The sequence below is a fragment of the Quercus robur genome, chromosome 10, assembly GCF_932294415.1.
Source record: "Quercus robur chromosome 10, dhQueRobu3.1, whole genome shotgun sequence".
NCBI lineage: Eukaryota > Viridiplantae > Streptophyta > Magnoliopsida > Fagales > Fagaceae > Quercus > Quercus robur.
The window spans coordinates 25,297,192-25,585,549 of NC_065543.1; the positions used below are offsets into that span (position 1 = coordinate 25,297,192).

Sequence of the window (288,358 nt, forward strand, 5' to 3'; positions counted from 1 at the left end):
GCCTCAACAAACTCTCTCACATAATCTGATGCACATTGGTGAGACTGTGATGGGTGTTGGAAGACACCCCATGTAACACTGTGTTCCTCTGCAGCCAAATTTGCCAACAAATCACCCAAAATAAGTCCCATTCCTCCAATGACAGCTTCGGCATGAGACCAGCTACCAGCTGTCTAAAATCCACTTACTTAGTCCCAAATTTTTGAAATCTGATAGCACTACTTGCCCACACATCCTGTGTAGCCCCACACTCCTAAAGCACATGCAATACCGTTTCGGTAGCTCTATGACAAAAGCAACAACTCACATCCTCCACCACCCTTCTCCAAACCAAATTATCTCGTGTAGGCAATATATTTTGACATGCTCTCCAAGAAAAGAGTTTTACCTTATTGGGGACCCTTGCTTTCCAAACCCGTGACCAAAAGGAAGTGCTTGCTCTTTGTATTGAAGTCTCTCCTGAAGAACTCTTTGCCATCTTCAATAGCTTAGCGACATGGTACTCGAACTTCACACTATATCTGCCTTTCTTTGTAAACAACCATACCAAGGAATCCTACACAACCCGCATGCTCAAAGGAACCTGAAGAATAGCTTCAGCATCAAACTGATGGAATAAAGCCTGAATTCGTTCTCTATCCCACTGGTGGGTCTGCCAATCTATTAAGTCTGAAACCCTCCACTCCTAAATATCCTCCTCAGGTTGGAACAAAATTTTTCTGGTTTGCTGATTAGGTAACCAACAGTCCTTCAGAACATGGATGGAAGCACCATTACCCACTCTCCAATAACACCCTCTCCTCAAAACCGGTTGGGCGGCCAACAAGCTCTTCCAAACATAAAAGCTATTTTGACAATCCTTCGCCTCAAGGAGCTCACACCGCGGAAAATATTTTGCCTTAAAACAATTATACAAAAGAGAGTTTTTATCCTGCAACAACTGCCATCCTTGCTTTGCTAGCATAGCTAAATTAGAAAGATCTAATATCTTGGAAGCCCATCCCACCCTCTTTCTTTGATTGTGTTAAAAAGCTCCAGCTTTTCTAGTGAATTTTCCTCTTTTCACCAACTTGGCCCTACCAAAATCTGGCACACATAGCATCCAACTCATCACATAATTTTCTGGGCAATTGAAACACCCCCATCGTAGAGGTGGGAATAGATTGAGCCACTGCTTTTATCAGAATCTCTTTCCTTGCCCTAGAAAGCAACTTCCCCTTCCAACCCTACATCTTTTTCCGAACTCGTTCCTTAAGAAAAGCAAAAAAATCGTCCAATCAAAGTAGGCAGCCCCAAATAAGAATCAAACCTTTCCACGGCCTTCACCTTCAGTTTATTAATAATCCATGCTTTTTGCTCCACAGATACATTGTTGCTAAAGTAAGCAGACGACTTCTCTAGGTTAAAGCATTGGCCAGAAGCATCAGCATAAAGCTGTAGGGTATTTGAAACAACCAGCACTTCATCTTTATTAGCCTGACAAAAAATCAAAGAGTCATCAGCAAAAAGCAAATTAGTTATACGAGGAGCATTTCTACAAACTGCCACTCCATGCAACTTCCCATCTAATTCTGCTTTAGCAAGGAGTGAGGTAAAACCTTCAGCACATATCAGAAACAGATAAGGAGACAACGGATCTCCTTGGCGAAGACCTCTAGAAGGAATGACATTGCCATAGACTTTTCCATTAATCCGAACAGAGAAGGAAGGTGTAGAAACACACCCCATAACCTTATCCACCCAAACCTCCGAAAAACCCAATTTATCATCATACCCTTAAGAAAGCTCCATTCCACCCCGTCATAGGCCTTACTTACATCCAACTTAAGAGCTAAAGCCCTCTTTTTCCCCTTCCTTCAAATATGCATGGCATGCAAAGTCTCATAGGCTACAAGCACATTATCAGTAATAAGGCTACTTGGTACAAATGCACTCTGAGTAGGAGAAATTATTTGTGGCAAGATCAACTTTAACCTGTTCGCCAAAACTTTTGAAATAATTTTATATATCACATTCAAAGGCTAATCGGTCTAAAATCTGCCATTTTTTTTCCGGTTTCTTTACTTTAGGAATCAGAACAATATAAGTATAATTAACATCAGGCTCCATATTACCAGAATGTAAAAAATCTAACACAGCATCAGTCACCTTATTACCCACAATATGCCAAAATTTTTGATTAAAAAGTGCATTCATACCATCAGATGCAGGAGCCTTTGTTGGTCCCATTTGGAACTACGCTACTTTAACTACTTCACTGCTATATGGCCTGGTAAGCACCTCCTGCTTATCATCTGTGAGTTTATTAGTGACTATAGTAAGGAAATCCTCCATTCTGTCACATGTGCCTGCTTTAAAAATATTCATGAAATAATTCGACGCCACCTCTGCCACTTCCTCAACTTCTTCCACCTAGACCCCATTAGCATTCTTGATTCCCTCAATATAATTTCGTCGCCTTCTTTGGGAGGCTTTGGAATGGAAAAATTTAGTATTCTTATCTCCATATTTTAACCAAGAAACTCGAGACCTCTAATGCCAAAATATCTCCTGCTTCAACAATAAATCATCAAGCTGTTTGCTCACCAGTAGGAACACACTTCTGCTTTCTTCAGTCAACTCACTTTCATTCATCAACTCCAATTTCTTTTGTAGCCTCTTAATCTCCTCAGTTTCTAGTTTGGTCTTTGAAGAACCCCAAGCATACAATTCAGCCCCACAAGTTTGGATACAGTCCCTAACACCCCTCAAACTTGAGCTATCACCACCACCTTTTACCCATGCCTCAGTCACGACTTCCTCACAATCATCCCACAACAACCAGTTCCCTTCAAACTTGAAGCCACCAATCCCCCTTCCTCTAGCTTGCCGATCTTTCACAGTTTTCAACAAAATAGGTAGATGATCATAAGCATGGCTGAACAAATGAGACACCAAACTTGTAGGAAATTTTTCCATCCACACCCTATTAGTCGTAGCTCTATCCAGCCTTTGTTTTGTATGGGTTGAACCTGGCCGCCTATTAGTCCATGTAAATTTATGCCCGGAAAACCCCTAATCAGCCAGCCCACAATCCTCCAAAGCAACCCAAAAATCCTCCATCTGATTATAATAAGGTGCATGGACACTTTGCTTCTCAGATGCATGAAGAATGGCATTAAAATCACCTATACAACACCAAGGACCCTCAATGAAAGACCGTAGATGAGTTAAAAGAGCCCATGACTTCCACTTTTCATTTGCCTCTGGCCATCCATAGAACCTTATGAGGTGCCACACAAAAACATTGTCTTCCACTACCTTCACTAAAATATGGTTATCAGTAAAATTAATAACATCTAAGTTCATCTCCTCCTTCCACAGTAATGCCAACCCACCACCCGAATTTGGCTTTTTTAGAACTGGTAGATCTGAGGTTGGTGCATACCAGTCATCAAATGTGCTGGATCTAAACCTTCAAGGGTGGTCTTGGAGTCATAGATTGGAGGTCTAAGTGATTCAAAACTTTAGATATCAAGCGTATTGAAGAGCAAAGCATGAACTGCAGGTTCATGTTGGAGTAGATCTATATCAAAGAAGTCTGAGGATTTAAGAGCTAGGTTTGATAATCATAGTTAAGTTTACTAGGAATTAAATATTCTTGACTTATAAACTTCTATTTGATAGTGAATTTTTCTTCCTAGGATTGGCCCCCCCGTGTTTTTTTCCTTAAAATTAGTTTGTTTTATTGGTTTTCTATGGATCATTATATCTTGTGTTACTTAGACTTTTCACTGTATGATATGTTTGATTTATGTTTAACCTAAGGCTTGCATAATTGACTTAATTAATAACTTGACCATAAAATCATATTAAACATTGTTTGTTCAGGGGTCTAGAACTTACAATAAAATTCCACATATTTGCTCCTTGTTTCGTCTATATTGTTTCGCAAAAAGTCAAGAACCACCAAAATTTGTACAAAACATTTCACAACCTCTCACCATTTTTGTATTGAAATGGGCTCCAAGTGAAGTGAATTATGAGAGTGTTGTGAAAGTTTTCGGAGGAAGTTTTCATTAATACATCCATATTTTCCATCATGTTCTAAATCCGTTTTCTCCCACTCATGCATTTATCATGGCATGTATGTATCTTTCAACATGCCCATTTCTTTAATAACACACACACACACACACACACATATATATATATATATATATATATATATAATTTTCAAGATCACTATCTCTCTCATAACACACACACACATGTATGTTTCTAACATTGATAATTATGCAAATAAAATAATTTATCTCAATCTATGTATTCCATTTTATGCTTCATTAATCATATTTGTTATATATATATATATATATATATATATATATATATTTTTTTTTTTTTTTTTTCTTCATGTTAAAATAAACAAAGTATAAAAGAAAAATTGCACAACATATTGTAGTTGGTATACTATAAAATGGAATACATAGGATTTTTATTCTAGATTTAATTGTATGATGTAGGCATGTCTCTCTTAACAGTCCTGATAAATCATAAGTAAATTTGCAATACTATTGCCAGCATTAGTAGGAATTTAGTCATGAAAATTTTTATTGCAACCTTATCATCCCTGTGAACCAATTCTATATCTAAGTTGATTATTAGATATGTTATTGAAGATTTAGGTTAAACACATAATCATCAATATCATGCAAGTGTGGAAATATAAATAAGTGACGATCCAGGAAACCTAATAAAAAATCGTTTCATAGGAAAAACCAGGGGGATTTGATTGTATCAATCCAAGGTGAGCAGATTCACTATTAGATAGAGATTTGCAGTAAAAAAAAGTTATAATTATTAAACCCAGACCGACCCAGCCAGTTGGATCGGAAACCCAATGACCCAGCACCTAGATTGGTCCGGGTGTTTACATGGACCGTTTTTACATAAGACCCGGTCAAATCTAGTCAAACCTAGCAGGTTTATGGTGATCGGGGGGTAACCTGGATGGGTTTCTATAACTTGGTTGGTTTTGTGAAATTTGTAAAATTACATATATATATATATAGGTACACTTTATTAATTTCTATATTGTTTAATGTGTTATAACATGGTAATTTAAAGAGGAGAAAACCTAAAGAATTCACAAAAAATGCACTTTTCTATTTGTTTACCTACCCCCAAGACTCCTATCCATTCAAAAGACTACTTTGTTATTGTGAAACCTTGATTTTGAATTATAATTCCCAATTAAATTTAGGCATATGATTATTTTTTTAATTTACATATTTATGTTATAATTTCTCAAACTTATACTTGAAAATTAATTAATTACCCAAGTTAATTAATTAGTCAAATTACATGCAATGGCATGGTAGTACAAACAAATCACCAATTATACTAAATGCAATGGAAAATAAATTTGACACGAGTGATTTGTTTACGAATAAGGAAAACCTCCGAGGCAAAAACCCCACCGGGTGATTTTAAGGTCACCACTTTCAAGAATCCACTAATCAACAATTAAGCGGTTACAAGTAAGGAATCTTACTAACTACCCTGGCCTATCCCGAAATACCAACTTACAATTGAACCTTAGCTCCAATACCCAATTGGACTTGATCTTGTAGTAGCCTTCTTTTCCTTGATGCACAAGTCTCCAATTTGTAACTAACCCTTTGCACGGATCCCAGTATATGACTAACTCCAGCAACTTGAACAGATGTTGTTAGCTGCAAAGTTCTTCACTTCATCAACGATGAAGATCTGGAAGCACATGGTTACAAAACCCTATGGCGTACAAACGCAGTAGCTTCTCACAGAGAAAATAAATCTCTTGGCCTCTGTATCCATATATGATAGCTTTTAAAAGCCTTATATATGTCTAGGGTTGTGAGAAATGAAACCCTAAACAAATCCAAAAGCCTGGGCCAAAATTCAGATTTGGTAAACTGGAAATCATAGTTCTCGATAGATTGAGCTACTAGTGAGCTATCTATTGAGCTTCACATTAAGTCTCGATAGTAGGCATTTGTTGAGCTATCTATTGAGACTTAATGAACAAATTTTCTTCACTTGTTTCTTGGATCAATCTTCATGTCTTTAATACTTGACTTGAACAACATGTTTCTTGAAGTACTAAACCCATCTTAGATCTACCAAATTACAAGTAAAGTGCATTTTGTCAAAAGATTAGCTAATTACAAAAAAAATGACCCTAACAATCTCCTCTTTTGGAAATCCGTGACAAAACCACAAACAACAATTATGTGAGAAGTCTAACACAACTATCTCATAACTTACAAAAGTACATAATTCTAACCCTACTACAAACTCTTAAAAAACTTTGCAAGAAGAGAGATCATGGCATGGTAGACTTGCAACCTATCTTAACTGAAACACTTAAACAAGATTCATCAAGGCATCAAGTGTGAAACATAGAAAAGTTGCATAAAAGAAGAAACATGTGTATAAAGAGAGAAAAGAAAAAACACATGTGAGACATGGTGGAAAACACACATCATCATATATATAGAAAGAAGAATACAATGTATGTAAAAATGGTCACAAGACCATGGTACATGAATTGAGAAAAGATACACCAAAACCTCACTACATCCCTCAAAGAAGTCTCCCCTTATTTAGTATATCCTATGCTAGCTTTCCCCCTAACACAATGACTACTTTTATATACAAAACTACTCCCCCTTTTTGTCACGAATGACAAATGGTGCATCACTGAAAGGTCGTCAACTTATCATCACTAGAAGAGCTAGAACCATTATCTCCATTAGAAAAGGACCGCTCAGTAGGCTCAGGTGAAGGTAAAGGCGCGAAACCACCAAGGAGAGTTTGGTGGCGAGCAATGCGACCGATTCTGGTGTTCATCTAACACATCTCATCAGATAGATGGCCAAGATGACTACCAAAATTAGCATGCATATGCTGAAGCTGATCCATGATGTCAGTGAGGGAGACATCTGCCTTAGAGGAGGAAGAAGGGGCAGATGAAGAAGAGGGTCAAGGGGTAGGGGCTGCATCCATTGTCTCCATATGAGGCTGCTTTGTAGCCAACTGTGCTGCACTCCTCTAGATAGACTCCTTGCTAATGGTACCCATGACATGGAAGAGAGGAGAGGGAGGAATGGTGACATGTAAGTGTGTGAGGATGCGTGTGATAGCTAAAGGAAAGATGAGCTTATCACGTGTAGCAGTGTCTTAATAAAAATCTATCATAGATACTATCATGTGTGATGGAAAATCTATAAAGAGATCCTCCATGAGAGAAAGAAGGAAACAAGCACGAGGGTCAATGATAGTATTATAGTGTGACCGTGAGTACAAAGGTCATCACCATATTAAGGGTCCATGGACCCTTAGTAAACTTGATTCTAGAGAAATTTAAGGTACCTCCCTAGAACATGGCCTTCTCACAAAATAGTGAGGCCAACTCATCTCTAGAGATAAAAGAGAGACACTCATGACTAGGGTAATCCAGGTGATCCACCCTAGGGACACATAGTACCTTGGAAATGAGCACCAAGGTAACTATGAGACGTGTTCCTCGGAATATTGTAGTAAACCTAGGTATAGAGGTATCGACGACATGCATGTTGCAGTAAAACTCTTGTATGAACACGTTGGGACACCTCGAGGGTTTCTCACATAGAGAAGTCTATCCCCGAGTGCTAAATGCACCTGGTAAAGGAGTGTTTGGAAAGTCAGACAGAATGACCTAGTGTTTCGAATGAATCGCCTGGTTAGAAAAGTTCTTAAAAAAGTCATCTCATGCCTTCTTATCACAAAACCGAACAGAATCAAGAGGGAAGGGAGTAGAAGAAGAGGAAGAGGAATCACAACGTCTTATCGGGTTCTTAGAAGGGATAGAGGTTTTAGGTGCCATGAGAAGGAAACTAAACGAGAGAAAGAGAGAGAGAGAGAGAGAGAGAACACCGCAAGAACATAAAGCACAAGAATGAAGAAAAGATGACGTGCAATGCATGATAATGCATGAACATGTTATGTGCTAAAGAAATTGCATCATGGGCAAAAACCCAATCCAATCTAACAGCACTCACATTGTATAATTAGTCACACAATCCTAGAATGTATGAAACATTGTTATAATGAACATAAAATGCAATGCATGAAATGTGAGATCATATTAACAAAACCCAACCCAAAAACTTTCATAAAAACTCAAAAACCCCAAATATTCCCAAAAACTAAAACTTAGGTTACAAAATGCATGAGAAAGGAGAAAAGGAAAGTTTTAGAGCACTTACCAAAGGATTAAGGCATGGATTAGGCCAAAGTCTTGAGTGGGTGAAAGTTTTTGGTGAAAAGAAAAGGTTTGGATTGAGAGAGAAGAGAGAGAGATTGAGATATTTGAGTTTGAGCAAAACCGAGTCGGACCTCAGATATATATATATATATATCTGAAGAGATATCCAGTAATGTCCCTTTCTTTGAATACTTTGAGAACCATTTTGAATGGCATAAAAAGTCTTGTGTCATCACCAAAACCAACTGGACCACAGAAGACAACAAAGGAAATAAGAAAGTTGTTCGGTCTAGCCACCCACCCCAAGAAGCCATAACCTTCCAACACCGTGGTAGTGATATAGTTGCCTCTCCCTTCAAACACCCAACCAGTCAAGAAAAGGTTGTTAAGAAGGTAATAGAGCAAAACAACTATAGGAAAACAGCTTGATAGGATAGACAACAAGGTTATCCTCTAGCCAGGAAACCCTAGTAAACCTATCCAAACCCTAGAAAAGCCCTTAGTCAAGCTTCCCATAACCAGACAAGCCAATCTCAGACCTAAGGATAAAACAGCCTTAGAAATAGTCTCTCAAAAGCTTGAGGAACTCGTGAAGAAGGAACCAGTCACCCCTTCACCAAACACCACCTCAACCAGTAGAGAATCCCGAGACAACCGGCTTATTACTCTAGAAGCCCATACAACCTCTAGTAGTTCTAGCAAAACCTCCTCAGAAACTGAAAAGGAGATAAAACATCTAGAAGACCAATTTCAAGATTTACAGGTAAATAGGCTTTACCAACCCAGGGTAAACCCAACCAGCCTAACCAAGAATTGGTACCCTAGACCTACACCTCCTGACCTCCAGTTCGAGGAAAGGAATAGCCAATTCACAGTATCCACTAGTAAACTCTATGAATGGAACATAGATGGTTTATCAGAACAAGAAATCCTAAACAAGATCCAGCATATGACCATGGTAGCCAATAACTACCTAAATGATGGACATCAACACACAAAGGTCATAAAGCTCATGACTTTAGGATTCACAGGAAAACTTCTGTAGTGGTGGAATAACTGCCTAACAGAAGTGTCTAAAGAAGACATTAAGAATGTTGTCCAAAAAGATGAGGAAGAGAACCCCATCTTTGACGAATGCATAGGAAGAGGTGTTCCTGACAGAGTCAATACCTTGATTTATACGAACATGAAACACTTCGTAGGAAAACCCAACAACATTACATCTAGGATTTACGACCAGCTGAGTAATCTTAAATGTAAAACCCTTGGAGAATACAGGTGGTATGAAGATGTGTTCACCACCAGATTCATGCATAGGAGTGACTGTAACTCTCCATTTTGGAAGGAGAAGTTTAACAATGGCTTACCCACATTATTTGGTGAAAAGGTGAAAGAAACCCTCTGTAGCCCCTCAAGTGTCATAGACAATGATAACCTAACCTATGGAGACATCTCTAGCACAATCCGGAGTGAAGGGATGAAGATGTGCAGAGATTTAAAAATCCAAAGCCAAGCCAGCAAGAGTAAAGCCAAGTACGAAGTAGGAAACTTCTGTACACAGTATGGCTTACCTTCAGTCATTCCCAAGAGGAAATCCAAGTACAGAGGAAAAGAACCCTTTGAGAAGTTCCATAAGAAAAGAACTGCAGCCAAGTATTATAGAAAACAGAAGTTCAAGACTGATGATTTCTATAAAAAAGGAAAATCCAAATCCACAGGAAAGTTCATACCCAAAGCATCAGGAAAATGCTTTAAGCGTGGCAAGAGAGGTCATTTCCAGAAAGAATGTAAAGCTAAGGCCAAATCCCTTATCAATACCCTTGTTAGTAACCAAGCCAGTAAGGAAGAGATCTTCAAACTCTTAGAACTTGACCGCTCAGATAGTGAGTCTCCCAATAGTTCTAGTGAGTAAAAGAACCACTAGTTATATAGGTCATCCTCAAAACCCTCTAGAGTTTCCTTTAGCACCTCTAGTGGCCCAGATGAACCTATAGCATGCAAAGATAGTTGTTGTAGGAACAAGATTATCAATGTTCTTTCTAAGCAAGAAGAGCTCCTCTTAGATTTCATAGAACAGATCGAAGACCCAGTCATCAAAGCTCAAAGGCTTAGTGATTTCCATAAAACCCTAGTTAAGGAAGCCAGCACATCCAAACCTAGGTTTCAGGAACCCAAAGTTGATTTGGAAAAAATCTACAATAGGTTTACCAAATCTAAGAAGGAAGTTACCATCCAAGATCTCCAGAAAGAGATCAAGGATACCAAGTCAGAAGTGAGAACCCTTAAGCAAGAGTTAACAATCCTTAGGGTAGATCACAATCTCCTTGACCAGCGAGTCAAACAGATAGAAAACACTTCTCATCAAGGTAATGAGGAAGGAACCTCATTCCAGAACCCTTATGATGAAGAAGTTGATGAAAATGTTAACCCTACAGCTGACATGATACAGGAACCCTCCAATGAGAAGTTCTTAGAAACCATCAGTAGGATTAACTTCCAAAAATGGCATTCCAAAGTCAGGATTGTTATCAGCAAAGATTTTGAATTTGAGGTCGTAGCCTTAATAGATTCAAGTGCTGATCTCAACTGCATTCAAGAAGGAATTATTCCCTCCAAGTACTTCAAGAAAACCAAAGAAAGGTTAACTTTTGCAAGTGGAGGAAAAATGCAGATTGAATTCAAAATCCTAAAAGCACATGTTTGCCAAGACAATAGGTGTTTCAAAACCACATTTGTTCTGTCAAGAACATGACCGATAGGGTCATCCTAGGAAACCCTTTCATGTGTCTGTTATACCCCTTCATCACGGATAGTGAAGGAATCACTACCCATCCTTTTGGCCAACCAGTTAAGTTTAAATTTCTTAGGAGCCCAGAACCCCAAGATATCAGTAGTCTCTAGGAAGTCTCTGTCTCCAAGACCCTTAACCTTATCAATGCCAAAACTTCTTTACCAACATATGGTCCTATTCAAGCCAAGAACCTTGATCAATTTGATGATTCTATTGACCCCAATCCGTCTCAAAAATCATCATCACATTCCATTTCACCCACTCAGTATAAAAGTTTTTGCTCCATTACATCTCAAAGTTTTAACAAAAATGTTTTTGAAAGTAATCATTTTATTAATTTTTGGCAGGAAGAAAAGCAAAAAACTCATTATACTCGTACCACTAGTAAGTGGACAATGGCTTCTTCAAGAAAAAACAAAGGAAAAGCACCTGCACAGGGCTATCCTCATAACATGCATGAAGGCGCTTCTTCGGGATCAGAACCCAGAAAAGCAAAATTCCTTCAAGAATTTGTCCCGGCAAAAATGACATTTTCTAGTGGTAGTATGACCATCACCTTACAAGAGGTTTTATCCAGGACTTTACAATTTAATGAGGGAATACATACAGATCTACTGCCTTCCATTAAATTCATCCTTGATAACCTCCAGAGAGCCTTTACCCAAAATAACCATAATCTTTTCCAAAGAACCCTTAGAGCTCTAGAAATACAACTAGTCAACCTCGAGGCAGGAAATGAAACTCTCTCATTATTCAACTCTTTGGCAAAGAGGATATCCATTCAATGGATAAAATGACTATCATGGGCACAGATTATGCTAGGCTAAGTCTTAAGACTCGGAACCAGCTAAGAAGTGTTGTTGCCAACTTGCCTACCGATATACAAGTTCGTATTTTGGGAAGCAAGGCTATGTTTGAATCATGTGACCGATGGTTTGAACAGTTCAAGATACTGGTAACCACCCATTTCCCAGTTTATGGTGAAGATTCAAATGACATTGAAAATGCCTTCATCCAATCAACCAGGGAAGAATACTTTAGGAACAGTCACAGAGTTTATGAAAAGAAGCATCCTTTTCCTGGCCTAATAATCAATTATGAAGATGGGACAGATGAAGAGGATAGAGATCCAAGTTGGCTTTCAAGAATGTTTGAATATGGCTTTATCAGACTCAGCAAGTTAACAAGCCATTATCAGATCAGCCAGTTTCCCTAGATAATACAACTGGTTGTTACAAAGGTCAAAAGTCAATTTGTCTCCATCAGATGCTGGAGTACTCTTCCACAGTGGGATAGTAACAATTGGATGATTGTCCAACCTGCTTACCACCTTGTCACCAGTGAACTATGGAAAAATCATCATTTCATAGGAAACACTGGCAGGATTTCAGTATTCACTACCAGGCCATACTCAACCGCCATTCCAACTCTTCAAAGAATTGATTATATTGATCCCAGATAGCTAACAACAAAAAATGTAGATTATGAACCTTTACTATGCTGTGGTTTTTGTAATCAATACGACAAATATCATGAGCATAACTGTGATTATCATCCCCCGTGGGATCCCTTTGATGGATACCCATCTGATGCTTATGATATTGATTAAAATAACCATCAGGGAGTAGGACAACCTTGAGATTGATCCGGTCATCAATCAACTCAACAAGGATTATCCTCCTCCAGTTCAGAGAGCTATTGCTCATAACACAAGATCTTAGTCAAGCCTAGACTCCGTCCAGATCGCCAGAAAATCTAGCAAGGAACTTAAAGATCTTGCTCAGTAGTTGCTCATCCAATTAGAAAAGCCAGAGTCAAAACAAAAGAACTCTCCTACCTCTTCAGAAGCTTCAGTTAATTGTTAGGATTAGTGCCCTTAAATCCTATTGTATGATGCTTTGTATGATATTATGTGTGACATTATGTATGACATGATGTATGACTTAATATTGTAATTAATAAATTTGTTTTATTATTATCTGAAATAATGGTAACATGAATATTTGGACATTATCATATAGTCCATGAGATGCATAGTATGTGATTTATGTGAAAAGTCACAGAAGATATAAATTACAAGTTCTTTGTAAACTCAGAATTTAGTTCGTAGTCGGTGATGAAATTGGGCATTTCATCTGCGAAGACTATAACGTATCAACTAAGATGATTTGTCTTGATCATGGAAGTGGTGACTTCTAGTTGATATGTTGATATGTTTTAAGAGTTAAAACATATTGAACTAGACCGCTGTGAGATTTATTATTCTTGTAAAGACTGTCAATTAAATAATAAATCTCACGACTTATATTTGCATGAACTCTTAATCCTGAGAGAATAATGGACTTGATCATGAAGTGTAGGTTGCTTTGATATATCAGGAGTGAGATCTAAAGTAACGGTCAAAACCTCATTATATTGGGCAGCCACATTTAGTGTTGATGGAACATATATTCTCAAGATGGAATTCATAGTCTCTTAACGGAGATATAAAATATTCCCTTGAAATAAGTTTAATGGGTTTAGTTATTCAGAGAGTTAGGCCTAACCACTTTAGTAAGAAATTACTAAAGTATATATTTATGAAATTGGATTTCATAAATATATGGTGAATAACTTAAAAGGATTAAACCTGGTACTCAAGGATTAAGATGTAGTAATTTACAAAGTGACAGTCTACATTAATGACTTTGTATTACTACGAATATTTTATGAAGGAGTTGCATGAACAATAAAGTCTTGGGATATAATTTATAGATAAGGCTTAGAGTATAACTATATTTATATAATGATATTAAATATAGTTAATGGTAACTTTGGACTTATCAAGAGTTGACAGAAAAGCCCAAGGCCCATTGGACTAGTGTCTTATTGGTCCCTTTTGGTCCCACACCAAGCCACACACTTAAGCCCAATTGGAAAGGCCCAAAAGGTCAGCCCAATTAGATAATTGGTTAGATACAAAGGGAAAAATGTACAAAATTTTGTGAATGAGAAACATCATTGTAAAATGGTGTAGGCGAGTGTATGTCACTCTCAAATTCATCCTTTGTAACCAATTGAGAGTCCACACTTCTTGGGCGTTAGTGGAATTGGAGTGAAGATTAAAAGTATTCCCAAGTGCTTCGATCTTAGTTTTTTGAAATTCACCACTTCAAGGTGTGCTCTCTTATACTTGAATTCTTAAATTTACATAGTGCATGTTATAGATTGTGAATGAAGTAGATCCGTTTAACTTTCCACTGCGTATATGCATATTTCCAACAATTGGTATCAGAGCGGTCTTCAATTTCCAATCTGTTTAACATGTTTTGTGAATTTTAGAATTAGAGATGATAGTTTCATATTGTTAGAAGATTATGCTTTTTAATTTTCTGCATGTTGTTGAAACTATGATTTGATGAAAACTGAAATTGATGTTATGATGTTGTTTAAATTTAAAATTAAGTATGTTAAATTGAATCTTAAGGCTATAGCATCAATAGAATTCAGTTTTGACATCAATCTCTGTCTGTAATGTTCATATGTTGAATGTTTGTTCATGAAAAATGAAGAAAACTGCCTTAGAAAAATTCTGGAAATTCGAGTTTCACGATTTTCGATCGATCGAAAATCACTTTCGATCGATCGAACAGGTCAGAAGGTTGAGTTTGAATTTTTTAATTTTTTCGATCGATCGAGGGGCACATTGGATCGATTGAAAGAAAGAAAATCAAAATTTTTTCTAAGTGTTTTCACATGTAAAAAGAATAAGACTATGTGTAATTAGATTATGCATGTTTTAAATTTAAAAACCTTTATTTTAAAACATCTAGTGGGAGAGAGATACAAGGGTTGAATCTCATGGCCTCCATTGTTGGTTCATAGTAGTGTGAAATATATACTTTGTCTTAGCCTCGAGCTTTGCATTCCATGCGGAGAGTATTTGTTTCATGGTCCTACAAGAATGAATTACTTGGTTTATAGTAGTTTGATCAAACATCTTGTCTTAGCCTCGAGCTTTGCATTCCATGCGGAGGGTGTTTTGTATCATGGTATTACAAAATAAACTTGTTAAGGGGATGAAATGTGGCTACACATGATTCTAGACAATGGTATACACTAGACTAAATATTATAGTATCCTCTATGCTGAGTTCTTACTATTATCATTTAGAGGCCAAATGTAAAACGGCATATTATTAGTGTTTGATAAGAGTTATCATGATAGCACTAATAATGAGAAGAGTTCTCATTCAATCATAGTATTTAATGTTCACTCTATGCTGAGGGATATTGAATATGGGATTGGGTTGTCGTTGCATATATTATATTATGGTTTTGTTAAGGTTCCATACTATATGTTTATATGCTAAAATGATAATGTCTAGTTTACTTATTATATTCATGTTTATTATTTTCATATTTGAACATGGCATCATTTAGCCCACTTGTAACTATTCTTAATCAAAACAAACTGACTGGATCCAACTATGTTGACTGGAAAAGAAATTTGGACATAGTTCTCACAGCTGAAGAGCACAAATATGTGCTTACTAAACCATGTCCCAGCTTTCCTTCATTAGATGCTCCTTTTGAGGAAAAACAACGATATGATCGTTGGCAAAAATCTAATGAGATGGCCAAGTGCTACATCCTAGCATCTATCTCAAATGTTCTACAGCATCAAATGTAGGATGTAGAACTAGCTTTAGACATCATGCTAAGTCTGAAGGAGATGTTTGGTGAGCAAGGCCGTTCTGCAAGGCAAAAGACTATGAGGCAAATTTATAATACCAAAATGGCTGAAGGAAGTTCAGTAAGGGAGCATTGTCTTACAATGATCTCTAATCTGAATACATTGGAAGTTTTAGGTGCCGATATTGATGGAGAATCCCAAGTGGATATGATACTCCAGTCACTACTAGAATCATTCAAGGAATTCAGACTTAATTATAATACGAACAAAAAAATTTACTCATTTTCTGAATTAATGAATGAGTTGGTAGCGGCGGAAGGCATCCTTGGTACTTCTAATGTTGAAGCCAATGTGGGTGAAGCTTCTACTTCTCAACCTAAGTCAAAAGGCAAGGGTAAGAAGAAGAAGAAGAAGGACTTCACCAAGCAAGAGGGCAAACAAATTGCCTTAGGGCTTACTGATAAAGGAAAGAAGATCAAAGGAAAATGTTTCCATTGTGGTGAGAAAGGACATTGGAAGAGGAATTGTCCAATATTCAAGGCTGCCAAGAATAAGGGTATGAATAATACATTCCTTCTAGAAATATGTTTGGTACAGAATCCAACAAATTCCTGGTGTGTGGATTCAGGTTGTACTAATCATATCTGCAATTCCTTGCAGGGGTTCCAGGAGACCAGAAAGCTTAAAGAAGGGGAATTGTTTCTTACTTTGGCTGATGGGAGCAGGATTCCGGTTGTAGCTGTTGGTGTTTATAATTTATGTTTTGAGTCTAGAGTTTTAATATTGGAAGACTGTTTGTATGTACCTAATGTTCGTAGGAATTTAATTTCTGCTACTTACTTAGGTAAACATGGATATTGTGTTATCCTTAAAGACAATGTTGTAATAAAGAAGGGTAAAATGTTTATCTATTCTGGAAATATTGTGGATGGTCTTTATATTTTAACTCCTGATAAGCATGAATTATATAATTCTGAATTAGATAATGATTCTCATGTAAAATCATTAAAGAGAAAGTTTCCTTCAACTAGTGATGCATATCTTTGGCACTTGCGTTTAGGTCATATTAACTCAAATAGGATTCAAAGACTGATCAAAGATGGTCTCTTAGAGCCCATGGACTTTGATGAATTTCCAGTTTGTGAATCTTGTTTGGAAGGTAAAATGACCAAACGACCTTTTAATGCAAAAGGTAGAAGAGCCCAAGATTTGCTAGAACTGATACATTCAGATGTATGTGGTCCTATGTCAATCCAAGCAAGAGGTGGTTATGAGTACTTCATCACTTTTACAGATGATTACTCTAGATTTGGTTATGTGTACCTAATGAAACGGAAGTCCGAAGCCTTTGAAAAGTTCAAAGAGTTTAGGGCTGAAGTTGAGAATCAATTAGGTAAACGCATAAAGGCCATTCGATCTGATCGTGGTGGCGAATACCTTCTTGGGGATTTTAAGGATTACTTAACTAAGAATGGGATTGTATCCCAATTGACTGCACCTGGAACTCCACAACAAAATGGTGTAGCGGAAAGAAGGAATAGGACTCTTTTAGATATGGTTAGGTCCATGATGAGTTATTCAACTTTACCAATTTCTTTTTGGGGATATGCCTTAAATACTGCAATGTATCTTCTGAATTTAGTACCTTCGAAGTCTGTTCCTAAAACACCTGTAGAGTTGTGGAATAGGCGTAAGCCTAGTATGATACATCTCCATATTTGGGGTTGTCCAGCACATGTGTTGAAAGGAAAGTTTGACAAGTTACAATCTAAAACAGAAGTGGTTTTCTTTGTAGGGTATCCAAAAGGAACTATTGGAGGTTTATTCTATAGTCATAAAGATAATAAAGTGTTTGTTAGCACAAATGCCAAATTCTTGGAAAATGACTATATGAATGATTATACTCCTAGAAGTAAAGTTGTGTTGGCTGAAATGAATGAACCTGTAAATGTACAACCAATAGATGAAACTAGGGATGATGTGAATGCATTAGATACACAAGATACTACTCAAGAGATGTCTAGTACACAGGTGCCTCGTCGTAGTGGGAGAATTGTTCGACCTCCTATAAGATTCATAGGTTTAGGAGAAACTTATGAAGCTATCTCAGAAGGAATCGTATCCCTACACTTATGAAGAGGCTATTAATGATATAGATGCACATCATTGGGTTCAAGCTATGAAATCTGAATTAGATTCCATGTATTCCAATCAAGTTTGGGATCTTGTAAAGGCGCCTAAGGTCATTAAACCTGTTGGTTGCAAATGGGTTTACAAGAGAAAGAGAGGGATAGATGGAAAGGTTGAAACCTTTAAAGCAAGGCTAGTGGCGAAAGGGTATACACAAAAAGAAGGCATTGATTATGAAGAAACCTTTTCACCAGTAGCAATGCTTAAATCTATCAGAATTCTCTTGTCCATTGCTGCTCATTATGATTATGAGATTTGGCAAATGGATGTCAAGACTGCTTTTCTTAATGGCAATCTTGATGAAATCTATATGTTGCAACCGGAAGGTTTCATAGCAAAGAACCAAGAGCATATGGTATGCAAATTGAAAAGGTCTATTTATGGACTTAAGCAAGCATCTAGGTCATGGAACATCAGATTTGATCAAGCAATCAAATCATTTGGTTTTGAACAAAATCTTGATGAACCATGTGTGTACAAAAGACATCAAGATAAAGTAGTAATGTTCCTAGTGCTTTATGTTGATGATATTCTACTCATTGGAAATGATGTAGGGGTAATGTCATCAGTAAAGGTTTGGTTGTCAAGCCAATTTGATATGAAGGACTTGGGTGAGGCTAATTTTATTCTAGGGATCAAGCTTTGTCGAGATCGCAAGAATAAGATGTTAGGCTTATCACAAGCTGGATATATAGATAAGGTTCTAGAACGGTTTAGCATGCAAAACTCCAAGAAAGGTTTACTTCCTTTCAGACATGGAGTTCCTCTGTCTAATGACCAAAGGCCTAAGACTCAAGAGGATGTAGATATGATGAGACAAGTTCCTTATGCTTCTGCAGTGGGAAGTCTCATGTATGCCATGCTTTGTACTAGACCAGATATTTGTTATTCAGTAGGCATGGTCAGCCGATATCAATCAAATCCAGGACCAAAACATTGGCAAGCTGTAAAGCACATTCTCAAGTATCTTCGGAGAACGAGAGATTATATGCTTGTTTACCGTTGTGAGGATTTGATTCCCATTGGCTATACAGACTCAGATTTTCAATCAGATCTAGATTTCAGAAAGTCCACATCAGGATGTGTTTTCACCTTGGGAGGTGGAGCCATAACATGGAGGAGTGTCAAGCAATCTTGCATTGCGGACTCCACCATGGAAGCAAAATATGTTGCTGCTTGTGAAGCAGCAAAAGAAGCTGTATGGCTCAAGAAATTCCTTTCTGACCTTGGTGTAGTAAAAATTGAGCAAGTTCCCATTACTTTGTTTTGCGACAATAGTGAAGCAGTTGCACAATCTAAAGATCCAAGGAATCACAAGAAAGGAAAGCACATTGAGAGAAAGTACCACATCATTAGAGATATTATTGCTCGTGGAGATGTGGTGGTAGCAAAGATTGAAAGTGCAAATAATTTAGTAGATCCCTTTACCAAAGCATTGCCTCAAAAGACCTTCGAGTCGCATTTGGAGGGAATGGGAGTTAGATTAGTGCACAACAGTCTTTAGGACAAGTGGGAGATTGTTAGGATTAGTGCCCTTAAATCCTATTGTATGATGCTATGTATGATATTATGTGTGACATTATGTATGACATGATGTATGACTTAATATTGTAATTAATAAATTTGTTTTATTATTATCTGAAATAATGGTAACATGAATATTTGGACATTATCATATAGTCCATGAGATGCATAGTACGCGATTTATGTGAAAAGTCATAGAAGATATAAATTGCAAGTTCTTTGTAAACTCAGAATTTAGTTCGTAGTCGGTGATGAAATTGGGCATTTCATCTGCGAAGACTATAACGTATCAACTAAGATGATTTGTCTTGATCATGGAAGTGGTGACTTCTAGTTGATATGTTGATATGTTTTAAGAGTTAAAACATATTGAACTGGACCGCTGTGAGATTTATTATTCTTGTAAAGACTGTCAATTGAATAATAAATCTCACGACTTATATTTGCATGAACTCTTAATCCTGAGAGAATAATGGACTTGATCATGAAGTGTAGGCTGCTTTAATATATCAGGAGTGAGATCTAAAGTAACGGTCAAAACCTCATTATATTGGGCAACCACATTTAGTGTTGATGGAACATATATTCTCAAGATGGAATTCATAGTCTCTTAACGGAGATATAAAATATTCCCTTGAGATAAGTTTAATGGGTTTAGTTATTCAGAGAGTTAGGCCTAACCACTTTAGTAAGAAATTACTAAAGTATATATTTATGAAATTGGATTTCATAAATATATGGTGAATAACTTAAAAAGATTAAACCGAGTACTCAAGGATTAAGATATAGTAATTTACAAAGTGACAGTCTACATTAATGACTTTGTATTACTACGAATATTTTATGAAGGAGTTGCATGAACAATAAAGTCTTGGGATATAATTTATAGATAAGGCCTAGAGTACAACTATATTTATATAGTGGTATTAAATATAGTTAATGGTAACTTTGGACTTGTCAAGAGTTGACAGAAAAGCTCAAGGCCCATTGGAGCTAGTGTCTTATTGGTCCCTTTTGGTCTCACTCCAAGCCACACACTTAAGCCCAATTGGAAAGGTCCAAAAGGTCAGCCCAATTAGATAATTGGTTAGATACAAAGGGAAAAACGTACAGAATTTTGTGAATGAGAAACATCATTGTAAAATGGTGTAGGCGAGTGTATGTCACTCTCAAATTCATCCTTTGTAACCAATTGAGAGTCCACACTTCTTGGGCGTTAGTGGAATTGGAGTGAAGATTAAAAGTATTCCCAAGTGCTTCGATCTTAGTTTTTTGAAATTCACTGCTTCAAGGTATGCTCTCTTATACTTGAATTCTTAAATTTACATAGTGCATGTTATAGATTGTGAATGAAGTAGATCCGTTTAACTTTCCGCTGCGTATATGCATATTTCCAACATTAATCGTGTTCCAGTTAACCCCTTTCAGGATTCTCAAGATCCGTATGATGGTTACAACTTGGATAGTGATTAAGAGATTTTGAATAGCTCCAGAACAGCTCCAGAATAATCTTTGCAGTACGGTTACTATTTAGCTACAGTAACCGCACCAGCAAAGATTCCAGACAAATCGCTATTCTTACACAGCACCAGTCACTGTGCATGAACACTGTTCTAGAAAAGTAAGCGGACAAGCCATTATTCATGAACAGTAACAGTTACTGTTCATCAAACAGTGCCCGATAGAATCATTTAGAGTACCATTTGCTTTCAGTGGAAAAGAAATTCACCCTCAATAAAAGCAATCTACTCTCTGGACTTTCAGCAATCTCCTGAAGAATCCAAGGCTTCCTCCAACTATATAAGGAACCCTCAAGCTCATTCTTCAGCAAGTTTTCATTTTAGTTCTAGTTCAGTTCTAAAATACCTCCCTTCTCTTTACAACCCTTAGTCTTGTAAACATATGGCATTCCCAGTTTACACTTGTAACACCATAGTTATGGTCTTCACACTCGTAACCTGTAATTTATATTTCCACACCCAAATGGCCTCAATCGGCCTCCCCCTTTGTCTGTAACTTACCCCACTTTTGGTATCAGATATATATATATATACATATACATATACATATATATATATATATATACATATACATATACATCTATATATATATATATATATATATAGAAAACGCAGCTCGATAGGTCATGAAGGTATCAAGCTACTATTGAGAGGCTTGAAAGAGAGTTTTCAAGGAAGAGAAGCAGCACAAGATGAAAGCAAATAAGAGAGACACCAAAACAAGCAATCAAAGAGCATGTTAAGCATAAAAACACATCCTCAACTCTAGATGCAAAGCATTCCTTGATCAAAAGCACACTAAACAAGTCTAACCAATTTTTATTGCAAAAACATGTTTAGACAGTTTAGAGAGCATATACTACCACATGTATCACTTGTGATGGCCAAATCACATTGTACTTATACAATAGTATCAAGAGTAGCAAAGAGTATGCGTGTTGTGTGTGAAACTTTTGCAAGAGAGCATAAGTAAATCATTATATGAAAAGTAATGATATAGGAGGATCAAATACATTTACAAATAATCATAATTGTTTGAAGGGGACTATCACCTTCGAGGTACATCATATAACTCCCACATCTCCTAGAAACATGTTTGCAACCATATTGAAAGCTTTTTGATTCTTTTTGCTTTCATGTTCTTTGCATATTTTTCTTTTAAGCATATCATGTATGGGCATATAGGAGAAAGAAAAGAAATTACCCAATTATGTAAGTTGAACATCTTGATTTCGCTATGCAAGTGCTACACCTTACCAAGCACGACTTTTATGAATTGCACACAGATGTTTTATGATTTACAAGTTTTAGCGGTGAGATGGTTATTTATGCCTTTCTCTTAGAATTTTTCAGTCCTTCCCGTCAAAAAGAGTGATTTAAGATATGAAAGATAAGAGATCAACCAAATCATACAAATCACATAAAAGAGCCACAAAGCTCAGATTGCTTAGTTGTGCATGAAGATGCTCATCTAAGCTAGAAGTGACACAAAGTTGAGAAACTTTGTTCCAAAGGCCATCCAAGGTACAGAAGTACCAATATACACATACACACACTGTTTTTGTATTTTCTGATTTTTCCTCTTTTTTTTATTTTCTTATTATTATATTAAAAATAGCTTGAAGCAAAACAAAGACAAACAAAGCATCAGAACTAGATTGACTCAAACCACAACACGAACCATGCAAAAGATCAAAAAAGTGAAGGAATCACTTGGAATTGTTTTCCTTCCAGATGGGAGACCTGGATGGGGATCCTTTCTTTTGCATGAACCTTTCTTCAGATGGATAAGGAGGAGAGTTGAAACCATTAAAGTTCGAGAGAAGCATGACTGTCTTAAGAAGTTCTCCAAGAGGGGCTAAAGAAAGATGGAGTTGATTTTGGTTCTCCAAAGATGACACGCTATTGCTTTTGTTGAGTGGCTAACCACTTATAGCAATTTGGACGAGTGTCCATATGCTCCATAGTAGTGATAGAAGTGGGGCTTCCTTGGAAGAGACTTCTTGTTGGTGGAACGATGATTATTCTACTTAATCTCTTTCTTACCAACCTTAGGGGGTGCTCCTAGAATGGATTTTCCCTTATCACTTTTATCCTCACTCACATTTTCAATTTTAGGATCAGTTACCTCAAAGTTATCATTATTAGTAAGGGGAACAAAAATAACTTTATTTAAAGCATTAGAAGAGGTACTACAAGAGGAAAGAGAATGATCATACTCGAGACCTGTTTTGTTGGATACAGATTTTTGGAAGGTCAGCATTTCATCCAGCTTGACACTTGAAGTCCTTTCCAATTATGCTCTTACTTGAAAGAGTTCAGCATCCAATTTCTTGGTCTTTTCAACAATAAGTTGTTCTCAAATCTCAGTGCTCCAATTGTTTAATTAGCTTCATCAACCTTGGTGGAGTGTTCCTCATGTTCCAACTCCACTTCACTGAGCTTTCTCGTAGCCAACTTGTAGAGCTTCTCATGCTTCTTAAAGACCTTGCACAACTTAGTGTAAGTAGTGTGGATGTTATCCTGTTCATCCATCTTCTCAAACTTTGATTCTATGAGCTCTTCTTCCTTATCAATTTGGTCTATTGCTTCCTCAAGGGACTCAACAGTGGCTGTGAAAGTACTCATTATTCCATCTTGGTCACTTTCATCAAAATCAGCTTCTGGTTCTGTATCACTCAAGGTGGTAGCTAGGGCTTTGCTCTTTCCAAGGGATTTGAGATAAGTTGGACATTCTTGCTTCATGTGTCTATACCTTTGACATCCATAGCATTTAGGCTCAGAAGGAACACTGTTGCCTTTGTTGGGGTTTATGCCCTAAAATCCAATTTATTGGCATGTCATAAATAATTAAATTGTTTAATTATATGAGCCTATTTATAAATGAAATGCATAGTAGGTGATTTATGTGATGCATAGTATGTGATTTATGTGATTTAGTCACAGAAGTTATAAATCACAAGTTCTTTGTAAACTCAAAATTTTAGTTCGTAGTCGGTGATGAACTTGGGTATTTCATCTGTAAAGACTATAACGTATCAACTAAGATGATTTGTCTTGATCATGGAAGTGGAGACTTTTAGTTGATATGTTGATATGTTTTAAGAGTTAAGACATATTGAACTAGATCGCTGTGAGATTTATTATTTTCCTAACGATGGTAAAATGAATAATAAATCTCACGACTTCTATTTACATCAACTTTAAATCTTAAGAGAATAATGGACTTGATCATGAGGTGTAGGTTGCTTTGATATATCAGGAGTGAGATATAAAAGTCATGATCAAAACCTCAGTATGTTGGGCAGTCACACTTAATATTGATGGAACATATATTCTCAAGATGGAATTCATAATCTCTTTACAGAGATATAAAATATTTTCTTAAGATAAGTTTAATGGGTTTGGTTATTCAGAGTGTTGGGCCCAACCACTTTAGTAAGGAGTTACTAAAGTATATATTTATGAAATTGGATTTCATACATATTAATGAATAACATAAAGGATTAAACTGAGTACTCAAGGATTAAGATGTAATAATCTTCAAAGTGGCAGTCAATATTCATGACTTTGTATTACTACGAATATTTTAGTGAATGGGTTACATGTACAATAAGTCTTGGGATATAATTTATTAATAAGGCCTAGAGTGCAATTATATTTATATAGTGATATTAAATATAATTAATAGTAACTTTGGATTTATCAAGAGTTGACAGAAAAGTCCAAGGCTCATTGGAGTTAGAGTCTTATTTGTTCCCTTTGGTCCCATCTCAAGCTACAAACTAAAGTCCAATTGGGTAGGCCTAAAAGGCTAACCCAATTAGATAATCAATTTTTATTTAATAAGAGTTATTAAATAAAGTAACTACCATGGTAGTTAGTATGTATGTATGATGAAAAGAAAAGAAAAGAAAAGAAAAGAAAACAGTTTTTTTCTAGAAGGAGAAGAAGAAGGATTTTTCTTTGAGAATCAATGTACAAAAGGACTGATTTAGAGACCACACTTCTTGGGCACCATGTGGAATTGAGATGAAGTTTAAAGGTATTCTCAAGTCTTGGTTTTGAATTTCACTGCATCAAGGTACGTTTTCTATTCTTTGTTCTAGAATTCAAGGTTACATGTTATCTCTTATGAATGAAGTAGATCCATGATTGTTGCTTCCGTTGTGTGTTTTGTATGAGATACAAAACCAGATTTTCCAATAGCCTTGACCAGCATCCTTGAATTCTCTCTTGCCTTTGTCTTGGGACTTGAATTGAGAGAATGCAGACTGTTTGCGACCCTTATCACCTGTTTTGGCATTCACATTTTGATAAACTTCTTGAATTGTCTGGTGATATAAGATTTTAACTTGTTATCCTCATCTTCAAATGACTTATCGTTATCATCATTCTTAATCTTTAAAGCCATGTTCTTGCCTTTGCTACCCTTGCCAACCCTAGTTCATAGGTTTGCAAGTTCCCGATCAGCTCTATCAAAGGAATAGAGTCAAGATCCTTTGATTCTTCTATGGCAGTGATCTTGGCATGGAATCTTTCCAGAAGAGATCTAAGGATCTTCTTGAAAATCTAGGTCTCCGAAATCTGTTCTCCAAGATTGAAGGATGAATTCACTATGTCCTTGAGCTCGAATGACTCGTCCTCACCCATCCTTATTTCCTTAAAACTGGTAGTGAGCCTTTGGAGCTTGGAGTTTTTAACAGCTTTTGTGCCCTCGTAGGTATTTTGAAGAATAGTCCATGCTTTCTTCACATTGTCAGTTGAAGAGATCTTCTTGAATTCTTCATTGGTCATAGCACTAAACAGAGCATTCAGTGCTCTAATATTAAAATTTGCAACTTTGATATTAGTATCATCCCACGTTGCTGGTGGCCTTTCAGGTTTCTCCTAACCTACTTCAACTGCAAGCCATACTTTCTCATCTAAAGATTGCAAAAGGGCTCTCATGCATACTTTCCAGTATGCATAGTTAGTTCCATCAAATAAAGGAGGAATAATCAAGGATTGCCCACGATCCATAACAGTAGGGGTGAATGGATCACACAACAAAGATTAAAGCCTAATCAAAATGTGCCTGCTTTGATACCACTTGTTGGTTTAAGATAGCTTGACCTTGATTAATTAATTCAATTACCCAAGTTGATTAATTAGGTTCAATTACATGCAAATTGTGAAGACACCAACAAATTATCAAATAAACTAAATGTAGCAAAAAATAAATTTGACATGGTGATTTGTTGACAAATGGGGAAAACCTTGCAAGGCAAAACCCCACCAGGTGATTTTAAAGTTATCACTCCCAAGAATCTACTAATCAACAACAAGCGGTTACAAATATAAGGAATCTTACCAACTACTTTGGCTTATCTTGAAATAGCAACTTACAATTGAACCTTCGCTCCAATACCCAATTAGACTTGATCTTGTAGTAGCCTTCTTTCCTTTGATTCACAAATCTCTAGTTTGTGACTAACACTTTACACGGATCACAGTACGTGACTAACTCCAGCAACTTGAACAAATGTTAGTAGCTGTAAAGTTCTTCACTTCATCAACAATGAAGATCTGGAAGCACTTTGTTACAAAACCCTATGGCATACAAATGCAGTAGCTTCTCACAGAGAAAGTAAATTTCTTGGTCTTTGTTTCGGTATATGACATCTTTTAAAATAAGTCGTATGTATGTCTAGGGTTGTGAAACAAAAACCCTAAACAAATTTAAAAGCCTGAGCCGAAATTTAGATATGGAAAACTGAAAATCGTAGTTCTCGATAGATCAAGCTGTTATCGAGCTATCTATCGAGCTTCACATTAAGTCTCGATAGCAGGTATCTGTTGAGCTATCTGTTGAGACTTAATGAATAACTTTTCTTCACTTATTTCTTGGATCAATCTTCATGTATTTAATACTTGACTTGAACAACATGTTTCTTGTAGTACTAAACCCATCTTAGATCTACCCAATTACAAATAAAGTGCATTTTGTCAAAGGATTAGCCAATTACAAAAAATATGTCCCTAACCCCTAGATTGATATTAAATAGGTTGATTATGTGTTGGTGATTGTGTGCTAATTCTTATATCGGATATATTATGGGTTGATCAATGTATATAAAAAAATTATAAGGAGTCTCAATTGTGATTAAATTAATTCTTTTGACATATAGCATGGATACGATGAGTACTCTTTTTTAAGTCTTTACATAGTAACTCACTTTTACAACAAAGAGAACTTAGCTAGAATCCACTAGGAAAGAAGCGTGAATCCACAAGTTGAATAGAGAAATTTTGAAATAGTCAACTTTTGTTTTTTTTTTTTTTTTAATTATGAAATAACCAACTTAGGTCAAAGGTCTACATCTTTATATATATTCCCAAGTCATCGTACCATAACATGGAAACAAAAATCAAATCTCACCTAAATAAAGTTAAAATCTCCTAAAGTATTACTTTGTAAAAATAACAAAGTCTATTCCTAAGTCATGCTTCACCAAAATCACGAAAAGAATACCCCCTATCCAGTTGACGAGGTATTATACAAGATGTTAAGTACATGCGTAAACAACCATGCGACTATGTCTTTCATCAATGCAGTTGCTCACGCTTACGCTTTAGCCAGAAAAGCAATTGAAGTAGTTGATTTCACTGTGTACATAGAATCAGCCCACGAGAACTTTGAATGTATTCTCGCTGCTAATGCAATTTAGTCTTTCAGTAATAAAATTTAATTCTTGATTCTTAAAAAAAAAAAACAAAAAACAAAAAACAAAGAAAAGAATAATTATGTTGATTCTCATGTGACCAACCCTAACCCCATTGGTTATACTTTCCCAAAATTCCCACATCACTTTTCCCACATTAAAATGTGAAAGTCACTGTGGAATCAAGATAGGGAATTGGTGAAAAGTACAATTCTATTTTGTTGGAGATGACACTGTCGGAAATTTGACCACAACAATTTTTCAAGTCTTTCAAAGCATCCTCCTGTAGTTTGATGGAACAAATATATTTTAAAAGAAAACCAAATTCGCATTGTTTATATGTTTTCTTGAATTTCATCAAAACGAAGCTAGCTGCTTATTTTTTATTTTATTGACCGCAGCACAAAATTACAAGGAATTGCCTACATCTTTGTTAGTATGATTATTCCATTGGGGATTTCATACAATAAAACAAACATTTAAAAGAATTAAATGGTGGATTTTCTTTGCTTCCACTTCAATATTACAAGTTACAACTGTTTCTACAAACCAATGAAAGAATTCACTCTTTTTTATTATTATTATTATTATTATTTTTTAATATCATTTGGACTTTGCAGCATGTCCATGAGGAGTCCTAGTTTCGCGAAGCCGCTTCTCTTCGGAGAGTAGTTTTGCGAACCTGCAAGAACATATATATGTTTTTATTAGACTAACATGATAACGAAGCAGAACTTACTACACAAATTGTTAGAAGTTAAATATTTGTTTGATTTATACCTTTTGAGAGCCTCTTCATTACTCTCTTCACTCGTAGGCTCAAAAAGGCCTGTGTCCAAATTCACCCTAGAAACTTGTTTCTTCAACAGTCCTTCACCAACCTTCACAAGATCATCCAAATTTTTCTTTGTGGCTTTATCCACAGAAGTAACATCCCCACTTAGCGCGTCATCCTGAAATTAGTGGTAGGGAAGAAAAGTCGAACAAAAGGCTCTTGAATTATTTTATTATAATGATATTCTTGAATGTAAAAATGGGCATGAATTATATTAATACCTGAATCCGAAGGTAGCTTTTCTCTGAATGAAGGGCTTGGAAAACTACAGAATTGTGTACATCAACCATATCAGCACTTGCTTGCGTAAATACATCAACTATAGGAGTGGAACCCCCGCTTGTTAACCAACTCAAAATACCCCACTTAGCTGCCTTATGTGCATCATATTTCTTTTCAGCTTTGGAAGATCCAGTTCCTAATGATATAACCAGAAACCTTCCATAGTCCATTGGTTTGATGGGGAAGTCAGGACTTCCTCTGATAACCTCTTTTGTTACTTCACCAATTGCAACTAAAGCCTAGAAATGCACAAATTTGTAAGTTAATCTACTAAAGAAAAAATATATGTTTAAGTTTAATTTTTTAGGGTATGATATCAAATTAATTTTTATTTATACATACCGGATTATTTGCAGCAACTCCTCCATCAATAAGGTTAAATTCTCTCACTTTTCCGTCCGCATCTTTGGTTTCAAAGTAATGAGCTGGAAGATAAGTTGGTGCAGCTGAGGTTGCAATGCATATGTCTGAGACTAAAGCATCTAAGCTTGGGTTTTTCTTCACCTGGTGCAATTGAAAATTATTAGAATTCAGCTCCATCATCTCTAATCACTTATTTACAAGTGATCAACATTGTAATTTCACTTGGGATAAAAAAGATGGGAAGGTAAATTTAAAAAGAGAAGAAGTTAAACCTCAAAGCTGGAGAAGATAGTTGGCTGGAGTCGCTTGATGTCAAATGTTGTGATGACAACATTCGTCAATGTCTGGTGCAATCTTGTGTTTCCAAGTTTTTCCTTGACAAGGCTATGTAGATACTTGCCATTGTATTTTGGCCCAGATAGAGCTTTTATTATCTTTGTAGTTTGAGGAAACAACGGGAAACTGTAATTTGAAAATGTGAGATCATGTTAATAAATAAAACAATGGTACCTGGTTAATAAGAAAATAAGATACTTGTACACTATTTGTTTGTTATTGTCTTTTAACTTTTTAACTTATTTGTTTATATACAAAATTTTAAAACGTTACTTTTTTAGATACAACTATACTTTAATGTACTTTCACTAAATAAACACAAACTTTTATTAAAATGTTACATCCATAGACACTTATTAATTAACGAGCTTTTGATCTCATCGAAATCAATATATATAGTAAGTGTTACCTATTTTGTGGAAAGATTTTTGGACAGTTGTTTAGGTAGAAGTCCTTGATATCCTTGGCGGCATACAAGGGTCGGTTCTTTTCATTTGGGCTAGCCAGCATGGCAGTCACAAGACCACCTGTGCTTGTTCCTGCAATCACATCAAAATAATCTGCAATTCTTGCATCTTCACCATCTAGCTTCTGCATCATATCCAAACAATTTATGAGTAAGTACTCAATATATGCTGAGTGATTACAATGATATAAATGAATGAAAATGGTGAATTTTTTTAATATGAAAGTGAAGAGAAAGCTGGTTATAGTTCTCATTAATATAAATCTGTAATGTGCCCTACAAAGTGCACTTTTAACAGCTGTGATTTCTCATGGAAACATATGAGGCTAAATTATATTCTACCTGAAGCTCAGATTCTAAAAAACTAAGGATAACTCCTGGAATAACTCCTCTTATTCCACCACCATCAATGCTGAGAACAGTTATTAGGTTTCCATAAGTAGGGGGCTGTATGGCTAAACTTGTTGCTTCCATGGAGAATTAACTAAGGTATACTTAAAGAGAGATTTTTTGAGAGCCTTTGGGAGATACTTTGAACCTTTAAGAGCCTTTGAATTAGGGTTCTGTGATCTTGATTTCAAATTGACATAAGTTTGGGACGTATTTATAGACTCATTTCAAGTTTCCACCATGCATGTCATGGATCATCACGCCCTAGAAAATGTCAATGGATAAACACGCTTCAATGTTGACCCAATTGTACCATCTTGGATATGATTGTACAAGTTGGACTACTATAGCCGGGTAGCCTAGTCGTGAACTATGTTAACAATTAATGGAAAAAAAAATTCATATAAATTCAAATGTTACCTAACTTGGAGATTGGCACAGAATTGGTCTCCCATCAGTTGGCCATGGACACTGTTAGAATTGTAGGTGAGACCAGAAGAATTGTAGGTATGACTGATTAGGTGAAACAACACAGACAAACGTGGGACTAGTTAGGCCTAACTGATGGTTTGGATGAGTTTGCTATACCCATAGTTAATCCCTATCAATTGGCGTAGTATATAATCTTTATTCTCAAGTTGCTGGCTAAATTCACGGAAAGGACATGTAAGCACCTCATTCAAGCATTAGAAAAAAATCAAATTATGGTTAAACACGTTAATTTTAATTTCGCAAAAGGCGGCCCTCAAGAAACCAGTGCTAAATCATGGTCAAATCAGGCAACGAGACCTTGCAAGGCGATTCTTCATGTCGAATGCCAATTAATTAGAGAAATGCTACGTCTACAACATTTTTATAACAAATCACAGGTGGTTAGTTGTTATTGGTTCAAATTTAAAACTAACACTAAGATTATTTTTGCCCTAATAATAACAACCAGTAACAACTTGCCACTTAGAATTTATTGTAAAAATGTTGTAGACATATCATTTCTCAATTAATTATTCACAAGAAATTATAGAGAATTCAACAAAGGTACTGGAATCATAGTTGCACGTAACCTCAAGTACATGGTAAACAATTAGAAAAGAAGTTAATCATGATTTGATTAACTTCAGGCCTTATGCTACACTGAGGAAATATAAGTTAAAAAAAAAGAGAGAGAGAAGTTCATCACGTTTTTCAGGCCTTATGAATTTCACTTTAAAATAAGATGAAATGGTCTATTTTGTGGATTTCTGACTGCAAAGTCAATAAGTTAACTAAACATTAATCATTTTAGTTACTCTATCCGAACGGTAAAATTCTGGTTGTTTCTCTCCGTTGTACATGGGTTATAGCATATACTCTAGGTAGGTGAAACTAGTGTAAATTAGTAAAAACCACATCTGTGAAAGAGCTTGTTTATATTGCAGTGACAAAAAAACAATACCAAGTGGAACAAAAATGACATCAAAACCTTTAAAAAAAAACAAAAAGACAGGCATCAATATGTGCATATGCATATTGCGAACAATTTAACTGGTTCTTAAGCCAAACACTACTTTTTCTAAAGTTACAGAATTTAAAGAAATGACTCAGCAACAGCGCACAGTATAGAAAAAATAGCACGAGAAAAAGTCAAACCAGAAAACAATAGCATCAGTATGAGCATATTTATGATTCACATTACTTGTCAAGGCAGCAAAGTATGAGTAATAGCACAACAACAAAAGCATGCCACATTTAGAGAAGACTCATCAGCATTCTCCAACAATTAATTTATGAATGGGAAAACGAAATTGAATTTCAATTCATGAACTTGCGTCCTTCGTATATATAACATTTTAAAGCCCGTACTACATAAAATTTTAGTAATTTATTCGGTCAATCATTAATCCTTCTTACTTTCTATGTTGCGCGTGCAATTATGGCCACAATATATGTTTCAAAGGGTAAGAAAGTATCAAAATCCTCTTCTTTTGGGTTGTCAGTTCCAAACATGCTTGAGAATATAATATACTTTGTTAGAAGTTATTCCAAAGAGATAAATATAAATATAAATATATATATATATATATATATATAACTGAGCCATAAAAACCTTGGCCCATGAAATGGTGAGGCTCCATTTATCATGCATACACTTCATATGAATGATTCTTCTTGGTTTCAGATATTAATTTTTCATTGGTTCAAACACGTGTGTTTGTGTGTGTATATATATAGGTATAACCAGGAATTCTATTAGTGAAAATTAAAACGGATTTTTCTCATAATGGTCATACTAACAACAGATGAACCTCGGGTTGCTATCATGGTAAGCCATACAAGTTTAAACCATTAGATAATCCACTGAACCATGCAAATAGCCAATAATGTAACTTGCAGCACGAGCAGCAGAAGTAGTTTCTGTTGAGTTAAAACATGTTTTTCTTGGTTATGGAATATTTGGCTGCACCTAAGAGCTTTTCAAAGCACTATATAGATGCTGTAGACGAAAAACAAGGGACAAAAGAAAATTAGGAGGCTGACTGGATTTTATGGGCACCTTGAACCATCAAAGAGGAAATAATCATGTGAAAAATTTACAATTAAACCTATTCTATTAGATTAAGTTTCATTCGAGTATTTGTTTTATTCAAGGTCCATTAAGTTGTGCTCTGTCTTCCCTCACTACTCACTAGTCAGTTGTTCGTAAGGCTAATTCTGGCCTATATGTATTGCAGCTCATGAGGTCTATTTGTCCAACTTAATAAAATTTGTATAAGTCTGAATTCTATGGTAAATTTCCGCGTTTATTGGACTATAAGTCTGAATAAATTCTATGGTAAATTTCCACCTTCAACACCACGTTTGTTACATATAGTGCATATGTTTGATACATATGATATACCAAACCCTAATACCAACATTACTCCGATGAGTACCAAATTTTGGGGATCACCATAATTATTCATGTTTATCATGTTTTGATCATTGGTTATGTGTTTTATACACTTTTCTCATTGAGTGCTTGCTCATGCATTGGTCATGCATATCACATGCACACTAGATACATCTTTGCTGCACACACTTGATCACTTCATATGTTTTTACATTCACTCATGCTAGTTAAATCTTTTTATACCTTTTAGCAAATATAACATGTTCTTGTATTTTTGTCATGCTTGGGACTATATCTTGTTCTTTCATCCTTAGCATGTCATGTTCTTTATGCTTTGTAGCATTTTCTGTTTTTGTCTTTCGCTTGAGCTTCATTTTCTCATTCATCTTGCATCCTTCATGCATCATCTTTTATCCTTGTTCATATCTTCTTTTCTTTCCATCATTCCTCTTGATTCATTTGTCTATTCATGACAAAAAGGGGGAGAGTATCGTCATTTCTATATGACTCGTGTGCACACTCTTAGGGGGAGAAACTCTACCTTATGCATACTCGTAGGGGGAGAAAGCCATAGGGGAGATGCATATACCAAGGGGGAGAAGACATTTTTTATGAAAAAACCTTATTTTGTCTTGTTCTACCTTATGCTTGTTTTCTCGTTGCTTTATGGTGCTTTGAGTTTCATTTAGTATCTATGATTTGTTGCTCTCATCGCATCGTGCTTATGTGTTGGACATGCATACATCCTTATGCTATTGTGTCTTATTGGTTGCATGTTCGGATGATCTTTTGCTTTGCTATATGATCATTGTAGTCATTTCCATATGACTGTTTTGGTGTATGATCAAGTTCCTCACATGTTTCATATAATGTTTACTTTATCACAATTTACTTGTTATATTTTACTTGTCCTTTTATCACATGATTTACCTTAAGGATCTAATGTGTTTTGTGCAAGTATTTCAGGTTATAGGTATATATGTTCCAAGTGCTTCACAGCTTCTAGATTTAGGTGTGAGTGAGTTTTGCCATTATTCCCAAACTCCTGTTTAAATCTAGAGTCTGTTATAGAGTGTTTTGTCACGGAATAGCCAAAGGGAGAGATTGTAAAGTTGTGATTTATAACTATGTCTTATATTGGCTTTATTCTATGACAGAAAGTGTTGTAATTACTTTAATTTTGTTCCTTTTATTTTGTGGGATTTTATTGTATTGGGTTTAGTATTAAGTTGGTGAAGACTCAAGCCTAAATGAAGATCAGTGCATTTTGCGACTAGCTTACAAAAAGTTTGTGAGAAGGGTTCCCGTGAAAAGGGCATGTGAAAAGCACATGACTAGAAGATAAAGAGTCATGTCAAACTGTCAATTTCGTGAGTATTTCACAGGTAAGGCCTTCCTGTGAGATACCCGTGAGACTCTCTGCCTAGAAGATTTTTAAGTCTGACTTTCTTACCCTTCACTCATACTATATATACCCTCATTATCCATAAATGTAAAAGAGGTCATTTAGAGAAAAAAACCCTAGATAGGTTTTCTACAACACACACACTCATTTTTTAGAGAAAGAGTTACTCATCCTTAGTGAGAAATCATTGTAGCCTTTTCTCCTTTCCTCTTCCATTGTCATAATTTGAGAGGAGATTTGTATCCAAACACAACCCACACCTATTCAGAGTGTAGAGAGTGTTTTGGAGCTTGAGAAGTTTTGGGGAATTGCCAAAAGAAGCCGATGAGGCTTGGCAGATGCAATCGGGCGTATTGCGGGATCCGGAAAGCTAGACAAGACATTGTTCCGAGAAGCCTTGTTGGAGTAGGAGCTTGGAGGGCTTAGGTACATTGGGTAGATTAGGCTTGGAGGGTCTCTTGCTATTCATGTATCCCAACTTATTGTCTAGTGGATCAATTTACCGCTTGGAAGGCGGCGGAGAGGTTTTTCGCCGAGTTCTTCGGTTTCCCCATCGATAACACATCGGCATGTTATCTTGTGTTTACATCTCTCTTCCCTCACTCTTGTGCTTTACTTTTATTGTTTGTTGTTCATGTTTATGCACTAGAGTAGTATCAATTGTTTGCGCTTCATTTACTCTTATTTCCGCACTTAGATAAGTTAGAGTAAAAGCAATATAGCCGTAATTTTTAATTGGGATCTAAACAGCTCTTGTGCTTTTAACACATTTTCGAGCTTTCAATTTAATTTCGCACTTGGTATAAATTTTTTTTAGGTGGTGGTATGGTATAATTATATTAGTAGGATTTGGATTTATATCTCGATCAATAATTAATTTCAAATGCAACTATAATGGAATTGTGAGATCTGATGTAGAAGTTTGAAAAGTAGAGAGGTAAAAGGTTGAAAGGTTAAGATAAATATTTTGATCTAAAGACTAAAATTAAAAGTTATTTTTAATTTTCAATCTCATCTATTGATTTACTAGCATCAAATCTAGATCTGTAAGAAGTATGGGTTGAAGTGATAGTCCATTAATATTTTATGGTGTTTCAGAAAACCTTTGAATGGATGCATGCATGTAAAACTTCGATGAGAATAGGAATTTATATTTGTTATTCTAGTTGCACTCATTTAATTGATCTTTGGTTCACTCTTTTAATTGATCTTTGTTCCAGTGAAATATTTAGTTTTAATTGAGAAACATTCATTGAGCTATTTAATTTAACATGTTGGGACAATAACTTGTGTTTCATTGATGTTCTAGTGAGATATTTAATTTCATTTAACGTGTTGAACTTTCCATTAAGCTTATAATAACAACGATGAAAAATTAATGCTGGATTGATTTAACTTATATTTATTCTACTCGAAGCTCAGATTCTAGGAAATAAAGGATAGTTCTTAGGATAATCCTTCTATTTCCATCTCCATCAATACTGGGAATGGTGATTAGGTTTCCTTGAGTTGGAGGATGTAGGGATACACTTGTTGCTTCCTTGAGAGAGTGAAGTGTAGGTATATATATATTCTCTGTATGTGTGTATGTGTGTTTTAGAGAGAGAAAGAGAGAGTTTTAGAGCCTTTTGTTGTAAAATACAACAGATCGGAATGTATTGATCTGGAAGAAAAATCAGTCTCAGTCGTTCTCAGTGAAATCAGCCTATCAGGTTGCTATTAGGATGAAGGAGCCGACACAAATTGAGCATTCCACAACAACCACTGAGAGGCCTATATGGAGGAAGCTCTGGAAATTGAATGTGCCTCCAAAAGTCCAGATGTTCCTTTGGAGTGCTTGCTTAAACATTCTGCCAACCAGGGAAAATTTAAATAGGCGAAGAGTGCAGGTGGATCCTCACTGTGAAATCTGTTGCCAACAACCCGATTCAGTTGGACATTTACTATGGGAGTGTCCACTGGCACCTATGAAGCACGGATGCGTTTCGGGACTCGGGTGCAGGTGCGGGTGCGGGACTCGGCAATTTTTGAAAAAGGTGGGTGCGGGTGCGGCAGGACTCGGCGATTAAAAAATTATTAAAAATATTTTTATAATATATGTTTAATATATTGCTAAGCATAATTTTACTTTTTCACATTATATAAACAAATACCAAATTTAAGAGCAATAGTAGATAACAACTAAAACATGATGTTCATAAATTAAATATAATCCACAAGATTGAAACTAAAACATTCCATGATGTTTGGAAATTAGAATACAACTCATAAGTTTGAAACTAAAACAAAATAAAAGATAATCAACAAGACAATCAAATACAAATATCATCATCCTCAAAATCAATAGCTTCACTTCGAACTTCACTTTCACTAGTAGTAGCACTAGTGTTAACATTCCCAATAACTATAGCCTCCAACTCTATCTCATCAAGTGTAAGAGCTGCATTCTCAAGAATTCCAGCTCCTCCATGCATGTCGCTCTCATTCCAAGAGTCTCCTGCAATATCCCACATCTTTGTTGCAGTATGTATGTACTCTTCATTGCGCCTTGACAAGAGTCGAAGATTAGAATGCACATATACCAAATCCTCAGCGCGTGCAGGAGCCATTTTGTTTCTTTTTAAGGAATGAATGAATTTGTACGTGCTCCAATTTCTCTCAGCACATGAGGATGAGCAAGGTTGTCCAAGAAATTTAAGGGCAAGGGTTTGAAGAGTTGGAAATGCGGAGCCATGGTATTGCCACCAAACCAAAGGTAGTAAGGTCCACCTATCCGTCAAGACACTTGGTGAAGGAAACCTCCCTCCTGAAAATTTAGCAAACTCATACTTCACCACCGTTAAGTCATTCTCATCTTCAAAGTATCGCTCCAAACACTTGCTTCTTTCCATAGAAATTTCATGATCCCGATGTGGAGGGATGCGTTTTGGATTCTCCGAAATCCATTCAATGGAGTAATACCTAGTTAAAGATTAAAAAACAAATATAGATCAAGTGTGTGTTTTACTAAAAGGGTGAACTAAGGAAAATAGATAATAAATGTACTTACTTAGGATTTAAGGAATGAGCCAAGCAATGTAGTGGTGTAGAATTTTTAGTCCACCGATCAATGAGTATATCATACACCACACTCCAAAATGAGTTATATTGATCATCTTCCAAGCCTTCATGCCGATATATCACTGCTTTCACCTTCTCTATCATGGAATCCCACATCTCATACACAAGATGAAGACAAAGCTTATCTGTGTCGGCTATTCGTAGCATATCATAAATGGGTGCCGTGAATTCAAGGATATAATCAATATTATCCCACCAAAGATCACTTAGAATCATATCTTTCACCTTTTGAGCTTTTCCAACGTCATCCTCCCTATAAGAAGCCCATTGGTCACTAATAGCCATGGCTTGAAGGCATCTTTTTATCAACTTCAACCTTTTCAACGTTACAACCACCGAAGCAAATCTAGTATCAGCAACTTGGAGCAATTTTAATGGACAAAATTCATTAAACATTGCCAACCTCATAGAATGATTCATGATAAAAACACGTATGAAGGATGCATCATCAGCAACACGTGTAATCCAACTACATTCCTCATATGTAACTTCATTCTTTTCAGTGTTTTTTGCTGCACAAATATTCTTCAAAGCTAGATTGAGAGTGTGGACAACACAAGGTGTCCAAAATATTTTAGGATACTCACCCTCAATAAGAGCTCCAGCAGCCTTCATCACATTTGCATTATCAGTGATAACTTGGACAACTTTTTCATGTCCAATATCTTTTATAGCATCCTTCAACACCCCAGCAATGTAATGCTTATCTTTGAACTCACCTGACCCATCAATTGCCTTTATAAACACTGGACCCCCATCTAATACAGCCATAATGTTAATAAGAGGCCTCCTTTGTGGATCTGACCATCCATCAGAAACTATACTTACACCATTTTCAAGCCAAGAGTCCTTAATTGGTTTCAAGAGTCTTTCAACATGAGCTCTTTCCTTTTGCAAAAGTGTTGTTCTCAAAGCATTGTATCCAGGAGGAAGATAACCCGGAATGCTATGAGTAGCAGCAAATGCATAGGAACTACGATAATGTGGGTTCCTTGCAAAGTTAAATGGAAGCCCACCGGTGTAAAACATCCTAGCAATTCTACTATCTAAATCATGTCTAGCATTATTCTGAAATGCTTTCTCCAAAGTAGTATTCATAGTCACCTTCCTCCTCTTAGCATCAACCGGATTTGTACTATGACTACTATCACTCCCTTCTTGTCTCCGAAATGGGGAAATAGGTATCCCACGGCCTGGGGGAGGTGGGGGTAAGGGAATTTGACTTCTCTGTTCTTGCTCTAACTTATTAGCCTCAACTTGATCATGCATTCGCTGCATTTCCAACCTATGGCTCTTTGACACATTACGGCATGCTCTAATACCTTTTTCTACTTTAGTCACATACTGCCAAAGAGGAGATTCAGCATTTGACACTTCTTGTGAACTTTTTGTGCTATTAACTTCGTCCATTGTAAATTCAATAGATTCAATTTAACCTACAAATAATAACTAATAACTAAATAAATTAATGACAAATCAAACCAAGTTCACAGCAACAAAACACAGCAGCCAGATTCACAGCAAAAAAATACAAAACCACAGAACCAAAAAAACCCTTTAACTCCCACAAATAACCTACAAATAATAACTATTAACACAATAAATTAATGATAAATCAAACCAAGTTCATGGTAAAAAAAACACAACAACCAGAACACAGCAACTAGGTTCACAGTAAACAAACACAGAACCCTTTAACTCCCACAAACCACAAATCACAAATCACATGTTAACAAAACCCTTTAACTCCCACAAGAAATAATTGAAAAAACAAGTAAAAAAACACAGCAAGCAGTCAAGGACATAAATTTTCAGATTCAGAGAGAAATTGTAAAGAACAAAGAATAAAAATTCAAGAAAAGAGCAGAGAGAGCACACCTGAAGGTTGAAGCAGTGTAGTGTGCACACAACACTCACAGAAAGCTCAAAACGCAGAGAATAGAGATGAGGGACGGAGCACAGTGACAGCACACAGAGAAGGGAGATGAGGGGCGGAGTGAGAGAGGGCCTTTGGGAGCTTTGGACGAAGTGCGAGGGTTTGAGGGGGTCTGGGTACTTAGGTTTAGTCATACGATGCGTTTTGCACCTTTTTTTTTTTTTTTTTTTTGAATTTCGGCCTGACTCGGCCGTTTCGGCCGATACAGGCCGATACGGCCCGATTTCGGCCGCGTCGGCGCCGATTTCGGCTGCATCGGCGCCGATTTGAGCCGCATCGGCCCGATTCGGGAACTGCCACGTGGCGGGACGCGGCACGACGCGGCACGAACGCGCAGTCTGCGGCGTCCCTCCCGCCGCGTTGGACGCGGGTGCGCGGGCCTGGGAGCCGCGTCCGTGCATCCCAGACTGGCACAAAATGTGTGGGCACTCTGTCGTGGTGGACTCCAAAAATGCCAAAACAACCTCTGTGATTTATTCCTCCTATTTCAGACCTTGCTTGACAAATTATCAAAAACTGACTTGGAAAGGTGGGCAGTGACATCGTGGGTAATTTGGAATACACAGAATAAGTTCTACTTTAAAAAGGCCCAATCTCATTCAAAAGATATTTTGAATGGGGCTATCGGTTACCTGCAAGAATATTAGAAGCTGTTGAAGGCACAACAAAACACCTGAATTCAGCCAATCCCAGGTTTTTTTAAATAAATAAATAAATAAATTCTACTTGACTGGGTTTTTCTGTTTTCTGATGTTGGTAGTCTTTCCCTTGTTTTGGTTGTGGCTGAACAGGGTATACTTGTAAATTGTTTGGTTATTTTCAATAAAGTTCTACCTCTTATCTCAAAAAAAAAAAAAAAAAAAAAAAAAAAGGGAGTAAGGTGGTGTTTGGATTGGACACCCCATTTTCCATCACTCAATCTCAGTCTTCTTAACTCATATCTCAAAACTAGTGGGCCCTACGCATCACAACTCTGTTTGGCTCAATTTCTTTCACTCAATTCCTTAACTCAATTCTTAGTTTTTTGAGTTCATAATCTAGAAACTGAGTTAAGTGAAAATGTTGTTTTCAAAACACCAAAACTGAGTTTCAGTTGCAAGCTCGTAAATACTCACAAACCTGTGGGGCCCACGGCAGAGTCTTGTCCCATCAGATTAACCATTCTCACATGCTCTCCAACAGTCACATACCTTTACTCTCTCATCACTCTCAACCCTCTTCCCTCTCTCATCACTCTCATCAGCTCACCTCTCAAAGAACATACTCTTTTCTCCTCTCCCAAACCCATGGCGCATCCTCATGGCTGACCAAGCTCAGACGTCTTCCTGACCTTTGAAGCTCCAGCGTTGGCCTCTGAACTTAACCAACTCCGCTGCTCCAAGCTCTGCCGCGCCAAGACCTCAAGCATGACCCTTTTCTCATCTAGAGCCTCAAGACCAACCCGTTTCTGTCAAAAGGTACCCACAATCCTTCCCCCTTCAGCTTCTCTTCTCCATTTCCTTAATGTTTTGTTTATTTTCTTCTCCATTTTGAATGATCTATGATGTGAATGTTTGGCCGGATCCGTGGGTATTGCTTTTTTTGGGGGGGGGGGGGGGGGTTGTTTAGAACTCCCTCTTCTCGGTTTCCTTTACCTTTTGTGAATTTTGTTTTGGGATTTGAATGTTATCTGCTGTGAAGTTTGGTCGGATTCGCGGGTATTGCTGGAATGGGGTTTACAATTCCCTCATTTGTTGTATAAAAATGTTAAAATATAGTCCGTGGGATGGTAGACTATTTAACAAAATTATTTGATTCATGTTTAACAAAATACTTTTCACATGCTTAACAACATGATTTCTACATGTTTAACAACATTATTTCCTTGCTACTACTTAGATCCGTGGGATGCTAGTTACTTCAAATTTTTGGCATTTTACCATTTTTTGAGTTTCGTGGTTCTGTATACAGTATTTAATAATGTTGTGTGCTTTTTAGATAATTGCTTGTGATGGTTGGTGAGAGTTGCATTATACTAAATATTGTTCCCTGTGGGTTTTTTTTTTTTTTTTTTTTTTTTTTTTTTTTTTTTTTTTTTTTTTTTTTTTTTTTTTTTCAGATGCTATATGGGCTGATTTTTTATTTTTTGGATGCTGTGTTTTTTTTTTTTATTTGTTCTTCCTCTGCACTTACTGAAATTTGGGGGTACAAAGCATAATTTGCATGTAAAGTTGTGATTTACAGCTATGTTTTATGTTGGCTTTATTCCATGACAAAAAGTGTTGTAATTGCTCTAATTTTTTTCCTGGTATTTTGTGGGATTTTATTGTATTGGGTTTAGTATTAAGTTGGTGAAGACTCAAGCTTAAATGAAGAATCAGTGGATTTCACGAGAAGCTCGCGAGAAGCTAAGCTGCGAAAGAGCATGTGAGGAGCACATGACTGGAAGCTGAAGAGTTGTGCCAGGCTGTTGTTTTCGCGAGTATCTTGCGGGTAAGGCCTTTCGCGAGACAATCGCGAAACATTCTGCCTAGAGGATTTTTATGTGTGAATTCCTTACCCTCCACCCATACTATATATACCATCATTACCCACAAATGTAAAAGAGGCCATTCAGAGAGAAAAACCTTAGATAGGTTTTCTACGACACACACACCCATCTTTTTGAGAAAGAGCTACTAATCCTTAGTGAGAATTAATTGTAGCCTCTTCTCCTTCCCTCTCCCATTATCATACCTTGAGAGGAGATTTGTACCCAAACACAATCCACACCTTTTCAGAGTGTAGTGAGCGTTTTTGGTGTTGTTGGGAAGCATTGCAAGATGCCAAGGTTGGCGAATGCAACATGGAGCTTGTTACGGGATCCGGAGAGTTAGACAAGACACGGTTCCGAGAAGCCTTGTTGGAGTAGGAGCTTGGAGGGCTTAGGTACAGTAGGTAGATTAGGCTTGGAGGGTTTTTTACTTACCCATGTATCCCAACTAATTGTCTAGTGGATCGATTTTCGCTTGGAGGGCGACGGAGAGGTTTGTCGCCGAGTTCTTCGGTTTCCTCTTCGATAACACATCTCGGTGTTATCTGTGTTTGCATCTTTCTTCCCTACTCTTGTTCATTTCATTTTACTGCTGTGTTGCTTTAAATATGGATTAGAGTAGCTCTTGTGTTTGTATGCTTGTGTTTACACTATTCCTCACTTAGTATTAAGTTAGTGTAAAATCAACCAAACCGTAATTTGAATTGAGGGTCTAAACAAGCTCTTGTGTTTTCAACACATTTTCGAGCTCACAATTGGTATCAGAATGGGTACACTTGTCTTGGTTTCATTTTCGTGACTGTTTCGCAAGTAGCTTGCGAGTAAGGCTTACCCGCGAAAAATTTCGCGAGTACTTTCGCAAGTCAGCTTCCCGCGAAAATTCCCAGATCAGCTTTTTAAAGGGCATTTCGTGGGACATTTGTTTTAAACTTCCCCCACCTTCTCCCAAACCCCTATTTTAATGCTTTAATATCAAAACACAACTAATTTCAAGTGTTTTACATTTCATAAACATATCTAATGTAATCTTTAACTCTTTTCATCTATTTTGGTCCTTAGATTATGCTTTTTGGGGTTTTATATTCATAGTTGAGATTTTCTCAAATGGGAGTTGGAAAACTTAATTTTTGTCAATCTTTTTTATAAGGCTTTGTTTTAAATGATGATTTGCTTTGGATGTTGATCCCTTGTGACAAAAATAACATGTATTTAGACAAGTTTTTCATATGTTCTTGTATTGTTTAACATACATGTGTAGTGTGTGCATTCTAAGTGTTTGATAAAATGCCCAAATGGCATTTTCTCGTTGTTTTGGACTCCGATGAGTACCAAACTTTGGGGATCACCATAATTATTCATGTTTATCATGTTTTGATCATTGGTGGTGTATTTTATGCATTTTGCTCTGTGAGTGCTTATTCATGCATTGGTCATACATCTCACATGCACACTAGATGCACCTTTGCTGCACACATTCTAACACTTGACATGTTTTGCACTTCTCTCATGATAGTCAAGTCCTTTTAGACCTTTTAGCACTTAACATGTTCTTGTGTCTTTGTCATGCCTAGGTTTACATCATGTTCCATCATCCTTAGTATGTCATGTTCTTTATACTTTGTAGCATTTTTTTTTTTTGTTTTTGTCTTATGTTTGAGCTTCATTTTCTCATTCATCTTGCACCCCTCATGCATCATACCCTTGCTCATAGCTTATTTTCTTTCCCTCATTCCTCTTGATTGTTTTGTCTATTCATGACAAGTATATCGGAGAGTATATAGTTTTGTATCGCCATTTCTATATGACTTATGTGCACACTCTTAGGGGGAGTAATTCTACCTCATGCACATTCGTAGGGGGAGAAAGCTATAGGGGAGATGTATATACTAAGAGGAAGAAGACATTTTCCTTGTTTTGTTTTGGTTTATATTACTCATGTGCCCTAGTAGGATCTTGTTCCTAGATACATATACTTCATGTATTTTGCATTGGTCAAGTGTTGGACATGCATTTATCCTTATGCTATTGTGCTTTATTGATTGCATGTTCGGATGATCATTTGCTTTGCTATATGATCATTGTGGTCATTTCCATATGACTATCATGTGTTTGATCAAGTTGTTCATATGTTTCACAACATTTTTACTTGATCGCGTTTTACTTGTTACATTATACTTGTCCTTCTATCACTTGATTTACCTTGAGGGTCTAATGTGTTTTGTGCAAGTGTTTCAGCTTACAAGTATATATGTTCCAAGTGCTACACAGCTTCTAGATTTAGGTGTGAGTGAGTTTTATCATTATTCCCAAACTCATGTTTAAGTCTGTAGTCTGTTATAGGGTGTTTTGTCACGGAATAGCCAAAGGGGGAGATTGCAAAGTTATGATTTACAACTATGTTTTATGTTGGCTTTATTCCATGACAAAAAGTGTTGTAATTGCTCTAATTTTGTTCCTTGTATTTTATGGGATTTTATTGTATTGGGTTTAGTATTAAGTTGGTGAAGACTCAAGCTTAAATGAAGAATCAGTGGATTTTGCGAGAAGCTCGTGAGAAGCTAAGCCGCAAAAGAGCATGTAAGGAGCACATGACTGGAAGCTGAAAAGTCGTGCCAGCCTATCATTTTCGCGAGTGTCTCATGGGTAAGGCCTTCCTGCGAGACAGTCACTAAACATTCTACTTGGAAGATTTTTATGTGTGAATTCCTTACCCTTCACCCATACTATATATACCTTCATTACCCACAAATATAAAGGAGGCCATTCAGAGAGAAAAACCCTAGATAGGTTTTCTACAACACACACACCCATCTTTTTGAGAGAGAGCTACTCATCTTTAGTGAGAATTAATTGTAGCCTCTTCTCCTTCCCTCTCCCATTATCATACCTTGAGAGGATATTTGTACCCAAACACAATCCACACCTTTTCAGAGTGTAGTGAGTTTTTTTGGTGTTGCTGGGAAGTATTGGAAGATGCCAAGGTTGGTGGATGCAACATGGAGCTTGTTGTAGGATCCGAAGAACTAGACAAGACATGGTTCCGAGAAGCCTTGTTGGAGTAGGAGCTTAGAGGGCTTAGGTATAGCGGGTAAATTAGGCTTGGAGGGTCTCTTGCTTACCCATGTATCCCAACTGATTGTCTAGTGGATCGATTTCCTTTTGGAGGGCAGCGGAGAGGTTTTTCACCAAGTTCTTCGGTTTCCTTTTCGATAACACATCTCGGTGTTATCTGTGTTTGCATCTCTCTTCCCTACTCTTGTTCATTTCATTTTACTGCTGTGTTGCATTAAATATGGATTAGAGTAGCTCTTGTGTATGTATGCTTGTGTTTACACTATTCCGCACTTAGTATTAAGTTAGTGTAAAATCAACCAAGCCTTAATTGGAATTGGGGGTCTAAACAAGCTCTTGTGTTTTCAACACATTTTCGAGCTCACATTGCACATACTCAAATAGGATCCCATATACCTATCACCTACATTGGCATTACACACATAACCTTCGATTTTGTTGTTATAAAGTGTTGCTTACATGGTCTTGGATTGGGTTAGATGGCTGGGGATTTGAGAATGTGGAATGATGATTGTGTTGATGAGCTATGTGAAATTATGATTGGGGAATTCTTGCTTGGTAATTTGCGCAAGGTGTTCCTTGTGACCTGGTGTGGGATGTGATCACCCAAACTCTCAACTCTCGTACTGGGAAGGATTTTCGTAAAAGGCAAGTTGTGAACCGGTGCCATCGTCTCCAAAGGTGGTATTGCCAAGTAAGGGGAGTTCGTAGGTATGCAAGATCCGAGCATGGGTATCCGGTTGGTCCTGTTGACTCAGGGGATGATCTGTCTTAGTCAGAGAAAGACTTATATTGCTGATGCATTGTAGTGCATGTGCCTTTTGTTTATGATAACTTATTTTGTTCCCTCTATGGTTTGTACACCGATATGGTGTTGTTAGCATCATTTTTAGCATGTACTAACTAATGGGTATTACTAACTAGTAAGGTGGTAAATCAATGCTTTAGTCTTTTGGCCTTTTCAGTGTTAAATGGTGACAATGTATATGTTTAACCATCTGCCAATGGCATACTTTGATTCTATGGTGTACGAACAATATGTACTACTTCTCAATTTAGAATTTCATAACTTACTTGGCAGTTTTCCCACTAAACAGTGTATCATATTCGTTTATTTGCCAATCATCTACATATAGTATTCTACTTACTGTGTGAGATATTTGAATTAGATGGCACATGAATCACAAGATGCGGATGACAAACTGTGGCCTCTCCATGTAGAGCATATATTTATTGAGATAATGCTGGAGGAACAAATAAATAGTAATATGGAGAATGGTGTCTTCAAAGGCACTATGTGGCAATCAATGACGCAAGAACTTAATAACCGGACGGGAAAAACTTTCAGGTCTAAAAAATTATTCCAAAAGCACAATAGGCTCCGGCAGAAACAACGCAAGTGGAGTTAGCTACTACTGAAGCACACGGGCTTGGGTTGGGATGAAACCACCCAAACAGTTATTGGTCTGGACAAGGTTTAGGAACATGTGGTGGCGGAATGTTACTTAATGAATTTCAAGTTCCCATGTTAATTGTCTATGTATTTCCATTCTTGTGATTATTAAGGAGAAGGGGAAGGGGTACATTTGCATTGAAAACTGTTAACAAAACTGAAATTGCCATTTGAATAAATTTTTGCATAGTCACGCTTTCTTCCAATATTTTATTTTTTCTTACATTACAATATTTATTATTAGGAATGATTAAATAAATGAATTAGACCGAATCAATCGATCCATATTTTTTATACTCTGTTTGTAATGGATACGTTTCTTTTATAACGAGATTATATTTTCATCTTTACACTACGATACCATATTCTACTTCATTTATTACATTACAATATTTATTGTTAGGAATGATTTAATAAATGAATTAGACCGAATCAATCCATCAATATTTTTTATACTATGTTTGTAATGGATACGTTTCTTTTATAACGTGATTATATTTTCATCTTTAAACTATGATTCCATATTCAAACTTCATTTATTACATTACAATATTTATTGTTAGGAATGATTTAATAAATTAATTAGACCGAATCAATCCTTCAATATTTTTTATACTATGTTTGTAATGGATACGTTTCTTTTATAACGAGATTATATTTTCATCTTTACACTACGATACCATATTCTACTTCATTTATTACATTACAATATATATTGTTAGGAATGATTTAATAAATGAATTAGACCGAATCAATCCATCAATATTTTTTATACTATGTTTGTAATGGATACGTTTCTTTTATAACGTGATTATATTTTCATCTTTAAACTATGATTCCATATTCAAACTTCATTTATTACATTACAATATTTATTGTTAGGAATAATTTAATAAATGAATTAGACCGAATCAGTCTATCCATTTTTTTATACTATGTTTGTATTGGATACATTTAATTTATAATGTGATTATATTTTCATATTTACACTATGATGCCTTATTCTACTTCATTTATTACATTACAATATTTTTTGTTAGGAATGATTTAATAAATGAATTAGACCGAATCAATGGATCCATAATTTTTATACTACGTTTGTAATGGATACGTTTCTTTTATAACGTGATTATATTTTCATCTTTAAACTATGATTCCATATTCAAACTTCATTTATTACATTACAATATTTATTGTTAGGAATGATTTAATAAATGAATTAGACCGAATCAGTCGATCCATTTTTTTTATACTATGTTTGTATTGGATATATTTAATTTATAATGTGATTATATTTTCATCTTTACACTATGATGCCATATTCTACTTAATTTATTACATTACAATATTTATTGTCAGCAATGATTTAACAAATTAATTAGACCGAATCAATCGATCCATATTTTTTATACTACGTTTGTAATGGATACGTATCTTTTATAACGTGATTCTACTTTCATCTTTAAACTATGATGCCATATTCTACATCATTTATTACATTGCAATATTTATTGTTAGGAATGATTTAATAAATGAATTTGACCGAATCAATCGATCCATTTTTTTTTTTTTTACTATGTTTCTAATGGATACGTTTATTTTATATCATGATTATATTTTCATCTTTAAACTATGATGCCATATTCTACTTCATTTATTACATTATAATATTTATTGTTCGGAATGATTTAATAAATGAATTCGATCGAATCAATCGATCCATTTGGTTTTTAAACTATGTTTCCAATGGATACGTTTATTTTATATCACGATTATATTTTCATCATTACAATATGATGCTATATTCTACTTCATTTATTACATCACAATGTTTGTTGTTAGGAAAGATTTAATAAATGAATTCGACCGAATCAATCGATTCATATTTTTTATACTATGTTTGTAATGGATAAGTTTTTTTTTTTTTTTTTTTAAACGGGATTATATTTTCAACTTTAAACTATGATGGCATATTCTACTAAATTTATTAAATTACAATATTTATTGGTAGGAATGATTTAATAAATGAATTAGACCGAATCAATTGATTCATTTTTTTTATACTATGTTTGTATTGGGTACGTTTCTTTTATAACATGATTATATTTTCATCTTTACACTATGATGCCATATTCTACTTCATTTATTACATTACAATAGTTATTGTTAGGAATGATTTAATAAATGAATTTATACTACGTTTGTAATGGATACCTTTCATTTATAACGTGATTATATTTTCATCCTTAAACTATGATGCTATACTCTACTTCATTTATTAGATTACAGTGTTTATTGTTAGGAATGATTTAATAAAAGAATTCGACCAAATCAATCGATCCATTTTTTTTATAATATGTTTCCAATGGATACTTATATTTTATATCATTATTATATTTTCGTCGTTACACTATGATGCTATATTCTATATCATTTATTAAATTACAGTGTTTATTGTTAGGAAAGATTTAATAAATGAATTTGACCGAATCAATCAATCCAGTTTTTTTGATACTGTGTTTCTAATGGATACGATTATTTTATATCATGATTATGTTTTCATCGTTACATTATGATGCCATATTCTATTTCATTTATTACATTAAAATATTTATTGTAAGGAATTATTTAATAAATGAATTCAGCCGAATCAGTCGATCCATTTTATTTATACTATGTTTGTATTGGATACATTTAATTTTTAATGTGATTATATTTTCATCTTTACACTATGATACCATATTATACTTCATTTATTACATTACAATATTTATTGTTAGGAATGATTTAATAAATGAATTAGACCAAATCAATCGATCACTATTTTTTATACTACATTTGTAATGGATACGTTATCTTCTATAACATGATTATATTTTCATCTTTAAACTATGATGCCATATTCTACTTCATTTATTACATTACAATATTTATTGTTAGGAATGATTTAATAAATGAATTAGACCAAATCAATCGATCCATTTTTTTATACTATATTTCTAATGGATATGTTTATTTTAGGTCATGATTATATTTTCATCATTACACTATGATGCTATATTCAAATTCATTTATTACATTACAATGCTTAATGTTAGGAATGATTTAATAAATGAATTTGACAAAATCAATCGATCCATATTTTTTTCTTACTATGTTTGTAATGGATACGTTTCTTTTATAACGTGATTATATTTTCATCTTTCCACTATGATGCCATATGCTACTTCATTTATTACATTACAATATTCATTGCTAGGAATGATTTAATTAATGAATTAGACTAAATCAATCGATCCGTATTTTTATACTATGTTTGTAAAGCATACATTTCTTTTATAACATGATTATATTTTCATCTTTAAACTACGATGTCATATTCTACTTCATTTATTACATTACAATATTTATTGTTAGGAATGATTTAAGAAATGAATTAGACCGAATCAATCCATCAATATTTTTTATAATTCGTTTGTAACGGATACGTTTCTTTTATAACGTGATTATATTTTCATCTTTAAACTATGATGCCATATTCAACTTCATTTATTGCATTACAATATTTATTGTTAGGAATAATTTAATAAATGAATTAGACCAAATCAGTCGATCCATTTTTTTTATACAATGTTTGTATTGTATAAATTTAATTTATAATGTGATTATATTTTCATCTTTACACTATGATGCCTTATTCTACTTCATTTATTAAATTACAATATTGATAGTTAGGAGTGATTTAATAAATGAATTGGACTGAACCAACGGATCCATATTTTTTATACTATGTTTGTAATGGATACGTTTATTTTATAACGTGATTATATTTTCATCTTTAAACTATGATGCCATATTCTACTTCATTTATTACATTACAATATTTATTGTTAGGAATGATTTAATAAATGAATTAGATTGAATCAATCGATCCATTTTTTTATACTATGTTTCTATTGGATATGTTTATTTTAGATCATGATTATATTTTCATCGTTACACTATGATCCTATATTCAACTTCATTTATTGCATTACAATGCTTAATGTTAGGAATGACTTAATAAATGAATTAGACAAAATCAATCGATCCATTTTTTTTTTTTTACTATGTTTGTAATGGATATGTTTTTTTTATAACGTGATTATATTTTCATCTTTAAACTACGATGCCATATTCTACTTCATTTATTACATTACAATATTTATTGTTAGGAATGATTTAATAAATGAATTAAACCGAATCAATCCATCAATATTTTTTATACTTCGTTTGTAACGAATACGTTTCTTTTATAACGTGATTGTATTTTCATCTTTAAACTATGATGCCATATTCAACTTCATTTATTGCATTACAATATTTATTGTGAGGAATAATTTAATAAATGAATTAGACTGAATCAGTCGATCCATTTTTTTTATACTATGTTTGTATTGGATACATTTAATTTATAATGTGATTATATTTTCATCTTTAAACTGTGATGCCATATTCTAATTCATTTATTACATTACAATATTTATTGTTTGGAATGATTTAATAAATGAATTAGAACAAATCAGTTGATCCATTTTTTTTATACTATGTTTGTATTGGATACATTTAATTTATAATGTGATTATATTTTCATCTTTAAACTATGATGCCCTATTCTACTTAATTTATTACATTACAATATTTATTGTTTGGAATGATTTAACAAATGAATTAGACCGAATCAATCGATCCATATTTTTTGTACTACGTTTCAAAATGGATATGTTTCTTTTATAACGTAATTATATTTTCATCATTAAACTATGATGCCGTATTCTACATCATTTATTACATTGCAATATTTATTGTTAGGAATGATTTAATAAATGAATTTGACCGAATCAATCAATCCATTTTTTTTTTTTACTATGTTTCTAATGGATACGTTTATTTTATATCATGATTATATTTTCATCTTTAAACTATGATGCCATATTCTACTTCATTTATTATATTATAATATTTATTGTTTGGAATGATTTAATAAATGAATTCGACCGAATCAATCGATCCATTTGTTTTTTATACTATGTTTCTAATGGATACGTTTATTTTATATCTTGATTATATTTTCATCATTACAATATGATGCTATATTCTACTTCATTTATTACATTACAATGTTTGTTGCTAGGAAAGATTTAATAAATGAATTTGATCGAATCAATCGATCCTTATTTTTTATACTATGTTTGTAATGGATACTTTTTTTTTATTTTTTTTATATATATTGGGATTTTATTTTCAACTTTAAACTATGATGGCATATTCTACTTCATTTATTAAATTACAATATTTATTGGTAGGAATGATTTAATAAATGAGTTAGACCGAATCAATTGATCCGTTTTTTTTATACTATGTTTGTATTGGATACGTTTCTTTTATAACGTGATTATATTTTCATCTTTACACTATGATGCCATATTCTACTTCATTTATTACATTACAGTAGTTATTGTTAGGAATGATTTAATAAATGAATTCGACCGAATCAATCAATTAATATTTTTTATACTACGTTTGTAATGGATGCCTTTCTTTTATAACGTGATTATATTTTCATCTTTAAACTATGATGCTATATTCTACTTCATTTATTACATTACAGTGTTTATTGTTTGGAATGATTTAATAAAAGAATTTGACCATATCAATCGATCCATTTTTTTTCATACGATGTTTCTAATGGATACTTTTATTTTATATCATGATTATATTTTCATCTTTAAACTATGATGCCATATTCTACTTCATTTATTACATTACAATATTTATTGTTTGGAATGATTTAATAAATGAATTAGAACAAATCAGTTGATCCATTTTTTTTATACTATGCTTGTATTGCATACATTTAATTTATAATGTGATTATATTTTCATCTTTAAACTATGATGCCATATTCTACTTAATTTATTACATTACAATATTTATTGTTAGGAATGATTTAACAAATGAATTAGACCGAATCAATCGATCCATATTTTTTCTACTACGTTTGAAATGGATATGTTTCTTTTATAACGTGATTATATTTTCATCTTTAAACTATGATGCCGTATTCTACATCATTTATTACATTGCAATATTTATTGTTAGGAATGATTTAATAAATGAATTTGACCGAATCAATCGATCCATTTTTTTTTTTTACTATGTTTCTAATGGATACGTTTATTTTATATCATGATTATATTTTCATCTTTAAACTATGATGCCATATTCTACTTCATTTATTACATTATAATTTTTATTGTTCGGAATGATTTAATAAATGAATTCGACCGAATCAATCGATCCATTTGTTTTTTATACTATGTTTCTAATGGATACGTTTATTTTATATCTTGATTATATTTTCATCATTACAATATGATGCTATATTCTACTTCATTTATTACATTACAATGTTTGTTGTTAGGAAAGATTTAATAAATGAATTTGATCGAATCAATCGATCCTTATTTTTTATACTATGTTTGTAATGGATACTTTTTTTTTTTTTATATATATATATTGGGATTTTATTTTCAACTTTAAACTATGATGGCATATTCTACTTCATTTATTAAATTACCATATTTATTGGTAGGAATGATTTAATAAATGAGTTAGACCGAATCAATTGATCCGTTTTTTTTATACTATGTTTGTATTGGATACGTTTCTTTTATAATGTGATTATATTTTCATCTTTACACTATGATGCCATATTCTACTTCATTTATTACATTACAGTAGTTATTGTTAGGAATGATTTAATAAATGAATTTGACCGAATCAATCAATCAATATTTTTTATACTATGTTTGTAATGGATGCCTTTCTTTTATAACGTGATTATATTTTCATCTTTAAACTATGATGCTATATTTTACTTCATTTATTACATTACAGTGTTTATTGTTAGGAATGATTTAATAAAAGAATTTGACCATATCAATCGATCCATTTTTTTTCATACTATGTTTCTAATGGATACTTTTATTTTATATCATGATTATATTCTCATCGTTACACTCTGATGCTATATTCTATATCATTTATTACATCACAGTGTTTATTGTTAGGAATGATTTTATAAATGAATTCGACCAATTCAGTCAATCCAGTTTTTTTGATACTGTGTTTCTAATGGATACGATTATTTTATATCATGATTATATTTTCATCGTTACACTATGATGCCATATTCTACTTCATTTATTACATTACAATATTTGTTGTAAGGAATGGTTTAATAAATGAATTCGACCGAATCAGTTGATCCATTTTTTTTATACTATATTTTTAATAGATACATTTATTTTATATCATGATTATATTTTCATCGTCACACTATGATGCCATATTCTACTTCATTTATTATATTACAATATTTATTATTTGGAATGATTTAATAAATGAATTCGGCCGAATCATTCGATCCATTTTTTTTATACTATGTTTCTAATGGGTACATTTATTTTATATCATGATTATATTTTAATCGTTACACTGTGATACCATTTTGTACTTCATTTATAACAGGAATTTCCAGTTTTAGATCTTCCAATAATAAGTCCTTGCGTATGGCTGATTATTGTTGATGTGTCATATGTTCTTGTAGGGAGATCGGGGTGCAGTAAACTTGCGGATGAAAGGATGCTCGGACTATGACAAACTAAAGCAGTAATTTGCCCCGAGTATTGCAACTGGGCACCTTCAGATATGTTCAATTATACCTGCCTTGACTAGGAACGAAGAGCGTGCCCTGGAGGAAGAGTTTGCTAATGATGGTGCTGCCACCCATGTTGATGATGATTATTACACTCCCAACTTGGAGAGTATACCTCAGTTTGTGAAGGAAACTGGAGTTGATGACCAAAACCAAGCTGCTAGCAAATGTCCCATGCAAGATGCAAATGCCGAGGGTAAGAAGGCGTTGAAGAAAGCAGACAAAGTAAGTGAGATGACTGTGGCCCTAAAGGAGTACACCTCAATGACAAGGGAAAGGTATAGCGATAAGAAGGGCAAGTCCAATGGCACCTCTGAAGGATTCGCTTAGTCTGCAGCTGAAGGTGATTCTTGTTCTCTAGGGAAAGCTGTTGTTGTGCTTAATCAATAAGAGGACCTAGGGAATAAGGCATATGTCAAAATCTCAAAGGCTCTCTAGCAAAAGGATAATAGGGTGGTGTTTATGGGCGTGCCGGAGCATAGGAGGAAGGCATGGATGGATGATATTGTCAACTCGGAGGATTGAGTCATGTTACTTAATTTTTTATGTTGTAGTCGTAGTATATGTATTTCTCTTTCTAGGTGTAGACATTATAGCACTGTGGTGGTGTAGTATGTGGTCTTTTATTATGTTCTAAACTATGGATTATTATGGGTTTTCTTTTTCTTTTTTTAGCTTCACAGTGATGCTATGTTGAATTGGTTGCGGTTTTTTTTTTCTTTATTCTAGATATAATGGGATGCTACATTGAACAACTTGCGGTTTTTATATTGTTAGATATAATGGGATGCTATGTTGATTAGTTTGTGGGTTTTTTTCAATGTTGGATATAATGGGATGCTATGTTGAATGGGTGGCATTTTTATTTTTATTTTTGAATACGATGCTCTATTGAATAATTTGATTTTTTTTTTTTTGGAATTTGGATATAATGACATGCTACGCTGAATAGGTTGCATTCTTTTTTATAGTGTTTTAGTAGGATGCTATTTTGAATAATTTGATGTGATTATTGGGAAGCGTTATGAGGATTTCTCATAAGCATGGTTAAATAATATAGATGGCACACAGATTGATGTGAACTTTGTTGAGTTGAGTTATTTCCGTTTTGCTTAATGCATACATCACATACTTGAAGAGTGTTATTGCAATGTGTAGGTGACAATGGCATCAGGGGCTGAATGGTTAGATACATTTCTGCATTATGACTTTGACGATTCATACTTCGACGACGTTAATGTGGATGCTCCCTCTGGATTTACTGACGAAGAGAACTCAGATTCAGAGTGTGATAGCAAAGATGAAGCAAAGTGTGATAGCGAAGATGAAGTAGAATTTGATTTTGTGAATCCTATAGTCAGGGAGATGTTTGCCTATATGCAACAACAATATGATAAATAGCCCATACATACAAGTGTCCTGACGGGGAATGGATACATGGAAGAACTGGAAGAAGGTAATCCTAAGAAGTGTTCTGAGCTGTTTCACATGACACGCCAATTGCTGCTTCATTTAGTGGATGAATTGCATGGCTATGGTTATTTGATAGATAGGCAGGGTGATGTAGCTTGCACACAGGCAGTAGCCATGTTTTTGTACATAATTGGTTACAACACCCAAATGAGATGTGTTGCAGACAGGTTTCAACACTCAACTGAAATGATCTTACACCACTTCCGCAGGGTGTTGCGAGTTGTTCACTCATATGCAAAACACCTGATTAAATTGGATCCAAATGTAGATGGCCTCCTCAAACATCTTCAAGTGAACAAGTATTGGCCATGGTTCAAGGTAATATTATTCATTTACTTAGTACTGAGTTGGGTCCAAACTTAATTATCTATGTAGATGATATTGTTGATGTGTCTTATTTTATTATGTTTTACTATTTTCCATGTGTAGAAATGTGTTGGGACAATTGATGGCACCCAGGTCAGTGCTCAGCTCCCTTTAAACGAGACGTAAGCGTATAGGAGCCACAAGTCTATCGTAATCACAAATGTATTGTGTGTGTGTGTAACATGGATATGCAGTTCACTTATGTTCATGCTGGGTGGGAGGATAGTGCTAATGACTCGTGGGTGTTGGATGAAGTGATTAGTGACCCGAAGCATGGATTCCCATGGCCACCAATAGGTATCATAATTGCATTTGTATTTGAGTAAATTATTTGTACTAGTTATGATTATTGTTACGAATACCACAACATTTATTTTTGGTTACGTATAGGGTCATACTACTTGGTGGATTCGGACTTCCCTATTGGCACTAGTTTCCTTCCACCGCATAAGTTAACTAGGTACCATGCTCAAGAGTTCCGTTCAAGTAATAAACAACCATCAACAAAGAAAGAGTTGTACAACTATAGGCACTCCTCGTTGCGGATGGTTATTGAGCGATTATTTGGAGTGCTGAAGTCTCGTTTCCCTATTCTCAATTTAATGCCAAACTTCAAGCGTAGTAGGCAGCGTTATGTGATTGTTGCGTGCTGTGCTCTTCACAATTTCATACGCATGAATAACCAGGGTGATGAACTCTTCCACACTTAGGCACTGCCACAGGTTGAAGGAACTTCCAACAGTGGCCTCCCCAACCATAACACCAAAGCATCTAGTAGTACTGCAACCCAAAGGCATGTACTAGAAATGTCAGAGGTAGCGAAAAGACTAATGACCTAGTTTAGGGATGACATCACTGATGCTATGTGGCCTGATTACGTGGCCTGCTGGCATTGATTGACCACATTTTTATTTTGTATGGAATTTATCTTAGGTAATGTTGTATGGAATTTATCATAGGAATGTTGCAGCGTTAGTTCAACTATTTCAAAACCTTCACTCATAGGAGGATTATGTTGTATGGAATTTATCATATGAAATGTTGCAACTTTACTTATTTTCATTTTGGAACCTACATATTATGGAGGACTATATTGGACTGAAGTTATGTACAGAAATGTTGCACCGTTTCTTCAAATATAAATGAAGCCTAAATGCAAAGGAGGATTATGTTGTATGGTATTTATCTCCTGAATATCGCCCTAAGTCATTTCATAGATTTTGGAATCTAACATTTAGGTTGGTGCAGCAAATTATATAAACGATTCAAGCAATGAGCAAAAGTTCTGTCCTTACAAAACACCTGAATATGTACCAACAAACACAACAACAAAACGAAGCATTGCAAGTTGCATCAACAGAAAACATGTCCAGCAACAAATAATAAGGCTTACATATGTTTGTTGATATAAATATACAACCCAATCATAACCCAAGTAGTAATCAAAGCAATCCTAAACTTGTGCACTTTCTCCTCATCACTTCGAACTGCGACTTTTTACTTCAGAGCTCTGCGCTTGGCTAAGCGTTCCCTTTCTAATGCTTCTGTTTCCATTCGTTGTGCATTGTCCCTCTCATTTTTGGTAGCTTCTGCCTCGGCTGCCAATCTTGACCACCTTTTCCACACATTTGGAGCTGTTGCACATCCTCGAGGTCATGTGTCCTTGTCCAACCACCTAAAGAACTTACTGATGGAAATATGCATGTACGCAGCAGAAAATTAACAGATCTACTTTATTCGCAATTGATAACATGCACTATGTAAATTTCAGAATACAAGAACAAAAGAGTGTACCTTGGTGTAATGAATTTCAAAACAAAGATTGTAAGCACTTGAGAATACTTTTAATCTTCACTCCAATTCTACTAATGCCCAAGATGTGTGGTCTCTCAATCAGTAATGTGAATTTGTTCAAGAGAGAATTAGAGAGTGTCCAACACTCACTCACATACACCATTTCATGCAAGTTGTTAGTTACAAAATTTTGTATGTTTCTCTCCTTATAACTGATTATCTAATTAGGCTAGCTTTTTGGGACTTTTCGATTGGGCTCTAGTATGTGGCTTGAAGTGAGACCAAAAGGGACTAATAAGACACTAGCTTCAATGGGCCTTGGACTTTTCTGTCAACTCTTGACAAGTCCAAAGTTACCATTAACTATATTTAATACCACTATATAAATATAGTTGCACTCTAGGCCTTATTTATAAATTATATCACAAGACTTTATTGTACATGCAACCCCTTCATAAAATATTCGTAGTAATACAAAGTCATAAATGTAGACTACCACTTTGTAGATTACTACATTTTAATCCTTGAGTACCCGGTTTAATCTTTTTAAGTTATTCACCATATATTTATGAAATCCAATTTCATAAATATATACTTTAGTAATTTCTTACTAAAGTGGTTAGACCTAACTCTCTGAATAACTAAACCCATTAAACTTATCTCAAGAGAATATTTTATATCTCCGTTAAGAGACTATGAATTTCATCTTGAGAATATATGTTCTATCAACACTATATGTGGCTGCCCAACATACTGAGGTTTTGACCGTTACTTTAGATCTCACTTCTGATATATCAAAGCAACCTACATTTCATGATCAGATCCATTATTCTCTCAGGATTAAGAGTTCATGTTAATATAAGTCATGAGATTTATTATTCAATTGACAATCGTTACAAGAATAATAAATCTTACAGTGGTCTAGTTCAATATGTCTTAACTCTTAAAACATATCAACATATTAACTAGAAGTCTCCAATTCCATGATCAAGACAAATCATCGTAGTTGATATGTTATAGTCTTCGCAGATGAAATGCCCAATTTCATCACCTACTATGAATTAAAATTCTGAGTTTACAAAGAACTTATGACTTATATCTTCTGTAACTAAATCACATACTATGCATCTCATGGACTATATGATAATGTCTGAATATTCATGTTACCATTATTTTAGATAATAATAAAACAAATTTATTAATCATAATATTAAATCATACATAATGTCATACTTAATATTACATATAGCATCAAACAATAGGATTTAAAAGACACTAATCCTAACACTTACAAGCCTGATCAGAGTCCTGCAACAAAATTCATACCATATAGTTGACAGAGAAATTAGATAGATTAAGAAGTTCACATACAAACAACATGGACGAGCAAATAATTTTGATACAGACTGGCGACCAGTGTTGACATCCATCCTCCTTCCGAAATTATGGAGGGATAAAGACGTCCTAAGCACACAATGGTCCATTTCGCACATATGCTGAGCAGACGTGGAGTTGTAACTATTTACGAAAGACATTGTTTCAATTGCCCCAACACAAATGACATAAATATCAACATCACTTCAAGTAAAAGTAGTTTGTAAGATCATGGACTAAAATAGGGTTTAGTGTCATTTCAATGTTTGTATTTGCCTTCTTAATATTGTTGAATTAACCATGGCAAACAATCATTCCCGGTTCCAACAAGAGAACAAGAGAAATCAAAGTAAAGCGAGCATGAATGTATTAGCAACATACATCAATACTACAAGAGAATAATTTGCATATTTTCAAACAAATAAGCCAACAAGACGAAAATTTATAGGGGGGAAATCTCAAGCCCCCTCATTCTATGTAACCATTCCACTATTACCAACTTTGTCCAATTAAAGAACAAAATGACCAAAAATCTTTGCCTAAAACACTCCCTAGCAAAGATCATATCACTTATTATGAAAAACGATATATGAATATTACCATGCATGTGCTAGTTATGGGCAACAATGAAAAATATGAATACACTAACAGTTGTGCTTATACAATATAGTACCTTATTTGAGATTAGAAAGTATAATCTATGTTGCAAGGCCCAAGTATTGATTTAAAATTGAACACCTCCATTTTATTATGCTCTAGGAATTCAGGTGAAAGCCTTAACCCTCCAAATATAAATTCTTGAACATAATCTTACCATGTGATTAAAACAGGAATGAAATATGAAAAGTTGTATCCATATTATGTTTGAAAATTCAATACATTCATCTAATAAAGGCAGCAGAAATTCCAAATATATTCATTTTTGAAAACTAAAAGGTGAACATACGCAATTCTTTAGTGAGATGGTTTTACTATGTGTCCATGTCCTACATATATTTAGTATGAGTTACAAACTAAAAATTAAAAACTTAGGAAAAAAAATAAGAACTGAAACTGAAGATGATTGACAATTTCATTCCCTTATCATCTTCATTATTCATTCCATACTTTTAGATCTTCACCCAACCTTTAATTTGGGTTTAAGTTGTCAGAGACATCTCCATTACTTCCAAAGCCCCAACTCCTAGATGTTTCTGAGTTCTAACAATATCCTATCCGATCATATGAATTAACTTTTTTTATACTCCCCTTAAAAAAGGAAGTTTGAATAAAACTGAATAAAGCTGTTTAGAAAGAAAGTAAGCTAGTGTACATTTTCCTTTTCTTAAGCAATCACTAAAAATTATAACATTTCTTTCCTAAAATTGCAAAACTGAAATGGGGATGGCAGATTTAGGGAAAATTACAACGCTTATTTGCAAAAATTATAACAACAATTTACTTACCCACTGCCGATCAGCCTTCAGAAGGTCGGTTCACTGGGTTCCACCGAGGTGTAGCATGGTAATTTCGCTGGGTTCCACCTCACATGGGTTCGTTGTCAGGGACAACGAATGGAGGTGACAGACGTGGGTCCCATAGCGGCGGCGTAGTTGGGCGACGATGCTATCACTCAGGTTAACAGTGGTCAGCGGAAACGAGGTTTGAGAGCAATGGTGTGAATGGGTTTGAGGTGTTTGAGAGGGGAAAGTGAAAGGGGAAATGAGTTTGCTCTGCATAGTGAAAGAGGAAAGTGCTTGGCCTAAACAATTTTGTTCAATCCGCGGGTAACCTAACCGTGTGCACTGTACAGTGGTTAGCATGTGGGTCTCACAAAAAGGTGAGTTTTTGTGAGTTTTTTGGAGGTAATGTGCAAAACAGCAATACAAAAGAATTGTATATAGTTAGTTAGGCAACGTTTGAAACAATAAGGGAAAGTAGCATCTCGAGTTTTAGAAACTCGAGATCCATATTACAAAAAGGCCCCATAGATATCGAGTCTTTAACACTTGAGTTTCATGCGAAAAAAATTTCACCTATAGTGGCGTTTTTAAGCCTTTCAGTGACGTTTTAAATCCCTATAGCGGCGTTTTCCTGGAAAATTTTTTTCTTAAGTACAGATTTATGGAGTCCTATAGTGGCGTTTTTAAGCCCTATAGTGACGTTTTATATACCTATAGCGGCGTTTTTATTCAATTTATGGAAATCGAACCTTTAAAACTCGATTTTCAGCTTAATTTTTTTCCACTTTAAACTAATCCACATACAAATCGAGACTTAAAAACTCGATTTTTATCTTGGAACTCGAGTTTTAGACACTCGAGATGTTAGTTTTCAATATTGTTTTGAAACGTGACAATTAACTATATTTTTTAATATTTATTGTTATTTAGAAAAAAAATTCAGTTTTTTGGCAAAAATCAGAACTGGGTTTAGTTGCCAAACAATGGTGGGACAGTTTTGGGGATTTTTAAGTTATGAGAAATGAGTGATAGGATGATGAGTGATGAGTGATGAGATTTGAGTGGTAAGTAATGAGTTAACTATCACCCAACAACCAAACAAGGCCTAAGCAACTCACAGAAAAACAAAAATTTTGAATAGGAAAAAGAATCATGGTTTTTTGGCCTTAAAGAGTTATGAAGCGATATTATTATTACCTATTGGCTTGTGGTGTGCCGTGTGTGTTTGTTTCTGATAAATTTCTTCCCTCCCGTGCGTGCGCATAATGTTTTATTATAAATTAATATTAGTCAAGCTGAAGTTTATTGACTTTATTCCTCCAAAATATTACTAAAAGATTGGATATTTTTCCCCTAAGAAACATGGGATTTACTATATATATAAATTATATTTTCCCTCTCTCTCTCTATCACATAAAAAACATGGAACTCTACAAGTACTAAAGAATGTATTTAAGACAAAATTCTTTTTTCTTTGCAAGTTGGAAGCTACTGCAGCGGCCGCCTCAAACTTCCTCTATTTAAGACAAAATCCTTCTTTACTACACGTGTTAAAACCTGAGAAATACAATCCATAGAGAATACCCTCTTTCACCAAGTGACAAATTGACAATATCCGACGTCTATGTAATACTTGAGGTATATTAGAACTTAATAAATAAATAAACAAACAAACAATTTACTTAGAACTAAAAGGCCAGGGACGTGAGTTTTATATGATGTAAAAAAAAAAAAAAAAAAAAAAGGGTAGAAATGACATTTTCGTCCCTATATTTAGCCCTGATTTCCATTTTGGTCCCTAAATTTTATTTTTATCACATTTAGTTCCTATTTCCATTTTAGTCCTTTCCGTCAGTGCCCTAATGGCAAAATCCTAGGTGGCAAACGAAACTATTAAAATAATGATAATAAATTTTATTTTGGCATTAAAAAATGCCATGTCAACATCTAAATTAAAAAATATATATTAATTTTTACTAAATTAAAAAATTAAAAACAGAATTAAAAACCAAAATCACATGAATTGAGATCTAAGTATGTCTTGAACAAGAACACAAACTTAGATTTAAGAACAAGAACATTTTCCTTTATTTGACATTTTCTCTTTTTCTTTTTCTTAGAACACAAACACAAAACAGCAAACCAAAAAGTTAAAATAAAACCAACACAACACACACTCTCTCTCTCTCTCTCTCTCTCTCTCTCTCGTGTAAATTCTTTATATATCTCTCACTCTCATTGAGCGATCCCAGCCATGGCCGACTCTCATTCACTCTCATTCACTCTCATTTTATACTTCTTTTTCTTCGTTCTTTCCAGATCCATTACTTGCTCTATTTGTGTTTGTATCTTTGTTTTTCTTCTTTCTTTTCAGATCCATGACTCTCTCTTTCTCTCTCTTGGTGCTTATTTCTTTTCAAATTTTGAATTTGTGATCTTGTGTTTATGTTCAAATATTAGCAACTGATGGGTGTGGCCATCGGTCTCAACCACCGGATTCGGCCATGGGATTTGACCATGAGATAGAGAGAGTTGACAATGCCCAAGCTGAGAAGGACCAAATTGGCTAGGCTTTCTCTTCCATCAACAGTAGCACCCTTGATGATGACGAATCCACCACAGTCAATCACTCTCCTTCCTCGCCATTCACCGCCACAAGCCACCGTCAAGGTGGTATACTTGCTCTCTCCCTCCATCTCTAGTCTCTACTTTTCTTGTACTCACCCACTCAATCTCTCTTCTTTGATCTGTGATGGTGTGAGGGTTTGGTTTGTTTGATGGTTAATATATTTGAGCTATGGTTGAAATTGGTTTTAGGGTTTGGTTATGATAGATCTGGGTTTAGTAGTGGTGGATCTAGGGAAGAAGTACAAGAAAAGGAATGGAGATTTTGGGTGTGGCCTATTATGGGTCTTTGATGAGTTTGTTGGGTTTGAGAAAATAAGGGCTTTGGGATTTATGAATTTGTATTTAAGCTAAATTTTTTTGGTTTTTTTTTTTTTTTTTTTTTTTTTTTTTTTTTTTTTTTTTTTTTTGCGTTTGTTTCCTAAGAAAATATAGGTTTATGTGTTTGTTAGAGATTGGTTTGTTTAATGGGTTTATGGGTTTGATTTGCTGGAGAATTTAGTGCTGTATGGCTGATTAGTTATTTAATTATGGACTTTGTGAAAATCATGTGGATTAGTGATTTGCTAGAGAATTCGGTGTTGAATGGTTGTTTGTTGGGTTTTTTTTTTTAATTAATTTATTTAATTTCTAGGTTTGTGTTCTTAGATTTGTTTTGAGTTCTTGTTATTCTTGTTCAAGACACACTTAGATCTCAATTCATGTGATTTTTGGTTTTTAATTCTTTTTATTTAGTTAAAATTAATAAATTAATTTTTTAAATTTAGATGCTAACGTGGCATTTTTTAATGTCAAAATAAAATTTTTTATTATTATTATTTTAATAGTTCCGTTTGCCAACTAGGATTTTGCCGTTAGGGCACTGACAAAAAGGACTAAAATGGATGGCGTTTTTCTAAATATGGACTAAATGTGGTAAAAATAAAATGTAGGGACCAAAATGGGAATCAGGGCAAAACATAGGGTTGAAAATGGAATTTCCGCCAAAAAAAAATATGAGTATTATATGATATTTTAATGAAAAAATAATAATTATAAAATTGAGGACATCCGTTAATTTATTATTACTATATATATCCATCAGGCCAAAATACTATGTATGTAATTCACTTCGAAGAATATTAATGTATTTAGATGTTAAGTACAACTTTAGTAAAGTTTTGTTAGTGCTAGAGCATTAACATCCTGTTTTGTATAAAAGTTCCTATTTTACCATTTAAAAAACTTACTTTGTCTATTATACTATCTCACTTTACAATACACCAACATCCTAGTTTTTATTTTTATATACAATACATTAAAATATTATAAACTACACAATAAAATAATATAAAACTATCTCCCTCATCTCTCTTCAATCTTCTTGTAGACACTCGATTTTGCACCCATAATTTAATCAAGGAAGATGACTAGAATGACCAATCATATACCCAAAATTCATGATTGCATTACATGCATTAATTCATTCATTACATATCGCAAAAATGATCTTGAGATTCTAACGGTCGTGACAGTATGCCAAATTTCCAGATCGGACCGTTGAATTGAAAGATATAATGAGATCAAATTTTCACGATCTGCATGCATTGTATGAGGTGAAGCTGATCACGTGTGATTAATTAAAATTAATTTTGATTGGTTAATGATTAAAATTAATTAAATGAATTTATATGATTGGTGAAGTATTTTTCTTAAAGTAAGATTTGTTGCATGGGATTAAAACAAATCAGCTGATAATATTTAAAGGCTATAGATAATTAGGCTTTCACAATTACTATATTCAAAATAATTATTTTAAAAGTCCTAATTATCACTTTGGAATGAGGTTTATCATGAAAATAACTCTGAAATTTGTCCAAATACAATTTTAGAGTTGGACAACACTTCAAAAACGTGCTAATCAAGTAACAAATTTCATATTCACATTCCATGGGACTGGGCTATTTCTAGCAAAGTTGTAGAGAATCGAATTTCCCTTCAGTTATCAAAATTTTAGCTTAATCAGAATTTTGAATAAAAAGATATGATCAAAATACTGAAGCTTGTTCTGATCTGAAAAATCAGCTTACTCTTATCCAATTCTCCTTTTTATAAGGATTTTCCCCCATACGTTTTTTGCTTATTTTTTTAGCATTCCAACCTCTATAAATAGGGGATGCCTCTCAAAATTCAGAAACTTTTTCACGCTCTCAAATTTCCTTGCTTTCTAACTCCCCTTTCTAGAATTTTCTCTCTTACGTTAAAGAAGTTTTGGAGGCTATAATTTTAAGAATTTCATTTTTGTAAGTAAGGATTTTTAGGTTTCAAAGATAATTGCATATATTTCTTTGAACCCTAAAATATTCTCTCAAGAAAAAGAGTACGTCCATGCAAAAGGTAGTTTTTCTTTACTTCTTCTGCTTCTATCTCTTTTAATTTGGTGATGTATGAATAAATGTTTGTTTAATTTTGATTTTTAAATGTTCATATCATGTGTTGTCAATATTTTCTTTATTGGAATATGTTTTAACGTTTTTATTGTCAAGAATCCTTTTTTTTTTTGTTTAAAAAATTTGCTTGTTATCATATTCTTAAAAATAAAATAAAAAACTAATTTGCATCTTCTTTAGATGCAGATCTGAATTTTCTCAATCAAAATACTGATTTGCATCTTCATTAGATGCAGATCTGAATTTTTCTCAATAAAAAAACTGATTTGTATCTTCCTTAGATACAAATCTGAAATTTTTTAAAATTCAAAAAAAAAAAACTGATCTATATCTTCTTTAGATATAGATCTGAATTTTTTTTAACATGGCAGATTTTGAAATAAAAAAAGAGCCATGAGTAGTTTTGTTTGTTTTATCTGATGCATGTAGTGTAGGATTATTTCATGAATATAGTTTTCTTCTAAAAAAGACTTTTTCTTATTTTTTTTACATAAAAGAAAAATAGATCTGATTTTTCCTATATACAAATCTAAATTTTTTTGTTATAAAACAAATCTGATTTTTTTTTAATACAAATCAAAAACCAATTTTTCCTAGTTCTCAAAAACAAATCTGATATTCTTTTTATTTTAAACCAAAAGACTTTGTATTATTTAATAAACACAGATTTGACTTTTCTATGCCAAAATCTATTTTTTTACATGTACAAAAATAGATTTGATTTTTCTAAACCAAATCAAAATTTTCTTATCACAACACAGTTCTGAATTTTTTTTAACAAAGAAGAGGATGCATTCATAAATAGACTTATGTGACTTAGTTTTTCATGTGTACAACATATCATTCATGTCATGCATAAAAGGGGTACATTGGTCATGAGAGTCTAGAAGACCAGACTCTTTTTGGGTGGAATGGGTGCCTAACACTTCCCCATTCCGTAACCTAGCCTCCGAATTTAGTGTCTTTGGATAGGTAGACCTAGGCTTTATCTTTGTTTTTTTGTTGTTTTTTTTCTTTTTTTTCTTTTTATTGGGTAGATTGTAACTAGGACAAAAATCCATGTATCTTTGGTAGTTTGTAACTAGGACCCAAACCCATGTAATACTCAATTTATCAATTTTTTTTTATTCAATCAATGAGAATGGAACAATTCAATCAAGTAAATTTGTATTTAGTTTTTTCTTTTTTTTTTTAATAAAAAAATAAGTGGCGACTCCACAGCACTTACCCAAAAAGAGAGGTGCCCTTAAAAAGCACCTAAATCTCTTTTTTGAGGGCATCTCAATTTTGGCGGTCTCTCATAGTGGCGACTCCACTAGGCATGTCGAGGGCTAAGCTTTGTGTTAGACTTAAGTGACAAAATGTGTACCATTGTTTTTGCATTGTCTTGCATGATATTGTTCTTTGTTTATATATGTTAGTTGACATATTGTATGATATTCTATTGTTTGTATTGTTTGTTAAGAGCTTTCCCTAATTGTCATAATGTGTGCCATCAAACAACAAATATATATGCACCACTTTCAACAACAATGTGGTGGTAGTAACCATGGATCACCGATCTTCATTAGATTCGGGTACCTAGTGGCGAATTGAACAACTCATAGCCTAAAGTCAATAGATCATTTCTTGACTGTAAAGGATAAACCATGCCATTTGGACCAACACAAAGTTCATTACATGTTGCGTGTGTTTGTTCAGTTGTTTGATGTAGATGGGGACCGAGCTTTGATTAACTTGACCAAGCCTATCATTAGGGGAGAACTTGGTCAAGATCTGAAGGAAGGCTGCAAAGAGAATCTAAAGCCGACACTCAAGCTAGTAGCTCCAGTTCTAAGCCCACCACTCCCATCACGATATTGAAGCCTGTGAGCATAAAAGACACTCTGCTGCTGCAACATCTCAATCCCATATTCGACCTACAAGACACTTCAAACCCTAATCAAATCACCCAACATCCACAAATGGGTGGAGACACTCAAACCCCAATCAAATTACTAAGCACCAACATATAAGGAGAGACACTTCAAACCCCAATCAAGCAACCCAATACCTACAAATGGGGGGAGACAATTCAAACCCCAATCAAATGGCCCAACATCCATAAATGGGGGGAGACACTTCAAACCCCAAGACACCTACCTGAACGACCCAACAAAAATTGCCCACATCATAAGGGGGGAGACACTTCAAAACCCCACATTTGGAGACTGACAAGCCCACAGATCTGGAAATTAATGATGAAGCCACAAATTATATGGATGAAGACCCCCCAGTACTAATGCTGAGGGAAGAAAGAACTGGCTGGGAGATGCCTGCCATCACTAAAGCCATAATTGAGTTGAAGAATTAGGCATGGAAGGGGTCTCCAACCCCATGGAGGACTCCGTGAAGAAGATTAAGACTGTCAAGTCAATCACTCTTGCCAAGAAGATCAAGACTGTTGAGCCAGTTACCCCTGCCAAGAACATTGTTTCTGCCCCTATTGAGTCTATTTCTACTAGTATTTCTATTCATGTTAAGTTTGTTTGTGATAGTATTCCAGTTGAGTCTGATTTAGTTAAGTTTATTGAGTCTATTGGGTCTGCTGAGTATGTTGAGAACTCTTCTCCTTATAATATGATTTCTGATTTTGCTTATTTGTTGGCTTTAAATGTTTTTATTTCTGAAATTGGTAAAGAAATTCTTAATAATAAGGAATTAAAACAAGGACACCTAGAACCCATAAAAGAAGAAACCCAACCCATTAACCTGGGGACTAATGATGAACCTAAAATGATACAAGTAGGCAACACTCTAACCCTTTCTAAGATAGATGCATTAGTGGCACTGCTGATAAAGTTCAAAAAGGTCTTTGCATGGTCATATGAAGACATGCCTGGGATTGATACAGATATAGTACAACATTGCATTCTAACAGATCCAACCATGAAGCTGGTCAAGCAGAAGTTGAGAAGAATGAAGCTAGATGGACTCTTAAAATCACAGATGAGGTTGAGAAACAGTACAATGCAAGATTCCTGTGGGTGGTCAACTATCCAAAGTGGTTAGCTAATGTGGGTCCGGTACCAAAAAAGGATGGGAAGGTTAGAATGTGTGTAGACTTTCAAGATCTGAATAAGGCCAACCCAAAAGATGACTTTCCTTTGACTCACATTGATAGCCTGGTTGACAATACAGTAGGTCATGCTTTGCCATCATTTATGGATGGATTTTCAGGATATAATCAGATTAAGATGGCTCCAGAAGATATGGAGAAAACCTCCTTTATTACACCATAGGGGACATATTGCTATAAGGTTATGACATTTGGCCTTAAAAATGCTGGTGCTACTTACCAACGTGTAGCCACCACTTTGTTGCATGACTTGATCCACAAAGAAGTTGAGGTTTATGTTGACAATATGATAGTGAATTCCAAAGACCGTGAAGGACATATGGCAGCTTTACAGAAGTTCTTTGAAAGGATTCGGTTCTACAAGTTGCAGTTGAATCCAAAGAAGTGCACTTTTGGTGTAACATCTAGAAAGCTATTAGGGTTTATGGTAAGCCAAAGAGGAATTGAAGTCAATCCAAAAAAAAAATCAAAGCAATTGTAGAGATGAAACCTTTAAGAACTGAAAATGAGATTTGAGGATTTCTTGGGAGAATACTAAACATCAGCAGATTCATAGCCCAGCTCACCATGACATGTGAACCAATCTTCTAACTACTTAAGAAGGAAGTTCCTACAATGTGGAATGAACAATGCCAAGAAACCTTTGAAAAGATCAAGAATTATCTAATGAAACAGCCAATACTCGTCCCATCAATACCTGAAAAGCCATTGTTGTTGTATCTCACCACTATAGATACAGCAATAGGAGCTCTACTTGCTTAATACCTAGTGGAGACTAGAAAAGAGAATGCAATCTACTACATCAGCAAGAAGATGTTGCCTTATGAAAAAAAGTATTCACCACTTGAAAAGACATGTGTAGCACTTGTATGGGCAACCTACAAACTCAGACATTATATGCTTGCCTTCAAAGTCTTGTTGATTACAAGAATGGGCCCTTTGAAGTATTTGATGGAAAAGCTTGTGCAAGATGGGAAGATAGCTACATGGGTTTTGCTTCTTTCAAAATTTGATATTAAATATGTGACTCAGAAATCTGTGAAGGGGAGAGCGATTGCTAATCACTTAGCCCATTGTTCACCAGAAGAATGAAGAAATCCAAGTAGACTTTCCTGTCAAGGATATTATGGAGATTGAGGTAGAATCATGGAAGATGTATTTGATGGAGCAACAAATCAAAACAGAAGTGGCATTGGAGTTCTCTTAATTTCTCCAAATGGGGCGCACATCCCATTTTCTGGTTAGCTTAACTTTCCTACCACCAACAATGCCACTGAATATGAAGCTTGTATTATAGGGTTATGAACAGCCCTAGGCCTTGGAGTAAAAGAGTTGGAAGTATATGGTGATTCAGCCTTGATAATTTCTCAAATTCAGAATAGATGAAAGATCAAAGAAGGGAGGCTGATGCCTTATCATGAATGTCTTCAGAGATGGGCCTCGAAATTCAATAAGATCCAGTACCAATATGTGCCAAGGATGCAGAATCAGATTGTGGATGCTTTAGTAACAATAGCATCCATGATGGATCGGCCTAAGGAAGATGAAACAAGACCGATAGTGGTGGAACAAAAAGAGGAATCAGCTTATTGCATGTCAACAGAAGAATATGAGGGAAAGAATGGAGAAGTGAATGGTATTCAGACATCCTGCAATACCTTAAGGATAGGACGTACCCGAAATCTGCATACAAGAATGACTAACTGACCATCAGGAGGCTGTCTACTAATTACATTTTTGTGGTGAAAGGTTTTATAGAAGATCATATGATAGAATTCATCTCCATTGTGTGACCGCTAAGAAAGCACAACAAATAATTGAAGAGATTCATGAGTCAAGTTATGGGCCACATACAAATGCACACATGCTATCACGGAAGATAATGAGGCAAGGTTATTACTAGACTACCATGGAAGCCGATTGTGCAGCTCATTTCTGGAAATGCCATCAATGCCAAGTCCATGGAGATCTGAAGCACATGCCACCCATGCCACTACATACTATGACATCACCCTGGCCATTCTCGACTCGGGGGATAGACATCATTGGGAAGATTCACCCAACGACATCTAATGGCCATGAATTCTTACTTGTTGCTATTAACTATTTCACCAAATGGGTAGAAGTTGCCTCATACAAGGTTCTAAATTCACATAAAGTTGCTCAATTCATTTAGACCAATATCATCTGCAGATATGGGGTACCACATGAAATTATCTCTGACAATGGGCTGCATTTCAAGGGAGAAATAGAGAAGCTACTGCGACAGTTCAACATTCAGCACCACAAACCTTCACCTTACCGTCCTCAAACTAATGGAGCAGTTGATGTTGTTAATAAAAATGTAGGGCGAATCTTGAAGAAGAGGACAAAAAATTATAAGGACTAGCACCTACAATTACCCTATGCACTTTGGGGGTATAGAACATCAATTCAATCTTCCACAGGAGCCACTCCTTATTCATTGGTGTATGGGATGGAAGCAGTTCATCCCATTGAAATGGGTGACCGTTCACTAAGGACAGTATGGAAAGTGAAATCCCTGAAGTAGATTGGTTGCAAGACAGGTATGACCAGTTACACAAGTTGGATGAAAAAAGACTCAAAAGCCTTATATTATATTCAAGGTTACCAAAGGAGGCTCAGGAAAGCTTTTGACAAGAATATAAGAACCAAAGATTTGAAGTTGAGATATTTAGTGTTGAAAGAGATCCGAGCCCCGGTTCAAGATGCAAATGGGAAGTTCAAGCAAAATTGGGCAAATCCATACATTATCAAGTAGTTATACTTCGGGGGAGCAGTAAGGTTGATGGATTTAGATGCAAACCCTTTCACTGAGCCAACCAACATGGATTAATTGAAGAAATACCACACCTAAGGTGGTAATCTCAAAGCACCACATCTAAAGTGGTTGTAAATTATGTCATTTCCCTTCCTAGGCTTAATAAAAAAAAAAGAAAAAAAGAGGTAGGTTGAACACCCAGAAGGGCAACCTACACAAATGGAGAGTGAAAAAAAAAAAAAAAAAAAAGCGAGAGAGCATGCTAGGTTGAAAACCCGAAAGGGCGGTGTAGGCAAATGTTAAGGCAAATAAAAGAAAAAACAATGTGTTAGGACATATGTGATTCACTTGTTAGGAACATATGTCACTATTTTATGTAATTGTCTAATCCTTTGACAAAATGAACTTTACTTGTATTTGGGTAAATCTAGGATGTGTTTAATACTTCAAGAAACTTTGTTTCAAGATCAAGTGTTGAAGCCATGCATCCAAGATTCAAGTCTGAAAAGTGTCTGTCATTAAAGCTCGACAACTAACCATCTATCGAGCTTGAAGAGCTGTTCAGCCCCGTGGCTCGACAATAGCTCGACAGATAGGGTATTTGTCAAGGTTTATGAAAAACAGAATTTCAATTCCGTTTTGACTCTAATCTGTGATTATGTGTTTGGTCTTTCTTTTCTTACAACCCTAGACATATAAAATGATTATTTAAGGGGCCATCAAGGTGGACACAAGTTGCATAAGTGTTGAGCAAAGTTTACTCAAACAAATTGTGACCAGAGACAGAGTTTTGCCCTAGTTCATTGTTCTTATGTAGAAGTTATTGTGTTTGTGTACCGTAGGGTTTTGTGACCAAGAATCTTCTTGATCTTCATCGTCTGGATGAACTGAAGAACTTTGCAACCAACAACTTTCTCTAGTTGGTGATTGAAGTTGTGTACTGGGATCCGCGCAATTGGTCAGTCACGTATTGGGAGCCGTGCACTGAAAATGAGAGATTGTCACTGTAGAACAAGTCCAATTGGGTATTGGGGTAAAGGTTCAACTATAGTTTGGTATAAGGTATTGGGATTCCTTTACTTGTAACCACTTGTTGTGATAATAGTGGATTCTCAAAAGTGGTGACCTTAAAATCACCCGATGAGGTTTTTGCCGTGTTGGTTTTTCCCATTCGTAAACAAATCACCGTGTTAATTTATTTTCCGCTGCACTTAGTTTAATTGGTGATTTGTTTTTGCCACCACCCGTTTGCATGTTAATTTGATTAATTAATAAACTTGGTTAATTAATCAATTAATTAATCAATTAATTCATCACAAGGGGTCAATACGTTTTTGGCCTATCAAGTGGTATCAGAGCAGGCACACTTTGATTAGGTTTTAATCTTTGTTGTGTTGATCCATTGACCCTTGTTTGACATGGATAGAGGATAGTCTTTAATTATACCTCCTTTATTTGATGGCACTAACTATGCATATTGGAAAGTACGCATGAGAGCTTTCTTGTAGTCTCTAGATAAGAAGGTGTGGCAAGCTGTTAAGATAGGCTGGACCAAGCCAAAGGAAGCATCAGCCGATTGGGATGAAGCCAAGATCAAGGCGGTAAACTTCAACAGCAGGGTATTGAATGCTTTGTTTAGTGCAATCACTAATGAGGAATTCAAGAAGATATCCTTCACTAAAACTGTAAAGGAAGCATGGACCATCCTCCAGACAACCTATGAAGGAACTAAGGCTGTCAAGGATTCGAAACTTCAGAGGCTCACTACAAGCTTCAAAAAGATTAAGATGGAGGAGGATGAGTCATTCGATGAGTTCTATGTCAAGCTCAAGGACATAGTGAACTCAGCTTTCAATCTTGGGGAAACCATTCCTAAACCCAAGATTGTGAGAAAGGTGCTCAAATCTCTACCTGAGAGATTCCATGCCAAGATTACGGCAATCGAGGAATCATAAAACATTGATAAGATTCCTTTAACAGAGCTGGTTGGTAATCTGCAGACTTACGAGCTAGGATTAACAAGGATTGGTAAATCGGGCAAGAGCAAGAGCATGGCCTTAAAGGCCAAGAGCAATGACACGGATGAGTCTTTAGACGATGAAGATTCTAAGATGAAGTCTTACATCACCAGGCAATTCAAGAAGTTCATGAAGAATGCCAATAGGAAGGGCTTCGACAAGGACCGTAGGCAATCCAGTTCTTCTCAATTCAAGAGTCAAGACAAAGGGAAGAAGGATGCTAGGGATGGCGGTCAGTACACTATTCCCGCAGGACCTAAGTGCTTTGGGTGTCAAGGCTTCAGTCACATGAAACAGAAGTGCCCCACATATCTCAAGACCATTGGGAAGAGCAAGGCACTTGCTGCTACTTTGAGCGACATTAAGCCTGAGGATGATTTCAGCAATGAGGATGACGGAATCTTGAATGCATTCACTGCCACTGTCAATCCTACTGAGGGGATTATTGAAGATGTGGATGAAGAAGAGGAATTGGTGGAGACCAAGTTTAAGAAGATGGATGATCAAGATGATATCCATACAGCCTATGAGAAACTATATAAGCTTTTTGAGAAACATGAGAAACTTTATAGGCTGGACACCAAAAAGCTCAGTGATGTGGAACTTGATTTTGAAAAGTTTTCCATAAATTTTAATGAAGCTAATCAAATTATTGGAGCACTGAGGTTTGAAAATAATTTCTTGGCTAAGAAGACCAAGAAGCTAGAAGCGGAGTTGTTCCAAGTTAGAGCTCAATTGGGAAGGACTTCAAGTGTAAAGCTTGATGAGATGCTCAATCTTCAGAAATCAGCTTCTGATCGAACTGGCTTATGGTATGATGTCTCTTCTCTTGGCATTTCTTCTACTAGTTCTAATGTTTTTGTTCCTCCTGCTAATAATGTTGAAATTGAGAACAATAATGTCAAAACTGATTTAGTTAGTGAGAACATAAATAAGGGTAAATCTATCTTAAGAGCAACCCCTAAGCAGGATAAGAAAGAAGTTAAAAACCCTAGGGCTAAGAAGGCTAACTCTCAAAAGCCTAAACAAAAGAAGCAGCATCTCTGTCATCATTGTGGAGCTGTTGGTCATACTAGACCAAATTGCTATAAGTGGTTAGTAACTCAACAGAGCAATGGGATGATTGCATCGGAAAACCAGAATCAGTTTCCATCTTCTCTTGCTCCCCTTGGAGATCTTCTTAAAGCCCTCATGTTCCTTTCGAACTTGAACAGCTTCAATTCTGCCCCCTCACCGCCAATTCAAGGGTTTAATCAAAGAAAAGGTTCTTCCAAGGTATGGAAGGAAAAGGGCTCCAATTGATTCTATCACTTTCTTCTCTCTCTTTGTGTTTTTGTTTTTGCATAACTTGTGTGTTTTGCTTTTGTTTTGAGTCATACTTGTTTTTATGCTTTGCTTTGATTAACATGTTTTTGTTTGTTTTCAGTTTTGTTTATTTTGTTTTTCATATAAAAATTTAAAAAAAAAAATTGAAAAATCAGAAAAATACAAAAACAGTGTGTGTTTTGTGTACATTGGTACTTGTATACCTTGGATGGCCATTGAAACAAAGTTTTCTAAACTTTGTATCTCTTGTAGCTTAGATGAGTATCTCTATGCACAACTAAGCAAGTGAGCTTTATGGCTCATGTTTGTGATGAGTAAGATTAAATCATCTCTTATACTTAATACTCGTATCACTCTTTTTGACGGGAATGACTAGAAAATCCTAAAAGAAAGTCATAAATAACCATCTCACCACTGTTGCCCGCCAATCATGAAATGATATCTGTATGCTTTGACATAGCAAAAGTGTGTCAATGACATTTGTGTGCTTCGGCATAGCAAAATTGGAATGTCAAATACTTAACATCATTGGGTATTTCTTTTCTCTCTCTTATATGCCCATGCATGATATGCTTAAAATGAAAAATATGCAAAGAAAAATAAAAAGCAAAAAGATCAAAATGCTTTATATATGATTGCAAACGTGTATTCTAAGAGATGTGGGAGTTATAAGATGTACCTCGAAGGTGATAGTCCCCATCAAACAGTTATGATTGTGTGTGAGTTAAAGTAATTTTCTCATATCTCAAATCGTCATAACATGTATACACTTATGTAATCTTGTGATGTTTTTCACACACAACACGCAATATTCTTTGCTACTTTTGATACATGTGCAGGTACAATGTGATTTGGCCATCACAAGGTTTACATATGTTAATGTATGCTTACTAAACTGTCTTGACTTGTTTTTGAAATATAAAATTGGTTAGACTTGTTTAGAGTGTGTGTGTGCTTTTGGGATCTTTGTGCTAAATTTTTTTGGTTGAGAGATGATTTTGAGTGTTTAAAATGCTGTTTAGATCATTGGTTGAGTTGCATGCTTGATTGCATTCATATTTGTGTTTTTCCCTTCTTGAAAAACTGTTTTTATGCAATCTCGACACCTCCTCGACACCTCTCGATACATAGCATATCTGTTGAGATTTTCAGTTGAATTTTTATCGCAATCTCAACACCCCTCAATAGCTAGGTAGATCGATCGAAAAATCTCCTGGCTCCTTGATTGCTCCTCAATAACTCCTTGATCCATCGAGCCTGCTTTGCTGTGGACACCTAGACACCTCTCGATAGCTACATCTGTCGAAGCTTTTAAATCTTGACACCTGTCTCGATACCTCTCGACATCTCTATCTGTCTAGATTTACTGAGATTCTATATATAGGTTCTTGTGCGATCCGAACTTCATTTCCTCGATCTCTCTCGATCCATCCGTGGCTATTCATCTCCCAAACACTTTCCTCTCTCCTTTAAACCTCTTCCTCAAGCTTTTTTTGGAGCCTAATCAATTTTTTCTCACTTGGTAAGTCTCTAATCCCTCATTTTCGTGCATTTCATTCTTTGAAACCTAAGTTTTTGGGATTTTTGCAAAATTTGGGGTTTTTCAAAATCAAAGAGGTTTTTGTAAAATTTTTGGGATGGGTTTTAAGGATTTGATCTTAAAAACTTCATACATTGCATTCCATGTGCATTATAACTGTATTTTCATGCATTCAGTTGTGTGTTATACATGTTGAATTGTTTATGTGCTGGTAGGTTTGGATTGGGTTGAGCCCATGATGCTTTTTACTTTGCACGTCACATGCTCATGCATTTTCATGCATACGTACCTTACATTCAATATATTTTTTTATATTTGAACTATTTGGAGCTTTTCTAATTGTCTCTTTCTTCCCCGTCCCTCTTTCTCTCTCTCGTTTACATTAGTGCATCAATGGCACCGAAACGTAAAATCTACTTCGTCCTAGAACCCTCTTCATTCCGAGGCATCGTCTTCTTCTGATCCTACCCCCTCTTCTATTCGGCTCCGTGATGAGGATGCCCGAAAGGACTTCTCGAAGAACTTCTCTTGATGAGATGTTCATTCGGTACGCCGAGTCATTTTGACGGACTTCACCGACACTGACCTACCTGATGTCATTCACAGTCGGGGTTAGGAGTCACTGTGTGATGTCCTGATCACATGTCCTTCTGTGCTAATCCAGGAGTTTTACTCCAACATGCATGGAATTGATTCTTCAGTACCTCTCTTTCATACTCGTGTTCGAGGTACGCACATAGTTGTCACACTGGAGTTGGTTTCCGATGTGCACCATGTCCCGAGGTTAGAGCATCCTGACTACCCCGGTTGTGAGCGTCTAAGGACTGTGTCCAAAGACGAGATGATTCTTGCTTTTTGTGAGCTTCCCGATGATTGGAGCGATCATCAGTTTAAACCTTGGAAGGCCTTTGCTAAAGGTCCTAAATTCATGAATATGGTGATGACTTTTGTTTTGCACCCCGTCTCTCATTATAACTCTATCACAAAGCCTCGTGCTCAATTTTTTCTTTCTTTGTTAGAGCACCTCACTATAGATTTTCCTTCTCATTTTATTCTTTCTATTATAGATGTGTATAGGGATACGGCTACCCATGATAAGCTCATTTTTCCTTCGACTATCACATGGATTTAATGCCATTTTTCTGTTCCTTTTCCCTCTTCCAACCACTTCCCTGTTATGTGTGCAATTGACTACGCTACCGTTAAATGGAGTGACGCACAGTTTCAATCAAGGCAGTCTAGCATGGCTGCTCCTCCCACTCCTTTAGCTCCATCCACATTTGGTCCCTCCTCTTCTACGAGCGGAGTGACACTTAAGGATATCATGGCGTAGCTTCAGTGCATGGATGCTCGCCTTGACACTCTCAGTGATGAGTTGTGTCAAGTGAACACCCGTGTTGGTCGCCTTACTTAACGCCAGGCTGAGATGGGTGGTTATACCATGCCTTCCACTCCTATGGCCCCTACAGATGAGAGTGATGTTGATGATGATGCTACTTCTGATGATGACGATGATAACGATGCTAGCTCACCCAGCGATGATGAGATGTCTACTTGACACTCTTACACTTCGTCACTCGTGACAAAAAGGGGGAGTTATTTTGGTTATGAGAGTAGTCATAATTAGGGGGAGGGTTAGCATAGGAGATTCTTGCTAGGGGGAGAGTGCACATTGAGGGATGTAGTGAGGATTACATGTATCTTTTTCTTTTCTTTATATTTGAGATACATTCATCTTGTACATGGGTCTTATGACCATTATTAACATACATTGTACTTATTTTCTTTATATGTTGATGTATATTTCTTTCACCTACCCTTACATGTGTTGTTTCTTTTCTCTCTTTATGCACATGCTTCTTATTACTTGTATGCAATCTATTATTTCTATTTCACACAAAGATGCCTTAATGAGTTTTGTTTAAAGTGTTTCAGAAATACAGGTTGTCAAAGTCTACTTACCATAAACTCTCTTCTTGCAAAGTTTTTCAAGAGTTTGTGTTAGGACAGATTTTATTGTATTCAACAAGTGAGAATGAGTCGAGTGATTTATGACTTCTCTCATATGTTCATTTGTTTGTTGTGGTTTTGTCATGGATTGCAAAAGGGGGAGATTATTAGGACATATGTGATTCACTTGTTAGGAACATATATCACTATTTTATATAATTGGCTAATCCTTTGACAAAACGCACTTTACTTGTATTTGGGTAGATCTAGGATGTGTTTAATACTTCAAGAAACTTTGTGTCAAAATCAAGCGTTGAAACCATGCAAGTCTGTCCAAGATTCAAGTCTAAAAAGTGTCTGTCATTAAAGCTCAACAGCTAGCTTGACAGCTAGCCATCTATCTAGCTTGAAGAGCTGTTCAACCTCATGGCTCAACAGCAACTCAACAGATAGGGTATCTGTCGAGGTTTATAAAAAACAGAATTTCAGTTATGTTTTGACTCTAATCTGTGATTATGTGTTTGGGCTTTCTTTTCTCACAACTCTAGACATATAAAAGTTTTTGTTTTAGGGGCCGTCAAAGTGGACACAAATTGCACAAGTGTTGAGCAAAGTTTGTTCAAGCAAATTGTGACCGAAGATAGAGTTTTTCCCTAGTTCATCGTTCTTGTGTAGAAGTTGCTGTGTTTGTGCATCGTAGGGTTTTGTGACCAAGTATCTTCTTTATCTTCATCGTCTGGATGAATTAAAGAACTTTGCAGCCAACAACTTTCTCTGGTTGATGATTGAAGTCGCGTACTGGGATCTGTGCAATTGGTTAGTCACATACTGGGAGTCGTGCATTGAAAATGAGAGATTGTCACTACAGAACAAGTCCAATTGGCATTGGGGTAAGGGTTCAACTGTAGGTTGGTATAAGGTACTAGGATTCCTTCACTTGTAACCGCTTGTTGTGATAATAGTGAATTCTCGGTAGTGGTGACCTTAAAATCATCCGGTGGGGTTTTTGCCGTGTTGGTTTTTCCCATTCATAAACAAATCACCATGTCAATTTATTTTCCGCTACACTTAATTTAATTGGTGATTTGTTTGTGCTACCACACGTTTGCATGTTAATTTGATTAATTAATAAACTTGGCTAATTAATCAATTAATTCATCATAAGGGTTCAATACGTTTTTGGCCAATCACAATGACCTACATGATGACTTGATCCTTCTACAAATGGGGTATGTAAGCAACCATGCATTGGTCCGGTCACAATTTCCCCAAGCCCACCATTTTCCCATTAAGAAAAATCTTTTTCAAAAATTCAACCATTCCATTAAGCCATGTCATTACACAGAATCCAAAAAACCAAACCCTAAAAACATAAACCCTAAGCCAAACCATAAAATACCAAATCCCAAGAACCTGAACCTCAAACAGAATCCTTGACCTGCAAATCCTAAATAATTTCTAAGCATAAGAGTTTCACATCAACTTTTAAAATAATTCAAAGCCATAAATAAGAAGGTCATTTTGTCTTCAGTTTTTTCTCTTTTGGTTGATCATTGATTTCTTCTGTGCTAGGTACTTTGTCATCTTTGTCCCTTCTTTTAAATTCATAGTTGTCATCATCGTGCCTTTCCTGATTGTCTTTGAGAAACTGCTTTCTCATAGCAACCATGTCAGCTTCTTTGTCAGCAATCTTTTCCACCAACTAGTTAGAGTATTCTGTAGTCATCCTATAAAAGTGAACCTTGACAAAAGACTGATTCACTCAGTTAGCCATCTCCAAGCCTAACAACATGTTCCTTATAAAGGTAGGATTTGTGTTCACAGGAGTGAAAGGTCTTCTTCTTTTTCTATCGGGCATTCCTTGCACATATTGGAACTGCCTCAAGAGTTTATCCACCTTATAGAAAGTGGCCCTCTACAATCCAACTATGAAGATGTGATCAAATCTTGGAGACCGCAATAGGAGGGGTGGGCACTTCCACCAATAACAATTCCATCAAATTGAGGCACTGGATTTCTTGCTCAATAATTTCACCTTGTCAGTCTCAATTTGGCACTCAATTTTGATGATAGTCCTACTAAGAAAATTGCTAAGACCATAATTACCAGCTCTAGGCCTTGCAATCATATCCAGTCGTTCCATCAGCCATATCTACAAAGTTAAAGGACCCCAAGAAAGTTTTGAGATTCTCCACCATGAAATATAGCATTTAGTCCTAGAAGAGCTTTTGCCAAGATCAGAGAAACAAGATTATCACCATCCTTAATTTGACTTATAATACTTATGGCTCAAGCATCTATAAAACCGTGTCTTCGAGAGTAAAGCAAAACTTTTCCCACGAAGCATAGGGCCAAGCCAAAAATTTTCTGCATATTGTTGGTCACCCCATAAGTGCGTTTGTTAATCAGCCTTGAAACAATTGCACGAAGATTCACCATATTTCCTTCAACCATACTACTGGTAATGGAAGTAGGAAGACTGAGAGTATTAGACAAAGATTCCCTATGCTTGGGATCATAGGAAATTGCTACGGATATCTTGCTTGGATCATAGCCTAGAATAGCAAAAAAATTTCTTCAATTGTGGGATAGAGTTCAACAGTTTTAAACTGGAACACGTGATCTTCAGGATCCCAGAATTTCATAGCAACACGAAGGAAGTCCAACTTGATTTTGACTTTTCTCAAAGCCTTAATTCCCTCTAATTTGTAGGTTGTAAAATTGGTCTTGGTACTAAAATCAAAGCTACAAACCCATCTGTTGATATCATGAATTGTTGAATGAGAAAAATTTTGATTGCTAGCCATGGATGACTTTTGCTTGTGATTATTATGTTTTGCTAACCTTGATGCAAATATTTGTTGTAGGAAAAGACCAGTAATGTAAGCTACATCAGTTCTTAATCAGCTTTAAATATGTTTTAAAGAGTTTGTAGTTAAGTAGGAAAGTGTTTCATGGTCACACATGATGAAAATATTTTTCAAAAAACTCGAAAACACAAAAGACGCATTGGAAAAGCGTGAAAAGTAAACCCACCATTGTCTAAGCTCGATGGTGTGACCAAGTGCAAAACGGCACTCCTCAAGGGCCGAATGGCACTCAGCTCCGCCAATGTTCATTTATGCAATTTTACGTTTTTAGGCACTTTCTTGATCCATTTTTGACCCTGTCAAACACTCAAAAAGATTTTTTTGGTTAAACTAGGGCATTCAGATATGCCTAACTCATTTGTTTTCAAAAAAGTCATCACTTGCATCACTACTATCGAAAAAAAGAGAAGAAAGAGAAATTGATCAAATTAAGATTTTCCAAAACCATGGATTCATGTCCCAAACTAGGGGCATTCGACCATGTCTTATTCATTTTCAAAAAAAAGGGACCGTCATCATCCTCTTTTCAAAAAAAGAAAAAACCAAAATTTTGAAGATTTCCAAAAATCATGCATTCATTCCTAAAGTAGGCACATTCGGCTCCGCCTCATCCAAGTGAGCACAAATTCCATCAGAACTGATCAATATACGATTAAGTTGGTATTACAAGATTTCATTGGGTGAATTCTAAATTTGTCTCATTTAAAGTTCCAAAAAAGATCAAAAGCAATCCAAAGGACAAAGAGCTAAAGGTTGAAATTAATACAAATTTGTCTAAGAAACACTTCTTCTCATTTTTGCAGGAAAAGTTAAAAACAAAAATCGGGCATCATTGGGACTTCAAGTCCGCCTGCATGAAGATCTCCTCTACCTACCTCTAGAGGAGCCGCCTTCAATGTTTCCTTCTTAACTTCAATAGAGTCGAGATTCTTGCTGCCAGTTCTCAAGTTCAAGATTTCTGATCCTTTCCTCCAAAGATCTTCTAGTGGAATCAGCCATTGCCATTCGATTCACGTAAAAAGTCAGCAAAGTCAAGTGTTAGATCGATTAGCGGAAAAGTCCAAGCAAGGACACTTAAAAAACATCATCTTATACCCAGCTCGCTTCATTGATCACATATCGAGAAGATTGAGCTTGTGCTACCAATTGCAATCTTCCAATCATCTACACACTTTCTTCCACAAGATCAACATTGACATGAAGCACAAATCTATCGAATCATGAGCCATTCCATAAGCCAAGAAGAAACAAGGACAAAGAACTAAAAATTCAAAAACACACTAGATCGGGCCAAGGGACGTTCAGGGTGTACTCTGGCCTGTCTAAAGGCACAGAGCTATACGACCCATCAGGATTCATTACTTCATATTGCCATGTAGGAAAGTGAGGATAGGTCTCCATGAAAGAACTAGAAGAGCCGCTAACATGACTAGGAGTGGGAATTCTCTTCTTCCTCCTCCTCTTCTTCAGAAGATGAAGCCTGAGAATGCAACATGCAGACATTGTCATAAGGAGGAAATATGAGAAAAAAGCATACGAGGTGAAATGCAACTCAACTTCAAAAAGAAAGAGAGATATTGAGGCAATAAGAATGCCGGCCAAACAACCTTGCAATTGAGTTTGAATAAAATCCAGATAAATTCCTAGTATCACTAAAACAACATGGCCAATCCGAGCATGAGCACTTTCTTCATTAGTCAGCAAATCAACTAACCTAATGGAGGGACAAAGAGGAACCAGAATTGTTGTAGGAGGCTACACATGATGAACTTGAGGCAACACCCTATCAGTAAGATACCAGTACCTTCCATGGCCACACTCAAACAACACCTGGCGACCATTCAGTTCTAAAGCCCATTCACAATCAGCATACTCCTCACATCCAACCCAAGGATTTAAAGACATTTGAAAATCACAAGAGAACCCAAAATAATAAGAAGACCAAACCACACTCAAACACCAAACCTGAAAAAATTCATACACATCATTATGACATAGTCAAAGCAATTCTCAAAACAAAACCCACACATAGCCAAAAATTCCAAACCTCACTTGCCAGACAAATGAAGCACCACCTAAGCTTAAGAGACTATGCTGAGAAAGTTGATTCATGAAGTGCAAAAGGGTGGCGTAAGCCATGCCACCCCAGTCATAATTTTTTATTTGATCAATATTTCTCAGACTCCATTGGTAGCGTAAACTCACAATACTACATAAGTCCGGGCATAAGAAGGTCCCAATGAAGAGAAGCATAAACATGCACATGCTAGTTGCTATGGTAGTACAGTTCTCAATGTTTTCATACAACCACATCTGAAAGGCCACAAACTGAATGACCCCTTGTGATAGAAATTAATTAATTAATTAGCCAAGTTATTAATTAATCAATTTACCATGCAAACGCGTGGTAGCACAAACAAATCACCAATAAACTAAATATGCAGTGGAAAATAAATAACACGGTGATTTGTTTACAAATGGGGAAAACCTAACAGCAAAAATCCCATCGGGTAATTTTCAAGTTACCACTCTCGAAACTCCACTATTATCATAACAAGCAGTTACAAGTAAAGGAATCCAAGTACCTTACCAACCTACAGTTGAACCCTTACCCCAATACCCAATTGGACTTGTTCTGTAGTGACAATTCCCCTTTTAATGCACGACTCCCAAGTACTTTGACTAACCAATTGCACGGATCACAGTATGCGACTTCAATCAACAACTAAGAAGGTTGTTGGTTGCAAAGTTCTTCAGTTCATCCACATGATGAAGATCAAGAAGATGCTTGGTCACAAAACCCTACGGTGCATATACATAGCAACTTCTTCAAGAGAAAGAGATGAACTAGGGCAAGAACTTCGTCTCTAGTCACAATTTGCTTGAACAGAGTTTGCTCAAAACTTGTGCAACTTGTGAACTCTTCGACGGCCCTTAAACTGATCCTTTTATATGACTAGGGTTAGGAGAAAAGAAAGCCCAAAGACAAATTCACGAATCCCAAGAAAATCATATTAAAATTCTGAAAATCTTAAACCTCGACAGATAGAAGGTGTCGAGCAGCTATTGAGAAGGTGTCGAGCACACCGAATGTAGAACAGCTTCCTTAAGCTCGATAGATGCAGCTGTCGAGCCAGCTGTCGAGGTTTAAAGATTTTGCACTATGAACTTGTTTTCTTGAACAGACTTGAAGGCTTCAATACTTGATCTTGAAACATGGTTTCTTGAAGTATTTAAACACATCCTAAATCTACCCAAATACAAGTAAAATGCGTTTTGTCAAAGGATAAGCCAATTACATAAAAGAATGACATATGTTCATAACAAGTGAAACACATATGTCCTAACAATCTCCCCCTTTGGCAATCCGTGACAAAACCACAACAAACAAATGAACATATGAGAGAAGTCATAAATCACTCAACTCATATTCACTTGTTGAATACAATAAAATCTATCCTAACACAAACACTTGAAAAACTTTGCAAGAAGAGAGATATGGCAAGTAAACTTTGACAACCTGTATTTCTGAAACACTTTAAACAAAACTCATCAAGGCATCTTTGTGTGAAACAGAAATAATAGAAATAATAGATTGCATACAAGTATAAGAAACATGTGTATAAAGGGAGAAAAGAAACAACACATGAAAAGGTAGGTGAAAGAAAAAACATACATGAATATAAAGAAAGAGATAAGTACAATGTATGTCTATAAATGGTCACAAGACCTCATGTACAAGAGTAATGTATCTAAAAAGAAAGAAAAGAAAAGATACATACTATCCTCACTACATCCCTCAAAATGTATCAACACTCCCCCTAACAAAATGGTCCTATACTAACTCTCCCCCTAAGATAGGCTACTCTCATACCAAAACTACTCCCCATTTTTGTCTCGAGTGACAAAGGGTAAGAGTGTCAAGTAGACATCTCATCGGTAGAGCTAACATCTCCATTAGCATCATCCGAAGCATCATCGTTATCACCATCATCATCATCCTCATCCTCAGAATCAGAGGCCACGGGAGAAGGTGGTGAAGGAGTAGCCTCAGGAGCAAAACCACCCATGGATGCCTGTCGTTGTACAATACGACTGACACGAATGTTCATCTAATACAACTCCGTAGAGAGAGTATCTAGGTGAGCATCCATGCGCTGCAGCTGCGCCATGATGTCTCCTAAAGTCACATCGCCCGAAGAAGAGGGACGAGCGGATGTGGATGGAGCAGAACGGGATGGAGCTGAATGGGAGAGAGGAGTTGCTGGATCCGACTGCCGCGACCGAAGCTAGGCCTCGCTACGTTTAACGGTAGCGTAATCTATGGCACACATGATGGTAAAATGGTCGGAAGAGGGAAAAGGAATGGAAAAATGGCGTAAGATCCTCGTGATAGCGGAAGGAAAGATGAGTTTATCACGGGACGCCGAATCTAGATGAACATCTATAATAGACAAAATGAAATGAGAAGGAAAGTCTATGGTAAGATGCTCAAGAAGTGATAACAAAAATCGAGCACGAGGCTCTGTGATGGAGTTATAGTGAGAGAGTGGATGCAGAACAAAAGTCATCACCATGTTCATGAATCTAGGACCTTTAGCAAAAGGTCGACATGGTGTAAAAAGACGCTCACCCTAAGCAAAAGGGGGCTCACAGAAAGCAGACATGAGCTCATCCCTGGACATAGTCCTCAGACGCTCACAACTAGGATAGTTAGGAAACTTTATCCTAGGGACTCGAAGCACATCCACAATAAGCTGCGATGTGATAGGAATGCGCGTACCTCGAACGTGAGTGAAGAAAAGAGGTACTGAACAATCAATCCCATGCATGTTGGAGTAGAACTCCTGGATAAGCACGAGAGGACAGGTGACCAGGATGTCACACAGTGACTCCCATCCCTTACTGTGAATGACAAAGGGAAGGCCGGTGTCTGCAAAATTCGTTAGAATGACTTGGCGTTCTGAATGAATGCCTCGTCTAGAAAAGTTCTCTGAAAATGCCTTAAAGGCATCATCATCACGGAATGGAATATGAGATAGAGTAGGATCAGATGATGAAGAAGCACCAGAATGAAGAGGGTTCTGGACTGGAGTGGATTTACGCTTAGGTGCCATAGACACGACTAACGTAAACTAACAGAGAGGGAGAGAAAGAATGACAATCAAAAAAGCCCCACGCAGTTTCAAATATATCAAGTATATTGAAAAGAAGTATGTATGCATGGGAAATGCATGAACATGTGACATGCAAAAGAAATTGCATCATGGGCTCAGCCCAATCTAAACCTATCAGCACACAAATAGATAGCACACATCTAAATGCATAACAATACCATTATAATGCTAATGTGATGCAATGTATGAGATTTTAAACTCATTTAAGTGAAAACCCATACCAAAATTTTAATACAAACTCATTAATTTTGAAAAACCCCAAAATTTTTCAAAAACCCCAAAACCTAAGTTTTAAAACATGAAATGCATGAATGTGAAAGGATTGGAAGCTTACCAAGGGAAGAAATTCTTGAAAAAGCTTGAAGAATCCTTGAAGAACAAAGTTTGGAGTGAGATGAGAGTGTTTTAGGAGAGAAAACAGAAAAGTATCGAGAGAAAGATCGAAGGAAATGATTTCCGAATCGCACAAGGGGCTTATATAGTGCAGCCAGTAAATCTCGACAGATGCAGGTATCAAGAGGTATCGAGGTATCTGTCAAGGAGGTGTCGAGGAAATGCTCTTCGACAACTGAGGTGTCAAGGAGGTATCAAGGAACAACGTAACAGAATCAAGAACAGAAGCTCGATCGATCCACCAGGTATCGAGGTGCTATCGAGGATATAGACCCAATCTCGATCAATCCACCAAGTATTGAGGTGTTGGCGAGATTGCGATAAGAAAAAGCTTAGGAATCTCGACAGATAGCTAGCTATCGAGAAGGTATCGGGGAGGTGTCGAGCCAGCTTTTAAAAGCAGTTTTTCGAGGTGTGAAAAACACAGACATGAATGCAATCCAACATGCAACTCAACCAACGATCCAATCAACATATTAAGCTCACAAAATCATCTCTCAAATAAAATTTAAGCACATGGATCTTCAAAAACACACACACACACTAAACAAGTCTAACCAATTTTATATTTCAAAAACAAGTCAAGACAATTTAGTGAGCATACATTAATATATGCAAAACCTTGTGATGGCCAAATCACATTGTACCTGCACATGTATCAAAAATAACAGGGAATATTGCGTGTTGTGTGTGAAAAACATCGCAAGATTGCATAGTTGTATACATGTTAAGACAATTTGAGATATGAGAAAATCACTTTAACTCACATACAATCATAACTGCTTGATAAGGACTATCACCTTTGAGGTACATCCTATAACTCCCACATCTCCTAGAATACACGCTTGCAATCATATTTAAAGCATTTTTGATCTTTTTGCTTTTGATTTTTCTTTGCATATTTTTCTTTTAAGCATATCATGCATGGGCATATTAGAGAGAGAAAAGAAATATCCAATGATATTTGACATTCTAATTTTGCTACGCCTAAGCACACAAATGTCATTGACACTGCACTTTTGCTATGCCAAAGCATACAGGTGTCTTATTATGATTGGCGGGCAACAGTGGTGAGATGGTTATTTATGCCTTTCTCTCAGGATTTTTTAGTCCTTCCCGTTAAAAAGAGTGATATAAGTGTTAAGTATAAGAGACAACTTAATCTTACTCATCACAAACACGAGCCACAAAGCTCACTTGCTTAGTTGTGCATAGAGATGCTCATCTAAGCTACAAATGATACAAAGTTTAGAAGACTTTGTTTTAATGGTCATCCAAGGTACACAAGTACCAATGTACACAAAACACACACTATTTTTGTATTTTTCTGATTTTTCAATTTTTTTTATATTTTTATATGAAAAACAAAACAAAGCAAAACTGAAGAAAAACAACAAAACATGTTAAACACCCAAAACATAAAAACTAGACTGACTCAAAACATGAAAGCAAAATACATAAGTAATGCACACACAAAAACAAAAAGAGAGAGAGAAAAGTGACAGAATCACTTAGAGCCCTTTTCCTTCCACACCTTGGAAGAACCTTTCCGTCTAGCAAACCTTTGAACCGGCGGTGAAGGGGAAGAATTAAAACCGTTCAAGTTCGAAAGGAACATAAGGGCTTTGAGAAGATCTCCAAGGGGAGCAAGAGAGGATTGAAGCTGATTTTGGTTCCCAGATGCTATCATACCGTTGCTCTGTTGAGTGGCAAGCCACTTGTAGCAATTTGGTCGAGTATGACCGGCAGCTCTACAATGATGACAGAGATGCTGCTTCTTTTGTTTAGGCTTTTGAGAGTTAGCCTTTTTAGCCCTAAGGTTTTTAACATCTTTCTTCTTAAGCTTTGGGGGTGCTCCTAAGATAGATTTACCCTTGTCTATGTTCTCACTAGCTAATTCAGTTTTAATCTCATTGTTCTCAGTTTTAACATTGTTAGCAGGAGGAACAAAAATAGTAGTACTAGAAGAAGCAGTATTAGAGGAAAAAAGTCCATACCCTAAACCTGTTCGATCTGAAGCAGATTTCTGAATGCTTAGCATCTCATCTAGCTTAGCACTTGAAGTCCTTTCCAGTTGAGCTCTGACTTGACATAACTCTGCTTCAAGCTTCTAGGTCTTCTAAGCTAAGAAATTGTTCTCAAACCTCAGTGCCCTAATAGTCTGATTAGCCTCATCAAACTTTGTGGAAAGCTCCTCACAGTCAAGTTCCACATCACTGAGCTTCTTGGTGGTTAGCCTATATAGTTTCTCATGCTTCTCAGAAAGCTTGTACAGTTTCTCATAAGCTGTATGGATGTCATCTTGGTCATCCATCTTCTCAAATTTGGATTCCACCAATTCCTCTTCTTTAACCACATCTTCAACAATCCCATTAGTAGGATTGACAGTGGCCGTGAAGGCATTTAAGATTCCGTCATCCTCATTGTCAGAATCATCCTCAAGCTCAGTGTTGCTCAAGATAACAGCAAGTACCTTGCTCTTCCCAATGCTCTTGAGGTATGTAGGACACTCATGCTTCATGTGACTGAAGCCTTGACACCCAAAGCACTTGGGTCCCGAGGGAATAGTGTACTGACCACCTTCCTTAGCATCCTTCTTCCCTTTGTCTTACCCTTTAAACTGAGAAGAACTGGATTACCTGCGGTCCTTGTCAAAACCCTTTCCATTGGTGTTCTTCATAAACTTCTTGAACTCCCTGGTAATGTAGGACTTCATCTTGGAATCTTCATCATCAGAAGATTCATCTGTTTCACTGCTCTTGGCCTTCAATGCCATACTCTTGCTTTCACCCGACTTGCCTATTCTTGTCAACCCCAGCTCATAGGTTTGCAAGTTTCCAACCAGCTCAATCAGAGGAATATTGTCAATATCCTTTGATTCCTCTATTGCCGTAATCTTGGCATGGAATCTCTTGGGTAGAGATTTGAGCACTTTCCTCACAATCTTGGGTTCAGGAATGGTTTCCCCAAGATTGAAGGCTGAGTTCACTATGTCCTTTAGCTTGGCATAGAACTCATCGAAAGACTCATCCTCCTTCATCTTTATCTCTTCAAAGCTTGTAGTGAGCCTCTGAAGCTTTGAGTCCTTGATAGCCTTAGTACCCTCATAGGTTGTCTGGAGAATGGTCCAAGCCTCCTTGGCATTTTTAGTTGAGGATATCTTCTTGAACTCCTCATTGGTGACTGCACTGAACAATGCATTCAATGCTTTGCTATTGAAGTTTGCCGCCTTAATCTTGGCATCATCCCAGTCGGCTGGCGCTTCTGTAGGCTTAGTCCAGCCTATCTCCTCAGCTTGCCACACTTTCTCATCTAAAGACTACAAGAAAGCTCTCATTCATACTTTCCAGTATGCAAAGTTAGTGCCATCAAATAAAGGAGGTATGATTAATGATTGTCCTCTATCCATGACAAACAGGGGTCAATGGATCAACACAACAAAGATTAAACCCTAATCAGAGTGTGCCTGCTCTGATACTACTTGAAAGGACACAAACTGAATGACCCCTTGTGATAAAAATTAATTAATTAATTAATTAGCCAAGTTATTAATTAATCAATTTATCATGCAAATGCGTGGTAGCACAAACAAATCACCAATATACTAAATATGCAATGGAAAATAAATAACACAGTGATTTGTTTACGAATGGGGAAAACCTAACGACAAAAACCCCACCGGGTGATTTTCAAGTCACCACTCCCGAAACTCCACTATTATCACAACAAGTGGTTACAAGTAAAGGAATCCAAGTACCTTACCAACCTACAGTTGAACCCTTACCCCAAAACCCAATTAGACTTGTTCTATAGTGACAGTTCCCCTTTCGATGCACGACTCCCAAGTACGTGACTAACCAATTGCGCGGATCCCAGTACGCGACTTCAATCACCAACTAAGAAGGTTGTTGATTGCAAAGTTTTTAAGTTCATCCACACGATGAAGATCAAGAAGATACTTGATCATAAAACCCTACGGTGCACACATACACAGCAACTTCTTCAAGAGAAAGAGATGAACTAGGGCAAGAACTTCGTCTCCAGTCACAATTTGCTTGAACAAAGTTTGCTCAAAGCTTGTGCAACTTGTGAACTCTTTGACGGCCCTTAAACTGATCCTTTTATATGTCTAGGGTTAGGAGAAAAGAAAGCCCAAAGACAAATTCACGGATCCCAAGAATAGAAGGTGTCAAGCAGCTATCGAGAAGGTGTCGAGCACACCGAATGTAGAACAACTTCCTTAAGCTCGATAGATGCTGTTGTCGAGCCAGCTGTTGAGCTTTAATGATTTTGCACTCTGAACTTGTTTTCTTGAACAGACTTGAAGGCTTCAATACTTGATCTTGAAACATGGTTTCTTGAAGTATTTAAACACATCCTAAATCTACCCAAATACAAGTAAAGTGCGTTTTGTCAAAGGATAAGCCAATTACATAAAAGAATGACATATGTTCCTAACAAGTGAAACACATATGTCCTAATAACATCAAAGAGACATTTTTACTCTTCAATTTTGAAGGCACTATGCCTAAAAGTCTCTTAATTTCCTTTAGGGTAAGGAAGTCATTGACCTTGTTTCTTTCACTACCCAATCTCAAGCCGGTGATGATAGAAAAGTCATAAGGTGTCAGCATTACTTCACCAATACCTGGGAAATGGAAAGTACATGTGCTATCCCAAAACCATTCTGACAAAGCAAGGAGTAGCTGAAGATCCTTGTACTCATGGGTTTCCTAATTCAGTAAAGCTTGGAAAAAAGTTTGAAAGTCGGCCTCATTGAGAATGTTCTTGATGTCTGGAGATAGTATCTCCCATATGCCTTTCAACATTTGAAGACTACCTTGGCTCTTAAGGTTCTGCAAAACAAAGTTTGAATCAACATCACAACCACAAACCAAAAAAAAATCTACATGCCCCAAAATCATAGCCAAAAAAATTCGAATTTTCAATCCCAAAATCACAACCAAAAAATTCCAAATTTTCAATCCAAAATCACAACAAAGAATTTCTTCATGTTCCAAAATCACAACCAAAAAATTTCTACATGTCCAAAATCACAACCAAAAATTCCTACATGACCAAAATCACAACCAAAAATTCCTACATGTCCAAGATCATAACCACAAAAGTTGTCCATGATCCAACATCACATACCCAACAAAGATTTTTTTTTTTTTTTTTTTTTATAGCCAAAATCTCGTACCCATAAAATTGCCATACCCATAAAATTTTTCCATATGCATACCCACAAAATTGTGCTATGTTCATGAAATAAAATTTGCACATGTCAACAAAATTTTCCACGACAACCTCAACGCCCCAAAATTCAAGCCAAAGTTCATTCAACAACATCACAAATTGCCAAAATTGCCAAAATTCATGAGCCACCAATATTGTTCAAGTTACACCATGACCAAAAAATACAACAATTCAAAATTCCCCAAAGCCAAGATTACAACATGATCAATCATGCAATGTCCCAAATTTCAACAAGAGCACACAACAACACAATGACAATGTCTCAACATCAAACTCTCAATTCCAAATTTCAAATTTTCAATCCCAAGTTTCAAATTCCAAGTCTCAAACTTCAAATTCCAAATTTCAAACTTCAAAGATAAAATCTTTTTCAAGGAACTACAGAAATCAATCAAAGTTTTCTTGATAAAAGATGTAAAATCCAAATCAAGAAGGAACAAATGGAAATCACACATCTCAAAAATAGTGGGACAACAAAGCCCTCATCATTTAAAGTCTAATCCTAAATTTTGACTTTTTGCAGGCAACAGTTCTGATTGAAGTAGAAAATCCCTTTGACCAAAATTTCAACAGCTCCGGTTCTGAGGTTGAAAAGCCCCCTGGTTCCCTTTCTTCAAGATCAAGGTTGAAAAGCCCCTTGGTCGCCACAGCTCCAATTTTGAGGTTCAAAAGCCCTTTCGTTCCCTTTCGTCAAGATTGAGGTTGAAAAGCCCCTTGGTCGTCACAGCTCCGATTCCAAGGTTGAAAAGCCTTTTGGTTGCCTTTTCTTCAAGATCGAGGTTGAAAAGCCCTTTGGTCGTCGCAGTTCATATCAAGGTTGAAAAGTCCCTCGGTAACCACAGCTCAAATCGAGGTTGAAAACCCCTTGGTCGTCATAGCTCCAGTTCCGAGGTTGAAAAGCCCCTTGGTTGCCTTTTCTTCAAGATCGAGGTTGAAAAGCCCCTTGGTTACCTTTCTTCAAGATCGAGGTTGAAAAGCCCTTTGGTCGCCACAGCTCCGGTTCCAAGGTTGAAAAGCCCATTGGTTACCTTTCTTCAAGATCGAGGTTGAAAAGCCCCTTGGTTGGCATAGCTCTTGCTTCGAGGTTGAAAACTCCTTGGTTGCCTTTTCTTCAAGATCGAGGTTGAAAAGCCCCATTGGTCATCACAGCTTAGATCGAGGTTGAAAAGCCCCTTGGTCATTACAGCTCCAATTCTGAGGTTGAAAAGCCCTTTGGTTACTTTTCTTCAAGATTGAGGTTGAAAAGCCCCTTGGTTGCTATAACTCAGATCAAGGTTGAAAAGCTCCTTGGTCGCCACAGCTCAGATCGTGGTTGAAAAGCCCCTTGGTCGCCATAGCTTAGATCGAGGTGGAAAAGCCCCTTGGTTGCCACAACACCAGTTCCAAGGTTTAAAAGCCCCTTGGTAACATTTCTTCAAGATCGAGGTTGAAATGCCCCTTGGTCACCATAGTTCCTACTCTGAGGTTGAAAAGCCCCTTAGTTACCTTGCTTCAAGATCGAGGTTGAAAAGCCCCTTGGTCGCCACATTTCCAGTTCCGAGGTAGAAAAACCCCTTGGTTACCATCCACATTCAGACTGAGATAGAAAAGCCTCTCGATCACCATAATTATCAAGAATCATTTCAAAATTCATCAGCTATCAAGTAGGTCAAGTATTCACAATTTTCATTTTTTTCCAAAAGGTAAAGCATTAGTTCTATGTTCCAAGATTTTAGGTTCTAGGGCTAGGTAATCTTTGAAAAATCAACCTTAATTAAATCATGGCTACTAAAATCAGTGTCTTTATTTTACATTGACATTCGCTTTGCAAGCTCTATCAATGAGGGGCATTCTATAGACACTTGATTTTGCACCCATAATTTAATCAAGGAAGATGACTAGAATGACCAATCAAATACCCAAAATTCATGATTGCATTACCTGCATTAATTCATTCATTGCATATCATAAAAATGATCTTGAGATTCTAATGGTCGTGACAGTATGCTGGATTTCCAAATCGGATCGTTGGATTGAAAGATATCATGAGATCAAATTTTCACAGTCTGCATGCATTGTATGGGGTGAAGCTAATGTGTGATTAACTGAAATTAATTTTGATTGGTTAATGATTAAAATTAATTAAATGAATTTATGTGATTGGTGGAGTATTTTTCTTAAAGTAAGATTTGTTGCATGGGATTAAAACAAACTAGTCGCTAACCCATGCGATGCACGGGAAAGCTATTGATAACTTCCCCAATATGAAAAAAAAAAAAAAAAATCAAGATCATGGTATAAATTATATACCAAACCAACAAAATCTATCACTTACAATGTAATAAAATCTAGCACATACAATGAGATATCATGATAACCAAGAGCTTGAGATCATATTTAGAAAATATTTAACTAATATAAGTACACTCCAATACGATTAATTACGCAAATATAGTTAATTCCATACTCATTCAATCAAATATCTTTCATAAATTACATTAATCATTCTTGATATCCAAGATGTATCTAAATTCTAACATTGCCAGTAAACAAAGATTCTAGACCTCAATGGGATTGAAAATGAAACATAATGCCAATTTAGACAATTGCTGAAATCATCACTTTCCACTATTGAGAGAGAGAGAGAGAGAGAGGTGGTTGTTGTGTCGCATCTCTTAAGAAGAATCTACCCTTTACATTTTTTTTTTTTTTTTGATGTAATTGACCCATAACAAAATAGATGTACTACATTCATAATATGCACATTTGGGAGATTAAAAGTAAAGGAAAATGAGAAAATGAACCTAGCTAAAGTTTTTTTTCTCTTCCTCTTGATGTTGACTTTTCTAGAATCATCCAGAATCAAATTTAAGTACTCCTCAGAGCCCTGTAAGGCATAAAAATTAACATTTCAACAAATTTACATGCATTCACTTAAAATTGTGACAAATGCTAAAAATTAGGTTGATATCAACCTTTTAACCAAAATTCAACATTTTAATGATTGCACATGAATCAGCAATTTTGCCATTGTTAGTTGCAACATATATCTTTTTATTTGTGACAAATATGGTGCAATTTTGGCCATCAAATTTTACTCAAAAGCCAAGATTAGACAACCTCCATCCTGCATTACTCTAAGAAATTTGTAGAATCCTTACCCTAAAATCAAAAAGAACATGCCACAACCATGGATAGGAGGCAAAACAAAAAATTACATGTTCACAAAGATTTCAAATTTCTCAAGATGTAAATTTGACAATATCACCCCTAAACTTGCTTATTATACATAACATATAGCAAAACTACTCATCATAAATGTGATTAAAAAACTCAAGCTCTAAATTACAACCCTCTACATAATTTTTTTTTTTTTTTTTTAAGAAAAGACTATCCTTAACATTTTATCTTCAAAACATCATAACAGGGAATGTTGCAAAAATTTGGAATGATTTACCTATATATAGCTTAACCATACTTGCTACTTTATAAAATTCAAATCAAGACGTTTGAATTTTTCCCCTCATCACTCAAACAGATTATCAACTAAAATTTTAAGAATAGCATTACATGCAAAACCTAGAAAAGCCCAACATTGAAAAGGACAAAATCAATAACTAAAAGTCTCTAAAAAACATTGCCACTATCATGCAATATCCAATACAGCCACTTTTAATAAGCACTATGAGAAGCAAATATACAACAAAATACCATTAAACTGAATAACACATAATCAAGAATATACCTTCTTTTCTTATTAAAATTGCACCATCTGGCATCGATGTAGACACAAGAACTTCTTTGTAAACAAATGCAAACGCAAATGTAAGTTATAAGTTGAAGTAGACAAAAAGGTTAATAACTACGTAGGTTGTCAAACATGATCACTTGAAAGCATTAGAATATATGTTTTAGGGGTAACAATTCCTCAAATTCAATTTGTTCAAGGAACCAGTCCTACAGATTATAGAGAAAATTAAAATAAAAGACATTGTGATGGCAAGTTATGTCTACCTCAAGCAATGTGTTCCAAGTTTGAGTCTTGAAATCAGCCTAACCCACCTCTCCCAAAGCTTTTTTTTTTTTTTTTTTTTTTTAATTTAGATAGTGAATATCAACGACATCAGTAACATTTATCATATATAAAAATATGGAATGATATTCTTACCAAATGAGATAATATCTCCATGTCGGACTTTGGCTTTGACCCTATTCTTCCTCAACCTCTCCCAATTGAGATATGACATTTTCCTTGCAGTAAAAAATATATAGTATGTAAACAGAAGTTAAAAAGAGACAAGCATTAAGAGAACAAAATAAACAACTTTGTATCATCGAGGAAGACCAAACTATCTTGCAATGAAAAGAAAGCATACCTGTACCAGAACCACCACAATGGTGGAAGCTGTGACTTTTGTGTGTACCAGTAAACAATAGCATCTTGCTATAAAGAGTTTAAACTATCTGTTAGGAGGATATTCTTCTTAGTAATATCAAGCTTTACAATTTTGTCAAAAAATTCACATATATTTATATATAGAGATATATATCACTTACCAATCAACAACTTTTGAGTGTGACTTTTTCCAAAAAAAAAAAAAAAAGGAAGTGATATATAGGAAAAAAAAAATAGAACCCAAATGGCATTGATTTGAATAGAAAAAAAAATGTTCCCAAAATCAAAGCTAATCTACAAAAATCTGTAAAACCAAATCAAACACAAAGTCAATAATTTATCTAAAATTTCTTAATCTAGCCAAAGAATTAGACAAAGATGTAACGCATCCTTAGAAGCGTAGACAATTGAGAGAGACATCATCACTTCAGAATCAAGTTCAATCCTAAACAATGAAAAGAATATGAGACCTAAGATTAAAATGTAAAACCCAATTTCTTTTTCCCTTAGTCCCAATATCAACAAATCTATATTAATCATTAAACCATTTACTAATGCAAAGTAAGTCAAAATTAAATAACCAGACAAAATATTTTAACAAAAAAAAAAGAAGGAAGATATCATACCTGAAGGTCAGATGTCGTTTCCAAACTTTTCAAGGGCTTCATACCCCTCCATCTCCACCTCTACCTCTACCTCTACTTTTTCCACCACTTCTACACCTTCTAAATCACCAAAATAACCAAACCTCCTAAAATGAAGTCATTTAATGCAACCTTTTTTTAAATTAAGTCATTAAAATAACAACAAAGGACTAACAACAAGATAATTTTGAAAACCAATTCTAAATAGTTCAAGGCTTCCAAAATTTGTGACTTTCAAGTTTCTTCTAGATTAGATAACTCTAAGTTGGGCTGATTATACTCTTTTGGTAGTATTGCCAGGCAAATCTACTATTCAAACATTACAATGATTCCAAATCAACCATTCAATATTCTATCATCAAAGTGGAATTCGGCCGGTAGCTTTGAAAAGAATTTGATTTGCAAAGGAGGGCACCAACCATTATTCAGGTCTCTTTCAAAGACAGAAATTAGTCAAGAGCATTTATGAATATAATAAGTCTAGAGGATAATTTAGTGATATAACAATAGGGGAAGTGGCAGCATAAATAACATCTAAATGCATCTTATAGGGAGTAACAATTAGCATAGCTGCTCCTTTTGGAATTTGGATCAAACATATCTTTGCAGCTCTCCATACCATTTTAAATCATAATCATATCATTGAAAAAATTATAACGCTATAAGAAGAAACTCAAGTTGTTATACTTGCACACCCAATGGTATTGGTCCATTCATTGAATCAGGATCCAAATACCATAGATAGATAAAAAAGAAAAAAACTGTTAGGACATATGTGGCTCACATGTTAAGAACATATGTCATGATTTTATATAATTAGCTAATCCTTTGACAAAACGCACTTTACTTGTAATTGGGTAGTTCTAGGATGTGTTCAAATACTTCAAGAAACAAAGTTTCAAGATCAAGTGTTGAAGTCATCAAATCTGTCCAAGAAACAAGCTGAGAAGTGCAAAATCATTAAAGTTCAACAGCTACATCTATCGAGGTTTAAGGAAGTTGTTTAGCCCATGGCTCAACGCCTGCTCGACAGCTTATCTATCGAGATTTAAGAAATTCATAATTCTGATCTGATTTCTTGGAATCCGTGATTATGTGTTTAGGTCTTCTTTTCTTCTAACCCTAAACATATAAAAGGATTGTTCTAAGGGCCGTCAAAGAGTTCACAAGTTGCACAAGCATTGAGCAAACAATGTTCAAGTAAATTATGACCGGAGACGAAGTTCTTGCCCTAGTTCATCTCTTTCTCTTGAAGAAGTTGCTGTGTATGTGCACCGTAGGGTTTTGTAACCAAGCATCTTCTTTGATCTTCATCATATGGATGAACTGAAGAACTTTGCAGCCAACAACCTTCTTAGTTGGTGATTGAAGTCACGTACTGGGATCCGCACAATTGGTTAGTCACGTACTTGGAAGCCATGCATCAGAAAGGGGAACTGTCACTACAGAACAAGTCCAATTGGGTATTGGGGTAAGGGTTCAGCTGTAGGTTGGTAAGGTACTTGGGATTCCTTCACTTGTAACCACTTGTTGTGATAATAGTGGAGTTTCAGGAGTGGCGACCTGAAAATTACTCAGTGGGGTTTTTGCCGTTAAGTTTTCCCCATTCGTAAACAAATCATAGTGTCTTTTATTTCCGTTGCATATTTAGTTATTTGGTGATTTGTTTGTGCTACCACGCGCTTTGCATGTTAATTTGATTAATTAATAAACTTGGTTAATTAATAAATTAATTCATCACAAGAGGTCAATTTGTTTTTGGCCTATCACAAACATAGCTCAAAATATCAATGGAATAACAAATTTGTGAAAATTAAAAATTAAAAATTATGCAGCAAACACAAAAAAGCGCCAAATTACCAATCAAAGCAAGATGCTTATCCTATAAAAAAATAAATAAATAAAAGCGAGATGCTTATCCACAAATCTGTTGAATTGAATAATCTACAGAAAAGATAAGCAACGAAAATCAAATAACATACTCTAGGGCATATACATAACTTAGTAGAAAGAACATAAAGAAAATGGTTATTAGAAGAAAAAAAATGATAAAAGCAAAGCTATAGTTCATTGCTTTGTTAAATCTCTACCTAAAAAATATCAACCAAAACCTATAAAGTAATCCACAATTGGAAAATTAACAAATCAAAACTGGCTTTTTTTTTGGATAGGTAATCAAAGATTTATTACATAGAAAAGGACATCATGTTCGCAACAGTGAACACTCTGAACATTAACAAAGCAAAATTCACAATTTGCCAACGTATCTAAAAAATCCCTTCACAACTGATTGTGCTCCCATTTACTTTTGCTTCACTGTTTTTTTCCTCAACACCCAAACAAATGCTCAATTAAAACTTTGAGAATATAATCCAACATGCCAAATCCAGCCTTTACAGCATAACTTTAAACAAAGGAATAACTCAACGTATGGCTTTTTGTAAGGCCACACATTTATAAACAGATATTACTTATCAATACTGAGGCGAGGAAAGAAAAATTTTCATGGTTTAAAAACACAAGTCCTCAAGTAAAGCCTAAAGCCTTTTGGCTGGGAATTTCTAACAAAATGAAACAACCTCAACTTGCATAAAAAAAATTCAACGACTAAAATAATAGAGCAAACATTAGTCAACTCGAAAATCAACTAAGCCTTAATTGTAATTGCAATTTAAATTCATAGATGTAAAGATTACAAACAAAAAAATAAAACAATTTATGCCAGTGCAATTTATGCAATACTAACATATAATAAATTATGAAAAGGCAACAAACAACAAAATTACAACTTCCAATATTCAAAACCTTACATGACATAGAAGCATTAACTCAATTTCTTTTCACTCTGCTGCAAAATATGAGACAACAAATACCAACATACAAAACATAATGGTTTACGGAAAGTTATTTAAAAACAATGCAAAAAGTTATTCAAAATAGCGCAGATTTTATAAAATAGTGTACTGCAGTGCAGATTTTTATGAAATAGTGTGTAGTGCAAATTTTTGAGACATTTTTTCAAACACACATCATGCATTATTGTTGCAACCATTCCCTGCATATAATGTGATCAAAGAACTACCTTGTTGTCAAAAGAACTACGTATAATTTCAACAATAATAGAATACCATAATACCTCCAAAACAGTCAAATAAAAATTTCAACAATAACTGACTTTAATCAAGAGTATAGTCGAAGCAGACAACACAATAGTTACAGTTCCAAAGCCAAAAAATAAATGCCGTTTCCAATTCTTTCAAAATCATATATGTTTGTATATGCAATCAAGGAAGACTCTATTTAGCCTTGTAGTAATAAGAGCAACAAAATATCCAATAATGAAAACCCAATATGCACTTTAAGACATTTCATCAACATAAAAGTAACATTCTAGGCAGCCAAAATCTAGACACTACAAAAAAAAAAAGAAAAAAGAGAGCAACAACTGAAACATGACAAACATCAATTGCTCTGCCATAATTCAAAATAAGGAGCACAAGAACAAATATCCAATTGAAATTAGAAGGAATAAAAGTTTCATGTACCTAGCATATGTCTTCTTAGTTGAAAGTTCATGTCCTAAAAATATATGCTGCAAACAAAAGCTATCTACAAAGCAACAGCTACAACCTAACTGAAAACATAAAATTAAGACCTATAAATTACAATTTGACACAAACCAAGACAAAAATATTATATTACCCATTGAAATGTCTTTAAAATACACAAACAAATTACCCGCTATATGAAAAAAAAAAATCATTAATGTAAGCATATATCATATACAATTAAAAAAAAAAAAATGAAAATCTTCAAGACAAAGTGAGCCTAGAGTCATATCACATATATGAGACAGATAACTTTTCATTAAGCAATGGGTTGCAGAAAATTCAGGAAATTTCGTTCAAAATGAAGCAAGAACCATCCAAAATTACAATGAAAGAATTCCATAGCTCACAAAGATAAATAAATGTACAGAAACCCCAGTGTATGGGCAGAGATTAACAAAATAAAAATAAAAACAGAGGAAAAGTAGCAAACCTACTGACATCATAAAGATGGATGTTTCAATGGCCTCCTGATGCAAGGAAGGACTGGCTATCTGCGACTTCTTTAGAATTAGCCTCCTTTTAACTTGATAAGCTAAAGCTCAATGAAAGGATCTCTGCGTCATGAGCACCCTGCCAAAATTTCCAAAATTTTAATATTCTAAGATGCATAGGACCTAAACACTTGTAAGAAAGCATAAGTTGAAATGAATATTTCAAAACTTCATGTAGGTGAATGCATTACCTGAAAGCATGAATAATCAGAAGTTTGTTGGCAATAGATATGAAATTTTCCCTTACAACCACCAGCACTGAGGTACTTGCAAAGATTCAGAAAATTTAAAAGTATTCTTATTAGCTATGTTGTCATGGAACATTCTCTGATTAGCTAAAATTAAGAAATTCAAAAACTTAAAATCAAAATTCTAAGTAGGAGTGGAAAAATTAAGAACCAATTGGAATCTAAATATCAACGAAAACATTCAAAACCTAAAATTCTAAATTCTAAGTAGGAGTGGAAAAATTAAGAACCAATTGGAATCCAAATATCTACCAAAATTGAAAACCCAAAGAGTGAGAGAGAAAAACCTGAATGCCCAGTGCTTCAAAGAGAGAAAAAAGAGAAAAGTGGTTACCTGTGAAAGAGGAGATTGGTGGTGAATCAACAGTAAAATCGGTTTTCCAAATCAAACCCCCCACCCCCAAAAAAAAAAAAAAATTAAAAAAAAAAAAACTATGAACGCAGATATTAGAAAACAGACGATGGAGATGTAAAGAGAAATTGATGCGGTGCTGGTGATCTGTGGTGGCAGCGGCAAAGGCAGTGGGAGGAACAAAGTTTTGGGTTTTGATTTTGGGGGAAGGATAGGGTGAGTTTTAAGTTTAGGGGAAGGAGACTTTAGCGTGACAAATGAGAGAGATTTTTTTTTTTTTAAGAACTATCTGGTGTATTTAGTGGGGAAGAAAGATATTTAAATAATGCTAAATAATTACTGTATTTTAATTATAATATTAATTAATTATAATATTTAATTAATTAATGCTGACGTGGAAAACTGTGGGAGATTTAGAGGCATCAGTTATATATATATATATATATATTGATAAGCTGATAATATTTAAAGGCTGTAGATAATTAGGCTTTTAGGATAATTATTGATAGGCCAAGAATGTATTGACCCCTTGTGATAAATTAATCAATTAATTAGTCAAGTTAATTAATTAATTCAATTAACATGCATTACTTGTGGTAGCACAAACAAATCACCAACTAAGTTAATATACAGCGGAAAATAAAATTGACACGATGATTTGTTTACGAATAAGGAAAACCTGCAAGGCAAAAACCTCATCGGGTGATTTTAAGGTCACCACTCTCGAGAATCCACTATTATCACAACAAGAGGTTACAAGTAAAAGAATCTCAATATCTTATACCAACCTACAGTTGAACTCTTACCCCAATACCTAATTGGACTTGTTCTGTAGTGACAGTCTCTCCTTTTAATGCACGGCTCCCAGTACGTGACTAACCAATCAATGCATGGATCCAAGTATGGACTAACCACCAATTTGAGAAAGATGTTGGCTACAAAGTTCTTCAGTTCATCAACACGATGAAGATCACGAAACTCCTTGTTTACAAAACCCTACGGCGTACAAATGCAACAGGTTCTTGAAGAGAAAGATGAACTAAGGCATATGCCTCCAGTCACAATATGCTTGTGAAGAACTTTTGCATTAAGTTGCATCAGCTGTGACAGCCCTTAAAATAATCCTTATATAAGTTTAGGGTTGTGAGAAAAGAAAGCCTAAACAAATATACACAGATTTGAGTGAAATCAGAACTGAAAATCTGATTTTCGTAAATCTCGATAGATATCTTATCTATCAAGCAGCTGTCGAGCATCGGGCATACATAGCCTTTTAAACCTCGATAGATTCTATCTGTCAAGATAACTGTCGAGATTTAAAATCCAGCACTTTTTCACTTGATTCTTGGACAGGTTTGCATGGCTTTAACACTTGGACTTGAAACCTTGTTCTTTGAAGTATTAAACACATCCTAAATCTACCCAATTACAAGTAAAGTGCGTTTTATTAAAGGATTAGCCAATTCTATATTGACATATGTTCCTAACATGATTCGCATATGTCCTAACAATTATATTCAAAATAATTGTTTTAAAAGTCCTAATTATCACTTTGGATTGAGGTTTATCACAAAAATAACTTTGAAATTCGTCCAAATACAATTTTAGGGTTGGAAAACATTTCAAAAACGTGCTAATCAAGTAACAAATTTCAGATTCACGTTCAAAGGGACGTTTGGCATAGTAGGACCCAAAATTCGGATTGGGCTATTTCTGACAAACTTGTAGAGAATTGAATTTTCCTTTAGCTGTAAAAGGTTCAAATTAATTCAAATTTTGAGTAAAAATATATGATCAAAATACTGAAGCTTGTTCTGATCTGAAAAATCAGCTTACTCTTATCCAAATCTCCTTTTTTTTTTAGGATTTTCCCCCATACGTTTTTTGCTTATTTTTTCAGCATTCCAACCTCTATAAATAGGGGATGCCTCTCAAAATTCAGAAACTTTTTCACGCTCTCAAATTTTCTCTCTTTCTGACTCCCCTTTCTGGTATTTTCTTTTTTACGTTAAAGAGGTTTTGGAGGCTTTAGTCTTAAGAATTTCTTTTGTGTAAGTAAGGATTTTTAGGTTTCAAAGATAATTGCATAAATTTCTTTGAACTCTAAAATATTCTCTCAAGAAAAAGAGTACTTCCATGCAAGAGGTAGTTTTTCTTTTAATTTGGTGATTTATGAATATATGTTTGTTTAATTTTGATTTTTAAATGTTCATATCATGTGTTGTCGAAATTTTCTTTATTGGAATATGTTTTTAACGTTTTTATTGTCAAGATCTATTTTTTTTGTTTCAAAAATCTGCTTGTTATCATATTTAAAATAAAATAAAATAAAACTGATTTGCATCTTCATAAGCTGCAGATATGAATTTTTCTCAATCAAAAAACTGATTCGTATCTTCCTTAGATAGAAATCTAAAATTTTTTAAAATTCAAAAAAAAAAAAAAAAAAAAAAAAAAGAACTGATCTATATCTTCTATAGATATAGATCTGAATTTTTTTAACATAGCAGATTTTGAAATAAAAAAAGAGTCATAAGTAGTTTTGTTTGTTTTGTTTGATGCATGTAGTGTAGGTTTATTTCATGAATATAGTTCTCTTCTAAAATATCTTTTTCTTATTTTTTCACATAAAAGAAAAACATATTTGATTTTTCCTATATACAAATCTTTTTTTTTTTTTTTTTTTGGTTATAAAACAAATCTAATTTTTTTTAATACAAACTGATGATGCAAAAAATCAACAGTTGAGCTCCTCGTCGTAGCGGATGGACGATGCTGTGAATGGGGTCGTCTCTGTAGATGGAAAACTTGCAAATTGAACTGGGTGGAAGAGTAACACGCTGGTGTGGCATCAGCCAAACCGCCTTCGATACTTAAGTTAGTAAGGGAGAAGGATTCTTGAGAGAAAAAGAATGGAGAGTGATTTCGTAGAGTATTTGTGTGTGTGATTGGTCATACCTTGGGTGTCTAGTGCTTTCTCTTTTAGAGTTGAATGCTTAATAAATGGGCAATGAATCACTGTATTTATGTTCAACGGCTAGTGCGTTACATAATCTTTGTCTGAAGTTCACAACTTATTTTGTGACTGTTGCTCCATCCATTATGTTTCTTCATCAATGATCGTAATAAATGCGTAACCTCTTCTCTGGGTAAATGACAATCTTCGCATAGTGACGACCATAAATTTCTGACTCATCAACTACTCCTTTGTTCGAATTGTCGTCTATTCGATGAGATAAGATCAAATTCATATGACGTTTCGTATTCTGTGTACTACACATTTACGATGGTTTTAATGTTTAAGCAATTGAATGCCACATGTATAGCTAGGATGCATTCGTCGTGCGGACATGTCTCAGTTTTCCCGCACTTGTTTTGGTCACTTGTTTTGCATTCTTCCTTCCTCTTTCCATTCTTCTATATTTTTTCCTTATTCAATTTCTGTTCTAGGTTTGTTTCTCCTCCGAGGTTCCTTTCTCTATCCTGCGTTCCTTGGTAAGTTCTTCAAGCTCTTTCTTCTTTTCTGGTTCTTCCATGGTAGATTATTCTGCTGTTAGGGTAGATTGTCCTTCAATAGTTTTCTTTTTTGCTCATTTAGGTTGCTTACTCGAGTCTATAGAGGGGGAGTGTATCGAGAGGGTTAGTTTCTTTGCAGGGGAGGACTATCCATACACTTTTGTCCTTTCTTCATTATTCCCTCTGGTTTCCCATTCTGTTGAGGTAGCTAGGTTGTTAAAGAAGTCCGAGATAAGGTCTAGTGATCTGGAGACGGGGTTATCTTTGTTTGATGATCGTGTGATCTCGAAGGCTACTTCTATTTCCACACCCTATAAAGCTTGGAATATCCCGTGTTCCCTTACGGGAAAGGATGAGTAGCGGATCAGGGATAGGTTTTAGTTCCCTGATTCAGTAAAATTAGGATCCCAAGTGACAAAGAGAGGGCTTGTCACTCATATGCTGATGAGGTTTGTTTTTACGAGGCCGACTTTACCAGTGGCCTTCATTGCCCCATTCATCCCTTTGTTAGTGAACTTTTTTCTTACTTGCATCTTGCTCTGGCATAGTTAGTGCCCAACTCCTGGTGGATCATTGTCTCTTGCATGGTGCTTTGGATGTCCACCAATGATGGTGATGTCATTATGAGGGATGAATTCCTCCATTTTTATCATCTGAGGAAATCGAAGGACTCCAACTATTATGTGTTTAAGCCATGGGATAAGGCTTCTAGGTTAATCCTCGATTTCCCATCGTCTCTTTGAAATTGGAAGACAAATTTCTTTTTTGTCTCTAGAAGTGGTTGGGAGTTTGTCCCTAGTGAGGACCTAGATGAAGCCCCCCCAAGTTTTTTTCATAGTTGGGGAGTTCCCGTGTCTAGTGCATCTTTCTTGTCTTTCAGTTGCTTTTCCCTTCCTTCATGAGGGACGATGATAGATGATTTACTTGTGTTTCTGTTTGCAGTTTCCCAGTGTCCTCGTCTGAAGAAAAGGTATCAGCGTCGAGCTGAAAGAGTGAAAGAGTACTTGGAGTCCGTCAAAGATTTTGACGAGCTCATTTCTCCTTAGTCTCTATTTCTTCACTTTTTAGGTCCAGAACCGTCTACTAAGGTTCAGAAGAATTTGGAAGTTGTAAAGAAGAGTAAGCGCTTCTTTCTTTTTGTCTTCTTCTTTCTTCTCTCTCTTCTTATTTTTTATTTTATTATTTTTTTGTCCTTTCAGGAATGACAACTAGGTTTAGTAAGTAGAAACTGGTTGAGGCCCAAGAGAAGAAGGCCAAAGGTGGCATCGTTAGTGGTCTCTTGTCAAAGAAAAAGACGGGCGATGCCTCTAAAAAAGATCTTGTGATGACACTTCCTCCTACCCACTCACCTGCCAAGCACCTTGCCTCTCCCACCTCGTCATTGGAGGTGATTGCCTTTGGTGGAGAGGAGGTTAGGAAGAAGAAGAAGGCTGGTGATAAGTCTTTTCTTCCTACCTTTTAGGATGATGCTGACGCGGTGGCTTTGAAGACTCATGAGGCGCTCTTAGTGAATGAACTAAGCCCTCTAATGGCGAAATAGTCTAGTGAGGTGATGTCGTCCCATATTCAGAAGCTTGTGCAGGTAAGCGTTGCAGGCAACTTTTTACTTCTTCTTTCTCTTTGCTTTACTTCTACCAAGGGAAAAAAAAATTCGTAGGCTTTGGAGGAGTCTTTGTTCATCTTAGGAAGGCTCTTGGACTTAGAAAAGAAGGTGGCCACGTTTAAGCCTTTAGTCAAGTCTTTATCTGTTGAGAACGAGATGCTTAAGAACAAGGTTGCTATTCTCACTAACAAAACTGAAAATGACAAGGAGCACGTGGCAACCTTGCAGAAAAGCCTACAGGTGGAAAAAGACTTCTTCAAGCTGAAGGACAAGCAGATTAATGACCTAGAGCTGAAACTACAAACAGTTAGGGCCACGGCGATACAGGACTTCAAAGACTCTGACGAGTATTCTGAGGAGTTGTGCAAGTACTACGTGGAGGGCTTTAATCTTCTAGTGAAGTGGATGGCAAAGCATCACCCTGGCTTGGACCTCTCTGGCTTGGCCGTGGATGACGTTGAGAAGGAACTTATATCTAATCGTCCATCTGAGGCTACAGTGGAGAATGTGACAGAGGGAGCCACATACATTGCTGAAGTAATGGAGGAGGCCGCAATTACAACCTCTGCAGACCCTGTCCCTGATGAATAGTAATCTTTATGTTTTTTCCTTTCCTTTTTTCTTTCCTTTTCTTTTTTATTGCAAGGCAAGAACAATATTTTTCTTTGGGCCCGTTGCTTTAGGCAATTGAACAATTATTTTAAGGCCCGTTGTTTTGGGCAATTAAACAATCAGTTTGACAATGATAGGTAGGTTGGTTGCAACAAACAACTCTTTTTACGTTTGGTTGTGCTTGGACGACCTTTTATGACGATGTGCTGAAGCAACTTTTTATACTTAGCTCATGTTTGAATAGCTCTCTGTTTTTGGATGTGTTGGAACAATTATGTGTGAATGACGATTCTAATCATGTTTGAACACCTTAGCACTTAAGCTACGTTTTGACCAGCTTTTTATTAAGCCATGTCTAGATGACGAGCTTAGTACTCCTTAGCCAAGTTTGAACAGTTTTCATTGACTTGTGAATGACGACCTTAGTTGCGTTTGAACAACTTAGTATATTTTAGCCGTGTTTGAACAGTTATATATTGAGTCATGTTTGAATGACGATCTTAGTATATATATATATATATATATATATTTTAGCTATGTTTGATCATCTTTTATTGAGTCATGTTTAAATAATGGTCTTAATTGTGTCTGAACAACTTAGTATCTTTTAGTTATGTTCGGATAGTTGTATATTAAGTCATGTTTGAATGATGACCTTAGTACTCCTTAGCCAAGTTTGAATAGTTTTCATTGACTTGTGAATGCGACCTTAGTTGCGTTTGAACAACTTAGTATATTTTAGCCATGTTTGAACAGCTGTATATTGAGTCATGTTTGAATGAGGATCTTAGTATATATATATATATATATATTAGCTATGTTTGATCAGCTTTTATTGATTCATGTTTAAATGACAGTCTTAGTTGTGTCTGAACAATTTAGTATCTTTTAGCTATGTTTGGACAGCTGTATATTGAGTCATGTTTGAATGATGACTTAGTTGTGTTTGAACAACTTAGTATTTTTTAGCTGTGTTTGAACAGCTTTTTATTGAGTCATGTTTGAATGACGATGTTGCACTATACTTGTAACTTTAAGCTGTGGTATTGGAGCATCTTTAGGTTAACCATTTTTCATGTTTTGTCTATTCGTGCTTGAATGACAATCATATTGGTTGTGTTTAAACAACTCTTATTTAGTCGACTTTGGTGGCTATGTGTGAACAGCTTTCGATTTAGAATTTTAATGATGGAGGTCTTTGAGATGTCTCCCATTGATGACTTCTAAGTGTTGCACATATTTTCGTTGACAAATGACTCATGAATAATCATTGATAAATACGCGTGGATAATGCTTTCATGTATTATTGATCTATGAATAACGAAATTAATAACCGTCGTACATACTGATATGAAGATTAGGCAACTTGAAATGTAACATGCTCCTTACTATTAGTCAATTTGAAATGTAGAGCATTCCTTACTGGTAGTATTTCTTCAAGTGTTCTATATTTCATGTTCGAGGCAATTCTTGGCCGTCTAGAGACTTTAGGTAGTAGGAACCTTCTCCGGAATGACAGATCACTTCGTAGGGGCCTTCTCAGGTTGGTCCTAGTTTTCCTTGGGATGGGTCCTTTGTTGCTTGTGATACCTTTCTAAGGACAAGGTCTCTTGTGTTGAACCTTCTTACCTTGACTTTTCTGTTGTAGTATTTAACCATAGCTTCCTTGTGTTTGTCCATTTGCTTCATAGCTTCTTCTTTGACTTCATCAATTAGGTCCAAGCTGCTGTTAAGCTCCTGCTGGTTCTTCTGGTCTTCATCAGTTTTGACTCTGAAGCTCGTCAGTCCCGCTTCCACTGGTATGACAGCCTAAGTGCCAAATGTTAGCCTGAATGGTGTTTCTCCTGTTAGAACTCTTATAGTCGTCCTATATGCCCAAAGGACATTTTGTAGTTCTTTAGCCCCCCCCCCCCCCTTGCCCCTTCAAGCCTAGTTTTGATAATTTTAAGCATGTTTCTGTTTGTCACTTCTGTTTAGCCGTTGGCCTGAGGGTGTCTTGGAGAAGAGTAGTGATTCTTTACTCCTAAGTCTTTGCAAAATTTTCGAAACTTGGGGTTGTCAAATTATTTTCCATTGTTTGATATTATGACATGTGGGACTCCAAACCTACAGATAATGCTTTTCCACACAAAGCTTGTGACTTTAGCCTCTGTAATCATTGTCACTAGCTTTGCAATTGAGCTCCTAGTCGTAGTGGATGGACGATTCTGTTAATAAGGTCATCTTTGTAGATGAAAAACCTGCAAAATGAACTGGGTGGAAGAGTAACAAGTCGATGTGGCGTCAGCCAAATTGCCTTCGATGCTTAAGTTAGAAAGGGAGAAGGATTCTTAAGAGGAAAAAAATGGAGAGTGATTTCGTAGAGTATTTATGTGTGTGATTGGTCGTACCTTGAGTTTCTAGTGCTTTCTCTTTTATAGTTGAATGCCTAATCAATGGGCAATGAATCACTATATTTCTACTCAACAGCTAGTGCATTACAGAATCTTTGTCTAAAGTTCACAGCTCATTCTGTGACCATTGCTCCATCTGTTACGTTTTGTCATCAATGATCTTAGTAAATACGTAACGTCTTCTCTGGGTAAATGACGATCTTCGCGTAGTGATAACCATAAATTTCTGACTCATCACAAACCAAAAACCAATTTTTTCTAGTTCTCAAAACAGATCTGATGTTCTTTTCTTTTCTTTTTTTTCTTTTTTTTTTAAACCAAAAGACTTTGTTTTATTTAATAAACACAGATCTGACTTTTCTTTATCAAAAACTATTTTTTTACATGTACAAAAATAGATTTGATTTTTCTAAACCAAATCAAAATTTTCTTATCACAACACAGATCTAATTGTTTTTTTTTTTTTTTTAACAAAGAAGAGGATGCATTCATAAATAAACTTATGTGATTTAGTTTTTCATGTGTGCAACATATCATTCATGCCATGCATAAAAGGGGTACATTGATCACAAAAGTTTAGAAGACTAGACTCTGTTTAGACAGAATGGGTGCCTAACACCTTTCCATTCTGTAACCTAGCCTTTGAATTTAGTTTCTTTGGATAGGTAGACCTACGTTGTTGTTGTTGTTGTTGTTGTTTTTTTTTTTTTTTTTTTTTTTTTTTTTTTTTTTTTTTTTTTTTTTTTCGGGTAGATTGTAATTAGGACAAAAAGTCATATAACTTTGGTAGTTTGTAACTAGGACCCAAAGACATGTAATACTCAATTTATTAAGGTTTTTTTTTTATTTAGTCAATGAGAATGGAACAATTCAATCATGTAAATTTGTATTTAGTTTTTTCTTATTTTTTTTATAAAAAAAATAAGTGGTGACTCCACACCACTTACCCAAAAAGAGAGGTGTCCTTAAAAAGCATCCAAATATCTTTTTTGAGGGCACCTCGATTTTGGCAGTCTCTCACACTTCTCTCTTTAATTTTTGTATCCATCTAAACCACCCCACCAAACCCAAACCCATAACCACCACCAACAGCTACAATCGGCACCATAACAATTACCACAATCCTTCACTAGAAAACCCATCCATCTCTCTCTCTCTCTCTCTCTCTTCCTGAACCCACAGCAAAATCAATACCCAAAACCACAAACCCACAAATTGCAATAGAAACCCACCACCGCAACCATCACCGTTAGAATCTGCAACCCATCAACCACAACCACATTCTCCTCCTTCAACAATACATCCACCACCCAAACCCAAATCAAACCAATCAAAATTGAAACCACCACCCAATCACCACCATCAACACAACCAAAAATAGAATTCACACCACCACCAATCTGAACCCCCACCCCCCCCCCCCCACCACCGATCAACATACCCAATCTAAAGCCCCACCACCAATCAATAATCCCACTACCATCGATTGGCAAACCCACCCACCCCCATCTACAAATTAGACACCGATTTGAAAGAGGGATGAGAGAGGGAAGAGAGAGAAAAGGAAGAAGCTGGAGTGTCTACATGAAAGAGAGAAAGAAAGAGAGGCAGAGAGAGAGAGAGAGAGAGAGAGAGCTAATGTGGTGCATGAGAGGAGAGAGAATGTTAATTAAAATAATAGTATTTAAGTATACAACTCAGCTAAAGTGATTTGTAAATATAAGAACTAACTATAGTAAGATTGTAAAAAAATTTAAGTTTACATACCCGGACAGAGAGGGTTTTTTATGTTTTGGGGTTGTAAAATAACAATTTTGGGGGATTCACAACCTCCAATACTAATGCTCTAAGTTAATTAATAGTGACTAACTAACTTGATGAATTGTAAAAACTTAAAAAATCCAAGGTTTTAATTATTTTTTTATTTTTTATTTTTAAACCTTTTAGACTTAATAATGACAATAACTTATATACCAAATCCATGGAAGGTCATCATTGACTAGATTTCGAAATAGTCTTCCTTTATTTTAAGCTTTATGCAATATATGTGAAAGCTCAAAAATATGTTAAAAACACAAGAGCTGTTTAGACCCCCAAATAAAAGTTACGACTCGATAGATTTTACACTAACTTAATTCTAAGTGCGGAATAGTGTAAATGCGAGCGGATCAATAAACAAGCTACTCTAACACATATTCATATAATCACAGTAGTAAAATGAAATGCAAAGGAGTAGGGAAGAAGAAGGCAAACACAGATAACACACCGATGTGTTATTGAAAAGGAAACTGAAGAACTCGGCGAAAAACCTCTCCGCTGCCCTCCAAGCGGTAATCGATCCACTAGACAATCAGTTGGGATCATGGATGTCAATACCGTACCGTACCGGCCGTACCGGCCGGAATATACCATACCGGCCAGTGATCCGGTACACTCGACCCCCCTGTTTCGTACCGGAAAAAATACCGGCCGTACCGGCCTCGTACCGGCCAATTTCGGGCAATACCGGCCGGTACCGGGCGTACCGGCCGGTACAGAAAAAAGTTTTTTTTTTTTTTTTTTTTTTAAGTTTTGTAATTTTTGAATTTTTGTTAGGACAAAATGGTAACTTATTTGTATTAACTTATTAGTATTATTTGTTTTCTTAGTATGCAATGGTAACTTTTAAGCTTTCTATTTTATTTTTTTTCCCTTTTAATTGATACTAAAGTCTAAAACCATGAATAACTAGTTCTAAATTGAGGAAATGTTTTATGGTAAACTTTTATATTTATTATAATATATATATACACAAACACATACATATAAATATATATATATATATATATATATATTTTTTTTTTTATATTTATAAATATAAAAAATAGCGGTAAACCCGAAACGGTACACCGGTATTGACCGGTATCCGAAATATATCGTACCGGTGGCCAAACCGGTACGGCCTCCGGTACGGTATTGACATCCTTGGTTGGGATACATGGGTTAGCAAGAGACCCTCCAAGCCTAATCTACCCGCTGTACCTAAGCCCTCCAATCTCCTACTCCAACAAGGCTTCTCGAAACCGTGTCTTGTCTAGCTCTCCGGATCCTGCAACAAGCTCCATGTTGCATCTGCCATCCTTGGCTTTTTCCAATGCTTCCCGACAGCACCAAAACCTCACTTGACACTCTGAAAGGGTGTGGTAAGTGTTTGGGCTATCAACCTCTCAATGGTATGGAAATGGAGAAATAGGAGTTACATTTATTAAAAAAATGAACATTCTTTTAGGGAACCCACGATGAGAGAGGACATATACTTATTTGTTACATTTGTACAAACCGCAGTGATAGAGTGTCATTTAATCCATAATTTGGGTAGAAATTTATTCTGTTAAAATTTATGTGAGATTGGTGTAATCTTCATTGTTTATCTTTATCATGCAATTTGATCAAATGGAAATGCAAAAAATATTAATTAGTATGGAAGTTGAATTTCGAGCTTACATTTATTAATCATGCCATTATGAAATTTTCATTTTTGTCACCTTTGTTGTTTAACTTTATTCATTTTTAATGTAGTTTTTTCATGTAATTCACACCATAACGAGGGGGTGTCATTTAATCTGTAACATGGGGTATAAGCTCATTCCATTAAAATTTAAGCAAGATTGGTGTAATCTTCATTGTTTATCTACGTCATGCAATTTGACCAAAAGGAAATGCACAAAAATATCAATTAGTATGGAAGTTGAATTTTCAATTTTGGGCTTACATTTATTAATCACTCCATAAAAGACAAGAAATTCTTACATGTGTCTCATCCTACTGGACTTATACAATTAAAATAATCAAAAGATGGATTATTTATGCCCTCAACTGAATCGTACAACACTTATGGAAGAATTCAATTCAATTTTTTTTTTTTCAACTATTAATTTTAATATCATTTGGAATTCATAGCATGTCCTTGAGGAGACCTAGCATGGGCATGGCGAAGCCGCTTCTCCTGCGAGAGTTGTTTTGCAAACCTACAGGAAAATAAAGTTGATAATTAATTATTACATTAATTATCACATTAATGTAATAATAATTAATAAGAAAAATTTATATGAGAATTATTGTATAAATCAACGATACCTTATGAGAGCCTCTTCATTAGTCTCTTGACCCGAACGTTCGAAAATGCCTGTTTCTAAATTCACTCTAGAAACTGGTTTCTTTAACAGTCCTTCACCAACTTTAACAAGATCTTCCAAATTCTTCTCTGTGGCTATATCCACAGAAGATACTTCACCACTTAACGTGTCTTCCTGAATTCTAAGGTAGCTTTTCTCACAATGAAGAGCTTGGAAAACTACAGAAATGTGGAGGTCAACCATGTCCGCACTTGATTGAGAAAATGCGTCAACTAATGGAGTAGACCCATTACTGGTTAACCAACTTAACAAACCCCATTTAGCTGCCTCGTGCGCATTGTATTTCTGGTCATCTTTGGAAGTGCCTGTCCCTATTGAAATGACCAGAAATCGTGTATAATCCATTTGTTTTACAGGAAAGAAGTGAGGACTGCCTCGAGTGACCTCCTTTGTTACTTCACTAATAGCAACCAGTGCCTAGAGGTGAAAAAATTTCGTAAGTTAATCTTCTAAAAAAGAAATAGAGAATAAAGTTTTGTGTGTAATTGGATATTTACAATGATTGGAGAGATGAATTTAAACTTGTTGGAGAGATGAATTAATGGAGTGATTAATTTAGTAAGTTAAACATTTTTGTTGAATACATCAAAAGATGTCATTTGAATAATAAGTCTTTTGGTGTGATGCGAAATAGAATAAAATTAAATTTGTTCGGCTATATAAATATGATATGAAATTTAGTTGGTATGTACCGGATTATTTGCAGCAATACCACCATCTATAAGGTTAAATTCTCTCACTTTCCCAAAGGGATCTTTGGTTTGAAAATAATGAGCCGGAAGATAAGTTGGTGCTGCTGAAGTTGCAATGCATACGTCTGAAAGTAAAGCATCTAAGCTTGGGTTTTTCTTTACCTGCAGCAACCACTTTTTAATTCAGTTCCATCACTACAAGCACTTTGTTAATAATTTAATGTAACCATTCATGCAAATTTGGGTAGCAAAAGAGGAAAATGAATTTAATTGAGAAAGTTTAACCTTGAAGCTGGAGAAGATAGTAGGTTGGAGTTGCTTGATGTCAAATGTTGGAATAACAACATTTGTCAATGTCTGGTGCAATCTTGTGTTCCCAAGTTTTTCCTTAACAAGGCTATGTAGATATTTTCCATCATATTTTGGCCCTGAAAGAGCTCTGATAATCTTTGTAGCATAACCAAGCAATGGAAAACTGTATTTTAAACATGAGATCATGTTAATAACCAGAAACAACTTGTAGTAAGGTTAATAATTAATGAAATATAGTAACTACTTATATATATTTCAAATATGAATTCAATATATAACGGAATTACTTGTTTTGTGGGAAAATTTTAGGACTATTGTTTAGGTAAAAGTCCTTGATATCCTTGGCAGCAAAAAGTGGTCGGTTCTTTTCATTGGGGCTAGTTAGCATGGCAGTCACAAGACCACCTGTGCTTGTTCCTGTAATCACATCAAAATAATCTGCGATTCTTGCATCTTCACCATCCAGCTTCTGCATCATATCCCAAAAAATTTATAGTAACAACAGAAACAAAATGATTTTAAGTCATAAAAATTCAGGATTGGCAACAAATTCTTAATAGACTAATTAGGGTCAGCTATATGGTTTTTTTTTTTTTTTTTCTCCAAATTCATAGTCTCACGGCCTTTATTTTCATGACATTTTTACTTGAAAAATTAAGTACTTATAAATATTAAGAAATAATGATGAAATTGAAGGAAAAATTATGGATTTCTTTATATTAATGTGTACTGCAAACTGGTTAGTGATTCTCCTATCAAAAAGAGAAGGGTACATGCATTTTGCATCTGTGATCAAAAGTGTAATGAAGGATAGTTTGGACGAGGAATCTTAAATTTTTGAATTGAAAAGTTAACAATTCTTTTGGCATGGAAACATTATAGGCAACATTTATTCTACCTGAAGCTCAGACTCTAGGAAACAAAGAATAGTTCCTGGGATAAGCCCTCTGATTCCACCACCATCAATACTGAGAATGGTGATTAGGTTTCCATAAGTTGGAGGATGTAGGGGTACACTTGTTGCTTCCATGAGGGATTGAGGTGCAGGTATCTCTGTTTGTCTGTGTGTGTGTGTGTGAGAGAGAGAAAGAGAAGTTTTAGAGCCTTCGTGAAAAACTTTGAACCTCTTAATTAAGCCTCAAGTGATCTTGATTTCTCTTTGACAAACATTTGGGTATATATATAGATATTCAAATTTCAAACATGTCACGGATCACGCCCAAAATAAGGGTCAACAGAATCAGTTTCAAACTTGACCAACTTCAACTCTACTGCAACGTGATAGTCTATTATGCAATATAGTATACATGATAATCATGTGGAAAACATTGTAGACGTATGCTAGGTTGAGTAGATGCTCACTGAGAAAAAAAAAAAAAGTTTTTTGGCCTGATGAGTTATGAATAGGAATTACCTATTGGTTCGTGGGGCCAATGATTTGAACTTTGTAATTTTTTGTTTAAATTTTTAATTGGCTCTTATATTAAATAAAGAGTAATAACTATTGTACACACAGTACTGAACAGACTATTTGATTCTCAAAAAAAAAAAAAAAAAAAAACTATTGAACACAAAGTATACATAAACATATTTTGCACTGAACTGATCATGGCTTAAAAAATCGTGATTTTAAGTCATGAGTTCAGTACTTGAACTTAAATAAATTGCTTATCTAATCCCAAGTCATTTTTATGTGAAGCTAGCCGCCCAAGTCTATTATCTTCTATAAATTATTCAAAGTTTAAGTTTATTTCCTTCAAAATATTATAATACTGGATTTTATTTTTTCTGCTAAGTAACGTTGGATTTACTATATAAATTATACTAATTCTCTCTCTCTCTCTCTCTCTCTCTCTCAAATCATGAATCATAAAAAATAAAAAACATGGAATTCTCCTTGTAATGGAATGTATATAATCTGCACTGGAGCTTTGTTTTGAACTAGAAGACCTACCACATAAGTATTAAATGATATATTTTAATACCAAAAAAATAAAAACATAAATCGACGATATCGCTTTCTTAGGTTATCAACTTTTCAATGGCGTCAAAGTATATATACTCCACGTGATTCAGACAATCATATTGAAGGATTTTTTATAAGTAGAATACGTGAATTTTTGTTACTATTAGATAATATATAGTGACCTATACTAGCAGCATAAATTGTAACAAGTTTTTATCAAAAAGAAATGTATCAAGTTAGAAAATTCAAGGATTTCATTAATTTTTTAAAAAAATATCTGGTTTAATAATGAAACCACCTTTTAGGAGAATTTTATGTAACTTACCTCAAAATTGTTGTTAAAAGAAAATTGTAATAAAAAAAATGTGAGACACATTTTTCGCATTGCTTATTAATAATCCCTCCTCCCCTAGCTAGAAGTTTTCGCTATGACCCTAGCCTTGTGAATCTCATGTTCAAATTAACCTAGGGTCATAGTTTTATAGATCTATATCGTACCTTGCAAAACCAACTAATAGTAGCTTTTTGTAAAACTTGTTCAACAATGGCCAAAAAAAAAAAGTCAATTGTTTTATTAACATCCTTAAGTTTTTTGACAAATTGATAATATCACTTTTAAAATAAATATATAGCTAAAATACTATTTTTGTTTCTGCATTTTGGGGTCACTATCAATTTGGTTCTTATATTCTGGTTGTAGACAATTTAGTCCCTATATTTTGGTAGCATTTAAATTGGCCCATGTTATTTTTAACTTGCAATCAATTCAGTCCTTATTATTTTCAATTTATAATCATTCTGGGTCCAAATTTGAATTTGTTTCAGTTACTATGTTGATATTTATGTCTACCTAAGTTGGAGATTGTTATATTTGATTTGTGTTTTTGCGTTTAGTTGCTATGAAAGTGCAAAAAATGTAAGAAAATTTGTGATTTGATGGTAGGAACCAAATTAACTGCAAGTTAAAAATAATATAAATCAAATAACTTACTACTCCTACTAAAATATAGAGACCAAATTGATATTAATATCAAAATATAAGGATCAAAATGATATTTTCACCTAATAATATCTTTTTAGTGCACTCTCAATAGGGAACGGGCAATTTGAGAATGGTATAATAAGCAGGAGGAATTTGTTATGTTGTGTTTAAAGTTTTTAACAAAAGAGTGTTTTTTTGGGTTGTGGACTATTTTGATAGCATTTGTGAATCTTAATTGATAGTGATTTTTATTTTTTTTTTCTTCTTCTTTGTATACAACAATTTTGTTTGTTTTTTTTTTTTTTAAGAAACCCTACAACAGGTTGAAAGAAGGGGGGGAGGGGGGGATTGGGAGACAAACTCAAATTTTTATTCATGAATGAATCAAGTAATAGCTAGCACTTATTAGTTACAACTCACAAGGCTTGCCATTCATCTATTGAATTTATCTTCTTCTTATTAAAATTTATGGTATTTTTATTTTAAAAAAATATTTATATTATTAGGCGTATATATTACTATAACATAAAAAATTTCAACATACAATCAATTGTTAGGCAGTATATATAGCAGAAAGGTAGAAAGTCTAAGAAATGCATTCTCAAAAGTCAAAAAATTAAGCAAGAAAGAAGATAGGTACTTTCATTAGACCATAAACATTTAAGTACCTAGGACGGTGAGGAAGAATTCATCAAAAAAAAAAAAGAGGACGGTGAAGAAGAAATTTGGAAAGTCACTGATATCATCAAAAAAACGATGTTTTATTTTAACTGTTTGCCAGGAATTAGGCAAAAGCACGATAGTTACATCTACGAAATTTAAATCGTGGTGGAAGACTAGTCTACTACACAGTTGACCGAGCAAACTAATTTCTTTAATTAATTATTACCAGTTCGTGAACCCTAAATGACCGCATACAATGTCATACATATTAATTTAAATCGTGGTGGAAGACTAGTCTACTGCACAGCTGACCGAGCAAACTGATTTCTTTAATTAATTATTACCAGTTCGTGAACCCTAAATGACCGCATACAATGTCATACATATTACATAGGACAATGTTTATTTATATATTTGTTTTTATTAAATAATTAATATCATATATAGGAGGCCGATAGGGGTGGTAATTTTTATCCATATCCATGAAACTCACTCATTACCCATCTAATTTGGATAAGCCTTAACCCAACCCATTTGAATATTTGGGTTAAATGGGTAAAAACCCATTAGGTTATTTAATTATATGGGTCTTAATGGATAAGCCCACCAATACCCACTAAAATTCATTTAAAATTTAAAAAAACAATATGAAATCTAAATTTCTAAAAAATTACCAAAATACCCCCAAAACTCAAAAAATGACCAAAATACTTCTGAAACCCAAAAAATGACCAAAATACCTCTAAAACCTTAAAATTACCAAAATATCTCCACCCAAAACCCAAAAAATGACCAAAATACCCTCGAAACCTGAAAATTACCAAAATACCCCCCAAAACCTAAAAATGACTAAAATACCCCCCGAAACCCAAAAAATGACCAAAATACCCCCCAAAACCCACAAAATGACCAAAATACCCCTGAAACCTAAAAAATTGCCGAAATATCACAAAACCTAAAAATTACCAAAATACTTCTGAAACCTAGAAATTTACGAAATACCCAAAAAAATATAAAAATTATTGAAATACCCCTAAAACCTAAAAGATGACAAAATTGCCATCGTAACCTAAAAATGACTGAAATACCCTTAGATCTTAAAAATGATCAAAATAACCCAGAAACCTAAAAAATTACCGAAATTCCCTTGAAACCTATAAAATGATTGAAATACTCTTAGACCCTTTAATTTGTCGAAAATATCCCCAAAACATCCAAAATACCCCAAACCTCTATTTTGGTAATTTTAGATGTTTCAAGTGTATTTTGGTCATCTAACATGTTTAGGGGTATTTTGGTTATAATTTAGGTTTCAGGGATTTTTATCAATCATTTTTTCAGGTTTTGGGGTTATTTTGGTCATTTTTTAGGTTTTGGGATATTTTTATCATTTTTTAGGTTCCAAGATATTTTGGTAATTTTTTAAGTTTCAGGGGTTATTTCAATCATTTTTTAGGTTTAGGAGGTATTTCAGTCATTTTTTAGGTTTTAGATGTATTTCAGTCATTTTTTTGGTTTAGGGCTATTTTGGTAATTTTTAGGTTTTGGGGGTATTTTTGTTATTTTTTTAGGTTTTGGGGGTATTTTGGTAATTTTCTTAGGTTTTGGGGTTATTTTTTGTCATTTTTTTAGGTTTTTGGGTATTTCAATCATTTTTAGGTTTCAGGGTATTTCGGTCATTTTTAAGTTTAGGGGGTATTTTGGTAATTTTATAAGTTTCTGGGAGGTATTCGGTCATTTTTTAGGTTACGGGGTAATTTGATAATTTTCTTTTAAGTTTCGAGGGTATTTTAGTCATTTTCTAGGTTTCAGAGGCATTTTGGTCATCTTTTACGTTTTAGGGGTATTTTTGGTATTATTAAAGTTTCAGGGGTATTTCGGTCATTTTTCAAGTTTAGGAGGTATTTTGGTCATTTTAAAGGTTTAGGGGGTATTTTGGTCATTTTTAGGTTTTGGGGGTATTTTAGTAATTTTTTTAGGTTTTGGGGATATTTTGGACATTTTAGATTTTTTGGGGGGTATTTTGCTCATTTTAGAGATTTTGGAGGTATTTTGGTCATTTTAGTGGTTTTTAAGCATATTTGGTGGTTTTAGAGATATCGGGGGTATTTTGGTCATTTTAGAGGTTTCATGGGTATTTTGCTCATTTTAGAGATTTTGGTGATATTTTGGTCATTTTAGTGGTTATTGATCATATTTGGTAATTTTAGAGATATCGAGGGTATTTTTGTTATTTTAGAAGTTCCATGGGTATTTTGCTCATTTTAGAGATTTTGGTGATATTTTGCTCATTTTAGAGATTTTGGGGATAATTTATATATAAACGGGTCGTAAATAGATAAATGGGTAATTACAAACTCAAACCATTTATAACTCAACCCATTTATGACCCAACCCACCCATTTGCCACCCCTAGAGGCTGATAAGTTTTTTTTTTTTTTTTTTCTTTTGAGGAAAAAAAGTCGGATAAGTTAAGGATATGTAATGAAAAATGTTGTATACAAGGATATACATCTTGTTGAAAGGTTATATACTTTACTAGAGGTCATATAGACACATACCTTTGGTGGAACAGATCACCAAATTGCCGGATCTTGTTGCAGGAAAGGCTACTAGAGTCTCCTAATTTCCATGCTCCATATTCTAGGGAACAGTATATTGTGTCCTAGAGAGATTGCTTGTCATGCCTCAAACCCCAAAGGGTCCAAAGCATGAGAAAGATGTCTCAAGTATCTATAGATTTTTTTTTTTCCTTTTTGACAATTCAATCCACATAAATCATATCAAGTACCAACATTAATCATAATAATTTCAATGAATATACTCTCAAAGTAAGTCAGAGCTCTAAGCAATAATTACAAGGACCATTGGCCACAAAAGAATAGAGGTCTGAATAAATAATTATATATCATCAGCTTGTCCCATCAGTGAGAATAATGTCACAACCACTATAATATACAAAAGAATGAGTTAAGCCTATTCTAAGATGTACATCATCTAATATCTCCATTACAAAAGTTCAGCCTCCATCAGTAATTAGTCTAACTACTGTTAGCCACCAAAAAGTTCTCTCAAAAGATTGTTGCCTACTCTGAAAATTTTATAAAATAATGGAATGAGACAGAGCCCAGTAAGTAGCATAATTAATGGGGGGTGGGAGAAACAGAAGTTTCATTTTCAATAATAATAATATGCTATGACAAGAATGATTTAATAATGAAACACAAAGTTTTTCAAAGTAAATACCTTGAAACTATATACTAGAATCTATGAGCACCAACAATATAATTTCCAAAGCCATAATATCTAACATAAGGTAAATTATCACAAATATACCACACTACCACATAGACCAATCAAGAGATCCATCCATTCACAACTGGCATGATATTGTCCTCTCTGGTATGCAGACTCTTCACCCCATGGACAGCAACCCCACCTATACCCTCAAGGTTTTTCTTTCCCCCCATGGGTAGCAAAGAGAGCGCATCAAATAGGACCTCTATTGCATGTCTGATTGACTAGGACGTTACATGGCTTATTTTGAGAGAGCACTCAAAAACTATACATATGTTCACTCACTGTATCTCTCTTATTAATCTGACTGATGTAGGAGTATTTTAAATACTAATAAAGATTCACTTACTATCAGATATATATGATCCCTAAAAGATCTCATCTGTTAAGTTTAAATTACTCCACTACTGATATTAATAACTCATATCAATATCAGTTAGTTTAAATTTAAACTTACTTATCAAATAACCCATGTGGACGATCCATTGGCCATGGTTTATGAGTTGGGTCAAAACCAACCCAATTTCTAACATCTCCCACTCGTCCACACTGGGTACTACAGTCAAAACAAGCTCCTCTCAATCTCTTGTCCAATCCTCTCTTTAGACAAAAAAATGGAGTGTGCGACCTGACGAGAAGGTCTAGGGTAGGAGTAATATATTAAGTCACCATCTAAACTAACATAGTACATCACTCATAATATCTCATCTATGCCCTAGATTATTTGATCACACCCGATCAAGTTTCTTTAATCCCTCATGAGCTTAAAACTCAAAGCAACACTTGATCCTATACCATATAATATGCTTATGATTATGTTGAAAAAAAAAATTCCTCATAATCGCCCAGGCTATGAGCCATAAAATAAATGGTGTGTTCTAAATAATTTTCCCTAGACACTCATGTCAATTCATTCACACTTGACCGCTTTCTTAAACATGCTCCGCGAGACCATATATGTCATGGCCCTAAGATGACATGCTAAAGTAGCAACATCAAACATTCATTTCATAACATAGTTCTAGATCGAAAAAAAAAAGGGCACAGAATGGACCATATAATGGTCTACTAGGGCTCATATAGTAACAGAGTAGGAATCTATCCAATCACTCCCTTAATTGGTTGGCTATAGCATATACAGTATAATTTGTATGCTACAGTGGAGCTCTTACTCAACTAGGCTTGTCACACTCAAACACCGTACAAATCTTAGTCCAATTGCCACAAAGGCAACCCACATGAGTTTCTCAACAAAGTTACACATCAAGTTCATGTACAAGTTCTCACATTTGGCTTTATTCAGGCTTCATAAAGTTGTGGATACACACCAAATGCGACTCCCATAAGTCTCATCTTAGCCTAGCTAAGGCGACATTCATTATATTATCCTGCACACTTGCCTAAGTGTTAAGATGATCACTTACTTGATTTACAAAAAAACAAAGTGATCACTTTGTCTCATCCTGCTCGCTACTTAAGCACTAGGGTGATCGCCTATGTGAGTAGACCGATCTAAGCCTGGTGACATATTCTCAAATAATGTGTGCTCAGTATGCAATATCAATCACATCACAAGATGAATCAAAATGAATAACATCATTATTGCATAAAGTATGAATAAACATAAATGTCCATAAGGTATCCAAAAACATATCAAATCCTGCAAAGTCCCAAACTCCTAACATGAGCCTAAAAGGCATTTCTAGCAATGGCTTTACCAAGTGTATCAGCCACCATCCTGCTAGTGGAGATATGTTGGAGGATCACCTCTCCTTGTGTAATAGCAAGATGAATGTAGTTATAATGAGTCCGTATGTGTTTGCTTTTGTTATGATACTTAGGATCTTTAGTATGAGCCAAGGTTGCCATACTATCATAATACATCTTTATAGCTTCATCTACAAGAGATGTCACCCTTAAGCTTTGGAAAAATCTCTTTAACCAAACAACCTCTTGTGTTGCTGCTGAACAAGCAACATACTCAGACTCCATTGTGGATAAAGCAATGCAAGACTATTTCTAACTGCACCAAGAGATAGCTACACCACTAAGTAGAAATGCATAACCTGTAGTGGACTTGCGCTCATCTCTAGCACTAGCCCAGTTAGCATCAGAATAACCTCTCAATCTCAAATCTCCACCCTAATAGCAAAAAATCAGATCTGATGTCCCACGAAGGTATCGAAAAATCCTCTTAATTGCTTGCTAATGAACAAGTCTTGGATTACTTTGATAACGACTAACCATACCAACTGCAAAACAGATGTCTAGTCAAGTACACAACATAGCATACATCAGACTTCCAACTGCACTTGCGTAGGGAACTCTTGCAATTTCTCTCTTTTCCTTTTCTGATTCTCACCCTGATCATTCCCCTGATCATATTGTTTCTTCTCCTAATTTTCTTCCTGACGTTCCTACTACATCTGACCTTCCTGCCCTTAATACTACTGCTCCTGCTCCTATTAGAAGGTCTCATAGTGTCATGCCCCGAATCCAACTATAAAGACAGGCACGTGACAACCGCCACACGCTTATAAAGTAAGTACTCTATAAGTGTGCAAGGCCTTCTTAGCATCTAAAATTTATCCTCAAAAATTAAATCAAATAAATCCAAAATACCTCAACAATTTCCTTATGAATAGATCTCCAATAATTTAAAAGGAACAAAATCCAAACCTCAAGTACATAATGCCAATTGGCCAATAAATATAAAACTATTAGAAGACCATCCAATCCCAAAATCACTAAGCTTCTTTTTTGCTCACAACACAACATCAAAACTTCCAAATCTTGCTATTCTTCACAATCTGAAACTGGAGGGGGAAAAGGGAGTGAGTTGACAACTCAATAAGTAATCAAAGTCCTAATAAGTTCTATTAAACAATAGATCTGTAAAGTACTAAGATGTAATATGAGTCTTCAAAAGTTATAATATACTATGAGTTTTCAAAAATAACTAAGGAGTTTCATTGTCTTAAAATAATAAGTTGAAAATATATCACATACTTTAATCTGACAAATATATCATAGATAGTTTAAAAAGTAGTCAATTTTCCATATATCAAAGCTATAACTTACAATAAGTTCCAAAAAAATACATAAGCAGTTGTAATGACTCAAAATAGTTCAAATACTCAAACATTTCCAAAATCACATATGTAGTTTAAGGACTCAAAATAGTTCAAATATTCAAACGTAATATATATTCTTAACAATCTTATGACTATGGTCACACTATATCGCCGTGACTAGGCATCAGAATACTAATGAATAACCCCCATTAGTTGGGTATTAGACTACCAATGAATAACCCCCATTGGTTTAAGTATCAGAGTACCAATGAATAATCCCCATTGGCTGGGTATCAGAGTACCAATGAATAAACCCCCATTGGTTTGGGTAACAGAGTACCAATGAATAACCCCCATTGGCTGGGTATCAAAATAAATTCATAGTCAAATTGTTCATAATCATATATATGAAATCATAGTTTCTAAGAAAATATATCTTATTCAAATATATATATATATATATATATATATAATCATATATTCAATTTTCAAATCTATTTGTGATATTTCTATAATTCTTTACTTTAAATCAATTTAGCTAAAAACAATTAAATAAAATACATCATATATTTAGTAATCAGATATATTTGTGATAATTCTTTACTTGAAATCAGTAATACAATAGAAATAAATTGTAACAACTGTAAACAATTTTCAGTAGTTAAAATACGCAAAGATAAAACCAATTAGGATAAGGTTACTTACCTCTAAAAGCCATGCCAAAAAGAACTTCTCCCTAACACTTCTTCTAAAATCCTTAAATCCCACCTCAATTCCTAGTTAATTCAAAATCCATGCAGTTTTCCAAGACCAATCCAATGCAAACCTTTTAGCAAACTAAATAAAGAATTTACTCCAAACAAGTTTGTCACTTAGATCCTTGGACCTCAAATCTCAATGCTATCCAACACCACCGAGACAACAAGGCAAAGATGCTTTACATGTGAAAAGACTAAGTCCTTGGAAATCTTCAAATAATTGGTATTGGCTTCATCTTTTATCCATCAATAAGGAACCTTACAGGACAAATCAGTAATGCCCATAATGGCCCACAAGCATCTAGCTACGCTACCGTCAATAAGAATCATGGGATAAAGTGTTGTGCTTTTAGTGATGAAATTTTTGCTAACTAGTTGCATACAAGTTGGCTTCTTAGAAAGGAGAAAGGGTGAAAGGAATGGGGGGTGGACATCAACTCCACTTAGAAATCTTAGGCATGAAAAGCAAAATCCTTATGGTGGCAAGGGTTTACATGATACAATTAGGGTATAAATATTGCTAACTACAATATCAGAAATTACTAAGTTACCCCTAAAAATAAATCTCCTTTTTATTTATTTGTTTATTCTGGAACAGGATATTACACATAGACCTCATAATCCACCTTCTTACCTCCATGACTAACATTGCAATCTTGTTTCTGCACATGTATTGGCTTTAACTTCACTAACTCAGTCACATGAATCCACTGCTGCTTGCACCTCAAGTATACTTTATCCACTTTCTTCCACTCTTTCATATAGTAAACTGTCCACTCCACATAGAATATTTTCTATTACCTTGTCTATTGCTAAAAAACCAGATACCTATGCTCAAGCTTTAAAAGATCCTTTGTGGAAAGCTACAATGCAGGCTGAAATCGATGCACTTGTGGCTAATCATACCTGGGTGATGCTCCATTACCTCCTGGTAAAGTTCCTATAGGATGTAAGTGGGTATATAAGGTGAAAGTCAAAGCAGATGGTTCTCTTGAAAGATACAAGGCAAGGTTGGTTGCTAAAGGCTTCACACAAACTGAAGGGGTTGATTTTTCTAGAACTTTCTCACCTCTTGTGAAGTTTGTGACAGTCAAAACTTTGTTGGCCTTAGCTACTGTCTATGGTTGGCATCTCACTCAATTGGATGTCAACAATGCCTTTCTCCATGGGGATTTGGATGAAGAGGTATACATGCTTCCTCCACCAAGTTTTAGCAGCAAGGGGGAGGTGTGTAGGTTAACAAAATCCTTATATGGACTTAAGCAAGCCAGAAAGCAAGGGTTTGCCAAATTGTCATCCACTATCATTAATCTTGGTTTTCTTCAATCTAAATCAAATTACTCTGTGTTTACTAGGGTTAATAAAGGTTCAATCATCATTCTTTTGATTTATGTGGATGATATATGAATTGCTAGTAATGATGTAGATGCAATCAATATCTTCAAGCAATTCCTAGACAATAAGTTCAAACACAAGGACTTAGGTACTTTGAAGTATTTTCTAGGTCTTGAGGTTGCTAGAAACACCAAAGGACTATCATTATGCCAGAGAAAGTATACTTTAGAGCTTCTATCTGAGATTGGTTTATTGGCAAGCAAGCCTGCCAACATCCCAATGGAGCAATTTGCCAAGTTCAGCAATTCTATTGGTGAAGATGTTCCTGATCCAGCTCTTTATAGAAGATTAATAGGAAAGTTGCTATACTTGACACTCACATGGCCTAACATTTGCTATGCAGTACATAAATTAAGTCAATTCATGGCTGCCCCTAAAGTGCCTCATTTGCAAGCTGCTTACAGAATTCTTAAGTATTTGAAAAGGAGTCCAGGTCAAGGTTTATTTCTCTTTGCAGAATCAGAATTAAAGCTTAAATCAAATTATGATACTAACTGGGCAGCATGCCTTGACACTAGGAGATCTGTTTCTGGTTTTTGCATTTTCCTTGGTGATTCTTTGATTTCTTGGAAAAGTAAAAAACAGCATGTAGTATCTAGATCTTCTACAAAATCCGAGTATAGGGCCATGGCCATAGTAACAAGTGAGATAGTTTGGCTCATCTCATTATTCAAGACTTTTGGATTAGAGCATAACCAAGCAGCTTCCCTCTACTATGACAGCAAGGTAGCTTTATACACAACAACTAATCCAGCGTATCATGAACGAACAAAGCATATAGAAGTTGATTGTCATTTCATTCGAGAGAAGATACAAGCTGGTATAATTAAAGCATTCCATGTTCCCTTAAGACATCAAGTTGCTGACTTCTTTACTAAAGCACTTGGGCACAAATAGTTTCATTATTTGTTGTCCAAGATGAACCTCATAAACAAATATAGTTCATCTTGAGGGGGGGGGGGGGTGTTGAAGATTATTTTAGTTTGTAATTAACTCTGTAATTGTGTACATAAACTACATGTAGTAGTTGTAAAGAACAACTTGTAGCTTAGTAGGTTTTATGCTTTAGTTAGTTGCCACGTGTATAGAAGCTGGTAGATTGTGTGGCTAGTATTGTATGGTTAGTTTTCTATTACAACTTTACTCCTCTGTATCTAGTATATAAAGAACAGAGTTGACTAATTATCAATACATAGAAATTCATTCTCACATTTCCTACTTCTTGCTCTGCATTTCACTTCTCTGTGTGTTGAGCAATCATTCATTATAGAAGCTTAGGATCATGGAAGAATTTCAACAATTTATTCCTCCTGTTTTAGACCTTGCTTGATAGATTATCAAAAACTGACTTGGAAAGGTGGGTAGTGACATCGTGGGCAATTTGAAATGCGCGGAATAAGTTCTATTTTGAAAAGGCCCAATCACATTCAAAAGATATTTTGACTAGGGCTATCGATTACCTGCAAGAATATCAGAAGCCACAGAAGGCACAACAAAACACCTGAATTTGACCAAACCTAAGTTTTTAAAAAATAAATAAATAAAATAAAACATTCGGCTTGACTGGGTTTTTTTGTTTTCTGATGTTGGTAGTCTTTCCCCTGTTTTGGCTGTGGCTTAACAGGGTATACTTGTAAAATGCTTGGTTATTTTCAATAAAGTTCTATCTCTTATCTCAAAAAAAAAAAAAAAAAAGTAAGGTGGTGTTTGGACACCCCATTTTCCATCAATCAATCTCAATTTTCTTAACTCATATCTCAAAACTAGTGGGCCCTATGCATCACAACTTTGTTTGGCTCAATTTATTTCACTCAATTCTTTAACTCAATTATCAGTTTTTTGAGTTCATAATCTGGAAACTGAGGCTGCGTTTGAATCGACTTCAAAGTGATTCCGGAAATGATTTTCCGGAAAATAGGTGTGTTTGGTTGTTACTTCAAATTCGGTCAAACTGAAAAGCATTTCCAGTTGACCGAATTTGAGAGCCAAAACAACGAAAATGATTTTCCGTTTCTATTTTCACTTCAAAGTACTTCCGACCTTGGAAAATAGAAGAGAGAGAAAGAGAGAGAGAGAGAGAGATCGCGACATCACCGTCAGCCAACATCACCGGCTTGCGCGGTAGCGCCGATGGCGATCGCGATCGCGATCTCTGCTTCGATCTTCGCGCGATGCGTCGATCTTCCCGCGATCGCGATTGATGCATCGCGCGAACGTGATCGACGCATCGCGCGAACGCGTCGATCGCGATCACGATCGACGCATCGCGCCGCCGATCGCGATGCGCCGATCGCGAGCTCTCCGATCGCAATCTCGCCTTCGTTTGTCCGGATTTGATGATTTTTTGCTGGGTTTTGTTTGTGTTTTGATGAATAAATGATATTATATAATCGTTTGGTAACTAAGAAAATGTGAGAAAATGTGAGCAACAAGTAGAAAATGTGAAAATGTGTTTTCTATGGTATTTTCAAGAACACAACCAAACATCAGAAAATATTTTCCGAAAATTTTTTTGAAATGCAACCAAACACATGAAAACATTTTCCTTTCCGGAAAATAGCATTTCCAGAAAATAGAATATTTTCACGAAATACTTTTACACAAACCAAACACAGCCTGAGTTAAGCGAAAATGTTGTTTTCAAAACACCAAAATTGAGTTTCAGTTGCAAGCTCGTAAATACTCACAAACCCCTGGGGCCCACGGCAGAGTCTTGTACCATCCGATTGACCATTCTCACATGCTCTCTGACAATCACATGCCTTTACTCTCTCATCACTCTCACCCCTCTTCCCACGGCGCATCCTTATGGCTGACCAAGCTCCGACATCTTCCCGACCTTTGAAGCTCTAGCGCTGGCCTCTGAACTTGACCAGCTCCGCTGCTCCAAGCTCTGCCATGCCAGGACCTCAAGCAAGACCCTTTTCTCCTCTAGAGCCTCAAGACCGACCCGTTTCTGTCAAGAGGTACCCACGATCTTTCCCCCTTCAGCTTCTCTTCTCCATTTTCTTAATGTTTTGTTTATTTTCTTCTCCATTTTGAATGCTCTATGATGTGAATGTTTGGCTGGATCCGTGGGTATTGCTTTTTTTGGGGGGGGGGGGGGGGGGAGGGCTAGAACTCCCTCTTCTCGGTTTCCTTTACCTTTTATGAAGTTTTTTTTGGGATTTGAATGTTGTCTGCTGTGAAGTTTGGCTGGATCCGTTGGTATTGCTAGAATGGGGTTTACAACCCCCTTATTTGTTGTATAAAAATTTTAAAATATAGTCCGTGGGATGGTAAACTGTTTAACAAAATTATTTGATCCATGTTTAACTAAATATTTTTCACATGCTTAACAACATAATTTGTACATGTTTAACAACATTATTTCCCAACTACTACTTAGATCCGTGGGATGCTAGTTACTTCAAATTTTTTGGCATTTTACCATTTTTTGAGTTTTGTGGTTCCGTATACAGTGTTTGATAATGTTGTGTGCTTTTCGGATAATTGTTTACGGTGGTTGGTGAGAGTTGCATTATACTAAATATTGCCACTAAAATGGGTTCCCTGTGGTTTTTGCTTTTTTAATTTTTTTGAAATAGTCTTCCTTTATTTCAAGCTTTACGCAATATATGTGAAAGCTCGAAAATGTGTTAAAAATACAAGAGCTATTTAGACCCCCAAATAAAAGTTACGGCTCGATAGATTTTACACTAACTTAATTCTAAGTGCAGAATAGTGTAAATGAGAGCAGATAAACAAACAAGCGAGTAGATAAACAAACAAGCTACTCTAACACATATTCATATAATCACAGCAGTAAAATGAAATGCAAAGGAGTAGGGAAGAAGAAGGCAAACACAGATAACACACCAATGTGTTATCGAAGAGGAAACTGAAGAACTCAGCGAAAATCCTCTCCGCCGCCCTCCAAACAGTAATCGATCTACTAGACAATCAGTTGGGATACATGGGTTAGCAAGAGACCCTCCAAGCCTAATCTACCCACTGTACCTAAGCCCTCCAAGCTCCTACTCCAACAAGGTTTCTCGGAACCGTGTCTTGTCTAGCTCTCTGCATCCTGCAACAAGCTCCATGTTGCATCTGCCATCCTTGGCTTCTTCCAATGCTTCACAGCAGCACCAAAACCTCACTTGACACTCTAAAAGGGTGTGGTAAGTGTTTGGGCTATCAACCTCTCAATGGTATGAAAATGAAGATGTAGGAGTTGAGGAAATCCACAAGCTTATGTGTAGAAATATATGGGTACGATAATCTCTAACTCTTAAGGTGTTTGGCTAGGGTTTTCTCTCAGAAGCACTCATTAACATTTGTGGGTAATGTGATTATATATAGTGTGGGTACAGAAAGTTTGTATCAGATAGTACAGTCTGGCAGAACAGAATGTTTCGCGGGTGTCTCACGGGAAGGTCTTACCCACGAGCTACTTGCGAAACACAGCTGTCTCCATCTGTACTAACTCTTCGCATTTCAGTCATGTGCGAGGCAGTCGTGAGCTACCCGTGAGAAATCTTCTGGCTTCAATTGCTTGAGTCTTCACACTCTCTCTTTCTATCACACAACCCTTACAATCAAACCCCACAATAAATACAGGGTACAAAAGATTGAATATAATTACAATCAAATTTGGCACGGAATAAAAGCTAACAGAATACATATTTGTAAATCACAACTTTACAATATGTGCGGATTGGTTGGCAAAATGGGGCAGTGTTATGAAGGAAGATTTTGTTGTTTTTGAGTTTCCTTTTACTACAGAACTGGAAACTTTAATTGCCAAGGATATTAATGGCTTGTATTATGCTAGACTAGTTGCTGCTAGTATGGCAGCCGTTTCTGTGTAGTTGTTTTGTTGGTTTTTATATGAATAACCTTTCAACCAAAAAAAAAAAAAAAAGTAATAGTCAAAAAGAAGATATTAGAGGTGTTAGGGAATCGCAACACCTCTAAACTTTAGTAGAATTTATGTAATTTACCTCAATATTATTGATTATGTGCAACTCATACTAGATTTATTTTTTCTTAAAAAAAGAAGTTAAACACATATTTTTAGTATTGCTCATTAGTATACCCTCCTCCCCACTACATAAAAAAGAATTTGATACGACCCTAGCCTTGTGAATTGAAAAGGCTTTGTTGCAAGAAAAAATAGAAGAGGAGAGAGACTACATGCACCAAAAATTCGGGAGAAACTTTTCACATATTTGGCGTGTCTATTATATAGTAGCCATGGGATGAAGAAAATATCTTATAACAAAGAAAATCAAAATAATTGATTGTACCAAGATTTTTCCTTGAAAACTAATGACCGATTAAATATTTAAGGTCCTAGATGTGAATCAAATCATATCCACTGATGATCATATCATCAATATAAAGGAGAAGAAGGATATTACCATGGCCGGTATGATGAATGAAAGTGACGAAATCATAAAAATTTGAAGTATACCAAAGGTAAGGGGGGAGGAAAATGGCCAAATAACATCTTTGGCTGAAATTATTAATGTTCTATCACTGTTTTAGAAATAATTAGCAATTTACCACTTTTTTAAAACTTGAGTTCTTGTAACTCGAGTTTGACTTGTAATTCGAGTTTTAAGAACTCGAGTTCCATAAAAATCTGTCACGGTGGCATCCACTGACCTGTAATTATTTAATTAAAAATGTTCACACAAAACTCAAGTTTATTTAAAATCTCACTAAGCTCGAGTTGATTTAAAATTTTGAAGATAAAACTGTAAATTTTTATGCATACTCGAGTTTTAAAAACTTGAGAACTGTGTAGTTTTTTCTTAAGTACTATGAATTTCTATTGATGTGCATGTGCTAACGGCTAACCTGACTAAATAAGTAGAGTTGGAAGTCTTTGAATTACATGGCTTATTGTGAAAGCGCTTTTCATTGTCAGAGATTCCTGGTTTTGTATTGTTGGTTGACAGATCGACAGATTCCGAGGAACTTCTTATAATCAAGACTAGACAGTCTCTTTTAGAAGCTCTCACAGAGCATGTCAAGGGAAACCATGAATACGAGTAAGGCCAAAACTTCTCTGTCGCAACTACCATTAAATCTAAAATTCATCGACCCGTTGCAGCTGAGAAAATTCCCTACACCGTTGTGTGTTGCGACTTTTTTGCTGGCTTCACCCTTCCCACTTTGGCACAAACTAGAGCCCCATGACCCCCCAGAAAAAAAGTCATTATCTTAGGGGATGGAAATCTAAAAGGTACACTTTGTAAATGGATTAAGTTCAAAGTTTACAAGGAACTCGAGTTTTGTAGACTCGAGTTTCACGTGGCTTTTTTTTTTTTTTTTTTTTAATTTAAAAAATCCATCTTAGTAGGCCATAGTAGTTATTTTTAATAGAACTTGAGTTACAAAACAAACTCAAATTTCACAAACTTGAATTCTAAAAGAGTGTCACATTATTAATTATTTTCAAAATAGTGGTAGAACACTAATAATTTCAGTCAAAGCTGTTATTTGGCCATTTTGTCCAGGAAAGGGTGGTGATAGACTTAGCAAATCAAGGTTGAGGTGCTTGTTTAAACCCCTATGAAGTTCAATGAACGCTGCAATTCTTTTTGGCGAATAGGAGATTCTAGAAGGAAGCTACATGTAGATATTTTCACTTAGACCATGCATGAGGTTCTCCTGAATAACATTTCCTCAATTGAAGTTTATACAAATGTAATATATAAGTTAATGCCTTCTCTCACATTGAGACAACTAAATTATTGTTGAAATGACACTTTCTAACTGATGTTTGTGAACGAACTACACTCTCCTTGAAGTTTGTATAAATTAGTTGATTATTATTGTTGTTGTTGTTGTTGTTGTTCTAAAAAATGAACATTCTTTTAGGGAAGCCACGATGAGAGAGGACATATACTTATTTGTTACATTTGTACAAACCGCAGTGATAGAATGTCATTTAATCCATAATTTGGGTAGAAATTTATTCTGTTAAAATTTATGTGAGATTGGTGTAATCTTCATTGTTTATCTTTATCATGCAATTTGATCAAATGGAAATGCAAAAAATATTAATTAGTATGGAAGTTGAATTTCGAGCCTACATTTATTAATCATACCATTATGAAATTTTCATTTTTGTCACCTTTGTTGTTTAACTTTATTCATTTTTAATGTAGTTTTTTCATGTAATTCACACCATAACGAGGGGGTGTCATTTAATCTGTAACATGGGGTATAAGCTCATTCCATTAAAATTTAAGCAAGATTGGTGTAATCTTCATTGTTTATCTACGTCATGCAATTTGACCAAAAGGAAATGCACAAAAATATCAATTAGTATGGAAGTTGAATTTTCAATTTTGGGCTCACATTTATTAATCACTCCATAAAAGACAAGAAATTCTTACATGCGTCTCATCCTACTGGACTTATACAATTAAAATAATCAAAAGATGGATTATTTATGCCCTCAACTGAATCGTACAACACTTATGGAAGAATTCAATTCAATTTTTTTTTTTCAATTATTAATTTTAATATCATTTGGAATTCATAGCATGTCCTTGAGGAGACCTAGCATGGGCATGGCGAAGCCGCTTCTCCTGCGAGAGTTGTTTTGCAAACCTACAGGAAAATAAAGTGGATAATTAATTATTACATTAATTATCACATTAATGTAATAATAATTAATAAGAAAAATTTATATGAGAATTATTGTATAAATCAACGATACCTTATGAGAGCCTCTTCATTAGTCTCTTGACCCGAACGTTCGAAAATGCCTGTTTCTAAATTCACTCTAGAAACTGGTTTCTTTAACAGTCCTTCACCAACTTTAACAAGATCTTCCAAATTCTTCTCTGTGGCTATATCCACAGAAGATACTTCACCACTTAACGTGTCTTCCTGAATTCTAAGGTAGCTTTTCTCACAATGAAGAGCTTGGAAAACTACAGAAATGTGGAGGTCAACCATGTCCGCACTTGATTGAGAAAATGCGTCAACTAATGGAGTAGACCCATTACTGGTTAACCAACTTAACAAACCCCATTTAGCTGCCTCGTGCGCATTGTATTTCTGGTCATCTTTGGAAGTGCCTGTCCCTATTGAAATGACCAGAAATCGTGTATAATCCATTTGTTTTACAGGAAAGAAGTGAGGACTGCCTCGAGTGACCTCCTTTGTTACTTCACTAATAGCAACCAGTGCCTAGAGGTGAAAAAATTTCGTAAGTTAATCTTCTAAAAAAGAAATAGAGAATAAAGTTTTGTGTGTAATTGGATATTTACAATGATTGGAGAGATGAATTTAAACTTGTTGGAGAGATGAATTAATGGAGTGATTAATTTAGTAAGTTAAACATTTTTGTTGAATACATCAAAAGATGTCATTTGAATAATAAGTCTTTTGGTGTGATGCGAAATAGAATAAAATTAAATTTGTTCGGCTATATAAATATGATATGAAATTTAGTTGGTATGTACCGGATTATTTGCAGCAATACCACCATCTATAAGGTTAAATTCTCTCACTTTCCCAAAGGGATCTTTGGTTTGAAAATAATGAGCCGGAAGATAAGTTGGTGCTGCTGAAGTTGCAATGCATACGTCTGAAAGTAAAGCATCTAAGCTTGGGTTTTTCTTTACCTGCAGCAACCACTTTTTAATTCAGTTCCATCTCTACAAGCACTTTGTTAATAATTTAATGTAACCATTCATGCAAATTTGGGTAGCAAAAGAGGAAAATGAATTTAATTGAGAAAGTTTAACCTTGAAGCTGGAGAAGATAGTAGGTTGGAGTTGCTTGATGTCAAATGTTGGAATAACAACATTTGTCAATGTCTGGTGCAATCTTGTGTTCCCAAGTTTTTCCTTAACAAGGCTATGTAGATATTTTCCATCATATTTTGGCCCTGAAAGAGCTCTGATAATCTTTGTAGCATAACCAAGCAATGGAAAACTGTATTTTAAACATGAGATCATGTTAATAACCAAAAACAACTTGTAGTAAGGTTAATAATTAATGAAATATAGTAACTACTTATATATATTTCAAATATGAATTCAATATATAACGGAATTACTTGTTTTGTGGGAAAATTTTAGGACTATTGTTTAGGTAAAAGTCCTTGATATCCTTGGCAGCAAAAAGTGGTCGGTTCTTTTCATTGGGGCTAGTTAGCATGGCAGTCACAAGACCACCTGTGCTTGTTCCTGTAATCACATCAAAATAATCTGCGATTCTTGCATCTTCACCATCCAGCTTCTGCATCATATCCCAAAAAATTTATAGTAACAACAGAAACAAAATGATTTTAAGTCATAAAAATTCAGGATTGGCAACAAATTCTTAATAGACTAATTAGGGTCAGCTATATGGTTTTTTTTTTTTTTTTTCTCCAAATTCATAGTCTCACGGCCTTTATTTTCATGACATTTTTACTTGAAAAATTAAGTACTTATAAATATTAAGAAATAATGATGAAATTGAAGGAAAAATTATGGATTTCTTTATATTAATGTGTACTGCAAACTGGTTAGTGATTCTCCTATCAAAAAGAGAAGGGTACATGCATTTTGCATCTGTGATCAAAAGTGTAATGAAGGATAGTTTGGACGAGGAATCTTAAATTTTTGAATTGAAAAGTTAACAATTCTTTTGGCATGGAAACATTATAGGCAACATTTATTCTACCTGAAGCTCAGACTCTAGGAAACAAAGAATAGTTCCTGGGATAAGCCCTCTGATTCCACCACCATCAATACTGAGAATGGTGATTAGGTTTCCATAAGTTGGAGGATGTAGGGGTACACTTGTTGCTTCCATGAGGGATTGAGGTGCAGGTATCTCTGTTTGTCTGTGTGTGTGTGTAAGAGAGAGAAAGAGAAGTTTTAGAGCCTTCGTGAAAAACTTTGAACCTCTTAATTAAGCCTCAAGTGATCTTGATTTCTCTTTGACAAACATTTGGGTATATATATAGATATTCAAATTTCAAACATGTCACGGATCACGCCCAAAATAAGGGTCAACAGAATCAGTTTCAAACTTGACCAACTTCAACTCTACTGCAACGTGATAGTCTATTATGCAATATAGTATACATGATAATCATGTGGAAAACATTGTAGACGTATGCTAGGTTGAGTAGATGCTCACTGAGAAAAAAAAAAAGTTTTTTGGCCTGATGAGTTATGAATAGGAATTACCTATTGGTTCGTGGGGCCAATGATTTGAACTTTGTAATTTTTGTTTAAATTTTTAATTGGCTCTTATATTAAACTAGCATGTAACCCGTGCTTACGCACGGCACAAACTTATATATTAACAGAAGCCCATCAAGTTTAAAAGAAGAGAAAGAAGATAATGTGTCATTGACAATCTGGCAAAGCACAACCCAACACAACCCAACACAACCCAAACCACTTTTTTTAATCTATCTAGTCAACATACAAATAAGTCAAAAAAAAAGTTACCAAAATACTACGTTTGGATGCTAGAGTGAGACCCAAAAAAAAAAAAAAAAACACAATGTTTACTCCAAAATATTACAAACTTCTTTTCATATTCCGTGATTCTTAGCAACCCAAAATATAACATAAAACCGAAAAAGTAAATGTGGATATAAAAAATTAGGTACAAATTTATTATGTTAACGTTTCAACCAAGAATAAAAAGGAACTGGAAAAAAAAAGGCAAAATGTAACTTTCTAACTCTTAAGTCCTCAATTTGACACTAACAATGGCATGCCTTCAAAATGTGAGGAAATGGACTCAAAAGTGTTTTTTTTTTTTTTTTTAATATATCGGCAACAAATGTAATATTGAGTAAATAGCAAACATTACATAAATAATCAGATTGCAATTTTCTCTTCTTCTTCCAGAATAGCTCAAAATTTTATAAAATAAGAACAAAGTACATAATAAGTGTCTGTTTGGTTAGCTTATTTTTTGCCAACTTATTTTATTATTTAGCTTATTTTTGCTACTATTCATGGGTCCCATTGCACTTTTTGATACTATTCATGAGTCTCACTAAACTATTTCAACTAATATTTCCCTTTATCTAAAATATTTTTAACAAAAAGTTTTCAGTTTCAACAAAATAAGCAGATCTCAAACAGACCCTAAATGCACCATCTCTATCTCAAACACACTCAATTTTCAATTCCATGACATTACGTGTCTCTTAAGTATATATGTTTACATTCTCAAAAAAAAAAAAAAAAAAAGTATATATGTTTAAATTTTTTCAAGAAAATTGTGCAAGAAAAATGCATGAAAACGAAAGAAAAAAAAAAAAAAAAAGCATCTAGCAATGAAAAGAAATGATACTGAAATCAATTTTCCACTATATTTTAAAATGCTAATGAGTGCAAGTGCAGATCTCCAATGTGTATATGCAAGTCACTTGAAGTAGCAGAGTAAATGATAGAAGATTTCAAATTTTTAGAGTTAGGGATACCCCATATGTATATATTATCATAGGTATAACTATTGTAGATACTGTGACTACTATAAATCCCTATCCAAAGTAATAATTGTAGAATGGATATAGAACTATATCATTGAAGTCAATTTCATGTCCACAAAATACCTTTCTCTAAAACTTGATCCTTACAGTTACTTTCAAATGCATAGTCCCATGGAGAGTCAAAAGGATAAGAAGATATCAAACTGAAATTCATAACCGCATATGTGTAAATCCAACTGAAATCCATCAACAATAAATGGCATTACATCCTTTGCATCAAACTATTTTCTGCTAACAGCTAAGTTGTGCATTTGTCAAGACAAGACATTTATATTTTTGTGGTTAATTCAAACGAAACAGAAGAAAAATTAACAATGAAATGACCAACTTTGCCACAATGACTGCACTATGCCAGAGGACCCAAGCACTTCAACTCTTCAAGTTTATGTAAGAATAACTGTGTATGCTAATGGGGTGGTAGGGTCGTGTGTAAGTTAAAACTTCAACTATATACATTGGAAACTATAAAAACCTAAGATCAATATTCATAGAAACTATACAATAAATAGAAGCGCTTTACTTTCCATTGATTAGTAAGGGGTATGGCAATTAGTATCATGTCTAAAATAATACGTAGCCTTTGGTTCATTACGTGCATATCCTCTCTCTCTCTCTCTCTCTCTCTTAATGAATAGCAAACTCAGTGCATTTAATCCCTATAAAAAAAGTCATGTGTTACCATCTTAATGGCTGGATGCATTGTACCCAAGCAAAGTTCTTATGCTGGATGCATTGTACTCGAACCAAGTTCTTATTATAATCTCTTTGGTTTTCACATTTAGCAGCAAAATTAAGAAAACTTAATTGATATAATAACACACTTAGCACAAAAATTCAAAAACTTATATGAAACACGTGGCGCAAAATTAGACTTTAATTGAATTTCAATTTGAAAATTCATTGGATTTTCTCTCTGCTTTACCTATTATTATATATATAGATAAAGAGTAATAACTATTGTACACACAGTACTGAACAGACTATTTGATTCTCAAAAAAAAAAAAAAAAAAACTATTGAACACAAAGTATACATAAACATATTTTGCACTGAACTGATCATGGCTTAAAAAATCGTGATTTTAAGTCATGAGTTCAGTACTTGAACTTAAATAAATTGCTTATCTAATCCCAAGTCATTTTTATGTGAAGCTAGCCGCCCAAGTCTATTATCTTCTATAAATTATTCAAAGTTTAAGTTTATTTCCTTCAAAATATTATAATACTGGATTTTATTTTTTCTGCTAAGTAACGTTGGATTTACTATATAAATTATACTAATTCTCTCTCTCTCTCTCTCTCTCTCTCTCTCAAATCATGAATCATTAAAAATAAAAAACATGGAATTCTCCTTGTAATGGAATGTATATAATCTGCACTGGAGCTTTGTTTTGAACTAGAAGACCTACCACATAAGTATTAAATGATATATTTTAATACCAAAAAAATAAAAACATAAATCGACGATATCGCTTTCTTAGGTTATCAACTTTTCAATGGCGTCAAAGTATATATACTCCACGTGATTCAGACAATCATATTGAAGGATTTTTTATAAGTAGAATACGTGAATTTTTGTTACTATTAGATAATATATAGTGACCTATACTAGCAGCATAAATTGTAACAAGTTTTTATCAAAAAGAAATGTATCAAGTTAGAAAATTCAAGGATTTCATTAATTTTTTAAAAAAATATCTGGTTTAATAATGAAACCACCTTTTAGGAGAATTTTATGTAACTTACCTCAAAATTGTTGTTAAAAGAAAATTGTAATAAAAAAAATGTGAGACACATTTTTCGCATTGCTTATTAATAATCCCTCCTCCCCTAGCTAGAAGTTTTCGCTATGACCCTAGCCTTGTGAATCTCATGTTCAAATTAACCTAGGGTCATAGTTTTATAGATCTATATCGTACCTTGCAAAACCAACTAATAGTAGCTTTTTGTAAAACTTGTTCAACAATGGCCAAAAAAAAAAAGTCAATTGTTTTATTAACATCCTTAAGTTTTTTGACAAATTGATAATATCACTTTTAAAATAAATATATAGCTAAAATACTATTTTTGTTTCTGCATTTTGGGGTCACTATCAATTTGGTTCTTATATTCTGGTTGTAGACAATTTAGTCCCTATATTTTGGTAGCATTTAAATTGGCCCATGTTATTTTTAACTTGCAATCAATTCAGTCCTTATTATTTTCAATTTATAATCATTCTGGGTCCAAATTTGAATTTGTTTCAGTTACTATTGATGACGTCGAAAATTGTCACCAGTGGGTCATACCGTACTCGCGACTCGAAACGAACCTGCACGACAGAAGCAATCGAAAGAAGTCCTTCAGAGAGCACCGGTGTGGTGCCGGCCAAAAGCTCTCCGACGGTCAAGTTAGATTTCTTCTGTTTACTTAGAGCGTTAGAGATGGTCAATTAAAGCGTACCTCGATTTCTGAGGGTGGCAGGCCTTTTATAGTGGCAAAGGGTTGACTTTTCTTCTTGGTTTCCAAATCTTTTCCATGTGGGACTCTAATACAAATTCCTCTGAGCGTGGTGAGCAAGGATTTCCATTTTTGGCTCTTAAGGCTTTTCTAGGCGATATGGACCTCGGATCATGGGCCCTTACTACGTCTGTCAACAATGGGCCTTCAAAGTGCAGGGGATCATCTTTATACAGGCTCACCAGTTCCGATCCGTCAGGCCCATTAAGGTAGGCCCATCAACTCTATATTTTACCATCTTCAGTTGCCCCCTTCACCCCAATGGTCCGTCACCTTTTAGGTCAAAGGATCAATGGGGTGACGATCCTTACGTATGGGTATGACAGTCATTTTATGACGGATTCATGCAAGATAGGACGACAGTTCCAGATGGATCAACCCGTCATAGGAAGATTCCTCAAGTTGACGGTTACATGATGGGTACAAATCTGTTGGTACGTACTGACAGGTTGTCAGCATTTATTAAGCATGCCACATGTCACTCTCTGAATGGTCGTTGTATAGGATCGAAGCGTCGCTTCGTCTTCCGTGCACCTCCTATATATATAAGGCGCCTCACTCTCTCATTTTTCAATTTTCACTCAGAAATCATTTGTCAGAGCGAAGCCGTCAACCTTGTCAGAGTAATCCGTCGAGGACGAGCATCTACTGATTACACCAACCGTCACCTCTCCTCTGCTAAGTTTGGTAAGTGCTTCTAATATACTATAGTCAAGTTACATTTCCGTCCATGCATTGTTGTTAGGCTTTCCATACCCGTCAACAATTTCAAACCCGTCGGTCTTAGGTTTCATTTTCAATTGTAGGAAATGTCTAGTGCGTCAAGTAACCAGTCGGTGGTTCGTGATGGGACGGAATACGAGGATGTATACCCGTCCGGTCATAAAGACCAAGAGAGCCCCGGCGAAGATAGGAGTCCGTCTGCCTCCTCTTCATCCTCAACAAATGAGGATGTGGAGATAGTTGAAATAGAGGGTTCTGATGACGACGGGGATCAAGCACTGGAGTCCGTTGTAGGTGCTGATGGACTAAGGCAGTTCATCATATTGCCAGAGTGGACGGTGCATAGGTTTACATCCGTCATCAGGGAGAAACACTTCAGCACCTTCAGAACCAACTTCCAAATCCCTGACTATGTTTCCATCCGTCTACCATACGCGTCGGAGAAGTGTTACTATGAAGGGGTAGACGGTGTCGGAGTGTACGAGCAGGCGTTGAAGGCTGGACTTCGATTCCCGCTTTCTACACTTCATAGGGAACTTTTACAGTATCTGGGGTTGTCCGTCACCCAGATATCCCCTAACGCCTGGAGGGTCTTCATAGCCATGAAGATTCTTTACGGTGCAATGTCAGATGGGGAAAGGAAACTGACGGTCCGTGAATTTCTTCACTGTTACCGTCCAGACGAGATTTCTGGATCAAGGGGGATGTATAGTTTTGCTAGTCGAAGCCCCTTGTTGAAGGTGATCTTTGAGACCCCAGACTCAAATAGAGACTGGAAGAGTCGCTACTTCTTCCTGGAGGGTGACAGCTGGATGAGCCATCCAGGGGAGACGGAGTACATGCCCGTCGACACAACTTGGGCAGTGATAAATCAATCGTGTATGCATCCGTCTTAATTTTGTAAAGCTTTTCATATCCGTCCATTTTTATGTGTAATCTTGATCGTCTCTCTCTGCAGGTAGACGGCGCCCACAAGTCAACCTTGAGGAGTTTAGTTTCCTTGAAAAGATTTGCAGGAAAACTACGCCGGAGGAAAGGACTTGGGCTAAGTTGGTGAACCCGAGGACCATACATTGGTACTGCGACGGTCCTGAGCCCACCCAAGAGGCAATTAGATACGACGAACGAGTTCATAGACGTAAGCCCGTCAACTTTACTTTGCCATTTAACTGAACTTACTTAGTTTTAATTTCATCTGTCATTATTTGCAGAGATGGAAGACGCAAAAAGGAGAGCTTTGATCAAATCCCAAGCCGTCAAGAAGAGGGAATCCGGCGAGGTGGTACCTAAGGTGTCGGCTTCAGCCCCTAAGAGGAAACCGACATCAAAATCCGACCGTCCATTTAAGCAACCAAAGGTCTCTCTTGAACCTGTGGTCGGTTTAATGGCTGAGGGTAACAAGACCGTCACCCCAGCTAAGCAGGGGACGGGTAAAGGATTGATGACGGCCCCAGAAGGTAAGCAAGAGAGACCTCCTTCCCTTCTCCGCGACGACTCCAAGTATGCATTGGAGAAGCTGTCGTCCATCATCACGGCGGAAGACTATGAAGATCTTGGAAACCATTCGACGGAGGCCATGGGGGAGACGGGCCTCTTTGCCGTCGCTCAGGTTGGTTATGTCCGTCAAATAAGTTTATTTTTCTTTTTCGTTGTTATTTACATTATGTGACGGTCTCTTTTCTATTCGCAGTCCTTGGTCATGATGAAGGGACTACTGGACCGGTGTCTCAACCGTGAGAGTACCTTGGACCGGGTGCGCGCGAAGGCGGAGCAGACGGAGGAAGAGCTCGGACAACTCCATAAATGGAGGTCCAAGATGGAGAAGAAGCTGGAGCTTTCTGAGAAGGCAAGGAAGGAGCTGGAGGAGAAGACGGCCTCTGTGCTGACGGTCATAGAGAAAAAGGAGGCGGAGATCAAAGAACTCAAGGAAGAGATCCGTCATGTGAAAGAGGTAGCCGTCGAGGAGTACCGATGCTCAGAGTCCTGCTTGGGCGAGCTGTCAGATTCTTTCCTTCAAGGCTTCAATGATTCTCTCCGTCAAGTCAAGAAGGCCTATCCAGAGTTGGATTTGTCAATGGTCAAACTTGAGGACCAAGCCCAGACTTCTGCCCTCCCCGTCGCCTCCGAAAATACGAAGGACCTCTTTGGCGAAGGCGCTACTCAAGGAGACGGAGAGTCCGTCCCGTCGAAGGATGTCCAAGTCGCTGAACAAAAGAAAGATTAATGTCTATGTAATTTATTTTGAGAACAATCCGTCCTTTCTCTTTTTTTTTTTTTTTTTTTTTTTTTTTTTTTTTTATTGACATTTCAGGACAATCCGTCCTCTTTAATTGTATTAAACACTTGCCTTTGGGGCTTTTGGCTTAATGTTCATATATGCTTTTTATCATTGTTTGGTACTTTGTTTAAAGGTCCGTCCTCCTTCTTGAGGAAGGATTTTTGTGAGAATATTTGTTTATCTGTGATACTCCGTCCACATTGCAGACTTGTTATCTTGTGTTGATTGAGCATTTACATCCGTGAGAATTTTCCTTCTCCGTCTATTTTTAGAGGTTCATTATGAGGAACCGTCCACTTTGTGATGTTGTACATCACTTTTTAAATGTAATGCCTATTTAATTGACTTGTAAAAAATTTTAACGTAGTCAGTGGTCCGTCCACTTCGCTTGCATGTTCTTCCATTATTTCTGTCCACCTTGTGGACTTGAGTTATCATCCCTGTAGGATGTCATCATCCCTGTGGGATGGCCCGTCGGCCTTGTGGACTTTATTTTATGTCCGTCCATTTAAGGACTCACAGTGATCGTCCTTGTGGGACGATCCGTCCGTCTTGTGGACTTTCGATTGTATCCGTCCACATTGTGGACTTGAGTCATCATCCCTGTGGGATGGTCCGTCCATCTTGTGGACTTTGTTTTATGTCCGTCCATTTAAGGACTCACAGTGATCGTCCTTGTAGGACGATCCGTCCGTCTTGTGGACTTTCGATTGTATCCGTCCACCTTGTGGACTTGAGTCATCATCCCTGTGGGATGGTCCGTCCATCTTGTGGACTTTATTTTGGGTTTGTCCATTTTATGGACTGACAGTGATCGTCCTTGTAGGGTGATCCGTCCGTCTACTGGACATTTTGTGTCCGTCAATTTTGTGGATTGAGGGCGATCGTCCTTGTAGGGCGATCCGTCCATCTTGTGGACTGCATTTATATCCATCCATCTTGTGGACTTGAATGATTATTCCTGTAGTATCTTATCATCCCCGTAGAATGATCCGTCCATCTTGTGGACTGCATTTGTATCCGTCCATCTTATGGACTTTATTTAGTTTCCGTTAATTTTGTAGACAATTATAATGACATCCAAGTAGAAGATCAAAGTAATATCTGATTATAGAAATGCGTAAAGGAAAAAGTGCCTGCCCCCTTTGGGCTTAAAAAGGGCACAACAAAATTGTAGCAAAAAGACAGTTAAAAGAGAAACTTATAAAAAGCTCAAACAAAAACTGGTTGCCGTGTCACTACTACTGGTAGTATTTCCTCAAATGCTCGGCATTCCATGGATGTGGCAGCTTCTCTCTGTCTGTTGTCTCCAGGTGGTACGTTCCTTTCCTTTTCCATGACGTAACTCTATAAGGTCCTTCCCAGTTGGGGCCGAGTTTTCCCTGTGCAGGGTCTTTAGTTGCACCCATGACCTTCCTGAGTACGAGGTCTCCAACTTGGAAGTTTCTATGTCAGACCCGGGTGTTGTAATGTCTGGACATGCGATCCTTGTACCTAGCGATCCTTTGCTCCGCCACCGACCTAACCTCATCTATCAGGTCCAGCTGTAGCCTCAGGGATTCGTCATTCCTGCATTCGTCATGGTTGTGAACCCTGTAACTTGTGAGTCCAACTTCTGCTGGGATGACCGCCTCGCTCCCGTATGTCAGTCGAAATGGCGTCTCTCCTGTCGGAGTCCTCGCCGTTGTCCTGTATGCCCATAATATGCTCGGCAATTCTTCGGGCCATATGCCCTTTGCCCGCTCGAGCCGAGTCTTGATAATCTTTAACAGGGATCGGTTCGTGACTTCAACCTGGCCATTAGCCTGAGGATGGGCGGGTGATGAGTAGTGGTTTTTTATTCCTAGCTGAGTGCAGAAATCCCAGAAGTGGCCGTTGTCGAACTGCCTCCCGTTATCTGAGACAAGAACTCTTGGAATACCGAACCTGCATACGATGCACCGCCAGACAAAACTTCTAATGTTTTTTTCTGTAATGGTGGCCAAGGCTTCCGCCTCTACCTACTTTGTGAAGTAGTCGATACCCACTACCAAGAACTTCAGCTGCCTTACCGCCGTTGGGAAGGGTCCCATGATATCTAGTCCCCACTAAGCGAACGGCCATGGAGCCGTTATAGGGGTTAGCTCCTCAGCTGGTTGTCCGATGAAATTGCTGAACCTTTGGCATTTGTCGCAGCTTTTAATGTAAGACTCGGCATCCTTCTGCATGGTTGGCCAGTAATACCCAGCTCGTACCAGTTTGTGCACTAACGAGCGCGATCCGGAATGGTTCCCGCATATTCCTTCGTGTACTTCCCTCATTACGTAGTCTGCCTCTTCAACCCCGAGACATCTTAGATAAGTACGGGAGAAACCTCTCTTGTAAAGAATGTCTTTTATCAAGACGAACCTTGCCGCTTGGACTTTTAGCTTTCTCGCTGCCTCCTTCTCTTCTGGCAATACCCCGTCCTTTAAGTATGAAGTTATCTGCGTAGTCCAGTTTCTTTCGGAGCGTATCTCCTGCATGTTGTCGAGGTCTATTAGCGGAAAGATTTGAACAAATGAAAGTACATTACCCGGTGTCACCATATGTTCTGCTGAAGCGGCTTTGGCTAGCCGATCGGCGAGCTCATTTTCTCCCCTGGGGATCTGGACGAACATTGCTTTTAGCCCGTCGACTCTCGCCCTTACTTGATCAAGATATCTCTTCAACCTTTCCCCTTTGCATTCATAATCTCCGTTTACTTGATTGGTTACGACTTGAGAGTCGCAATGCACGACCACACTTTCAGCTCCGGCGGCCTTGGCTAGGTCGAGTCCTGTTGCCACCGCTTCGTATTCTGCTTCATTGTTGGTAATGGGGAAGTCGAGACGGACCATATATTCAATCTTGTCTCCTTCAGGTGACAGCAATACCATGCCGGCTCCTCCAACTCGCTTATTGGAAGATCCGTCGGTGTAGATGTTCCACTGGGGGGGTTCTTCTGCCCCCTTGTCCGCGTCACGCGTAAACTCTGCTATGAAGTCGGCTACAGCTTGTCCTTTGATGGCCACACGTGGACGGTACTTGATGTCAAACTCACTCAATTCTATTGCCCACAGCGTCAGTCGACCCGCGGCTTCAGGATTACTCAGTGCCCTTCGCAAGGGCTTGTCGGTCATTACGTTCACGGTATGGGCTTGAAAGTAGGGTTTGAGCTTGCGAGCCGCCGTGACCAACGCAAAAGCGAGTTTCTCCATAGGTTGGTATCTTTCCTCGGCACCGCGGAGCGCCCGGCTGGCGTAGTACACGGGCTTTTGTGCCCTATCCTCCTCACTGATTAAGGCCGCGCTGACGGCCACCGGGGAGACAGCCAAATAGAGGAAGAGTTCTTCACCTGGTTGCGAGGGGGCTCAGTAGAGGTGGTGAAGATAGATAGGTTTTTAACTCCTCGAAGGCTCGCTGACACTCGTCCGTCCACTCGAATGACTTTTTCAATGTTCGAAAGAAGGGTAAACACTTGTCCGTCGCTCTCGACACGAATCTATTCAATGCCGCTACCTTGCCGTTAAGGCTCTGTACTTCCTTCACGTTTCTCGGGGGGGCCATCTCCATTATGGCTCGGATTTTTTCCGGGTTAGCTTCAATCCCCCTTTAAGATACCATGAATCCTAGGAATTTGCCTGCCGTTACACCGAATGCGCACTTTCCCGGATTGAGTTTCATGTTGTAGGATCGAAGTGTGCCGAATGTTTCCTTGAGATCTTCCAAGTGGTCTTCCTCCTTCCGGCTCTTCACCAGCATGTCGTCGACATAGACTTGGACATTCCTCCCGATTTGCTGTGCGAACATCTTGTTCATTAGTCTCTGGCATGTTGCCCCTGCATTCTTCAGTCCGAATGGCATTACTTTGTAACAGAAGAGTCCTTGACTGGTTACAAACGAAGTCTTCTCCTAATCGTCCTCGTGCATGCGGATCTGGTTATAACCCGAGAAAGCATCCATGAAGCTTAGCAATTGGTGTTGAGCCGTCGAGTCTACTAGGATGTCGACCCTTGGAAGGGGATAGCTATCTTTGGGGCATGCTTTGTTAAGATCGGTGAAGTCCACGCACATCCGCCATTTGCCGCTCGTTTTCTTCACCATTACCACATTCGCCAGCCAATCGGGGTAGTAGACTTCCCTGATGAAGCTTGCCTCTTGGAGTTTGCGGACCTCTTCCGTTATTGCTTGGTCTCGTTCCGGGGCAAATACTCTCTTCTTTTGTCGGACGGGTGGAAACGAGGGCAATACATTCAGCTTATGTACCATGACCGAGGGATCGATTCCTGGCATATCGTCATGGCTCCAGGCGAACACATCCTTATTGCTTCTCAAGAAAGCTACGAGCTCTTGACGGATTGCGGGTTTGGCAAGCGTTCCGATCTTGGTGGTTCGATCTGGATTGGAACTGTCGAGAGTTATCTCCTCTAGCTTCTCTATAGGTTCTGCCGTCGTTCGGTGTTCTTCTATGTTCAAGGCCTGGATCTGGTCTTTCACCTCCATCATAGCTATGTAGCATTCTCGTGCGGCAATCTGACTTCCGCGTAGCTCTCCTACCCCATACTCCGTTGGGAACTTGATCATCAGGTGGTAAGTTGATGTTGCCACCTTCCACGAGTTGAGCGTGGGTCGTCCAATAATAGCATTGTAGGCTGACGAGCAATCGACCACCAAGAATGTTACGTCCTTGGTGATTTGTTGGGGGTAATCTCCTACTGTCACCGATAACGTGACGGCGCCCAAAGGAAATATTCTACTCCCTCCGAAACCAACGAGCGGGGCGTTTGTCGGTATTAGCTGCTCCCTGTCAATCCTCATTTGTTGGAACGCCGGATAATACAAGATGTCGGCCGAACTACCGTTGTCGACCAACACTCGGTGGATATTGTAGTCGCCTGCCCGCAAGGTGACGACGAGGGCATCGTCGTGTGGATGGTGTAGGCGTCTTGCATCCTCTTCCGAGAACCCGATAATGGGGCCTTCCCTTCTTGCCATCTTTGGCACTGTACCCGCCAACTGGACATTCTGTACCATCCGAAGGTATGTTTTGCGAGCCTTTTTTGACGATCCAGCCGCGGCTGTTCCTCCAATTATCATCCTTATGTCCCCTAATGGGGGTCTTGGTCGCTCGTTTTCTCGACGGGGGTATTGTTCTTGTGGGGGTTGATCCGTTCTCTCCTTGCTGACGAACTTCTTCAGCTTCCCTTGTCGGATAAGGGCTTCGATTTGTTGCTTCAAGTCGTAGCAATCGGCCGTGTCGTGACCATGGTCACGATGGAAGCGGCAATATTTGTCTCTGAACCTTTTGTTGGGATCACTCTTCAGCTTTTCCGGAAACGTCAGGGATCCTTCGTCCTTAATCTGCATTAGGACTTGGTCTATCGGAGCGGTCAACGGGGTGAAACTTGTGAACCTTGCGCCCATGGGTTTTGGACGTCTCTCCTCCCTCCGATCTCCCATTCTTCCTTTCTTCCGCCCCTGGTCCTGTCGGGGATCCTCTTGTCTGTCTCTTTTCTTGGATCTATCTTCTCGGGCTAATAGTGCGTCTTCAGCGTTCATATACTTGGTGGCCCTGTAAAGCACCTCCGACATGGTCTTTGGGTCGTTTTTGTATAGGGAGAACAAAAACTTACCCCCCTTCAGTCCGTTCGTGAACGCTGCCACTAGTATCTTGTCGTCGGCTTCGTCGATCGAGAGCGCTTCTTTATTGAAGCGTGATATGTAGGCCCGTAACGTCTCCTCCTCTCTCTGCTTGATATTCATTAAACAAGCCGTGGATTTCTTATACCGATGTCCTCCGATGAAGTGCGTAGTGAATTGAGCGCTCAGCTCCTTGAAGGTGCCGATGGAGTTTGGTGTTAGCCGGCTGAACCAAATCCTTGCTGTGCCCTTTAGGGTTGTAGGGAACGCCCTGCACATAATTGCGTCTGCCACTCCCTGAAGGTGCATCAGGGTCTTGAAGGTCTCTAGGTGATCGAGAGGGTCCTTGATTCCGTCATAACTATCCATACTTGGCATGCGGAATTTACTTGGCAGGGGGAAGAAATTGACGGTTGCCGTAAATGGCGAGTCAGTCCGGTTGACAAGGTTGTCAAGATCATTGGACACTCACCCCTTGAGAGCGTTCATCAGTACTTTCATCTGTTCCTTCATCGCCTGCATCTCCGCGATGATGGGTTGTGGAGCTGTATCCGTCACTGAAGGGATGCTAGCGTCCCGCCGCACTTGTTTGCTCGGGGCGTTACTCTCCTGTGGTCCGTCATGATTCCTCCTTTCAGCGCTGGTTCCTTCTTGATCCGCTCCTTGATTATTGACCGCCGCACTCTTTTGGTTTAGCTGCTCTTCTAGGTCGTGGTTTTGTTTGGTGAGGCGCTCCACGGCTGCAGCGAGCGTCCTGACCTGTCTCTCAAGGGCAGTCGTAGGGGCTTCCTCTTCTTGAGCGTCGTTAGTGGTTGCCATCGAGCGTGTGAGTACCATGTAACTCTTTTGTCTAAGAAGCGATAATGTGTTATGACGATCGTTCTTCCCACAGACGGCGCCAACTGATGACGTCGAAAATTGTCACCAGTGGGTCACACCGTACTCGCGACTCGAAGCGAACCTGCACGACAGAAGCAATCGAAAGAAGTCGTTCAGAGAGCACCGGTGTGGTGCCGGCCAAAAGCTCTCCGACGGTCAAGTTAGATTTCTTCTGTTTACTTAGAGCGTTAGAGAGGGTCAATTAAAGCGTACCTCGATTTCTGAGGGTGGCAGGCCTTTTATAGTGGCAAAGGGTTGACTTTTCTTCTTGGTTTCCAAATCTTTTCCATGTGGGACTCTAATACAAATTCCTCTGAGCGTGGTGAGCAAGGATTTCCATTTTTGGCTCTTAAGGCTTTTCTAGGCGATATGGACCTCGGATCATGGGCCCTTACTACGTCTGTCAACAATGGGCCTTCAAAGTGCAGGGGATCATCTTTATACAGGCTCACCAGTTCCGATCCGTCAGGCCCATTAAGGTAGGCCCATCAACTCTATATTTTACCATCTTCAACTATGTTGATATTTATGTCTACCTAAGTTGGAGATTGTTATATTTGATTTGTGTTTTTGCGTTTAGTTGCTATGAAAGTGCAAAAAATGTAAGAAAATTTGTGATTTGATGGTAGGAACCAAATTAACTGCAAGTTAAAAATAATATAAATCAAATAACTTACTACTCCTACTAAAATATAGAGACCAAATTGATATTAATATCAAAATATAAGGATCAAAATGATATTTTCACCTAATAATATCTTTTTAGTGCACTCTCAATAGGGAACGGGCAATTTGAGAATGGTATAATAAGCAGGAGGAATTTGTTATGTTGTGTTTAAAGTTTTTAACAAAAGAGTGTTTTTCTGGGTTGTGGACTATTTTGATAGCATTTGTGAATCTTAATTGATAGTGATTTTTTTTTTTTTCTTCTTCTTCTTTGTGTACAACAATTTTGTTTGTTTTTTTTTTTTTAAGAAACCCTACAACAGGTTGAAAGAAGGGGGGGAGGGGGGGATTGGGAGACAAACTCAAATTTTTATTCATGAATGAATCAAGTAATAGCTAGCACTTATTAGTTACAACTCACAAGGCTTGCCATTCATCTATTGAATTTATCTTCTTCTTATTAAAATTTATGGTATTTTTATTTTAAAAAAATATCTATATTATTAGGCGTATATATTACTATAACATAAAAAATTTCAACATACAATCAATTGATAGGCAGTATATATAGCAGAAAGGTAGAAAGTAGGGATGGCAATGGGGCGGGGCAGGGCCGAAGGATGGGTCTTCGTCCCCACCCCGCATGGTTTTATCTTGCCCCATCCCTGCCCCGCCCCGCATGACGGGGAATACTTTCTCACCCCATCCCCGCCCCTTAGGGCCCCACGAAGCCCCGTCCCACCCCGTAAAACTCTACTTTTTGTTAATTTGCCCTACAACTAGTACAATTTTTTTAATGAAATATAAAAATATACTTGAAATTACAATTAAATTTATCCCACCAAATCAAATCAATTTTTAGAAAAAATTGAATAATATATCCAAGTGTTTATCAAGACAATCATTAAAAAAATAAATAAATAAAAATCTCATAGTATAACACAACAAAATAAAGGCAGAGAATCACATTGGGTAGAATAAAATATGCTAATATTAATATGTTTGTTTAAATAGTAGGGTTTTAGGGTATGAAAATTTTACAATTATAACCTTTAGTAACGCGGGGCGGGGCGGGGACGGGGAGGGGCAGGGCATGGTGGGTCTAAAAAGCCTAAACCCATCCCTGCCCCGCCCCGTGATGCGGGGCTAAAATCTTGCCCTATCCCCGCCCCACCGCCTTTGCGGAGTGGGGAAAACCCGCGCGGGGCGAAGCGGGGAGGGGCGGGTTAAGCAGGGCGGGGAAAAATTACCATCTCTAGTAGAAAGTCTAAGAAATGCATTCTCAAAAGTCAAAAAAAAAAAAAGCAAGAAAGAAGATAGGTACTTTCATTAGACCATAAACATTTAAGTAACTAGAACGGTGAGGAAGAATTCATCAAAAAAAAAAAAAAAAAAAAAAGTGGACGGTGAAGAAGAAATTTGGAAAGTCACTGATATCATCAGAAAAACGATGTTTTATTTTAACTGTTTGCCGGAATTAGGCAAAAGCACGATAGTTACATCCACGAAATTTAAATCGTGGTGGAAGACTAGTCTACTACACAGTTAACGGAGCAAACTGATTTCTTTAATTAATTATTACCAGTTCGTGAACCCTAAATGACCGCATACAATGTCATACATATTAATTTAAATCGTGGTGGAAGACTAGTCTACTACACAGTTGACGGAGCAAACTGATTTCTTTAATTAATTATAACCAGTTCGTGAACCCTAAATGACCTTATACAATGTCATACATATTAATTTAAATCGTGGTGGAAGACTAGTCTACTGCACAGTAGACCGAGCAAACTGATTTCTTTAATTAATTATTACCAGTTCGTGAACCCTAAATGACCGCATTCAATGTCATTCATATTACATAGGACAATGTTTATTTATTTGTTTTTATTAGACAATTAATATCATACATAGGAGGCCAATAGGGGTGGCAATTTTTATCCATATCCATAAAACCCACCCATTACCCATCTAATCTGGATAAGTCTTAACCCAACCCATTTGAATATTTGGCTTAAATGGGTAAAAGACCCATTAGGTTATTTAATTATATGGGTCTTAATGGATAAACCCACTAATACCCACTAAAACTCATTTAAAATTTAAATAAACAACATGAAATCTAAATTTCTAGAAAATGACCAAAATACCCCCAAAACTCAAAAAATGACTAAAATACCTTTGAAACCCAAAAAATGACCAAAATACCTCCAAAACCTTAAAATTACCAAAATATCTCCACCCAAACCCCAAAAAAAGACCAAAATACCCTCGAAACTTGGAAATTACCAAAATACCCCCAAAACCTAAAAAATTACTAAAATACCCCCCCGAAACCCAAAAAATGTCCAAAATACCCCCAAAACCCACAAAATGACCAAAATACCCCCGAAATCTAAAAATTACCAAAAACTTCTGAAACTTAGAAATTTACCGAAATACCCAAAAAATATAAAAATTATTGAAATACCCCTAAAACCTAAAAGATGACAAAATTGCCCTTGTAACCTAAAAATGACTGAAATACCCTTAGATCTTAAAAATGATCAAAATAACCCAGAAACCTAAAAAATTACCGAAATTCCCTTGAAACCTATAAAATGATTGAAATACTTTTAGAGCCTTTAATTTCTCAAAAATATCCCCGAAACATCCAAAATACCCCAAACCTCTATTTTGGTAATTTTAGATGTTTTAGGTGTATTTTGGTCGTCTAACATGTTTAGGGGTATTTTGGTTATAATTTAGGTTTCAGGGATTTTTATCAATCATTTTTTTAGGTTTTGGGGTATTTTTATCATTTTTTAGGTTTCAGGATATTTTGGTAATTTTTTAAGTTTCAGGGGGTATTTCAATCATTTTTTAGGTTTAGGAGGTATTTCAGTCATTTTTTAGGTTTTAGATGTATTTCAGTCATTTTTTAGGTTTAGGGGTATTTTGGTAATTTTTAGGTGTTGGGGGTATTTTGGTTATTTTTTTAGGTTTTGGGGGTATTTTGGTAATTTTTTTAGGTTTTGGGGTTATTTCGATCATTTTTTAGGTTTTAGGGTATTTCGATCATTTTTAGGTTTCAAGGTATTTCGGTCATTTTTTAAGTTTAGGGGGTATTTTGGTAATTTTATAAGTTTCGGGGAGGTATTCGGTCTTTTTTTGGTTACGGGGTAATTTGATAATTTTCTTTTAGGTTTCGAGAGTATTTTAGTCATTTTCTAGGTTTCAAAGGCATTTTGGTCATCTTTTAGGTTTTAGGGGTATTTTTGGTATTATTAAGGTTTTGGGGGTATTTCGGTCATTTTTCAAGTTTAGGGGGGTATTTTGGTAATTTTATAGGTTTTGGGGGGTATTTTGGTAATTTTTTAGGTTTTGGGGATATTTTGGACATTTTAGATTTTTTGGGGGGTATTTTGCTCATTTTAGAGATTTTGGAGGTATTTTGGTCATTTTAGTGGTTTTTAAGCATATTTGGTGATTTTAGAGATATCGGGGGTATTTTGGTCATTTTAGAGGTTTCATGGGTATTTTTCTCATTTTAGAGATTTTGGTGATATTTTGGTCATTTTAGTGGTTTTTGAGCATATTTGGTAATTTTAGAGATATCGAGGGTATTTTTGTTATTTTAGAGAGTCCATGGGTATTTTGCTCATTTTAGAGATTTTGATGATATTTAGCTCATTTTAGAGATTTTGGGGATAATTTATATATAAACGGGTCGTAAATAGATAAATGGATAATTACACACTCAAACCATTTATAACTCAACCCATTTATGACCCAACCCACCCATTTGCCACCCCTAAAGGCCGATAAGTTTTTTTCTTTTGAGGAAAAGAAGTCGGATAAGTTAAGGATATGTAATGAAAAATGTTGCATACGAGGATATACATCTTGTTGAAAGGTTATATACTTTACTAGAGGTTATATAGACACATACCTTTGGTGGAACAGATCATCAAATTGTCGGATCTTGTTGTAGGAGAGGCTACTAGAGTCTCCTAATTTCCATGCTCCATCTTCTAGGGAACAGTATATTGTGTCCTAGAGAGATGGCTTGTCACGCCTCAAACTCCAAAGGGTCCAAAGCATGAGAAAGATGTCTCAAGTATCTATAGATTTTTTTTTTTTTTCTTTTTGACAATTCAATCCACATAAATCATATCAAGTACCAACATCAAGAATTATCATAATAATTTCATTGAATATACTCTCAAAGTAAGTCAGAGCTCTAAGCAATAATTACAAGGACCATTGGCCACAAAAGAATAGAGGTCTAAATAAATAATTATATATCATCAGCTTATCCCATCAGTGAGAATAATGTCACAACCACTATAATATACAAAAGAATGAGTTAAGCCTATTCTAATATGTACATCGTCTAATATCTCCATTACAAAAGTTCAGCCTCCATCAGTAATTAGTCTAACTACTGTTAGCCACCAAAAAGTTCTCTCAAAAGATTGTTACCTACTCTGAAAATTTTATAAAATAATGGAATGAGACAGAGACCAGTAAGTAGCATAATTAATGGGCGGTGGGGGAAATGGAAGTTTCATTTTCAATAATAATAATATGCTATGACAAGAATAATTTAATAATGAAACACAAAGTTTTTCAAAGTAAATACCTTGAAACTATATACTAGAATCTATGAGCACCAACAATATAATTTCCAAACCCATAATATCTAACATAAGGTAAATTATCACAAATATACCACACTACCACATAGACCAGTCAAGGGATCCATCCATTCACAACTGGCATGATATTGTCCTCTCTGGTATGCAAACTCTTCACCCCATGGACATCAGCCCCACCTATACCCTCAAGGTTTTTCTTTCCCCCCATGGGCAGCAGAGAGAGTGCATCAAATAGGACCTCTATTGCATGTGTTCTCTTAGCCCCATGGGCAACAGCCTCACCCACACACAATCAACGTATCTCTTCCCTCTATAGGTAGCAAGGAAGATCGCGTCATCCAAAGTGAAAAGGCACTGACCTGGATTTGATTTCGTTGTCACAAAAACTACGGAAACTAAATCGAGTGATCACCGGGAAATCACACATGGCATGGTGTTAAAACCACATAAAACTCACAGGTTACATTACTTTGAAACACATAGTTTAAATCCAGGTAGTTTCAGAAAACCCTTAAATAATCTAACTTCTACAAAGTTTGTAAGGTTTTCAACTTCATTTTTGTCAAGAGATTTTTTATCAATTTCCCATATAACAAGACAAGATAAGCATCTTTAAATTTTCTAATATACCATAAAATCCATGATTTCCTTATCAAAGATTAAATAAAAGATGTCCATTTTTTTATATCAACAATTCATGCATTTCCCCAAATGCAATACCAAATATGATGCATTTTCATATATATAATCATATATATATATATATATATATATATATATATATTAAGGTTATGACATAGTAGTTTTTAGGAAAATATAGTTTCCATAGGTAGTTTCCAACAGTGTGTCTAACCCAAAAACAACATTTATGCAACATGTTTATTTTTCAAAAATCCCATTAAAAAGCTACTTACCTCGCAACCGCAAAAGCCTAATTCTCCAAGCTCCAAGGAGATTAGCTAGAACCTAAACAATATCAAGTAAACCTATCACAATAAGCATAGAGCTTGAAATTGTATCTAGCTACAATTTAAGAATTGCCAAATGAGCACTTAATTAGGCAAGCCTAGTATTTAACCTCATCAATAATAATATATTCTACTTCCAAAGTTTTTCAACAAATTGATTCACAAGGCATAAACTCCAATTTATAAAGTTAACTCATTTAATAACATCTCCAACATTATGACTAGCTTTCATAAAATTTACACTACATTAAGAGACCCATGAAAGCAAAATCAAAATATCCTTCAAGACAAGAAATTTAGAACTTCAACTAACTCCAAATAAACCCAGTGGCAATGGAAAAATTAGATTTACCAACCATCACATGTTATAACTCAAAACCCCTAAATTTTCCACCATAAATAAACCTTAAGTAGTCATCATTAACACAAACCATATACCCACTCATCAAATAATTCCACCAATACAAAACCCATACATACAAACACATAAATATCACTTCCAATGCTCATAAATCACATGGGTAATATTATTAAAGTTTAGATAAAAAAAACCTCAAGTAAAAGTGTAAAACCCACCAAAAGATTAGAAATTTTTTCCTCAAAGAAAAGATGTGAAGGTGCTTATGGGTTCTTAAGGATTTTCCAGTGACATTGTCAAAAAAATGATGGTGGAAATGGTGGTATGGAGGTACCGACAGGAGAATTTGAGGGAGTGAAGAGAAGTGTTAGACGGAAATGAAAAAGAAGAAAAATAGTGAAAAGAGAAGTGAGGAGCCGGTCAAAGAAATAAGGAGATGAGTGAAAATGAGTGGTGGGGAATGGTGTTAGGTGGGGGGCACGTGGGAAATTAAAAAAAAAAAAAAAATCTGATCTTTACTTTTTTTTTTTTGTCTAATTAACTGGGACGTTACATGGCTTATTTTGAGAGAGCACTCAAAAACTATACATATGTTCACTCACTGTATCTCTCTTATTAATCTAACTGATGTAGGAGTATTTTAAATACTAATAAAGATTCACTTACTATCAGATATATGTGATCCCTAAAAGATCTCATTTGTTAAGTTTAAATTACTCCACTACTGATATTGATAACTCATATCAATATCAATTGGTTTAAATTTAAACTTACTTATCAGATAACCCATGTGGATGATCCATTGGCCATGGTTTATGAGCTGGGTCAAAACCAGCCTAATTTCTAACATCTCCCACTCGTCCACACTGGGTATTACAGTCAAAACTGGCTCCTCTCAATCTCTTGCCCAATCCTCTCTTTAGAAAAAAAAAATGGAGTGTGCGACCTAATGAGAAGGTGTAGGGTAGGAGTACTATATTAAGTCACCATCTAAACTAACATAGTACATCACTCATAATATCTCGTCTATGCCCTAGATTATTTGATCGCACCCGATCAAGTTTCTTTAATCCCTCATGAGCTTAAAACTCAAAGCAACACTTGATCCTATACCATATAATATGCTTATGATTATGTTGAAAAAAAAAATCCTCATAATCGCCCAGGCTATGAGCCATAAAATAAATGGTGTGTTCTAAATAATTTTCCCTAGACACTCATGTCAATTCATTCACACTTGACCGCTTTCCTAAACATGCTCCGCGAGACCGTATATATCATGGCCCTGAGATGACATGCTAAAGTAGCGACATCAAACATTCATTTCATGACATAGTTCTAGGTCGAAAAAAAAAAGGGCACAAAATGGACCATATAATGGTCTACTAAGGCTCATATAGTGACGGAGTAGGGATCTATCCAATCACTCCCTTAATTGGTTGGCTATAGCATATACAGTATAATTTGTATGCTACAGTGGAGCTCTTACTCAACTAGGCTTGTCACACTCAAACACCGTACAAATCTTAGTCCAATTGCCACAAAGTCAACCCACCTGAGTTTCTCAACAAAGTTACACATCAAGTTCATGTACAAGATCTCACATTTGGCTTTATTCAAGCTTCATAAAATTGTGAATACACATCAAATGCGACTCCCATAAGTCTCATCTTAGCCTAGCTAAGGCGACATTCATTATATTATCTTGCACGCTTGCCTAAGTGTCAAGATGATCACTTACTTGATTTACAAAAAAACAAAGTGATCACTTTGTCTCATCCTACTCGCTACTTAAGTGCTAGGGTGATCACCTATGTGAGTAGACCGATCTAAGCCTAGTGACATATTCTCAAATAATGTGTGCTCAGTATGCAATATCAATCACATCACAAGATGAATCAAAATGTATAACATCATTATTGCATAAAGTATGAATAAACATAAATGTCAATAAGGTATCCAAAAACATATCAAATCCTGCAAAGTCCCAAACTCCTAACATGAGCCTAAAAGGCATCTCTAGCAATGGCTTTAGCAAGTGGATCAGCCACCATCCTGCTAGTGGAGATATGTTGGAGGATCACCTCTCCTTGTGTAATAGCAAGACGAATGTAGTTATAACGAGTCTGTATGTGTTTGCTTTTGCTATGATACTTAGGATCTTTAGTATGAGCCAAGGCTGCCATACTATCATAATACATCTTTAATGCTTCATCTGCAAGAGATGTCACCCTTAGGCTTTGGAAAAATCTCTTTAACCAAACAGCCTCTTGTGTTGCTGTTGAACAAGCAACATACTCAAACTCCATTGTGGATAAAGCAATGCAAGACTGTTTCTTACTGCACCAAGAGATAGCTACACCACTAAGTAGAAATGCATAACCTATAGCAGACTTGCGCTCATCTCTAGCACTAGCCCAATTAGCGTCAGAATAACCTCTCAATCTCAAATCTCCACCCTGATAGCAAAGAATGAGATCTGATGTCCCACGAAGGTATCGAAAAATCCTCTTAATTGCTTGCTAATGAACAAGTCTTGGATTACTTTGATAACAACTAACCATACCAACTGCAAAACAGATGTCTAGTCGAGTACACAACATAGCATACATCAGACTTCCAACTGCACTTGTGTAGGGAACTCTTGCAATTTCTCTCTTTTCCTTTTCTGATTTAGGGCAATCTTCAAGGCTTAATGAATGTCCCTTCTCAATTGGAGTGTCTATGGGTTTGGAATTATGCCTATGGAATCGCTCTAAGATCATCTTTATGTAAGTTTCTTGAGACAAACCAAGAAGCTTCTTTAAGCAATCCCTGAAAATCTTAACTTCAAGCACATAATTAGCCTCTCCCATGTCCTTCATTTCAAAAATAGAGGACAACCACCTTTTGGTGGTGACAATCATCTCCATATCATTTCCAGCCAACAAAATGTTGTCCACATACAAAGACAGGATAAGTAAACTCTTTCCTGATCATTTGACATACACACAATGGTCTTCTTCCATCATTTCGAAACTAATCAAAATAATAGCCTTATGAAATTTGAAATACCATTGTCTAAATGCTTGCTTTAGGCCATAAATGGAAGGCTTAAGGCAGCACACTTTGCGCCCTTGTTCCTTGACCTCAAAGCCAACAGGTTGATCCATATAGATCCCCTCATCTTGTTCTCCATTGAGAAATGTAGTCTTTACATCCATTTGTAAGAGTTCCAAATCCAAATGTGCAACAATAGCTAGAATAAGGTGAATAGAGACAAATCTCACTATCGAGGAGAAAGTCTCTTCATAGTCTATCCCTTCACTTTGGGTATAGCATTTTGCCATGAGACAAGCCTTATATTTGTCAATTGATCCATCTACCTTGCGCTTTATTTTAAAACCCACTTGTTTCCAATGGTCTTGCACCTAGGCGAAAGGTCAACCAACTCCCAAACTTGATTCTTTGCCATAGAATCCATCTCATCCCTCATAGCAACTACCCATTCATGTGAAGCAGGTGAAGCTAATGCTTCCTCATAGGAAGCAGGCTCATCAAGGTCCAGTGAATCATATATAAAAGATTCCCCCTCAATCTCAAAATGACAACGGGGAATAGTTCCACGTTCACTTATATGTACCTTGGATCCTTGTGTGTCACTATATAGCGATTTGCTCCCACTAGGAGCCAAATCACTCCCACTATCTTTGGCGATTTCAAGATGAAGTTGTGATTCTCCACCCTTGCCTAAAGATGTATGACACATTCAAGTTTCTTGCAACTCATAAAGCTAAAGATCTTGTTTTGGTTCACTGATGCTTGGAAAATCATCTTCAATTGATAGGCCAAAAATATATTGACCCCTTTGGAAAATTAATTAATTGATTATCCAAGTTAATTAATTAAGTCAATTTAACATGCAATAGTGTGGTAGTACAAACAAATCACCAAATAACTAAATGCAACGGAAAATAAATTTGACACGGGTGATTTATTTACGAATGGGGAAAACCACCGAGGCAAAACCCTATCGGGTGAATTTAAGATCACCACTCCTGAGAATCCACTATTATCAATCACAAGCAGTTACAAGTAAAAGGAATTCCAATACCTAATACAAACCTATAGTTGAACCTTTACCCTAATACCCAATTGGACTTATATTGTAGCGGCAATCTCTCCGTTCAATGCACAAATCCCAATACGCGACTAACCAATGATGTACGGATCCCAGTACGTGACTAACACACCAACTTGAGAAAGATTGTTGGTTGCAAGGTTCTTCAGTTCATCAATAGTGAAGATCAGAAAGCTCCTTGGTCACAAAACCCTTGGCATAAAGATGTAGTAGCTTCTATAGAGAATATGACGAACTAGGGCAATTTCTATCTCCGGTCATAATATGCATGGATTATTCTTTTGCAACGCCTTGCATCACTTGTGACGACTCTTAAAATAATCCTTATATATGTCAAAGGTTGTGAGACAAGAAACCCTACGTAAATACTCAAGGATATGCATGTAATCAAATCTGGAAAACCTAATTTTGTAATTCTTGACAGATATAGCTTGTGTCGAGCTTCTTTCGAGCTTCAACATTAGATCTCGATAGAAGTCTTTTTGTTGAGACTACTGTCAAAAATTAATGAACAACACTTCCTTCACTTGTTTCTTGGTCAGACTTGCATGGTTTCAATACTAAACTTGAAAACTTGTTTCTTGAAGTATTAAACCCATCCTACATTTACCCAATTACAAGTAAAGTGCATTTTGTCAAAGGATTAGCCAATTACATCAAATATGTCCCTAACATCAATGAAGTTGACATCATGAGACTCTATCTCAATCATTCCACCATCAGAATGTTCACCATACATTACATACTTTAAGCTTTCTGAATATCTTATAAAGATTTTCTTACTTGCTCTAGGGCTCGATTTCCCATACTTATGGGAAGTACTATGAACAAAACCTGCATAACCCCAACACCATAAGTTCTCCAAATTGGGTTTTGCACCAATCCATAACTCATATGGTGTTATGGGAACTGACTTAGAAGGCACACGGTTAAGGATGTAGGCAGCAGTCAACAATGCATCCCCGCAAAATGAAATTGGAAGGTAGCTTGCACCATCATCGATCTAACCATCTCTAATATAGAGTACGATTCCTTCTCTTTGCAACACCATTTTGTTATGGAGTACCAGGAATCGTCAATTGCCTGCGTATCCCTTTTTCCTTACACAATTCCTGAAACTATTTAGGCAAATATTCATGACCCCTATTAGTTTGAAAAACCTTTAGGTTCTTTTCTTTCTGATTCTCAACCTCTTCCATAAAGCACTTAAAGTAATCCAATGCTTCAAAGCGATGGGAGATCAGATAGACATAACTAAAACATGAATAGTCATCTATAAATGTGAGAAAATAAGAGGCTCCATGGCATGCCTTAACATTCATAGGTCCACATATGTCCAAATGGACTAATTCCAAAGGATGAGTTGCCCTTGGAGCCTTACCAAAAGGCTTCCTACAAGCCTTTCTAGCTAGACAAGGTTCACACATAGGTAGGCTTACATTAGTGATAGACCCCAATAGGCCTTCTCTAGCTAGTCTAGCCAATCTATCTTTTCCTATGTGTCCAAGTCTAGCATGCCACATTACAGAGTCAGAAACATCATCATTATGAGCAATAAAGGAAAAAGAGGAATGATCTAAATCCAACATATAGAATTCGTTAGATAAATAACCATGTCCATACAAGGTTTTATTTAAATAAAAATCCAACTGAGAACCATTAAAACGAAAACTAAATCCAAGTTTAAGCATAGTAAGTACTGAAAATAGATTACATTGTACACCAGGTGCATGAAGCACATCATGAAGAAGTAATGTACATCCCAAACGCAATTTGAGCTGGTAGGTTCCAACTCCTATGACTTCTTCTTAAGCTCCGTTACCCAAAATAACATAATGTGTGCCTGTTGGTATCTTTTTGTAATCCACACACCCAACTCTATCTCTGGCTATATGTTTGGTTGCTCCTGAATCTACAATCCACCCAAGAATAGTATGAGCAAAAAAAACATGTGTACAAACATAAGTAATAGCAAAGTTGTTAAGAATGGATACCTTCTTCAGCTCAGTGCACTCACGAGCAAAGTGGCCCTTCTTACCACAGTTGTAGCACTTGATCTTTGTCTTGTCCTTCTCAGCACACTTGCCCTTTTGGCGCTTTGCTATCTTGCCTTCTTTAGGCCCAAGGTTACTAGCTCCTTTGGCATTCCTCCCTTGTCCTTTGCGTTTAGGCCTAAATGTCTTTTGCTGCCTAGATTGGGTGATAAGGAGGGTGTTTTGGTGCTCCACCATGCGCTCTACCTCAAGATCGAGATGACAAGAAATATCAGCAAAAGTCTTGATATTCTCACTATGTGTCAAAACAAGCTTTATTTGCCCCTAGGTTCGGCAGTGAACGTATCACTGCTGTGACCTGTTGTTCATCAGAGAGATTATTGCTAGCAGCCTTTAGGTCATGAATCAATGCAGACATTGTCCTTAGATGTTCAGTCATGCTATGCTTTGAATCCATAACATATTGCTCAAACTTCAAAGTAATAGCTCGTAACCTAGTTGTTGAAGTCCCTCCATAGGCAATCTTAAGCTAGTTTCACATCTCTTGGGCATTTGGGTAGTCATTAAACTCCCCAATAAGATCATTGTGCATGCTACTCAGCATAGTGAAGCATGCACAACGATCTTTCTTAACCTAAGACTCATAGGCCTCTAAGTCACGGTGATGTTAGGCAATATTCCCATTTTCAGGTCACATCATCACATTGGTTAGGGTTTCAAGGACCTCTTGTTCATTAAGCAGATATTAAATTTTTCTATGCCACATATCATAGTTGGTTTCATCTAGTTTCTCTCCTTTAGTTAGATCAGCAAATACATTCTTAGTGGCCATGTTCACTACATTCATTACACAAGTTGACATTAGCACATACATTTTTAAATTTTATTTCCAAAAATCCAACTAGACCATGATATTCCTTTCTACATAGTGAGATTGAAAATTTTGCTAAGCTCATAACCCTCTCTCACTATGTAAATTGGAATAACAAATCTAATTGATTTTAAATAAAATTTTGTGAAGAATAAAACATCACATCATCCACATATTAAATCATACATATAACATGTGTCCATAAATCTTTGTGCACAACACATTGTGCATGGGCTCCACTATAAGACCCTTTGGTAATTTCATATAACATGCTAAAGACAAAATTTGAAAATTATAGGTAACTATGAAACACATCCCTTTACATGGCTTCCAAAATTAAATTACATTGCCAAAAACAATGGCCCATAAAAAATTGCCAAAAACATTGGCCCAAAAAATTACATATTCAAGTACCCTACTACAAAGATTCTATTTGTAATTAAAAAAATTGTGGATGCCACGTTACCAAATAATTTCAAAAATTGTCTTATCCATCCACAATAACAATAAATAAAAATATACATATTGCATAAATTACCAATACAATCTCTAACTATAGAGATGAGCCAAAGAGTCTCATAAACCCTTTGGACACATATTCATCAATGCATTCATATAATTTCAATTCAATCATATCACAATATGTTAAAAAGACATCATAAATTAATTCAAAAATTAAATAAATTCCATGCATAATTATACAGAAAATTAGGAAACTAATTTCACAATTTTCTCATATTTTCACAAATTTATTTTAATATCACAATTTAAAAAAAAAAAAAAAAAAAAAAAAAAAAACAATTGCCATCACAATTACATGTATTAAATATATGTCATACTAGAAAAAAGAGGTTTAATAAACAAGAACATTTATAATATAATAAGAAAACCCACTGTGCATGTTATAACATTTGATTTTCATATAATTTTCTGTATTGTTATAACTTATAAGTTATTGCTATGTAAGCAATAACTACAAAATCCATATCTTGCAAAGTTATCCTTTGTAAACTACTATAACCCAATCCACATAGCATTTGTAAACAATAGTGTTAGACTCACATAGCCACTCAACGTGTGGCTTATTTCATTGCTTAGTTCCCATGTTGAAGGAAACAAGTATAAGAATTTGTGTGTAACTAATACACCAAGTCACCAACGTAGGGCTCATCGCTTTAATTTATGGATAACTGTTAAGGACATATTTAATGTAATTGGCTAATCCTTTAACAAAATGCACTTTACTTGTAATTGGGTAGATTTAGGATAGGTTTAGTACTTCAAGAAACAAGAGTTCAAGTCAAGTATTAAAGCCATGAAGATTGGACCAAAAACAAGTGAAGAAAAATTGTTCATTAAAACTCGACAGATACTTCGACAGAAACAGTATCTATTAAGATTTAAGAGCAAGCTCGACAAAAGTTGAATCTGTCGAGATCTGCGAAATCAGAATTTCCAAATCTGAGTTTTGGCCCTAGCTAACATGTATGTGTAGCGTTTCTTTTCTCACAACCCTAGACATATATAAGGCTTATTTTAAAGGCCGTTAGAGAACATACGCAGAAAGTGACCTAGTGCCCTATTCTCTCTGTAAGAAGTTACTGTGTCTTTTGCGCGTAAAGGTTTGTAACCAAGTACTTCTTGATCTTCATTGTTGATGAAGTGAAGAACTTTATAGCCAACAACATCTTCAAGTTGCTGGAGTTAGTCACGTACTAGGATCCGTGCATCATTAGTTAGTCACGTACTAGGATTTGTGTAAAAGAGTAACGTTCATATATTGAAGAGTTCAGAGGTTCTGAAGCAGTAGAAGGTTTCTGCTGTAAGTTCATCTATGGGGATTGTAGAGTCTAGGAGCAAAGATTTTGTACTAGATCTGAAACTTCTCTTTACTGTAGTGAATTGCTTTTCGGGAAGGTTTCCCCCAGATTTTTCACTGCGAAACTAGTTTGTTTCATTGGTTTTCTTGAGACATCATATCTTGTCTTATTTACTATTCTGTTGTGCATGATATTGATGTTTGTTTGTTTTAACAAGGTTTATTCATAATAAATCCAATTAACAACTTAGATTTAAAACTTGTTAATTCTATCAACTAGGGTCTAAATTTCCCAACAATAACCAGTCAAGCACTAAGCAGAGTGGTACACGCATGGTTAACTACTACATGACAATTTTAAATGAGTGAAAAATGTATTTTTCTTTTACTGTTCATCACAACAATTTTTCGGATTACATATAAACATTCAAAAAATTACAGCTTTTTATTTCTCTCTCTACAGCCATAACGTGCTTCTAAAAATTACAGATTTGAAAATTAAAAATTACTTAAACTTTTAATTTTAGCATGCATATAGGATTACATATATCAGAGATCATGGCATCATTCAAGAGCGAAAACAAGCATAAAATGGCTCTGATATCAATGTTGAAAAGTTATATACTTTATTAGAGATCATATAGACACATACCTTTGGTGGAATAGATCACCAAATTGCCGAATCTTGTTCGTTGCTTGCGTTACAAACTCTTCACGATCTCCTTTGTAGAACACCTCCAAGTTGCAGGAGAGGCTACTAGAGTCTCTCCTAATTTTTACGCTCCAAATTCTAGGGAACAATAGATGGTGTCCCAGAGAGATAGCTTATTTTGAGAAAGTACTCAAAAACTATACATATATTCACTCACTGTATGTCTCTTATTAATCTAACTGATGTAGGAGTATTTATCTTCTTCTTATTAAAATTTATGGTATTTTTATCCCAAAAAAAAAAAAAAAAGATCTATATTATTAGGCGTGTATATTACTACACTAACATAAAAAATTTCAACATACAATCAATTGTTAGGCAGTATATAGCATAAAGGTAGAAAGTCTAAGAAATGCATTCTCAAAAGTCAAAAAATTAAGCAAAGAAGATAGGTACTTTCATTAGACCATAAACATTTAAGTACCTAGGACGGTGAGGAAGAAATTTGGAAAGTCACTGATATCATCAGAAAAACGAAGTTTTATTTTAACACGTTTGCCAGGAACTAGGCAAAAGTACGAGAGTTACATCCACGAAATTTAAATCGTGGTGGAAAACTAGTCTACTGCACAGTTGACCCAGCAAGCTGATTTCTTTAATTAATTATTGCCAGTTTCTGAACCCTAAATGGCCGCATATAGTGTCATACATATTACATAGGACAAGGTTTATTTATTTATTTGTTTTTATTAAACAATTAATATCATACATAGGAGGCGGATAAGTTTTTTTTCTTTTGAGGAAAAGAAGTCGGATAAGTTAAAGTAAGGATATATAATGAAAAATATTGTATACGTGGATACTTATCTTGTCGCAAGTATAATAATAATAAATATAAATATACCTCGTTTTGCTCACTTCAATTTTTTTTTTTTAATAGATAAAATCATCCATTTAAGATTATGACACCTAGAATTTTCAATTCGAAAAAAAAAATTGTATTAAGTCCGCAATAAATAATAATACTTAAAAAACCTCCAATACAAACAAATTCAATCATGTCACGACTACAATATTCAATATGCCATATCTAGTGTATAGCCTTTGCACGAAGGTTCACCCCATGGATATTGATAAAATCCACCTTAAAAACACCCCAATCTCCACATCACCAATTACATAATTTAGATCACGTTCATGGCCCACATAATGCCCCCATGATCATTGTTGTAGCATTTATTAAAATAAATTAACAAATAACATCTTTAGCGCATTCATCACAGTTTCAGTTAGAAGCTACAGCTTCGAAATTTTTTTTTTTTTTTTTTTTTTTTTTTTTTTTTTTTGAGAAAGAGCTTCGAATTAATTCATGACAAAGAGTACAATCAAAGTTTCATACAAACACTATCAAATTAAATTCACAAATACAATAGCTTAAAGATATAAGAATGAAACGTGAGATGTGAAGATAATTCCATCGAGTTTTAAGATATCCAAGAAACATAGAAACAGATAATGCCATTGAGTTTTTTTTTTTCTTTTTTTTCTTTTTTTCTTTTTTTTCGATGAGATAAAATTTCTACTCTAACCTAATCTAAGTATATATGTGTGTGAAACTCCCTCTTGGAGACTTGAATCCCGACCCTTACCTCCCACATCCCATAAGCATTTATACTTATGAAACGACCACTGCACCAATAGTGCGCAGTGGTGTCATTGAGTTTTAAGATATCTAAGAAACATAGAAATATATATGTATATATATATATATATATATATATATATATATATTTAAAAGATAAAGCATGGAGTATACTATTGTTACACTCCAGTTAAGCCACTTCATCCGTTACGTCATGGCCACATCATTATTTTTTTCATATTTATTTGTAACACTTCTATTAATTTTAGGCGGTTTTAACTTTACTTATTCTTCTACTTTAATTTTGATTTTTTTTTTTTAGAAAAAAATTTTACAAGATAGAAATTCTATTCTACTTTAATTTTGATATTATAACTAAATAATAAATCAATAAAATAAATAAATAAAGTATTGTCTATACATATTCATCTTAAGGGGTTTTAATTTTACATATAATTTTTCCATTTTTCTTCCTTATATTTTGGATTTTCTTATTTGCATCCTTTTACTATAAATTTGTCATTCTCCTATTCTATGCGTATTTTTCCCACACAAAAAGGTTATCTCTCTCTCTCTCTCTCTCTCTCTCTCTCTCTTAAGGACATATTTTTATATAATTGGCATATCCTTTGACAAAACACACTTTATTTGTATTTAGATAAATCTAAGAAGGTTCAAGATGATCATTACAAGTGGTTAAATTGAAAACATGAAAATTACTCAAGAACTACTTAAGAAAAGTGCAATCTGCAAGTCTCGATACCTCCTCAACAGAAGCTCGATCTATCGAGATTCATTAAAGCTCGACACATGTCTCAATCTATCGACCTTACGGGATTCAGACTATAGCCAGTAATGTTTCTATTCTAAAAGGCTATTTGTTTATTGGTTTGTATAATCCTTATTGAAATAGAAAAGTCCAAGGTTTGTGTAAACCTATTTGAAATAGAAGAGCCCATTAAGCTCCTATTTAAAGGAGATGGAAAACGAAAAACCTAACCCTAGAGAGCTTCATAAGGTTTTCTTTTTGAAACCCTAGCCTCCTCCTACAAAAGAAAGAGTTCTTGCTACGTTTCTTGTACACCTTTAGGTTTTGTAACCACGCAAAGCCTCTTGCCCCAACATTGAAGATCTTATTGTTGTTTCTATGTGAAGCTGCTGCAAATCAACTACAACAATCAAAAGGTTGCTGTGAGTTAGTCACGTACTAGGATCCATTCATCATTGGTTAGTCACATATTGGGAGTCGTGCATTGAAATGAGAGATTGCCGCTACACTACAAGTCCAATTGGGTATTGGGGTAAGGGTTCAACTGTAGGTTGATATTAGGTACTGGGGTTCCTTTTACTGGTAACCGCTTGTTTTGATAATAGTAGATTCTCGGGAATAGTGACCTTAAATTCACCCGTTGGGGTTTTGCCTCGGTGGTTTTCCCCATTCATAGACAAATCACCTGTGTCAAATTTATTTTCTGCTGCATTTAACTTAGTTGGTGATTTGTTTGTACTACCATACTTATTACATGTAATTGAATCTAATTAATTCACTTGGCTAATTAATTGATTAATTTACCAAATGGGCCAATACATTCTTGGCCTATCACTCTCTCTCTCTCTCTCTCATATTTTTTTTCATATTTTGTTGGATTTTTTTCTTGCATCTCCATGTTAGATTGATAAAATTTGCATTCTTTAAAACTCTGCTTTTCGTTTTTTTTTTTTAACTGAAAAATGAAATTGATGAAGAATAAAAAGAAAAATTATAAAAAATGGTCTATAAAAAAAAAAAAAAAAAAAGTATTCACATGTCTTGCTTAATCATTGATAATAGAAAAGATACAACCTGACAATTGCCCCATAGGAGGATCTCCTACCTACTAGAGGTTTGTACCCCCATTTTCTTATTATTGACTAATTCATATGTGTTCATTGATGCAAGGTTTTTTATTTTTTATTTTTTTTATTTATATCATCTTATTTACAACACTAAATACGTTTAAGGGTGAACTACGTATTTAGTCCCTAACCTTTATACCATATGTCAATTTGATCCCTGACCTTTCAAATGTGTTAATTTGGTCCCTAACACTTAAATATTGTGTTAAAATAGTCTATACTATTAAATGATGGATGAAAAATGCTGATGTAGCTAACAGTCCAAATAAAAAATAATTTTTATACCATGTGTAATGCCACATGAAATAAAAAATAAAATTAAAAACTTTTGGTCATAAGAATCTGCTTTAAAATTTAAAATTATAAAATAAAGTAAAGAAAATCATTTGAATCCCAAACACCCTTCAAACCAAGACCCATGGCAACCCTTCTCCTCCACCAATTTACAAACCCCAAGAAAACCATCATTGTGTAGTTGAGACCATAGCAGCAAATAAAGCCTTACAAATAGCATAGGCTACAAGTGCAAGAAAGTAAGAAATTGTTTGAGGAGATGAGGATGGAGGCTCACGGTATCCATGCCTCTGTCGCCAAACCCACTTACCGTCGCCCATTTAATTTCACTCCCATATTTCAGTTGCATACACGACGTCGTCATTGTCTTTATAGCTTGCATCATCATTGGGCATAATGTGTTTTCTCTTTTGGGATGTTAATTGGATTGAGCATCAACGCTAGCTGGTAGGTTTTGTGAGAGACCGCAAAAAGAGGGGTGCTCTAAAAAAAGAGATTTGGGTGTTTCAGGCACCTCTCTTTTTGGGTAAGTGTGTGGAGTTGCCATTTATTTTTTCTTTTGTACAAAAAAATAAGAAAAAATAATGTACAATTACATGTCAAAATACATTAAATGTCATTGATAAAAAAAAATAAAAATAAAATAAAAAGACAAAAAGTGTACAATTTTGGTAGCATAACCTTACAAGGCTTTGGTCCTAATTACAATCTATGCAAAAAAAAAAAAAGTATATATATATATATATATATACAAAGCTCTGATCCTAGTTACAATCTACCAAAATTAAAGGTAAAACAATAATCTACTAACCAAAATCCTAAGTTCGGGGGCTAGGTTACGGAATGGGAAGGTGTTAGGCATCCATTCCACCCAGACAGAGTCTGGTCTTCTAGACTCTAATGACTATTATATACCCTTTTGTATGATTTTGAATGAAATGTTGTAACACACATGATAAACACTTGGCAAAATTAATTTAAACGAATTTGTCTTATGGATATGTCCTCTTTTAAAAGAAAATTCAGATCTTTTTTTTTTTTTTTTAAATGAGATTTGATTTGTAAAAATCAAATCTGTTTTTGTAAAGGGTAAAAAAAATGGGATTGGGTTAGTAAAAACCATACCTATTTTTTTAGGATAAAAAAAATGAGATTAGTTTAATAAAAATCATATATGTTTTTGAAAGGGTAAAAAAAGATTGTGTTAAAAGAGGATTCATATTCATGAGATAAACTTATTATGCATGCACCACATATTAAAAAGAAAGACTTTAACCTAACTCTTAATTCCTTCTTTGAAATTTCAAAATCTACAATTTTATAAAAAAGAAAACATTTTCAGAAAAAATTTTCAGATCTGTATTTAAGGAAAATACATACCAGTTTTGTGATTAGAAAAAATATAGACTAGTTTTGGATCAGAAAAAATACAGATATGTATTTAATGAAAATATAGATCAGTTTTGTGTTCAAAAAAAATACAGATCTATATTTAATGAAAATACAAACCAGTTTTGTGATCAGAAAAAAAAATACAGATCTGTATTTAATGAAAATAATGACCAATTTTGTGATCAGAAAAACACAGATTTGTATTTAATGAAAATACAAACCAATTTTGTGACCAGAAGATACAAATCTGTATTTAATGAAAATATAGACCAGTTTTGGATTTTTAAAAAAAGGGTTTTGATAATCATTAGCAGATTCCGAAATCAAAGAAAAAATCAAAACAGACAATCAACTAAAGAACATGTCAAAAGAAAATTCCAACTCAATATCTAAGCATGGCAAACATAAATTAAAAATAAGGCATAATAAAATCAAACATATTAATCAAATTTATGCAATGAATAATCACAACATATTAATTAATGGAAAAGAAAAACAGACAGAAGAATGAAACTAGATACCTCTTGCATGAGCGTGCTCTTCAACATGAGAATATTTTAGAAATCAAAGAAGTTTTCACTTCTTTGAGGTCTAAAATACTTTACTTACAAAAAAGATGTTCTTAAAGTAGAAACTTCCAGAATGTCTTTAAGGTAAGGGGAGCAGAGAAGTCAGAAAAGAAAAGCCCCTAGTTTTGATCTTTTTCCTCTATTTATAGAGGTTAGGATGCTTAAAAAATAAGCTGAATGAGATCTTATACGAATTGGAACGCATCCTTATCTCTAAAAATCCAAAAAAGATAAGTTTTATCTCAATCAGGAGGTTCCCAAGCCAAGCCACACATTTGGGCCAATCGGCATTTGGGAAGTACCGATCAACACTTGCCATGTGCCGACAGGCCCTCTTGGGTGCCAGGCTTGCACTTGAGTTTTGGATCGATTTGGATTCTTTTTTGAAATATTTTTGAGCTAGAAATTGCACCTAGACGCGTTTTTAATTGGTGTTCTAAAAATTAATCCATTTTTCTTGATATTTAGATCTTTAAAGTGATAATTATCTTATAGTTAAATATTCTAAAAGAGACTTAATTATCCACAACTTCTTTCTTATTTGATTATCCACTTTATTCTCATGCAAGCAGGCCTATTTTTGACACTAACCAATCAAAATTAATTCAAATTAATCACGCATGGTTGGTTCCACCCAAAGAAAACGCATGCGGACTGTAAAAACTTGATCATGTGATATCTTTCAATCCAACGATCCAATTTGGGAATCGGACATACCATTGCAACCATTAGAATCTTAAGATCATTTTTATGATATACAATATATGAATTAATGCATGTAATGCAACTCTAAATTTTCAGTATATGAATGGTCACTCTATCCATCTTCCAAGATTAAATTATGGGTGCAAAATCGAGTGTATTCAAAATGCCCCTCATTGATAGAGCTTGCAAAGCATATGTCAATGTAAAACAAAGACATTGATTTTAGTAGCCATGATTTAATCGAGGTTGATCTTTCAAAGATTACCTAACCCTAGAACCTAAAAACTTAGGGCATAGAACTAGTGTTTTGCTGTTTTGAAAATTGATAATTATGAATACATGATCTACTTGATAATTGATAAACTTGAGGTGAATCTTGAAATCTGAGGTGACTGAGAGGCTTCTCTATCTCAGTCAAGATCTGGGGTGATTAAGAGGCTTCTCTATTTCAATCTGCATGTGGGAGGCGACCAAGAGACTTCTTTATCTTGATCTAAATGGGAGGTAACCAAGAGGCTTCTCTATCTTGGAACTTGTGGTGATTGAGAGGCTTCTCTATCTCAATCTGAAACTATGGGCAACCAAGAGGCTTCTCTATCTTGATCTGAGTGGGAGGTAACCAAGAGGCTTCTCTATCTTAATCTGAATGGGAGGTAACCAAAAGGCTTCTCTATCTTGGGAACCTAAGACGATTGATAGGCTTTTCTATCTCAATCTGAAACTCTGAGCAACCAAGAGGCTTCTCTATCTTGATCTGAAGGGAAGGTAACCAAGAGGTTTCTCTATCTTGGGAACCTAAGGCGATTGCTTGCAAAAGATCAAAGTTTGAGATTAGATTTTGAATGATTGGTGCTTTGTTGTTCAACTATTTTGGGATGTGTGATTTTTCTCTCTTTTTTTTAGACTTGAATTTGCTCTTTAGAAAGGAAAACCATTGATTTTTTGTAGTCCTTTGAAAAAAAAAATTTGCTATCACTTATTCTTCTTTTTCTTCTTCTTCTTCTTCTTCTTCTTCTTCTTCTTTTTTTTTTTTTTTTTTTTTTTTTTTTGAGATTTGAAATTTGAAATTTTCTTTGAAAAGTGACACCCTTTGTTCTTGATCATCCTTGAAAAATTATTTTTCTTCGTTCAAAATTGAAAATTTCTTCAAATTGATACCCTCTGTTTTTAAAATCTTTGAAAAGCCTTCTTTTTCTTTTCTTTTTCTTTTTTCACATTTTAGAAAAAAGAAGAAAGAAAAAAAAAGATTTTTTTTTGTGAGTTGACCGAGTCAACTTAGTCAAACCTAAGTTGACTTAACAACTAAAGTGTGACAAAAAAAAGGGGGGGGGGGGGGGGAATTTTTGGCCCCCTTTATGCTTGTCTCCATTTTTTTTTTTTACTTCTCCTTCTTTGTTCTCTCTTCTTCCTCCATTGTTACTATTCACAAGCTTCTTCCTCTGGCATTTTCTTCATCTTCACACCATTTCTTCCTTAGAAAATCACTTATTTAGGCTTCTATACTTGATTTCATCCATTTCCCTCAATATCTTTTTAGATCTTTGTGTTCATGACCACCTTTGCAACAAACCCATTTTCTTGAAACCCATCTCCAAACCTCCATTTTTTGCACTTTCATGGCATCTTATAAGGGGCCATCTTTTCTTACTTTTTCAATGGGAAGAAATATCATCCATCCCTTGAAATGGAATGAGCAAAAGGGGCTTCTTCAAGACCCTAAAACCCATGCTCCACACTCCAAAAAGGACTTCAAGGTGAGCTCATTTTTGTTTCTTTGTTTTTGGCAAATTTGTTGATTTTATGTTTTGTTGAGAGCTTGATGGTGGGACATTGTCACTTTGTTGTTTTTTTTTCTTGTTGGAATTTTGAACATTGTATGATTTGGTTGGAAATCCTTGTGTGATCATGTTGTGCTCTTTGTTTTGGGGTATTTTTGAATTGTTGAGTTATTTGGTATCATAAAATTTGGACAATGTTGAAGATTCATGAAGCTTTGCACTGTATATAGCTTGTGGTATTGTTGGATGAATCTTGACTTGAATGTTGTGGATATTGGAATCATGAAAATTTGATGTATAGGCATGGTTAAACAAACTCATTTTTTATGAGTGTGGAAATTTTGTTGGAATGTGCAGGTCTTATTTCATGATCATGAATTTTTTTTTTTTTTTTTTTTTTGACAGTGAAGTTAGAATTTTATTAAAAATATCGATAAAACCCAGAGAAATATACAAGCTATTCATGTCCACTAACATCAGGTAAAGACTACACAACATAAATTAGGGAGCTCCAATCAGGCTGGGTGTCTGTGTTCTTGCGAGATGCTTCGACATGCGCTGGTAGTCTTGTAGCAGGGTCATGGCTCCGTGGAGTATGTCAGCTGGTTGGGACTGCTTTCGCTCGAAGTAAACCCGGTTTCTGGCGTTCCAAATGGACCAAGTGACCATTGCCCATACTCCTAATTCCTTCACCGTGAGCTTCCCTTTCATTTTTCTCGCAAGGGAGTGAAAGTCCTGTGCTGCAACTGTACATTTCTGCAATTTTCCTTTGACTAGAGCCCACACATTGGTGACTAGTGGGCACTCCCATAAGGCATGACAGACCGTTTCTTCTTCGTATCTACAAATTTCGTAGCAAGGATCAATAGGCAATCTCCTTCTAGCAAGGTTAGCTCATGTGGGGAGAATATCAGAGCATGCTTTCCAAAGGAAGGTTCACACCTTCGATGGAATATCCATTTGAATGCTCGAAAATGTGTGAAAATACAAGAGCTATTTAGACCCCCAAATTAAAGTTACGACTCGATTGATTTTACTCTAACTTAATACTAAGTACGGAATAGAGTAAATGCAAGCAGATAAATAAACAAGCTACTCTAACCCATAAACATTATAACACAGCAGTAAAATGAAAGGTAAAAGAGTAGGGAAAAAGAATGCAAACACAAGATAACACGCCGATGTGTTATCAAAGAGGAAACCAAAGAACTCGACAAAAAAGCTCTCCGCCACCCTCCAAGCAATAATCAATCCACTAGACAATTAGTTGGGATACATGGATTCGCAAGAGACCCTTCAAGCCTAATCTACCCGATGTACCTAAGCCCTCCAAGCTCCTACTCCAACAAGGCTTCTCGGAACCGTGTCTTATCTAGCTCTTCGAATCCCGCAACAAGCTCTATGTTGCATATACCATCCTTGGCTTCTTCCAATACTTCCCAGCAACACCAAAACCTCACTGAATACTCTGAAAGGGTGTGGTAAGTGTTTGGGCTATCAACCTCTCAATGGTATGGAAATGAAGAGGTAGTAGTTAAGGAAAATCCACAAGCAATTGTGTGGAGGATTATGGGTATAACAATCTCTAACTCTCAAGGTTTGTGGCTAGGGTTTTCTCTCTGAAACACTCCTCAACATCTGTGGGTAATATGGGTATATATAGTGTGGGTATAGAAAGTGTGTATCAGATAGCACAGTCTAGCAAAACAGAATGTTTCGCGAGTGTCTCGCGGGAAGGCCTTACCCGCGAGCTACTCGCGAAACACAACTGCCTCCATCTGTCCTGACTCTTCGCATTCCAATCATGTGCAGGGCACATGCATCATTTCGTGGGATGCTTAGTCGCGAGCTACCCGCGAAAACTCTTCTGTCTTCAATTACTTGAGTCTTCACACACTCTCTCTCTCTCTATCACACAACCCTTACAATTAAATCCCACAATAAATACAAGATACAAAAGATTGAATAAAATTACAATTGAATTTGACACAGAATTAAAGCAACAAAACATATAGTTGTAAATTACAACTTTACACCATTTTCCACAATTTGTGCCAAAGCCTCTTGTCTTCCTGCGCTTTGGAATGCTCGACCCCATCACCGTGATTCAAATGAAGGGCAACTAAGTAGGCAGACCGGACTGTGAAACATTGGGCTTTGTTTTCTTTCCAGCAAATTATGTCCGATGTTTAGGTATGGAAAATTTTTGTGGTGGTATGGATTTTTTTTTTTTTTTTTTTTACATGGGATTTTTTTGAACATGGGATTTTTTTAGACATGGAATTTTTTGGACATGGAAATTTTTTTTTTTTTTTTACATGGGATTTTTTTTTTTTTTTGACATGTAATTTTTTTTGTTGGGATTTTGGAATGAGTATTTTGAGACATGGTGTTTTGTGGACATCTCAATGTGGGCATGAAATGATTGCCTCAAGAGTCGAGGTAGTCCCCAGATGTTGAAAGGCAAGTGGGAGATATTGTCCGCAGACATTAAGAACGTCATTAATGAAGTCGGCTTCCAGACCTTTTTCTAAGCTCTCTTGGATCATGATGCCAACGAGAATAAGGACATTCAATTACTCCTTGTTTTGTCAAAGCGATTCTGGGACACTACTTGCACTTTCCATTTTCCAGGCTTGAGAGTTAGAGATTGTTTTACCCACAATTCTCTACATCATTTCTCTAAAGTTTCCACATACTCCTACCTCTCCATCTACACATACTTGAGAGGTTCTTAGCCCAAACACTTACCTCACCCACTTTGAATGTTGAGAGAAGTTTTGGTGCCTTTAGGAAACATTGGAAGAAGCCATTGAGTGGCAGATGCAATCGAGCAAAATTGTAGGATCTAGATAATTAGTGAAGACAAGACTCCGAGAAATCCGTTGGTAGCAGGAGCTTGGAAGGCTCAAGTACATTGAGTAGATTAGGCTTGGAGGGTCTTTTTGATATTCATGTACTCCATCTTATTCACTAGTGGATCGATTTCGGCTTAAAGGACCACGGAGAGATTTTCGCCGAGTACTTCAATTTCCTCTTCGATAACACATCTCGGTGTTATCTTGTGTTTGCATATCTCTTCCCTACTCTTTAAGCTTTACCTTTATTGCTCACTGTACTTGCTTATGGCTTAGAGTAGTGTTACCAATTTATTGAGCGTGCTTTACTCTTGTTCTACACTTAAATAAGTTAGAGTAAAAACAACTAAGTTGTAATTTAAAATTAAGAGTCTAAACAAGCATTAGTGTTTCCACACTAATTGAGCTTTCACTAAGATTATAAAATATATCACATTACCTTCTCAAATGGGGGTGATCTTACCTTATTTATTGGTAGAGATGCAATAATTTATTGAATTGACAAAATTTGCCCATACTAAAAAAAAAAAATATATATATATATATATATATATTACTCATGAGCATTACCAAAATATCAAAAAACCTCTAAAATACCCCAAAACCTCTAAAATGACCAAAATACCCTTAGAACTTCCAAAATAACTAAAATGCACCCCGAATATCTAAAATATCCCAAAAACCTAAAAAAATGACCAAAATGCCCCCAAAACCTCAAAAATGGCCACAATACCACCAAAACTTTTAAAATAACCAAAATACCATCCTTGAAACCTTTGAAAATGACCAAAATAGTCCTAAACCTAAAAAATGGCCAAAGTACACTCAAAACCTCTCAAACGAGCAAAATACCCCTAAACCTCAAAAATGACCAAAATACCCTCGAAACCTCAAAAATGACCAAAAACCTAATAAATTACTAAAATTACACCGAAACCTCTCAAACAACCAAAATACCCTGAAACATCTAAAATGAGCAAAAATACTTTAATATCTCTAAAATGACGAAAAATATCCTAAAACCTAAAAAATGACAAAAAAATACCTCGAAACCTCTAAAATAACCAAAATAATCTTGAAACCACTAAAATGACCAAAATACCCCCAAAACCTGAAAACAACAACAAAAAAATACCCCGAAACCTCTTAAATGACCAAAATAGCCCTCAAATCTCTAAGGCGAAAGCACTATTTTGGTCCTTACATTTTGAGGTCAAGGTCAATTTGGTCCTTATATTTTGATAGCGGTCAATTTGGTCTCTGTTATTTTCAATTTGCAATTAATTTGATCCTTCACTATCAACAAAAAAAAAAAAAAAAAAAAATTAATTTGATCCTTACCGTTAACTCACTAACGGAAAATGCCCACATGGCAAATGAATTGCATTGTTGGCATGCCTAATATTAAAATATTAAATAAAATGTTGATGTGTCTAAATTTTAGTGACCACTCAGCACTTACATGGTAAAAAAAGCCCCATCAGCTTTTTTTTTTTTTTTTTTTTAATTTCTTCTCTAATTGTTTCCTTTCTTTGTTTTATCTTTTATTTTTCTTGCAATTTCGTTAACCAAAGATAACTTTATTTTACTTTTACACAATGTTCTTCATTGTTCTTCCCCCAAACCCAGAATCTGTAGTTACTAACCAAACAAAATTTTTACCTCATCATTTACTTTACCAAATATTTTTTGGCTCAACACCATTCATTATTCTTCTTCCCCAAACCCAGAATCTGTAGTTGGGGAGTTTAACCAAATCTAAACATTCTTACAAATTATAAACTACAAACCCATCTTCAGCAACTTCGTGGAGGAGCTTCAGCATTTGCAGCAACAACCGTTGACATCTCATCAATCAAAAATTTTGTTTAGTTTTTCTCTTGTTTTCTCAGCAAAAAAACAGAGGCTCACTCAAATACACATCCAAAGTAAACCTATAAATCAACCCAAACCAAACCCACAACCAAATCAAAAAATCTTTTGTTGTTATGCCCAATAGATTCGTCATACGGCATTGTGGCACTAGATTGTATCTAAACTCCAAACACCAAGCGGTGCTTTTGGGATGGGTTTATACCCAGTGGATTAGGAGAAATTATACACTTATTTAAATTTCTGTTTTTTTTTTTTTTTTAAATCTAACTCACCAATTTTAAACAGGTGGGAATCTTTTAGTATAATGGTGGATCACGTCACTTGTCCACCATAAGGACTTTATAATTTCTCGTGGATTAGGGATGGGTTTCAATTATTGGTTTGGGGCCTTTAGTTGTTGGAGGTCTAGTGGGTGGCTTATGGGTCTCGAATGGTTAGCTTTTGAGATGAAGGTGTTAGTTGATGGTGGGATTTTTTATTTTGATTTTGTTTGAGAGAGTGGCTTGAGAAGAGGGAGATAAGACAACCATGAAGGAAGGAATTAATTGTGCTCTATTTCTTTAGGAGACAAGTGGGCTTTTTGGTTTCAACTTTTGACATATAAGACTTAAAGAAATTGAGAGATGGAGAGGTGGAGATTAAAGATTAAGGAGACTCAAAGAAACGAAGGGCACTCTTCAGTGTTTTTTTAAATTTTTTTTATTAAAGAAATTGTAAGAAATATAAAATAAAAATAAATTGTTATATATATATATATATTTAAAAAGCTAACATGGTTTTTTTTGATAAATAAGTGTTGAGGTGGCCACTAAAATTTAGATACATCAGCATTTTAATTAATATTTGAGAAATGATATGTCTACAACATTTTTACAAAATTTTTACAACAAATCCTAAGTGGCAAGTTGTTACTAGTTGTTATTGTTGAGGCAAAAAAGTAATCTTAGTGTTAGTTTGAAATTTGAACCAATAACAACTAACCACCTGTGATTTGTCGTAAAAATGTTGTAAACATAGCATCTCTCTTAATATTTTAATATTAGACGTGCCAACAATGCAATCCATTTGCCACATAGGCATTTTCCATTAGTAAGTTAACGGCAGGAACCAAATTGATTACAAATTGAAAATAAGAGGGATCAAATTGACCTCTACCAAAATGTAAGGACCAAATTGACAATAATCCAAAAATGTAAGGACCAAAATAGTGTTTTTGCCAATCTCTAAAATGACCAAAATAACAACAAAACCTCTAAAATTATCAAAATAACCCTAAAACCACTAGAATGAGCCGACAAAACTCAATACTTCGAAAATAACCAAAATACCCCAAACATCTAAAATGATTAAAATACACCTCAAAATCACTAAAATGACCAAAATGCCCTAAAAACCTCTAGAATGAGTAAAAAAAACTTGAAACCTCTAAAATGACCAAAATACCCCCAAAATCTATAAAATGAACAAAATACTCTTAAAACCTCAAATGAGTGAAAATTCCCACGAAGCCTCTAAACTGGCAAAAATACCAAAAAATCTATAAAATGACCAAAATATACCCAAACCTCAAAAATGACCAAAATTCTCTTAAAGTCTATAAAATGATCAAAATTCACAAGAATCTAAGATTACAGTGATGTAACATTACACCTTGATGTAAGGGGGCGTTTGGATTGTCATGATGTGCCTTTGATGTGATGTACATCACCTTAAGTGACATTAAGGTGTTTGGTTCATTTAATTTTTTCTACCATTACCGTAATCGAAGATTACAAATTATATCACATCACCTTCTCAAAATGACTAAAATGCACCACAAATGTCCAAAATATCCTAAAAACCTAAAAAATGATCAAAATGCCCCCAAAACCTCCAAAAGGACCACAATACCCCCAAAACTTTTTAAAAGACCAAAATACCATTGAAACCTCAAAATTTACCAAAATACCCTCGAAACCTCTAAAAATAACCAAAATACCCCTAAACCTAAAAAACGGCCAAAATACACTAGAAACCTCTCAAACAACCTAAATACCCTTGAAACCTCAAAAATGACCAAAATACCTCCAAAACCTCTAAAATGATGAAAATACCCCCAAAAACCTAATAAATTACTAAAATAACCCCGAAACTTTTCATACCACCAAAATACCCTAAAACATCTAAAATGATCAAAATACCTCCAAAACCTCTAAAATGAGCAAAAATACCTTGATACCTCTAAAATGACCAAAATACTCAAATAAAAGTGAAAAGCCAAAGTTAGAAACTTTACCTCAACACTAGAACTCTTTAGAGCTTGCTTTTGACCGTTTCCCTTAGTCACTCTAGTCACAACCTAATAAATTACTAAAATAACCCCGAAACTTTTCATACCACCAAAATACCCTAAAACATCTAAAATGATCAAAATACCTCCAAAACCTCTAAAATGAGCAAAAATACCTTGATACCTCTAAAATGACCAAAATACTCAAATAAAAGTGAAAAGCCAAAGTTAGAAACTTTACCTCAACACTAGAACTCTTTAGAGCTTGCTTTTGACCGTTTCCCTTAGTCACTCTAGTCACAACCAATTCAAAATAAGTTAGTAAACTTTAGAACTCAAAGATCAAGACAAAAAAAAAGGTCTCAATCAAATAAAATTTACTTGAGAATATTTTGTAAAAAACTCTCTTTGATTCACTATTTTCTAGTGAATCTTATGTGTTTTACCACCGGAATCCGTTTTCTTTGAAAAAGTATATTTTACGGCTTTATATAGTCGAAAAATAGGAGTTTTAGGTGGCTCTCAGACGTTGTGGGATTCATTCCAAACCAAGTTTTAAATGCAAAAAACTTGCCTTGCATAGTTTCTAGAACCCTTGCATTCTTACGCATGCACGTGTATACGTATGCATGCCCTAGGATTTCCGTGGCATTTCTTTTCCAAAAATAAGTTATATTTTCTATAAAAACTTTCCTCAAGTCAATTTTCATTTGATTAGGCCCTAAACCAACCTTAGGCTTTAAAATTCTAACATCATTAAGAAACAAGGGCCCGAATCTTAAAGGGTATTAAATGCAGTGTCTACAATGACTAAGAGAGATTTGAGAAGTGAGATTGATTAGGGTTTTAGAATAGTTAGTGATATACATAGTTAGGGTAGTTTAGTCATTTTAATGTATAAGGGTCGGGTTCAAGTTCGGGGCAAGTATGCATAATACCCACACCAAACCTGAACCCACTACGAGTTGGTTTATTAAAATCCATACCCACCCCCAATGTTTCACGGGTTAGGTAAAACCCGCCCCTATTAGGGTCGGGTTGGGTAAAAATTTCCATACTTAATTCTAACCAGTATGAGTAAGCTATGACCAAGGAAGAAGGCTTGTGTTTTTTATTCAATGACGATAGCTTACAGTTTTGATGTTGAAGTCGAACGTTGTGGGTTTTATGAATGTTGTGATTCGCTTAGAGTCTTTAGGTGTTTGGGATTTTGGTTTGGTAAAGTAATAAATGTATTTTGTTTTAGGGAAAAAAAAAATCAAATTTGTAAAATTAGCTATTTTTTAAATTTTGTTTAAGAACTCATAATGTATAGATTTATTTGTAGGTTTTTTTACAACTATTTTGTGTGGTATGGGCCATAGTGATAAAATAAAAATTGATAATGATTTCCAAGTGTTTTCCTCCGCTTTTATTTTTTTTAAGCATACAGAAGCTCAACCAAACACAATTAAATTTTGCTAATAGATGTGTTTTTAACCAATTTCTCTTTGTTTAATCATGTTTTTTTTAATTTTAATACTTACAAATGATTTCCTTAATTTCATCAAGATAATGAATTGAGCATTTGAGATTGAGGTTTGCATATTTTGTTGTGAGAATAGAGTGGTTGAGGAAGTATTTGATAGATATTTTAAATTTATGTAATTTTAGGATATAAAAGTATTTTATACTTTAAATTTTTATTTATAGATTTCAAAATAATTTAATCAGTTTAAAATATAAATTTTACTTTTAACCGTAAATATTATAATACATTATAGTCTAATAGCGTCATAAAGTTTTTTTTTTTTTAAATAAAATATGAATTAAAAAAATCAAGTTTCAAAGTATTCAATAATATTTTAGACAAATATAAATATTATATAACAAAATAAGTATTATATATAGATTTTAATATACATAAAAATTATTTCAAATAAAATTATAAAGAATCAACGCATCGCGCAGGACATCATCTAGTGTTTTTAGTTGCAAGTGATCCTAGAAGTCTTTGTTAGAAACCACATAAGGTATTCCAATTAAGTTACAAGGCTCTTGACAACACATAGAGGTTGGTATACAGATTCAAGGGAAAGTTGTACGCACACAGAATGCAGACGTGATTCACAACCATAGAGACGTAATAATTCACTCTAATTCCTATGTTGGTATCCTACCAAATAACAAATTGTCCCTTAACTCAGAGGGACAGAAGACCACCTAACAAAGGTCAAATGCATGCATGCATTCGTATGTCAAGGAGCCCCACAGTGGTGCACAAAATATAATTGTACTAGAATGACATGCACTTCAGTTTTTCTGCCTACTTAATAAAAGAATAGCCATCACTTTGCAATCAAGAAACCAGCCTTTACAGTATCTTGGATGAGCGTTTAGACTGCACCCTTTGAATATAATCTAGCACTATCATAGTGAACCGGTAATAAAAAAAACTACCCCCTTTGAGCCCCATATCGGCATAGAACTTCTTCCCCTTCTATAAGCCTCTCCACTGCATCTGAAGGAAGGCCAACCATCTCTAATGTCTTCTCCCAGACTTGGAATGATGTCTCAAGGTTGTGTGCTTCTTCTGAAGGATTTGTTGGGCGGCAATCTTGTGAGAGGTAAGCACAAACAGGCCACTCATCTGCTTTCAACAACTCACAGTACTCTGGAACCTGAGGATCTGTGGCTGCAAAAAGAGCACTCCTTGAACCTGCAACAGAAGTGATTCATGACAGGCTTAGTTTGAATTCTCCTTTTCATTTTTTCCCTCTCTATCTCTCTCCAAAAGTACCAAATTTCTCTTAAGATTTGTATGCAGTCCATGCAGGTTGTTGGACAGCAATGGCAAAGCAACAAACCTTTGATTGTTACAATGATATATCATGTGCTTGTGGGAACTATAAACAAAATACCATGTTCTGTGATTGCTGCTACCAAATTTATTAGAGTACGATGTGCTGCGATCCACTTTGGAAGAGATCTCAAGCATTTGGCGGCTGGTTTTTGTTAGCAAATTCTTTGGATTCAGACTTGAACCTTCAAGTAGTGATCATATATTGGTTTAGGGATAATTTGGGTGCATTTAAATTTATTATTTCTTTCTTGTCTTGGTGGTACAAGGATTATTCTGGCTAATTGGAAATCCCCTATGTTGCAACAGTGGGATTTCTTTATATGGTTGATGGTGGTGGATGGCTATTTACAACTTACGTGAGGTGGAAAACCCCTTAAAGGTACAATCTATGGAATCTGTGTAGCATATATTGCAAACTACCCTATCAAAAACAAAGCCTTAGTCCCAAAACTATAGGGCCAGCTATGGATCCTCAACAGACTATTCGGGACTGTTCAAATGTATTGCAAACTGACCTATCATGAACGATAATTGAAAAAAGTTATTTCTAGTTATTTTTTTAATTAGCATGTTAATAAGGGCATTTTTGTAATCATGTTATTAACCCTAATAAAAATATATGCTAGATATATGCCCTCAACCTTTTCTTTTTTTTATCTGTCTCTCTATTCTTCTCTTCCTTATTATTCTGACTCAAGCCTAAACCTTCATATCTTGCTACTCAACCATAAAAGATTTATAGAAAAATATGGGATGTCCTGGATAATATCCAGTCTGCACAACAATTAGTTGATAAATGGAGCTACAAAGTTTGTTCCTATAAGGGTGTTCATTGTGAACTCTTCTACTGCACTGGTCTATTTGGAAACAGAGATTACACAAGATGTGATATACAAAACAAGGTAAGCTTGAGGCCCAAACTTTTTGATATTCAATCTCACTATTATTTATTTGCATTCAAATGAATGTGAAAAAAGACTAACAAAATATTAAACCAGCCAAGTGGCTTTTGTTTGCGTATGGTTTAGAAACAATGAAAGGATTGGGTTGCTTAGAACACATTGCTAGGTGAATAAGTACCTTAGCAAGAACACACATTTCCAAATACTACACAAAGGCTAATGATTCATTAAATTACCAAAACTGATTTACAAAGAGCTTACATTCTCCTACTTATACTAGTTGTTTGGCATTGGCAACCTCTAGATGGTTGAGAAGTGTCTAAATCCTATTGGCTAATGCTTAAGAAATTGTCTAACTAACTAACTAATTAAAGGCTTTAAATGCTGATTTAAAAAAAGAGGAACAGGGAGGAGTTTGGTTATTTGGCTTTTAGAAAGAAGAATTTGTTGACTGAATTAATGGGTTTAGATGCTAGAGAGGAGCTGTTGGGTCTATCGAATGAGGATCATAATCATTGTATTCAAATCAAAGGAGACATAGAACAGTTGGCTTCTCTAGAGGAGATTTTCTGGAGACAAAAGTCTCATGCCTTGTATGTGAAGGAGGGAAATAATAATACTTGTTTCTTTCATAGGTTAGCAAACCCCCATAGAAATGCTAACCAAATTAAGAGGATCAAGGTGGACGGTGTTCTTTATGAGGATGAGTCTGATGTGCATTCCTAGTTAGTTCATTTCTATTAGGGTTTGTATGACGAAACTGAGGTGAGATGCCTTGCTATGGATGGGTTAGTATTTGCATGTATTGAGGAGGATGATAGGTTGTCCTTAAGAGAGGGAGTTCACGAAGGAGGAAGTCATCTAGGTCTTGAGGGAGATGGAGGGTCATAAAGCCCTTGGTCCTGATGGTTTTACCATGGCTTTTTTTCACATATGTTGGAGTGCTGTGGAAAAGGATGTCATGGATTTTTTTGAACACTCATCAACACTCTGTGTTTGAACGGTCTATGAATGCTTCTTTTCTCACTTTAATTCTTAAGAAGTGTAATGCCGTTAATATTATATGTTTTCTCCCTATCAGTTTGGTGGGTAGTGTATACAAGTTATTGTCCAAAGTGCTGGCTAACAGATTGAGGGCGGTTGAATAATCTCATCTCTAAGTCTCAAATTTCCTTTGTTGGCGGAAAGCAAATTTTGGATTCATTGCTCATTGCAAATGAATGCCTGGATAGTAAGTTGAAGAGCCGATTACAGGGTATGGTTTGCAAGCTTGACATTGAAAAAGCATATGACCATGTGAACTGGGATGCCTTGTTTTATCTGTTGGGTCAGATGGGTTCTGGGGTAAAATGGAGGAGGTGGATTAAGCTTGCGTCACTTCTGTCCGTTTTGCAATCCTAGTAAATGGATCCCCCGAAGGTTTTTTTGGAAGCTTTCGTGGTTTGAGACAAGGCAGCCCCTCTTTTGTTTCTTCTGATAATGGAGGTTTTGAGAAGAATTTTGAGGAAGACAGAGGAGTAATCTTATTCAGGTTTTTCATGTGGAAGCAGTGAATTCTATTGGTGTGCGTATTTCCCATTTGTTTGCTGATGACACTATCTTATTTTGTGATGCTTCTAGGGAATAACTGCTTTCCATAAGGTTGGCTTTGTCTTGTTTTCAAGCTTTTATGGGGTTGAAGGTTAATATTGGGGAAAGTGAGATTGTCCTTGTTGGTGAGGTGAATAATCTAGATGTCCTAGCCAATATTCTTCATGGTAGAGTGGGTAGTTTGCCTATGAAATATTTGGGGATGCTGTTGGCAAATTCGTTTAAGACATCTTCTATTTGGAATCTTATTTTGGAGAAGAAATTATCAGGGTGGAAGCATCTCTCTTTATCTAAGGATGGTAGGCTCGTGTCACTGAAAAGTAATCTCTCAAGTCTCCCAATGTGTTTTTTTTTAATCTCTTTTTACTATCCCTAAAGCTATGGCTGCTAGATTGTAAAATATTCATAGGAATTTTCTTTAGGGGTCTTCAGAGGGGTGTTTCAAATACCCATTGGTGGCTTGGGAAAAGGAGTGTTTACCCATTGAATTGGGTGGTTTGGGGATAAGAAGTGTGGTGTCTTTTAATCAAGCTTTATTAGGGAAATGGTTGTGGAGGTATGGTCATGAAGTTACCCATCTTTGGCAGAGAGTTATTTCCACAAAATATGGTGAGGGTCAAGGAGGGTGGAGTACTAAAGTATGCAAGAGGGCTCATGGATGTGGTCTTTGGCAAAGTATTCATGAAGGGTGGGAGAGCTTTCTAAGCATTTGTCTTTTGTAGTGGGTGAAGGTACTCGTATCCATTTCTAGCATGATAGGTGAATTGGTGATAATACCCTTAAATTTCCCTATCCTGAGCTCTACGTGTGTTCAGCTGACAAGGGTGCTTGTATTTCTAAAGTTTTGTGGCTTCTGGAGGGGGGTATTGTTAGAGTTTGGGATTTAAGGTTTTATAGAGAATTTCAAGACTGGGAGCTAGCAACATCTTATTCTCTCCTTGAGTTTATCCAATCTCGTATTTCTCAGGATGCAAGGAGTGATGCTCTTTGTTGGCGTCTCAGGGAGATGGGAAGTTTGACACCCGGTCTTTCTACCATGTGATTCAGGATGCCCAGAATTCTCTGTTTCCTTGGAAGGGTGTTTGGAAACCAAAGATTCCTAAGTGAGTGGCTTTCTTTTTGTGGACAGCTGCTCATGGTTGGATTCTTACTTTGGATAATCTCATGCTTAGGGGTCACTCTTTGGAAAATCGGTGTTGTATGTGTCGATATGATAGGGAGTCAGTGGAACACCTCCTTCATTGTATTGTTACACATACCTTATGGACTTTTATGCTTCAAGCTTTCGGTATTCATTGGGTCATGCCAGGCTTGGTGGTGGGATTGTAATTTTACTAGCATCAATGGCTTGGGAATCAAACATCGAAGATTTGGAATTTGATTCCAGGTTGTCTGATGTGTTTGATGTGGATTGCTTGGTTGGAACGAAATCGCCGTTCCTTTGAGGACACTGAGAGGACAGTGGAAGAGTTAAAGGTTTTCTACCAGCACAATCTTTTTAAGTGGTCTCGCTGTTAGAGTTTTACTGATTGTTCCTCTCTCTAAGTTAATGTTTTCTCTTAGATTTATTTCCTGATTTCCCTCTTTTTTGTTGTTTGTTTTATCCTTTTCCTATTGTTCATCATCATAAACAACTTGTATTTTCCTTACTATTTTCATCAATAATATTTATCTAATTATCTATAAAAAATAAAAAAAATGTAGCATTAACACAAAAATAGGACACAAACAAAAAACAATATATTCCAACATGACAAATTAGGATTCACTAGGACATGACAATGAATAATTACATATTATTATTAGATTATGTGACAAACATCAAAATTTTATTGTGTCTAAGACAAAAGTCAGTGACACAACATAATTGGTAATCCAGGAAAGATGAAGTGATGCGGGAGATGAAAGAGAATTATTATTTCATATTATTTATGTTTGCAAGTCAATTGTATTTTTATGTTTTAGGTCTTAGTAGTTTATTGGGCTTTTAGTATTTTAATTTAGAAGTAAGGTTATTTTTGTAATAAGGCAATTAGGGTTTCCTAGCCAGCAAGGGTATTTTTGTAATAAGGCAATTAGGGTTTCCTAGCCAATTAGAACTAGGGTTTAGTAATCCTTTATAAGCAACCTATTGTACTCCTTGAGGAGATAGTTGATATTTTGATGAATGAAAACAATGGCCATTTGGTCTTTCTTTGGTCTGGTGCTGACTCCTAGGTCATATCTTTTATTTTTCCGTTCTTTCAATTTTGTTCTGGTAGTCCTGCGACAGGACTGCTCAGATGAAGCAAATGAAGACTCAACCCGATTCAATTGGGAAACCAAGGATAATTGATCATAATGAACTTATTGCTACCCCCATAGAAGACAACATTGTTGGTGATATCTTGGTCGTGGAGAATCCTCCAGCAACACCAAAGCCTAATGTTGACATAGACGTACATGCCTCGACAAGTGTTGCTTTAACAAGCGTGCAAGGAAATGAATCTATTGAAGAACAGCAAGGTGAAAAGATGGCGCCTAAAGAGAGTATTATATTAGAAGGTGCACATGATGTGAAAGTTGAAGTTGTTGAATGTGCTTCTGATCAACCCTCCACAATCCTTCAAGATCTACATCTTGGTGAAGTCGAAGAGGTTGAAACCAAAGTGCTTCCTATGGCTCATAAGGTTCAAGAAGAGATTATACTGATTCCACACATTGATTTTGTTATTCCAAATGAGTTTGATGCGGTGGAATTCAAGGTTTTTCCTTTCCCTATGCTCCCTAAGGTGATTTCAAACTTAAAGCAAGTGTTGTTTGTCAGCATCCTAATCCTTCAATGCTTTAAAACTCGAGGTCGAGTTTTCTCCAACCAGAGGAGAATGATGCGGGAGATGAAAGAGAATTATTATTTCATATTATTTATGTTTACAAGTCAATTGTATTTTTATGTTTTAGGTCTTAGTAGTTTATTGGGCTTTTAGTATTTTAATTTAGAAGTAAGGTTATTTTTGTAATAAGGCAATTAGGGTTTCCTAGCCAGCAAGGGTATTTTTGTAATAAGGCAATTAGGGTTTCCTAGCCAATTAGAACTAGGGTTTAGTAATCCTTTATAAGCAACCTATTGTACTCCTTGAGGAGATAGTTGATATTTTGATGAATGAAAACAATGGCCGTTTGGTCTTTCTTTGGTCTGGTGCTGACTCCAGGTCTACCCTAGGTGCTGACTCCTAGTGGTTTCCCCGCTTGGTGCTGACTCCAAGCAAGGCCTAGGTGCTGACTCCTAGGTCATATCTTTTATTTTTCCGTTCTTTCAATTTTGTTCTGGTAGTCCTGCGTCATGAAGATTTGAAATCAATCTCTCCCTATACTTGCTAGTAGTTAAAATTTTCCTATAGTGCTCCTCACTAATATGATACAAGAGAATTCAGTTGCAAATGAGAAAAGTTTGTAACTCAAAATAATTGGAAATCAAGAAAAAATGATGATTTGAAATCAATCTCTCCCTATTCTTGCTAGTAGTGAGAATTGTCTAATAGTGCTCCTCACTAAGATTATACAAACGAATTCAGCTGTAAATCAACTGAACTGGATTCTATGAAATGAATTAATTTAAAGTTTATTATGATTTAGTGGTTAGACAATAGACCACTATTACATTATGCAGTGGCAAGCGTGCTGTAGCTGCTAGTGTTATCATTATAAGGGGACACTGGTTGATGATACCTAGGACATTTGGTGGACGTTCTGGCAGGGTGTAGAGAGGTTTGGTTGTTGTGAGATCGATTTGGGGTGCAGTTCTGCCTTTTATTCTGTTCCAATCTTCATGCTCTATGCAGAATCCACTATGATTCTTTCTTGGATTGTACTGCTGTTTTAAACTTTTGACCATTGAGCATAAACTGATTCAGACATTGAAGATTGATTTGTTACTACTTCGCAAATTTTTCTATTCAAGATTTATTTTATGGGGCCACGGGTGAAGTTCAATTGAAGTGAAAGCTGTATGGTTTTAAAGATCTATTTATGTGTCATAAGGTTAAAAAAATTTTAATTTTGATTTTTATTTAACAAATTAGGGTCAATTTTGTTGTCAGGGGCAAAACTATAATTTTTGTAATCCCCAATTATTATGAGTATTTTGGTAGTTTGATTGAGTCTAGAATTTCTAGAAGATCACAAGTATCATAGGCTGTATTTTCTTTGAGTCCAAGTTAATTTTTTTATTAGGTTTGGAGTTTGTTAGTCAAACTAATCGAACCGTACTTTTTTTTTTTTTTTTTTTTACAAGTAATGCAATTCTTATTTATATCAAAAAATAGGGTCACCCAAGTATACAAGGAGTATACAACTGGGGACCAAACAATCTTTCAAGCAAATTATATGAACCCTCTCCAATCAAAAACAGAACATAAAGGCTGGCTATGAAAGGCTGAAATCCAATCCAACAACATTCTAAAGAAAAAATATTTGAGCTCAGGCATAGTTCTCTATGTGTCCTCAAAACTTTGATTGTTCATCTCTCCATATAAATCACATCAAACAATGTGGTCCACAAATGACCATTCAAATGATGACGAAAAAGTCCTGGCCAAAAAACTAACAACTCAACAACAGTATTGGGCATCACCCAACAAACTCCAAATAAACACCAATCTAAAAGCCAAACATTCTTTTTTCATAAATTGTCAAGATTTTTCCCAAAGATGCAGTCCAAATAAAGAAAGCAACTGTAGAAGAAATCTTTGTGCTCTTCCAAGGGAATGATAACAATTGCTGCACATAGAACCTTGTAGTAACCGCTAACTGTATATCCCTTGTTCTTATCTTGTTTACATAACAGTTTATCCTCCCCCTACCTTTTACTGATGCAACATAAATCATTTGTGAATTGCATGAGATCTACCACACTTGCCTCCTCATAGGAAATCCTGAAAAACTTAGGAAAGCATATAGCTAGAGAATTATCCCCGCACCATCGATTCAGCCAAAACGTCACTCTAGAACCATCCCCTATCTCAAACTAGAGATAGCTTGACAAAGTAGGCCAACCCCGTCTAATATACTTCCACAAACTCACCCCATAAGAACCAAACACTGAATTAATGCACCAACGCCCCCACCCACCCCCTACCCGCACCCCAATAGCAACCATACTTCACTTCAATCACTCATCTCCATAGTGCAACCATCTCAAGCCCAAACCTCCTCAGCCACTTCCCTAATAATTCTTCATTAAAGCGCCTCAAACTCCTAATAGCCAGACCACCAGAGGAAAGAGGATCACAAACCTTAGCTTACTCCATCAGTTGAAACTTGGGCACATTCCCCAACCCATCCCATAAGAAATTTCACTGAAGTTGTTCAATCCAATTAGTCACATCAACAGGAAAAGGGAATAAAGAGAGAAAATGTTAGGTACTTGGTGGTTCCTAAGGGGGATGGATGGGAATTGTATGTGAATTGACTTAATTTGAGATAGTCACCCTCCATAGAGAAATATTAAGAGAGAGGAAATGCACTAAGCAAGAAATTGGTTTATTCTTCAATATTTAATGTTGAATTACAATCATGTATTTATAGAAGAATAGCTCTAATTTCAATGGCCCACATAGCCCAAGATAATTGGCTAGTTAATTCAGCATGTGCACTATGAATTAAGTCATGTTAAATGAGCTACATGTGCTCAAATCCTAATTAACTCATCATAATCTCAACTAACTAGCGAAAGGGATTACAAAAATTATTTCAAGACTCATATCTATACCCATATGTGAGGTTCCTAACATTTCCCTCCCTTCAAAACACCTTGCCCATAATATGTTGTCATTGGCATCTTCATGGGGGGAGGCTGTCCACTAAACCAATATTCCAATGACATTTTGACCACTCTAAATTTTGACCATGAGGTGTGGTGGAGAGTCAAGAGCAAAGAATTCATAGACCTCGAGAAGTCACCAAAAAGGATCTCCACCTCTGAATTTTGGCAACTCCATGGAATTTTGATGCGATGCAATGGATTCAGTCATCTCAAAACCGATGGTTTTGTTACCACTTGTTAGGAACCCGATGGTTCATATAGGGGATGGGCAGTAAGTGTATGGAAATGGATAGGAGTTGTATGTGAATTGACTTAATTTGAGACAGTTACTCTCCATAGAGAAATATTAAGAGAGAAAGGAAATGCACTAAGCAAAGAATTGATTTATTCTCCAATATCTAAATTGAATTATAATTATGTATTCATAGGAGACTTGCTCTAATCTCATTAACCCACATGGCTCAAGATAACTGGCTATTTAAATCAACATGTGCTCTATGAATTAATTCATGTGTTAATGAGCTACGTGTGCTCAAATCCTAGCTAATTCATCCTAATCTCAACTAACTAACTAATGGATTACAACAATTATTTCAAGACTCATATCTATAACCAAATGTGAGTTCGTAATAGAAAATAGGTAGGCAAGTTGGAGGATTCTTTTTTTGTTCAATAAAATTTTTATTACTTATCAAAATATATATATACGGTGAGTCTGGTGAGTCTACCTCCCTTAGACAAGTAGATACATTTCTAGCTTACCAATCTCTTTTCCACCTTCTCCATAATTGGATTCCATATCGACTTCTCCTTGAATTTTGCACCTAAAGGAAGGCCTAAATATCTCATTGGAAGTGAACCCAGATTACAGCCTAAAACGTCCACCAATAGCTCAATACTATAAACCTGTCCCACATGTACCAATTCGGACTTGCCCAGATTTATTTTAAATCTAGACACCGCCTCAAACCAGAGAAGCACCAAACAAATAATCAAAAGCTGATCAAGATCAGTGTCACAGAAAATCAGAGTATCGTCAACAAATAGTAGATGAAACACCATCAATGAATTCCCCCCCAAATTACTCACCCTAAAACCTGACATACACTCTTCATCTACAAAAAAGAGTCTGGGAAAGAAAGAGCTTTGTATAGATTTGCGCTCAATGTACTCAAAAGGAGATGGCGTTGATTAATAAATAATTGAGTGTTTTGAGCATTGAGGAATGTTGGCCTTTCTATGTTTTCCCCATTTCTTGTCTCTTCTTTTTCTCTGTCCTTATGGTAATTTTTAAACAGCCACTAAATGCATATGTTTCTCTTTTCCCTTCTTCCTTACAACCCTAAATCAAGCCCTTCTGCTTTACTATCAAAGCCCTAAATCCACCACAACCACAAATAAAGAAATTCTCCAATTTGTCCTATGTCATAAACCCTATTTGTATTTGTTATTATCAGTTTCAATAAAAATTCTTATGACTCACAAAAAATTCATGATGAAGTTGTAAAAGTGGCAATAATTAAACTTCACTTTTTATATAGAATTGTTCCCCACTTCTTGCTAGAAAATAAAGAAACTCTTTTCATCCAACACATCAAAAAAAATTTATGCCATGTCTAAGGTTGCCACCTAGGCCCTAGGTGTCTTTAAAGACTTGGTATCCATTTGGCATCAGCTTATTTGGCTTTTTGATAGTTGATTTTTGTTGAAAGTGAGCTACTAAAGTATACTATTTTGAAAATTTGTACATAAAATAAAAATAAAAATAAAATTTTAAAAGGCTAAAAGCTATCAAAAAAACTCATGGCAAATGGAAAATTGGACTTGATACTAACATATATCCAAGTTGCAAAAAAAGCAATTACATCCCCTTCAAAAACTTCCATGCTTCTTATAAATTATCAAGGACGACCTCATACGTTCATTTGTAGATGAGTTAAATAGAGCCCCTAGGGTATGATGAGGAGAAGAAACATAAAGGGAAGATGACATGCAGAATGAGTTCACATAAATTATGTCATTACCCCCAAGTCTGACTAAATTATTTACAAGGAAGACATTGTAAGATATTAATGTCTCAATAATATTAAAATGAAAGTGCTTAAGGATGTCTCAATTAACCCATACAACTGAGAAGGTAAAACAGATGTACTAGCATATGGAGCACTTACCTTCTTGAGCATTAAACATAAAATAGGGTACCAGATGATAAGCAGCTTGAACAATTTTGGGAAGATCCCTTGCCTGTTATTAAATAGTGAAAAGCATAAGAAAAATGAATGGATGTAACTCAGCAAAATTTTGAGATTAACCACCCAAGTAAATCATAATTATAAATTTACTCATCACCACCACCATAACATTGAAAACTTTCAATTTAAAACATAGTCGTTTGTGATGCGGGAGACGCAAGATGATTATTATTTAGTAATATTTATGTTTGCAAGTCAATTGTATTTTTATGTTTTAGGTCCTAGTAGTTTATTAGGCTATTAGTATTTTAATTTGGAAGCAAGGTTATTTTTGTAATAAGGCAATTAGGGTTTCCCAACCAATTAGAACTAGGGTTTAGCAATCCTTTATAAGCAACCTATTGTACTCCTTGAGGAGTTAGTTGATATTTTGATGAATGAAAAAATGGTTGTTTGGTCTCTTTTGGTTTGGTACTGACTCCAGGTCCACCCTAGGTGTTGACTCCTAGTGGTTTCCCCACTTGGTGCTGACTTCAAGTTAGGCTTAGGTGCTAACTCCTAGGTCATATTCATTTATTTTATTGTTGTTCCAATTTTGTTCTGGTTGTCCTGCGTCATATTTGGTATCAGAGAAAACACCGATCTATTTGAAGCATTGTCAGAGTCAATCCAGAACCAGAAAAATATCACACACACACACAAAAAAAAAAAAAAAAAAAAAAAAAAAAAAAAAAAAAAAAACCCCTCCATTCACCGTATTTTTTTCTGCCACCAGAAGGTTACCCAACAAACCCCATGGCCAGACCTGGTCAGGTTCATTCAAGAAGTTTCTTCGCACGCCACCGCCCATTGGAAAGCCAATGCTGCCATCCCTCGTCTGTCAGATCACACCACAGTGAGCCCCACCACCATCCTCTTCTTGATATTGCGCTACCATGACCCTCAATAGCCCAACACCACGCCTCCGCAATCCCTCCATAAACTAGCAATTCCATCCCAAAGGTAACAATAACTACCCCTTTATTTAGTTTTAAAAACCCAGCACCTTATTTTCTGTTCAAACTCTTCCCTATCATTTTCAATTTGCAACCCCACAGGGTTTTCCCACTAAGAACAACTTGCCCCGGCCCTTCTGAAATAAAGAAATCAAATTGAAACCCATTAAACTACCGGACCCAGCCAAAACAACAAACTTATTGTACACAGTCACACAAGCCAATGACTGGACCCATTTCATTAACAAGACCCCAAGCCCAGCTTTATACCCAAACCCTTAGCTCCAGTTTAAAATAAAGAAATCAATCAATATAGCCTTTTTCCTTTAATTGACAAACCATCAGCCCACCAAGCCCACTCATAACTAGTGTTCCAACCGTCAGGTTTTACTTGGTAAGGCAACGGCAGTGCCCTCTTTAGTGGGCAATACTTAGCAAGTCAAGTTGGCAAAATCTTTTTGCCCAATGGGCTATGGTAATATCAGAAGCACCTTATTTTGATGGTTGTAAAACTAATTCACGGGATTTTGTCAACTGGATGAATGGGATGGAGCAATTCTTTAAGCAAGCAAATTTTGCAGATAACAAAAAAGTTTGGTACGCAAAGTTGAAGTTAAGAGATAGAGCACAAATGTTTTAGGAGGATCTTGAATATTTTCGCTATCTAAAGTATGAACCTGCCATTAGTGTGTGGGAAGATATAAAAGAAAAGCTCTGTGATGAGTATTTGTTACCATACTTTCCAGCTAAGTATCTACCACAATCTCAGTGTGGTACTTTTCAAATTGAAGCAAATAGGATGAATCCTCATCCCATTTTATGTCCTCAGTGCACTTTTGAACAATCTACCAAGGAATTAAAGGAATTATCTGAAAAGCTCATGAAAGGTGTTCAAGACCTGATTGCTCAGATGAAGCAAATGAAGACACAAACCGATTCAATTGGAAAACCAAGGATAATTGATCACAATGAAATTATTGCTGCCCCCATACAAGACAACGTTGATGATGATCTCTTGGTAGTGGAGAAACCTCAAGTAACACCAAAGCCTAATGTTGACAAAGACGTACATGCCCTGACCAGTGTTGCTTTAACATGCGTGCAAGGAAACGGATCTATTGAAGAGCAGCAAGGTGTAGAGATGGTTTCTAAAGAGAGTATTATGTTAGAGGGTGCACATGATGTGATATTGAAAGCTAATGAAACTACTTTTGATTAGTCTTACATGGTGCATGAAGACAAAAAGTTTGCTAAAGTGGAGAAAGTGGATAACATAATGCTTCCAATGGTTCAAGATAAGATTGTTTTGACTCCACACATTGATGTTGTTATTCCAGAAGAGTTTGACATGGTAAAATTCAAGGTTTTTCTTTTCTCTGTGCTCCTTAAGGTGATTCCAGACTTAAAGCAAGTGTTACTTGTCAGCGTCCTAATCCTTCAATACTTTAGAACTCGAGGTCGAGTTTTCTCCAACCAGAGGAGAATGATGCAGGAGACGCAAAAAGATTATTATTTAGTAATATTTATGTTTGCAAGTCAATTGTATTTTTATGTTTTAGGTCCTAGTAGTTTATTAGGCTATTAGTATTTTAATTTGGAAGCAAGGTTTTTTTTTGTAACAAGACAATTAGAGTTTCCTAGCCAATTAGAACTACGGTTTAGCAATCCTTTATAAGCAACCTATTATACACCTTGAGGAGTTAGTTGATATTTGATGAATGAAAAAATGGCCGTTTGGTCTCTTTTGGTCTAGTGCTGACTCTAGGTCCACCCTACGTGCTGACTCCTAGTGGTTTCCCTGCTTGGTGCTGACTCCAAGTAAGGCCTAGGTGTTTACTCCTAGGTCATATCTATTTATTTTATTGTTGTTCTAATTTTGTTCTGGTTGTCCTGCATCAGTTTGTTTTCAAGAAATGTACACCAAGAAGGTCTAAAACGAAGTGAAATTGATATTTACTCTATAAAAGAATGATATGCAAAAATGTAATAAAATTTAGTTGAATCGGCATCATTTACCATAATTTTAAAATTAAGTGATATAGCTATCGTGATAGAACCTCCATCAAGAATAAATACATTCTGATAATATGCACATGATGATAAAACATGATAGAACCTCCTTCAGGTATCACACTTCTTCTCTCTCCATTGATCTTTCCTTTTTATTTTTTGCTTTGGCCCTTTGGGTTTGGCCCTCACTATATATATATATATATATATATATATATATATTGTTTAGTATTTTATATTTTGTTTGGTTGATTTTAATTTTATACATTTTTTTTCCCTTGGCCTCTCTGCCTTATAATATTTATGGATTTAGTGATTTTTGTTTTATGTGTCCTGCTATAGTTTTTTTATTTATTAAAGTTAAATATTGTAGGTAAATTCTAGACATAAACGTATTTTATGTCTAAAAATATTTAAAAATATACCTAAATATAAATGTTAATTAATTAATTGCCATACCCACGCTGTGTCATACCCTTATTTTTCAAAACTTGCCTTACCACCGTACCAGTACCCTTGTCGTCCCCGTACCCATACCCGTGTCCGTGTCCGTGTCCGTGTCCGTGCAACATAGAGAAAAACAAGAAAAGAGGAAAATGATGGTTTCGCAAAGCTAACAACCAATCCAATAAGGTTCTAAAGAAAAAAACTTGAGGTCTGGCATGGATCTCTCATCATCTTCAAAGCATCTACAATTTCTTTCCCTCCAAAAACACCACATTAAACAAAGGGGAACAATTACCCATGTATGTCCATTTCGATGACAACCAAACCGACCTTGCGAGGAAGCTAGGAGCCCAATGATTGACTTAGGCATAACCCAACTTACTCCAAATAATCCAGAAAAACCATAGACCACAGATCCATAGCCACCAAACAACGAAGGAAAAGATGGTCACCAATTCACCATTTTATTTAGCAAATATAACACCAATCCAAAATCTAAACCTTCCTTTTTATTAAATTGTCTATCGTCAAACATTACTTAGGGTCAATTGAAATCAAAACCAAGCAAAACTTAGGCATCAACACCTAATGGCGTTAGGAATCAGCACCCAACTATGGGAAAATCTCCAACCTAAATATTATTGATCAATCAATTTTCTATTCTAAAATACAAATAAACCAGAAGCTTATATAGAACTAGAGCTTCCAGGAAATAAAGAGATAAAAGATAACAACTAAAGAAAAATAATCCTGACTGAACTCAAATACTAATCCCTATCTAATCTCAAATCTAATACCTATTCAAATAAGTCTACAATTATCCAATTTCCTATAAGATAAATACAAAAAACTGAAAATGTAAATTTTAAAATAATTTTAGTTTTGCTCCTGCATCACAGACCAGTCTTCAATCTACTATCAAGACATTCATTAGCAATAAGAACAAAGTCAAGAATGACGCAGTTAATTTTTTAAGCTAGCTGTTACTAGTGCTTATGTTGTATGATAAGTAGTTCCTTTTACTTTTAATAGTTTTTATAACTTGTAATAGAAAGTTAGTTAGCTGATAGGTTGTTAGTGATAAGTGCAATAGCCTATTAGTTAATTAGAGAAATTTGTTAGGCTTTGGCCAATCACATGGCAGCCACATGGTGGGTTCTTGTAAATAACTCAGCAGCTTGCTTATGTAACTATAAATAACTAAGGCTGCCCTCATTGTAACTAGTTGAATTTGAATCCAAGAAATCTCTACTTATGAGGTATTATTCCAAGAGTGTGTCTGTTGAAGAGCTAGTTCATTCTTTCTTTTCTTTAAACAACTTAGCTTTCTAAAATATTTTTCCTTTTCACCATTTTCCTCCATCATAATTTGGTGTCAAAGCTTGAGATCCATTTGAGAATTCAAGTTCTTTCTTGTCTTTTCTATTCTACAGCATAGCCTATTCAAGATTCAGTTCTTGCACTCATTTTCTTATCCTCTACTAGTGAGCCTAAGTATTTTTGTAGATGACACCATAGTATACAATAGAAGGAACAAGAAAGCTTCTATAACACATGAACCTGAGGTGTAGGTTCATCCTAGGCTGCAATCAACCAAACCAAGAAGTAGAACCCCAAGTGACATTGGAGTAGATTGTGGAGCTACTAAGGGCAGCTTGCTCCCTTGACTGAGGAAGTGAGAAGAAACTAGTGTCATCATCCTAGAAATGATGGTGAATCTGCTGAAGATGCTGAAACTGACAGTCACATCAACTTCAGTAACCCGATTGGTTAGCCTAGAGGAGGTGTTCCAAGGCAAATGTCTATTCCTCCAAGGGGAGAACCAAAATGGGAATCAAAGTTCAAGATTGAGTTACCTGAGTTCAATGGTAGCTTGAATCACGAAGGTTCTTGAGTGGTCTTAAACCACCAATTCAAGATGCCTTATCTTTACAACAACTGTAGTCTGTCTTTGAAGCTTATAATAGAGCCTTGATGTTTGAGAAGCAACTTGCAAGAAAACATTTCTGCAGTTTCAAGCTTATGGTGGTAACAAAAGTACCCAAGTCAGCACTCAAGGAAGGCCAACTACTAATAGTGTGTGCCTTTCAAGAGTGTGTGCCTTTCAAGATTTATAGTGTAGGTCTGCCTTCAACTTCTGGTGCAACCAAACCAGTCCTTAAAGCAGCACAAAGTTTTACATTTAAGTGCTACAAGTATGGAGAAGCTGGGCACAAGGCCCCAAATTGCAAGAAAGGGGGAGTTAATGCTCAAGGCAAGGGTAAAGCTTTGTTGATTGAAGGTTGTGAAGACCAGGAAGATGAAGAATTCCCAATGTATGAAGAAGCAATTGTTATAGGGGACTCAAATGAGGAAGAAGGCTTGGCTCTAGTCATGAAGAAGACCCTGTTAGTATCAAAACAGGAGTAGGAGGATTGGTTAAGGAGCAACATTTTTCACACCACTTGCAATATTGGTGGCAGGATTTGCAACTTAGTTATTGAAAAGGAAAGCTACTTTAGAAAGCTAAGTTGCTTAGAGAAAAGAAAGAATGAACTAGCTCTTCAAGAGACACTCTTGGAATAATACCTCATAGGTAGAGATTTCTTCGATTCAAATTCAACTAGTTACAGTGAGGGTAGCCTTGCTTATTTATATTTACATAAGCAAGCTACTGAATTAGTTACAAGAACCCACCATGTGGCTGCCATGTGATTGGCCAAAGCCTAACAAACTTCTCTAACTAACTATTAAGCTATTGCACTTATCACTAACAACCTATCAGCTAACTAACTTTCCGTTTCAAGTGATAAAGGCTATTAAAAGTAAAAGGAACCACTTATCACTAGTAACAGCTAGCTTTAAAAATGAACTACATAAGAGAATCTACCCATTCAAAACAAAAGCATTTTGTGAAGCTGAAATGATATCTCCCATGACCATGCGAAGTGAAGTAACACCCCCCCCCCCCCAAAAAAAAAAAAAAACAAGACTAATAGGGCGAAATAGACGGTGCTACAACCAAGAGAGAAAAAATGGATTTTTGCTTGAGAGGCAATGCAAGGAGAGAGACAACAAGGTTTGGGTTTTGTCGACAACGTTTTTTGTAAAGCACATAAATCAAGAAGAATTTCTGAATTTTTGTTTGATGTTGCAAAGTGAAGAAAGAACATGAGCCATAAAGAACGGCTAAGAGAGAGAGTTGTGCATGAAGGAAAAAATGGAGAGGAGAGTGCAAAGTATTGCCACATGTGAGATAAATAATTAGTGCGTGTGAGAGCAAAGAAAATAAGGAGATTTTCTTTAGCCATGAGACACACGAGGATTCGTTATTGTACGGTGTGGATCTCAAGTTATGCTTAAACTTGAGAGAATTATTGTAATTGATTTGATAATAGTAAAATCATTTGGAGTTTATCCCGTTGTTTTTCCCTTCAATGAGAAAGAGTTTTCCACATAAATATTTGTGTGCTTGTGTGTGATTAATATTTTGGTTTAGTAATTTTTTTGATAATATTTTGTGGGACCTAACATTATGTTGGTAACACTAATAATGGGTTTTGAAGGACTTACGGAGGGAACTTCCTTTCGAGTATGTATGATTGATAAGTTTATTTAGATTTTAGGCTGCTCGCCTAAGATCACAAAAAAAAAAAAAAACACTTGATATTACTTAATTAGAAGACAAAGATGTACTATATCAATACATCAGAGTTCAGCCTGTGCTTTCTATAGATGTTTACAGAGGGGCGATGATATAAAAAAGAAAACTACTCTTTTTTCCAACGATTTTTAGGTCTTGTCCATAATTTTATAGTAAAATATCACACAATAACCCCTTGTATCACACGATACCTCTGTGCCCAAAATGATACATGGGCACAAACAATACATTTCTTTTCAGCTCCAATATGATACATATTGCATGTAACATCTTGTGTAGCACGTAATACTAACGACTATAAATTTGTTGCATTTAAGGTAACTCTCTATATTATAAGAATAATTTAGTAATGTTGGTAAGATTAATTATGGGTTTTTAAGGCCTTGTCAAGGGAACTTACTTAAGAGTAAGTATGATTGATAAGTTCATTTAGATTTTGAACTACTCACCTAGGAGCTCAAAAAAATCCCTAATATTTTTTTTAGGCACGATAGAATTTTAACTTATGGCATTCACTTCATAATAATTGCTCTTATCATCATGCTAAGAGCATAAGACACCAATCAGTTTTTTGTGCAGACAAGGTTCAAATCTCAAATCTATTATTCAACAAAAAAAAATTACCAATTTGCTAACTATAACCCACATAAAAAATAAATAAATAAAACCCTAATATTACTTAGAAGACAAAGGTGTATTAAATTAGGGTTAGCCTGTACTTTCTATAGATGTTTACCCAAGGTATTTAAGTCTTGTCCGTCACTTTATAGAAAACTGTTTTATTTTTATATCCATTTTCACCTCTCTCTCTCTCTCTCTCTCTCTCTCTCTCTCTCTCATTCATTGGGACTCAAAAAAAATCCTTCAAATTACTTAGAAGACAAAGTTGTATATAATTGGAGTTCAGCATGTACTTCATATAGATGTTTAAAGATGGGCATGCAATATCCAAAAGAAAACTACTCTTTTTGCAAAAGTTTTTTCAGCCTTGTCCACCATTATAGAGAAGTGTTTTTTTTTTTTCACCTCTCTCTCTCTCTCTCTCTCTCTCTCTCTCTCTCGCTCTCTCTCTCTCCTCTAATTATGTTCAGGAAAACGAGAAAGTATATACAAATACGTACATTTCCTTTTCATTTCAAGATAAGAGATTCAAATACAAGAGACTTACAACATTTGTTTGAACAATTCCAGGAGATGCACATAATACACAAATGCCAGATTCAGCAGGTAGCCGCTTATGGAGGACACTGCTAAACATAACCTGCAATCCAAAAGCAACCATTTAAACATAACCTCCCTATTCTTTTTGGGGAGGGTGGAGAGAGAACAAGGTGTAGTTCAGATAAATTTCATTGCCGATAAACAAGACAAATTGACCATACCCCCAAAAGTTGGTAATATAGGTTAAGATTAGGTTTTCTAGTGTCATTGATGCAAGAGAACATCTAGAATTATTTTGGAATTTATTATTTTAGATTTTCTAAATCTCATGTTTTGGTCACCTGCTGTATACTTCCTCTAATCTCACGTTTTGGTCACCTGCTGTATACTTCCTCTATACTTGGGTGACTCCATTTTATGACTTTGAATAAAATAAAATAAAAAAAAGATTTTCCGTATCTCATAAGGGGATTATCTTTATCTTTTGGAATAGAATTTGAGTTTAATTAGGATTAGTTTTCATGGATTTTATCTTTATCTCTTTATTTCCTAGAAGCTCTATAAAAGCTCTAGATGGTTTCTTTTATATTCAGACTATTATGATTAATAAATTTTATTCATGACCCAGTGGTCTCACTAAATTAAACAAAACAACCCAACCCATAAAACCCATACTTCTTGACCTGGGGTCTCAACCTAACCCACCCATACCTCCAATCATTCGCAAACCCACCCATAATTAGCATACTGAACCTTTCTCAACTCTCTCACCCTAATTCTCAATCCACACTATCACAACCACCATCCAAACATCCTACCCTTGTCGATTCTCTCTCTATCAAGGTGGTATCGATGTCAGCCCAAACCGATGGTCTTCAACAAGCTAACCAAGAAGCATGTGACATTGATGTCATGGTGGATAAGAGCTAGGACGAGGCAGATCAGGTCACTCAACCTCTCTCTTGCTTGTCTACGTCCGAGAGTTCCAATCGTGTCCTTCAAATGTGTCCTCTTGTTGAACCTTTGTCATTGGTATCTCACACCGTCCCTGACTAGGTGATGGAGGAGGTAGTGGTTTCCAAATAATTAAGGAAGACTCAATCTTGTGGTCGGTTGTGTGGGTACTGCAAATTTTGCCGCTGTTGGATCAGTAGAGAATTGTCCCAACTTTGAGGTTGCTCCAAACACTAATGGGCCTTCTGTTGGGCAGGCCGAGTCCGATGCTTCTCCAAAGATGGTTTCTCTGATTCTATCGGTCTTCGAGCTCCCCAATATGAATCGCCACCATGAGTTTCTGGGAGAAAATTGTTTCCCTTCTCTCTGTGCTAGGTTCTGTTTCTAATGAGGATGTCATGCTATTGTTGGACTTGATCAACCCCACAGGGTTAGGCAAGGATGAGGATGATTGTAATGCGGATTTTGTACCTCTGGCTAAGTGGGTTTCGTATGGGGGTATGGAAGTAAAATCAATGGAGGGTGACCTGGATGATTTTTGTGTGGAGGATGTTCTAGAACCATCAGTGTGGGTGAAAAGGATGGTGAAGGGTTTTGGTAAATTTGTGGGCTTTCCTATTAATTCATGTGAGAAGCAGTGTATTGCTTTCTTTCAAAGCTTGAGGAAGTGTGGGAAAAATAAGCTACTGCAGGTAGTAGTCTTCGTCACACTAGCTCTTCAACTAAAAAAGGTATGAGGGAATTGAAAATTTTAGTTTCTATTGTTAATTATGATGGGCAATCTAGGTGTCGAACTAGAGGGAACCTGAATTCCGGTGGGTGGGCTCAGTTTTTTGTCCATGAATTTGAAACTCCTATCTTGGAATGTAAGAGGATTAAACAATCCTCAAAAGAGGGATACTATGAAGAATTTACTCAAGGAGTGGAAATGTGATATTGTGTGTTTTCAAGAAAAAAAAAATGGACTGCGCTAATTCTTTTGTTGTGAAAAGTCTTTGGGGTATCCCTTTTGTTGATTAGGAAGCTTTGGATGCAATTCACACAATAGGGGGAATTCTTTTGTTGTGGGATAAAACGGTGTATGACAAAATTGATTTTGTGGTTGGATGCTTTTTTGTTTCTGTCCCATTGAAGGGTGTGGTAGACAGGTTTGTTTGGCTTTGTACGAGGTGTATGGTCCGACTGTTGTTGGCCTCAAGGATGCTCTGTGGACAGAACTTAATTGTGTGAGAGCAAGGTGGAACTCAGCTTGGTGTGTTTTTGGTGATTTCAATATAATCAGATATCCAGCAAATCGTCTTGGTTGTACTTCTTTTAGTCCAACCATGTTCAAGTTCTCGGATTTTATTGAGAGAAACTCTTTGGTTGATCTACCTTTGGTAGGTGGTGAGTATACATGGTTTCGTGACTCCGATAACTCTTCTATGTCTAGAATTGATAGAGTTTTGGTGTCCACTAATTAGGAGGATCATTTCTTGGATGTGACTCAAAGGCCTCTTCCTCAGGTGATTTATGGCCATTGCCCTCTTCTTGTTGAGGTAGGTGGTATGTCAAGGGGGAAGAGTTCTTTCAAATTTGAGAATATGTGGCTCAAAGGCTCCTAGTCCAAATAGCTTCACTATGGCCTTCTTCGAAAAATGTTGGTGTGTGCTTGAAAGGGAGATTTTGGCTTTCTTTGCAAACTTCCATAAAGAATGCATCTTTGAGAAATCTCTCAATGCCACCTTTTGTGTTTGATACCCAAGAAGATTAATGCAGTTAATATTAGAGACTTTCACCCTATTAGCCTTGTAGGTAGTTTGTACAAGCTACTATCAAAAGGTTTTGGCTCATAGACTACATTGTGTTTTAGATAAACTTATTTCCAACTCCCAGAATTACTTTGTTGGGGGAAGACAAATTCTTGACTTTGTTCTCATTGCAAATGAATGCTTGGACAATAGATTGGAGAGTGGTATTCCAAGTGTGATTGTTAAATTGGATATTGAGAAGGCTTATGATCATGTGAATTGGAGTGCCTTGTTTTACCATATGGAGAGGATGGGTGTTGGGGAGAAGTTGGGGAGATGGATAAAGGCATGCATTTCTATCATTCATTTTTCAATACTTATTAATAGGTCTCTAGCTGGTTTCTTTGTAGCTCTCATGGTCTCTGTCAAGGGGATCCCTTATTTCCACTCTTTTTCTTGTTGGTGATGGAGGTGTTGAGTAGGTTGTTGAAGAAGACAGAAGAGGGAGGTTTTCTCAATGGACTTCAAGCAAGTCCCAATGCGCCTGGAGGTTTGCATATCTCTCATCTTTTGTTTGCTGATGATACTATCCTTTTTTGTGACACATCCAAGGAACAATTATTATATATTCATATGGTTCTGATTTTCTTTGAAGCTATCACAGAATTGAAAGTAAATGTTGGTAACAATGAGATTGTGCCAGTTAATGAGGTTGGGAATTTAAATGCTTGGCTCGTATTTTATGTTGTAAGGTTGGGTGTTTGCCCATGTCTTATTTGGGTATGCCCTTGGGGGCTCATTATAAGGATTCTTCAATTTGGAACCCTATTATTGAAAGGATGGAGAAAAAGCTTTCAGGTTAGAAGCAGTTATACTTGTCAAAAGAGGGTAGACTTACTTTATTGAAGAGTAATTTATCAAGCCTTCCCACTTATTATTTATCTTTGTTTACTATTTCACAACATTTGGCAAACAGATTAGAGAGGATTCAAAGGAATTTCCTTTGGGGAAGATCTACTGATGTCTTTAAATTTTCGCTTGTTGCTTGGGAAAAGGTTGTGTGGCCAGTGAAGGCAAGTGGTTTGGGGATTTGGAAGATTGGGTTGTTTAACCAAGCTTTGCTTAGGAAATGGCTCTTGTGTTTTGGGAAGGAGGTCACACGTTTATGGTGGCAGGTTATAGCCTCCAAATATGGGGAGGCCAGCGGTGGATGGTGTACTAGAGTTGTTAGAGGGACACATGGATGTGGTATGTGGAAGAACATTAGGAAGGGGGTTAAGAGTTTCTTTGGTCATGTGTTGTATGCGACGGGTGAGGGTATTCGTATTCGTATTCGATTCTGGCATGACCCTTGGAGTAGCCCTACTTCTTTGAAAGATTTATATCCAGAAATATTTGCTTGTGCTGTAGATAAAGAAGCTAGGATTTCTGATATGGTTGATACTGCACCTGATGGGGGTGGTAGAAGTTGGAACTTACAAGACAGCGATATTTTATGATTTCTTTTCGCATATCTCATCCCAATTACCTGGGGGGGGGGGGGGGGGGGGGGTGATGATACCATGATATGGCAATTGAATCGTAGTGGTGTTTATGCTGTGCACTCTTTCTATTATTCATTGCTGGAAGCTCCGTCACTATTTTCCCCTTGGAAGAGCATCTGGTGTGTTAAGGTACCTAAAAGGGTGGCTTTTTTCTTATGGACAGCTGCTAGGGGTGGGATTCTCAAATAGACAACCTTGTTAAGAAGAATTTGCCTCTAGTTAATTGGTGTTGCCTATGTCAATGTGAAGAGGTAACTTAGGATCATTTATTACTCCATTGTAAGTTTGCCCATTCCTTGTGGAATGAAGTCTTTCTTGTGTTTGGGGTTCAGTGGGTGATGCTGAAGACTGTTGTTTCTCTTCTTGCACTTCTTGCATGGTGGAATTGGTTCATTCTTCAAATGTTTGGAATATGGTACCGGTGTGTCTTATGTGGTTAGCCTGGAAGGAACACAATGCCCGAACATTTGAGGAAATTGAGAGACCTGCAAATCGGTTTAAGTCTTTGCTACTTAGGACTTTCTTTGAGTGGTCTCGTATTTGGGGTTTCACACATTGTATTTCTTTGTTTGATTTCCTTAATTCTATTAGCTTTTATTTTTTATTTTTTTGTATTCGTTTCTGTGCAGTGAGTTTACTATCGTAAACTCATTGTACATTTGTTATCAATAAAGATGTTATTACCTATCAAAAAAAAAAGAGGGGGAGACAACCTACAATCTACAATATCAAAAGCAAGGTATGATTAACTTTTTCAAGAAGCCTAATAACTGTCTCATATCATTAAGGAACACATATTACAAGAGCATCTGGAAGCAGCACTTTAAAGGTTCTTGATTGTCAGGACAAGTGCCTTAGCCTTCAGGTAGATAAGGGTTAAGGATTAAAAGGAATATCAAGTTACTTTCAAGCAGAATAAGTCTTAGGCGTAAAAGGTCTTCAGGCTTACTAGTCAATTTAGGAGTCCTACTGCTAGCAGTAAAAGGAAGAGAAATTCTCTGTATAACTCAATGTACTCAAATTCAGACTTGATTAACTTTTTTCTGACAGGTGATTAATCAAGTCTGAATTCTTTGAGTACTTGAGTTATACAGAGACTCTCTCTCTCTCTCTCTCTCCTTGTTGGCACACCATTCTTAATACTGTCCACACAAACCTTGAACGGCCACTAATTTCTCTGTTTTCTTCTCCAGTTCAACCCTAAACTATACTCCTGTTACATTAGTTAAGACCCAAAAACCTCATATACTTTCCCTAGCCAATCACTACCAAATGACAGATCAAAACACCACTAAAACCCTAATTCTGCAATGACCTAAAAAAACCCAGCAACCTGTTTTCTCAAGAATAGATCTTTTAAACTTCAAACTTGAAATCGGATCAATCAGTAAACATTCTACAAGCCCTAAAGCCTTTCAATATATTACAAAAGCTAAATTTGTAACTTTTCTTATCCAGAAGTTTCACGACAAATCACACATAGAAAGATTCTCTAAATCTGTCATACATCACAGACACACCTCAAAGCATGTTCCACAAGTTACTTAAATTTATGGTCACTAACCTTTTCATATTAATTCATTAAAAGTACAAAAGGGGCACAACCCATGTATATAAGAAAAATTATGGTCACCATACATTCAAATATTATTTATCCAGGGGGAAGGAACCAAAAAAAAAAGTGCCAAATGGCACAAAAGCAACAAATACTTCTTTTTTTTATTTTTATAAATTCAATAGCAATGAATACTTAAGTTCACCTGAAATCATAAATTACATAAGGGATCTAAATTAAAGCAACCACACAAAAGAAGAAGAAGAAGAAGAATAAAACAAGACTAATAATTTTATTCACATTATGCATGAAGGGTAAAAATAACTGCAATCAAGCGCAAGGAATTTTCTGGGCCATCAAAAGGTTAAAAATTTAAATATTGGTTTCAAAGTGTACCTGTGCTAGCTTGCTGCTTGAGTATCCCACTAGGCTTGTAAATTTCCTTTTCCCAGAAACAACATTCATATCTTCTGTGTCAACAAAGCCAACATAATGCATCTACAGAGAAAAAAAAAAAAAGGACAGGCCACTCTCAGACTTAAAGTGATAACTTGACAGTAAAATGATGGAAAGGATTCACATTTCATATAATATATTAACTACTTTAGTATTCGAATACTCCTAAAGAATCATTAAGCAGCCTATAATTGGAACCTAAAGCAGCATGTAAGTTAATTTGGATATCTACAAAATAGACATTCAGTCTGATAGAGTTTTAAAGAAGAAGAGTTTTAAATCAGCTATAGTCCTTTCAGAATCTTCAAAACACCAGTTGTTTCTCTCCCGCCAAATGCACCACATCAAACAATGAGGGACAGCCATCCAAATAACACCATTACAATGATGACCAAAATTTCCTTGCCAACAAGCAAGGGGCTCAACTATAGTCTTTGGCATCGCCCAGTGGATACCAAACAAGGTGAACACCATAGACCACAACTCGTAAACAATAGGACAATGTAGTAAAAGATGGTCTACCAATTCTCCATTACTTTTGCACATATAACACCAATCTAAAATCAACACCTTCTTCTTACGTAAATTATCAATAGTCAAGATAGTTCCTAAAGCTGCAATCCAAACAAAAAATGCAACTCTGGAAGGAACTTTTTGCTTCCAAATACTTCTCCAAGGGAAGGATTGAGTATACACACCCAACAAAGCTTGATAGTAACTGCTTACCTCAAAGCCCTTGCTCTTAGCAGGTGTCCAACACATCTTATCCTCACCAATACCTCTCAATGAGACTCCATATATAACATTCCAAAAAACAGACAAAGAATCTGATTCCCCATCATGAATTTCTCGCAAGAATTCTAAGTCCCAAAAAAGAACCCCTTTAGAAAACTGCATGAGATCAACAACATAAGCCTCCTTATCATTACTGATTCTGAATAAATCTAGAAAACACGTACTCAAAGGATTATCCCCACACCAGACATCATGCCAAAATTTCACTCTAGTCCCATCTCCAATCTGAAATTGAATGTAGCAAGAAAAAGTAGACCAACCACTACTAATAGTTTTCCATAAACTCACCCCATAGGAGACTGGAACAGGATTAGAGCACCAATCTCCCTCCTCAACTCCATATTTAGCCCTTATAACCCTTCTCCATAGCGCTTCTCTCTCTTACCCAAATCTCCACAACCATTTTCCCAATAGTGCTTCATTAAAGTATCTCAAATTTCAAATTGCTAGACCCCCAGACTGGATAGGAGAGCATACCTTGGACCAATTCACCAAGTGACGTTTAGAATCGTCTCCCAAACCACCCCAAAGAAAATTTCGTTGAAGTTGTTCTATACGATATGCTATATCTGCCGGAATTGGGAAAGGGGAAAGGAGATAAGTAGGAAAATTGGATAAAGTACTTTTTATGAGAGTAAGTCTCCCCCCTTTGGATAGATACAATCTTTTCTATCCTACTAACCTCCTCTCCACCTTCTCAATGATGGGATTCCAAACTGCTCTATTCCAATCCAAGTTTGCTATTGGTTATTAATGGGCAACCATTGCAAGGCAGCAACTTTTATTACCCAACAAGTTGACACTCAATGCATTATGCATTTAAAGAAATAAAGCAATTTGAACTCCTGCATTGCCCTATCTTAGAGAATTCTTGTAGGTGATTCCCAATGTAAGTTCATATATCTGCTTGTTTTGTTGCATCCATATCTTTATCGGTTATATATAATTTAATAAATATTAAAAAAACGTGTAGGGGAGGACCCAGGATCATTACTTTTGGGAGCCTTAAAAGAAACAGAAAAAGATGAGAGAGAGAGAGAGAGTTTGATTAATAGTGAGTTTAGAATTAGGAGAATCTGTGGATGGGTTTAGAATTTTTGAAAACAAAAGGGTTATGAGATTGTGATCGGAATTAAAAGGTGGTTCAATGAGTTATTTGATGCCTATTTGATAGAAGAAAGTTTGTGGGAATTTAGAGGGTTGTAAGGAAAAAAGAAAAAAGAGAATTTTATGTTGTTCAGGGAATGCATGAACAGTACCTATGAAGCGTACCACAAGAAAGAGAAGACAAGAAAAGAAAACACCAAAACCAACAAGCATCAATGCTCAAAATACTCAACAATCTTATATTTATCAAAACCAATTCTATTGATTACATTAAGCACAAAAAATATAAATAAAAACTCTTGTACTAGTAGTATTAGGGCTCCTAGTTTAAGTAGTAAACTAAAGCCTAATAAAAGACTAACTTGGACTTAAAGAAAATAAAACCTAAGATACTTAGAATCTCCAAGAAAATTCTAGACTCAATTAAACTACCAAATACCCTTATTTTGTAGAAGTCTTAAAAAATTACATATTTGCCCCTGACTACAAAAATAACCATCACTAATAAAATAAAATCTCAATTACAAAACCATTTTAACCCTACAACGGACTTCATGCAAATTTTACTTCAATGGACTTCATAGGTGGACCCCATAAAATCATTATTCAATAGGCAAATTTGAAAAGTGATAACACATCAATCTTTTATGGCTTCATCGCTATTGCCAAAAGGAAGATCGCTAATAAAGATTGTGTCTATTGTATGTATCAGTCATTCAATAAGGTACGAAGGGTCCTCTTACATTTATTCAATTAATGGTAATGCAACATGCATTTGTATTTATATGAACAATGACTGTGGAACTTACAACAGAATTCACATTAATAATTCGACTTGGAGAGCCTCTGATAAGAGATGGCAAAAGCAATACTGAAAGCAAAGCTGGAGCCAGATGATTTACTTGCATGTGTTCTTCATACCCATCTTTCGAAAATTTTTGAGGCTCTGGATACAAAATAGACAATGAGCATCATGTATTGAATGAAACAAAAATGACAAACATATTCAACTTCAATAGCTAATATTAAAATGTTTTTACTAGACCACTCAATGCTAAAGCACCCAATGAAATGCCAGATGGTAGAAAACTTATACAGATACAACAATTTCTTCTTGCCAGAGCAACATATCAAAGCAGGAAATGAGTAACAACATAAGATCCCAATCATGCGCATTGAGGGAAATGGCAAGACAACTTCATGTAATGAGAAACAAAGCCAGAATTTCTCAAATGGTTGGGAAACTACAACAAGGTGGAAAAGAAATTCTAGGCATCTGCAGAGCTTTAGACCTGCTGTCCAAGGAATTGCCTTTTTATTATTTCTTTCAAAGATTGTTATTTCCAAAGGGAGGGGCAAAAAAGAGGTAGTGACCTAACTCATCTAAGATTATTTTTTAGGCTTGATTCATCATAAGTTTTTTTTAAAGTCAAAATATAAAAACAACACCTGGTACACAGGAAGTGCGCTAGCAGTGTATCAAAATTAAAGAAAAGTACAGCATCATAAGCTACTGGGGGCAGTTTATTTTTTCTAATAATTCAATACAACAAGTGGAGGTGGGGGGATTTGAACTTTGGTTAAAGGACACCAGATAGTGCCATTGAGCTAGAAGGCTCTTAGCAAGTTAATGAGAGCTTACCCAACTTTAAAAATCTTCTAAAGATGTATCATGTTTGGACTTATTAGTGTAGTTGAGGGCACTAGACAAGCTATTGAGCTACCTTCAAGTTTTTCATTTTTATCAACTTTAAAAAGGAGTGAAATATAAAACAAAATAGATCCAGAGGTCCAACAAGACTCCACATAAGACATAGAAGTATGGCATTACATATGAAACCTTAGAAATTCAACATAAAATACAACCAACTTTACAAGTTTTTGTGCCCAATAAAGGTTTCCCTTCAAAAACCAATCTAAAACAAGCACCACATGCAATAGAATATACGAGATTTCACTCAGCTAAGTTTCATAACAACCAAGACACCTTCCCTAACCTTTTTTTTTTCTTGGATAATTAACAAAATTGCACTACCAATAGAGATATGAATTATGAAAATTTTGAGATAGGGATATGATTAATTTTACACGATCAAAAACATATATATTCTCCAAAGATTAGGAAGACATTCATCAGGTGTCATTTAAAAGAGGAGCTGGTCAATCACAATCCCAAAAATAGAAAGATTAACAAATTCCTTAAAGCAGGCCAATTTGGTAAGGAGAGGAAAAGATGCAGAGTTGTCCATGTGTTGGTTTGCAAACTTGTATAGAGTGCAAGAGAGGAGAAACACCCTATCCACCAGAAACCAAGAAGTTTATAGATGATTTTTAGGAACTGATTAGTAACCAGTTGTTCACACTGCAGCATCTTGAACAGTACCAAAAATAGTAGCATGAAAAATAACCAGTAATCCTTTGTTTTTTTACACCTTTGTTAGTCTGGCATCAGTAGGCTCTTATCACCAAGAAGGTCTGGTGCCACGATATTAACTGGCCTGTAGTACAGTCCATATTATGAACTGCCCTGTAGTACAGCCAGAAGGGATCACAACAATGCAACTTAAATTGGTTTCCTTACTGTTCTATATTTAGGGTAGATTTAGGACAGGGGAATAGGGATTCAGAGCCCAATCAAATCTTGGACAAATTTTGAGTCAATGGATCAGGTTCTTTAAGTCAGAGGAAAGATAGGATTCATTATGAGTAAATCCACTTGGTAGAGGAATACCAAAAATAACATAAATAGAAGTAGTTAAATAATGACATGTCAATTAAGGAAGTACAAGAGAGTACAACTTTGAATAGAATAGAATGACAGAAAAGACGTGGTAAACCCGACTAGTGTATTTACTTTTGGGACTAAGTTTTGGTTTTTGTTATTGGATCATGTTCCTCAACCATCACCACTGCCTAGAGTTTTAAAAAATGCTGCACCATCACTAGAAACTGAATTTAACATTTTTATAGCAGGTGCCTCTCTATGTTGCACACAATCTATAGATAATACTCAATCTCTTTGAATGACCGGCACTCTCTATAAGGTTTCCCACCCTATAGAGAAGTTAGATATCCTGTTGCAATGACCAGCACTTGGTTACTTCAAGCTTACCTCTCAAACTCAAGTCGAGTTTAGGTTACCAATGTCCAGTGAGCTCAGCTTGAATTAACCATGTTTGAACTTTGGGCTTTTTCATCCAAAGTGTGTCAACAAGAAACTTGAGTACCCAATTCATGGATCACAGTCACAACTCTCTCTCTCTCTCTCTCTCTCTCTCTCTCTCTCTCTCTCACACACACACACATGTAATTACCAAGGAATAAATCAACATCTTTGCCAAACTATGAAATCAAAGCCCCTAAAATACTGAATTACGAATAATTCAGTAGTTTTATTGCCTAGAAATTATATTAATGGTCTAGAATTAACAAACCGGCAAAAATAAAGACTGTCATCTTACTAGGATTCAAAGTAATTTAGTCAAAGTAATCATAGATTACATGTGTTCCAAAATAACTACTAAAATAGTGCTGTAAAAAGAGGAGGATTAACATTTAAAAGAAGAAGGTACCTCCGATGGAAAATATTCCGGCATTGTTAATAAGAACATGTAAAGGTCCTAAACGTGCATTCCATGCTTGGGCGAATCTGGCGACGGAATCCAATGAGAGAAGATCGAGTTCCATAACCTTCAAAAATAAAAATAAATAAAAAGCATAAGAGGAAGCAAATTTATGAGAGAGAGAGAGAGAATTGAATTGAGCAGGACCTCAATATTGAGAGGGAGAGCCAATCCTCCTCCGGAAAGGGACCATTGGTTTTGCCAATCGAGGATCAATTGGTGAGCGGCCTTAGGGTTCCTGACAGCCATGATGACGTGTGCCCCTGCCTCCGCCAATTGCCTAGCGGTTTCACGGCCAATGCCACTGGTGGAGCCGGTGACTATGCAGGTGAGATCGTTGAGCCCGGGAGGCAAAGGCATGGGGTTGTGCAAGTGGCTTGCCGAGATCCTCTGGAACAGCATTTCGTATATCAAATACATCCAACCTCTCAACCATTCTATCCATCCCAAACCCTCTTTCTTTTTCTGCTTCCGCTTCGTTGCCATCGAAACTAGAAACTATAACTCTCTCTCTCTCTCTCTCTCTCTCTCTCTCTCTCTGTAGGCTCAGCTCACTGCTGCGTTGACCATTTACCGATAATTTTTAGTTTATGGCTACTATTCTAAAACCACATTATTAATGCTTTGATTGGAATCGGATGCGGTGGGAGTGACTAGAGAGTGGTCAGACTCAAACCATCTCCATAGTATCTCCAAATTTATTTATTTATATATATATATATATATATTTTTTTTTTTTTTTATATATTTATATATATATATTTTTAGAATCCGGCCTAGGCCTATAAATTAAATTCAGAAGAATACGAGGATTCAAGGCTATATTTGGCAACATGTAAATTATTTTTTGTGTGTAAAATATTTTTTAGCGTTTAGTTGCATTCTGAAAATTATTTTAGAAAATATTTTCTGATATTTGGTAACATTCTGAAAATGCAAATTTTCTACTAATTTTTCACATTTTCTCGGCTTCTAAACAAATTTTATAATAGAAAATTTCAATATATAAACTTAAAGAAACAAAAATCAAAATAAAACCATTCATTAAACTCTCAAACTTGGTCAAATTGAGAGAGGGAGGAAGAAAGAGTAAGAGATTGAGGGAAAGAAAGAGGTAGATCGAGAAAGAGATAGAAATCAAGTCAGGGGGGAGGGGGGGTCAATCTAGAGGCAATGACAACGATCTTTAGAGGTGACAACAAGATTGGTCATGGGTGGGTCGATCTAGAAGGCGGTGGCGATGAGATCAAGAGAGGTGGAAGAGACGAGCTACAAGGCGGCGGCAACAAGAACAAGATGACAAAGCTCCAATCTAGATGGCGGTGACGACGAGCTTTAGGTGGCTATTATGAGTCGGCGATTGCGATGAGATTGCCCTCGGTTCAAGCTCTCTCTCTCTCTCTCTCTCTCTCTCTCTTTGAGTGTGCGAGTCTGGAAAATGATTTGAAAGTAAATGAGAAGAGTAAAACATTTTACAAGTCAAAGAGCTTATTTTATGGTCAAATTTTATTATTTTCAATTTGACTTTATTTTACATGTGCACCCAAACATGCATCAGGATGTAAAATATTTTCCTAATTCCATTTACACCCGAAACAAACACAGCAAAAAACAAAATGTTTGGTGGAACATCCTCCATCCAGATTAACAAAGAAAAAGGAAATCTTGCTCTCCTGCCTAAAGGAAGAGCCATATAATTGCCCTACCGCCTAACATGAGAGAGAATGAGAACTTAAAGCACTCAAAATAGACTTGATGTCTTTTATAAAATGACCCAAAGGAGCTAAAGACAAGACCCCCTTTGACAAAGATTCAATGACTAGCTCCGAATCACCTTCAAAGATAGAGTAAGTTAGCCCTAGCTCTTAGATAAATTGATAGGCCCTCTTAGCAACTAAGAGCATCTCCAGCAAATTCTTCAAATTTTTGTACTATTTGGTGAGTGAACAGTGACTTTTACCTTTTATTTACCCACTTTATAAAATACATTTTCTAACAAATTCTCTATATTTTCTCTATTTAATTAAAATATTATTTCTTCATAATTTCTTTAATATTTTTTTAGTTCTTCTTTTACTCATGTTGGCATAAAAAAGTTAGCTCTAGAATTTTTCAATGTGATAAATTCTTTTGCTAATCTACAGTAACTCATCAAACTTGATGAGTTACTATTCATGAGTAAAAATCTTTTTGAGAAGTAGAGAGGCTGTTGGAGCAATGAATTATGGTTTCATTCTCTATTATAGAGAGAATTTTGGGTTTAGCTATACCATTGGAGATGCTCTAATAGCTCCAGCAGCTCAACTGAACTAAGAAAAGTTAGGTTATATTTGGTAACGGTTTTCGGTTTCTATTTTTAAAAACTTGTTTTTGGGAATATAAAGAAAAAAACAATTTTCTTGTATTTTTGAAATCAAAAACATGTTTAGTTAGTTGAAATTAAAAAAAAATAGTTTTTTGGAAAAAAAAAATTAAAAATACTAAAATATGTTGTTATTAGGATTTGAACTATAATGCTAACTCATTAAATGAGATAGATTCATTAAATCAAATGCATGTTTTTTTTTTTACTTTTAAAAATTAAAAACTGAAAACAACATTTTGCATTTTTCAGTTTCCTTCACAAATTGAGTTTTGAGAACAATTTTTGTTATCCATTTTGAGTTACCAAACAAATTTTTTAGTTTCAAAAATAGAAAATTGTTTTTGAAAATAGAAAATAAGGGGAAAAAATAGTTACCAAATATACCCTTATTTTTTCTAACAGAGCTACAAGCACCTCACCCTTCTCATTCTGAACAATTACCCCGATTCCCGCCTCGTTTGAATCTAAAAACATTGCACTGCCGAAGTTTGTCTTCAAACCATTTAGTTTTGGAGGTCTCCAAATTTTTGTACTATATAAAGAGTGAATGGTTATATTTACCTTTTATCTACCTACTTTTTCAAATACACTTTTCAACAAACTCTATATAATTTCTCTATCTCATTAAAATATTATTTCTTCATTCATTCTTTATTATTTCTTTAATCTTTCTTTATTATTTTTTTAATCTTTCTTTATTCTTCTTTTATTCATTCTCAACTATACTATATTTTTAAATTGCATAGCGATAACATTTTCAAATTTTTCAATAGTCATATTTCTCATATGGTAATTTGTTCATTCTAAAAAAAACAAATGGTAATATTTTTTAAGTGTTTTTTATTCTTATTATTCATTAAATTATAATCAATTTCCTTTAAAAAAAAAACTTAAATAAGCTTAATTTAAGGGATTATTGTTATCATTATTCATCAACTTATAACCAATTTTTCTTAAATAAGACTTATCGTTAATTTTTTTAACAAAATAAGAATGATATCCATACGTTTTATTCCAATTACATATAGGCCATTCATTTTTTTTCCACAAACCCTTTCATTCTCGTCAAACAGAGAGAGAGAGAGAGAGAGAGAGAGAGAGAGAGAGAGAGAGAGAGAGAGAGAGAGAGAGAGAGAGAGAGAGAGAGAGAGAGAGAGAGAGAGAGAGAGAGAGAGAGAGAGATAAACCAAATCTCAAAAAAGAGAATAGTCATTCGATCAATGGAGATCAACCAAGTTAGATCGGATTTCACCATCCATCGTCGCCTTTCCACCACCGCTCATCCTCTTCCCCATTGCTAGTGGATGTGCACGCATGCTAGTGCCTAGAAACCTAGATTTAGGGTTCTTCATGTTTTGCTTGCTTTGTTTAGTTTTTATCACATGTTTGGGTTCTATTTGGTTTAGTTTTGCATGTTTAGGTCATTAGGTAACTGAGATAACATGTTTTATTTGCTTTATTATTAGATGAATGATTAGGGTTTATGTGCTTTAAAGAATAACATGAACATGCATAAAATATGAATATGCATTGATGCATAGGTGGTGTGGTGTAGTGAGGTACGTGAGGCAAGCCATGCATATGAACATGAACATGCATTTAGTTGATTAACATGAGATGATTGAATAACATGACGAGCATGCTTGGATGAATATTATGATGCCGTGCTTGAGTGATTGAACAAGCTTGTTTAAATACCATAACAAATATGCTTGAGATGCCTTTTGCCTTGTAAATGTTTGTGATGTGTTGCTGCCTTATGATGTCGTGCTACCCTTAAATATATGTTGCTAGACGAATGATAGGGTCTTATGCCATGTTTGAATGTGGGACAATAATTGGGCATTAGATGCATGTTTGTGTGTGTGTGTGTGTGTGTGTAGAATAAACATATTAAAGGACCCTTTGATGAGATTAGGATTTGGAAACATAATAAGTGAAGGCCGACCCACAGGTCAGATGGGGTTGTGTGCCTAACACCTTCCCATCCTCATACCCAAACTCCGGACACGTGCTCTAGTAAAGATCAATCATTCCACAAGGACGCTGTATATATAGTTCCTAGACCTAATATTGGTGGCAACTCCATCTTCACCCTTAGCCTAGTCAACTTCAGGCCAAGGCATACTTCGGACAAGGAAACCACTTATCGCGGCCACTTGCGCCTATACATATTATTATAAGAATCTTGTGAAATTATTATGACATTTTTTTTGTGTCCCTAACATTATTCATTTAATTTAATTTTTTATTTTTTTGTATGTACTAGATAGTATTTAATTATTAACAATCTTATAGGTATATAAATATCCCTATTATGAAATATTTTGGGGCCTTGATCCACTTAGGGGAGTTAGGCAAGCTTAAATGGCCAAGTGGTAGGTGTGGGCGCAAGTGCCTACGATGGGCTTTGGGTTTCTTGTAGATATCTCATTTTGTACCCCTTACGACTCGGGCCCTCGTTCCCTAATGATGCCAAAATTCAAAGACCCAAAGTTGGTTTAGGGCCTAATCAGATTACAAATTGACTTAAGAGGTATTAAAATGGAGAATATAACTTTTTAATGAGCAAAAAATCTATTTTTAGAAAATAACGGCCAAAGGAAATCCTCAACTTGCGTACACACCCTTGAAGCTTGCGTACACAAGCACGAGCCTGCGCATGCAGGTAGGGTTTCAGAAACCTATGAAAAGCAAGTTTTCTACATTAAGGATTGAGAATTGGAACGAAACCAACATCATTTAGAAGCTGTTCCAAACCCCTATTTTCACAATATAAATAGCCATACATGGTACATTTTCAAAACATACATAAATCCCATGGGAAAATACTAAGATTCAATAGAAATAGTGAATCAAAGAGGGAGTTTTTTACAAAACATCCCTAAGTCAATTTTATTTGATTAAGGCATTTTTTGGCCTTGATCTTTGAATTTTAAGACTACTAATCGCATTTTTATTGATTTGTAAATAGATTTGACTAAAGAGAATGGTCAAAAATCAAGCCTAGGAGCTTTTTACTTTGAGGTATTCTTTTCAAGCTTTCTCTATTATTTGTGCTTTTGATTCTGTTTTTGATCTTTTTTATTTTTATTTTATTTTATTTTTATGTTATAACATGTTTGTTTAGATTAGGGTTTTGCTTCCCCTTTGTTTTGAGATGATAGGATGTTATATTTAAGTTTTAAGTCTTTTTCTACTTTTTTGTTTATGGGTTAAGGTTTACAATGTGTTTGCATGTGTGTGCTTCTTGCATGAGAATGCAAGCTCGAAGTATGCGTATGCATACAACTGGCCCGTCTACGTAGGTCTATGTATGCACATGCATATTCATGCCTAGAAACCCTAATTTAAGTTTTATGCTTTTGTTCCTTCTTTTAATTTACATCATATGCCTTTGTTTTAACCTTCTTGTATGCTTTTGAGTTCTCATTTTCTCTGTTTACATGTTTGTTTGTTATTGTATGCTAGATTAGGGTTTTCTCTTAAAGTTTCTTACTTTGATGCTTTACCATTCATTCACATGTTCATGCATGATGTCATAGGTGCTGAGTTGTTGCAAGGTAAGTAAAGGTAAGTCATGCATTCACAATGTACATGCATGGTCTAGTTTAGGTTAATGATACAATTGTGTTCTTAATGCTTTGGGTGATAACATGATTTGTCTTGTTTCTACCTTGATTTGATGTTCATATGCTTCTGCCTTGGATGGGATATGATGATAAGATGGTAGTGGCATACTAGGGTTTATGTTATGCCATGCTAAATGAATGCTAGGATGATTTGACATGTATGCTAGATGTGACATGTATGTTCACAATGTGCTGACACGCTCCAACCAATTTTTGAGATATCTCAACCGTTTTAACTCTGATTTCAACTCATGAATAGTCATTAAAAAAGGATTTTAATAATCTTTACAATGACGCTGGCCTCAACCCGTTCTAACAGACAAATCAAAATTATGGTTTTTGGTGTCCTTGAGAGTCAACCTCGGGTCAAACTTTGTCAAAATTGATGAAAATTTTTGAGTAGCTTGCGTTTGATGTAAAAGCAGGAAAAATGTTGTTTTGGTATGATTTTGACCAACTTTAACTTTCGGTCAGCCCAGGGTTAACCAGGGGTATTTTAGTCAATTTGACCTGAAATGACACTTCAAGTGCTTCAATGTCCGAACGGATTGTGCCATGTTAATCTAGATGTTTTTGTGGCCCCATGGAGAAAAGTTAATATTTTTGAAATTTTTGGGGTCCAGCATGCAAATTGAGGGCGGACAATATATAGTATCTATAGTTAGGATTTATAAATGGAACACATTGGAGCCAAACTTCTCCATCCCCAGCGGAGTCGCCGTTATGGGTGCAAGGGACCATGATGAGTTTGTGCTTTTCCAAATTTGTGGGAAGTACGCCTTGGCCTAAGGTGGACCGTGGCAGAGGGTGTAAATGGAGTCATCATTTAGATTAGGTCTAGGAACCATAAATGTAGTGCCCTTGTGGAAGGATTGATCTTTAGCGGAACACATGTCTAGTGTTTAGGTATGGGGATAGGAAGGTGTTAGGCTCCCAACCCCACTGACCCGTAGGTCAGCCTCCACTCATTGTGTTCTAAATCCTATTCCCATCAAAGGGCCCTCTAATATGTTATTCTAAAATCACACACACTAACATGCATCTAACATCCAAACATGACAAATGTCCCCCCTCATCCATAGCATAACTTTACCATTCATTTAGCAAAATATATTCAAGGGCAGTAAGCATATCCAAGGTGATGGCATTAACAAGGTATTTAATCAAGCATATTCAATCATTCAAATATAGCATCATGATATTCATCAAAAAAGGAGACCAATCATCATATTCAAAGATGCATGTTCATATTCATATGCATGACTTACCTCACTTACCTCGCTGCACCAAAACACCTCAGTACCTATGCATCAATGCATATTCAAGTTCTCATAAATGTTCATGCGATTCAACTAAGACATAAGCCCTAATTATTAATCTATCAATCCAAGCATGTGAAACAAGTTATTATACTAACCCTAATTCTAAACATGTGAAAACTAGACTCAACAAGACATAAACATGTGATTAAAACTAATATAAACAAATAAAAAACAAGAATCCTAAATCTGCGTTTCTAGGGCACGATTATGCGTCTGCAGACATGAAGTATGCATACACATGCCTCGAGTATGTGTACATGTGCATAAAGCATGTGCACGCATACATGCCTAGAAACATAGTTTTAAAGCACAATCAAATAACAATCAAACAAAACATAGCTTGCTTCTAATATTTAATTCAACCCTTCATTCAAAACATGGTAAGACACAACAAAACAAAATCAAACAAAGAAAAAAAATATTTCTAAGCATGTATAACAAATAAATAAAATTAATAACAACATGAACACAAGTTATAAAAATCCAAATCAAGGAAAAACCATGAAGAGAGACTCACCTTGTTTATGGAACACAATTTGAATGATATTTAACCGGTTTCTCAGTACCTACACAACAAGATTCAATGAGATATCAAGGAAATTAAAGGATTCAATAATTTATAGGTAATCACAACTCAAAATTAAAAAAAAAAAAAAAATTCTTGAAAAAGCTTTAGAAAGAATGTTTGAAAAACGTTTCTTGGAATGAGATCAATAGTTTATGCCCTAATGAGTAATAGAGAAAGGTTTTGAAGAACAAAAAAATGTTCATAATCTGTGAGTGCAGAAGATGTAGAGAAAAGAAAGAGTTTTTGGAAAAGTTTAGGTAAAAAATCCACTCTTTCTAGCTAGGGTTTGAATTTGGAGGCATAAGATTGTATTAATATGTTAAAACTAGGGTTTTCATTCTCATTTAGAGGGTTTTGGACATTCCCGAGGTTCTAGGGGTTGGGGTCCATCAAGGAGGGAGGCTTTGGACCCCAAAAATTGATGTTCTAAGGTTTTGGAAATGAGTGAGCGTACGCATGCTTGGGCATACATACGCATACTTGATTCATATGTATACATGCTCCCAAAAAACCCTAATTTCGACTACTCTGTTGGCCCAACTTTAAACAATAATAACTTACTCAATATAAATCTAGATTAGACAAAACTTATGTTCAAATTGAAGCTCAGGATGTTTGATTTTCAATGAAACAAATTGAACTCAAAAATTCATTATAGATCAAAATTTATGGTCAAAACAGTGACTAAATATTTTTTTCAATATCGTTTTCAAGCGATTTCAGCACTTTTGAATTGTGATTACTTCTAAACTATTAAAATAATTTCAATTACCTTTTGCAAGTATATCAAGCTTATCCTTGGGAATGGAGATTGTATTGGTATAGAAAGCACGATATTTTAAGTTGTTTCATAATAATTTTAAGTTTTTAACAAAATATATATCAATTATCCGAGTCAAATAAGAATTTCCTATAATCAATTTCAACGGTAAAATCTGATGAAGTAAAGATCAGAGTGTCAGACCTTCTTCTTTATGGTAAAATTGACCTCATCTTCATATGATGAACTGATCAGTAGCCTTGTAGGGGACTATACTAGTAAGCCCATAAAATAATAATAAAAATTATTATTAAAATAATAAATAAAATAGTATGGAGCTAGAAAAATCTTAAGAGGAGCTAGAGAGTATATAGACGCGCCCTGTAAAACGATGGGTACTTGCTGCCAGCTATAACTAATTCTTCTAATTGCACAAAGTGTAACAAACCACCGCGTAACAATTCTCTCTCTCTCTCTCTCCAAAAGGCGGGAAAAAACTGATTGCACTGCTCATTCATGCCCATACACACGCACAAGTATATATATATCGGTCAGTCACTCCATATATTTTTCTTTAACTGTTCTCTCTCTCTCTCTCTCTCTCTCTCATTCTTCTTCTTCAACCAATTGTAGCTTGCATAATCTCTCTCTCTCTCTCTCTCTCTCTCTGTGTGCAGGGACAAGAATCAGCTATTGTTTAGGTAATATTTACTTTACCTTTGATTTTTGATAGTTAAAAAGAATCCTTTAGTTGGTGATATATTTCAATTCAACGTGTGTGTGTATATATATATATAAATGCCTCGATCTTGAATGTTGAATATATATAACTCGATCTGAATTTGCGTGTATATATTATGGTTGAGCATGCATGCAGGAGGGAAAATAATTTGGAAGGAAATTATTAGATCAAAATGAGACCAGGATGGGCAGTGAAGGCGATCTTAGTGATAATCATCACATCCATTTTGATCCGTTGCGTCTCCGCAACCAACCACACCGTCGGTGGATCTTCCGGTTGGGATTTGGCTTCCAATCTCCAAGCCTGGTCTTCTGCCACTACCTTTCACGTCGGTGACTTTCTCGGTGCGTACCTAACTACATTTTAGGTTGATTTTCACAATTCTATTATATCTAGATTTAACCATTTAATAAACTGAAAATAAATTCTTTTACGAATCAACAGAAAATCTGGTTTATGAGTTTCGTACAAATTAATTTGTCTCTCTCTTTTCTTTTTTCTTTTAATTTTCTCGGAAACCAAACGCTAACTATCTTGCTGTGTGATTTTCTCGGACGAAAAAGTGCGCTTAGGTCTTAGGCTGTGGTCACTGATCTAATCAATTAGTCTAAAATCAACCTTGAATCTAGTACGTACCAGTGCAAACTCGCAGTTTGTTTAATTAAGGGCATTTTTGGAACATCGGAAAAATGTTGACTTAACGCAAATTAACTGTAGTTGATGATATCCATTCAACTCAAAGCGCTATAAAAAGTACTTAACAGATTACCAATTGAGTTTACTCTATATTTTATATAAAATAATAAATTATGTATTTGTATATATATATATATATATATATATATATATGTATGTAATTGAGTAATAGTTATAGTTTTTTTTTTTTTTTTTTTTTTTTTGAGAATGGAGTAATAGTTGTAGTTGATGTGCTTGAAATAATAAAAATATAATTATTGATTGGTTGGTTGGGTAAATAATAGTGTTCATATACACGCCGGTCCACGATGTATTGGAAGTGGGGAAATCGGATTTCGAAATGTGTCGCGTATCACATCCATTGAATGCGTACCGCGACGGAGAGACGGTGATCTCGCTGAGCTCGGAAGGCAGCAGGTACTTCATTTGCGGGCGACATGGATACTGCGACATGGGCCTCAAACTTCAACTCCAAGTTCTTCCAAGTCTCAACACTACTACTGCTAGTACTATTGCTCCTGCTGCTGGACCATCTGCTCATGAAACTCTTCCTCCTCCTCCTCAACCCAGCTCATCATCAACCTCGCCTCTGTCGCCTATTAATTCTAATTCTTCTTCTTCTGCTGCTGCGTGCTGCCATGTGAATTCATCCCGCTCCCTCATCAACTGGTGGTCATGCTTCCCCTTCATTACTACGCTACCGCTGCTGCTGTTGCTGAGTTCATAATGCTGCCTCTATCTCCTACGTCCATGTATGCATGATCTCATTCACTTTGTCTACTCTTGATCATTTTGGTGACCCTCTCGCTCACTCTTTCAATGTTTCTCACCTCATCTCATCTCATGTGTGCTCTTGTTAATACTCTCTTACTTGTACACTATTTTACTTGACAGTTGAAGAAATAATAATCCCCCACCCCCGCCCGAGTGACTCATTCCTTAAAATGATTGCCTTTAATTTCATATTCAGTCTGCATATATTCTGCTATTCTTTCTTTAATTTGTATATGATTGTTTATTCTCTAATCTTTTGTTACTTTCCCCCCAACTATCTTTACGCATGAGAATGCAATTAATGATGCCATATTTTTCCAGTTCTGTCTTAAATTTTTGTTGATCATGATTACCACGTCATGCATTACTTTGACCAGACGATCTAGGTTAATTTGGGACCCAACTGCCGTGTGGATGACATTTTTCTTTGCAACTTTCTGCGCAATTAGGCGTTATTTGGTTCATATTTCGGCTACTTTCGTTAGAGATACACTAATGTTTTGCTACCAGAATCCTTATACGCTTATATTAATCACCTTATTTCATTGAACTATATCCTTTCCCACCTTTTGGAACAAAGAAAGATTCATTGAAGGTTTGTATGTAGTTGGAGCTCTCCCTCTAAAATTTTTGACAGGTGATCTATGTTACTGCGTTAAAATGATAAATAATAATTCATGAAGTAACAATTACTTTTATATGAGCTTATCACCATCATTATTTTAAAAGGTACAATTCAATAAACTGACCTATATGAAAAATAGAATTATATAGCAATAAAAGGGGAAATCTATCGATAGATTTCCCTTTTTAATGCTATATAATTCTATGGATAGATATCATTTTTGACCTAGACTACCATGTTTGATGTGGTTTACGTACATATATTCTTTCTTGCCAAATAGTACGATACCGCAATGATTGAAGTTTATTTTAAATTTTTTTTTTTTTTATATTCACATTTAGTGCATGAAGATGGGATTTTTTTTTTTTTTTTTAATTATAAGAGAAAGAAACTGTTTAATTGATTGAAAAAACATGAATATAAAGTTAGTGAAGCCCAGTGACACAATTATAGTTATTGTGTGAAAAGCTAACAATTATGTTCCAAAAGCTTTATGACATAATTGGCCCCCATTCACAAAAATACTTACAGGTCTAAGGGAAAAATAGTTCAAATTGTGGAATTAGATAATTTAGATGATATTGTAATTAATTATCTTAGAAAAGAATAAATTGTGTCCCAACCTTTAGGAGAGAAACAAAAAGAAAATAAAATGAGAGGCATTTTTGTAATGTTGTTATAATTGGACTGTAAGGCCTCTGGGCGTCATACAAAGTTAGTTGTACTTCATAACTTTTTAGGCCCATTAAACCTACAGAATTGCTTCTTTTTTTTTTTTTTTTTTTTTTGGGTAAAATATAGAATTGTTTTCAACTTCGAGTCTCAGTTGCTCTTCCTTTTAAAAAAGAATAAAATAAAATAAAAATTTACCATGGCTCAGTTGGATTTTTGGACTGATTAGAAATGTATGATTTGCACGATCCAACAAAAAAATGAAGTTACAGTTCTTGAGTGAAAGATTGATGATTATGTCATTTATGCACAAAATATTTGAGCGTCAAAGAAGGAAAATGTTGTAGTTGCAAAATTAGCAAAATGTTGTAATTTTCTTTAAAAAAAAGTATTACAACTGAAAGCACAATTAGTGCGAAAACACTAATACTTGTTTAGACCCCAAAATTTAAATTACAGTTTAATTACTTTCATTCTAATTTATCTAAGTGTGAAACAAAAGTAAATGAAGCGCAATAAACCGGAACACTACTCTAAAGAGAAAGCAAGTACAATAAGCGATAAATGTAAAACTTAAGAGTAGGAAAGAGAAAAGCAAACACAAGATTAAAGTGAGACGTGTTATCGAAGAGGAAACCGAAGTACTGTAGAGAAATGATGTAGAAGATTGTGGGTAAACAATATCTAACTCTTAAGTGTTTGGCCAGGGTTTTTGAAAGCTCAATTAGTGAGAAAACACTAATGCTTGTTTAAACCCTGAATTTTAAATTACGGCTTGATTGTTTTTACTCTAACCTATGTAAGTGCGGAACGAGAGTAAATGATACACAATAACCGAAACTACTCTCTAAGCTATAATCACAAGCAAGTAAAAATAAATATAAAACTTAAAGAGTAAGGTAAGAGAGATGCAAACGCAAGATAACACCGAGACGTGTTATTGAAAAGGAAACCGAAGAAAATGGCAAAAAAATCTCTCCGCGACCCTCCAAGTTGAAATCAATCCACTAGTGAATAAGTTGGAGTACACTAATATCAAAAAGACCCACCAAGCCTAATCTACCCAATGTACTTGAGCCCTTCAAGCTCCAGCTACCAACAGACTTCTTGAAGTCTTGTTTTCACTAGTTATCTAGATCTCGTAATACCGCCCGATTGCATCTGCCAAGCCTCACTAGCTTCTTTTGGCAAATCCCAAATGTTTCCCAAGTTCCAAAATACTCTCTACACTTTGAATAGGTGTGAGTTGTATTTGGATACAAATCTCCTTTCAAGATATAACAATGGGAGAGCGAAGAAGAAGAGACTACAATGATTTCTTACTAAAGGATGAGTAGCTCTTTCTCTCTAAAAGGTGGGTGTGTTGTAAAAACCTCTCTAGGGTTTTTCTTTGAATAGCCTCCTTACACTTTTGTGGGTAATGATGGTATATATAGTATGAGTGAAGGATATAAAAGTCACACTTAAAATCCTCCAAGCAAAGAGTTTCACCGGTTGCTCTCAACTTGGCTTGAGTCGGGAAGTGACATGTGAAATACAGCTTGACACTTGACTCTTTCGCATCCAACATATGCTTCTGATGTGACTTTCGCGGGTTGCACAACTTGTGAGATCAACTTCTTGAGCAATCTTCACCAATTTAATACTAAACTCATTACAATAAATCCCACAAAATACAATGAAATAAATTTATGCAACTACAATACTTTTTATCATGGAATAAAACCAGTACAAATGTTATGTGAAAAACAATAACTTAACAATCTCCCTCATTGGCTATTTTCGTGACAAAAACTCCCTATAACGTACTCTAGACATAAATATGAGTTTAGGAACAATGGCAAAACTCACTCATACCTAAATCTAAAACTTGTAATTAACTTGGAACACAATAGTTGTAACCTAAAATACTTGCACAAAACACATTAGACTCTTAAGGTAAAGCAAGTAATAAAAGAACAAGTCTAATGTAACAAATAAAATGCAATCAAGTAAACAAAAGATATAAGAATATATAGCATAACTTGATCAAACATGAACAATCATTAAGAAATGACCACAATGAACATTTAACAAGTAAACGATCATCCGGACACGCAAGCAATTAAGGGCAGTGCAAAAATTAATTGCATGTCCAACAAGCACATGATGCATTAAAGAAACTAAGGTAAGAAGCAATAAATAACTAAAAGCATCAAGAAACGGCTAAACACATAGTACTAAAGTTTACTGAGTTTTAAACTAAAGTAAACTAGAGTACTAAAAGCTTTAAAGTAAAGCAATGTAAATAGAAACATATTAGGCAAAACTGTAAGGTTGAATTTATTCAACCATCTAATTGGCTTTATTCCGTGCCAAATTTGCTTGTAATTCAGCATTTAGTAACCCTGTATTTAGGTGGGTTTGTTGTAAGGGTAGTGAGTGAGATAGTGTGAAGATTGCTCAAGAGTGTGCAAGAAAACAGAGTGTCGCGGCTGGGACTCGCGACTGGTCTCGCGGCTTCAACCCGCCAGAAGATGCACACGTGCCAAGCATGCTGGAAGATGAACAGTCATGCTAGCTGGAGCACTACAGGACAAAACAGGACAACTGGCCATACGGTTAACTCGCGACTGGAACTCGCGACTTAGTCAAGCCGCGAGGTCAAGCCGCGAGCCACCCCTGTTTTGGAAAAAACCTGACGTTTCGCATTCCACTCCTCTCCAGTATAAATACCCTTTTAACCCACGTTTGAAAGAGAGCTTCCAGAGAGAATTTTGAGAGAGAAACCCTAAAGAAAAACCAGATTGTTTCACCCACAATCTCTACCTTAGAGTCTCATCAAATTCCCTCACTCTCTTCCTCTCCATTGTCAAATCCTTGAGAGGCCATTATACCAAACCTGGTTCTCACCATTATCATCCCTGTGAGACAGACGTTTGGAGTTCTGGGAAGCAGTTAGGAAGGAGCCAATATTCATTGGTTGATGCTACGGTGTAGTAGCGGAATCCGGAAAGCTAGAAAAGAAAAAGGTTCGGCGCAACCTCGTTGGAGCAAGAAGCTTGGAGGGCTTAGGTGCATTGGGTAGATTAGGCTTGGAGGGTCTATTGCTGTCCTTGTATCCCAACTGTATTTTCTAGTGGATTGATTACCGCTTGGAGGGCGGCGGAGAGGTTTTTCGCCGAGGTCTTCGGTTTCCTCTTCGATAACATATCTGGTGTTATCGCTGTGTTTGCATCTTCCTTCCTCTCTATCTCTGCCTTTACATTATCTGCTGTGGTTTATTTTGTTGTGGCTTAGATAGTTGTTTAATCAATTCCATGTTATAGCATATGTTAAGTTTCCGCACACTAGTTGTTTAACATATTGCATGTGTTGATTAAATTTGTTTTTGGGGGTCTAAACGTTCAAAAGTGTTTTTGTACACGTTTTTGAACTTTCAATTGGTATCAGAGCAGGTACACTTGTTGTGGTTTAAATACCTAAGTGTGATCCTTGACCCCTTGTGTTTATTTGCCATGGATTGTGCTTTGTATGCCTCTTTGCATGATTTGGTTGGTGATGAATGTAACATGCCACGTGTTTGTGAAAATATCTCTATGAGTGCTAATCCTCATAATTGTGATGACATGTTAATTAAATCCATGGGTGTTGTTGACAAACTCTTGAAGAAAAATGCTAAGAAGTTTCAAAAGAATTTGAGCAAGTTATTTTGTGAAAAGGATGATTTGATTGCTAAGCTCAATGAATCCAACAAATTGGTTGAGAAATATAAAAAACTTGCTGAAATTTCTCTTGAAAAGCTGAAAGAGTTTGAATGTTTGAATATGGACTTGGATGCTAAACTTGTTTTGTCTAACAAACTTGTTGATGATCTTAAATGTGAAAATGAATCTCTTAAGATGCATGCCAAGTGTTTGATTGCTGAACCTATTGTTAAAAAGGATGATAATGTTTGTTGCAATCATGTTGTGGTACCCGATTTTGTGCCTAGTGTGTGTTCTACCTTAAAGGACAAATCGGTGTACATTCCTCCACATAAAAGAAATCAAAAGGTGGAGAGAAAGGCTGTTAAGTCAAAGCCTTCGTTTAGGTCTCAACCTAAGGCTCTGGATGGATCTAAGTTTGTTCCAACTTGCCACCATTGTGGTGTGATTGGTCATATAAGACCTCAATGTCATAAGTTGAAGAGGGAACAAAACCATATTGCTAGATCCCTTCCCAAAAGGCCTAGTGGACCTAAACACATTGTGTGTCACCATTGTGGTGCCTTTGGTCATCTAAGACCTCAATGCTCTAAGTTTCATGCTTTTAAAAGAATCAAAAGAAAAGAAAAACTTGAGCTTCTTGGAAGTTGTGCTAAAAAGGATAAACCGGATTTGAGTGATAATAGCATGTTGTTAAAGAAAGTGTTTAATGCTCTTAACTCCTTGTCTATGTGCATCTCCGGTTCTCATTCTTCCAACCCTCGTCTCACTTCTCATGAGACACTCATTCCAAACAATTGTTCTGTTTGGATGAGGAAGGGTTCCTATGGTTGAGCTTTTGCTCCTTTGGTCCTTGATCTAATTCTTTCGATCTTTGTAGGACCCTTCATGCATTAGATGCTTCATTGTCATGCATTTGTGCATCATGCATATCTTTATATGCATTTTTTTGTTTTTGTTTTGATCTTACTTTTATGTCTTTGGTTTGTGTGTGTAAAAATCCAAAACCACATAAAAAGTAGAAAATCAAAAAGCTTGATCGACGTTGCTGAGTTTTGTCTCAAAACTTGTTTTGCCTTGTACCTTTGTGCTAATGGCTTTGTGCATTTTCGAGCATTGCTTGTTTCTTTGCACTCATATCACTGTGGAAGAAATCTTGAAATCTATGTGATTGTTGTAAATAGATCTTCAAACTTGTCATGAATGATTAGTGAATGGTTATGTTGATCTTGAAACTTGCATAGACTTGTGTCTATATATCTTCCCACTCTTTATTTTTGTTTTTGCTAAGAAGAGCTCACCAAATGTAAATCTCCAAATGAAAAGAGATATTGAGCTGCAAAAGCCTGTCGCACATTCTAGTATTCGACTAGGAAAAAGGGTAAGCGACCTTATATTAAAGAGAATGTTTATTCAAAAAGCCAAAGGCTTGTTCATTAAAGTGAAATATCAAATATCACTCTCACAATGAGAGGCGATTGTCTCAAGAGATCAAAATGATCAAATGTTATGGAGTCAAATGTAAAGCTCCAAGATATGTTATCAAGTTTTGTGGGAGGTCATATATACATATTTCTATAATTGAGATGGATCACTTGATCTAGTGCTAATTGTGTATGCCTTGGTTGAATTGATCATTGAAGCTTCACATTAGACTAAGGACTATTTCATTGTTGATATCCACACACAACACACAAGTTTATGTTCAATAAATGCCATATTCATTTGTGTGATTGTACTTGATGAAATGTGTTTTCACATGCTCAATCTTTGTTAATTCAAGCGCAAAAAGATTTTTGAGTGTTTTAGGTGTTTTTGGAAAGTATTTTGTTAAAAAATCTGAAATTTTTCAAGACACCCAGTTTTGCCCTGTTTTGGCGACTCAGTCGCGGGTAAGTCAAGTCGCGAGACTCAGTCGCGTCTTCGCGGGTCATTTTTGGCAACTTGTTCGCGAGTGGAAGGTCCAGTCGCGAGGGTTACTCAGAGATTTTGGCGGCTCAGCTCGCGACTCCCTCGCGGGTAGACCCTTCAGTCGCGAAAAACACTTAGAAAATTTTTCAAAATTTTGTCTTTGAGCGTTTTGGCGGCTTGCCCTGGCGACTTTACTCAGTCGCGAAAATCGCGTGTTTTGCATATTGAGGGTTATTTTCAAAGTTGTTTTCAAAAAAAAAAAAAAAAAAAATTTCATTTTTCCCCTCATGCATCATTGGCATTGTTCGTACCTTCATCTCTTGCCCTTGTTTCTCCTTGACCCTTTGTCTATTCCTGACAAAAAGGGGGAGAGTATACTCTAATGAGTATGTCGGTGTGTTTTGTCATTTCTATATGACTCCTGTGCACATCCTTAGGGGGAGAAATTCTATTTCTCATGCACATTTGTAGGGGGAGAGATATTCCATAGGGGAGATGTATATACCAAGGGGGAGAAGACATTGAGATAATAAGAAAACTTTGTTTTGAACAAGCACAGGCTTTATGGTGCTTTGAGTTATGTTTTGTGATTCTCTTCGCATCATGTTTTTGTTTTAGACATGCATACTTCCTTATGCTATTGTGCTTCTGTGAATGCATGTTCGGATGATCAATTGCTTTGCTATGTGATCATTGTTGTCATTTCTATATGACTGTTTTGGTGTATGATCAAGTTGCTCACATGTTTCACATCATGTTTACTTGATCGCAATTTACTTGTTACATTATACTTGTCCTTCTATTACTTGCTTTACCTTGAGGGTCTAATGTATTTTGTGCAAGTGTTTCAGGTTACAAGTATATATGTTCCAAGTGCATCACAGCTTCTCATCACCTTGAAGGGGAGAAACTTTATGCACTTTTAGTTTATATTGTTTAAGTTTTTATTCAATATAATGTGTTTGTACCCATATGCTTATGTAAGCTTTTAGGGTTATTGGTCTATGCATAGTTTGTAGGCTTTATGGTATGTACCATGCTTAAGTGCAGCATTTATGTTATGTTGAAATCAGTACTTAATCTAAATGTTCTGCATTTTGGTCTATGTACTGTCACTCTTGTGCCCTTGTAGGATTGTTCCTAGATGCATATGCCTTGTGTGCTATGCATTGGTTGAGTGTTGTACATACAAGTGTCTTGCCTTGTGCTTGTTAACTTGTATGTCCTTGTGTTCATTCCAAGTGTGAATGAACACTGTGATCACTACCTTGTGGTGTTCACCTGGTTGATCAAGCCATGGTTTGTTTATTAACTCCATCTTCTGCTTGATCTCATATTGCCTGTTTCATATGCATTTATAATTTTCTGCTTACAATGATCATGGTGTATTGTTGTGTTTCAGGAGTTTATGTTCATATGATTCAAGTGCTTCACAGCTTCTAGAATTAGGTGTGAGTGAGTTTTGATCAACTGTTCCCAACTCACATGTTAAGTCTAGAGTCTGTTTTAGGGTTTTGTCACGGAATAGCCAAAGGGGGAGATTGTAAGGTTGAATTTATTCAACCATCTAATTGGCTTTATTCCGTGCCAAATTTGCTTGTAATTCAGCATTTAGTAACCCTGTATTTAGGTGGGTTTGTTGTAAGGGTAGTGAGTGAGATAGTGTGAAGATTGCTCAAGAGTGTGCAAGAAAACAGAGTGTCGCGGCTGGGACTCGCGACTGGTCTCGCGGCTTCAACCCGCCAGAAGATGCACACGTGCCAAGCATGCTGGAAGATGAACAGTCATGCTAGCTGGAGCACTACAGGACAAAACAGGACAACTGGCCATACGGTTAACTCGCGACTGGAACTCGCGACTTAGTCAAGCCGCGAGGTCAAGCCGCGAGCCACCCCTGTTTTGGAAAAAACCTGACGTTTCGCATTCCACTCCTCTCCAGTATAAATACCCTTTTAACCCACGTTTGAAAGAGAGCTTCCAGAGAGAATTTTGAGAGAGAAACCCTAAAGAAAAACCAGATTGTTTCACCCACAATCTCTACCTTAGAGTCTCATCAAATTCCCTCACTCTCTTCCTCTCCATTGTCAAATCCTTGAGAGGCCATTATACCAAACCTGGTTCTCACCATTATCATCCCTGTGAGACAGACGTTTGGAGTTCTGGGAAGCAGTTAGGAAGGAGCCAATATTCATTGGTTGATGCTACGGTGTAGTAGCGGAATCCGGAAAGCTAGAAAAGAAAAAGGTTCGGCGCAACCTCGTTGGAGCAAGAAGCTTGAAGGGCTTAGGTGCATTGGGTAGATTAGGCTTGGAGGGTCTATTGCTGTCCTTGTATCCCAACTGTATTTTCTAGTGGATTGATTACCGCTTGGAGGGCGGCGGAGAGGTTTTTCGCCGAGGTCTTCGGTTTCCTCTTCGATAACATATCTGGTGTTATCGCTGTGTTTGCATCTTCCTTCCTCTCTATCTCTGCCTTTACATTATCTGCTGTGGTTTATTTTGTTGTGGCTTAGATAGTTGTTTAATCAATTCCATGTTATAGCATATGTTAAGTTTCCGCACACTAGTTGTTTAACATATTGCATGTGTTGATTAAATTTGTTTTTGGGGGTCTAAACGTTCAAAAGTGTTTTTGTACACGTTTTTGAACTTTCAAAAACATATGTTAGAACTTCTAAGTTGTGTGGTTGTAGGTTAGCTTCCTTCTTTTGAACCCACTGTGCTCCCCCTTGCTCTGTGATGCCTTCCCCTTACTCTATGGTATATTCACAATAAGCTTTTCCCCCCTTTTTGGCACGAATAGCTAATGGTCTGTCTCAGGTTTACGCTGAATCTCATTCAACTGTGTCTCAATGGTGATCAAGTGAAGCTGAACATGATTGTTGTGAGAATGCATGATATTTGCAAGTCTAGAAATGCGTTCATGTAGACCCTCCATCAAAGTCACCATCCTATCCACGTGAGGATTAGATGATCCAGGCTGAAAGTGAGTGCTGGAAGGTTAAGGCTCCGGAGTGTGAGGAGGAGATGTCTCAGGAAGTTTGGAAACACTAGGAGCAGCTGAGTTTTTCCCAGTGGGAGAGGCATGAAAGGAGGATCCACTCTTCGTGGGCTTGGAGGGGCTCTTCTTTGCCCTTTCAGTAGAGGAGTGAACCTTGCTGCTCTAGAAAGTCATGATCTTCATGATTAGGTTGTAGAAAGGTAGACATGTCCTTACAGCTAATCGCCCCGCAATTCTTCCCAAAATTTGAAAGATGTGAGCACAAATATTGATTTGAGCTCCATTAATGAGATCACATAGGAATTTGGCTCTTCCAAGGTTAATGAAACCTGTGTTGATCAAAGGGTACAAGTTTGAATGCATAATCATGGTAAGATTCTTCATTTTCGGCTTGAATATTGAAGTGCCAATTGATATACCTATGGAGAAGACTTCTTGGTGTGTTCCTAATGTTTCAAGAATTTCAACAATGGGAGCCAATCTGTCATCATAAGGGGATGTATCCACATTTTCCGGATGATTTATGTGACGGATCTTTGCTAGATAATTCGAAGTGATGACAAAGTCTTTTCCATGAACCCAACATTTCAGTTCAACTCTAGTGAACCATGCGTTAGAGTAGAATTCTTTGACCAACTCTTCAATAGGATATTCAAAGCCACCAAACAAGCTAGCTTAATCTTTGTCAGCAAAGATTTTAGGGGTGAAAGTTGATCCCAATTTATCAAACCTCACAATCCTTTCTACCATGGTTGAAGCATTCTTGAAATTGTTGTTGAAGGATTGAGAGTCCAGAAAAGTCTTGAATCTCTTGTTATCAAAGTTCACCGACAATTGGCAGGCCTCTTTGATATCAGAGATGATGTGAGATCAATCAAAGGTTCTTTACCACGTGAAGATAGATGAGGCATCTACAAAGTAGCCATACAAGCACAAACCATACACAAAAATTGTAACAAACTTGATTAGATACAAGTTAGTCCAATTATAAGCAAAAATAGAAGAAAATGCCCTAAAATAAGATCAAACGATCATAAGAAAGACACATGAACATGTAATATGTGCTGAAAGGTCTAAAAAGGCTAACTAGTATGAATGTATGCAAAATATGTCAAGTGATAGGGTGTGTGCATCAAGAGTGCATCAAGTGTGCATGTGCAACGCATAACCAATGCATAAGCAAGCACTCATGGGGAAAAGTGTGTAAAACATACAACCAATGATCAAAACATGTTAAACATGAATAAAAATGGTAAAACCCAAAATTTGGTACTCATTGGAGTCCAAAAGAGTAAAAAAAAATACCATAAAGACATTTAATCAAACACCTAATATGCACACACTATACATGTGAAAAACTTGCCTAAATACATGTTAAAATGCCTCATGGGGCTAACACAATCAACAATAAACAAAATGGGACTAAGCCTAATTAACAAAATGGAAAATTTTTGCTAAAATTAAGTTTTCCCAACCCAAACACACAAATAAACCGAACCCTAGGTTTCAAGAAATCTAAAGACAAAATCAATGGATTTGAAAGATGAAAAAGGTTAAAAATTACCTTAATGAAGTCTTAGAGATGAAATCCAATGAAGTTTGGTTGAGTTTTGAAGGAAAATGTGAGTTTTTGTGTGTGGGCATCGCGAAGTGCAAAAAGACAAGGATTTTGAAAATTGACATTTCGAGCACTTTAAAAATTCTCTTTTTCTGCATTTTGTGAGTTAGTGACTCGTAAGCCAGTCATGAGCCTACTTGTGAAATGTGCAGATGCACAGGGCAGAATCTCTCAGTTCAAGTCTAAGTCGCAAAGCACTCTCGAGGGACTCATCAAACTCTTTGCCTGAAATTTTTAAGAATTTAAAATTTCTTAAGAATTTTGAAAGTAAACACGAAATGGACAAAAACATTGTTTTTCAACACAAAAAATTTGACATTTTTGAGAAAAACTTTAAGAACCCTAGTGATAAAAATCACTTCTATAAACACATGAAACACTAAAAAATCTTTTTTGGTTTGATCATCATGCAATTGAGCATACACAAATCACATTTGAACACATACAATCAAATAAAATAGGCACTCATTGAACAATAGACTTGTGTGTTGTGTGTGGGAATAAAGTATGAACTAGTCCATAGTCTAATATGAAGCTTCAATGATCAATTCAATCAAGTCATACATAAATAGCATGAAGTCAAGTGACCTATCTCACTAGTGGAAATGAACATATATGACCCCCCACTAAAGGGTTTACATAGATTGAAATCTTTTCATTTGGCTTCCATGTTTCATATTTTTTGATCAATACAACTTAATTTTTGAGCAATGGTGCCATGAAATTATTTATATTTCCTTGAAGAATAAACCTTTGGCTTTGACATCTTACATTTTGAATACATTTTGCTTCACTTTTTCCTAGTCAAACTAGCTTTTGAAGTAAGACTTTTTTAACTTTTTCTCTTTTTAGAGATTGATGTTTGAAGAGCTTTTTGCATAAAAATAAATGTGAGGAGATATATAGGATCAAGTCTATGCATGTATCAAGATCAAACATGACTATTGGCTAGATAATCATGACAAACTTGAAGATTTATTTACAACAATCAAAGATAGATTTCCAGATATTTCTCACACTTAAAATGTGCATACATAACAAGCTAAGCTTGCAAATACACTACGCCATTAGTACAAAGGTACTAGGCTAAACTCAACATGTGATATGATACAACACAAGTGATCAAACTTTTTGAGATTTTATACTTTTTTATGAATTTTTGGATTTTTGAGAAAAACTAAGAACCTTAGTGACAAAAATCAGTTCTAGAAACACATGAAACACTAAAAAATCTTTTTGGGTTTGATCATCAAGCAATTGAGCATACACAAAGCACATTTGAACACGTACAATCACACAAATAAAATAGGCATTCATTAAACAATAGACTTGTGTGTTGTGTGTGGGAATCAAGTATGAACTAGTCCATAGTCTAGTATGAAATTTTAGTGATCAATTCAATCAAGTCATACACAAATAGCACAAAGTCAAGTGACCTATCTCACTAGTGGAAATGAACATATATGACCCCCCACTAAAGTGTTTACATAGAATGAAAATTTTTCATTTGGCTTCCATGTTTCATATTTTTTGATCAATACAACTCAATTTTTGAGTAACGATGCCATGAAATTATCTATTTCTTTGAAGAATAAACCTTTAGCTTTGGCATCATACATTTTGAATATATTTTGCTCCACCTTTTCCTAATCAAACTCGTTTTCAAAGCAAGGCTTTTTCAGCTCTTTCTCTTTTTAGAGATTGATGTTTGAAGAGGTTTTTGACATAAAAATAATTGTGAGGAGATATATAGAATGTATTAAGATCAAACATGACTATTGGTTAGATATTCATGACAAACTTGAAGATTTATTTACAACAATCAAAAATAGGTTTCAAGATATTTCTCACACTTAAAATGTGCATACAAAACAAGTTAAGCTCATAAATACACTATGCCATTAGTACGAAGGTACTAGACGAAACTCAACATGTGATATGACACAACACAAGCGATCAAATTTTTTGAGATTTTATACTTTTTTATGAGTTTTTGGATTTTTTTTTACTCACTCAAAGCAAAGCAATAAAGTAAGATCAACAAAACAAAGCAAACAAAACAAAAATAGTGAAAGAAACATGGTAGAAAGGAAGCATTGAAGTAAGAAGAATACATATGACATGATACATGAAACTACGATCCTAATACATTGGTAATATTAATGAATGGAGATAGTGAATAATCATGCATGAGTACCCTTCTTTACCCGCATCGCATTGGTGCTTTAGGTGAGGTCCTTAGACAGAGAGGTACGACCAACATAACTCTCAAACCTCGGGGTGAAACTAGCTAGGCAAGATGAGATGTTCTTAAGAATTTCTATGACATCTCCAATGAGTTGACCATCATTTTCTCCCTTAGTTTGATTTCCTTGGCATTCTTCTTTTATTTCCTTGAGCATGCAAAGAATCAGCCCTTTCGAGAGTATAAGCTTGAAGCAATTTGGTCTTGTGTGCCCTTAAATGCCAAAAGGATGATAAAAATGCTTCACTTGGGGTCCCCTTTGATTCTTAGGCAATGACTTCCCTTTTGCCTTTGATTTTGGCCTAATGTCCTTCTTCTCAATGATAAGGATCTCAATCTTGGGCTTCTCTACATCCTTTGCCAATACAAACTTCATCTTCCTTCTTAGTTCACCACTTGAACTTCCTTCACCGGTGTAGCCCAATCCGGTTTTATCCGTGAAAGGCTTTTGAGATGAAAGTACACTATCAAGCTTCTTGGTTGTGATGCGCTCCACTTTGACATTGGCTTGAATCACTTCAAGTTTGAGAAACTTGATCTTTAAGTAAGCATTCAACAACTCCTCTTTCAACTCTTCAACTTCACACTTGGCATCTTTAAATTGTGCAATAGTAGATTTGTGTTCTTCTTCAATTTTCTTCATCTTCTTGACTACACTCTTAGCAACTTTCGCATATTTGCCACAATCCTCAAGCAATGCTTCATACACATCTTGAAGTTTCTTATCACCTTCATTGAGGTACACATCCTCATCATCCGAAACTTCATATTCTTCAACCTCAGAGTGAACTTCAAGTTCTTCAACCAAATCACTCAATTCATCTTTGGAATCAACCGAGGTAGTTGCCATAAATGTTGAATAATTACCATCACCATCACATTCTTCTTCTGAATTAGAATTTGAGCTCTCTAAGTTACTGAGAGTAGTTGTTAACACTTTACCCTTTCCTCTCAAATAGTTCTGACACTCCTTCAAATGCCCGTGACCATTGCATTCAAAGCAAACAATCCCTTGGGGTTGTGATGAGTCTTTTACATCCTTCTTCTTGAAGTGTTTTTTGTCATTCTTGGAGGATGAGAATTTTCCTTTGCCAAATGGCTTCCCATTGTTCTTCATCTTTAGAAACTTTCGGAAGTTCTTTGCAAGATATGCTACCTCTTTCTCAACATCATCCTTATTCGAGGAATCACCGATTCTCTCATTATGGTTTTGAGAGCAAGTGATTTGCTAGACATGTGAGAGGGTAATCCGAGCTCATAAGTTTAAAGGGAGCCAATAAGCTCTTGGATCTTGTTGAGAGAAAGTTGTCAAATTTCTCACTGGATAAAGGTCGACGATCGTAATATATGCCAGTGTCCTCATAGCAGGAGAGAAGCTAGTAATGAGTAAGGATTGTCTCTTCCATTCTCTCCTTAGATTTGGAGCTATTACCGATATCGATGTTGTCCTCTTGTCATGATGAAAAGAAGACTCCAGGATCACTAGTCTAATCTGTAGGAAGTTCTAGATAGACATGGCTAAGATAGTGAACTCCTTCCCTCTCACCCAACAGTTGAGGTGATCTCCCTCCACAATGGCGTTTGAGAAGAACTCCCGAATTAAGATATGATGCACATCCACTGAGCATATGAGAAGAGGAGCCCAAGTGGGTCTCTAAACACATCAGGAATGAAAGTGCCCTCAAGAGACCCAAAATCCACCTCTCTCCACAATAATGACTGCATCCTTATAAAACTCTGAGACATCTACAAAAGAAACAAACACAAACCATACACAAAAATGGAAACAAACTTGATTAAATACAAGTTAGTTCAAAAACAAGTAACCAACTCTTAAACTAAGTAAAAGAGCATACAATAGGACACAAAGACATGAAAACAATGCTAGAAGTCTAATTAGAGAAAGCGCATTACAATATTCATGACATGTCACTTGCGATAGGGTGCGTGCATTAAGTGTGCATGCATTAAATGTGCATGTGCAATGCATGACTAATGCATGAACTAGAACTCATGGGGCAAAGTGTGTAAAACACACAAGCAATGGTAGAAACATGTTACTGAAAGTTCAAAAACGTGTACAAAAACACTTTTGAACGTTTAGACCCCCAAAAACCAACTTAACCAACACAAGCAATATGTCAAACAACTAGTGTGCGGAAACTTAACATATGCTATAATATGGAATTGGTTAAACAACTATCTAAGCCATAACAAAATAAACCACAGCAGATAATGTAAAGGCAGAGATAGAGAGGAAGGAAGATGCAAACACAGAGATAACACCAGATATGTTATCGAAGAGGAAACCGAAGACCTCGGCGAAAAACCTCTCCGCCGCCCTCCAAGCGGTAATCAATCCACTAGAAAATACAGTTGGGATACAAGGACAGCAATAGACCCTCCAAGCCTAATCTACCCAATGCACCTAAGCCCTCCAAGCTTCTTGCTCCAACGAGGTTGCGCCGAACCTTTTTCTTTTCTAGCTTTCCGGATTCCGCTACTACACCGTAGCATCAACCAATGAATATTGGCTCCTTCCTAACTGCTTCCCAGAACTCCAAACGACTGTCTCACAGAGATGATAATGGTGAGAACCAGGTTTGGTATAAAGCCTCTCAAGGATTTGACAATGGAGAGGAAGAGAGTGAGGGATTTTGATGAGACTCTAAGGTAGAGATTGTGGGTAAAACAATCTGGTTTTTCTTTAGGGTTTCTCTCTCAAAATTCTCTCTGGAAGCTCTCTTTCAATCGTGGGTTAAAAGGGTATTTATACTGGAGTGAAGAGGAATGCGAAACGTCAGGTTTTTCCAAAACAGGGGTGGCTCGCGGCTTGACCTCGCGGCTTGACTAAGTCGCGAGTTCCAGTCGCGAGTTAACCGTATGGCCAGTTGTCCTGTTTTGTCCTGTAGTGCTCCAGCTAGCATGACTGTTCATCTTCCAGCATGCTTGGCACGTGTGCATCTTCTGGCGGGTTGAAGCCGCGAGTCCACCCGCGAGTCCCAGCCGCGACACTCTGTTTTCTTGCACACTCTTGAGCAATCTTCACACTATCTCACTCACTACCCTTACAACAATCCCACCTAAATACAGGGTTACTAAATGCTGAATTACAAGCAAATTTGGCACGGAATAAAGCCAATTAGATGGTTGAATAAATTCAACCTTACAGTTACAATAAAGTAAACATGGCAAACCCTAAAGTTTGGTACTCATCGGAGTCCAAATGAGTGCAAAAATGCCTAAGGAGCATTTCATCGAACACTGTGAGAGTGCTTTTTTTCTTTAACACACAAGCCCAAGGATCTTGGGCCAAATAGTTGTAGTTTGGTGGACTGGGCTTGGTTCACCACAGCTAAATGGGGGCTAATTAAGAACCAAGTTGGGCGCAAGTCACATAAATCTCCTCAAGGCAAAAATGCGATTCCTCCTAAACAATAAAATACCATTATAAGTGTTTTAGTATCATAAAATGACCATTTACTCTTACAAAATAAGTAAAATAAATATTCATAATATTCACAATGAGAAAGAGATTGAAATAGAATATTTAAGGTTTATCTTTTATCGTATAAACATTTTAAAGAATTCCTTCACTTGGTACCCCGGGCGTACTGTTGTGGGATCCCGGGGTGCATTAGGCCTATAAGAACCCAGAATATTGATTCTTTGCACTATACAATCTTTCTCCATGCTTGTTATGCAATGGAGTTTTGTTCTTTCCCTTTACCTCTATATGTCCTACACAAAAACAACTATACAATACACATATCTTCAAATAATTGTTAATTTCTTAGATTAAGATATATATTTTAATACATATACATATATGTAAATGAATTTCATGAGAATGATTCAGCCACGAGGATCCTGGCCTCAATTCTCACAGACTTAGTGCTTTTGCACAAGATTTGTGGGATTTGGAACTCAAGTCCGAGTGGCTTTGCTTGGGCATTACCTTCCAAGATGGTTAGGTGAGAAGGATTTTTGTGGTAGAGAGAGATATCTGATGTGTGTATGTTTTGGCATATATTTCTTTGGAGGCTAAGTGTGTCCAAGGCCCAAGTTGAAGTAAGGACCCCGGTAAAAGGACTCAACTTTTGGCTGAGTAAAAGGAAAAACTAACAAGCAAGAATATATGTATTGAGCAGCAAGAAGCAGTAAAGGAAGATAATATAATAAAGAAATACTCGAAGTAATTGTTAGAAATCCTCAAATCAATATGAGATATTTCATTATTTTTCTTAATTGTGGATTACAATGTGCTCACTAAGACATGTTACAAGGTCCAAATAAGCTCAAAAATTACAGACTTAGATGGCTATCTAAGCCTCTAAGACTTGCAAAGTTTGAATCCCTTTGAATCGAAGTATGTTCTATAGTGGCTGTTTCTAAGATACCGGGCCCTATTTTCTGCTTTCTTTGAGTTTTTGATAGAGTTTTCTCAACGATTTTTGTTCTGATTCCCTCTTTCTGAATCCCCCTTTCAATGTTGGCTACCTTCACCTTTTATAATGTCATTTTAGAGCTCAGGATACCGTTGATTCTCCCCCCTTGGCTCCCTGGGTACTAAAGCCACTGTTATGTCAGCCACTTTAATGGTTGGTTCTTTCCTTGTTTCTGATAGTTTTCATCTTTTAGTGCTGTTTCTCTAAAAGTCACTTGCTGACTTTCCATTCCGGGGCATCCTTGGGCAACTAACCTTCAATCTCTCTTCTTTCAAGGTTTCTCACTTTTCAGACTCAGCTATTGGTTGTCTTTCCTTGTTGTAATTTTTCCCAGGTAGGCAGAATCCATTTCTGCTGGGTTGAAGGTTTTCCCAGCCACTTCCCCTTATAGTTCTTCATTCTGGGTTCCTCAAGGTACTAGCCTTTTTTCATGAATTGTCACTCTCCATGCTCTCTGGTTCTTTGCTGCATCACTGGGTGCTTGAGAAGGACATATCTGTTCTTCTTTTCTTGTATTTCATGGTACCCCTCTTGAGCTGTCTCAATCCCACGCTGTGCTACACGTCTTGAAGATCCCGAGCCTCTGGCAACCTCTGGGTATCTTGGCCCAATTCTTTCACTGGATTTTGCTGGATTTTTTAATGGCCTTTTTTACTGGAAATCTAAACATACATAGGGCCTTGATATTGATTCTTCTTGCTGCACAAATTAGGCCTTCTTTACTTTTCATGGAATGGGCTTTCTTGTGAAATTTTGGACCTCAACAAACACTTTGCATGCATGAACTAACCCTATATGATGATCAATGCATGAACATGATGAAATATACCTTAAATACATGTTCAAATGCCACATGGGGCCAACATAATCAACAACAAACAAAATGGGACTAATCTGAATCAACAAAATTGAAAAGTTTTGCAAGAAATGAAGTTTTCCCAACTAACACAAAAAAAAAAAAAAAAAAATCCCCAACCCTAGGTTTTAGGAAATCTAAGACAAAATTAAGGAATTGAAAGATTAAAAGAGATTAGAAATACCTTGGAGAAGTCTTAGAATAGAAATCCAAGAGGGTTTTGATGAGTCTTGAAAGAAAATTTGAGTTTTGGAGGGTGGGAGTCGTAGAGTGCAAAAAGACAAAGTATTCTGAAAACTGAAATTTCGTGCCTTTAAAAACTGTCTTTTTTGTATTTCACGAGTTAGTGACTCGTAAACCAGTTGCGAGCCTACTCATGAAATGTGCAGAGGCATCGGGTAGATTTTTGCAAGTCAAGTTTGAGTCGCAAACCGCTCTTTGCCTAAAGTTTTAAGAAATTGGAATTTCTTAAGAATTTCGCGACTTTAGACCACTCGTGAAGGCAGTCATGAAATGGCCAAACACAAATTTTTTCAACACAAAGAATTTGACAAAATGAGAAAAACTTTCAAGACCGAAGTGACAAAAAATCACTTCCGGAAACAAATAAAATACTCAAAATTTTTTTTGAGTTTTATCATTAAGCAATTGAGCATACATACATCACATTTGAGCACATACAATCACACAAATAAAATAGATATTCATTGAACATTAGACTTGTGTGTTGTGTGTGGGTATCAAGTATGAATTAGTACATAGTCTAGGATGAAACTTCAATGATCAATTCAATAAAGTAATACAAAAATAGCACGAAGTTAAGTGACCTATCTCACTAGTAGAAATGAACATATATGACTCCTCACCAAAGTGTTCACAATTATTGAAAGCTTTTCATTTAGTTTCCATTTTTCATACTTTTTGATCAATACAACTCAATTTTTGAGTAACAATGCCATGAAATTTTTGATATTTCTTTAAAGACCTTTGGCTTTGGCATCATAGATTTTGAACACATTTTTGCTCCACCTTTTCCTAGTCAAACTAGTTTTCGAAGCAAAACTTTTTCAACTCTTTCTCCTTTTAGAGATTGATGTTTGAAGAGTTTTGGACATAAAAAAAAATAAATGTGAGGAGATATATAGGATTAAGTCTACGCATGTATCAAGATCAATCTAGACTATTGGCTAAACATTCATGACAAACTTGAAGATCTATTTATAGCAATCAAACATAAATTTCTAGATTTCACTTACACTTAATATGTGCATACATAACAAGCTAAGTTCGTAAATACACTATGCCATTAGTACAAAGGTACTAGGTCAAAGTCAACATGTGATGTGACACAACACAAGTGATCAAACCTTTTAATATTTTTTACATTTTATGAATTTTTGGATTTTTACTCACTCAAAACAAAAGCAATAAAGTAAGATCAACAAGCAAAACAACTAATTAAACAAAAAGCATTAAAAGAAACATCATAATGAAATGAGTGACCCTATTTACATGAATAAACTAATGATAGAAATGTAAGGGTCACACCAAAGAGATGAGTCAAGGAATGATACCAACATCGATGGTCTTACGAAGAGACTAAACCGAGGACCATCAAGGGGTTTAGTAAAGATGTCAGCCTTTTGATTTTCGGTGTTGATGAATTCCAGCCATTCCACTTTCCCCTCCACCAAGTCACAAATGAAGTGATATCGAATTTCGATATGTTTTGACATGGAGTGTTGAACAAGATTCTTGGATAAATTAATGGTGCTTGTATTATCACAAAAAACACACATGGTGTCTTGTGAAATCCCATAATCATGAAGTTTCTTCATCCATAAGCAACTACCCGCAACAATGTACTCAGCTTCAGCAGTCGATAATGACATTGAGTTTTGCTTTTTGCTCATCCATGACACCAAATTGTTTTCAAGATAAAAGCATCCTCCCGATGTGCTTTTTCTGTCATCAACACATCCGGCCCAATCAGCATTCAAGTAACTGGCTAGGCAATCATTTGAATCTCTTGAGTACCAAATACCATAGTCAAATGTTCCATTGACATATCGAATGATTCTTTTAACTGTCGTCATATGAGACTCCTTTGGTGCTACTTAAAATCGGGCACAAACTCCAACATTGAATGATATGTCTGCTATACTTGCAGTGAGACGCAAGAGGCTGCTAATAATGCTCCTATATAGGGTTGGATCAACTTCCACACCAGCTGGATCTGAGCTAAGTTTGGTAGAAGAACTCATTAGAGTGGATGCATGTTTCTTTGAGTCCAATCCAAATCTCTTGACTAGATTTTTAGCATACTTCTCTTGAGATATGAAAATCCCATCTTTTCGTTGCTTCACTTAAAGACCAAGGAAATAGTTTAGCTCACCCACCATGCTCATTTCAAATTCTTTCTTCATTTCCTCCAAAAATTCTTGAGCGAGTGCATTAATTGATGAATCAAACACAATGTCATCAACATAAACTTGAGCTACAAGAAGAGATTTCTCATCTCATTTGACAAAGAGAGTTCAGTTGGCATAACCTCTTTTGAAACCACAATCCAAAAGATATGTCGTTAAACAATCATACCATGTCCTTAGTGCTTGTTTCAAACCATATAGAGCCTTCATCAATCTGTCCGAAAAATGAGGATCTTGAAACCCTTTTGGTTGTTCCACAAATACTTCTTCTTGGAGAAGCCCATTTAAAAATGCGCTCTTCACATCCATTTGGTAAAGCTTGAAATTCATAATACAAGCTATGGATAGAAGAATCCGAATGGACTCAAGTCTTGCTACCAAAGCAAACGACTCATCAAAATTTGTACCTTTAACTTGAGTATATCCTTGAACCACTAGTCTTGATTTGTTTCTCACAGCCTCACCATCCTCATCGGTCTTGTTCTTGAAGATCCATTTGGTACCAATCATATAAGTGTCCTTTAGTCTTAAGACCAATTCTCACACATCGTTCCTAACAAATTGATGTAGTTCTTGGTGCATGGAATCTACCTAATTTTCATCTTGCAAAGCTTCTTCCACCTTCTTCGGTTCAAACTGAGCAAGATAACAATGATAATTCACATGATTTACAATGTAGCTAGGTCCTCTTCTCAAACGAAGGCACTCATCCAAATCTCCAATTATATTGCTTTTGGAATTATTTAAACTCATTCTTGTCGATGGTTTCTTTGACATATAAGTCTCATCATCACGGGATATTGGAGGTTGCATTTCCAGTGGAGTGAGTGGACTTGATGGCACTTGGGATGACCTAGTTTCTCTTCTTGGGACTAGTTTCCTTTTCTGGTGATTGTTTTTCAACATCACTATTTTGAGAGGAATTGCCATCATTGTCATTCTTCTTAAGGCTTGAAGCATCTCCACTTTCTTCAACACTCTTTTCCAGAATGGCATCATCTATGACCACATTTATTGACTCCATAATCGTCTTGGTTTTTTGGTTGTAAACTCTATATGCTCGGCTATTCACAGAGTACCCAAGAAAAATTCCTTCATCACTTTTGGCATCAAACTTCCCAAGATTTTCTCTATCATTGAGAATGAAACATTTGCTACCAAATACCCAGAGGTATTTCATTTTAGGCTTCTTTTCATTCCATATCTCATAAGATGTTTTCTTGGTACCCATTCGAAAGAAGATTCTATTCCCAATATGACATGATGTGTTCATGGCTTCACCCCAAAACTTTTGAGGGATATCCTTGTTGAAAAGCATTACCCTTGCCATTTCTTGTATAACGTGATTCTTCCTTTTAACAACTCCATTTTTTTGAGGTGTCTTTGGAGCTGATTGCTTCTTTATTCCAATTTCATTGCAAAATGCTTCAAACTTTGCATTCTCAAATTCCTTCCCATTATCACTTTTTATTTTGATGATGGGAGCCCCCTTTTCATTTTGAAACCTCTTACAAAATTTCCCCATCTTCTCACATGCTTGTGATTTTTCTCTAAGAAATTCCACCCAAGAGTATCTTGAGAAATCATCAACTACAACCATAATGTATCTCTTGCCACCCAAGCTTCCCAAGCTTTCCATTCTTGTAGGACCCATTAGATCAACATGAAGTAACCTAAAGGTTGAGACGTAGCGATGACATTCACCTTAGGATGACTTGATTTGGTTTATTTTCCCAAATCATTGATGCCATAGCTCCAACAAGTTGACTTGAGCACTTTGACATGACACATTTGATTTAATGGGTCCCACACCATAACAATTGTCGAGAGTTCTAAGTCCTTTCAACACTTGAGCACCATCTTCACTAAGGATGACACACCCTTTCTTTGAGAACTAAACCAGAAAATCCTCATTACAAATTTAAGTGATGCTCAACAAGTTTGCCTTAAGACCCTTGATGTACAATACACTGGTCAACAATGGTAGCACCAGAATTTCAATCGTTCCTTTTCCAAGAACTTGAGAATGACTACCATCTCTAAACGTGACATATCCATCTTCCTTTTCTTTAAGACTCTTGAAGAGAGATTTATCACCTGTCATATGCCTTGAGCATCTACTGTCAAGATACCACAAACATGAGTTAAACACTTTCAATGCGGTATGTACAAAAAGGCAAGCATGAGATAAGCATTCTTGATTTTCAAAACAAGATTCATCTTCCTTTTTATTGTGATCGGATGAGTGAAGTTTTCCTTTCAAACTATCAAGCTTATCACACAAGTGTCTATTCCTTCTCTTATATTTTTCAATCAATGAATTTGACTCACACAAACTATTATGAAGCATGTGATTCCTACACTAAACATTTTAGCATGTGTAAGAAGAATCTAGCATGTATCTTCAATTTTAATAACTCTATAAGCTCATTACTAGGACAATCTCCAAAGATGCTCATCGAGTCATTATCACAAACACATGAACCACAATTCATGTTAGCCTTTTCCATTTCCATAGCAAAGAGGGGTCTATGATGGATAATGAAATCCAAAAAGTGTACCTGCTCTGATACCAATTGAAAGAACAATTAGTGTGAAAACACTAATGCTTGTTTAAACCCCCAAATTTAAATTACGGCTTAATTGCTTTTATTCTAAATTATCTAAATGCGGAACAAGAGCAAGAAGTGCAATAAACTAGAACACTACTCTAAAGTAAAAGTAAGTACAATAAGAGATAAATGTAAAGCTTAAAGAGCAAGGAAGAGAGATGGAAATACAAGATAACATCGAGACGTGTTATTGAAGAGGAAACCAAATTACTCGGCAAAAAATCTCTCCACGACACTCCAAGCTGAAATTGATCCATTAGTGAATATGTTGGAGTACACGAATATCAAAAAGACCCTCCAAACCTAATCTACCCAATGTACTTGAACTCTCCAAGCTCTAGCTACCAACGGACTTCTCGGAGTCTTGTCTTCACTAGTAATTCGGATCCCGCAATTCCGCCAGATTGCATCTGCCACTTAATGGCTCCTTCCAATGCTTCCCATAGGCACCAAAACTTCTCTCAACACTGAGAATGGGTGAGGTAAGTGTTTGGGCTAAGAACCTCTCAAGGATATGTAGATGGAAAGGTAGGAGTAAATGGAAACTCTAGGGAAATGATATAGAGGATTGTGGGTAAACAATCTCTAACTCTCAAGTGTTTGCCAAGGGTTTTCTCTCTCAAAAGTTTCTTGTGAATACTCATTTAGCATGTTACATTTCGTGGGTAATGAGGGTGTATATAGTGTTGGTAAAGGAATAAGAAAAGACACACTAAAAAATAATTAGGCAGAGAGTTTCATGGGCCACTCACGACTTGGCCTGAGTCGCAAATGACTCGCGAAATCCAACTTGTCAAAGACTCTTCAAACTCCAGCATGTGCTTCTCATGTGGCTTGTTTTGTGAGCTAGTCATGAAATCCTCATCTTCACAAGTTCATCACCAAACTCTCACGCACAACCCTTACATTAAATCCTATAAAAATATAAGGAAATGATTGAATAGAATTACAATCAAATTTGACATGGAATTAATGCCAACATAAAACATAGTTGTAAATCATAACTTTACAACGACCTTTTAGGAGAGAAAAAAAAAATGATTGGCCTTTTTTTTTTTTTTTTTTTTTTTTTAAGAATCTAGGCCTATTATACTTTTATTTAGTTTCTAAATATGAGCTTGCCAGTACAAGTAACAATGTAGCACATACCTTTGACCAAAAAATATATATCTATTTTGAAAATTTCATCAACTAATCCCCTTACTAAGAGAGGGAAATAAACCTATGTGTTGACACCTCGTTGTTGTTCGACCACCCATTGCGGCGACACTCGCGCGCTTCTCCTTTTCAGGAGGAGGGGGTATGCACGTGCATACGAACTCGAAGCTCGAGTGCTATGGAGGAATGTTGTACCTCAGGTGTGTGATTGGAATATGAGTCAATTTTAAGGAAATGACCAAGGGTAAGTGAAGTCGCCACCAACCATTGGGTTTTTTTTTCTAAGGTGTAATTGCTCACCTGACTCTATTTGATTTTATTACCAATCCTAGGCTGAGAAAAAGGTCATTTTACCTAATTTAATGCAAATGGGAAAAAAATCTTGATTCTTAAGTTCAGAAGAAATGACCAAGGGTAAGTGAAGTTGCTACCAATCATTGGGGTTTTTTTTTCTTCTTCTTCTAAGGTGTGATTGCTCACCTAACTCTATTTGATTTTATTATCAATCCTAGGCTGAGAAAATGGTCATTTTACCTAATTTAATGTAGATGGGAAAAAAAATCTTGATTCTTAAGTTCAAAAGTCTGGTTACGTGTGGAGAAGGTGTTAGATACCTCACAACGCCTGTCTATAGACAACCCTTTGTTTTGGTAAAATCATAATTTAAGGATATTGGCAATTGAAAATGAGCTATTGGCATTAGCTTTCAGGGCTTTAAGCGAATTAGGCTTTGAGGTTTGGATTTGGAAAGGGTGTGGTCTCAATCGATGCTTCCCAAGTGTGTTTGGAATCGTTGCCAAATTTCCACAGCAAAAATGTGGCAGAAATTTAGTAGCGCTTCGCCTCAGGTGTGTTATAGCACACAAAACACTACTCTCACCAAGCTTTCATCATGAGAATATGGCAATGAAGATGCCCTATTTTCACAGCAAAAATCTAGTAGAGTTTCTTGTTTGGTGCACTATGGCGCACTGATAGGGTTTCATGCATGTGTATACGGCATGCACCAACATGCTCGTGCCAGGATGAGTCGGAGCCCCTCAAAGCATTAAGCATGTTAATACATGTCACATACATGGGGAAACCAATGTCACTTGGTGACATGGATTAGGAATGTCACACCGCGGCAACTATGCACATAGTATGACATGAATATGCACTTACAATAATCGCCTTGAGCATATACTCATGTCACAAGGTCTAAAGTACACATGGCTAGAGAGGGTCACTCATGTAGCCACGAGAGTTCATCATACAAAGTGCACGATCACCCACACATGCGTAAGAATATATATATATATATATACACACACACATCATGCACAATGCTATCACATAAAGCAGGAAAGTAAAATAGACATTACCAACGTTCCAAAGGTATGGCCCAACAAGTTACAGAAAGTGTAAAACAGACATTGCCGTATCTAGGGAACGTGGCTCAAGCAAAGAGCAGGAAAAGCAAAGGGTACAAGGAGAGGGGGAATCCTAATACATGCTCTAGAAAAGAGGCATAGAGAAAGGGAAAGAGAAAACCACTCATGAGGGGCTAGGCCCCCCAATCTACTGAACATTGCCCTTTTTGGGCTTGTATCCTTGTCCTTTTTTTGCTGCACCTAGGAGGTCACACCCTTACTCCAAGTGTCCATGCTCCATGTGTATACATGCAATGAAAAAAAAAAAAAAAAAAAAAAAAAGGCTTGTAGATAGGCAAAGAAACAAATAAAAGGAAAGCGCACTAAAAGGCAAGCTAGCAAGTGACGCCAAACAAGGGCAAACAAACATGCTATCAGACAAAAGAGAGTGTCCTAGGAGGACAAATGTAGGTTTGGATTGGGTGCCCATAGTTCCATTAGATCGGAGTATGGATGACACATAGACTCATGCATGAACATGTAGGCAAGTGTGCAAAGATGCAAAGAAGTGAAGAAAGCCAAACAGGTGGCACAAATCAAGCAAGACAAGCATATCAACATCGCATGGAGTGCAGAAAGGGTATGCGTCAAGCAAACCGGCACCACAAAGGTGTATATCATAAGTGGTAACATCCAAACAATCCACAAGAGGGACAGATACAACCACACAAGCAAGTGGCCTCAAAGACCAACAATCACAGGCTTACGGAGGGCACAAAGTATGGCAAGGCCTAGATCTAGATAGAAAAACATGTATATAAAGCATAGAAGTAAGCAAGCAAACATAGACATGCATAAAGGAAATGATTTGAACTCTTTGATATAGGTCTAGGTGTATGGATGTAGGCCTAGACCACAAGATCTAGATCTACTCCCTACCTAAAGGGCCAAAATACAAGAAAAAGGGATAGCAAGAGATAAAAAGGCTTTAGAAACACATGGCATAACAACCAACATGTAGATCTAGACACATGAACATGGCATGGAGCACAAAAAGATACAGATCTAAACATGAACATGGCAAGGAGCACATAAGCAAGTAGATGTAGGCATAAACATGGCAAAAAGCATGGAAATAAGTAGATCTGAGCATAAGCATGCTAAAAGTCACCTAGGCACATGGATCTAAGCACAAAGACGGAATTTAGGCATATACTAGCCTAAGAGGGCTAGGCCAACATCATCAAAGCATTAAAACATGACAAAAAGAAAGGAGAATGCTATAGAACATGCTAGGAAGCAAGATAAAGCAAAGAACATGCTAGGAAAAGCAATGAAGCATATTATAAAGCAAGATAAAGCAAAGAGTGTAGATTGTAGCTAAAAAACTATAAATACACCCTTTAAACCTCAAACCTAAGGTCCAAAGACCAAGGAGAGGAAAAATAGGGCATGAACACTTCCTCTTGATTGTTAAGAGAAGAGACAAATCAAAGGTTTCTTGATATGTTTGGGAGAGAATTTATAGAGGAAAAGAGAGAGAATCTGCCCAAAAAAAGCTCCTAATTTGCCTATTTTTTGTTTTGTTTTGTTTGTTTGTTTGTTTGTTTATTTATTTATTTTTTATAATCCAAGGGGGGTCTGGGGGTATTTATAAGGAGTTTGTGACGCCGCCGACTTGGAATGGCCTAATGAAGGCCTTCCCAAGGTTGGATTAAGTTGATCTTGGTGGCTCTGGGAAGGTCTGGATGTGTAGTTTCTGGGAAGCTAAGGAACTTGGAAATCCAACGGTCGGATCAAAAGTTATGGCCTCGGGAAATGAGCTAGTGCGTTTTGCACGGTTTTCAAGATATCTCAACCGTTTTGACTTCGATTTCGACCCATGAATAATTGTTCGAAAAGGAATTCAATATTATTTGCAATGACATTGGTGTCAACTTGTTCCGATGGTTAGATCAAAATTAGGGTTTTTGATGCCTTCGAGGGTCAACTTCGGGACAAACTTGATCAAAGTTGACGAAAATCTCCGAATAGCATAGGTTTGATGAAAAAGCATGAGAAATGTTTTTTTCGAGTGGTTTTGACCAATTTTAACCTTCGGTCAACCTTAGGATGACTATGGGCATTTTGTTCAATTTGACCTAAAAGGCATTTTGAGTACTCCGATGCTCGAACAGGTTGTGTCACATCAATCTAGATGTTTCTGCAACCCCTTGGAGAAATGTTAACATTTTTGGAATTTTTGGGGTCCAGCACACAAATCAAGGGCAGACAAAATATGGCATCTACATCAGCCCTTTCTTTATTTGACATTTCAAGTGTAATGAGAGGTGTTGGATAAGGAACATAATTCTGCATATTGTTGCCCCAAAATGGCGTGCGACAACTGCACTGTTCATGGGTTGGAACTAGTCTTACCTTGATAAGGTTAAGTTGATGCAGCTGGTTTGAGAAAAATTTCTTCTGGTTTAGCTTCTTAGTACTAGGTAAAAACTCTATCTTTTTTTTTTTTTTTGGCCTCCAGCAAATATGTTAGTAGCAATGCAACTAGGAAAGCATCCTAGCACTTATTTTATACTAGGTATTTTTTCATATAAGTTTTTTATTTTTTTATTTATGCCATAATGATGTTGGAAAAAATATCTGTTCACATGTTTAAGTAGCATAGGCAAACTTGCATATGTTGGATGCTATGAAAACACATGAAACACTATGAAAACTAAGGCAAGGTAGATATGAGAAACTATGCATGATAAAAATGGAAAATTTTGGGAGATTGAAAATGTGAGAACAATGCAATTTTGAGTAATGGTACTTTTGGAAAACATAGGATTAAACAATCACTGCCAAATTTGAATTTCGATGAGACTCAATGGTCCTTGCAGAATCTGAATCTCAAGGAAGACATAGGATTAAACGGTCGTTACCAAATCTGAATGTCGATGAGACTAAATGGTCGCTGCGAATTTGAATCTCGAAGAAGGCATAGGATTAAATGGTCACTACCGAATATGAATCCTAATGAGACTAAATGGTTACTACCAAATCTGAATCTCGAAGAAGGCATAGGATTAAATAGTCATTGCCGAATTTGAATCACTATGACACTAAACGGTCGCTGTCGAGTCTGAATCTTGAAGAAGGCATAGGATTAAACGGTCGCTGTCGAATTTGAATCCTGATGAGGGGTATTTTTAAAACTTGGAATACTTTTGAGGCAAAAAAGATAGGATTAAATGGTCATTGCCGAATTTGAATCCTCATAGAGGTATTTTGAAAATCTTGATATACTTTTGAGGCAAAAGAGATAGGATTAAATGGTCGTTGCCAAATCAAAATCCCAAGAGAGGTATTTTGAAAACTTTGACATTTTGAGATAAAAATAGATAGGATTAAATGGTTGGTGCCAACTTTGAATCCTAAGAGAGGTATTTTGAAAATTTTGATATTCTAAGAAAACATGACATCTTGGTATGAATTGTCCTCCTTTAAAATCAATCTTGCCGTGTGGTAACCTATGAAGCACGGGTGCATTTCGGGACTCGGCAATTTTTGAAAAAGGTGGGTGCGGGTGCAGCAGGACTCAGCGATTAAAAAATTATTAAAAATATTTTTATATAGTGAATTTAATATTTTTATATAAAATATTCAAATAAATGGTAGAATTTATTATTAAAAAACAATTATTTATGATTTGTTTTTAATAAAATCAATACTTTTGGTAATTGTAAACAAAAAACCAAATTTCAAGTAGGTTCCTTTACTCATTTTCCAATTTCCAATCCCACCCACATTAAATAATTGAATTTCCCACCTACTTAATTTATATTCTTTTGCTACGTACCTTTATTCTTCTTCCATCCATTTTTTTTTTTTTTTTTGTGTCTTCTCATCTTCTTCTTCCTTCTTTTTTTTTTTTTTTTTTCCTCTCACAAGGCCACATGAAGCAGAAGAATGGCAGTTGCTTCCCATTTCAGCTTGTTTCGATGGCTGTTTTGGCCGGAATCGGCCTGTTTCGATGGCCATTTCGGCCGAAATCGGTTCCCGTTTCCACCGAAATCGGCTTGTTTTGGCCCGAATCTACGCAAATCTGGCCAAGTCAGTGCGAATCCAAAAAAAAAAAAAGGGAGAGTCGGTGAGTCGGACGTCAGACGTCGAACGTCGCATCAAACTCTGGTACGACGACCTTGGAGCCGCGTCGGTGCTTTCTAGGTGGTAACCCGATTTCATCGTGTACTCCCCTCTTTTGTTGAGTAGCCATATTATAACATCAGAAATATATCTTCTACTCAAAGGAGCCTGAACAACTATGAAGCACGGGTGCGTTTCGGGACTCGGGTGAGAGTGCGAGGGACTCGGGTGAGAGTGCGAGTGCGTCGGAACTCGGCGATTAAAAAATTATTAAAAATATTTTTATATAGTGAATTTAATATTTTTATATAAAAAAATTCAAATAAATAGTAGAATTTATTATTAAAAAACAATTATTTATGATTTGTTTTTAATAAAATCAATACTTTTGGTAATTGTAAACAAAAAACCACATTTCAAGTAGGTTCCTTTACTCATTTTCCAATTCCCAAGCCCACCCACATTAAATAATTGACTTTCTCACCTACTTAATTTATATTTTTTTGTTACGTACCTTTATTCTTCTTCCATCCATTTTTTTTTTTTTTTGTATCTTATCATCTTTTTCTTCCTTCTCTTTTTTTTTTTTTTTCCTCTCACAAGGCCACATGAAGTAGAAGAATGGTAGCCGCTTCCCATTTTAGCCTCTTTCGACGGCTATTTCGGCCATATCGGCTTGTTTCAGTGGCCGTTTCGGTCGTATCAGTTCCCATTTCCGCCGGAATCGGCTCGTTTTGGCCCGAATTAGCGCAAATCTTGCCGAATCAGCACCAATCCAAAAAAAAAGTGGAGAGTCGGCGAGTCGGATGCTGAACACTGCATCGGACTCTGGTACAGCGACCTTGGAGCCGCGTTGGTGCTTTCTAGGTGGCAACCCGATTTCATCATGTACTCCCCTCTTTTGTTGAGTAGCCACATTATAACATCAGAAATATATCTTCTACTCAAAGGAACCCAAAAAACTATGAAGCACGGGTGCTTTCGAGACTTGGGTGTGGGTACGGGTGCGGGACTTGGCAATTTTTGAAAAAGGTGGGTGCGGGTGCGGCAGGACTCGGCAATTAAAAAATTATTAAAAATATTTTTATATAGTGAATTTAATATTTTTATATAAAAAAATTGAAATAAATGGTAGAATTTATTATTAAAAAATAATTATTTATGATTTGTTTTTAATAAAATCAATACTTTTGGTACTTGTAAAAAAAAAAAAAACCACATTTCAAGTATGTTCCTGTACTCATTTTCCAATTCCCAAGCCCACCCACGTTAAATAATTGACTTTCCCACCTACTTAATTTATATTCTTTTGTTACGTACCTTTATTCTTCTTCCATCCATTTTTTTGTGCCTTCTCATCTTCTTCTTCCTTCTTTTTTTTTTTTTTTTTTTTTTTTTTTTTTTTTTTTTTTTTTTTTTTTTTTTTTTTGTCCACTCACAAGGCCACATGAGGCAGAAGAATGGTAGCCACTTCCTATTTCAGCCTGTTTCGACGGTCGTTTTGGCCTGAATCGGCCGTATCGGCCTGTTTTGGTGGCCATTTCGGCCGAAATCGATCGAATCAGCATGTTTCGGTGGCTGTTTTGGCCGTATCGGTTCCCGTTTTCGTAGGAATCGGCCCGTTTTGGCCCGAATCAACGCGAATTTGGCAGAGTCGGCATGAATCAGTGCGAATCCAAAAAAAAAAAAAAAGGGGAGAGTCGGCGAGTCGGACGCCGCGTCGAACTCCGGTATAGCGACCTTAGAGCCATGTCGGTGCTTTCTAGCCGAACAATTGAATCAGCGTCCTTCCTATGGAAATTTGCAGCAAGGAAACCTCGATCCCAATCATGAGTTTCCCAATTAATGAGATCTGAAACTCTCCAATCCTGCTCTTCAGCCAACGGTGGGTGTAAAATTTTATTTGTTGGATAATTAGGAATCCAACGATCTTGAGTAACCCAAATTGAAGAACCATCCCCTACTCTCCAACAACACCTTTTTTTTAGAATTGGTTGAGCTACGAGTAAGATTTTCCAAACAAAGGAGCTATTCAAAGCATCAATGGCTTCCAAAAAAATTACTCCATCTTTGCTTTGCTAGCATAGCAAGATTAAAGCTTCATTTATCTCTAAAGCTGATGCCTCCCTCTCTTTTTGGTTGAGTTAGCACCTTCCAATTTTTCCAATGAATCTTTCTTTCATTGTTAACTTGTCCCCACCAAAATCTAGCACACATGGCATTTAGATCATTACAAAGCTTTGCTGGTAGCAGGAAGACTCCCATCTTATTTGTAGGAATAGATTGTGCCATTGCTTTGATGAGTATTTCCTTGCTTGCTCTAGACAGTAATTATCCTTTCCATCCTTGATTTTTCTTCCAAAATCTATCCTTCAAAAAAGAAAAAGTTTAGTATTTTGATCAGCCCACAAGGGTGTGCAGCCCGAGATAGGACTCAAACCATTCAACCTCCCTGATTCCCAGTGCTGTCTTAATCCTCTCCCTTTGTTCACCATCTGTATTGGTACTAAAGTATACATATGATTTTTCAAGATTAATGCATTGGCCCAATGAAGCCGCACATGTCTGTAGTACTTCAGTAGTAGCTTACACTTCCTCCGGGTTAGCCCGGAAAAATAGCAATGAATCATCTGTGAATAACAAATGGGATAAAGGAGGTGCTTTCCTACAAATAGATACACCATGAATCCTCCCTTCCGCTTCTGCCTTTGCTAACAAAGATGAAAAGCCCTCTACACACAACAAAAATAGATAAGGGGATAAGGGGATCTCCTTGTCGAAGCCCCCTAGAGGGTAGAATATTACCATAAGCCTTTCCATTAATGCGAACTGAGAAGGTAGGCGTTGTCACACAACTCATGACTCTATCAATACATGCTTTAAGTAGACCCAATTTGGTCATAATGCCCTTCAGAAAGACCATTCAACCCGGTCATATGCTTTGCTAATGTCCAATTTTAGTGCCAAAGAACCTCGTCCGCCTAATCTTCTACTGTGCATAGTATGTAAAGTCTCATATACCACTAACACATCAGTAATCAGACAACTAGGAACAAAAGCACTTTGGGTGGGAGATATTAGTTAAGGGAGAATGAGCTCTAATCTATTAGCCAAAACCTTAGAAATAATTTTATATATAACATTACAAAGGCTGATAGGTCTGTAATCAGTCATTCTTTCAGGCAACTTAACTTTAGGAATAAGAACTATATAAGTATAATTAATACTAGGCAACGTGGTTCCATTATTCAAAAAATCTAATACAACAGCACTCACATCATCACCCACAATATGCCAAAATTTTTGATAAAAGAGAGCATTCATACCATCAGGTCTAAGAGCCTATGTTGATCCTATTTAGAACAATGCCGCTTTGATTTCTTCTGCACTATATTCACTGGACAATACATCTAGCATGTCCGAGGTCACTTTGTGAGGTATTGTGTTAACACATTCTTCCATTTGGTCACATCCACTTGAAATAAAAATAGACTCAAAATAATTTGTTGCCACCCCAACAATATCGTTCATATCTTCTACCTAAATCTACTATTGATTTCTTATCCCCTGAATGAAATTTCGGCATTGTTGTTAGGAGGCCTTAGAATGGAAAAAATTTGTGTTTTTATACTCATTTTTCATCCAAGAAACTCTAGAACATTGATGCCAATATATCTCTTGCTTGATGAAAAGATCATCCAATCTCTTGCTAACATTCAAGAACTCGGCCTTATTCTCCTCGGTCGATGCACTTGAATTTAAAATCTCAACCTTTTCCTACAGCTTCTTGATCTCTTCTGTATCAAGATGGGTCTTCGAAGCACCCTATGCAAACAAACTTTCCCCACAACCCTTGATTTTCTCCTTTATTGCTTACATGGCCGAACCTGCCCCACTCATTGAGCTCCATGCACCATCCACTGTCATCTCATAATCATCCCAAAACAACCACGATTCTTCAATTGGAAACCCCATGCTCCATTGACACAAAACCCTCTATCTGATTGGTCCGCAGGATTAAAGGGAGGTGGTTTGAAGTGTGTGACACCAGATGTGTTATCGTAGTAGCTGGAAATTTCTACCTCCACCCAATATTACTCACTACTCTATCCAAATGTTGCCTTGTATTTGCTCTCCCCGATCTTTTATTATTCCATGTAAAAGAATAACCACAAAATCCCAAATCAAGTAAGCCACACGAATCTAGTGCCGAGCCAAACTCCGCCCTCTACTTAAAAGGTGGTGGATGAGCACTTAGTTTTTCTCCTACATGCAATATTGCGTTAAAATCTCCAATACAACACCAAGGACCTTTTAACAGCATAGACAAATGAGAAAGGAGAGCCTATGATCACGCTTTCTGGCTAGCCTTAGTCTAACCATAGAAGCATGTTAAATTCCATTGAAAACCATCTTCTTCCTCCATTGTAGCTAGAATATGGTTTTTGGTGTAATTTATCATATCAAGCTTCACCTTTGGTTTCCAAAGTAAAGCTTGGCCTCCCATTGAATTCGGTTTCTTGATAATAAGCTTGTTCCTGAAAGGCAATTCTTTACAGTGTCTGTCAAATCCTTCCTTATCCAAATGTGTTTCTATTAAAAAACACACCGTGGGTACTTGCTCCCTCACCATTTTATGAAGGCTACGAATTGTTCAAGGGTTCCCAAGCCCTTGGTAATTCCAACCTAAGAACCTCATTGCAATCGGCAAGAGTGGTTCTACCCCCCCCCCCCAATTCCTCTCGCCGTTGTGGTCATTTGTGAAAACTCCTCAACCTTCTCACATTTCCCCAGATTTCCATCAGCAGTCAATTCCATGCTAATCTCTTTTTGTTGCACTCCATGTTTACCTAAAGTAGGTAACTCAATTGTTGCTTAACCATCTAGCCCACAAACCATACGAGCCAATCTTTTCCAAGTGGGTCGAATTTTAAGTGACAGAAGCCCATCTGATTTCAAATTCTCAACGTGCTTAACAACTGAATTTAGCTTAGCACCATCCTTTTTTGAATTTGAGTCATCCATGTTACTCTCATCCTTTGAATTCAAATAAAAAGATTTGCTCCCTATCCAACTTGAGTCTAGCCAATCTATATCTGTCTTTATCCTCCCTTCTATTTCAGACATAACTTCCCCACCTATCTCAATCCTTCCTTCCTTCTTAGAAAAATCCTCCCCACCACCCAAAACAATCCCTAACGTATCAGACCGTCCTTCCTTACATCTGCCATGCACCATAAGGCTTGCTAAGTTGGTTTGAGCCACCACCTCCTTCTCACTCAGATCCTTATCGTGTCTATGCCCTGTATCCATTTCTTGCTCACTTTTTGAAGTACATGGTCGATATGAATCACACCTGGACGGCGACCAAGGACAACCACCACTAGCTCGCAACCACCCCTCATAGTGAAAATTGACTTCCTCTCCATTTTTCGTGAAAGCAAAGTAAGTATCACAATACTTAAGATCATTGCCTAGTAATCCACAATAATGACAGAACAAAGGCAATCTCTCTTACTTGAAGGCAGCCTAATTTTTCTATCCATCTAAACCCGAAAGAAAACCCCCACGTCTGATGAGCTTTGAAATGGGAAGAGCCATTTTGACTCTCATGAATAAATTCAACATATCTTGTCTACGCCTCCTTTCCACCTTTACCACCATACCCAACCGACCTTTAACTTCCGTTGCTACTTAAGGACAAACCATAACAAATGGGGCACCCCATATCTACACCCATAGAGTAACTAAGTCAAATTTTACTTTTTTTGCAGTCATTCTTGATTGCCAACGACACAACATCAGAGCTTGATTATCAAACATCCATAGACCCTCTCTTATTACTCACTCCATATCAAACTCTGTATTAAACTTGAATTGGAACAAATTTGACTTGACTTCAACTATCTGCAGTCCTTCATTTATTCCCCATGCTTTCCTCAACATATTCTGAGCCACTCTCTTATTAAAAGGCTTGCATGTGAGAAAATTCTCAATCAAACTTTGAGCACAACTCTCTATTTCTTCCTTCCAACCCTCCTCCAAAATAACTATCACTTCTTCTTTGTCTGTGGTAAGCTTCATATTCTCTAGACTACTAATCACATCTTCTGCCATTTTGCAAAAAGAAAAGAAAAAGATAGACCCTTAGTAAACCTAAGGGAGGGAGAAGTCTCATTGGTACATGAGGGGGAGAGCTCCTACAGCTTATATCCAGGGGAGGAGTTAGGGGGGGTTGAGGGGGGGGCAGTTGCCCCCCTAGCCCACCCAAAAAATACCCTTAGTTATTATAGCTAATACTTATTAAATATTCTTGCCTACTTTTTGTTTTTGGGTTTATTAAATACCACTATGTTTCTTTGGTCTTGAAATAGAGTACAATTTCTAAACGAACCATTGAGGAACCTTAAGTCCTCTATTAGCATGTTTTGCATTGAATTTTTTAGTTGGTCCCTACCATATTATAATTTGAACCTTTTCTAGATCTAAGTTAACCAAAATAATAGAAATTCACATATATTACACTCAATATTTATCTAACTAATAATAGTTTCTTTCATAACTTGAGTTTTGGCCAATGGAGTCAATATTGTACTGTACCGACACCTTAGCCGATACAGAAACACGGCTATTTCATACCGCTTTTTGTACCTGAGTTTGTCGGGTTGTACTGGCAAAATCGAGAAAAAAATCGGATACCAGCCAGAAAAAGAATACCGGCCGGTAAAAAAAAAAAAAAAAAATTAAATGTTTAACGGTAAAAGAAAATACCATGTTGTTAGGATTAGTGTCCTTAAATCCTATTGTTTGATGCTATATGTAATATTATGTATGACATTATGTATGACATGATGTATGACTTAATATTGTAATTAATAAAGCTGTTTTATTATTATATGAAATAATGGTAACATGAATATTCGGACATTATCATATAGTCCATGAGATGCATAGTATGTGGTTTATGTGAAAATTCACAGAAGATATAAATCACAAGTTCTTTGTAAACTCAGAATATAGTTCGTAGTCGGTGATGAAATTGAGCGTTTCATCTACGAAGACTATAACATATCAACTAAGATGATTTGTCTTGATCATGGAAGTGGTGATTTCTAGTTGATATGTTGATATGTTTTCAGAGTTAAGACATATTGAACTGGACCGCTGTGAGTTTTATTATTCTCGTAACGACTATTAATTGAATAATAAATTTCACGACTTATATTAACATGAACTCTTAATCCTGAGAGAATAATGGACCTGATCATGGAATGTAGGTTGCTTTGATATATCAGGAGTGAGATCTAAAGTAACGGTTAAAACCTCAGTATGTTGGGCAGCCACATTTAGTGTTGATGGAATATATATTCTCAAGATGGAATTCATAGTCTCTTAACGAAGATATAAAATATTCTCTTGAGATAAGTTTAATGGGTTCAGTTATTCAGAGAGTTAGGCCTAACCACTTTAGTAATAAATTACTAAATTATATATTAATGAAATTGGATTTCATAAATATATGGTGAATAACTTAAAAGGATTAAACTGAGTACTCAAGTATTAAGATGTAGTAATCTACAAAGTGGCAGTCTACATTTATGACTTTGTATTACTACGAATATTTTATGAAAGAGTTGCATGTACAATAAAGTCTTGGGATATAATTTATAGATAAAGTCTAGAGTGCAACTATATTTATATAGTGATATTAAATATAGTTAATGGTAACTTTGAACTTCTCAAGAGTTGACAGAAAAGTCCAAGGCCCATTGAAGCTAGTGTCTTATTGGTCCCTTTTGGTCCCACTCCAAGCCACATATTAGAGCCCAATTGGAAAGGCCCAAAAGGCTAGCCCAATTAGATAATCAGTTATTAAGAGAGAAACATATAGATTTTTAAAACAAACAAATTGCATGAAATGGTGTATGTGAGTGTTGGACACATTCTAATTTTTCTCTTGAACAAATTCATATAACTGATTGAGAGACCACACATATTGGGCATTAGTGGAATTGGAGTGAAGATTAAAAGTATTCTCAAGTGCTTACAATCTTTGTTTTTTAAATTTACCACACCAAGGTATATTCTCTTGTTCTCATATTCTGAAATTTACATAGCACATGTTATCTATAGCGAATGAAGTAGATCCGTTATTTTTTCTGCTGCATACATGCATATTTCCATCACATGTAACCCATAATACTGTCGTGGCTAGCACTATTCCAAAAGTGACCATTGACCAGCCATCTTCTTCTCCTTCACGCCCATCCCTCCATTTGTCTGCCACTCTTAGTTTTTAAGTTTTTATTTCTAAAGGTTTTAGTTGTTTGTTTTGTTGTAACTTTTAATAGTTAAAAACTAAAAGTAAAGGAGGTCTGCTTTTTGTTTGTAACTTGGGGCAGTGTGCCCTCCTGACACACCCACGTGAATTGTTATAAAATTTTGAGAATTCAAATTTGATTTTTTTTTTCTAATGCAAAGAAATTTCAAATGGCAGTTGTTTGTTTTGTTGTAACTTTTAATAGTAAAAAACTAAAAGTAAGGGAGGTCTGCTTTTTGTTTGTAACTTGGGGTAGTGTGCCCTTCTGACACACCCACGTGAATTGTTATAAAATTTTGAGAATTCAAATTTGATTTTTTTTTTTTCTAATGCAAAGAAATTTCAAACGGCATTTTAACTTTTAATAAATGAAAAAAGTTTTTGTACTTATTTGTCAAACTTTACTGATTGTGATATTATTATTATTATTAAAGAAGTAGGAACATAAATTCCCTATTATTATTATTAATATTACTTAGTTGAAATTCTAACTAGAGATTATCATATTAAATGAGATAAAGATTTATAAATTTAAACTTTTAAATAAATTATATGAATTTTGGTTATGACTATGTGTATATATATATATATATATATAATATATAACAGTAAATCCGAAAATGGTATACTGGTATTAATTGATATTGAAATATCTCTTTTTTTGTCAAACCGGTATAGCCTCCGGTACGATATTAACTCTCTTGATTTTGGCTCTAAAAAAAATTAAAAATAGATCATTCATGTGAGAAATATTTCAATAGATAAATACAATATTATGAATAAACCTTTTTTGTAGAATTTGTTTTTGGTATAATTACATTAAATATCACTTAGTATTTAAATGAATAGCTTTTAATTTTTCAAATTGATCTCAAATATTATATATTCACATAATGTGTGTAAGTGCGTGTATCATATATAAAATTTGCTCCCTCTCAACTCAAATCCTATCTACGCCATTGCTTATATCGTGTATCTTAGAATGTCCTTTAAAATTAAACAAAGTGGCTACTTATTAATATCACCAAACAACGTTACAACTTCAAAAAACCTACTTATTTTCTCCGTTAAAACCTTCTCTTTCACCCACCTTTTCAGAATCCCATTAATGCCTACTACTTTGAAGAACCTCCAACAACACCCCCCAAAAAGATTTTAGAAAAAACCATTAGTTTGATAGATAAATGTCAAACTGTATTTGCTGGTTACAAGTCTCCTAATTGCAACCTAAGGGGTTGGCCGAGTTGCTTGAGCTCTCGGTTTCAAGGTGCTTGTACTAGGTTCGACTGGGTGTGCTCCCCAATTTGAGTTCTGATACTTGCACTTTGAAAAGAATTTCTTAGGCCAGCGCTTTATTCCTTCGTGGGCCCACCCGATGCAAACAGTGATTAGTCTTTGGTTGAAAACCTTGAGAATACACTGTGTGAGAGCAAAAAAAGTCTCCTAATTGTAGTGACTGTGAGCTCTATTTGTTAAAAAAAATTAATACTTGCTAGTACGATAAATTATTAGTGGTAGATAAAAATATATATATATTAGTAGTAAGTTTAGACTTACTACTAATATTAGATAAGAACCGATGAAAATTTACCAATTTAACAGTTATTAAAATAACTGTCATTTTTTTTTGGGTATATAACATTACTCATATATAAAAACAGGAACTTATTATCCATGATCTATGATTATGCCAAGTTGCGCATTACTACAAAATTTCTTCATTTTGCCATCCTCATCATCAAAATTGTTTTCTTTATGCCAAAGAATTACAAATTTCTAGTGTTAATGGGTAGATCTGTTATCTGTAGATTGCATTCGTTTTTTCTTTGGCAATAATTAATTTTTTTCACGTAGAGGGAGAGAGTACATGTGTAAAATGATTGAAACTGAGTACAATGGTTGAAATTATTTTATAGATTTTTTATTTCCTCCTTTTACTCGACTGATTGGCCACCACGAAACAAGGGTCGGGGAAAAAAAAATCTTAAGAGTAAAAGACGGTAGATTATGAGGAAAGTTTGAATACAATTGTTCTAACATACATCCTCCTCTATATGTTAGTTACGAAACTCAAAGCCAATAATGCCCAGTCACCTGTGCTTTTTGTGCGCGAAATTGACACTTGTTTTGCATCTGTCTATTTTTTTCTGATGAGTATCCGATCCTCCCCAACAGGTGAGGTCCACATACTTTTGGCGATAAGAAGTGGTAATCCGAGCCAGTTTGTAGTTGCCTGTGCATGTGCGACTAGTGGGAACTTAACATTATTGCTAAAACTTTACACGTTTATCATTCGAATCTCATTTCAAAATCTTGTGTTAAAAAGATGCAGAGGAAATTTCTCTCCAAATTAGTTTGAAAATATTTTTTACAAATTATCTTTTGTATTTTTTATTAGTTATGAATTTTAAAAATCTAATTGTTAAATTATATATTTTTAATATATATGTCAAATTTCTTCCTAATCGAATGTTAATTAATATTTAATTAATAAACTTAATTTTTATGCATAATTTTAGATTATCAAAACTTAGAATTCAAATATTTGATTAATGACATAATTATTAATATTTGATGTGGGGGTCAGTCAATCAACAGACCCATTAAGGTCAAGATCGTTGGGTCTGCGGCCCATCCGAGGATGCAAATCCGTCCGAGGAGGCCCAAGTCAGGTCGTAAGGGTAACCACCAAGGGGGGTAGTCAATATCACGAAAATAGAGTTCCGTATTCGTCCGAGGACACCATACTCCTCGGCAGTATGCGTCCGAGGACGATCAGGACACGGTCTTGTTACAATCGGACCTCAGAACTATGTCACCATTGAAGAGGGGATAACAGACCGAGGGTAAGAAAGAAAAGGCAAACAAATATCTATAACTACAACTGCCTCCGCATTAATCGCCTCTCAACCAACTCTCTGGCCACATTAATGTGGAGGAGATACATGAACAGTAATGAAGCAGCCTTACAGCTACCCATAGGAGGTTTCAGGAGGCGCTAGATGGGACAGAAAGAATTCCCCCGAACCCAACCTACATGTGTGTGGTGAGGATGGAACACAGAGGGTGATATATAATCTGAAAGAAGAACATGCAGAAAAGGGAGAGATCAGAACAAAAAAAAAAAAAAAAAAAAAAAAGATTCAAGAAGAAAAACGTGAAAAACAAAAAAAACTGTATCTATTTCAATAAAAAAACCGATTGTTGTGCCAGCTCTGAACCTTCAATAAAAGTGAGGGTGAATCTTTTCCTTCTACGAAAGTTAATCTAGTTCTTAATACCCACACTCTACAAATTATATTGTTTAAGCCTTTTTACGTGCGAACCCAATATCCTTTTGGGTCGTTACAAATCAAGTCTTTACATTTGATCTTCTTAAAATTTTGTAAGAATATAGAATATAATAAAAAGATACAATTTAAGAAATAGATTTTTAAAATTCACATTTAATAAAAATATATTGAGATAAATTGAAGAGTTTTTCTTCAAAATTAGTTTGGATAGAAACCTTTTTAGAAAAAGTGATATCATCTTATCATATTTTGGATTTTCTACTCTCAAAAGTTTATATATAATAATTATAATCCCCAACACCTTCCATTAATCTCCGACTCAGGAAAAAAAAAAAAAAAAAACCTTCCAATCTCTAACATTCTTGCCTTTCTTCCTCAGCCAACTCAATTTCCAAAATGTCTCCACTAACATTAGCCATTTTCCTGCTACTCCTTGGATCCATCATCTGGACATTCATGCACAAAAAAGGACGTAAACTAGTACTCCCACCGGGTCCCCGGTCTTTACCCATTATTGGTAATTTTTACATGTTGGGTAGCCTCCCACATCGTGCCCTCGAAAACTTAGCCAAAAAATACGGACCCATCATGTCATTGAGGCTTGGCCATGTCCCAACTATTGTGGTCTCATCTTCCCAAACTGCTGAGCTATTTTTAAAGACCCATGACACCGTTTTTGCCAGCCGACCTATATTCCAAGCCTCAAAGATCATTGGTATGTCCAAAGGTATTGCTTTCTCCGAGTATGGTCCATATTGGCGCAGCCTTAAGAAACTCGTTGCGTCGCAGCTTCTGAGTGCTTCAAAAATAGAGTCATTTGCACCTATGAGGAAGGAGCTGGTAGGATCATTGGTACAGTCACTGAAAAAAGCTGCGGTAGCACATGAGGTTGTGGACCTTAGTGAGGTGGTGGGCAAACTCATTGAGGAATCAACACGTAGAATGGTATTTGGGCGAAGTCATCATGATAGATTCGACTTGAAGGCACTTATTGCGGAGACCTTGAACTTGATGGGAGCTTTCAATCTAGCAGATTATGTTCCTTACCTTGGGGCACTTGATCTACAGGTATATCTTTCAATGTTTTTATCTTTTCAACTTTATTCTCCCTTTGATAAACTTAGCCATTGATTTTTTTTTTTTTTTTTTTTTGATTTAATTCTTTGGAGAATCTAAAAACAGTCGATTTTTCTTTTAAATTTCATGCCTATTTCTTCGTCCACCGAGTAATGTTGTTGGCCCAAAAGTGTGTCTCAGTAGCGGTTAAAACTTCATAGTAAAAGCTAAATCTCAAAGTGGGAAGCCCATGAAAGTCATATAATTATGTAGTGAATTATTATTATACAAGTCTTTAATTTTTATAAGTGTTTTAACTGTGAGTTTTAGTTAATTAATAAATAGTAAGATACAAGGTTTTAACCTGCGGAGTCAATACCGTGGTACGGCCGGAACTTTTCGTAATAATACCTTAGCCGGTACAGAAACACGGCTATTTTGTACCACTTTTTGTACCGGCAAAATCGAGAAAAAAATCAGATACCAGCTGGAAAAAAAATACCAGCCGGTAAAAGAAAAACAAGAAAAATGAAAATTAAGTGATTAACGGTAAAAGAAAATACCATGTAACCCATAATACTGCTGTCGCCAGCACTGTTCTGAAAGTGACCAGCCATTCTTCTTCTTCTTCACGCCCATCCCTCCATCCGTCTGCCTCTCTTAGTTTTTAAGTTTCTATTTCTGAAGGCTTTAGTTGTTTGTTTTGTTGTGACTTTTAATATTAAAAAACTAAAAGTAAAGGATGGTTGCTTTTTGTTTGTAACTTGGGGGCAGTGTGCCCTCCTGACACACCCACGTGAATTGATATAAAATTTTGAGAATTCAAATTTGATTTTTTTTTTCTTTCCTAATGCAAAGAAGTTTCAAACTGCATTTTAACTTTTAATAAATGAAAAAAGTTTTTGTACTCATCTGTCAATCTTTATTGACTGTGATATTATTATGGGTCTAGTTAACGTGTATCTTAAAGACATACACTAAATTTTCTATTTCTGAAAATATTTTTTTGAGAATTGAAAAAGTTGTCATTACTTTTTCAATTCTCAAGAAAATTTTTTCTAAAAATGAAATTTAATATGTACCCTTAGAGCACATATTAATAAAATCCTATTATTATTATTAAAGAAGTAGCACATAAATTCTTTAAGAGCAGATAATAATTAATTATTTTTGAAAATTGAAAAAATATTGATATTTTTTTTAATTCTCAAGAAAATATTTCCAAAAATAGATAGCTCAGAGCACATATTAACCGGAACCTTATTAATATTACCTAATTGAAATTTTAACTAAAGATTATCATATTAAATGAGATAAAGATTTATAAATTTAAAGTTTTTAATAAATTATATGAATTTTGGTTATGAATATTGTGGGGCCCAACAGTTTATGAGCCAGGCCCACTTGCTCATGGGAAGTCCAAAGGTCCAAACCGAAAAAGGTTATGGCCTAAGCTCAAAAATATAAGGCAAAAAATGGCCCAGAGATGCAGCCGAGGACAGTTTAGTCCTCGGCAGACCCAAAGCTCCCTTGAGAAGAGGGGTAAAAAAGAGGTATAGGAACAAATCTGTAAGGAGATCTAAAATATCTTGGGAAAGTTACCCTTACTACCCTTCCCAGATAAGACTCTGCACCTAACAGAGCCGTATTCTTCAGTTTTATCAACCATCCCCAACAATTCTGGGATTAGACTGACGGGACAAATATCAGTCTTGTAAAGGTTGACCCTACACGTGGACGAAGGACAGCGAACGCAGGCTAGTATAAAAGAAAAAGTAAGTAAATCTGGAAAGGGGGGGGGCCCCAAGAAAAAGGAGGGACTTCCATCCCACCTGGAGGAGGAAGACTCCATGGATGAAAACATCTTAATAACTCATGCACATCACAGAAAAAACCCACCGTTGGGTGACCGGGGTAAGACCTTAATGATCCTCGGACCAAGTCCGAGGAGACCCACCCCGCAGGATACGACGTTATAGGGTTTAAATGCTCAAACCCAACTCCTTTTTCTACATGAATTCCTCTAAAACCAAGACCGGATCATCGCCCCGTGATCAAAGGCCAGCCTTTCAAGCCCACTCTCTACAAATTATATTGTGAGGGATCATTCATGTACGAGCCCAACATCATTATTGGGCCGTTAAAAAAATCGTGTCCCTACAATTGGCGCCGTCTGTGGGAAAGGCTTGCGCGTTGGCACAGGTGGCGTTCGAGTCAACTCTCTAGCAAGTAGAGATTCGCGGGTTTTCCCCCATCTCCGGCGACATGCAGTTGTTATTCCGACATAAACTTGTGCCAGGGTTTACGTCCTGTAGCGCCAACGGCACGGGCAGCTCTAGGGGCTTCCGACCCCAAGTCAGCCCTCCCCGCCATGGTCAAGGGGCTGACCTGCGAAAAAGCAAATAAGTACAAAAAAGTACTCAAAAAAGTTTTGGACAGAACCAAGGCCTTGCATGGTCCTCGGACTCAAGCCTATGGGGAAACCAAGCATCCTCGGACTCAAGCCTATGGGAAAACCAAGCACTCAAAAAGTTTTGGACAGAACCAAGGCCTTGCATGGTCCTCGGACTCAAGCCTATGGGGAAACCAAGCACTCAAAAAGTTTTGGACAGAACCAAGGCCTTGCATGGTCCTCGGACTCAAGCCTATGGGGAAACCAAGCACTCAAAAAGTTTTAGACAGAACTAAGGCCTTGCATGGTCCTCGGACTCAAGCCTATGGGGAAACCAAGCACCCAAAAAGTTTTGGACAGAACCAAGGCCTTGCATGGTCCTCGGACTCAAGCCTATGGGGAAACCAAGCACTCAAAAAGTTTTGGACAGAACCAAGGCCTTGCATGGTCCTCGGACTCAAGCCTATGGGGAAACCAAGTACTCAAAAAGTTTTGGACAGAACCAAGGCCTTGCATGGTCCTCGGACTCAAGCCTATGGGGAAACCAAGCACTCAAAAAGTTTTGGACAGAACCAAGGCCTTGCATGGTCCTCGGACTCAAGCCTATGGGGAAACCAAGCACTCAAAAAGTTTTGGACAGAACCAAGGCCTTGCATAGTCCTCGGACTCAAGCCTATGGGGAAACCAAGCATCCTCGGACTCAAGCCTATGGGGAAACCAAGCACTCAAAAAGTTTTGGACAGAACCAAGGTCTTGCATGGTCCTCGGACTCAAGCCTATGGGGAAACCAAGCACTCAAAAAGTTTTGGACAGAACCAAGGCCTTGCATGGTCCTCGGACTCAAGCCTATGGGGAAACTAAGCACTCAAAAAGTTTTGGACAGAACCAAGGCCTTGCATGGTCCTCGGACTCAAGCCTATGGGGAAACCAAGCACTCAAAAAAGTTTTGGACAGAACCAAGGCCTTGCATGGTCCTCGGACTCAAGCCTATGGGGAAACCAAGTACTCAAAAGTTTCGAACAGAACCAAGGCCTTGCATGGTCCTCGGACTCAAGCCTCTGGGGAAACCAACTACTTATAAGGAAAAACTACATTACAGAGACCTTAGGATTTATCCGAGAAAAACTCTCCACTAGCAATTGGGGTAGTTCCTAAATTGCGAGGATTCTCAAGTCTGCTTTCGAATCTTCAGCACCAAAGGGATCGATGCGATATAGAGCAATATGTCGCCTGAAAAACGATCGGGGTTCCCTACTGCTCAGTCAACTCCTCGGATAGATTATTTAGAGATTATCATTCTTGGACGGTATTCTCGCACTTATCACAGAACATTCAGTTGTTACCTCGGTTAGTTTCCTAAGTTTAACTTACTATGAATTATCGTCGTAATGCCTGGTAGTGTTGGTAAATTAAAATTAGTTGGATTATGTTTCAAGGTTTCCTGCTCTGATTATGATTGAAGAAACACACACATAGAGCACACCCTTTCACAAAATAGTGTTGCAAAAAGAATAGTATTCAAAACAAGTAAATAAATTCCCCTTTTTACTAAAACAAAGAAATAGTACAGTGTACAATGAAAAGCTGGAATCAGCTTATGTTAAAGATTACTACATAATTGAAAAGGAAGATACAAGAGAATAAGGCAAAGCCGAGGAGGCAGTACAAACGAGAGGTTGGCTTCTAAAGCTAACCACATAATCAAAAGGAAAGATACAAGAGAATAAGATAAAGCCGAGGTGGTGGCACAGAGGAGAGGTTGGCTACTGCTTCAAGACCTTGTTCTTCCTCAATGCTTTTACATGCCCATAACTCAGGCAGCAAAAAAACCCAGCTTAGGGCCTACACCGTCAAAGAAAAGGTGCAGAGAGAGCCCAGCTTCAGGCTAGCGTAGCTGAAGAAAAGGTGCATGAAACCCAACTTGAGCCTCACACCGCTGAAGGAAAGGTGCAGGGAGCCGGAAGTTGAGGAGCTTTCACCAAAAATTTGCCTGCAACAAGGTAGAGGCGATGATGGCGGAGAATCTTTCTTCTGACACACCAAAATTCTGGCATGAACAGAACCTGCTTCGGATTTTGACTAAAAGGGGGGGAAACACCCTTTCCCCTCTGTCGAAATGGAATATTCTCTTGAATTTATGCCTCCTTTGCCCGTACCTCACTATTTTGAGTCTCAGGAGGATACGGCGCCTCTGTGGCGAAGAGAGTTCCTTTTCCCCAACCCTCGCCTCAAACATGTTATACTAAGGGAGGATAGCATCGGATATGGGAGTTGTGATTTGGGAGGAAACTGCAGGATTTGTGCGTAGGTAAAGTAACTTTCTCTCCTATTTATTTAAAAAGATAAGGTGGTGGCATTTAATTCACGCAGCATCCCAAAGAACGCTACAGACAAAATGGCTCTGGCTCAATTTCCAACGCCACCTGCAACCATGAGATTAAAGGAGTCTCGTGAAGGCGCACCTCGAACACTGGGACACCAAAGAGTACCGCGTGACCAAAGACTACAGAAATACCTCCTAATTTGTAGGCCTAGTGAATTCGCGGCCCAGACCCGTTCTACATGGGGGCCTAGGGACTATGGCCCACGCCGAGGAACAGCCGTTGCCGAGGACAACCTCCTGCTCGGCACCTCGTGAAATACCTGAGGAAAGGGAGAAACTGAACTCAAAAAAGTTTTGGACAGAACCAAGGCCTTGCATGGTCCTCGGACTCAAGCCTATGGGGAAACCAAGCACTCAAAAAAAAGTTTTGGACAGAACCAAGGCCTTGCATGGTCCTCGGACTCAAGCCTATGGGGAAACCAACTACTTGGATGACAAAATTAGGTTTTGGACAGAGCCAAGGCGTTGTGAAGTCCTCGGACTCAAGCCTATTGGGACGCCAACTACTCGGATGGGGAAAGTCCTCGGCTCAAATACTGTAAAATGTTAAGGCCAATAAAAGTGGTAGGATGATGACGAGACACCCCACTATTCGGTAGCCTAAGGGGGCTGTTCATTTTTGCGGGTGATATGTCTTCGGATGATTACTTCCTACACCGCATAGAGCATCCAGTTCTAATCTCGGCATTGTTTCGGGTAAGTATCGTTATTCACAGGTACGCATTGCTATGTCAAACAATTCTATTAAAGTTATGGTGACATCTTTTTATTAGCAAGTATTTTGGCCTTAGTTGTCATTGATTCAAATGCTATATTATTGTGCCGAGCAGCGCTTGCAAATTTGTAAAAACATAGACAGAACATGCAAAGTAAAATAACAACAATTCTTATTAATATGAAAAATTATTACAACGTACAAAGAAGGGCTTGAACAAGCCTATACAAAAGGTGAATTGCCGAAGCAACGGTAACATCCGCAATACAGATAAATAAACAGTCGGGTGTCTTTTAAACTCGTCTTCAAAGTCTCTCCAATCTCTGCCTCAGTATTGCCCATATTGAAAGAAGAACCTTCTTTGGAAAAAGATGAAGGAGAAGGAAGAAGAAGATGAAGGAGAAGGAAGAAGAAGATGGAGGAGATGAATGAGGAAGATGGAGGACATGAGTAAAAGAAGGAGGAGAAGAAGAGGGAAGAGATGAAAAGAAAGAGAAAGGAGCAAAAGAGGGAGAAGGAAAAGCACCAAGATGGATCTGGTGGTGGAAAGAAGAAGAAAGAGAGGCAAAGGGAGGCGCCAGTGAACGAAGAGAGGAAGAAGCAGGGGAACTTAGTCCCTGCCCCAGTCCTGACTCCTAACACACTGGTGCCATGTTAGATATGCTCATGAGGGAGCGGGTGGTACTGATAATGTGTGTCCTCGGCTCAGTCACGCCGAAAGTGTGATGTGACGAGCCCCTGCTTCGGATTTTGGCTGAAAGGAAGGCGAGACAAATCTTGAGTCTCCGCCATCCTTGCCCTGACCGAGCCATTTCAAGCTTCGTCAGAACATGGTGTTTCTGGGAGGGGAATGGTTTTTTCATTGCTTATTACTACGGTGAGTGTATTTCAGGTTAAGGTATAACCGGAGAGTTAAAGTAAACTCCGGAAGGAATCTAAGGGTTTCAAATTTTGGGGGGATTAAAGGGATTCATCTGTGGGAGAAACAACTCTTGTTTCTTCTCTTTATATAGGGGACGAAGAAGAGAGTACTTAATGTGTTCAGATCTCCAAGGAAATCTGCAAACACGAGTACGCCTGTTTCATTCCCCCACGCCATCAAAAACCGTTGAATCTGGGAGGTCTCGTAAAGGGAAGATATTAAAGACGCGCTTCGAATAACCAAACGGCATAAACGCATCGTACACCAATTAAGGGGAACATCTTGTAGACCGGTACACTCCCTGGGCAAGTGAAGAGTCGCCAGCGTCAGTCAAGGGATGAATTAAATGAGCCATAATAAAGGCTCGGTATTGCCAAAAACCCCCTCTCCAATCAGGATGTTGGACAGCAGGGTTTTGAGGGGCTATTGTGGGGCCCAACAGTTTATGAGCCAGGCCCACTTGCTCATGGGAAGTCCAAAGGCCCAAACCGAAAAAGGTTATGGCCCAAGCTCAAAAATATAAGGCAAAAAATGGCCCAGAGATGCAGCCGAGGACAGTTTAGTCCTCGGCAGACCCAAAGCTCCCTTGAGAAGAGGGGTAAAAAAGAGGTATAGGAACAAATCTGTAAGGAGATCTAAAATATCTTGGGAAAGTTACCCTTACTACCCTTCCCAGATAAGGCTCTGCACCTAACAGAGCCGTATTCTTCAACTTTATCAACCATCCCCAACAATTCTGGGATTAGACTGACGGGACAAATATCAGTCTTGTAAAGGTTGACCCTACACGTGGACGAAGGACAGCGAACGCAGGCTAGTATAAAAGAAAAAGTAAGTAAATCTGGAGAGGGGGGGCCCCAAGAAAAAGGAGGGACTTCCATCCCACCTGGAGGAGGAAGACTCCATGGATGAAAACATCTTAACAACTCATGCACATCACAGAAAAAACCCACCGTTGGGTGACCGGGGTAAGACCTTAATGATCCTCAGACCAAGTCCGAGGAGACCCACCCCGCAGGATACGACGCTATAGGGTTTAAATGCTCAAACCCAACTCCTTTTTCTACATGAATTCCTCTAAAACCAAGACCGGATCATCGCCCCGTGATCAAAGGCCAGCCTTTCAAGCCCACTCTCTACAAATCATATTGTGAGGGATCATTCATGTACGAGCCCAACATCATTATTGGGCCGTTAAAAAAATCGTGTCCCTACAAATATATATATATATATATATATATATATAATAGCGGTAAATTCAAAACCGTACTTTGGTATTGATCGGTACTAAAATATCTCGTTCTTTTGGCCAAACCGGTACGGCCTATGGTATAAGATTAACTCCCTTGGTTTTAACACTTACTTTACTACTATTTATAATTTCCTTCTTCTTTCTAGTATTTTCTTGTTTTAATCTTGGGAAATTATTGTGTACTCCCAGAGTATCATAAATGCATACTCCCTCTTCTCACATGAATGGTGGGTCCCACTAATTAAATTCATGGTGGGACTCACCATTTATATGAGAGGGGAGAGTACGCATTTATGGTACTCTGGGAATACCTGATAATTTTCCTTTAATCTTTCCCTCAGTACTTCTCTTACTACTATTTATTTTATTTGTTCCTTATTGATAATTAATTAACTAATCTTCTCCCCCACCCTACTCCTCATTGGCAAACAATATTTGCAATTAATAGTGTGTGAGATTTTCTATGGTCATAATAAATCTTATAAACAATCGAACACCTTTGGTGTAATGATTATTTTATAAATACAAAATTCTTATGGATGGGATAGGAGTTTCACACATTCACTTTCTTTTATTAAACACAGACATATACATATAAATTAGGTTAGAATGAGATTTCTATCATAGATACAAATAAATAAATAAATAAATATATATATATATATATATATATATATATATATATTTCATAACACTTTTACAATAAACTAAGTTATTAGCATATCATAAATCAAAATAATAATAATTAAAAAAAAAAAGATTATACACTATAGCCCACCACAACTCAAAACAAGCTTATTGTTAAATTTTTGTCCTACCATTTACTTTCTCTACAACGCATATGTCCCAACATCTGGTTCAATAATATTGGGTCCATAAACAAGTTTTAGCCAAGATGAGCATACTGTTTTTCGGTTATGTTAGAGTTATGGCAATACTTATTGCAGAAAAAATTTGTTCCTCGGCCCTCCCTTGCCCACTCTATATGCCACATTGGTATGTAGTGTTATAGAAGAAAAATTTTAAGATATAACTTTTATGCCACAATTTTAATGTAGTTGACTGTAAGTGGTAAAAAAAATGCAACAAACTAAGAAAAAAATGCTAATTACATCTTCATTTTACCCTAAATAGTATCTGATGGTCATGAAATTTGGTATCTATATTAAATTTATTAAGTGGTTTATTTCATACCAATAAGTGTTATATATCTATAAAATCATATTGTATGTATATGTAACATACAAAAATGAAATTTAATCCTTTGATAAAAGGCATAGTTATTAATCCTTGATAATCTAGGAATTTTTTAACAAAAAGGGTATAACTAAAAATGTAATCAAATGGTAGATTTATCAAAATTGTCATCTAATAAAAAATTATTAAGTGGTATAATATTACTTCAACTTATACTATATATATAATTTTAACCTAAAGAAGCTGATCTAATTTTAACCCAAAAATAAACTAACTTTTTCTTTTCACTTTAAACCTTTTTATTTTTGGTTCTCAAATTTTTTTTTTTTTTTAACTCTTTGGTATCATTCAATAATAATAATAAAATCTCTCCTCTATATATATATATATATATAGAGAGAGAGAGAGAGAGAGAGAGAGAGAGAGAGAAACACCATGTAATTTTTAAGTAATTTTAGTAACTTACTTTTGGATGCGAATTTTTTTATTGGATGGCTCAAGTTACTTCTTTATTGGATGCAAATTTCAATAAATTCACTTTTGGATTACATTGTCTTTATATCCTCCATATTTGCAAAATTTTAAAATAATTGGAAATCAATAACTATCTCATCAATAAAATGTTTAAAATCAATAATTACCACATCAGTTTCTTAGGTTTGTTTTTAGCAAAATTGGTGACATTATAACACTTTGTTTCCTTTAGACAAAGATGTTTGCGGCGTTTGCCTCAACGATTTCCGTTTCGAGAAATGGTATTGTTTACTTAGTTTTCTAACCATTCATTGCCCTCAGGGATTGACGTCGCGCATTAAGAAACTTGGCAAGACTCTTGATGTAGTATTGGAGAACATTATCCAGGAGCATGAACAAATTCCTAGTGGTCCACAAAGTTGTGAAAAGGACTTTTTAGACATGTTACTTTCTTTGATGAATCAACCCATGAATGCCCATGATGAGAATTCATGTAAAATTGATCGAAGAGTTATCAAGGCTATCATTATAGACATGATTACTGCTACATATGACACTTCAGCTATTAGCATTGAATGGACCATTTCTGAACTCTTGAGGCATCCACGGATAATGAAACATGTACAGGATGAGCTAGAACGTGTAATTGGAATGAATAGGATGGTGGAGGAAACAGATTTAGCAAATTTAACTTACTTGGGTATGGTGATTAAGGAAAGCTTCAGACTACATCCTGTTGCACCATTTCTAATCCCACGTGAATCAATGGAGGAGATTGAGATTAATGGATATTACATACCCAAGAAATCACGAGTAATGATAAATTATTGGGCTATTGGACGAGATCCTTATGTGTGGTCGGATAATGTGAAAGAATTTTACCCTGAAAGGTTCATAAATAATAATATAGACCTCAAGGGACATGACTTCCAGCTTATCCCATTTGGATCCGGTCGTAGAGGTTGCCCTGGATTACAATTAGGGCTTACGACCGTCACTTATGTTCTCGCTCAGTTGCTGCATTGTTTTGATTGGGTGCTCCCTAATGGCATGTTGCCTAATGATTTGGACATAAGTGAGAAGTTTGGGCTATCAATGCCAAGAGCCAAGCACTTACTTGCGATGCCAACCTATCGCCTACTTGGTTAAACTTGTAAGATAATTATCATTTAATCTTTAAAGAAGTTTTCTTAATTATACTTGATGTGTTTTAATGGGAGGTTTTCATCTATCTTTTTTTTTTAGGTCAAAAGAAAAGGTTCCATAAGAACAGTTATTGAAGACATTGCAACACCAAGTTATTTTATGTTACCTCAAATAAAATATTAGCCTACCTCAAATAAAATATTGGATTCAAATGTACTGTGTCCTCCTAAAAATAAAATGTCATAGTTCACACAACTTGGAGACTTTTACTAAATGTTTAATATAATTCGTTAAGATTTTTAGCGACAAGTACCTTTTTACAAGTAGTACAATTAGAAGATTTTGTGAATTTGTCTCGTTGGAGTGCAATATCTATAAAAAACTGATTATGGATGTTTATTTATAAATAATGTCAACACCAAATTTTGGCACTCATCCACCAACCTCTAGAATGCTTCACTTGGTTATCAAAGCAACATATTCAACACTAGGAAAAGGAGCATTTCTCACTTGCCTTTACTCCTGATCTTTTACAATTACTGAAAACACTTTGTTCATGGGGATATAGCGGATCCATAAGAAGTATCTGTCCTAATAACAAAGGAAAAGCACTTGTTCAATCCTTGAGAAACCTCATGGTGCATTCTTGTTGCTAGTACTCAAATATGGGGTGTTTGGTTCACTTGATGTTACAATTTATATTCAATGACAGAGCCAGAAATTTTTCTAAGAGAGGCCAACCGTTGAAAAATATTCGATGGACTTCATCGTGTTGATTAACAGGATTTTTTTTTTTTAATATTACTCGTTATAATACAAGATCATCTTCTAAGGAAACAATATATGTTTGCTTAAGTTAACATATTTGAACTTTTCAATAATAATAATAATTGGTAAACCACTGAGTTGCATACTTGATAATGGTAAGAGTGTTAAGATCATTTACATATTGGAGTTGCTAGATTCTAGTTTGAAGGATTGTGAGGTCATGTGCTTCTAGTTTCCTAGCTGCTAACAGGGCCGGCTTAACAACTTTTGGGGCTTTAGGCGAAAATTTTAAATGGGGCCTTTTTATCAGATGTTTGAATATTATTAGGACTATTTTCATTATTCTCTTTTTGTTGTATAATTTCATTATCTTCCAACTCTTTTTGATAAGTTTCTTGTTCATTTGTAATATTTTCACCCAAACTTTCTGTTGTGTTTTTTTTAATACTAGTAACAAATTTATCCATAGATCCTTTTTGAGATTCAATTTGTTTTTCAATTTTTCTCTTTTTTAGAAGTTTTCCATATCCGGATAAATATTTTCTAGTAGACATTTATAATGAGAAAATATTTATAGATAAATAAAACAGAATTTATAATTAAAAATGATAATTTAAGTAAAAATAAAATTTAAAGTATAGAACAATAGAACCTAATTATTGCAATTTTTCTAAAGCCGTGACCACTTTAAAGTTTAAACCTGCATAAATAAAAATTAATTTAATACATGGTTTAATAAATTAATGTCACTATAATACAAATGAGCTTATATGATACACATCAAATTATTAATTGGTATAATAATTTATAATAATAGATAAAGTGTCAAATTAAAAAAAAAAAAAAAAGTAAAAGTGAGAAACTGTCGGACCAAACCGTGTAAATTATAACTATGGTCTGTGGGCTGTGCTCCTATCAAGAAAAAGAAAAAGTGAGAACCATCCAGCCTGTACTCCACTACATCCTATATTCCTATCAGTATCAAATATCATGGCAAAAAAAGGTCCAAAGAGGGGTAGAATTAGAAAAGCCATCATAGCAAAAAACATGTCCCATCCCATCAAACAATTGTGCAGTGCAGTGAAAGTGTGAAACAAACAAAAAATATATATAATTTAAGTTAAAGAAATAGAAGACTGAGTCTTTATTTTCGGAAAGACAGAGAAACTGAGAAAGAGGGGAAGAACTAAAGAAGAAGAATACCTCTTGTGATTGCCGACTGGTACGCTGGAATCAACAAAGAAAAATTTCAAGCTAGACTGACTGACTGAGTTGATGGAAAAAGATCAAGAATCGAGATGAAGATGAAGAAAAGAAAGGTAAGACCGTAAGAATATAGATGAAGAGGCAGAGAGATAGAGAGATGAGAGGTTTTTCTTTTGTTTTTTAAATTTATAATATCTATTTTAGCATATTTCAAGACAATTATGTTGTATTATTAATGAATTTGTCTGCTATTAATTTTGATTTTAGCATATTTCAAGAATGAGTTAATAAATCTATCTTCTAAAATTTAATTTTGTTAGCTAAAGTTTGACTATTTTTTTCCTTTTTAAATTTTTGCATTTTAGGATACAATAAGGCATTTTTAATGCATTTTATTGACCATATATATATATATATATATATATATATATAAAATTTTACAAGTGGGCCTTCTTTTATTTGGGCATCAATTGTATCACCTATTGAGCCGGCTCTGGCTGCTGCCATATGTGCTTGTAAGTCAATACTCTCCTAAGCAACATATTTTAAGCACTACAATTATGGAAGAGATGATTACTTTTTTACATCAATCACAAGATACTCCCTCCGTCCCACTTTGTTTGTCTTGTTTGAAAAGTCAAATATTTAAAGAGAATATTATTTATTATCTTGTCTGCCTTATAAAAATGTATAAGTTTACAAAACTACCCTTAAATAAATTTATCAGTTTTTTTTAAAAAGAGTTATTCTTAATGAGGCTTAGGGGTATAATAGGAACATTAGTAAACTAATAGCTTTTATTTTTAGAAACAGGACAATATTTTGGGACATTCTAAAATGGAATAGAGGACAAACAAAGTGGGACAATATTTTGGGACATCCTAGGCAACAAGCTCCTTCGACTGATGATGATAGACAACATTCCCAGGGGAGTGATGACGAAACATAACCACCAGGTTGGTGTATTTTTGTATGTGGTTGGAGAGTTGAGATTTAGACCCACTTGACCCTCATCACTTGTAATACATTTTGAGGATTATGACTGAATATATTTTAATATTGTCATTAAATATCCTTATACTAATAAGGATACAATATAAACTTATATGTTTTTTTGGAATATCTAAGCATCCCAATGGCTAGTTTCTTGACATTTCATTCTTTTGTGTTTCATTGTAATTTGATGCAACTTGTTGGTGGTTTAATAGATCCCGAGGACGTACTTGTAGTTGGAGTGAACAATGTACCCAATAAACGTGGGCCTAACTGGTTTGACGACATTTGGAATATGCCACCGCAGAAAAAACTATTCTTGCAAGTAAATAAAGCAGGCCAGCCGGTCGGGAAAAATGTTGGGTCTTAGGCAAGGTGGCTGGGAACAATAGCAAGAAGGCATGACATGTGCCCAATTAGTTATGTTCGTTGGTCTTCAGTGCCACAACAATACAAGAATCGGAGCTGGGAAGCCATTTAGGTATTAGGCAAAGAGCTACGGTAAAAGGGGTTTCTTTATTACTTGTTTAAAGCTTTATGCAAGTTTGTTATTATGTTGAAAATGTGACATTTGTTAATTCAAATTTACACATGGTATATACTCAAGGAAAATATTACTTGCAAAATACAAAAGTAATATTGGGGATGAGAGAGAGAAAGAGAGAGAGAGCTGAGTTAGGCAGGTGTAGCCATGAGCTTAGGAGAGTCAAACAAATCCAAGTAAGGAGGAGTATAAGAGTTGATAGGCTTGTGAAGAAGCATTTCTTGGGAGTTGGGAAAGGAACGGGTCCTTAGGGTTGAATGGAGGAAAGGGGATTTTGGATTTGTTTTAGGCATTAATGGCACAGATGGTAGTCCTCAAATTTTTGAAACTACCCATTGTGGTTCTTCTTCTAAGGGACTGTGATAAGGAAGCTAAAGCTGAGGGAAGTGAAGAGGCCATTGGAAAGTGCAGAGGGGTGGTGGCCATGATGTGTTTTTTTTGGGTTTGTATTTCTGTTTTTTGGTGAGGAAGATTGTGGATGGTGGGTCGGATTATGGATTTGTCCGAATGGGTTAATCTAAACACACCATATACATGGATGGTTGTTTATCAAATATCAAAATTAGATTTTTTTTTTTTTTTTGGGATAAGTATTTTTATATATGGTTTGATTATATTTAGTTTTAGAAAGTGCTTTTATTTTGCTAGTAACATGACCAATCAAATTAAGTTTTTTATTATATTGAGAATGTGACATTTGTTAATTCAACTTTACACATGGTAGGCACGATGGATAATTCTTGCAAACCTCATCCCACCTGCCAAGCAGAGGAAATAGGCACTGTCACGGATTGGGAATTTGTGAAGGGGCCACAAAACAGAGTTGAAGGAGAACTACTACAAACCGAGCATTCCTAAGGAAGCTTTACTTGAGCTATCACTGCCGGAGGTTGATGACAATCAATTTCATGTGTTGGTGGAGTACTGGTTTTCTCAGAAAGGCGTGGTAGTAATAGTTACAGTAGTATAGATATTTTGCTTTTATAAGTTTCGTGCTCAAGAGTATTATATATTAGCTTGTTATTGTAATTGGTAGTGACTTTGTTGAAATGTTCATAGGACCTGTCTAAAGATAACAAAGAGCGGCGTGCAAAGTAGACAAAGCTGCATACGCTGGGATCCAAAAGCTATGCCCAGACGGTGGATAGCATTGTAAGAACAACATTATATATATTAATAACATGCAAAAATTAACAAAGCATATATTATTTTGTGTTCTAAAGTAGAAATAAATGTAATTAGACACCATTGAATCAACACCCTCGCTTTAATATGCCAAATGTACTGACCATTGTAGGCAAACAAGAATGGCAAGCAAATAGAGAGAGGTGAGATGTATGAAGTGACATATTCTCACAGTGATGGTACTGCTGTGAATGAAATTGCGGAAGCAAATATTGTAAGTTTGTAATAAGTTATATTAGTAATTTGAATGTATTATATTTTGAGTTGGAAAGAAGTTCTTTGATGGCAGAGGACTATTTAAGATTGAAGTTGTTGGTTCATATTAACCATTACAGGTGCTATAACATATGACCATGTGCATCTTCATTACTTGTCATGACCATATGCCTGGTTTTGCATGGCTTATGAATTGTATATAAGGTACATATGCAGGAACTAGAGTATGCTATGTGCTGCATAGAGGTTTAACATAGTAAGATGCATGTATTGGTGTTAGATGATAAGTTAAGGTATTCAAGTTAAATTTTTTACCAATCAATCTTATGGAGATACTATGCTTTTGAGATTTTCATGCCTATACATGAATTTACCTTAGATATCAATTATAAAACTTGAAATAGAAAAATCAACAATATAATAACTCTAAGGACACAATATATATATGGTTTGGGTTCTAAATACACATGGTATAACTCTAATCCAACTTTTTTTTTCTTTTGTAATAACTCCAACCTAACTTTTATATATATAAAAGCATATTACTCATGTTGGCATGAGTTATGTTTACATGGTATACCCTCGCAATTAGTTATGTTTACATTGATTGCTTCTTGTTTTGTTTCTACTAGTAAAACCACAGCTCTGAACCCTTGTCTTCATGCACTGTTAAGGGTCTCTCTCTGATGTTCATGAAGTAACTTGGTGTTTTTTTTCTCCTACAAAACCATCATAGAAGCATCCTTGTTTGATGGTTTGGCCTATCCTATCTTTTAGTTTTAGGACAAAATTACTGTTAACAATAATTAATAGTATTGGCCAAGGTTTGCATTGGGTGAACCTGTTGTAACCAGTGGCTAGGTTTGGACTTGAACTTTCACTTTTGTTAACTTCAAGGGCCAAGATATATTTTTCCTAACTTCAAGCTTTGGATTGTGTGGAAGGCCTTGTTGGCATATAAATCCGGAATTGTTATATTATTTTAATTTATATTTAATTTTAATAGTGGTTTAAGTAATCAAATTAAGTTATTATCGTTGTTAAATTAAAAAAAAAAAGTTATTACTGTTGTTTATGATATATTATTATATGATTAGATTTGATATAGTAATATGTGTACTTATTTATTGAAGCATTGATACAAATACAAATTCACTTTACTTGTTTCATTTTAACTCATGTTTAATGCTTTTATTTATTTATTTATTTTTAAGGATGGTACTAGCAGAAATGAAGAGGACAACTCAAACAATAACAAGGAGGTCGAAAACAGCTTGGAGGGTGATTCAAAGGAAGACTAATATAGATCTTGTCATAATTCTAGTTGTTTAAGTTTAAAACAAGGTTTAATTTCAAGATTTCTTTGTATATTCTATATTTTAAAGTTTGAACTTATATGTTTTTTTATCTTTCGATGGATCAATTTTTCGTAATTATTGTACTATTGTATCAATTTTTAGTGATTATTGTACTATTGTAATATCATAGTTAAACAAAAATGATATAAAATAAATTAAAAATAAATAAATAATAAAATATTTCAAAAATCATATAAAATATTATCATTGATGACATAAAAATTTGGTCATAAATAACTTTATAGTGACGACAAAGTCCCTCGCAATTTATAGAATAGTGACATCCCTTAACCCCCTGCAAAAACGTTTTAAATAACAGCTTAATGTTGACATTATTATTCTTAACTAATTGTGAGGGGTTAAAATCCCTTACAAATAAATTTTAGAGACGTCATTATGTCTCGTTAATTTGAAATTTGTGAATAACTAATTGTGAGGGTATAAAGGTCCTCACAAATAGTTACTTAACGACGACTACTTTCCCTTGCTAAAAATAAGTTGCGAGGGGTTAAAAGCTCTCACAAATAAATTTTAGCGATGCCATTATTTGTCTCTAGAATGTATGTCGTCAATTTGAAATTCGCAAATAACTAATTGCAAGGGTATAAAGGTCTTCATAAATAGTTGTTAACGACGACTACTTCCTCTCACTAAAAATAAGTCGACTTTTCTCGTCATTTGGTAATATATTTGTGAAGATGGATTTGTTTAGTAACGATAGTGGATTACCCTCGTAAATTATCTATTTGTGAAGGTATGGTCGCAAAATCTTTTTAGCAACAAGAGCAAATATGACGGCCTTTGAAGGCCATATGCCCTCGCCAATAACCTTTTGTGACGATATTTGAATTTTTACGAGGACATTTTACCCTCACTAGTAGACTCTTTTCTTGTAGTGGAACAGACATGATGTCACGCTCCAAACCCCAAAGGGTCCAAAGCATGAGAAAGACATCTCAAAGTACCTGTAGATTTTTTTTTTTTCCTTTTTGACCATCCAATCCACATAAATCATATACAGTACCAATATTAAGAATTATCATAATAGTTTCATTGAATATACTCTCAGAGTAAGTCAGAGCTCTAAGCAATAATTACAAGGACTAATGGCCACAAAAGAATAGAGGTCTGAATAAATAATTACATATCATCAGCTTGTCCCATCAGTGGGAAAAACGTCACAACCACTATAATATATAAAAGAATGAGTCAAGCCTATTCTAAGATGTACAACATCTAAAATCTCCATTACAAAGTTCAGCCTCCATCAGTAGTTAGTCTAACTATTATTAGCCAGCAAAAAGTTGTCACAAAAGATCATTGCCTACTCTGAAAAGTTTATAAAATAATGGAATGAGACAAAACCCAATAAGTAGCATATTTAATGGGGGTGGGGGAAATGCAAGTTTCATCTTCAATAATAATAATATGATAAGAATGATTTAATAATGAAACACAAAGTTTCCCAAAGTAAATACCTTGAAACTATATACTATAATCTGTGAGCATCAACAATATAATTTC

The 288,358-nt window shown here is 35.9% G+C and overlaps 8 protein-coding genes and 7 long non-coding RNA genes across 16 annotated transcripts in view; 7 read left to right on the top strand and 8 right to left on the bottom strand.

The window, feature by feature from the left end:
- Window positions 1-28,024: 28,024 nt before the first annotated feature.
- LOC126703072 (patatin-like protein 2) lies at window positions 28,025-30,542 on the bottom strand. Its single transcript, XM_050401982.1, has 7 exons — window positions 30,297-30,542; window positions 29,898-30,079; window positions 29,425-29,614; window positions 29,132-29,293; window positions 28,729-29,028; window positions 28,453-28,625; window positions 28,025-28,354 (listed from the first exon to the last, which is right to left on the bottom strand). The coding sequence occupies exons 1-7, from the start codon at window positions 30,426-30,428 to the stop codon at window positions 28,276-28,278; spliced, it is 1,218 nt and encodes a 405-aa protein (XP_050257939.1). The 5' UTR covers window positions 30,429-30,542; the 3' UTR covers window positions 28,025-28,275.
- A 6,385-nt stretch (window positions 30,543-36,927) lies between these two features.
- LOC126703973 (uncharacterized) lies at window positions 36,928-39,145 on the bottom strand. Its single transcript, XM_050403022.1, has 2 exons — window positions 37,665-39,145; window positions 36,928-37,576 (listed from the first exon to the last, which is right to left on the bottom strand). Exons 1-2 carry the CDS (start codon window positions 39,143-39,145, stop codon window positions 36,928-36,930), a joined length of 2,130 nt encoding a protein of 709 aa, XP_050258979.1.
- Window positions 39,146-40,874: 1,729 nt separating this feature from the next.
- Window positions 40,875-46,899, top strand: LOC126703278 (uncharacterized). Its single transcript, XR_007647995.1, has 2 exons — window positions 40,875-41,128; window positions 46,425-46,899. It is a non-coding gene; the product is annotated as an uncharacterized LOC126703278 (long non-coding RNA).
- A 7,318-nt stretch (window positions 46,900-54,217) lies between these two features.
- On the top strand, window positions 54,218-57,487 carry LOC126702505 (uncharacterized). 2 transcript variants are annotated; one of them, XR_007647767.1, is made up of 4 exons: window positions 54,218-54,810; window positions 55,626-56,258; window positions 56,370-56,603; window positions 56,697-57,487. It is a non-coding gene; the product is annotated as an uncharacterized LOC126702505 (long non-coding RNA). The 2 variants fall into 2 exon arrangements; XR_007647766.1 differs by having other exon boundaries at window positions 54,218-56,258.
- Window positions 57,488-57,579: 92 nt separating this feature from the next.
- LOC126702507 (uncharacterized) lies at window positions 57,580-61,310 on the bottom strand. Its single transcript, XR_007647768.1, has 2 exons — window positions 60,920-61,310; window positions 57,580-59,618 (listed from the first exon to the last, which is right to left on the bottom strand). It is a non-coding gene; the product is annotated as an uncharacterized LOC126702507 (long non-coding RNA).
- Window positions 61,311-114,001: 52,691 nt separating this feature from the next.
- On the bottom strand, window positions 114,002-116,513 carry LOC126703455 (patatin-like protein 2). The gene is made up of 6 exons (XM_050402411.1): window positions 116,326-116,513; window positions 115,715-115,896; window positions 115,401-115,590; window positions 115,116-115,277; window positions 114,365-114,840; window positions 114,002-114,255 (listed from the first exon to the last, which is right to left on the bottom strand). The coding sequence occupies exons 1-6, from the start codon at window positions 116,455-116,457 to the stop codon at window positions 114,171-114,173; spliced, it is 1,227 nt and encodes a 408-aa protein (XP_050258368.1). The 5' UTR covers window positions 116,458-116,513; the 3' UTR covers window positions 114,002-114,170.
- Window positions 116,514-127,320: 10,807 nt separating this feature from the next.
- Window positions 127,321-128,459, top strand: LOC126703974 (uncharacterized mitochondrial protein AtMg00810-like). The gene is made up of 2 exons (XM_050403023.1): window positions 127,321-127,352; window positions 127,583-128,459. The coding sequence occupies exons 1-2, from the start codon at window positions 127,321-127,323 to the stop codon at window positions 128,457-128,459; spliced, it is 909 nt and encodes a 302-aa protein (XP_050258980.1).
- Window positions 128,460-134,966: 6,507 nt separating this feature from the next.
- Window positions 134,967-137,477, bottom strand: LOC126703456 (patatin-like protein 2). The gene is made up of 6 exons (XM_050402412.1): window positions 137,241-137,477; window positions 136,630-136,811; window positions 136,316-136,505; window positions 136,031-136,192; window positions 135,280-135,755; window positions 134,967-135,170 (listed from the first exon to the last, which is right to left on the bottom strand). Exons 1-6 carry the CDS (start codon window positions 137,370-137,372, stop codon window positions 135,086-135,088), a joined length of 1,227 nt encoding a protein of 408 aa, XP_050258369.1. The 5' UTR covers window positions 137,373-137,477; the 3' UTR covers window positions 134,967-135,085.
- Window positions 137,478-143,287: 5,810 nt separating this feature from the next.
- Window positions 143,288-158,576, top strand: LOC126703975 (uncharacterized). The gene is made up of 4 exons (XM_050403024.1): window positions 143,288-143,435; window positions 143,509-143,906; window positions 143,988-144,374; window positions 158,511-158,576. Exons 2-4 carry the CDS (start codon window positions 143,511-143,513, stop codon window positions 158,574-158,576), a joined length of 849 nt encoding a protein of 282 aa, XP_050258981.1. The 5' UTR covers window positions 143,288-143,435; window positions 143,509-143,510.
- Window positions 158,577-163,508: 4,932 nt separating this feature from the next.
- Window positions 163,509-167,470, bottom strand: LOC126703532 (uncharacterized). Its single transcript, XR_007648113.1, has 3 exons — window positions 167,186-167,470; window positions 163,844-164,201; window positions 163,509-163,761 (listed from the first exon to the last, which is right to left on the bottom strand). It is a non-coding gene; the product is annotated as an uncharacterized LOC126703532 (long non-coding RNA).
- Window positions 167,471-184,580: 17,110 nt separating this feature from the next.
- On the bottom strand, window positions 184,581-216,490 carry LOC126703705 (dehydrogenase/reductase SDR family member FEY-like). Its single transcript, XM_050402763.1, has 7 exons — window positions 215,960-216,490; window positions 215,762-215,879; window positions 212,999-213,135; window positions 210,228-210,329; window positions 204,056-204,148; window positions 195,772-195,844; window positions 184,581-185,161 (listed from the first exon to the last, which is right to left on the bottom strand). Exons 1-7 carry the CDS (start codon window positions 216,296-216,298, stop codon window positions 184,899-184,901), a joined length of 1,125 nt encoding a protein of 374 aa, XP_050258720.1. The 5' UTR covers window positions 216,299-216,490; the 3' UTR covers window positions 184,581-184,898.
- LOC126703706 (uncharacterized) lies at window positions 189,694-191,079 on the top strand. Its single transcript, XR_007648170.1, has 2 exons — window positions 189,694-189,808; window positions 190,827-191,079. It is a non-coding gene; the product is annotated as an uncharacterized LOC126703706 (long non-coding RNA).
- Window positions 216,491-269,333: 52,843 nt separating the features above from the next.
- Window positions 269,334-280,873, top strand: LOC126703268 (cytochrome P450 CYP736A12-like). The gene is made up of 3 exons (XM_050402232.1): window positions 269,334-270,095; window positions 279,740-280,571; window positions 280,664-280,873. Exons 1-2 carry the CDS (start codon window positions 269,424-269,426, stop codon window positions 280,565-280,567), a joined length of 1,500 nt encoding a protein of 499 aa, XP_050258189.1. The 5' UTR covers window positions 269,334-269,423; the 3' UTR covers window positions 280,568-280,571; window positions 280,664-280,873.
- A 3,941-nt stretch (window positions 280,874-284,814) lies between these two features.
- LOC126702668 (uncharacterized) lies at window positions 284,815-286,853 on the top strand. The gene is made up of 4 exons (XR_007647815.1): window positions 284,815-285,021; window positions 285,135-285,227; window positions 285,373-285,474; window positions 286,691-286,853. It is a non-coding gene; the product is annotated as an uncharacterized LOC126702668 (long non-coding RNA).
- Window positions 286,854-288,247: 1,394 nt separating this feature from the next.
- The window catches only part of LOC126703078 (uncharacterized), a 1,874-nt gene continuing 1,763 nt past the window's right edge, over window positions 288,248-288,358 (bottom strand). The window contains exon 3 of the long non-coding RNA XR_007647927.1: window positions 288,248-288,358. This exon is cut by the window's right edge and continues 355 nt beyond it. This is a non-coding gene — a long non-coding RNA (uncharacterized LOC126703078).

Coding starts and splice junctions, on each gene's coding strand:
- LOC126703072 (XM_050401982.1), bottom strand. CDS start 30,428: ATGGAAGCAACAAGTTTAGCCATACAGCCCCCTACTTATGGAAACCTA. Junction 29,029..29,131: donor GAGTTGCTGCAAATAATCCG/GTATGTATAAAT, acceptor GTGCATTTCTAG/GCTTTAGTTGCAATTGGTGA. Junction 28,355..28,452: donor AATGAAGAGGCTCTCAAAAG/GTATAAATCAAA, acceptor ATGTTCTTGCAG/GTTCGCAAAACTACTCTCCG.
- LOC126703973 (XM_050403022.1), bottom strand. CDS start 39,145: ATGGACGAAGTTAATAGCACAAAAAGTTCACAAGAAGTGTCAAATGCT. Junction 37,577..37,664: donor GCTCATTCCTTAAATCCTAA/GTAAGTACATTT, acceptor ATCTTTAACTAG/GTATTACTCCATTGAATGGA.
- LOC126703455 (XM_050402411.1), bottom strand. CDS start 116,457: ATGGAAGCAACAAGTGTACCCCTACATCCTCCAACTTATGGAAACCTA. Junction 115,278..115,400: donor CTATCTTCTCCAGCTTCAAG/GTTAAACTTTCT, acceptor TGGTTGCTGCAG/GTAAAGAAAAACCCAAGCTT. Junction 114,256..114,364: donor AATGAAGAGGCTCTCATAAG/GTATCGTTGATT, acceptor ATTTTCCTGTAG/GTTTGCAAAACAACTCTCGC.
- LOC126703974 (XM_050403023.1), top strand. CDS start 127,321: ATGCCTTTCTCCATGGGGATTTGGATGAAGAG. Junction 127,353..127,582: donor ATGGGGATTTGGATGAAGAG/GTATACATGCTT, acceptor ATGAATTGCTAG/TAATGATGTAGATGCAATCA.
- LOC126703456 (XM_050402412.1), bottom strand. CDS start 137,372: ATGGAAGCAACAAGTGTACCCCTACATCCTCCAACTTATGGAAACCTA. Junction 136,812..137,240: donor TCCTAGAGTCTGAGCTTCAG/GTAGAATAAATG, acceptor GATATGATGCAG/AAGCTGGATGGTGAAGATGC. Junction 136,506..136,629: donor AAAATTTTCCCACAAAACAA/GTAATTCCGTTA, acceptor TTTAAAATACAG/TTTTCCATTGCTTGGTTATG.
- LOC126703975 (XM_050403024.1), top strand. CDS start 143,511: ATGGAAGACGCAAAAAGGAGAGCTTTGATCAAATCCCAAGCCGTCAAG. Junction 143,907..143,987: donor GCCTCTTTGCCGTCGCTCAG/GTTGGTTATGTC, acceptor TTCTATTCGCAG/TCCTTGGTCATGATGAAGGG. Junction 144,375..158,510: donor CAGAGTTGGATTTGTCAATG/GTCAAACTTGAG, acceptor CTTACTTATCAG/ATAACCCATGTGGATGATCC.
- LOC126703705 (XM_050402763.1), bottom strand. CDS start 216,298: ATGGCAACGAAGCGGAAGCAGAAAAAGAAAGAGGGTTTGGGATGGATA. Junction 204,149..210,227: donor CAAGCAGCAAGCTAGCACAG/GTACACTTTGAA, acceptor TTTGGATTGCAG/GTTATGTTTAGCAGTGTCCT. Junction 185,162..195,771: donor TATGTTTAATGCTCAAGAAG/GTAAGTGCTCCA, acceptor CTTCTGTTGCAG/GTTCAAGGAGTGCTCTTTTT.
- LOC126703268 (XM_050402232.1), top strand. CDS start 269,424: ATGTCTCCACTAACATTAGCCATTTTCCTGCTACTCCTTGGATCCATC. Junction 270,096..279,739: donor TTGGGGCACTTGATCTACAG/GTATATCTTTCA, acceptor CATTGCCCTCAG/GGATTGACGTCGCGCATTAA.